General features: G+C 52.4%; 20 protein-coding genes across 48 annotated transcripts in view; 9 read left to right on the top strand and 11 right to left on the bottom strand.

The window, feature by feature from the left end:
• The first annotated feature begins 31,032 nt into the window (after nucleotides 1–31,032).
• Nucleotides 31,033–43,273, top strand: C2 (complement C2). The gene is made up of 18 exons (XM_046004411.1): nucleotides 31,033–31,173; nucleotides 31,316–31,522; nucleotides 32,399–32,584; nucleotides 34,807–34,980; nucleotides 35,066–35,164; nucleotides 35,361–35,494; nucleotides 37,040–37,178; nucleotides 38,010–38,150; nucleotides 38,951–39,040; nucleotides 40,954–41,094; nucleotides 41,219–41,313; nucleotides 41,409–41,520; nucleotides 41,638–41,803; nucleotides 41,912–41,988; nucleotides 42,124–42,215; nucleotides 42,421–42,547; nucleotides 42,687–42,736; nucleotides 42,858–43,273. The coding sequence occupies exons 1-18, from the start codon at nucleotides 31,074–31,076 to the stop codon at nucleotides 43,026–43,028; spliced, it is 2,301 nt and encodes a 766-aa protein (XP_045860367.1). The 5' UTR covers nucleotides 31,033–31,073; the 3' UTR covers nucleotides 43,029–43,273.
• A 378-nt stretch (nucleotides 43,274–43,651) lies between these two features.
• Nucleotides 43,652–49,648, top strand: CFB (complement factor B). Its single transcript, XM_046004409.1, has 18 exons — nucleotides 43,652–43,868; nucleotides 43,957–44,190; nucleotides 44,600–44,785; nucleotides 44,931–45,104; nucleotides 45,355–45,456; nucleotides 45,557–45,693; nucleotides 45,987–46,125; nucleotides 46,457–46,588; nucleotides 46,888–46,989; nucleotides 47,079–47,216; nucleotides 47,702–47,799; nucleotides 47,919–48,036; nucleotides 48,169–48,322; nucleotides 48,429–48,505; nucleotides 48,709–48,821; nucleotides 48,908–49,040; nucleotides 49,121–49,170; nucleotides 49,439–49,648. The coding sequence occupies exons 1-18, from the start codon at nucleotides 43,805–43,807 to the stop codon at nucleotides 49,592–49,594; spliced, it is 2,307 nt and encodes a 768-aa protein (XP_045860365.1). The 5' UTR covers nucleotides 43,652–43,804; the 3' UTR covers nucleotides 49,595–49,648.
• Nucleotides 49,649–55,890, bottom strand: NELFE (negative elongation factor complex member E). The gene is made up of 11 exons (XM_046004410.1): nucleotides 55,748–55,890; nucleotides 55,233–55,315; nucleotides 53,767–53,836; nucleotides 53,519–53,664; nucleotides 52,766–52,840; nucleotides 52,606–52,643; nucleotides 52,092–52,417; nucleotides 51,620–51,764; nucleotides 51,411–51,465; nucleotides 51,092–51,194; nucleotides 49,649–49,962 (listed from the first exon to the last, which is right to left on the bottom strand). The coding sequence occupies exons 2-11, from the start codon at nucleotides 55,305–55,307 to the stop codon at nucleotides 49,865–49,867; spliced, it is 1,131 nt and encodes a 376-aa protein (XP_045860366.1). The 5' UTR covers nucleotides 55,308–55,315; nucleotides 55,748–55,890; the 3' UTR covers nucleotides 49,649–49,864.
• Nucleotides 55,891–55,999: 109 nt separating this feature from the next.
• On the top strand, nucleotides 56,000–66,832 carry SKIV2L (Ski2 like RNA helicase). The gene is made up of 28 exons (XM_046004132.1): nucleotides 56,000–56,081; nucleotides 56,159–56,262; nucleotides 56,931–57,040; nucleotides 57,130–57,247; nucleotides 57,335–57,449; nucleotides 57,574–57,648; nucleotides 57,938–57,991; nucleotides 58,090–58,280; nucleotides 58,458–58,586; nucleotides 58,806–58,951; nucleotides 59,311–59,457; nucleotides 59,589–59,673; nucleotides 59,851–59,957; nucleotides 60,286–60,432; nucleotides 60,508–60,604; nucleotides 60,793–61,005; nucleotides 61,088–61,198; nucleotides 62,918–63,148; nucleotides 63,869–64,006; nucleotides 64,161–64,298; nucleotides 64,422–64,526; nucleotides 64,865–65,012; nucleotides 65,108–65,234; nucleotides 65,371–65,581; nucleotides 65,749–65,859; nucleotides 65,940–66,158; nucleotides 66,350–66,490; nucleotides 66,578–66,832. The coding sequence occupies exons 1-28, from the start codon at nucleotides 56,060–56,062 to the stop codon at nucleotides 66,776–66,778; spliced, it is 3,741 nt and encodes a 1,246-aa protein (XP_045860088.1). The 5' UTR covers nucleotides 56,000–56,059; the 3' UTR covers nucleotides 66,779–66,832.
• A 48-nt stretch (nucleotides 66,833–66,880) lies between these two features.
• DXO (decapping exoribonuclease) lies at nucleotides 66,881–69,238 on the bottom strand. 3 transcript variants are annotated; one of them, XM_046004136.1, is made up of 7 exons: nucleotides 68,852–69,238; nucleotides 68,334–68,738; nucleotides 67,965–68,200; nucleotides 67,656–67,875; nucleotides 67,402–67,537; nucleotides 67,174–67,268; nucleotides 66,881–67,089 (listed from the first exon to the last, which is right to left on the bottom strand). In XM_046004136.1, exons 2-7 carry the CDS (start codon nucleotides 68,687–68,689, stop codon nucleotides 66,939–66,941), a joined length of 1,194 nt encoding a protein of 397 aa, XP_045860092.1. In that variant the 5' UTR covers nucleotides 68,690–68,738; nucleotides 68,852–69,238; the 3' UTR covers nucleotides 66,881–66,938. The 3 variants fall into 3 exon arrangements, with proteins under 3 accessions (XP_045860092.1, XP_045860091.1, XP_045860090.1); XM_046004135.1 differs by having other exon boundaries at nucleotides 68,938–69,236; XM_046004134.1 differs by having other exon boundaries at nucleotides 68,833–69,235.
• An 83-nt stretch (nucleotides 69,239–69,321) lies between these two features.
• On the top strand, nucleotides 69,322–75,189 carry STK19 (serine/threonine kinase 19). Its single transcript, XM_046004137.1, has 7 exons — nucleotides 69,322–69,436; nucleotides 69,539–69,675; nucleotides 72,807–72,902; nucleotides 73,162–73,301; nucleotides 74,150–74,247; nucleotides 74,357–74,504; nucleotides 74,647–75,189. The coding sequence occupies exons 1-7, from the start codon at nucleotides 69,337–69,339 to the stop codon at nucleotides 74,690–74,692; spliced, it is 765 nt and encodes a 254-aa protein (XP_045860093.1). The 5' UTR covers nucleotides 69,322–69,336; the 3' UTR covers nucleotides 74,693–75,189.
• Nucleotides 75,190–75,692: 503 nt separating this feature from the next.
• Nucleotides 75,693–89,938, top strand: LOC123941208 (complement C4-A-like). The gene is made up of 41 exons (XM_046004131.1): nucleotides 75,693–75,844; nucleotides 75,978–76,176; nucleotides 76,384–76,585; nucleotides 76,791–76,861; nucleotides 76,945–77,030; nucleotides 77,206–77,288; nucleotides 77,463–77,559; nucleotides 77,715–77,820; nucleotides 77,962–78,094; nucleotides 78,534–78,649; nucleotides 78,753–78,929; nucleotides 79,075–79,260; nucleotides 79,396–79,581; nucleotides 79,744–79,902; nucleotides 80,163–80,289; nucleotides 80,465–80,536; nucleotides 80,816–81,013; nucleotides 81,106–81,217; nucleotides 81,308–81,378; nucleotides 81,650–81,789; nucleotides 81,905–82,114; nucleotides 82,354–82,405; nucleotides 82,508–82,597; nucleotides 82,732–82,941; nucleotides 83,119–83,194; nucleotides 83,359–83,515; nucleotides 83,617–83,733; nucleotides 83,833–84,004; nucleotides 84,221–84,453; nucleotides 84,528–84,695; nucleotides 85,033–85,092; nucleotides 86,043–86,136; nucleotides 86,216–86,402; nucleotides 86,539–86,629; nucleotides 86,794–86,868; nucleotides 88,444–88,546; nucleotides 88,672–88,761; nucleotides 88,861–88,959; nucleotides 89,079–89,162; nucleotides 89,431–89,563; nucleotides 89,694–89,938. Exons 1-41 carry the CDS (start codon nucleotides 75,780–75,782, stop codon nucleotides 89,833–89,835), a joined length of 5,229 nt encoding a protein of 1,742 aa, XP_045860087.1. The 5' UTR covers nucleotides 75,693–75,779; the 3' UTR covers nucleotides 89,836–89,938.
• A 2,860-nt stretch (nucleotides 89,939–92,798) lies between these two features.
• Nucleotides 92,799–95,419, top strand: LOC123941212 (steroid 21-hydroxylase). The gene is made up of 10 exons (XM_046004138.1): nucleotides 92,799–93,076; nucleotides 93,167–93,256; nucleotides 93,361–93,515; nucleotides 93,605–93,700; nucleotides 93,808–93,909; nucleotides 94,010–94,096; nucleotides 94,243–94,443; nucleotides 94,664–94,842; nucleotides 94,932–95,035; nucleotides 95,126–95,419. Exons 1-10 carry the CDS (start codon nucleotides 92,878–92,880, stop codon nucleotides 95,389–95,391), a joined length of 1,479 nt encoding a protein of 492 aa, XP_045860094.1. The 5' UTR covers nucleotides 92,799–92,877; the 3' UTR covers nucleotides 95,392–95,419.
• Nucleotides 95,420–95,441: 22 nt separating this feature from the next.
• Nucleotides 95,442–150,838, bottom strand: TNXB (tenascin XB). Of its 5 annotated transcripts, XM_046004126.1 has the most exons (43): nucleotides 150,316–150,828; nucleotides 140,920–141,330; nucleotides 138,702–140,540; nucleotides 138,076–138,191; nucleotides 133,530–133,686; nucleotides 133,070–133,333; nucleotides 131,519–132,268; nucleotides 130,014–130,382; nucleotides 128,690–128,983; nucleotides 126,928–127,230; nucleotides 126,272–126,577; nucleotides 124,441–124,773; nucleotides 121,846–122,148; nucleotides 120,375–120,674; nucleotides 118,856–119,134; nucleotides 118,288–118,596; nucleotides 117,445–117,753; nucleotides 117,012–117,314; nucleotides 116,249–116,599; nucleotides 114,517–114,834; nucleotides 113,784–114,134; nucleotides 111,963–112,259; nucleotides 110,238–110,567; nucleotides 109,482–109,832; nucleotides 105,828–106,160; nucleotides 104,096–104,413; nucleotides 103,365–103,715; nucleotides 102,483–102,770; nucleotides 101,818–102,093; nucleotides 100,338–100,625; nucleotides 99,250–99,573; nucleotides 98,606–98,941; nucleotides 98,194–98,316; nucleotides 97,949–98,092; nucleotides 97,666–97,785; nucleotides 97,421–97,564; nucleotides 97,195–97,325; nucleotides 96,937–97,069; nucleotides 96,690–96,841; nucleotides 96,501–96,597; nucleotides 96,245–96,406; nucleotides 96,002–96,165; nucleotides 95,442–95,717 (listed from the first exon to the last, which is right to left on the bottom strand). In XM_046004126.1, the coding sequence occupies exons 2-43, from the start codon at nucleotides 141,317–141,319 to the stop codon at nucleotides 95,613–95,615; spliced, it is 12,921 nt and encodes a 4,306-aa protein (XP_045860082.1). In that variant the 5' UTR covers nucleotides 141,320–141,330; nucleotides 150,316–150,828; the 3' UTR covers nucleotides 95,442–95,612. The 5 variants fall into 5 exon arrangements, with proteins under 5 accessions (XP_045860082.1, XP_045860083.1, XP_045860085.1 ...); XM_046004127.1 differs by lacking the exon at nucleotides 105,828–106,160 and having other exon boundaries at nucleotides 150,316–150,835; XM_046004128.1 differs by lacking the exon at nucleotides 131,519–132,268 and having other exon boundaries at nucleotides 95,443–95,717; nucleotides 150,316–150,825.
• A 5,102-nt stretch (nucleotides 150,839–155,940) lies between these two features.
• On the bottom strand, nucleotides 155,941–164,310 carry ATF6B (activating transcription factor 6 beta). 2 transcript variants are annotated; one of them, XM_046006210.1, is made up of 18 exons: nucleotides 164,189–164,310; nucleotides 163,745–163,824; nucleotides 163,530–163,608; nucleotides 162,978–163,069; nucleotides 162,324–162,459; nucleotides 160,875–160,960; nucleotides 160,597–160,732; nucleotides 160,382–160,513; nucleotides 160,097–160,230; nucleotides 159,233–159,418; nucleotides 159,053–159,144; nucleotides 158,452–158,631; nucleotides 158,185–158,292; nucleotides 157,960–158,041; nucleotides 157,702–157,769; nucleotides 157,367–157,478; nucleotides 157,144–157,228; nucleotides 155,941–156,639 (listed from the first exon to the last, which is right to left on the bottom strand). In XM_046006210.1, exons 1-18 carry the CDS (start codon nucleotides 164,301–164,303, stop codon nucleotides 156,410–156,412), a joined length of 2,133 nt encoding a protein of 710 aa, XP_045862166.1. In that variant the 5' UTR covers nucleotides 164,304–164,310; the 3' UTR covers nucleotides 155,941–156,409. The 2 variants fall into 2 exon arrangements, with proteins under 2 accessions (XP_045862166.1, XP_045862167.1); XM_046006211.1 differs by having other exon boundaries at nucleotides 164,198–164,309.
• Nucleotides 164,311–164,820: 510 nt separating this feature from the next.
• On the bottom strand, nucleotides 164,821–166,366 carry FKBPL (FKBP prolyl isomerase like). Its single transcript, XM_046006212.1, has 2 exons — nucleotides 166,227–166,366; nucleotides 164,821–165,961 (listed from the first exon to the last, which is right to left on the bottom strand). Exon 2 carries the CDS (start codon nucleotides 165,887–165,889, stop codon nucleotides 164,843–164,845), a length of 1,047 nt encoding a protein of 348 aa, XP_045862168.1. The 5' UTR covers nucleotides 165,890–165,961; nucleotides 166,227–166,366; the 3' UTR covers nucleotides 164,821–164,842.
• A 13,880-nt stretch (nucleotides 166,367–180,246) lies between these two features.
• Nucleotides 180,247–184,334, bottom strand: PRRT1 (proline rich transmembrane protein 1). The gene is made up of 4 exons (XM_046004275.1): nucleotides 183,791–184,334; nucleotides 182,343–182,881; nucleotides 181,481–181,666; nucleotides 180,247–181,339 (listed from the first exon to the last, which is right to left on the bottom strand). Exons 1-4 carry the CDS (start codon nucleotides 183,807–183,809, stop codon nucleotides 181,163–181,165), a joined length of 921 nt encoding a protein of 306 aa, XP_045860231.1. The 5' UTR covers nucleotides 183,810–184,334; the 3' UTR covers nucleotides 180,247–181,162.
• PPT2 (palmitoyl-protein thioesterase 2) lies at nucleotides 182,470–196,967 on the top strand. 17 transcript variants are annotated; one of them, XM_046004260.1, is made up of 11 exons: nucleotides 188,483–188,566; nucleotides 188,686–188,770; nucleotides 191,536–191,590; nucleotides 194,091–194,219; nucleotides 194,470–194,592; nucleotides 194,693–194,805; nucleotides 194,900–194,995; nucleotides 195,098–195,268; nucleotides 195,344–195,423; nucleotides 195,512–195,665; nucleotides 195,923–196,967. In XM_046004260.1, exons 2-11 carry the CDS (start codon nucleotides 188,740–188,742, stop codon nucleotides 195,997–195,999), a joined length of 1,029 nt encoding a protein of 342 aa, XP_045860216.1. In that variant the 5' UTR covers nucleotides 188,483–188,566; nucleotides 188,686–188,739; the 3' UTR covers nucleotides 196,000–196,967. The 17 variants fall into 17 exon arrangements, 15 of the variants coding, with proteins under 15 accessions (XP_045860228.1, XP_045860227.1, XP_045860230.1 ...); XM_046004272.1 differs by lacking the exons at nucleotides 194,091–194,219; nucleotides 194,470–194,592; nucleotides 194,693–194,805; ... (3 more) ...; nucleotides 195,512–195,665; nucleotides 195,923–196,967 and adding exons at nucleotides 182,470–182,564; nucleotides 184,354–184,444; nucleotides 186,604–186,797; ... (2 more) ...; nucleotides 187,850–187,957; nucleotides 192,137–192,600; XR_006818255.1 differs by lacking the exons at nucleotides 194,693–194,805; nucleotides 194,900–194,995; nucleotides 195,098–195,268; ... (1 more) ...; nucleotides 195,512–195,665; nucleotides 195,923–196,967 and adding exons at nucleotides 185,559–185,678; nucleotides 186,604–186,797; nucleotides 187,052–187,205; nucleotides 187,665–187,760; nucleotides 187,850–187,957.
• AGPAT1 (1-acylglycerol-3-phosphate O-acyltransferase 1) lies at nucleotides 196,231–203,587 on the bottom strand. Of its 3 annotated transcripts, none has more exons than XM_046004276.1 (7): nucleotides 203,300–203,587; nucleotides 199,289–199,497; nucleotides 198,932–199,065; nucleotides 198,463–198,638; nucleotides 198,205–198,300; nucleotides 198,009–198,081; nucleotides 196,231–197,479 (listed from the first exon to the last, which is right to left on the bottom strand). In XM_046004276.1, the coding sequence occupies exons 2-7, from the start codon at nucleotides 199,486–199,488 to the stop codon at nucleotides 197,295–197,297; spliced, it is 864 nt and encodes a 287-aa protein (XP_045860232.1). In that variant the 5' UTR covers nucleotides 199,489–199,497; nucleotides 203,300–203,587; the 3' UTR covers nucleotides 196,231–197,294. The 3 variants fall into 3 exon arrangements, with proteins under 3 accessions (XP_045860232.1, XP_045860234.1, XP_045860233.1); XM_046004278.1 differs by lacking the exon at nucleotides 203,300–203,587 and adding an exon at nucleotides 200,575–200,820; XM_046004277.1 differs by lacking the exon at nucleotides 203,300–203,587 and adding an exon at nucleotides 200,226–200,494.
• A 2,439-nt stretch (nucleotides 203,588–206,026) lies between these two features.
• RNF5 (ring finger protein 5) lies at nucleotides 206,027–208,381 on the top strand. Its single transcript, XM_046005511.1, has 6 exons — nucleotides 206,027–206,232; nucleotides 207,142–207,160; nucleotides 207,256–207,368; nucleotides 207,479–207,533; nucleotides 207,610–207,727; nucleotides 207,807–208,381. The coding sequence occupies exons 1-6, from the start codon at nucleotides 206,093–206,095 to the stop codon at nucleotides 207,902–207,904; spliced, it is 543 nt and encodes a 180-aa protein (XP_045861467.1). The 5' UTR covers nucleotides 206,027–206,092; the 3' UTR covers nucleotides 207,905–208,381.
• A 191-nt stretch (nucleotides 208,382–208,572) lies between these two features.
• On the bottom strand, nucleotides 208,573–211,831 carry AGER (advanced glycosylation end-product specific receptor). 2 transcript variants are annotated; one of them, XM_046005566.1, is made up of 11 exons: nucleotides 211,412–211,831; nucleotides 211,123–211,229; nucleotides 210,801–210,993; nucleotides 210,560–210,624; nucleotides 210,347–210,434; nucleotides 210,067–210,249; nucleotides 209,852–209,979; nucleotides 209,526–209,664; nucleotides 209,215–209,238; nucleotides 208,986–209,112; nucleotides 208,573–208,863 (listed from the first exon to the last, which is right to left on the bottom strand). In XM_046005566.1, the coding sequence occupies exons 1-11, from the start codon at nucleotides 211,449–211,451 to the stop codon at nucleotides 208,767–208,769; spliced, it is 1,191 nt and encodes a 396-aa protein (XP_045861522.1). In that variant the 5' UTR covers nucleotides 211,452–211,831; the 3' UTR covers nucleotides 208,573–208,766. The 2 variants fall into 2 exon arrangements, with proteins under 2 accessions (XP_045861522.1, XP_045861523.1); XM_046005567.1 differs by having other exon boundaries at nucleotides 208,789–208,888.
• Nucleotides 211,832–211,982: 151 nt separating this feature from the next.
• Nucleotides 211,983–217,274, bottom strand: PBX2 (PBX homeobox 2). Its single transcript, XM_046005565.1, has 9 exons — nucleotides 216,756–217,274; nucleotides 215,755–215,828; nucleotides 215,271–215,518; nucleotides 214,993–215,183; nucleotides 214,722–214,857; nucleotides 214,427–214,580; nucleotides 213,966–214,054; nucleotides 213,773–213,859; nucleotides 211,983–213,658 (listed from the first exon to the last, which is right to left on the bottom strand). The coding sequence occupies exons 1-9, from the start codon at nucleotides 216,974–216,976 to the stop codon at nucleotides 213,566–213,568; spliced, it is 1,293 nt and encodes a 430-aa protein (XP_045861521.1). The 5' UTR covers nucleotides 216,977–217,274; the 3' UTR covers nucleotides 211,983–213,565.
• Nucleotides 217,275–217,836: 562 nt separating this feature from the next.
• GPSM3 (G protein signaling modulator 3) lies at nucleotides 217,837–219,895 on the bottom strand. 2 transcript variants are annotated; one of them, XM_046005568.1, is made up of 5 exons: nucleotides 219,513–219,895; nucleotides 219,195–219,303; nucleotides 218,776–218,975; nucleotides 218,488–218,572; nucleotides 217,837–218,016 (listed from the first exon to the last, which is right to left on the bottom strand). In XM_046005568.1, exons 1-5 carry the CDS (start codon nucleotides 219,552–219,554, stop codon nucleotides 217,859–217,861), a joined length of 594 nt encoding a protein of 197 aa, XP_045861524.1. In that variant the 5' UTR covers nucleotides 219,555–219,895; the 3' UTR covers nucleotides 217,837–217,858. The 2 variants fall into 2 exon arrangements, with proteins under 2 accessions (XP_045861524.1, XP_045861525.1); XM_046005569.1 differs by having other exon boundaries at nucleotides 217,838–218,572; nucleotides 219,513–219,888.
• A 1,355-nt stretch (nucleotides 219,896–221,250) lies between these two features.
• NOTCH4 (notch receptor 4) lies at nucleotides 221,251–243,801 on the bottom strand. 2 transcript variants are annotated; one of them, XM_046005789.1, is made up of 30 exons: nucleotides 243,624–243,801; nucleotides 242,785–242,866; nucleotides 242,293–242,585; nucleotides 240,517–240,864; nucleotides 240,319–240,441; nucleotides 239,972–240,208; nucleotides 239,703–239,858; nucleotides 239,221–239,415; nucleotides 237,681–237,794; nucleotides 236,225–236,338; nucleotides 236,016–236,138; nucleotides 234,839–234,998; nucleotides 233,894–234,039; nucleotides 233,462–233,614; nucleotides 233,124–233,241; nucleotides 232,815–232,902; nucleotides 232,300–232,450; nucleotides 231,259–231,443; nucleotides 228,644–228,896; nucleotides 228,297–228,409; nucleotides 226,989–227,512; nucleotides 226,008–226,391; nucleotides 225,723–225,898; nucleotides 225,022–225,196; nucleotides 224,806–224,878; nucleotides 224,565–224,703; nucleotides 223,739–224,034; nucleotides 223,381–223,528; nucleotides 222,774–222,871; nucleotides 221,251–222,588 (listed from the first exon to the last, which is right to left on the bottom strand). In XM_046005789.1, exons 1-30 carry the CDS (start codon nucleotides 243,679–243,681, stop codon nucleotides 221,875–221,877), a joined length of 5,937 nt encoding a protein of 1,978 aa, XP_045861745.1. In that variant the 5' UTR covers nucleotides 243,682–243,801; the 3' UTR covers nucleotides 221,251–221,874. The 2 variants fall into 2 exon arrangements, with proteins under 2 accessions (XP_045861745.1, XP_045861744.1); XM_046005788.1 differs by having other exon boundaries at nucleotides 221,252–222,588; nucleotides 225,022–225,241.
• An 11,853-nt stretch (nucleotides 243,802–255,654) lies between these two features.
• LOC123941370 (butyrophilin-like protein 1) overlaps nucleotides 255,655–262,477 on the top strand; it is a 16,022-nt gene continuing 9,199 nt past the window's right edge. Inside the window, 4 exon segments of the mRNA XM_046004420.1 lie at nucleotides 255,655–255,942; nucleotides 256,406–256,593; nucleotides 257,309–257,403; nucleotides 259,129–259,476. Coding sequence (XP_045860376.1) covers nucleotides 257,319–257,403; nucleotides 259,129–259,476 — 433 coding nt within the window. The 5' untranslated portion in view covers nucleotides 255,655–255,942; nucleotides 256,406–256,593; nucleotides 257,309–257,318.

Below are 262,477 nucleotides of genomic sequence, written 5' to 3'. Positions count from 1 at the left end.
ACAGGGCTGCAGCCCCTCCCGGGGACCCAAACCACCCCGCGGCTATCAGAGCTCAGGTCGCAGTTGCCCACGCGTGCATCCTCTGTTGAGTACGTTCACAGCCCCTCTGGCCACACTTCAAGACTTTTTTCCAACTCTGCTGAAGCTAGTGATCACTTAAGCCCTCCTGGCCTAAACGAAGTTTTAACTTCCTACAGTAACAATCCAGTGCCCTCCACTTGCCTCTGTCTTAACAATAGTGTATCATCGCACCCATCCGACCTTCTGCATTCTAAGAACTGATCCTACTTCTTGCCAAGGCAAAGGTCCTCCACTGTGTATACTGTCGATGACCTTGCCCATCTCACCCCTACTGTATAATTAGCCCTAGCACTAATTCTTATGATTATGCGATTATTTGTATCAATGCCATTTTACCAAGGTCAGAGATCCATCGCCCTAAATAAAAGCTCTCCTCAACTCTGCACCTCTGCTTTCTCTTTCTCTGTTACTCCCAACTAACCTGTGGTCTCCACAGCTTTGCCAACACCATTTATTAGCACGTTGGGGCAAAGGGTGACTGCCTTCCCCGCCCCTTTCTTGCACATTCCCCTCCCTACCCATCCAAACCCTGGTGAAAAAGCCCCTGCTTCCCATTGGTTGGGCTGGTTGGTTACATACTCCAGGAGACTAGAGCATTTCTCTTACACATCAATTTTGAGGAAACTGCTTGTTATATAATGGGTTCAGTATCTGGTTTCCCCCATTAGATTGTAAAATACTTGATTGCAGGAATTATGTCATGAATTATATTTTGCAAATAAAAGGCATGCAGTAAATGACTGACTGCTGAAGTCATTCCTTTTGCTCAGCCAGCATCCACCCAGAAAAAGTTTGTTCCTGACCTAAACTGAATTCCTGAACTCAGAGGGATGACCTTTGGTGGGAGAGTTGGGGCAGTGTTTAGGTGGTGCTCGACTCCTTGCTTTACCTTTTAAATTCTTTGTCTTTTATTTCTCTACCCAATCCTCTTTATTCTAAAATGCACTCTTTGTAGAATCTCCTTTGTAGTCAGGCCATATAAATCCGAGAAAGAACTTTGGCTTTTGTGTCAGACACACCTAGGCTCAAAGTCATATTCCACTACCCTTTATTTTTTTTTTTAAAGATTTATTTATTTATTGTAGAGGAGGGAGAGCCTGGGGGAGGAGAGAGAAGCAGGTTCTCTGCTGAGTACGAGGTCCTACCCCAGGCTCGATCCCAGGACCCTGAGATCATGGGCCACCCAGGTGCACCCATATTCCATCACGTTTTAAAAGAGGCCCCTTGGGCAAGTTACTCAATTCTCTGAATCACAGCATCTTTGTCTTTGAATTGGAGACCCTGATTTTTCACAGGGCTAATTTGAGGTTTAAGGGAGCCTGGTAAACAGTGGGTGCTAGAAGAGATAGCTCTCTTCCCTTTGCCTACTTGGGAGACAGACTATAAAATCTTCAAAAGAACTTTAACTGGATATTCCGTTTCCCTGTCTCACCTCTTCTTTCCCTCATTGCCAGACTTCTCAAAACAATAGTGCACACTCTAGTGAAATCAGAAATACACAGCCTGTCCAAGTAAGAACTGAAGTTCGTCAAGTTTTGTATCCTGTGACCTTCTCGCTACTTCTCCTTTCTGGGGGAGTGTGAACAGGACAAGGGGCCTCATCTCAGCTTGGGATTTAAGACAGGTTCTTGGTGGCAGGTAGAGTTGTGAGCTGATGAATCCTTCAAATGCCAGGCCCGCCCAGTTACAGTTTTATATGGAAACAAACCGTAGTGCCCAACAAGGCTGCCTTCTCCTGTGCAGCCTGGTAGACAGATGCTTTACGGGCTGTTTCCCACATAGCCCACGTAGGGGTATCTACATGCTTGTTCCTTGGTTCCAGACTTCTGCCAGGGTGAGATAAGGGACCCTCCAGTCTTTGGCTAGCAGTACTGAACACCCTGGTGTAGTGTCAAGGGTGGGTAAATTCAGGATTCTTAGTGGGCTTGAGAAATAAAGTCTGACTAGGGAGCAAGGAACAAGTAGGAGACAGAAGGTCTAGCTTCTAGTTCAGGTTGGAGGCCATCAAGGTCCCAGAGGTTTCAGTGTTCTCTTCAAGAAATGGGTGCCTCAGTTAGCTAAGCATCTGCTTTTGACTCAGGTCATGATCACTAAGCAGAATCTGCCAAGAATGTTTTGCAGTTCCAGGCCCCTGAAGAGGAACAACCAGGCCCCTGCAGCAGAATGATCACCTCAGACCTTAAAAAAAAAAAAAAAAAGATTTTATTTATTTACTTGAGAGAGAATGTACACAAGGGAGAGAGCATAAGCAGGGGGAACAGCAGAGGGAGAGGGAGAAGCAGGATCCCACGGAGCAGGGAGCCCGATGTGGGACTTGATCCCAGGACCCCGAGATCATGAACCCAAGCCAAAGGCAGCTGCTTAACCCACTGAGCCACCCAGGCACTCCAATTTTCACCCTTTAAAAGCCGCTGCTTGGAAGCTGACGGGGAGTTTAGGCCTCTGAGCATTAACTCTGGGTTTTCCTGCGTGATAGTGAACCAGTAAATAACCTGTTTTCCTTCACTCCAAAAACAAACAAAACGAAACCCCAAACTAACCAAAATAAAACTTTGAAAAGCAAGCAACCAACTAAACAAATAAAACCCCAAACCCACAAAATTGAGAAAGGGTAAAAGGGTACACACTGAAAGGCCTCCGGCTACCCCCACCCAGTTCTCCTGCCCTCCCTGCCACAAATATTACTGGTTTCTTCAAAGCTGTTTGAACTTCTGACAACCTTTTTTTTTTTTTTTTTTCCTTTGGACAACTTTTATCTTTACTCCATTTCATCCACTTTCTTGCCAGGCTCACCCTCTGGTGACTGACAGGATCCAGAACTTCCTCCTTTCTGAAATTTGAAACTCCAGCTTACCATTCTCTAAGTAGCCCTCAGCACACCCCCCTCCACCACCCCCCCCACCTCCGGGGGGGCCGTGAGTATACCTGCCCCACTCCCCAGGGAGACCTTCAGGCGTCTCAGCTTCCCCTTTCTCCCTGTGCGGCCAAGAGAGCACTCATGTGCGCCGTTCAGCTGCTCTGACCTAGCGGCACCTTTCAGTTGGGTTCTTGGTGCCCCTTGATGCACCTGGAAGAGGTCCTCGACCCCTCTCCCGATCCTCTTCTCTCAGCAGACTGGAGTGCCCTCCTTCATACCCCAAACATTTCTTTGTTTGCTTATCCTTATTTCCTTTCCCTAATTTCAGAGCCTGTTGAAAGCTGGTCCACCTTTCCTAGCTCCCATTCTTTCTTTCTTTATTTTTTTTAAGATTTCGTTTATTTATTTGACAGAGATCACAAGTAGGCAGAGAGGCAGGCAGAGAGGCAGGCAGAGAGAGCGGGGGGGAAGCAGGCTCCCCCGGAAGCAGAGAGCCCGATGTGGGGACTCGATTCCAGGACCCTGAGATCATGACCCGAGCGGAAGGCAGAGGCTTTAACCCACTGAGCCACCCAGGCGCCCCCTAGCTCCCATTCTTTACCTTGCTCTGTTTCTTGCCTTCTTGGGCTTTATACTCGCCCCTTTATTTTAAACCCAGACAAGCCTTTGCTGCATTAAAAGAAAAAATCTTTCTTCAGCCTGGTCCCTCTAGGCTGCCACCACATCTTACCTTGTCCTTCCCAGCACAGCCAGCATTGCAACTGTCCCCCACCCCTTCGTGCTCATCTTCTCTTCTAAGAATATATATTGTGAATACATTATACATATAGAAGAACGTATAAAAGGAGCCTGTATAGTTAGGGGCGCTTGGGTGGCTCAGTTCGTTTAGTGTCTGCCTTTAGGTCAGGTCATGATCTCAGGGTCCTGGGATTGAGCTCTGCATTGGGCTCCCTCTCCCTCTGCTGTTCCCCCTGCTTGTGCTCTCTCCCTTGCGTGCGTGCGTGTGCTCTCTCTCACAAGTAAATAAATAAAATGTTAAAAAAAAAAAAGACAAATGAAACAATACTTAAGATATAAATTCCTAGGACCTTAGATGTCTTGTGGACTGCACACTGATTGTATTCCTCTCCCTTTTTGCAGGGTGACTTTTACCCCGAATTTCTTAAATATATGTCCATTTCTTGCCTTCATAATTTCACTCTCTATGCATGTTGTAGGTATTCCTAAATAGCATGCTGTTTAATTTGTATGTTCGATCTTCACATGGATGGAGTCATATGTTGTGCTTTTCTGGAGCAGGCTTTTTAACTGGTTCTGATTTTGTTGAGTTGTATAGTTGTAATTCACTCACTTTCTTTCTATTGCAAGCTTATACCACAATTAATCCTTTATCCTGTTGATAAAGATTTATTTATTTGAGAGAGAGAGAGAGAGAGAGTGCGCACGCAAGCAGGGGAAGGGGCAGAGGGAGAGGAAGAGAGAATCTTCATCAGACTCCCTGTTGAGCATGGAGCCTGATGCAGGGCTTGATCTCACAATCCTGAAATCCTGACCTGAGCCGAAATCAAGAGTCAGACACTCAATCAACTGAGCCACCCGGGCGCCCCCTATTTGTGTTGTTTAAACTGGTGGTTATCACTGCAATGCTGCTATGAGCTCTCTTATACTTCTCTGAGTGGGACCTGTACGCTTCTCCAGGGCAGCTGGCTTCAAACTAGGGACGCGTGTCCCGGTAGTGTGAGAGGGCTGTCCAAGGAGTAGGTGGGCTTGGATAGATGTAAGGGAGCCCTTTCAGATCTGCTCTCCCAAAAGGCATGGGGTCCCAAGGAGACCCCTGTGAAGGAGAAACACGTGTCCCTATCCCCTTGCTCAGCCCTCCCTTACCACAGAAACTAGGTCCCAGGTGCATTCAGGAAGGTTGAAGCACCAGGACACCATAGGGACAGTTCCAGAATCTGTGGGTTCTGAGAAAGTGAGTGGCCTAGCGACATCATTCTGCAAGTCAGCCACTTTCTCTGTCCTTTCAACAAAGGTGAGTGGCAGCTGATTTATTTATTATTTTATCCTTTTCGTTATTGAGGGGACATCGACATAACATAAAATTAACCATTTTGAAGTGAACAGTTCAGTGGCATTTAGTATGTTCACAATGTTGTGCAACCTGTCTCATTCCAAAATATTTTTCATCACCCCAAAAGTAACCTGCAGCCATTAACCAGTTGTTCCCTTCCTTCCTGCAGCTCTCCACAACCACCGGGATGTGTTCTGTTTCTCTGGAATTACCTATTCTGGGTATCTTGTATAAATGGAATCGTACACTATGTGGCCCCGAGTCTGGTTTCTTTTACATGACATAATGCCTTTTGAGGTCCATGCACGCTGAAACATGGATCAGTACTCCCTTCCTTTTTAAAGCCGACTGACATTCCAGTGTATGGATATACCACAACTGGGTTATTCATTCCTCTGCTGTTGAGTGTTTGGGCCATTTCCACCTTTTGGCGACTGTGAATAGTGTGCTGCTATGCACATGCATTTGTTGAGTACCTGTTTTTATTTTTTTTATTTTTTATTTTTTTAGAGATTTTATTTATTTACTTGAGAGAGAGAGATCACAAGTAGGCATAGAGGCAGGCAGAGAGGGAGGGGGAAGCAGGTTCCCCGCTGAGCAGAGAGCCCGATGTGGGGCTCGATCCCAGGACCCTGAGATCATGACCCGAGCCCAAGGCAGAGGCCTAACCCACTGAGCCACCCAGGTGCCCCGAGTACCTGTTTTCAGTGTTTTGGGGGGTATGTACCTAGGAGTCAAATTTCTGGGTAATATAGTAATTCTATATTTAACTTTTGAGGAAACACTGAACTGTTTTCCACAACCTCTGAGACATTCTATATTCCCACCAGCACATTGAGGGTCCCAATTTCTCCACATCGTAGCTATCACTTATTTCCATATATATGTATTTTAAGCCACCTAGTGGGTATGAAGTGGTAGCTCATTGTGGTTTTGATTTGCATTTCCCTAATGACTCAAAAAATTTTTTTCACTAGTCTCTTTTCATGTGGTTGTTGGTGCCACTTGTATATCTTCTCTGAGAAATACCAATCCAAGTCCTTTGACCATATTTAAATTGAGTTGTTTGCCTCTTTGTTGTTGAAGTGTAAGAGTTCTTTATGTATTCTGGATATTGGATTCTTATAAGATACATGATTCACACATATTTTCTTCCATTCCGTAGGTTGTCTTTTTTACTTTCTTGATGACATGTCTTCAGATCAGGGCACCTGGCTGGCTCAGTGAGCAGAGTGTGCCACTCTTGATCTTGGGGTCATGAGTGCAAGCTTTTTGTTGGATGTAAGAGCTTACTAAAAAAAATAGTAATAAAGTCCTTAGAAGTACAAATATTTAAAATTCTGGTGATGTCCAATTTATCTATTTTTTCTTTTGTTACTTGTGCTTTTGGTGTCCGTATCTAAGAACCCATCACTGAAGGCTTGGTCAGGAGAGTGTGCGACCCTTGATTTCAGGGTCATGAGTTTGAACTCCACGTTGCATGTAGATTACTAAAAAAAAAGAAAGTTAAAAAAAATCACCAAATCCAAGGTCATGAACTTCTAACAGTTTTATGGCTTAAACTCTTATATTTAGGTTGTTGTACCATTTTGAGTTAATTTTTGTATACAACATGAGGTAGGGGTTCCACGTCATTCTTTTGCATATGAATATCCAGTTTTCCAGCACCATTTGTTGAAGAAACCAGCTGATTGATTTTTGATGATAAGTCACTGTGTTTTGGTATATAACTTCGTGTGATTTCAAAGAATTTAGTGACATTGCATGACAAATCTCTATTTACATCTACATATTTATGGGAACAAAATTTTCAGTTCTTAAATCTACAAAAATGAAAACTAGGGGGATGCCTGGGTGGCTCAGTCAGTTGGGTGTTTGCTTTTGGCTTGGGTCATGATCCCAGGGTCCTGGGATCAGGTCCTGTGTCAGGCTCCCTGCTCATCAGGGAGCCTGCTTCTCCCTCTGACTGCCACTCCCCCTGCTTCTGCTCTCTCTCTCTTTGAGACAATAAATAAATAAATAAATAAAATCTTAAAAAAAAATGAAAACTAGAATAGAATTCATGCTGAATTCTATCTAATTCTAATGGTAAGTAATGTTCATCCGTAAATACATGAACTAATTGAAAAGAAAGGGCCCAACGATCTTATTTAGAATTCTACTTCCTTTTTAAAAAAAATTATATATTACCAACTTATTTTTTTAATTATTTATTTATTTATTCCTTTATTTACTTACTTAAGCTCTATATCCAATGTGGAGCCCCATGACCTCAAGATCAAGAGTTGAATGCTTTACTGACTGAGCCCGCCAGGTGCACCTAGAATTGCACTTCTAATCCAATCTGATTAATTGATTAATTAGAAGATTTATTTATTTACTTTAGAAAGAGAGAGTGCGTCGGGGGGAAGGGGCAGGGGGAGAAGAACAGCAAGAGAATCTCAAGCAGACTCCCCACTGAGTGCAGAGTCCTACACAGAGCTCCATCCCAAGACCCTGAAATTATGAGCTGACATCACTGAGCTGAAATCAAGAGTCAGACATTTAACCAACTGAGCCACCCAGGCACCCCTGTAATTTTATTTTATTTTTTGCTTAATCATTATTTAGCAAAATTTATCATATGTGGATGTTGTTTTGACAAACTAATTATTATTTTTTTTAAAGATTTTTTTTTATTTATTTACTTGACAGACAGAGATCACAAGTAGGCAGAGAGGCAGGTAGAGAGAGAGAGAGGAGGAAGCAGGCTCCCCGCTGAGCAGAGAGCCCGATGCGGGGCTCGATCCCAGGACCCTGGGATCATGACCTGAGCCGAAGGCAGAGGCTTTAACCCACTGAGCCACCCAGGCGCCCCGACAAACTAATTATTTTTTTTTTTAAAGATTTTATTTATTAATTTTGACAGAGAGAGATCACAAGTAGGCAGAGAGGCAGGCAGAGAGAGTGAGAGGGAAGCAGGCTCCCTTCAGTGCAGAGAGCCCGACGCGGGACTCGATCCCAGGACCCTGAGATCATGACCTGAGCCGAAGGCAGCGGCTTAAACCACTGAGCCACCCAGGCGCCCCCCGACAAACTAATTATTAATGATAATCATAATAATTACTTAATCCAGAAGGAAAAGTTTGAAACTTAGAGCCTTAAGGTCACAGAAAATTAAAAAAAAATTTTTTTTCACTAAGGTCCATGCCCAGTGTGGAGCCCAACTTGGGGCTCAAACTCATGACCTGGAGATCAAGACCTGAGCTGAGATCAAGAATCTGAGGTTTCACCAACTGAGCCACCTGGGTGCTCCTAAAAATTCAAAATTTTTTTTTAATTCAAGTTTTTAAAATAAAGGTTATTTATTTTATTTTAAGTAAGCTCTGCACCCAGTGTGGGCTCAAACACACAGCCTCGAGATCAAGACTTGTATGCTTTCCCCACCCCAGGGGTGCCTGGCTGGGTGATAAAATTGAAATTGATAAAAATCAATTTTTATCTATATACATATTTTCATTGCAGAGTATAGTAGACTTTCAGACACAAGCCATATTTATTAAGATAATGTTTTGATAGGTCGGAAGAGAAATATGAATTCAGACGAAATGGAACGTGCAATTTCTGACTGTTATAGAAGAGAGTGGTCATGGGCTTTTTAATGAATCGGAGAGGCTGTCCTTAAAAGAGGGAAATAGCACTTTTTAAAAAGGGTCAGTGTTTCCAATACACTGGAAATTGCATCTTTTTGCAACAACTTAAACATTTCAGGAACATTTTAGATGATAGCATAAAAATGTGCAAGGGTGGGGGCGCCTGGGTGGCTCAGTGGGTTAAGCCTCTGCTTTCGGCTCAGGTCATGATCTCAGAGTCCTGGGATGGAGGCCCACATCAGGCTCTGCTTGACAGGAAGCCTGCTTCCCCCACTCTCTCTCTGCCTGCCTCTCTGCCTATTTGTGACCTCTGTTTCTCTGTCAAATAAATAAATAAAATCTTTTAAAAAAATGTGCAAGGGGTACCTACATAGTTTACAAACTTTTAAATTTAAATTTAAAATTTTTAAAGATTTTATTTATTTATTTGACAGACAGAGATCTGTCTGACAGACATGTGTTCACATGCAGATTCTGAGGCTGAAGTTCTGGCTGGTGCGGGAGGCTCTGCATTCTACAGGCTTCTGGCGATGCCAGGGCTGCTGGTCTGTGGACCAGACTGAGTAGCAAGCATCCACACACAGCAGGCCCCCCCTTCCCTGTAGGGGATACACTCTGACACCTTCAGTGGATGTCTGACCCTACAGAGGTCCTGAACCCCATAGATATTAATTTTTCAGTAATGCACACCTAGGATAAAGTTGAATTTATAAATTAGGCACAGTAAAGAATTAACAAGAGTAACATAATAAAACAGAACAATGATAGCAATATCTGTGAAAGTGATATGAATGCGGTCTCTCTCTCAAATATCTTACTGTACTGTGCTCACTTCTTTTGAGCTTGTGAGATGGTACAGTGCCTCTGTGAGAGATAAATGAGATGAATGGCTGGCATTAGGCTCCTGCTGACTTGATCCACTTGATCCGGCAGAAGTAGGATCATCTGCTTTCAGACCGAGGTTGACTGCGGGTAACAGCAGTGGTGGAAAGTGAACCTAGGGATGCGGGGATGCTGCTGCGGATAAGGGGGGATGCTGCCGCGGATGGGGGTTACTGCTGCGGATAAGGGGTTGGGTACTGCTGTATTCCTACCAGTGGAACTGCTGTTGGGTGATTGGGATCTTCACATCTCCACATCTTCACTCCCCTGCCTGATGCTGAAGTATCTTCTGAAGTAATCGTACCAATTTACACTCCCCAGCAGTGGCCCTGCTGCCGCTTGTGAAAAGGTCACCACAGGCTTCCTGATTTCCAGCGCTCACCTCACTTGAGCCTTCTGCAGCCCAGGGCACATTTGATCGTGGGTGTCTGATACACTGCCTTCCCCTGGTTTCTGGCTTCCCTTCCTTCTACAACCTCAGGCTCCTCTGCAACCCCTCACTCTCTTCTTTTGTCCACCTTTTAACTGTTGGTGTCCTTGGCTTTTATTCTTCTTGTTTTCCCTGGGCCATCACTTGTGCTGTTAAGAGGTGGGTTATCACCCAGGAGACTCTGATGGTTAGTTTTATGTGTCAACTTGGGTGGGCTATAGTACCCAGTGCTTTAGTCAAACACTACTCTGGATGTTTCTGTGAGATGTTTTGTAGATATGATTAACATCTACACTTAGTTGACTCAAAGGAGGTTTTCCTTGATAACGCGGGTGGGCCTCATCCAATCAGTTGAAGGCCTCAGGAGCAAAAACGGAAGTTTCCCAGAGAAGCTCAAGATGTATTTGTTTTTTATGTTTTGTATGTTTATGTTTTGTATGTATTTGTTTTTAAATATTTTATTTTTATTTATTTGAGAGAGAGCAAGAGTAAGAGTGAGAGAGAATGAGCATGAGCAGGGTGGGGGGAAGTGGGGAAGGGCAGAGGGAAAGGGAGAAGCAGACTTAATGCTGAGCGGGAGCCCAACGTGGGCTTGATTGATTCAGGGCTCAATCCCAGGACCCTGGGATCATGAGCTGTGCCAAAGGCAAAGGCAGACGCTTAACCGACTGAGCCACCCAGGCACCCCAATCTCTTTGTATTTATGTTTCTGCTTCTCTGGAGAACCATGACTGATAGAGTCCCATGTTTCTGTTTCCCATCAGACCTGCCTCCTGTTTCAGGTTTAGAATATCCATCTTCTCCTGAATGTTCTAGAAGTACTTAAAACACGATATGTCCTGGAGAGCATCTTTCTCTTTCTCTCCAAACCTGTTTCTCCATATAGGTGCCACCATCCATCCCATCACCCAAGCTAAAAACTTGGGATTCAATGCAGACTTCTCTTTGCCCTTCATCCCTCATGTGTTCTTTACCACCAACTCTTTTCCCCTTCCATTTAATAAATATATGAGTTCCTACAGTGTGCCAATGGTGAGCTAGTGCAGGTGGTTCAAAGGAGAGTAAGACACATTTGCTGAGGGTGTAGAGAAACTGAAACCCTTGTTGGTGGGAATACCAAATGGTACTGAAAACACTATGGTGGTTCCTCCAAAAAATTAAAAATAGAATTACCATGTGATTCAGAAACGCCACTTCCAGGTATACATCCAAAAGAATTGAAAGCAGGGTCTCAAAGAGACATTTGTACACCCGTATTCACAGCAACATTACTCACAGTAGCTAAAACGTGAGAACAACCCAGATGCCCATCAACAGATGAATGGATGAGCCAAATGTGGATGCACATATAATAGAATATTACTCAGCCTTAAAGAGGATGGAAATTCTGACACATGCTACAACTTGGATGAAACTTGAGGACCTTGTGGTAAGGGAAATAAGCCAGATGCAAAGGGACAAATGCTGTATGATTCCAACAGTCAGAATTATAGAGGCAGAAAGCAGAATGGTGGTTACCAGGGCTGGGGGAGGAGGGAAACAAGGAGTTAGTGTTTAATAGGGATAGAATTTCAGCGTGTTTTTTTTAACGATTTTATTTATTTATTTGACAGACAGAGATCACAAATAGGCAGAGAGGCAGCCAGAGAGAGAGAGAGAGAGAAAGAGAGAGGAAGCAGGCTCCCTGCTAAGTAGCGAGCCTGATGTGGGGCTCGATCCCAGGACCCTGGGATCATGACCTGAGCCATAGGCAGAGGTTTTAACCCACTAAGCCACCCAGACGCCCCCGAATTTCAGGGTTTTTAAAAAAGATTTTATTTATTCATTGGAGAGAGAGAGTGTGTGTGTAGATGAGAGGGAGAGGGAGAAGAGAACCTGAAGCTGACTCCTCCTTGAGCACAGAGCCCGATGTGGGGCTTGATCCCACAACCCCAAGACCATGACCTGAGCTGAAACCAAGAGTCAAACCCTTAGCCAACTGAGCCACCCAGGCACCCTGGAACAATCATTTTAATACAGAAAATTGTCCTGTCAAATATAACTCTTGAAAAAGAAACCTCTCTCTTTAAAAGCTAAAAACCCATGTCTGTTTATTGGACACATTTTGCTTTTCTTGTTGGTTTCCCAGGAAACTAAAATCTCTCTAATATTTCACTGCCTTTTAAATTAATAATAAAATGTTAATTTATAAAAACAAAAACAAAAAAACAGGGTGACTGGGTGGTTCAGTCATTAGGCATCTGGCTTTGACTCAAGTCATGATCCCGGCATCCTGGGATTGAGTCCCGTATCAGGATCTCTGCTTAGCAGGAAGCCTGCTTCTCCCTCTCCCATTCCCCTGCTTGTGTTCCCTCTCTCGCTGTCTCTCTCTCTTTCTCTCTCTCTCTGTCAAATAAATAAATCTTTAAAAGCAAAAACAAAGCAAAACAAAAACCAAAAGAAAAAGACATTTCCTACCCTCAGGAAGACTGCAGTTAATAAGTAAGTAACCAGAGTATGCTGGGGTGAGCACTGAGATGCAGGCAGCCTGGGTGTTGTGAGAGCCCAGCAGAAAGCACAGAGGGGCCTCTGAGGTCTACCCCTCAGCACTTGTCCTGGCTCTCCTTCCCCACTGCTCTGCTTCCGTGTAACCCCTGGTCTCTTGGAAGGATTATAAATGTCCCCTAACTGGTCTTCCTATTCACCTTCCGCAGTTTCCAGAAGAATCTTTTTGAAATGCTGATGAAATCATTTCACTACCCTGTCTAAAATGCCATATAACTAATTCCTTACAAGCCACCAACGTGGCTCCTGAGTAGGGCAGACTCTCCTCCCCAGCCTCATCTTGCTGTGGCTCCCCTTCCCTCTCCCACCCTACAACTTGCTAACCTACCTGCAGTTTCCTTAGCACACTCTGGGGTTCCAGACTCCAAGCCTTTCCTCACATAGATTGCTTTGCCTGGACTGCCCTCTCTCTTCCTTGTCCGGTGGTTGAATATTCATCTTTTAAGGCTTATTTCCAAATCCCCTGTGAAGCGTATCTGAACCTCTGAGAGATCTGATTCCCTCCCCTTTGTGTCTCTGTGAACTCTAGATGCACTCCTATCTCAGTTTGTATGAGTCAGAATGGCTAAGTGGCGCTGCAGTAACAAACAGGACCACAATCTCAGGAGCTTCACACAGCTGTTTATTACTTTTGAACGCTGCCTGTTGGCAGTGTGATGGTGTTGGGGGCCTCTGATGACAAGTCACTTGGGATCCAGGTTAAACAAAGTACCACCAAAAGAGGGCGCCACAATAGCTCAGGTCCCACTGGCAATGAGCACTTCTGCCTGGAAAAAACAGCACACGTGGCTTATTCTCACGTTTCATTGGTGAGAGCAAGCAATATGGCTATGCCTAACTTCAAGAGTGCTGAGAGAAATTAAGTCCCACCTTGTGCCCGGAAGAAGGCAGAAAACAGGAAAAACAGGTGAACATCCTCAGTGACTATCACAGTTTGGTGTAGTGCCTACCTGCTTCCATTGGACACTGAAGGTCCCAAGCATGTCACAGGGTCCTTGCCCTTGAGCAATTTGTGCTCTAGGAATGGGCAAAGACCAGTAAATCAATGGATTGTAATTCTCCGTGTTCCTGTTACAGTCCAGGTTTGGCTGGCGTGTTGGTTGGGGAAAACCCGTGAAAGAAGAGCAATGGATTCTGGGAGAGGAGAGTGGGAAAGGGACAGTCTTAATTTGTATGTCCCTGAAAGCGGGGGCTGAGATGTAGGTTTAGGCAGTTAATTTAGATGATTCTAGAATGCAGAAGTCAGGCAGTGTGATATCGTGAAGAAGGAAAAGCCCATTGAGGAGGAGGATGTTACTGTTGTGCGCCATGGAAGTTTCTGAGGAGGGAAATAGAACATCTCCAGAAATTGTCCACCAGAAGGACAGGAGGCAGGAGCATTTAGCCACCAATGGGCACCAAGGCGCTGGAAAAGGCCCAGGTTGGGATCATTTAGCACAAGATGAGTTTGAGCTCCAAAGAACTCTCCACCCCAGCCACAGCTGAAATCAGAGAGGGGCAGAGAAGATACAGTGCACAAAAAGTGGCTGCTACAGGGGACCTAATGTTTCTTAAATTACTGCTTTCTGTCAGTTACTGTGCTAGGTGCTAATTTATGCACCTTACTCTAGTGCAGCAACCTCATGGAGTAGGTTTTGTGGTAACTTATAGAAAGATGGTAGCATGTCATCAGAGCAAGCTTGATGGGTGGCTCTGATGGGGTGGCTTGACCTTCATCTGGTCATTTTTCAAAAAGGTCTGTCTCAGAAATGGGATTTTAAAAATGCAGATATGACTGGGCTCCAAAGGACTGGCTCACACCAATAACACTCATGAAAGTCTAATGTATAAATGGCTCATTTATTAATTTCAGTGGTAAGTGTAACTTACAAGGTGACTTGGTACTTATGTTCCTTGAGCTTTATCATTTATTTGTTTGATATTTTTGACAGAGCCTATTGTGTAGCAGGGGCTTTGTGTCTTCTCCAGTCTTTTTATTTGCTTGTTTGATCTTAGTCACTTAATGGTCAAAGGGAGTTATTAAAATTTTTATATTTAAAAATTTTTTAAAAGATTCTATCCTTTTATTTGACACACACACACACACACACACACACACAGCACACAGCACAAGTAGGGAGAGCGAGAGAGAGAAGCAGATTTCCTGCTGAGCAGGGAGCCCAACTTGGGACTCAACATGGGGCTCAATACCAGGACCCTAAGATCATGACCTGAGCTGAAGGTAGATGCTTAACCGACTGAGTAACCCAGGCACCCCCCCAAAATAAATTCTTTTAAAAAAAAAATCAATGCATTGTATACTTAATATTTGTGCACTATATGTGTGTTATATCTCAATTTAAAAAAGCACCAGTCGGTGTGTCAAAGGTGAAGTGTCACACATATTATTAAAAATAGATCTGGGGGCGCCTGGGTGGCTCAGTGGGTTAATCCTCTGCCTTCAGCTCGGGTCATGATCTCAGGGTCTGGGGATCGAGCCCCGCATCAGGCTCTCTGCTCAGCGGGGAGCCTGCTTTCCCCTCTCTCTGTGCCTGCCTCTCTGCCTGCTTATGATCTTTCTCTGTGTTGAATAAATAAACAAAATTAAAAAAAAATAGATCTGACTAGGGGTGCCTGGGTGGCTCAGTGGGTTAAAGCCTCTGCCTTCGGCTCAGGTCATGGTCCCAGGGTCCTGGGATCGAGTCCCTGCATCGGGCTCTCTGCTCAGCGGGGATCCTGCTTCCTCCTCTCTCTCTCTGCCTGCCTCTCTGCCTACTTGTGATTTCTGTCTGTCAAATAAATAAATAAAATATTTAAAAAATAGATCTGATCATTTCATCTAGGCTTTCCAATTTGCTGATGTGCAGTTGCTTACAGTATTCACTTACAATCCTTTTTATTTCTGGAACAATGTCCCCAATTTTATTTCTGAATCTAGTAATTTGTGTCTTCTCTTTTTTCTTAGTCCAGTTAGATAAAGGTTGCCAATTTTGTTGATCTCTTCGAAGAAACAACTTTTGGTTTCATTGATTTTCTTTACTGTTTTTCTAGTTTCTATTTTGTTTATCTCTGCTCTGACCTTCATTGCTTCTCCCTTCTGCTAGCTTTAGGTTTAGTTTGCTCTTTTTCTAGTTCCTTAAGTTCTAAAAGTAGGTTGTTGATTTGAGAACTTTCTTTTTTTTTAATATACGTGTTCATTGTTATACATTTTCCTCTTAATACTGCTTTTGCTGCATCTCATAAGTTTTGGTGTGTTGTGTCTTCATTTTCATCCATCTTTAAGTATTTTCTAATTTCCCTTCTAATTTCTTCTTGGATCTATTGTTTAAAAGTGTGTTGTTTAATTTCCACAAATTTATGAGTTTTTCAGTTTTACTTTTTTTTTTTTAAGATTTTCTTTATTTATTTGACAGAGAGACACAGCGAGAGAGGGAACACAAGCAGAGGGGGTAGGAGAGGGAGAGGCAGGCTTCCCGCTATGACCTGAGCTGAAGGCAGATGCTCAATGACTGAGCCACCCAGGGCCCCTTCCAGTTTTACTTTTGTTGATGGTTTCTTTTTTTTTTTTTAAGATCTTATTTATTTATTAGAGAGAGAGAGCACAGGCAGACAGAGTTGCAGGCAGAGGCAGAGGGTGAAGCAGGCTCCCTGCCAAGCAAAGAGCCTGATGTGGGACTCGATCCCAGGATGCTGGGATCATGATCTGAGCCGAAGGCAGCCTCTTAACCAATGAGCCACCCAGGTGTTCCTTGTTGATGGTTTCTAACTTCATCCTGTTGTGACTGGAGAAAATATTGTGTATGATATCTATCTTTGAAATCTGTTGACACGTAATTTATGGCCTAACACCTGGTTTATCCTGGAAAATGTCCCACATGCACTGGAGAAGGATGTGTGTGCTATTGCTGTTGGGTAGTGTTTTGTACAAGTCTGTTAGATCTAGTTGGCTTATTATGTTGTTTGAGTCCTCTGTGTCCTCACTTACTTTTTGTCTGATTATTCTGTTCATTGTTTTGCTTGTTTGTTTTTTTAAGTAGGCTCCATGCCCAATGTGGAGCACAATGCAGGTCTCAAACTCACAACTCTGAGATTAAGACCTGAGCTGAGATCAAGAGTTGAATGCTTAACTGACTGAGCCACCCAGGTGCCCCTGGTTGTTCTGTTCATTGTTCAGAATGGGGTATTGATGTCTCCGACTATGATTGTAAGACTTGTCTATTTCTCCCTTCAATTCTGACCTTTTTTGCTACATATATTTTGATGGTCTATAATTAGGTGTGAAAGTGTTATAATTGTTATATGTCCTTGCTGCATTGAACCTTGTATTAATATATAATGTCCCACTTTGTCTCTTATTATTATTTTTTTTTATCTAAAGTCTATTTTGTCAGTTACTGGTATACCTACCCCTGTTTTCTTTTAGCTACCATTTGCTTGAAGTATCCTTTTCCATCCTTTCACTTTCAATCTATCTGAGGTCTTTGGCTCTCAAGTGAGTCTCTTGTAGACAGCATATAGTTAGATCATATGTTTTAAAAATCCAGCCTGCCTATCTCTGTATTTTGATTGGAGAATTTAATCCATTTACATTTAAAGTAATTACTGATTAGGAGGGACTTACTCCTATCATTTTGCTATTTCTTTTCTATAATGCCTTATAAATTTATTTGTCCATTTCTTGCATTTCTGTGTTCTTTTGTGTTTAGTTAATTTTTTGGTAGGAAACATTTTAAATTCCTTTCTCATTTCCTTTTGTATAAATTATATAACTATTTTCTTTGTGTTTACCCTGGGGATTACTTTTGATATCTTAAAATTATAACACTAATTTGCATTTATACGAGCTTAACTCCAATATCATGCAAAGACTGCTCTCTTATAACCCTGCTCCTACTCCTTTTGGTTGATGATATCACAATACTATATGGATATACTTAATACCACTAAACTGTACACTTAAAAATGTGGAAGATGTGGGGCGCCTGGGTGGCTCAGTAGGTTAAGCCTCTGCCTTCGGCTCAGGTCATGATCTCAGGCTCCTCGGATGGAGCCCTGCATCAGGCTCTCTGCTCAGCAGGAAGCCTGCTTCCCCCCTCTTTCTGCCTGCCTCTCTGCCTACTTGTGATCTCTCTGTCAAATAAATAAATAAATAAAATCTTTTTTAATGTGTAAGATGGTAAATTATATCTTATGTGTATTTTACCACAATAAAACAATTTTTAAATTTTATTTTATTTAAAGATTTTATTTGTTTATTTGATAGGGCAGAGGGAGAGAGAGCATGAGTGGAGGGGGAGGGGCAGAAGGAGAAGGAGAAGAAGACTCCCTGCTGAGCAGGGAGCCCATTTGAGACTCGATCCCGGGACCCCAGGATCATGATCCCAGTTGAAGGCAGACACTCAAATGACTGAGCCACACAGGCACCCCTAAAAATAGATTTGATATTGCTGATTTTTTAAAAAGTGGGAAAATTGTATTATCATTGTGTTCTCAAAAAGGAGTATTTATCTCTTAGAGGTACATACCTATGTATATTAACAGGTGAAAGGTAATATAATACCTTGAATTTGTTTAAAGATAATCCCAGAAGGAGTGGGTGGGTCCGAGATGAAGCAGTAGTGTCCGTATACTGAGCGTATACTGAGGACCGTTGAAGCTAGGTGATGGGTACATGGAGGTTTGTTATACTCTTCTCTACTTTTGCATCCGTTTGAAGTTTTAGAAAACAAAACTTAAATTGTCTGTGGAGAGACTGTGTGAGGAGTTCCTGTTAGTAGCTCAGCAGGGTGACTCTTTTGGTGTGTTAGAACATTTAGGCAGACATTCAAGCCACTTTTCCCTGTAAGATGGCTTTTCCAGGACTTCCACTGGGTACAGACTGAGGATACAGAAGAGGCGCTGACTCCCCCAGAGAGCCTCTGCAGGAGTCTTCCTGCCTGGTTCCAGAACTTTTTCCTCTGTCTCCTTACGTTTCCCCTCCATCTGTCTGAATTTGTACCGCATGTACCCAACAAGAGTGCAAAGAGAAAGAGAGGGGATTTTGAGAAGAGTGCATCTTTCTCCTTGCCCCACACCCCATTTTCTAGCCCCTAGGTCTTCCCAAAGACAACTCCCTCATCCAGTTTTTTGTACACCTTTCCAGAGAAATTGTGTGCATAGAAAGAGCAGATGTAGCTACATCCTCTTTGCCCCCACTTTTCTGCATAAATGGCAACAGACTATTTATGGTTTTGAATGTCAGCTTAGGTAAAAAGTACATCTCATGAATAATATCTTGAGACCTTGCACTTCATACATACATAAGCCTGAAAGCTTTCGGAAGCTGTATAACGTCCCACAGTCCAAACTACGAGGTGCGGAGTGTTATTCCTCTGCTAATGGATGTGGGTTATTTCCAAACGTTTGTTTGTGCTAACAATGCCATGGTGAATACCTTTGTATGCCCCCCTTCCATACCTGTAAGGGAAAAGAAGCTTTCATTTTGATGGCCCTAATTTAATTCTCACAGGTAGCCTCAAGAGCAGTGGATTTTGTTGTTGACTCCCCGTGTGACAGATGACAAAACAGGATAAGTAAGGGTGTGAAATGGCTAATGAATTTGTCAAGCCAAACCTGAGGTTCCAGGCCATCTTCAGTCAAAGCCTGAATTCCTTCTACCACATGGGGGCTGGGGCCAGACATGGGGACACAAGGAGTTTTGCTGGAGTGTGACTTTCATTTGAGTCTGGTAGAAAAGCAAAGCATGAATGCATGTCCCTTCTACACTGGAAAGTTCTCTCCCTGTCCCTTGACAGCATTTGGGGGTGGGAGACTGCCCTTCTTGAAGCCCAGCACTGCCCTTTCGGTGGGAGGGAGCTGGGATACAGAAGAGGAAAGGAAAAGAGATGAAGCATCCCCCCTCGCCCCCACAACACACACATTCCCCAGGATATGGAGAAAAACATTCGAGAGGCATTTTTTTTTTAAAGATTTTATTTATTTATTTGACAGAGCGAGATCACAAATAGACAGAGAGGCAGGCAGAGAGAGCGAGAAGGAAGCAGGCTCCCGCTGAGAAAAGAGCCCGACGCGGGACTCGATCTCAGGACCCTGAGATCATGACCTGAGCCGAAGGCAGCGGCTTAACCCACTGAGCCACCCAGGCGCCCGAGAGGCATTTTTTTTAATTAAAAAAATTTTTTTAAAGTAATCTCTACACCCCATGTGGGGCTCAAACTCACAACCCCAGGATCAAGAGTCACATGCTCTACCAACTGAGCCAGCCAGGCACCCCTGAGAGGCATTTTGAATGAAAGGGCAGAGGAGGGATGGCAAGGTCCCCCTTCCCACCAAAAATAAGTCCAGATCTGGAGGATGGAGGTGGTGAGAGCGGGATCCAGGGAGGTATGGCCTGAGGCCATCTCTCCCCTTGCCTTTTTCCAGCTGACCGCTGAGTACATGAGTCAGAGTCATGGTCACCACCATTTCACCTGGGCTACACAGGACAGCCTCCCCATAGGTGGCAAAAAGTGAGGGAGGCTGAGTGACATGCATCACTGGCCACCCAGGACTGGGAGACTTTGGAGGAATGGGATGGACAAAGGTGAGGTGAGAGCTGTGTTGTGGAGAGACAGACATACTGGCGTATCCCAGGCTTGGCTATTTCCAGAGACCGAGTTTCCATATGAAGGATATGGCTCCTTACGGGAGGTCACAAACAAGCCTTCTATTTCTTGGGAGGTCTCCACTTTGCCTTTGATGTCTTGCTTAATTCTCAGGAACTGTTTGTGCAATGGATGAGTGGGAAGAGGAGGTTCAGTGTCCTGACCCACAGTCTAGGCCTGCAAGTTGGCCTCGGGTTCAGAGGCCTGGAGGAGCCTGGGATGGGGGAGGGGCTAGGGACTGGGCATAACCCTTTCCCAAGGCTCTAAGGGTGATTTATGTAAAGGTTTCTCACAGTTACTGTTGGGCAATTAGTTCCATGTATGTAGGTCAATGCACAGTAGAATGAGGGCGTTGTGTACCTAAGCCCTAACTGTGGCCTGTTCCAGAGGAAGTGGGTGGGGTCCAACCTTATGTAAACATATTTTTTTAAAAAAGAAATGGATGGGGAAGCCTGGCTGGCTTAGAGGAGAATGTGACTTTTGATCTTGGGGTTGAGATTTCAAGCCCCACATTGGGGGAGAGATTATTTAAATAAATAAAACTTAAAAAAAAAAAAGTGGAAGGATTAGAAACCAAAGACACGTCTGTTGCTGATCTAAAGGGTGCTGTTTACCCGGAGCGAGAATAGCACTGGGGAGGAGGTTCTGCTGGGGTGTAATCTTGAGGCTGAGGTACAACCATGAGCTTTGATCTTACTCAGGGAACTCATTGTTTCAAGAGAAACCCGTGGTCCTTTCTTAGTGGAGGTTGAGATAAGCACACAAAGAACTAGAAGGCAGCACATCCTGTGTGGGCCTTGTAGGAATCTGGAGAACTGAAGAGAGTTTCCTGAGGATGAGGGATTGGAGAAGAATGGAGAAGATGTCACAGGATGGGGGTAGCCAGAGGCAAGCATCCAGGGGAAGGAGGGCTCCCGAAGGCACTGTGCGAGGGGGTGGTGGGCAACTGGGACTGGAGGGGAATTCAGGAAGCTCAGATGAGCCTCTTCAGAGAAGGTGTTAGGAAAAGGCATGAAGCACTGGGCTATGAGTGTGGACTCAGGAGCCATGCTGCCTGGCTTTGAACCCTGGCTCTGCACTTGGCACCTGTGTGAATCTGGGGTGAGTCACTGAACATTTCTGTTCCTCCGCTTTCCCATCTGTAAAGTGGGGGTGATGACAAAAACTGTGTCATAGGCTATTTGTGGGGGTTAAGGGAGCCTCTACGCGCAAAGGGTTTAGAATAGTGTCTGGCACAGAGCACTTCCTTCATATGAAGTCTTCTTCCCCAGAAGCAGCCTGCGAGACAAGGATTCAAGGGCAAAGGGGTTGGTGTCAGGAAACAGGGGTAGGGGAGTGGGAAGGTCAGATAGGTAGGGAAGAAAGGCGGTTAATAAAAGGCGTGTCATCAAGCAAATTTATCATTACAGATGAGTGGAGATTAGCCCCACTGAGGAACCCTTGGAGAAGCCTGGGGTGTAGAACCTCAGAGTGGTCCTGTGGTAGGGAGTGAGTGAGCTGCGATATTTATATGCCCATTCCCTGAAATCACAGGTTGAAGGCTGCTTTCAGCGGGGCCTTCATTCTTTGACATTCCCAGGTTTCTGTGCATGGGGCACCTGAGACACCCTCAGGCAAGAGATGGAGACATTGCTGTTGGAAGTCAAGGGCCCTCCCCGGTGGTGGGGCCCAAAGAATGTGAGTGAGGCAAGAACAGATCCCCCACAAACATGAAGAGGCATGTTGAGTACTATTGAATCCATAGCTAAAATCACACAGTAGGCTATGAAGCAGGCCAAGCCAGCCTTGTTTCCAAGCCAGGGGGTGATCCGAAAATGGGAATTGGCCCTGCAGTTGGAGGTTGAGGGGGGCAGATCCTACGATGTCTCTTAGGTCCATGTTAAGTGCCCAGACTGGATCAGGAATAGACTGTCCGAAAGGAGACTACACTACAAGGGCCCTGCCTGTCCCATAGGCCAGCCATTTTCCATATGAAATTTTCATTTGGAGAACAGGAACAGGGACCCCCCCTTTTTTTTTTTTTAAGATTTTATTAATTTATTTGAGAGAGAGAGCACAAATGGGCGGGGGGAAGGCAGAGGGAGGGGGAGAAGCAGAAGCCCTGCTGAACAGGGAGCCCTATAAGGACCCAATCCCTGAGATCATGAGCCGAGCCGAAGGCAGATGCTTAATGAACTGAGCTACCCAGGCGCCCCTCATATAAAATTTTCAAGGAGTTGAGGTTCCCACAGGAGTAGTAAGACATCCCGAGAGACCATCATGTCATCATTTCCTTTTTTTAACCTGTGAATGAGTTGCAGAGTATGGGATGTTGCTTTCTTCTCTTTAGGATTGGTCCCCTGGGGGTGTCTGGTGGCTCAGTTGGTTAAGCATCTGCCTTTGGATCAGGTCATGATCCCTGGGTCCTGGGATTGAGCCCCGTGTCAGGCTCCCTGCTTGGACAGGGAGTTGCTTCTCCCTCTGCCTGCTACTCTCTCTCTGTGCTGTCTCTCTCTCTCTGTGTCAAATGAATAAATAAAATCTTAGAAAAAAAAAAGAATTGGTCCCCTGGAAGTATGTATTAGAAACCTTGAATTTATAAGAAATTTGGATAAGAGGGAAAGCACTTGCAGGAATGGAAGGGCTATCATTTTAAGCATCACTTACCTCCATCTTTCCATCTGGAGTGAAAACGTAGGCTGCGTTTGCCAGGCTTTACAATGATGCCAAAAATAGACTAGCCAAGGTCACCTTCACCAAATGGGGTCTACGAAAAATCAATTTGGGAATCTAAAGAGGGGAATAAAGATCTGGTGTCTTCAGGCTCTGAGCCTCTCGGGTCGTGGTCCTTCCACACTGGACTGGGCCTCATGGAGAACTGGAACTGGGACCCAACTCCAATGATCCATTTCTTTGTTCACCTTCTTTATTTTTTTTAAATAAAGATTTTATTTATTTGGGAAAGAATGAGAGAGAGAGAGAGCATGAGAGGGGGGAGGGCCAGAGGGAGAAGCAGATTCCCCACCAAGCAGGGAGCCTGATGTGGGACTTGATCCCAGGACTCCAGGATCATGACCTGAGCCTAAGGCAGTCGCTTAACCAACTGAGCCACCCAGGTTCCCCTTTGTTCACCTTCATTTCTCACTATGCAATGTAGCCTTTCCATGGGCAATTAGTTTCCCATTGTTGTCTCCTGAAATCCATTCTCTTCTAATACGTATTAGAGTTCCAGCTGTGCACATGGTAGGCAAACTAGGGACCACATTTCCCAGCCTCTCATATAATCAACTTCTTGCCAATGGAATATGAGTGCAAGATTTGGGTGACTTTCCATGTCATCATTTGTTCCCTATTTTTTCTTTCATTCCACTTCCTTGGGACTGGAATGAGGACTTTTTTTTTTTTTTTAAAGTTTGTATTTATTTGACACAGAGAGAGTGAGGGAGCTCAAGCACAGGGAGAGGCAGGCAGAGGCAGAAGCAGACTCCTCGATGAGCAAGGAGCCCGATGCAGGACTCGATCCCAGGATCCCAGGATCATGATCTGAGCCAAAGGCAGATGCCTAACTGACTGAGCCACCCAGGTGTCCCTGGAATGCAGGCTTGATGGAGACTTCGACCATGCAGACAACGACAGTCCTCAGTGGCATGGCAGAGACACCAGATGGAAGGAGCCTGGGATCCTGAGTGATACTGATGAGCAGCGGTGCCCTGCCAGCCAGGGCTACCCTTGATCAGCCCTGTCTGCTTACCCCGTCTTATTTGCAAGAGTTGCAAACTTCTACCTTATGTAAAGCACTGCGTTTTGGGGTGTCTTTATTCCAGCAGCTTAGATTAGACCCTGATAAGAAGCACATGTCTGTGGGTGTTGCCTTTGGCTGCCATATTGATTTCTGGCTAAGCATCTTAGTTGCATACATGTTTGGCAGCTAAAACTGGGGCTAAAATAACAGTGGCTTAAATGGCTGAGCATAAACTGTCCAGGGCAGTCACAATAGCCTGGCAGGACTGGGAAGCAGGGCTTCTTTGATTTTGTTGATTTGCCATCATCAACAAGTGACTTCCATCTTGTGGTTTTAGGGCAACTGTTTTGGCTTCCACCAGTGTGTCTACACTCCAGCCAGTGGGAAGGGGAAAAGAGAAATTGAGGGGCATACCCCTTTCTTTCAGGGCATCCCCCACGGGGCTAGTGGAAAATTTGTAAGCTTTAAAACTTAAGGAAGAAGGGAGAACGAATTCTGACACACTGCTAAGTTTTTTAACTCAACGAATACTGGGAGAAACTCATGAAAGAAAGGCACCCTCCCTTTAAAAATTTTTTTAGGTTATTTTTTCACTGTTTCAAGATTCATTGTTTATGTACTACACCCAGTCCTCCATGTAATATGTGCCCTCCTTAATGCCCACCACCAGGCTCACCCATCCCCCCACCCTTGCCCCTCCAAAACCCAGTTTGTTTCTCAGAGTCCACAGTCTCTCATGGTTCGTCTCCCCATCTGATTTCCCCCAATTCACTTTTCCTTTCCTTCTCCTAATGTCTTCCATGTTATTCCTTATGCTCCACAAGTAAGAGAAACCATATGACAATTGACTTTCTCTGCTTGACTTATTTCACTCAGCATCACCCCCTTTAAAAAAAAAGGCTATTACGTGTGAGCTGGGCAGATATACTAGTGTGTGTGGGCTGCCATAGTGCTCTAGAAGGGGTGGCTTAAACAACAGAAATGTCTTAGCTCACAGCTCAGGAGGCTGGAAGTCTGAGACCAAGGTGCCATCATGGTTGGTGTCTGGTAAGGACTCTCTTCCTGGCTTACAGACAGCCATCCTCACCTGGCCTTTCTTCTGTGATGCACGGGGATGGGAGGGAAGGCTGTTGGGGAGGGAAGGAGAGAGAGGGTTCTCTGCGGTCTCTTCTTCTTCTTTTTTTTTTTAAATTTTAATTTTTCTTATTTTTCCTTTTTTATTAACATATATTATTTGTTTCAGGGGTACAGGTTTGTGAATCATCAGGCTTACACATTTCACAGCACTCACCATAGCACATACCCTCCCCAGTGTCCGTCACCCAGCCACCCCATCCCTATCCCCCCCACCCCCCAGCAACCTTCAGTTTGTTTTGTGAGATTAAGAGTCTCTTATGGTTTGTCTCCCTCCCAATCCCATCTTGTTTCATTTTTCCCTCCCTAACCCCCACAACCCCTCGCCCTGCCTCTCAAATTTCTCATATCAGAGAGATCATATCATTATCCTTCTCTGTTTAACTTATTTCGCTTAGCATAATACCCTCTAGTTCTATCCATGTCATTGCAAATGGCAAGATTTTGTTTCTTTTGATGGCTGCATAGTATTCCATTGTGTGTGTGTGTGTGTATATATATATATATATATATATATATATATATATATATGTATATATATATGTATATATATACCATATCTTCTTTATCCATTCATCTGTTGATGGGCATCTAGGTTCTTCCCATAGTTTGGCTATTGTGGACGTTGCTGCTATAAACATTCAGGTGCACATGCTCCTTCAGATCACTACATTTGTATCTTTAGGGTAAATACCCAGTAGTGCAATTGCTGGGTCATAGGGTAGCTCTATTTTCAGCTTTTTGAGGAACCTCCTGTTTTCCAGAGTGGCTGCACCAGCTTGCATTCCCACCAACAGTGTAGGAGGGTTCCCCTTTCTCTGCATCCTCATCAATCTGCTGTCTCTTCTTATAAAGATGCTTAGCCTATGGATCAGTGCCCCACCCTTATGACCTCATTTAACCTCAGTTACCTCTTAATAGGCCCTATCATCTTGAAATATGGTCACAGTGGGGGTTAAGGCTTCAGCATATGAACTTGGGGTGACATGATTCAGTTCCTAGCAGTGGTCTAAAGAAGGTACTCAAAATTCGATGGCTTAAGTATTCAGTCAGGTGAGAATTCATTATGTTCTGATGACAGACAACTCCCAAATCTTGGCTGCCATAGTGGTTTGCAAAATACAGCCATAAATCTCTCCTATTCTACTGTGTATGCCTCTTTGCAATATGACTTTGCCATTCCTCCCATCGTGAGATAAGGTTTCCCCCACCCTGAAATCTTGGGCTGGCCCTTTGATTTGCTGTCACCAGCAGAACAGGATGTTCTGTTCATAACAACAGAAGTGTTGTTATGTGACTTCTGAAGACAGACCTCAAGAGACTGTGCAGCTTTGCTTTGGATCTCTTCGGATGCTTTCCCAAGACTGCTCTTGCCATGCAAGGCTAGGGATGAAAGACCATGGGACAGAGAGCTCCCGGTGTCCAACTCTTCTGCTGAACTCACCCCTTAGTTGCCTGCATGAGTGAGCCCTGAAGAACCAGCTGGCCAATGCATGAGAAAGAATAAATCATTTTTTTCCAGCCCCCCAAATTTTGGGTGGTATTTACTTTTTTCCTACTCCAGTGGTCATGTAATAGATTAAAACAAAGATTTGGTTTTTGCTCATATTACGTGCATATCCTGTGAGGGTCAGCAGAGACTCTGCCTTTGGTGTCACTCAGGAATGGCTGATGGAGCAGCCACCACCTCAAATGTTGCCATACTAGTGGAAAAGAGCACGGTGAGGACTGTCTTGACCCATAAAGCTTTCATCTAGAAATGATACATGTCACTCAAACTAATATTTCATTGGGCAATGCAAATGGATAGGGAAGCTCAATCCTACTATTTGACCAAAGGGTGACAAAGCCAGAGTATTTGTGAATATCTCTAATATCCACCACCCTTAATACAGTTCATTTCTCTCTGGAAACAATCTGAGTAGGTGGACTGGGCTGGTATGACATCAACACAGTGTCAGGGACCCAAGCTCTTCTCTGCTTGGTCTTTCATCCTCAGGGTGTTGCTCTTGAATCACCATTAGATTTCTATTTTAGCCCACGGAAAGGAGAGGATACACTCTCCTTTTATTTTAGCAGCTTAACTTGGAAGTTACATGTTTCAATTCTACTCAATTCCTATTGGCCAGAACCAAGTCACCCATTTCCTAGCAACAAGGGTAGCTGGGAAATGTAGTCTTTAGCTGGGTGTCCTGCTAAACGTCTTACTATAGAAGGAGGGAGAGAGAACCGACACTGGGTGCCAGGCAGTCACCATGAGCTCTGCTGCCCCAGCAGCTTTGGGACCCCCAACACCAAGGGTATCATGGTCTTCCTGCATTCAGTCAGTTTTGTCCAAGGTGATCCCCACTTTGCATATGTTTCTAGAAGTTATTCATAAGTCAAAAGAGTTTTCACAGACTTAAATGATCACTTCAGAAAAGTTTTATCTTCATTTTTAATTAATCCTATTTTTTCATATCTCACATTGTTTGACAAAGTATTAAAGAGACTTCTGTGGGATGGAGGGTTAGCACATTAGCTTAGGGTTTTTTTGCTTCCTATATTTCATGCAATTGCAGGTTGCAATTTAAAGGCACATCAATAGAGGGAATGTACCTCAATATCATAAAAGCCATATATGAAAAGCCCACAATGAATATAATTCTCAGTGGGGAAAAACTGAGAGCTTTCCCCCTAAGGTCAGGAACACGGCAGGGATGCCCACTCTTGCTACTGTTGTTCAACACAGTACCAGAAGTCCTAGCCTCTGCAACAGACAACAAAAAGAAATAAAAGACATCTGAATCAACAAAGTCAAACTCTCACTCTTTGCAGACGACACGATACTCTATGTGGAAAACCCGAAAGACTCCACCCCCAAATTGCTAGAAATTATACAGGAATTCAGCAACGTGGCAGAATATAATATCAATGCACAGAAATCAGTTGCATTTCTATACACTAACAATGAGAAAGAAGAAAGAGAAATTAAGGAATCAATCCTATTTACAATTGTACCAAGACCCATAAGATACCCAGGAATAAATCTAACTGAAGAGGCAAAAAATCTGTATACTGAAAACTATAGAACACTTGTGAAAGAAACTGAGGAAGACACAAAGAAATAGAAAATGTTCTACGCTCATGGATTGGAAGAACAAATATTGTTAAAATGTCTATGCTACCCAGAGCAATCTATACATTCAATGCAATTCATATCAAAATACTGTCAATGTTTTTCTTTCTTCCCTCCCTCCCTCTCTCCCTCCCTTCTTTCCTCTGAGAGAGAGAGAGAGAGAGAGGGAGAGGGAGAGAGAGAGAGGGCATGTGCAAGCAGGGGGAGGGAGAAGCAGGCTCCCTGCCGAGCAAGGAGCCCAATGTGGGACTTGATCCAAGGACCCTGGGATCATGACCTGAGCCAAAGGCAGACACTTAGGTGATGAGCTACACAGGTGTCCCCATCAACATTTTTTGCATAACTGGAAAAATAATCCTAAAATTTCTATGGAACCAGAAAAGATCCCAAATCACCAGGGGAATGTTGAAAAAGAAAACCAAAGCTGTGGGCGTCACAATGCCTGACTTCAAGCTCTATTATAAAACTATAATCATCAAGACAGTACGGTACTGGCACAAAAACAGACACATAGATCAATGGAACAGAATAGAGAGCCCAGAAATAGACCCTCAACTCTATGGTCAACTAATCTTTGACAAAGCAGGGAAGAACGTCCAACAGAAAAGCGAGAGTCACTTCAACAAATGGTGTTGGGAAAATTGGATAGCCATATGCAGAAGAATGAAACTGGACGATTTCCTTACACCACACATGAAAATAGACTCAAAATGGATGAAGGACCTCAATGTGAGAAAGCAATCCATCAAAATCCTGGAGGAGAACACAGGCAGCAACCTCTTTGACCTCAGCCTTAGCAACTTCTTATTAGACACATCTCCAGACGCAAGGGGAACAAAAGCAAAAATGAACTCTTGGGACTTCACCCAGATAAAAATTTTTGACACAGTGAAGGAAACGATGCAACAAAACTAAAAAGCAGGGTACAGGATGGGAGAAGTTATTTGCAGAAGTTATTTGCTAAAGGGCTTTATCCACAATCTATAAAGATCATATTAAACTCAACAACCAAAAAACAAAAAATCTAGTTAAGAAATGGGCAGAAGACATGAATAGACATTTCCCCAAAGACATCTGGATGGGTAACAGATACATGAAAATGTGCTCAGTCTCACTCGGCATCAGGGAAATGCAAATCAAAACCACAATGAGACCCCACCTCACAACAGTCAGAATGGCTGAAATTAACAAGTCAGGAAATGACAGATGTTGGCGAGGATGCGGAGAAAGGAGAACCTTCTCACACTGTTGGTGGGAATCTGGTGCAGCCACTCTGGAAAACAGCATGTAGGTTCCTCAAAAAGCTGAAAATAGAACTACCCTACAACCCAACAACTGCACTACTGGGTATTTACCCCAGAGATACAAATGTAGTGATCCGAAGGGGCACCTGAACCCCAATATTCATAGCAGCAATGTCCGCAATAGCCAAACTGTGGAAAGAGCCCAGATGTCCATCGACAGATGAATGGATAAAGAAGATGTGATACACACACACACACACACACACACACACACACACACACACACACACAGGAATCTTGCCATTTGCAACAGCTTGGATAGAACTAGAGGGTATATGCTAAGTGAAATAAGTCAGTAGAGAGAGACAATTATATGATTTCACTCATATGTGGAAAATTTTTAAAAGATTTTATTTATTTATTTGACACAGAGAGACACAGGGAAAGAGGGAACACAAGCGGGGGGGGGGAGTGGGAGAGGGAGAAGCAGGCTTCCTGCCAAACAGGGAGCCCATCGCAAGGCTCAATCCCAGGGTCCTGGGATCATGACCGGAGCTGAAGACAGACGCTTAATGACTGAGCCACCCAGGTGCCCCTCATATGTGGAATTTAAGAAACAAAACAGAAGAGCATAAGGGAAGGGAGGGAAAAATATAACCAGATGAAACTAGAGAGGGAGACAAACCATAAGAGACTCTTAATCATAGGAAACAAACAGGGTTGCCAGAGGGGAGAGAGGTGGGGGAACTGGGTGATGGGCCTTAAGGAGGGCATGTGATGTAATGAGCACTGAATTCTATGTTTGAAATTAGTAACACACTATATGTTAATTAATTAAATTTAAATTTTAAAAAAAGGAAAAAAATAAAAAAATAAAAGCACTTCCAAAATTGCAAAATACTTTTGTTCCTTTGAGTAACCAATCCCAGACTTATTTATTTTGTGGGTTGGGAATTTTTTCTACGGGACTTTCCGTAAAAGTGTTTTAAACATTTTCTAGTCTCCAAAAACTAAGTGTTGATTTCATTTTTATCTCTAAATTCTTGCTGGGGAAGGGTTACAAGGAATAAAAAGATTGTAGTTCTTCCCATATAGCAAGAATTTCTAAGAAAATTAGCCTCAGTCTCTTGGAGGTTTATGTTCAAGAAGAAAAGGCTATTGCAGGCCTCTCTCAAGAGGCCACTTGGCAACACCTAAGAAACCTGAGACTTAAATGATTTTGCAATATCATGGATGGTTTGAGGGTTTGTATGCTTTAGACTATTCGTGCAAGGGCATGTGTGGGGGAGGGGGACGGAGGCTGAGAGTGGTCTGTCAAGTCCATGGTGCAGATCAACTGAGCAGGCTATGTTGGGATTAGGGAGATGGGCAAGGGCTTTGTCCTCTCAGCTCAGTTCCCAATCCCTGATTATTTTTTCCTGCCATGAGCACATCCCCCCTGGCGCCTGGTGGGGCTCAGTCTGTGAAGCGTCTGCCTTTGGCTCTGGTCATAATCCCAGGGTACTAGGATTGAGCCCCGAGTTGGGCTCTCTGCTGTGGGCGGGAGGGCAGTGAGTGGTATTCTTCTTCCTTTCCCTGTGCCCCTTTCCCTGCTCGTGCTCTCTCTCTCTCTCTGAAATAAATTAAATCTAAAAAAAAAAAAAAAAAAAAGCACAGCCCCCTTGCCACTCCCTAGTTTTCCTTCTCTGGCAGCAAACGAATCAGCTGCTGAGTCAGCTCAGGGTTTCGGGAAGTCAGATGACCTTTTCCCTCTGCCGGCTCTCTGCCACTCTCTGCCCCAAGGTGGACACCATGGACCCACTGATGGCTTTGCTTTGCCTGTTGCCCCTGTACCCAGGTAGGAGCTGGGGAGGGGGATGCTGAGGTCAGCATAAGAGGCCGGTGCTGGCCACATCGAGTTCCCACCTGGAAATGACAATTGCTCTTGCTTTTCTGTTCTCATCTTTTCTGCATTTCTGTTTTGTGTCCCATGCTCACAGGCTTGGCTGAAGAGGCTCCCTCCTGCCCTCAGAATGTGAATATCTCTGGCGGCACTTTCACCCTCAGCCAAGGCTGGGCCCCTGGGAGTGTCCTCACCTACTCCTGTCCGATGGGCTACTACCCGGTTCCAGCCTCCCGACTGTGCAATAGCAACGGGCGGTGGCAGACCCTGGGATCCAAGGAGCTAACGAAGGCAGTCTGCAAACGTGAGGCTCTCTGAGGGCCTGGCTCGGGGTGGGGCCACCTACCCCAGAGCCTCGGCCTAGGACCCGCTCCGGGTGGGGCTTACTCATGGCAAAAGCCGCTCTTCCATAGAGCTTTCTCAAAAGAGTAGGACATTGTTCCTTGTCCATACCAAGGCACTGGAAGAAGGCTTTGATGGGGATGATTGGAATTCTCAGGGCGATTTTTTTTTTAAAACTGTTCCTCCATAAGTGAGAGAAGGTTATTAATGATTCACTAGGAGTACAGTGGATTCCTTCATAGTAGCTAACAATTTTCTTTCTTTCTTTCTTTCTTTTTTTTTTTTTTGAAGATTTTATTTATTTATTTGACAGAGAGAGAGAGAGACAGATCACAAGTAGGCAGAGCAGCAGGCAGAGAGAGAGGAGGAAGCAGGCTCCCTGCCGAGCAGAGAGCCTGATGCGGGGCTCCATCCCAGGACCCCGAGATCATGACCTGAGCTGAAGACAGAGGCTCAACCCACTGAGCCACCCAGGTGCCCCTTGGTGTGATTTTTTTAATACTTAACAATGGATTTCAGAATTCCGACTGTTCAAAGGGGTGTTGGAGTCTCCCATTGTGCCCGATGTTACCCCTCTAATTGTCCACTCACAGGGCCCCCGAGGACTGCAGGGGAGGGGCTGGGGTGGCCATGGCCCTCGGGGAGCTGAGAGAAGTGGTTACCAGTCTATTAGGCTGAATGATGTGACATTGCCAATATTCAGTCAGTTGCCACAAGCAGCAATTTCACATGCAACAGTCCAATATTTTGACCACCAGTTGGTGATTCCCACGCCTCCTAGCCCAGCCCAGGTGTCTTCCATCCATCCCCATATTCTCCTCCCCTTCTCTCCCTCCAGGTGTTCGCTGCCCAGCTCCGGTCTCCTTTGAGAATGGCATGTTCACCCCGCGGCTGGCGTCCCACCCTGTGGGCGGCAACCTGAGCTTCCAGTGTGAGGATGGCCTCACCCTTCGGGGCTCACCTGTGCGTCAGTGTCGCCCCAACGGCATGTGGGACGGGGAGACAGCTGTGTGTGACAACGGGGGTGAGTGCCCTGCCCCCCAGCTGAATGGGGGCTGGAGTCTCCCAGGAACCTCGGAGTCAGATGCATGCCCAGGGTGCCTCTGTGGGGACAGGGGCCTGGTGTCTCTGATGCCAAAATGACATTCCTGGATTTTGGTAAACTGAGGTCTACAGGTCACACATCACCCAGGGGCAGGGAGCCCAGCAGAGGCAGCTGGTGCTAAGCTTTAGATCCAACATAAAGGCTCCACGCACTCTGTCCAGCTTTTCCAAATGCCTCAAATTAAGATAGGTTTCCAGACCCAATGGGCTATTGTAGGAACAAGGTGCTGAGTGAGAGAGCGACCTAGCACTGTGCTCCAGTCCCTCACCTCTGCAGCCAGCGTGGGTCCAAGCTACTCAGACTGGCAGCCTTTGGGAAGGTTATTTAATTTCTATGTGCCTCAAATTTTCTCTCTCTCTTTTTTTAGATTTTATTTACTTGAGAGAGAGAGCAAGCAAGAGAGATAATGAGAGAGCGTGAGCATGAGCAGAGGGAGAGGGAGAGGAAGAGGGAGAGGGAGAAGCAGGCTTCCCGCTGAGCAGGGAGCCTGACTTGGGGCTTGATTCCAGGATCCCAGGATCACGACCAGAGCTGAAGGCAGATGCTTAACTGACTGAGCCACCCAGGCGCCCCTCTATGCCTCAATTTCCCCATCTCAAATAGAAATAGTAAGACTGGCCACTGCGTGGAGTTGCTGTGGGATTGAGGTGACATTAGTAAGCATCTCGAAGAGTCCTTGGAGATTGTCATAGTTATCATTGCCCTATCAATGGTGAGGGGCTCTGCGTGATAGGAGTGGGGCTCCTAGGAGTCCCTGGGTTATAGGAGCTTCCTGGATGATAGTTCTGAACCCATAATACAGGAGACACGGAGTCCATGAGATGGTAGGACCATCCCGTCCCCCAGCAGCCCATTCAGTCGTTTCCTACTCATATTCATGACTGTCCCACGGCTGGCTTCCTTTACTCAACATTCTGCCTGTGAGATTTACTCATGTGGTCCTGGGTAGCAGAAAGTTTATTTATTTTTAAGATTTATTGATTTATTTTAGAGAAAGAGCCATGGGGAGGGGCAGAGTCCTAAGTAGACTCAGGTCTCCGGGCTGAGGGCAGAGCCTGACATGGGGCTCGATCCCACAAGCCTGAGATCACCATCTGAGCCAAGACCAAGAGTCAGATCTCAACTACCAACTGCACTGCCCAGGTGCCCATGTTATTTTTTTATTGCTGTGTAGTTTTATTATAGAAATAGATTGCAATTTATTTATGGGTTCTCTTCTCGGTGGGCGGTTGGGTTCTTTCCAGTTTGGAGCTATTATGAGTAAAGCCCTTTGAGTGTCCATGTATGAAATTATTAGTACACATATGAATTTGCCTCCCTTGAGCATGTTGTCTAGGAGTGGAACAGGTTGTCATACATTTAGGTGGTTTTTTAAAAATTTTATTTATTTTTTAGAGAGCGAGTGGAGGATGGGGAAGAAAGAGAGAATCTTTTTTTTTTTTTTTAAGATTTTATTTATTTGACAAAGAGAGTGAGAGAGTATAAGCATGGGGAGGGGCAGGAAGAGGGAGAGGGAGAAGCAGACTCCCCGCTGAGCAGGGAGCCCAATGTGGGACTCAATCCCAATTCTGCCTTCAGGCAGGCGCTTAACCAATGGAGCCACCCAGGAACCCAGGGAGAGAGCATCTTAAGCAGGCTCCATGCCCAGCACAAGCCTGGAGTAGGGCTCAATCTCCCCACCCTGAAATCATGACCTGAGCTGAAATCAAGAGTTGGACGCTTAACCGACTGAGCCACCCAGGCCCCCAGGATACATTTAGTTTTAGTAGAGACTGGCAGTTTCCCAATTGTCACCCCAGCGATATGGAAATTAAGGAATTATCCATATTTTCAGTCTGGGTTCCTCAGGCAGCATCCTCCCTGGGGCTCTGGGATGGATGCAGGCTGAGGCCACAGGTTGGCTCTGGGACGCTTTAACTGGCAACCGAGGGCAATGAGTTCTAAACACTTTGCCCTGCTAAAGATGTTTCACCCACACCCTTGGGAAACAGGGGTGTGGTATCTCCCTAGGGGGAGGCCAAATGACCTGCAGAGGCTCCACGGGTCTGGAGAGAAGGAAGAGGGAGAGGGCAGGTGAGCAGGGCAGAAAGGCTGAGGAGGGGGGTCCCTGCTCACTGCTGTCTTCCCTTGTTGACTCGCAGCTGGTCACTGCCCCAACCCCGGCATCTCAGTGGGCGCTGTGCGGACGGGGTCCCGCTTTGGCCTTGGAGACAAAGTCAGCTACCGCTGCTCCTCGAATCTGGTGCTGACGGGGTCTGCGGAGCGGGAGTGCCAGGCCAATGGGGCCTGGAGCGGGACAGAGCCCATATGCCGCCGTGAGTAGCCAGCCACCTTGACACTCCAGAGCGTCCTGGGCACCCTACCCCTGACCCTGGCTGACCCCAGCGACTGTTCCCACAGAGCCCTACTCCTATGACTTTCCCGAGGATGTGGCCCCCGCCATGGGTGCCTCGTTCTCCCACCTGCTTGGAGCCACCAATCCCACCCAGAAGAAAACAAGTAAGTGCTTGAGGTAGGGGCAGCAGGCTGCGGGGCCTGGCATGGGGAGAAGCAGACTTCCCAGAAGGTGCTGAGAGCTTCGGGAGGGCTCGGTGGGGCTGAGCTGACTGGAGGGAAGGCAGGGAAGCCCTGCCCCATGGTAAGAGAGCAGGTGGGACGTCAAGATGTGAATCTGCCCTTTGCACATTTCTCCCAGAAAGCATGGGCCGTAAAATCCAGATCCAGCGCTCGGGCCACCTGAACCTCTACCTGCTCCTGGATGCCTCCCAGAGTGTGTCAGAAGGCGACTTCCAGATCTTCAAGGAGAGCGCCATTCTCATGGTGGACAGGGTCCGGAAATAGGATTCTGTGCGCAGAGGACGCCCTCCTACACCCTTGTCTGTCCCTGGTTCCTTCCCTTCCTCCGAATTCCACTCATAGCTTACCTCCTCCAAAAAGTCCTCCCAGATTATTGCATGTCATGCAGGAATCATGGATTCAATTTACGGGATCCTATTTTTCACCCACAAACACTGCTGGAGCACCTTCTGTGTGTTAGGCCCTGTGCTGGCTGCTGGGTGCTGGGAGACGCCAAAGAATGAACAAGGTCCTGTTCTGTTCCTGAGGTCCTGTTTCCTAGGCACCCATCATCTAGAAGGATGGTCTCCACAGAAGGATACACAAAATAACCCACCGGGGTGTGGGAGATAAGTACTGGTGTCCTTGTTGAATAATTTTAGTTTAAATTAAATCAATAACTTAATAATTAATACTTTCCCTCAAAAATTCCAATTTTTTTGTGTTTAAAGGTGCATAATATATTTGAATAGTGATGCACTTTATAAATCCGAGTGGGTTTTTATAAATATATACACCGATATTGAGCTATATGCCCAGAATGTTTTTCTGACATGATGCATGAACAGGAGAGTTTGGAAGCCACTAGTTTAAATCCCTTGCCAGCACTTTGCTTGGTAATTATGCTTTTCACAATAGTTTACATAGTGCTCGCTTCGGCAGCACATATACACAATAGTTTATATAGACACATGTTTTTCTTCCTAGCTATATTTTAAATTTTTATTTATTTATTTATTTATTATTTTATTTATTTATATTTATTTATTTGACAGACAGAGATCACAGGTAGGCAGAGAGGCAGGCAGAGAGAGAGAGGAGGGGAAGCAGGCTCCCTGCCGAGCAGAGAGCCCGATGCGGGGCTCGATCCCAGGACCCTGGGACCATGACCTGGGCCGAAGGCAGAGGCTTTAACCCACTGAGCCACCCAGGCGCCCCTAAATTTTTATTTATTTTAAAGATTTTATTTATTTGACAGAGAGATCACAAGCAGGAGTGGGAGAGGAAGAAGCAGGGAGCCTGATGCAGGGCTCGATCCCAGGACCCTGGGATCATGACCTGAGCCGAAGGCAGACGCTTAACCACTGAGCCCCCCAGGTGCCCCCCAGCTACATTTTAAAGAAGGCCATTTTTGTACTCCTTGTTCTCCTTAAGACTTACATAACCACTAAGCCTTGAGGCTGCAAACCATAGCAGTTAGAGAAGTGCCTCAGATTCGTGCGGACGGGTTCGAATTCGACCTCTGCCTCGTACTGGTGGTGTAGTCTGGGGCAAGGCAACAAGCCTCAATGTCCTCATCTATAAAAGAGGGACCATCTCGCCCCTTCACAGAATTGATGTGAGGGTGCAGTGAGGAGCGAGAGGCCTATCACAGAGAAGACATGGTCAGCGGATGTCAGCTTCCTGGCTCCCGCAAGCAGCAGTGTCTTAGCAAGTGGCCCAGGTTCTCTGTCTCCTCTGGGACCCTTGGCCTGCTCTCTTACTCTCTTGCCTTTGGTTTCAAGGCCTCTCACGCTGCCTCTCCCTTGCCCTTCATAGATCTTCAGCTTCGAGATCAATGTTAGCGTCGCCATCATCACCTTTGCATCCAGTCCCAAAGTCATCACGTCTGTTCTGTACGACGACTCCCGGGATGTGACCGAAGTGATCAACAGTCTGAACAATGTCAACTATAAAGGTATGGATGTTGTCAAACGAAGGTGATGAGGCGGGTGGGGGGAGGGGATGGGGGGAAGATGAGCTCTCTGTACCTGCAAAGAGATTCTGGATACTTCGGAGAGAGAGAGAGAGAGAAGCCTTTGGTGACACTCTAGTCCCAGAGCTCTGGGGCTCAGGTTCCTGGCGGGGGAGTCCCAGCTCCTACCAGCTCACGGCTTACTCTATCATGTTACATGTCCAAATGCGTCGTGCAGGTCTCTGACTCCTTCCTGATGCCAGATGTATGTGGGCTGGCTTTCTTGGCTCAACACGGTAGTCTCCCCATGCCATTGTCAAGCTGCCTGGGTGGGAGATAGCAGGTGGGTGCAACAACCCAAGTTCTTTGGGAACCCCATCTTTGAATCTTGAGGCTTTAGAGTGGCCATCAGTGGGGACATGAAATGAGCATTTCTTCTTTTTAAAAAAGATTTATTTATTAATTTGAGAGAGAGAGAGAGAGAGAGAGAGAGAGGAAGGGGGGAGAGGGGCAAAAGGAAATGGAAAGAGAATCCCAAGCAGACTCCTGGCTGAGCATGGAGCCCTACATGGGGCTCCATCCCAGGACCCCGAGATCATGACCTGAGCCAAAAGCAAGAGTCAGACACTTAACTAAGCTATGCAGACCCCCCTGCAATGAGCATTTCTAAGGGAAAAGACAGCATTGCCAAATCTCTGTCTAGATAGCGAAGGTCTGAATGTATCAAGCCAGTTGATAAAAGCATTTCCAATGGTTGGGAGAATAGAGTGGCTCCTTCCGTCGGGTGGTAGGTGGGACGTTTCTAAGAGAGTCCTTCCTCTTCACATACTCCAGACCATGAAAATGGGACCGGGACAAACACCTATGCAGCTTTAAATAGTGTCCACATCATGATGAATAACCAGATGCAACGCCTTGGAATGAAGACGGCGGCCTGGCAGGAAATCCGACACGCCATCATCCTTCTGACAGACGGTGGGTGCCGTTGCCTCCGCGAGTGAGTCTGGCACAGTGGAAGGAGCACCCGTGTGGAGTCGGAAGGCCTGCATGCTGGTTCTCCCTCTGCCACTCTGAGCCTCGGTTTCTCATCTGTAAAGTAGAGGGAATGTTGATGATGTCAATGGGAGGACAGCAATGGTGGTGATAATTGCAGCTGTCCGCCTTTCCTTCCACAATTTTTATGTAGAGTAGTTGAAGCAGTTTGTGTAAAAGTACTTTGTGATTATAGATATCAGCAATTGTTACTAGCTGGGAGGTTGCCTAGAGTTGGCTAAACGGGGCGGGGTGGCTTTGAAGCAGGCGTGTCAAGGCGCAGGGATAGACGGATGGACCGAAGGGTGGAGCTGGGCTATTTATCTCTCCATTGTGTCCAAACCGCATAGCAACTTCAGGACTTGGTTTTCTCGCCTATAAAATGCAGATAGCCACACTACCTGAGAATTCATGAGAGTTAAAATGAGATGAAGTTTATTACACTCCTGGCATGGTGCTTGGCATGTAGAGAATTTCAGTAAATAACATATCTAACCCTCTACTTTTTTTTTGGGCAGCAAAGCAAGGTCTGTTGAACAATAGTAAAGTTTTTTAAATTGATAGGGTACAAAGCTCCCAAAGAGGGAGGGGACCCAAGAGGGTTGCCCAGTAAATAACATCTTGAAACTCATGTGGGAAGGGTTAAATGTTAAGGTTCCCAAAGCTGAATGCCTGCCCCCTCCTCTGGGGCTGAGGGCAGTCCTATCCAGAGCTGATGGACAATTCTTTTCCCTCCGTTGTAGGAAAGTCTAACATGGGTGGCTCCCCCAAGCTGGCTGTGGACAGTATCAAAGAGATCCTGAACATCAACCAGCAGAGGAGCGACTATCTGGGTGAGGCTTGGCACCACTCCCAGCTGTGCTGCCCCTGCAGGGGCCCGGGGGAGGGGGGCGGGGAGCTTGCCTTCATTTCCAGTGAGGGCACAAGCTGTGTCGTTCTGTATGAAGGCCGCTGAGAGTCATGCTGAAGAGTCTGGAATCAAACCGCCCCGTGGTTGTAGCCTTGATTTTCTTGGCTGTGGCCCCGGGGTGGCTTCTGCCTTTGCTGGAGGGGATGGTGCTAGAACCCACCTCAAATGCCCAGATGTTTCCTGGAACAGAGGAACAACGTATGGAACAGTGTATGTGAGCGGCTGCTGCCATCATCGCGCCCATGAACTTCTCCAGGGAGGAAGGGCCTGGATTACTCGTAGGGACTGTCCCTGGTGTTTCCTCCTTTAACGGTACAGATAAGCAACTGAGATTTTGGCACTTGCAGCCTTGAAAGGAACAATTCCTCATGTTCAGACTAAACACAGATTGCACTCACCTTTGACCAGAAGAGAATTTTAGACGGAAGTGTTCCAGACAAGCGAGGACAGTTGCTTTTCAGCCTCCAACTTTCATTTTCCCCTTGGGGCCTCTCTTCATGCCCCCAACCCCACCTGCCCCTCGGGGGCAAGCGGATTCTTCTTTAAAACTCTGGCCTAGGGAAGGTGAAGGCCAAATGCTCCTCTTTAACTCCTTAGCATCACTGGGCTCGAGTTAAATGCTTAAAAACACCTTATAAAAAGAAGCAGGAACTGAAGGGATATAGTCGCAGAAAACACTTGGGACCTAACTGTCCAAATCCCACAGTGACTGCTTCTGGCCAGCTCAAGGCGACACTGCTACCTGAGGAAAGCCTTGTCTTTCAGTCTGTCTGAGCATCTTGCTCTTTACACACCAGCCAGAGTCCCCCGGGAGCCAAAAAAAGGGCCATGAGGGGTGCAAAGGATGGGAGAACACTGGACTCTGCCGTCACTCCAGGGCAGATCTGACTGGCACCTGTGCTTGCTTGGAGGGGGGTACAGATGGTTGTGTGGGCCCTGGGTCTCAGGTGGCAAGAGGGGGCTCCAGGCCCCTCTCTCAGAGCCTACACCTTACAGAGGAACCAGATCTGAAGTTTTGCCACTATGTACCTTCATGAGCTCTTTATTCAGCCATATAAATGTACTTAGAAGGTCCCTCCTGGGCACATTCTAAGGATACCGTTGTGAACAAAACAGACAAAAATGTGTCGCTGGGGTTGTCTTTCCGGAGGAGCAATGTATTAGTTTCCTAGGGATGGTGCAACAAGTTATACAAACTTGGGTGGCCTAAAACAACAGAAACTTATGCTCTCCCATTCAGGAGGCTAGAAGTCCAAGATCAAGGTATGAGCCAAGACCCTGTTTCCAAATAAGGTTAGCTTCGCAGGTACTGGGGGTTAGGACTTGAACATATCCTTTTGAGGGAGATAGTTCTACCCACTCTGGGCATTAAACAAGGTAAATAAGGACCGTGTAGGGGGTGGTGGAAAGTGCCCTGTGCCAAATGGAGGGTATAAAATGTAGCAGAGAGGAAATGGAATTGGCTGAGGCACTGTGGTTTTAGACAAGGAGCCCAGGGAAGGCCTCGCTGAGATGGTGACATTTGAGTTGTGACTTAAAAAGATAAGAAAGTGAGCCATGTGGGCAGTCTGGGAAGCAGTGGGCCAGGCAAATGCACAGCGTGTGCAAAAGGCCTGGGGTGGGAGCATGCCTGCAAATCTGAGGGACTTCAAGGAGGCCCTATGGAATGGAGAGAAGGGTGAGGAGTGGCAGGAAATGAGGTCATATAGGAGGTGGGGGGGGCAGTCCCGCTCAATTAGGGATTTGTAGGACCCAGTGAGTTCCAAATAATAGTTTCCTGTCTCACAGGGTAGCCCCTCAGCCATAAGATTCTGGTGATTTCCTTCTCCCCATCAGACATCTATGCCATTGGGGTGGGCAAGCTGGATGTGGACTGGAGAGAACTGAATGAGCTGGGGTCCAAGAAGGACGGCGAGAGACACGCCTTCATTCTGCAGGACACAGAGGCTCTGTACCAGGTCTTTGAGCACATGCTGGGTGAGTGAGCTTTGCCCTCTTCAGAGTGACATGGGTGGTATGGAGCCAGCCAGGATCCCAGGCTGGGAACCTGCTCATAGCGCTCCTCACAGACCTCCTTCCCCCTCTGTTCCCACACCTACAGATGTCTCCCAGCTCACAGACACCATCTGTGGGGTGGGCAACATGTCAGCCAATGCCTCTGTCCAGGAAAGGACACCGTGGCACGTCACTATTAAGGTACCAGGAAGGAGGGAGGGGGCTTGGACCCAGAGATGGAAGAGGCTAGGGTCCAGAGACATAGCAGTCCCTGAATATCACCTGTTTTCCTGCAGCCCAGGGGCCAGGAGACCTGTCGGGGGGCTCTCATCTCAGACCAGTGGGTCCTGACGGCCGCTCACTGCTTCCGCAATGCTGAGAACAGCTCTCTGTGGAGGGTCAGTGTGGGTAAGGCAGGGCCCACACCAGGTTCCCGACCCTGTGGTCAGAGCTCTCACCATTGGTCCCTAGCCCCTGGCCCCTTCAGGAGCCCTGGCCCAGCCTAATCCGCCATATTGTTCCCAGGGGATCCTAAGTCCCAGTGGGGCAAAGACTTCAGTATTGATAAGGTGGTGATCTCCTCGGGGTTTGACGTCTTTGCCAAGAAGGATCAGGGGATCCGAGAGTTCTACGGTGATGACATTGCCCTGTTGAAGCTGGCGGAGAAAGTGAAGATGTCTACCCATGCCAGGTGCTAGAGTCTGGGATGAGAGGGCGTCCTCTGGGGGAGAGTGCTCTGGGAGTCCCACAGGAGGGGACACCGAGGATGGGCCCATGTGACCCTTGTCCTTCTCCCCAGGCCCATTTGCCTCCCCTGCACGGTGGAGGCCAATCTGGCTCTGCGGAGACCCCCAGGCAGCACCTGCCGAGACCATGGTGAGTGCTGGGGCTCAGGGCGCACAAGGAACCAGGGCTTAGGAGAGATGACCTGGACTGCGCTACAGCCTCCAGTCTGGAGTCTGGATGTTAGGTAAGGGGACCAGCACCACATCCCTTTCTTCTTGAATGCAGAAAGTGAACTTCTGAACAAACTGAGCATTCCTGCTCATTTTGTGGCCTTGAATGGGAACAAAATGAACATTAACCTCAAGACAGGGACAGAGGTGAGGATCTCAGGTCTGGAATGCCATGGGGGGATGGGACCCCTGTGGCTACTCCCCGAAGGTCTCTCTTTGTCCCTTCCTCCTCCAGCTCTGGCTGCTTTCTCCATCTGACCCTGTGTCACCCCCTCCTCCTGGCCTAGCAACTGCCTGCTGGCCCCTGGGACAGCTCATTTCATCCCTCTGTCCTGTTCTGCCCCTGTTGCAGTGGGCAAGCTGTATTGAGGCCATCTCCCAAGATAAAATCACATTCCCTGACTTGAAGGATGTCAGAGACGTGGTGACAGACCAGTTCTTATGCAGTGGGACTGAGAATGATGACAATCCCTGCAAGGGTGAGTCCCTTCCATTCCCACTCCTGAATTCCTGATAGAAAGACCACCGCTGTCCCCGTGGCCAGCATGCATGGCGCTGATGACATGGGAGCAGGAGGAGAGTCTGGATGACAGTTTCGTGTCCCTCCTTTTCTGGCAGGAGAATCTGGGGGAGCAGTTTTCCTGGAGCGGAGACACAGGTTTTTTCAGGTGAGAAGAGAAGGGTCTTGGCCTTGCAGGAAGATGAGGGAGGCCTTTGAAGGAACTGGGGAGGTTGAGGCTTGGAGCCAGGGCTGTGATAGCTTCCTACCCCATTCTCTCTCTCTTCCAGGTTGGCCTAGTGAGTTGGGGTCTTTACAACCCCTGTAACAAGAACAATAAAAACTCCCGCCAAAGGGCCCCCAAAGGCAAGATACCGCGAGATTTTCACATCAGTCTCTTTCACCAGCAGCCCTGGCTGAGGCAGCACTTGGAGGGGATCCTGAACTTTTTGCCCCTCTAATTGTGGCCACTGATCCCTCTGTTGTCCTGCCAGCACCTGCCATCTGTCTTGTCTCCTACTTTTGAACTTCCACCCTCAGACCCCATGACTCACCTGTGCTCCCAGCTCCAACCCCGTCCTGTGCAGCACTTCCAAGCTGGGGAATCCCTGGGAGCACACCCTTTGCCTTACTGGACTCACTCTCCTTTCACTCTCACGTGGAATTTCCCAGTTATGAAATTAATAAAAATCGAGATTTCCTCATCCGTCTGTGCCTCTACCTGGGGGCTGGCCAGGGGGGGTGAGGAAGGCCAGAATGATTCCAGGAACCGCCAGGAGGCAGGTCACAGACCCTGCTGGACAAACAGTGACTGGACTCTGCCCCACAACAGAGTCAACAGGGAGTGAGGCAGCCTTTATTTCTCGTGCCTAAGGGGAAGGTCTGGGCTCTCTGGGGAGGACCTAGGGCTGAGAGGCGGCACTAAAGACTTCAGTCCTGGATCATGGGCTGCAAAGGGCAGGGCTTATGCAGTTTCTATTTCCTTGACTGGCAGCTCAGTGGGGCCCTCCCTCTTGGATATTCCGGAAAGTGGTGTGGGTCAGATGGGCGGGGTGGCCGCTAGTGCCAGGACGCAGATTGCATAAAAGGCTGGAGGTTGTGGGGGGCAGGGGAAGAGACGGCGATCAGGCCCAGGTCTGAAGTTTCAGTGGGGAGAGTGAGAGAAGCAGACAGGCAGCACAAGCTGGGATAGGCCATCTTGCCCCCAACCCCAGTTTCTCTCCTGCCTTCCTTCGCCATGGGGAGCAATCTTAGCCCCCAACTCTGCCTGATACCCCTGGTGCTGGGCCTCTTGTCTGGAGGTAAGAGAGGGTCACCACCCCCCTTCCTGCTACCCCCAACACCCCTCCTTGGCCTTGTGAGGCTGGGCTCATTAGCCTTTCTCTTTAGGTGGGAGCACAACGCCATTGCCTGGGGTCAGGCCCCAAGGCTCCTGCTCTCTGGAGGGAGTAGAGATCAAAGGTGGCTCCTTCAATCTTCTCAAGGAGGGCCAGGCATTGGAGTACGTGTGTCCTTCTGGCTTCTACCCATACCCTGTACAGGCACGCACCTGCAGATCCACGGGGTCCTGGAGTGCCCTGCAGACCCAAGACCAAAAGATTGTCAAGAAGGCAGAATGCAGAGGTTGGAGGGCAGTGAGGGTGGGTACGGGGCAATGAAGGGGTGAAGCAGGTGGTGGCCAAGCGCCAGGCTAGGATGCAATTAGAATTGTGTTGAGGTCAAGCAGGGGGAACTCAGGGGGAGCTGAGCAAGTGCAGGAGCTGTTTAGGGCTGCAGCAGGGAAGGAGGGAAGAGGAAGGGTGTGAATCTTCACTGAGCATTTGCCCTGTGCCAGGCACCCCGGCAGTGAAAAGAACACTCAGAAATGGGGAGCAAGGAGAAGCAGGACTCATCATGTGTTGAGGGTAGCCACTGGTTCTGTGGGACCAAACAGGCATTCTTTCTCTGTGACAGGGTCCCTGAGTCCAGGAGGGATACTCTCAAGAGAAGCCCTTCCTTTTCAATAATTTCTACTTTTCCCCCTCCCCCAAAGCAATTCGCTGCCCAAGACCACAGGAGTTTGAGAATGGGGAATACTGGCCCCGGGCCCCCTACTACAATTTGAGTGATGAGATCTCTTTCCACTGCTATGATGGCTACACTCTCCGGGGCTCAGCCAACCGCACCTGCCAAGCAAATGGTCGGTGGGATGGACAAACGGCCATCTGTGACAATGGAGGTGAGAAGCATCCCCTCCCCTGGTGATGGTGTCCCCTCCCTGACCATGTTCCACCCTGAAGAACTGGCCCCACAACTCTTGTGCTCTATTGTGCCTTCCGGGCCTCAGGTTTTGGTCCTCACCTCTATGTCTCACGTGTCTGCAGCGGGGTACTGCCCCAACCCGGGCATCCCCATTGGCACAAGGAAGGTGGGCAGCCAGTACCGCCTTGAAGACAGTGTCACCTACTACTGCAGCAGGGGACTCACCCTGCGTGGCTCCCAGAGGCGAACATGCCAGGAAGGGGGCTCTTGGAGCGGAACCGAGCCTTCTTGCCAAGGTGACTCTTGACCCATGCCCTTAGGTTCAGATCCTGTCCTTTCATCCTCATGTTCGTATACCAGAGCACTGCCTCCTCCCCGTAACACAGCCCAGCTCCTTCCTCACTTCTAAACCTGCCCATAGAAATTCCTCACTACTGAGCCCTTCTGGCTCCAGAAACCCACCATCTGCTCACTCTGGCCTATGCGTCTCTGACCCTCCCCTTTCCACCCCTCCCAACATTTGACCTGATTTCTGACCTCTCCCAGACTCCTTTATGTATGACACTCCTGAAGAGGTAGCAGAAGCCTTCCTGTCTTCCCTGACCGAGACCATAGAAGGAGTTGATGCTGAGGATGGGCACAGCCCAGGTTTGGAGGCAGAGAAGGGAGGGAGGCAGGGAACTGGGGGAGGATAAAGAGGCAGGAGAATCATGCATGCTGGAGCCTGAGTTTCTCTGGTGGCACCCAGGGGAACAAAAGAAGAGGAAGATTGTGCTGGACCCCTCGGGCTCAATGAACATCTACCTGGTGCTGGATGGATCAGACAGCATTGGGATTGGCAACTTCACAAGGGCCAAGAACTGTCTCAGAGACTTCATTGAGAAGGTGAAGCCCCCTCTGCCCTGAATGTGAACTCACTGCCCTGCCAACACTAGTTTCCTGATGTTCCCAGGCCTCTGAACCACAGGGTCCCAGAAACCTCTGGTCCTATTCTGTCCTTCTTCCCTTTTACTTGAAGCAGTTTGTTGACTTTTAACCCAATCACCAAGGTGAACCTCAGAATGACCAATCAGTCCTGAGTTTCTGATTATAATTTTCTCTGTCCCAGAGAAGCTGCCTACCTCTCCCAACCACAATATTCTTTCAATGCCATGACCCCTTGCTCCCCTAACCCACAGGTGGCAAGTTACGGGGTAAAACCAAAATATGGTCTAGTGACATATGCCACAGTCCCCAAAGTTTGGGTCAAATTGAGAGACGAAAACAGCAGCAATGCAGACTGGGTCACAAGGACACTCAACAAAATCAGCTATGAAGGTTAGAGGTCAGGGAAGGGAGTGGTTGGGAGTGGTTTACTCTGGAGTCAGGTCAAAAGATTCAGGGTTGTTGTGGGGAAGGGGTGGTAAGACCACATGGGAAGGCAGGGCAAACTACTTTGTACTATGGTCGGAGAGCAGGCAGGTTCATCATTGGGGAATATGGGTCATTGGGGACCTGTTGCTGGCGGAAGTCACTTTGTGGCCAAAGGGATGTCAGTGGGGTGACAATTCAAAAAGCTGAAAGACGTGGGATTTCAGTTGTTGATAGGCCTCTAGGGTTCACAGATGACTTAGAAGACAAGGCAAGGTGATCTCTTCCCTTTCCACAGATCACAAGCTTAAGGGAGGGACTAACACCAAGAAGGCCCTCCAGGAAGTATACAATATGATGAGTTGGCCAGCGAACAGGGCTCTTGAAAGCTGGAACCGTACCCGCCACGTCATCATCCTCATGACTGATGGTCAGAAGGGACCCCTCTCCTGCCCTGGACTCCCGACTCTTTCGTACCAGCGTGTGGCCACTTGGTCTACACGTAACACTAGACTTGTGGTTGGGGCCCTGAGTGCTGCTCGGGGCCCCAACCATGTTGATCTCTCCTGTGACCCTTTATAAGGAGGAACCCCTTCTTAGGCCTCTTTGTGATCTGTCACTTCCATCCCCTCAACCTGCCTACCCAGCCTCGTGTCACTACTTCCAGTTTTCTTTCCTTGACCCTCTTCTTTACTTGCCTCCCACCTTCATGGGCCGTCTCCTCTACAGGTTTGCACAACATGGGTGGGGACCCAGTCTCTGTCATTCATGAGATCCGGGACTTCCTGGACATTGGGAGGGATCGCAAAAACCCACGGGAAGATTACCTGGGTGAGTTTTACTGCCCAGGATCCAGTAGCTTGCTTTCTCAGCTCCTGTCCCCAGGTTCTGGACACTCACCCTCCCTTTTTCTCCCTCAGATGTCTATGTGTTTGGGGTTGGGCCTCTGGTGAACCAAGAGAACATCAATGCTTTGGCTTCCAAGAAGGATAAAGAACAACATGTATTCAAAGTCAAGGACATGGAAAACCTGGAAGATGTTTTCATCCAAATGCTTGGTAGGAAGATATCAGGAGGGTGTAAAGAGGTCAGGAAACTTCCCAGGTCCCCCAAGGTCACTCATACTGCCCGTCCTCCTGAAGCCCTGGCAGTCTGGAAGGCCCTCACTGCTCCTTCTCTGTCACATTCTCGTCTCCTGGCACTATGCACTTCCTAATCTTAGAATCACAGAGCTCTGACTGATATCAGAGAGCTTCCTCAAGTCCGTCGTTTTACGTGTGGGAAAAGAGGCCAAGAACAGCCTAGGGACAGCAAACTAGCTGGAGTTGGACCTAAAAGCTGCCAGTCTCCCATCTCTTAGTTCCAAGTCCTTTTCTCTCTACCACCATGGTTCCTTGCTCACAATGTAAGGAAACAAATGCCCTCATCTTCCCTTTCCTTATGGGCCTCTGCGCCTCATAAACGTGCAGATGCCCCTCCCCCAAAGGCTGCTGCCATCTGGAAATGAAGCATCACAACTTTCAGCACATGTTCTTCTTTCTAGATGAGACCCGGACGCTGGGCCTCTGTGGGATGGTTTGGGAGCACAAGGCAGGCAATGATTACCACAAGCAACCGTGGCAGGCCAAGATCTCAGTCACCGTAAGCATAGATTCCTGGTTGCGGAGACTCATGGGAGGTGAAGTCAGGGTGGAATGGGGGTAGAGGGGTGCTGCGGGGTTTGTGGAAGTTGAGTTTCCCCTCTGCCATTCTGTCCCCAGCGCCCTTTGAAAGGACATGAGAGCTGCATGGGGGCCGTGGTGTCTGAGTACTTTGTGCTGACCGCAGCACACTGTTTCACAGTGGATGATGAGGCACACTCGATCAAGGTCAGCGTGGGTAAGGATGCAGCGAGCCCACTCCCCTGTCCTCACAGCAGCTTCCTCTTGGCACACTGGACAACTTGGGGGTGGGGCAGAGTTGAGTTAGGCAGACATGGGATGCCCTGACATACTCATTCTCCTACCTTAGGAGGGAGGAGGCAGGATTTGGACATAGAGGAAGTGCTATTTCATCCTGACTATAACATCAACGGGAAAAAAGAAAAAGGCATTAATGAATTTTATGACTATGATGTGGCCCTTATCAAGCTCCGGCAGAAGCTGACATATGACCAGACTGTCAGGTGGGTACTCTGGAACTTTGAGTAGAAAAGTTCAGGCACGGGGGTGCTGCAGACCTAGGCCAGGTCCAATGTGCTGTCCCTGAGTTTCCCCATCTCTCTTTAACAGGCCCATTTGTATCCCTTGCACCCAGAGAACAAATCAAGCTCTGAGGCTTCCACTGTCAACTACTTGCCGGCAGCAGAGTAAGACATTCAGGGGAAGTAGCACAAGGGCGTGGTACCAAGTGACAAGTTGGGGCATGGCAGGAGCTGCGGGAGCAGATGATGGCCAGCCTAGTCTCTAGCTCAGAGGAAAGGGCTGAAGAACATCTGCTGAGTGACAAAGGCAATGGGGAGAGGATAGGGAGGGAGAGAGCGAAAATGACCCAGTCTGTCTATCTGTCCAGTGCAAGAGCTGCTCCCCGCAAAGGATATCAAAGCTATGTTTGTGTCAGAATTACTCAAAGATAGCAAGAAGATGCTGGTTCGGAAGGAGGTCTACATCAAGAATGGGGACAAGGTGAGGATGGGATTCTAAGCAGGTCCTCTAGGCTCCCTTTCTTCCTGAGCATGCTCTATCCATCACTGCTTTCTCCTCACCTATAGAAAGTCAGCTGTGAGAGAGATGCTCGATTCGCCCCAGGCTACGAAAAAGTCAAAGACATCTCTGAGGTGGTCACCCCCAGGTTCCTTTGCACTGGAGGGGTGGATCCCTACGCTGACCCCAATACTTGCAAAGGTAAGAGAAGGCTCTTCGGTTGTGCTGCATGTTCCTGAAGCCCAAGAACCACTTTCCCTACAGCTTTTCTTCCCCTGTAGGTGATTCTGGCGGTCCCCTGATTATTCGCAAGAGGAATCGCTTCATTCAAGTGAGTTTCCCCTCTCCTATCTGTGGGGAGGTGCCAAGTGGTCAGCATGGGCCCTAAAGGAGGAAAGCTCCAGGGGTGGGGCCGGAAAGAGGAGGGCAGAGCCGGCTAAGGCCCTGTGTCCGGCTTGTGTGCTGGAGAAACCAGGACTGAGTTGGGTCCCCAGTCTAATTCTTCTAGGTCAACTCAGATGCAACTGGGAATTGCTGAGCTTCCTGGGATCAGGAAGGAATTCTACCAAAAAATCGTGGCATCCCCTTGCCCTCTCCAGGTTGGCGTGATCAGCTGGGGTGTCGTGGATGTTTGTAAAGACCAGAAGCGGTGGCAGCAGGTGCCGACGCATGCCCGAGACTTTCACGTCAACCTCTTCCAAGTGCTGCCTTGGCTCAAGGACAAACTCAAAGATGAGGATTTGGATTTTCTGTGAGGGCTTTCCTTCTGGAAAGGGGTATGAGATCAAATTAAAACAGATGCGACAATACCTGTGTTCAAGATCCTTTTGGGGGAAGGGAAAGGGGAACGTGCACTGGCCATGTGTTACAACTGAGATAAAATCTAACAGCCGTTTTTAAAGGCTCAAGCCCCATCCCAAGTGATGAAAAACCAGAGGCTGAGGAAGATGTGTGAGCTTCCACCTCAGTGTTTTACTGAGACCAGTGCTGACGCAGATGAGGCACACGGAATCCAGCTCCATTCTCTAGAAGCCATCCACAAGGTTTTCCTTGTAGACATCATCGCTGTAGACAATCTGGGTCCTCTTGTCCCGGTGGCAACCCTTAGGGCTGTTCTGGACAGCTAGGGAAGGAGGAAAGGATTGGTTATGGTCTGTAGCACTGCATCTGAGCACTACTGAGGTCACAACTCAAGAGTCTGACCAGCTCCCTCCTGGCCGCTGGCCCTTGGAAGCCCAATTTCAATGCTGCCCTCTGGTGGCCAGGAGCGTATCCTGCTACTGTGGCCCATGCAGATACCTTAAGTTCTTAGAACCATCCCAGATGTTATTACTGAGACAAATAAATGATGTTAAGCCATTAGAAAATCTCCATAGGCCTTTGTTGACATGCTAGTCGTTTCTTGTTCCCTCCTTTCGTCTGGAGGGCCACTCTTGCTCTGAACACCCCTTTCTGCCTACTCCTGTGTTAGAAAAGCCAACAGGTACAGTGGGCTATTTGCACTAAACTAAGAAATGCTACTGGTTCTAATGGGAGAACCATTCTGGGTGCGGCTTTGACCCAAAGCATTCTTCCTCCAGCCTAAAGCTGTTCCCTCCCTTTCTTTTTCCTCTCTATGCAGATGTGTCCCTCTCTTCACCCCTTCTCCAAGAATTCCATTCCTGCCATTCTGGGGCCAGACTGACTCACCCCAAACCAGCCTCCATTCTCTTGGATCTCTGCACCCTGACACTGCTGATCACACCTCTTCTCCCAAAGGTTGTGTCCTTTGGCTTTAATGGCTGTTCCCTGAATATTCCCCATGCCCAGGCCTGGTAATTCTTCTGTATACTTATACTTCCATTTTGCAGCCACTCTGTGATACAGAGAATTCTGATCCGTATTTTCATTCCTCACTTAACACCCAAGTTAAGTTCCCGATCTCTAATTTCAAATGCTTATTTTATAAAACCAACTATACTCCATCTCAAAATGAACAAAGCCATGTGACATGCTCATCTTCTGCACCAAACTCCCTTACTTCTCCTTTCTTCCCTGTTCCAGTTACTGCTTTGGGAGTTGTCTCAATCCTTTTCTTTCTGTCCACTCCTACCTCTAACTGACAGAAGGCCTGACAATTCTCATTCCCATTCCCACAGCCTCACACAGATCCAGGCCTCTATTACCTCCACGGGATCCTGGCACATGCAGGGGAACAAATGGAAGGGGTGAGCTGTGGGGAACAGGATGAAGGAGGAAGAATCTGTTCTTACCGAGGGAGCCCCAGACAGACTTGCCAGTGGCAGCGTCCAGCATGGGCTGTTTGCGGGCAATGCTGACTTTGAGCTGTACGGACTCCACCTGGGTCCCATTGAGCTGGGGCAGAAGAGGGGAGGAGGCAAAGGATGGGGGGAAACATTGCAGACAAAGCAAAGGAGGAATTCCAACAGCTGTCACCCTAGAAACAGACTGAGTGAGGATCTGAGAATACAACGTTTCTTGTGTGACTAGGGAGGGACTTTATCTGTCAATAGGAAATGATCTCCTCCTGGCTCTCAGTATTTTAAAGAGAAAACATGAGGAAGTCCCAACCTCAGCGACGGCCTGATCTGCTGACTCCATCTTTTCATAGGTGACGAAGGCACAGCTGGGATGAGAGAAAACAGGGTCAGTAGAGGGCCTATGGGCTCTTGTGGAACCAACCAAACCCAGTCCTCATAGGCCTCTGGAGATAGGCTGGTGTTCTCAATCAAACCCAAGTGCTCCCAGGACTTATCAACCTCCCCCACTGTCATCCTTACTTTCTGGGTGGGTCCATGGAGAGGTCAATGATGTTTCCAAAGGGAGCAAAGGCCCCACGGAGGAGGGTGGGCGTCATGTCCTCTCCATATACATAGAGAGTATTTCCCTTCCGAGGGGCCCTGCGTTCAGGAAACGAATCCGACCCTGTGGGATCAGGAGTCACAGTCACAAGATGCAACCCATCTCAACCTCTGCTTTTTTTTTTTTTAATTTTTAATTTATTTATTTGACAGAGAGAGATCACAAGTAGGCAGAGAGGCAGGCAGAGAGAGAGGAGGAAGCAGGCTCCCCGCTGAGCAGAGAGCCTGATGTGGGGCTTGATCCCAGGACCCTGAGACCATGACCTGAGCCGAAGGCAGAGGCTTTAACCCACTGAGCCACCCAGGCGCCCCTCAGCCTCTGCTTTAAGAGGCCACTTTAGTAGGACCCACCTAAACCCTTTCACTTTTCCCACCAGCCCAGATCACTCACTGCGGAAAGGGCCCTCTCGTTCTCGATCACGGTCCCTGTCCCGATCGCGGTCCCTGTCCCGATCGCGGTCTCGATCCCGTTCCCGATCACGGTCTCGATCCCGTTCCCGATCTCGATCCCGTTCCCGATCTCGGTCTCTGTCCCGGTTCCGCTCACGACTGTGGTCCCGGCTGCGGCTTCGGGGAGGAGAGGCTGAGGAGCGGGCACCACCGCGTTCTTCAAAGCCCCAGTCAAAGCTTCGAGGGGGACCATCACCAGCCCCTGGGCCCTCTGCCTCTTCCCCATCTGGCCCCAGTTCCCGAAGCCGATCACTGGAAGACACAAAACTGGGGAGACACAGACAGTGAGGATCAAAGGGGGTCTTTACCTCAACTTCCCAGACCCTGTGGAGATGTAACACCCCCTCTGCAGTCCCAGTTCCTTCCACTCCAGCCCAAAACCTCCCAAGGATCCAGGCAATCAACCCTCTCCCACTCCTCCAATTGGGACACAGTTGTCTCTCTAGCTCTCTAACCTCTCATACAGAGATTTCCTCTGGGGGCGTCTGGATGACTGCAAAAGAAACCAAGGACAGTTAAGATGAGTCCTAGTTGCTGGCATGTGACCCCAAATATGTGGGTCTCTCATCTTCCTCATTCCCTAGGCCCCCTGGGACAGAGAACCAGGAACCATACCTCCTGCAGATCGTCATCAGCAGATATGCTCCTCTGGAACGGCTGGAAAGTGGGGACTGGCCCCTTCTCAGGATCCTGGGAAGGTTGTAGAGATCTACTTCAGTGTGAGAGCAGGAGGCAGCCTAACCATGAGACAGAGGGGTTCCTCTTCCCTCACCCTCTTTTTGGTTTCCTCTACCCTCTTTCTTCTTTAATTCCTTTGTGCATTTCTTATTTGATTATGTATTTTTCATGAATGACTTAACATATACTTAGAGTATGTAGCTAATCTGATTTTTTTTTTAAGATTTTATTTATTTGACAGAGAGAGAGATTACAAGTAGGCAGAGAGGCAGGCAGAGAGGAGGAAGCAGGCTCCCTGCGGAGCAGAGAGCCCGATGCGGGGCTCGATCCCAGGACCCTGAGATCATGACCTGAGCCGAAGGCAGCGGCTTAATCCACGAGCCACCCAGGCACCCCTAATCTGAATGTTTTTTGAACCTACTGACATCTTCGACCCGTTCAACTCCTCAGAATGACAACACTCAGAAGCTTGAATATGTGATAAATTAAAGCCACAGAACGTGTAATATGGAAAATGGAAAAGTTAGCCAGTGTCTTCACTACAGATAAGAAATCTGAAGTTCAGACCCGTATGACAATTTATCTATGACTAAATAAACATTATTTTCCCCCATTTTACCTCCATTCCAACTTGGAAACATGCCCTCTGAAGTCAAGGGTCCCCTGAACAATCATTCTGCTTCTGCTCACCTTTAACTTCCCCTCTAGGGTTCGAGAACGTTTGAAGCCCGAGTTCTTGGTCTCGGCTTTGATGGCACTGATGGCTCCTGACTTCACCAGCTGCTTTGCCTGCTCTGTTGCTGTGGCTGTGTCCACCACAGGCTGCTCTGACAGTGCTAGAGTGGTGAGGGAAGGAGGCATTATTTTGGCCAAGCTGTGGGAGATGTCTGCCCCATGGTGCCCACTTCCAGTCTATCCCCATTTCCCCTGTCACTCACAGCGTTTCACACCGCCTTGGCTGGCTGTGCTGCTACTACTTTGCTTCTTCAGAGCCAGCAATGCCTTTTTCTGGGAACAAGAGTGAGAAGAAAGGGACTGGTGAGGGCCAGTCCCTGGCCTAGTCCGCTCCCAAGGTCCCTGGGCACCTCACTCCAGGGGACACCTTTCTCAGGAAACAGTATAAATGGTGTCCCTGGAGTGGTACGCTGAGGCAGCCCTGCCTCTCACACGTGGTCCACTGGATCATCTACAAAACCAGCAATACTTAATCTACCAAACCAGGGTATCCAAAGGCTTTCCAGAGTCTCAGGGTTTTGAAGTTGAAGACAAGGATTTCAGCCATGGACCAGAGCCCCAAGATACAAGCTGCAAGTAAGTATACGCCTACATGCCTTTCTCAGGGGCTGCATCCATCCATCCCCTGTATGTTTAACAAGAACACGTCATAACTTTGTAACAGAGGGATGCAAAAGTATGAGACATGGTTTCTCCCCTCCAGAAGCTTACAGCCTGAGAAACAAGATGATTGGAGACAATTATCAAGAATGATTATAAGAGATGCAGACTGCTTGTAGCTGAAACCAAGTAAGGTTATCTGACACCAAATGGCTATTAAACTGGTCCCTGGGTACAATCTACACAAAACAGATTGAAAGAAAAGGGATGCAAAGAAAACAGGATGCAAAGATGCAGAAATAAGAAGGCTTTGGGAATGCACGTTTTGGGACTAGTGAATAGTTCTATTTGACTAGAAAGGGATGCCAAGGTAAGGCTTTGGTTTATAGACAATGGAAGACCACTTACAGGTTTTGAGAAAAAAAGAGGCAGAGTTTTCTGTTTTCAGTAGTTCATTTGATTAAGAATGAAGGAAATCTGTTAAAAAAAACACTGAGAAACTTCTTGAGAAACCATTCAGCCGTCTACATGAGTGTCAGCAAAAACTTGATCTATGAAATATACAGGAAAAATAAACTAAAGAAATTACTTCAAAGGAAGAATCAGGAAGACTTGGCAAATGTTTGACTATGCAAAAAGTGGAGAAGTCAGAGATGAGATTTTGATTCCAAACACCTGGGAGAACTGACTGTGGTCACTCCTATTTGGAAGATCAAGAAAAGGAACTAAATTAGAGTAGATAGGAAGATGACAGCTGCAACACTGGGTACCTGGGGGCTATCAGTAACAGACTGGGTAGAAGTGAAAAAACAAACCTGGAGACTACCACCCATTTGGTGGTACTAAAAGCCACAGAAAAGGAAGACAGCTGCATGGCAGAATGCGCAGAAGAGAAGGTACACACCAAGACTTGGGAAAAAGCCCAACTACGAGGCTACACTGAGAGGAGATTATGTCTCCAGGTATGAGCTGGAAGAACTGCCCCCCCATCCCCTCACACTCACCCCAGGTGTTCTCAAGAGTGTAGAGTCTGTGAAAGGTTGGGCCACGCCCCCACACACTCCCTCACCTTTTTCTTGAGTTTGTTGAATTTCTTCTGCAGAGCCTCCTCCTCCTCGCTCAGTCCGGGGGGTATCACCAACATGGTGGCTCCTGGTTCAGGGGCAGGGCCCAAGACATCTTTCTCCACTGTCACCGCCCAGGGTTCACACGCCGTCCACAAAGTACCCAACCGCACCCCTCCAGGCCTACCTACTCCTGTCTTTTGCCTCTCCCTACCCCTTGCTTAAACCAGGCTGCTGTCCAAGCCCCCGCTCGTCGGAATCAATCAGCATTCCCTCTTCTCTCCAGCAATCACGGCCACCAGCGCTGAGGAACCAAGTGGCCCGGGAAAGGGGAAGCACCCCTTCCGTCGCCAAGACGATGGCATCAGACACCCCCTACCCCCGCTGGGGGTATAGCAAGCGGGGTCCAAACGGCACAGGAAGCAGTGGAACCCGCGCAGCGCTCTCAGAGCAACCAAAAGGGGAAGAAGAGAAGGAGCTCGGAATAAAGGGGCGAAGGGTGAGAAGGAGAAGACCTTACCTGAGGGGGCGGTAACCCGAGGGGGGTCCCACGGTCTCGGGCGACGCCCGCGCGGGCAGCGGAGAGCTGGCTCAGAGCGATGACGTAGCGAGGGGCGGAGAACGCGGTAACCAAGGCGGCTCAAGCAAGATACTTCCGCCCGGCCGTGTCCGCCCCTCCCGGCTCAGGTCTGCCTCTCTGTAACGCTCATCTTCATCCTCCCAGGCTGTGTGTGACGGAAGTCGCCTCCACTTCCGCCCATTCCTGGGCGGGGCTCGCTCCAAAGCTTCTCGCTGCACTTCCGGTCTGCCCCGCCGCTGCCGTGGCTCCAAGATGATGGAGACCGAGCGACTCGGTGAGGGGGAGGGGGTGGAACGAAGGAGTAGTCAGGGGGTGACCCTTGACCTCTGACCTCTGACCTTCCCTCTGTAGTGCTACCTCCTCCAGATCCCCTGGATCTACCCCTTCGGCCGGTGGAGCTGGGATGCACGGGGCGCTGGGAACTGCTGAATGTGCCTGGGGCACCAGAAAGCACTGTGAGTGAATGTTAACTCTAACACTGAGCTTCAAACCTCCTCAATTCTCCTTACTGTTGGACCCTAGCATAACCTCGTTCTTCTGTTTCTGGACTCCTGTCATCTGGGCCTGCCTTGTGCTGAGCAGACCCCAGCCCAGTGGACCAGCTATGGGTCAGAGCTCATGTGAAGGCAGAGCAGGGAGTGCTGGGGTTACCTGAGCTCTGAGAATTACTCTTTCAAATATGTCTTTTTTCTCTGGAGTCACCTTCTGTCTCCAAGCACCAAGGCACCGGTTGATAGCTGGCTTTTGAGGTCCTGACTCATCTTTAGTTCTGGGCCCCCTTTCCCTAACACTAGTGATTCTCAAATTTAAGTGTACCTTGTAATTAGTGGTGGGGATTTTTAAAAATACAAATTCCTAAGCCCAATCCCAGAGATTGTGAAATTATTGTATTTTGTGTTGTATTGTAATGTATCAGTAATTGTTGTTGCTGGTAAATCAGTAGCAGGTAGTTTACCCTGGAAGACAGGATGATCTTTGGAAGATACTGTTTCTGCTTGGTTGTCCTCTTTGGTCTGGAATGTCTGCTGCTTCTGATTTGAACACAAATTCCATCACTTTCTTTTTTTGTTTGTGTGTTATGCTCTTATCCTTACCTAATGTCTCTCATCTTATCCTTTACCAGCTTCCCCACGGCCTCCCTCCCTGTGCCCCAGATCTGCAGCAGGAAGCAGAGCAGCTGTTTTTGTCATCTCCAGCCTGGTTGCCTCTGCATGGTGTGGAGCACTCCGCCCGGTGAGGAGTCTGGACTAGGGAGGTAGGCCCCTGAAGAAAACTGGCACAGGAAAGAAGGAACACCTGAAAATTATGTTCCTTTTCTGCAGAAAATGGCAGAGGAAAATGGATCCCTGGTCTCTCCTGGCCACAGAGGGGGCCCCAGTGCCCTCCGACCTTCAGGCCCAGAGACACCCAACCACAGGCCAGATTCTGGGCTACAAAGAGGTAAGAGGTCAGAGACCACAAGAAGTAGAGTTGGGAAGGGATCAGAAGCAATCTCAGCCTCACTGGGGCTGTGGTCTTTTGCCTCAGGTCCTGTTGGAGAATACGAACCTATCGGCCACCACCTCCTTGTCTCTTCGCCGGCCCCCAGGGCCCATCTCCCAGTCTCTGTGGGGGAATCCAACACAGTACCCATTCTGGCCAGGTGACTTTTATGGAAATGGAATGGTAGGGGAGAGTGCCCTCAGTCTTCAGGAAGGGTTCCCCACTCATCCTGTAACTACCACCCCCGCACCCCATGAATCTCTATTTGTCCACCCGCTCCCTAGGTGGAATGGATGAGCCCACTATAACAGATCTGAGCACTCGGGAGGAGGCTGAGGAGGAGATAGACTTTGAGCAAGGTGAGGTGGTACGGGCATGGACCCTTGGGAGTGGGGCTGTGAGTCTGGGCCCTGATTAAGAGGGGCCCCAGCCTATCATATAGGGCTGCTCCTTGCCCTTCTGTGCCTTTGAGACAATTAGAAAAAGGTATCCTTGTCATAACAGTCTTCAGTGTCACCTGTCAGAAAGTTGTCCTAAGTATCCCATTTGCAACGTCTGTGCTGTGAATGGCATCCTGTAGGTTTGAGTAACGTGTGACTTGTGTGACTCTGTGTAGTAGTGGTGATTCTGTCTGTCTTTGTCCTTCAGATCTTCTTACTGTTCCGCCTGGCTTCAAAAAAGGTGTGGACTTTACACCAAAGGGTGAGTTTTAGCTTTGAGATGGGGCATAGAAGTGGTTCCCTTCTCCTGCAGAACAGAGAGGGATGTGACCAGGTTTCCCTTTTTTCCTTGCTCCTCAGATCACCCAGCTCCAGCTTCTGGCTTGCTCAGCCTCAGTCGTTTGCTGGAGCCTCTGGATTTGGGTGGGGGAGACGAGGATGAAACTGAGGCAGTGGGACAGCCAGGAATTCCCAGAGGGGACACTGTGGCCGCCTCCCCCTGCAGTGCTTCCATGGCCCGAGCAAGCAGCTTGGAGGACTTAGTGTTGAAGGTTGGTGGTTCTGGGCGGTTGAGGCAGGAAAGAAGGGGTCTTACTGGGGGGCTGAGGGTGAGGTGGGGTGGCTGGGTTGGTTGGGTCTAAGAGGAAGACTGGAGCATCTTTTGGGAGGAGTGGTAATGGAGAGCTATTTGACTGTATCTTTATCACTCCTATCCACGGCTTTTGCAGGAAACATCCACAGCTGTATCCCCTCCAGAGCCCCCCAAACCCCCGCCTCAGGAGCAGTGGGCGATTCCTGTGGATGTCACCTCCCCTGTTGGTGATTTCTACCGCCTCATTCCCCAGCCGGCCTTCCAGGTAGGCTGGCCCGGTCCTCACATCCTCCCCTACCTCTTTCCCACTGTTCCCTTTATTTCCTCTACCAGCCCAGGCCAGATGCCTTCTAGGTCCTTCTTCGACCTCAGTCCTGGTCTTCCTTCACTCTGGCATGCCAATGCCACCTTACACGCCCCAGGAGTAGGAGGCAGGAGGGCCCCTTTCCCTTCTCTAACTGCCATCTGTTTCTCTCTCCCACAGTGGGCATTTGAGCCGGATGTGTTCCAGAAGCAGGCCATCCTGCACTTGGAGCGGCACGACTCTGTTTTCGTTGCGGCTCACACATCTGCGGGGAAGACCGTTGTGGCTGAATATGCCATTGCCCTTGCCCAGAAACACATGACTCGGTACAGGTCCCCTCCCCAGCCTCCCCTTTCAGCAGCTGGTCCTGGCTTCTCCCATACCCTTTCTGCTTGTTATCTCTTCTCCGCCTCTCCCTCATCGTTGAGATGAGAGGTTTGGAGAGAAACGGAGACAGGGACTAGAGCGAAGCAGGAGGGTGTGGTGGGGAGAGCATCAGGTTCGGAAAGGGTCGGGCTACAGAGTTTCTGTGGGGTTGTGTCGTGAAGGAGAATGTGAGGGCAGTTTGGGGAAGATTGGGGACACCTGAGCTCTGGCATGCCTCTGGGAGGGCTCAGGGTGGAAGAGGTGGTGCCGCCCAGGAGGCTGTGGGGGCTGACCGACTGACTTCATGTCCTCTTCCCAGCACCATTTACACATCGCCCATCAAGGCTCTGAGCAACCAGAAGTTCCGAGACTTTCGAAACACATTCGGGGATGTGGGATTGCTCACTGGGGATGTGCAGCTGCACCCAGAGGCCTCCTGCCTCATTATGACAACAGAGATCCTTCGGTGAGAGATAGGCACTCAACACGGGTGGATTTTTGGTCAGGAAGGTGAGGCTGCTCCGGACAGCATGTTCACTGAGGACAGGGTGGAGTCAGGAGCCCCTGGGGAGTCAGCCTGTGGCCTCTTCTCCCCAGCTCCATGCTGTACAGCGGCTCAGATGTCATCCGGGACCTGGAGTGGGTCATCTTTGATGAGGTTCACTACATCAATGATGCTGAGGTAGGGGGCACGGGGGCCCCAGGCTCTAGTAATCCCCTCCTGTGGGCCTCGATCACGCACCCTTGTGGACCTTACTGCCTTCTTTGCCCCCCGAATGGAACCCTGTGCGTGTCCCTAGGGGCAGAAGAGCAGCCCCCTCTGAGCTGCTGGTGAGTGGTGTTCTTTCTCTGTGCCCAGCGTGGGGTTGTGTGGGAGGAGGTGCTCATCATGCTCCCTGACCACGTCTCCATCATCCTTCTGAGTGCCACCGTCCCCAACGCCCTCGAGTTCGCTGACTGGATCGGGTGAGATGCGCGCCCTGGGAGGCTTGGGTGGATGGCACCATGGCCCTCCTTGGTTGGGGGAGAGGGTGAAGATGATCATAGTGAGGACAGTGGTCAGGTCTTGAGGGTGGAGAGAAGGAAGGGATGGGTTGGGCCATGTGTCCTACTCTAGTGGCTGCAGGACCCCGCTTGGGTTCAGATCATTTTGTGCACTGGGAGAGGGGATGATGGGACAGCCTTCCAGTCTGGCTCCCAGAAAAGATTGGGTGAAGCCAGAGGGGGAATGTAGTGGGGACGTGCATCCCTTCCTGCACTCTCGCCCCTGACCTGCTCTCTTCTCCCTACTCAGGCGACTGAAACGTCGCCAGATATATGTGATCAGCACTGTTGCGCGCCCCGTTCCCCTGGAGCATTATCTCTTCACGGGGAACAGCCCCAAGACCCAGGGGGAGCTCTTTCTGTTGCTGGACTCCCGAGGCGCCTTCCACACAAAGGGGTAAGCTGGAGATGGGGCAGAGTCAGCGCTGTGACCCGGGTGTGACTGTGATCACCGACCCGCCCCGTGTCCCAGGTACTATGCTGCTGTGGAGGCCAAGAAGGAGCGGATGAGCAAACACGCCCAGACCTTTGGGGCCAAGCAGCCCACGCATCAGGGGGGGCCCGCACAGGTGAGAACTGGCAGGCTTTGTACCTGCTACCTGTACCTGTTTCAACTCTGTCCATTTTTCCTGTGTTCTCCAGAGGTTTGGACTTGAGCTTTGAATACTGTCCAACTTGACATGGCTTCACTTCCCCTTGCCTTGCCCCTGACTAGTTCAGGGACTCAGCCTTCGCCCCTTTCTACCCTCTTTTGCAGGACCGCGGTGTGTACCTGTCCCTTCTGGCCTCCCTCCGCACCCGCGCGCAGCTGCCTGTGGTGGTGTTCACCTTCTCCCGGGGTCGCTGTGATGAGCAAGCCTCGGGCCTCAACTCCCTTGACCTCACCACAAGTTCAGAAAAGAGTGAGATTCACCTCTTCCTGCAGCGCTGCCTTGCCCGCCTCCGTGGCTCTGACCGCCAGCTGCCCCAGGTATGGATGGGGGTCTTGGAGACTGGTTGGGAGAGGATTCTCCACCACCCTCTTCCTGACCATGGGCCTTGGCTCCCTGCAGGTCCTGCACATGTCCGAACTTCTACACCGTGGCCTGGGTGTGCACCACAGTGGCATCCTGCCTATTCTTAAAGAGATCGTGGAGATGCTCTTCAGTCGAGGCCTGGTCAAGGTACACACACTGGTAGAAGGGGGACTCCTCAGCCCTTGCTGCTTGCTCCAGGGCTGCCCGGAGGGTGGAGGGGCAAGGCTTTAGATAAGACAGTGCAGTGGTTAAGAACTTGGGCTCTGGGTCCAGACTGCCTGCGTGTGAATCCCCGCTCCACTACGTACTCACTGTGGGACCTCAGGCAAATTCCTTCATCTTCCTGAACTTTAGCTTTCCTGTCTTCAAATGGGGGTACAGAAGATAGGTATGGCAGTATTCGGAAGAGAAACCCAAAAAGTTAGCAAGTGTTTGAAAAGTTAGTCATTAGAAAAACGCAATTTAAAATACTCAACAAGAAATGACTTTACAGCCACAAGACTGCCAACATTTAGGAAACTGGTGAATGCCAGGTGTTGCCAGATGTTGGAGATGATAGGATTATATAGGTGTAGCCCTTCTGGAGGGCACCCTGGCATTCTTGAGGCAAAACTATGTATAATATACTCTTTGATCCTAAATTCTGTTTCTGGGTATATAATGCAAAGAAGTTCCTACCCTGGTCTGTGAGTGAAAATGTCCACTCTTCCTTTTGTTGGCTATAATCTTGTGGTAGGGTGCTGTGGCACCAAGGTGCCGTCACCGGAAGAGCGGTAGGGCATTGTCAGGGGTACGCCCCACATTGCTCTGCAGCCCCGGGCAACAGTGGATTTGGTATAACCACAGGCGCTGGGATGGGTGTTGAAAACACTGTGGCAGAAAAGAAAACACGAGATGCATGACTGCCGTTATGTTATGATTACTTTTCGTTTGAGTACAGTTGACACACACAGTGTTACATTAATTTCGGATGTAAAACATGGTAATTCTTCTTCTGATTATACAGTAGACGTAAGTTTACCTGGTATGCTATGCTTACCACAAGTGTAACTCCCGTCTGTCACTATCCGTTGCTATTATTAGTATCATTGGCTATATTCCTTATGCTAAACATAAGGAAGGGTGCATGTATCATTTTGAAATTTTTTTAGTGAGTCGTGGGAGAGGGGCAGAGGGAGAGAGAATCTTAAGCAGGCTCCATGCCCAGCGCAGAGCCCAATGCAGGGCTGATAGGGCTTGATCTCACAACCCTGAGATCATGACCTGAGCCAAAATAGAGTCGGACGCTTAACCAACTGAGCCACCGAGGCACCCTATCATTTATTTCTTGACTTAGGGTATAACTGCCTTTAACGTGGATTATAAATTCATGCATTCAGAATAGGGTACAATCTGCAAGAATATAATCACACAGAAAGATATTCTACCCTGGGATGATTGATGGTGGAGGGATGGGAGTGAGCTATGGGGGTTACAAGAAAAGAAGTAGAGGGGTCCCCGGGTGGCTCAGTCTGTTAAGCATCTGCCGTCAGCTCAGGTCATGATCCCAGGGTCCTGGGATCGAGCTGCATTGGGCTCCCTGCTCAGCGAGGAGCCTGCTTCTCCCTCTTCTTCTGCCTGCCGCAGCCCCTGCTTATTCTCTCTCTCTCTGTCAAATAAATAAATAAAATCTTAAAAAAACAAAGTAGATAGTTAAATAGATAAAATGAGGAAAATACAGTGCTTGCACTATGATTGGCCCTGAAAGTTAAATGAGATCCTGCGAGTTAACTGTCTGGGACTTAGCCTCGGCTACAAAGTAAGGTGCACTTGGCTAGGGTGGGGTGTGTTGCACCACTTTGCTGAAGCTCTCTTCCCCCATTCCAGGTCTTGTTTGCCACAGAGACTTTTGCCATGGGTGTAAATATGCCTGCCCGAACAGTGGTGTTTGACTCCATGCGGAAGCATGATGGCTCTGCCTTCCGGGACCTGCTCCCTGGAGAGTACGTGCAGATGGCGGGCCGGGCGGGCCGGAGGGGCCTGGACCCCACCGGCACTGTCATCCTGCTCTGCAAGGGCCGTGTGCCTGAGATGGCAGACCTGCACCGCATGATGATGGTGAGCCGGCGTGGGATGGGCTGAGCTGGGAGGGCCCCAGCTCCAGGCACTGGCCCAATTCTCTCTTCCAGCCCTCTTCCCCTCCCCTTTCTTTGCACAGTTCACCCTTGAACAGTGTAGGGTTAGGGGCACTGACCTCCTGCACAGTCAGATAGCCACGTACAACTTCTGACTCCTGGAAAACTTAACTATTAATAGTGTATACTGTTGGCCTGAAGCCTTACTGGTAACAGACGATCAACACCTATATGTATGTTACACGTATTATGTGTTGTATTCTTACAATAAAGAAAGAGATAAGAAAATGTTATGAAGGAACTTATAAGAAAGAAAATACTTAGAGGACTGTACAATATTTACTGAAAGAAATCCACGCATAAGTGAACCCTTGAAGTCAAACCCATGGTGTTTGAGGGTCAACTGTACTTTTTCCTTTTGCCTGGGAGAAATCAAGGTCAGAGTGAGCAGATCTAAGGATTAGACTGAATATCATCTCTAGTCTATTATCAGTGTGAAGACAGAGCCAGGTGACCTTTGAGAGTCTCTTTAGTTTTCTTCCCTTATTTTGCAGAGGGGAGTAAGCGGTTTGTCTAGGGTCCCATGGTTGCAGAGAGGGGACGAGATCTGCTGGGAGTAGAACTGGTCCCTAAGGGGCTGGCTCAGGGGCAGCTGGTCCCCACCCCCCACCCCCGTCTCACTGGATTCTCTGACCCGGCCCAGGGGAAGCCATCACAGCTGCAGTCCCAGTTCCGACTCACATATACCATGATCTTGAACCTGCTGCGGGTGGATGCCCTCAGGGTGGAGGACATGATGAAGAGGAGCTTCTCCGAGTTTCCATCCCGCAAGGACAGCAAGGTGAGGAGGTTGGGATGACCAGTATACTGGGCAGGCAGTTGGGACAAGGGAAGCCAGGCTGGGAAGGGGCAGACATCTGGAGACCAGGGGGTGCAGGTGGGGAGGGTGGAACACTGGGGACTGTCCTTTCACACCTTCCCCCACTTCGGCCCAGGCCCATGAACAGGCTCTAGCTGAACTGACCAAGAGACTAGGGGCCTTGGAGGAACCTGACACGACTGGCCAGTTGGTTGACCTGCCTGAGTATTACAGCTGGGGGGAGGAACTGACAGAGACCCGGAGCCTGATCCAGGTGAGTGTTGTGGGGGTGATGGAGAAAGGGGGGAAGAGAATGGAACACTCTGGGTGCTCCTGAACCTAATCCCAGCCTAGTCTCTGTGTCCGTGATGCTTCCTTCTCTCTCCCCACTCTTTAGCGGCGCATCATGGAGTCTGTGAATGGGCTCAAGTCTCTCTCAGCGGGTAGGGTAGTGGTCGTGAAGAATCAGGAGTATCACAACACATTGGGTGTGATCCTGCAGGTGAGGGCAATGGAAACTCGGACCCTGGAGGGAGTGGGGGTGAATGGGGAAGGAGTTGGGTTAGGGGGAGGGAGGAAGGAACCTCATCCCCATCTTCCCCACTTGGCTGGGGGCAGTTGTAGTAAGAACTCATATGCGTTCTTGCTCTCCTTTCCTGTTGTTACCACTCTGTGCCTACCTCCCTGTGCCCTCCCGAAGACTGTTTTGACTTGGTTACCAGTCCATACTGGTGGGCTCTGCAGTTGCTTTATGATCACTGCCCGAGGGTGGGATCTGCTCCCGATCTTTGATCTTCGCTCCTCACGTTGCCCTGGCCTGGCCTCCCCGCTCTACCCTAGGTCTCCTCGAACTCCACCAGCAGGGTATTTACAACCCTGGTCTTGTGTGATAAGCCTGTGTCTGAGGACCCACAGGAGAGGGCACCAGCCACCCTAGATGTGCCCTACCCTGATGATCTTGTGGGATTCAAGCTGTTCCTGCCTGAAGGTGAACATGGGGCAGATGTCCGGGTTCCTGACAGCAGTGTGGACTGCTTGCTTGGGTTCATGGTAATGTTTGGTCCTGCTCTCCCCTTTTCACAGGACCTTGTGACCACACAGTGGCCAAGCTCCAGCCAGGAGATGTGGCCGCCATCACCACCAGGGTTCTCCGGGTGAATGGGGAGAAGATCTTGGAGGACTTCAGCAGGAGGCAGCAACCAAAATTCAAGTCAGGGATGCTGGGGGGGATCCTTTTCCTGGGGAGGGACCATGTAACAGGGTGTGGAGAGGTGCGGCTGGGCTGTAGGGACTTCTGTGGAAGAAAAGACTCTGCTCTAGGTTTCAAGACTTTGCTCCTTCCTCAGGAAGGATCCTCCCATTGCAGCCGTGACCACTGCTGTGCAGGAACTGCTGCGTCTGGCTCAGGCCTACCCAGCGGGACCCCCTACCCTTGACCCTGTCAATGACCTGCAGCTCAAGGATGTATCAGTGGTGGAAGGGGGGCTCCGAGCCCGGAAGCTGGAGGAGCTGATCGGCAGTGCTCAGTGTGTGCACAGCCCCCGTTTCTCTGCCCAGGTAGGGTCCTGGATGCCAGCTCCCAAGCTGAGAAGTGGGGGTGGGGGGTGGGTTTCCCTTCTGGACCCCTGTACGCTGGCCAGCCCCATCTCTGCCCTTGTCCTTGGTGCCTTCCTGCCCTGGGGCACGAGGAAGGCTAACGTGCTTCCGCTGGTGGCTGTCTGCAGTACCTGAAGCTGCAGGAGCGCGTGCAGATACAGAAGGAGATGGAGCGACTGCGCTTCCTGCTGTCGGATCAGTCACTGCTGCTGCTCCCAGAGTATCACCAGCGAGTAGAGGTCGGAGGGGCAGCAATGGGGGGTGGGGGGCTAGTGAGGGAGAAGATAGCAGGCTCCCAACACCTACCATCTTTCTTCAGGTGCTCCGAACCCTGGGTTATGTAGACGAGGTGGGCACCGTGAAGCTGGCAGGGCGGGTGGCTTGTGCCATGAGCAGCCATGAGCTGCTTCTCACTGAGCTCATGTTTGACAACGCTCTGAGTGCCCTGCGGCCAGAGGAGATTGCAGCCCTGCTCTCCGGCCTGGTCTGCCAGAGCCCTGGGGACCCTGGGGAGCAGCTCCCAAGCACCCTCAAACAGGTATGGGACACCCACTCCACTTTTCCCCCTTGGTTCTGGTGTTCCCAATTCCCATCCCTGGGTGTTCTCCAGGTGACCCCTCCAGCCCTGTTAAGTGCCCCTAAGAGCTGGGATGCCGCCTTCCTTGACCTGGGACTCTCCACTCCTGGAGAAGGCAGGCAGGGTCTGAGCCTCTCCTTCCCCATCTGCAGGGAGTTGAACGTGTCCGGGCTGTGGCCAAGCAGATTGGTGAGGTCCAGGTGGCCTGTGGCTTGAACCAGACAGTGGAGGAATTTGTGGGGGAGCTGAATTTTGGGCTTGTCGAGGTTGTGTACGAGTGGGCCCGAGGCATGGTGAGTCACTGGGGTTTTGTGGGTGGCGGGTTGGGGAGAGGCTGCCCAGGTCTACCACATTCAGTCCTCACCCTGCTTCCCTCACAGCCCTTCTCCGAGCTGGCGGGGCTGTCGGGGACCCCTGAGGGCCTGGTGGTCCGCTGCATCCAGCGCCTGGCTGAGATGTGTCGCTCACTGAGGGGGGCAGCCCGCCTCGTAGGTGAGCCTGTATTAGGTGCCAAGATGGAGACAGCAGCTACTCTGCTACGGAGGGACATCGTCTTTGCAGCCAGCCTGTACACTCAGTGAATGCCCTCTGTGTAAAAATGTAGTAATAAAATAGTAAGCCACCTGTGTGTACTGGAGGTGTTGGGCAGGGTTGACTCAGGCAAAAGACACAGCAAGAAGAACCACCTAGAAATATGCTTTTATCTGTGCGTGCAGAGACAGGACCAGCCCTTTCAAGGTCTCAGTCTTTGGGGGAAGGTGTCTTGGGGGCTGATGGGAGGTCCCGGGTCACAGCTTCCACATACCACGTGGGCAGGAAGGCGTACGGTGCATCTTGATGTTTAGACACTGTGACTGGGCTGCCAGGCTCCCAGGAGAAGAGATAGACAAGCCTAGGGGGCACATGGAGTCACAAGTTGAGGGCTAGAGGAGAGCTCTGGGGACCCAGGGGGCAGGGACAGAGCTGAAAGCCTCACCTGGGGTCATCCTGGACAACTGTGTTCTGGGCAAAGCTAAGGAAGGCAGCACAGAAGTTCATGCACACGGAGGGATTCCAGCCATCACGGTCATTCTAGAGAGGGCCGAGGGGGGAGAAGACAGGCAGTGAGGGGGCGGGGAGGGGAAGACGGACTGCAGCCGGGAACACTGGACCTGTGGCCCTGGTGTGGGGGATGCAGGTGGGAGCTGCGACACCGCTGCCTTACCCTGACATACTCGAACATCTCCATGGTAGGAAAGGTCTTGAGGGAACAGACGAAACCCTCTGGGTTACGGAAGCCAGCAACGACGTTTGGGACCCCCAAAAGGAATGACTGAGCCCACCATTTTAGGAGCTTATGTCTGTCAGGAAAGGCAAGGGGTCAGTAGGACCCTTCCTCCACCCTCCAGCTTCTTCTCTCAGGTCCCTTTTCCAGCTGTCTTGTTCTAGGCTCTCACCCTACCCAACCCCATTCTGAACCTGTAGAAGTTCCTCCAGTGGCCAGGTCTGTGCATCTCCTTGGAGGTCTTGAGCTCCACATAGCAGGCAGGGGGCTGTGTGCATGGGGCCCGAGGGTCCATGCAGTCTACCTCCCCTGAGAAGAGCAGACGGTGGTTTCCCAGGCGGCTGCGTAGCACAGAGCAGAAGGCCACATTGGTGTTGACCTCCCCAGAGGGATCCGGGAAGCTTCCAGGTTTGTCTGCAAAAGGAGAGAAATGGCAACAAGGGTGGGGGCTTTCAATCTCCGGGGAAGAGGGTGTGGGCTACAGAGCAGGGGCCAACTCTCACCTGCACACATGTACTGCTCAAACTTGTACCCCATGTACATAAGCTCCCGGAGGAGGGGTGGCCGGGCAAGCCTCTGGGCCCGAGCTGCTGGTGTCTCTACTTCACTCAGGTACAGTGTCCCCTGGAAGCGGGAGGCCGCCAGCTGCCAGCCCTCCTGCTGTTCATACGGTGTCGTCAGCAATTTTGTCAGGTGCCCCCGCCATGTCACTATGGCCCCTGCCAGCCAGCCTGGACCCCTAAGAGGGAGGAGTTAGAAACATTAGCTCAGATGATTTCCCCAAAGAGCCTACGTTCCTTCTAAAGACTGAACTCACTCCAGCTTAGGGGGTAGGAGCAGATCTCTAGATCTGTGTGCTGTACTTTGCTCACCCCTCCAGCTTGCCTCGGTGATCCAGGAGCCAGCGCAGCAGGTGGTCCAGCCCCTCTTGGAGCTCCTCATCCCTGGGTTGGTATCGATCAGGGTATCCATCTCTGAGGTCAAAATTGGGGCCTTGGTCATTGGTAGGGGGTGGGCTGTAGTAGCGCAAGGCTTGAGCATCTCCGTGGTATTGGCGTTGTGCATCCAGGGAGAAGCAGCCCAGTTCGGAAGGACGCCCATAGAAAGGAAAGGGCCCAGAATAGAGGGCAGGGTCTGTGGGCAGCGAGGATACTGGGCTGGTGAGTTTGTTCCGAGGCTCAGCTACCTCTACCTTCTCCGATTTTCTCTTGTTCTCTCTGCAATCCATGAGGTCCTAAGAACTGGAGGTTGGGAAGTTATCCTTTCACAGAGGAGCCCTGGAAAAGGGAGACTCTGGGTTAGGACTAGGCGAGCCTACTGATGGCCAGGCTCTGGCCCTGGAACAGAACCAAGGCCAGATGCATATCCCACCTTTTCCCTTGCCCTATACCCCCGCCTCCTGCTGCTCGAAACGCAGTGAGCTGAGGAAGGCTGTCCGGGCTCAGAAAGGATCTGATTGTCCCAAAGCCCGCCAACCTCGACCTCCACCTCCGCGGAGCTAAAGCGACAAGGCAGGTACGTCCAGAAGACGGGGTGGCACGCAAAGGTGGTTTTCTGCCCTCCAGGACGCAACCATGCAGCGACAGTGGCGGGCAGACCACTCAGCGGCGCCGGGTGGGGTGCGCTTCACCCCGCCGCCCATGCGTTCCGGGCCCTGAGAGTCGGCGGAGGGAGCCGATCAGGCGTGCGGCGGTACTCCTCCCCCGGCTGCTGAAAGGGCAAGGTGACGCCTCTTCGGTCCCACGTCAGCCTTCTTCCGCCGGGCGGACCAGCCTCCCGGGTGCCTGACGTCACTGCTCTGCGCCGGAAGACGCTGTCTCCGTGGCCCCTTGTCTAAACACCGACTTCTTCCCCGGCCGCTAGACATCCCGGGATATGAGCCGGAAGAGACAGCGCCTGGTCCCGGACGCCTTTGGGCTGAAGAGGCGGCGGGAGCGAGGACAGGCAGAGGCGGATCCTCTGAGGGGCGAGTCGCGTAAGCGCGGCCGCCCCGGGGCGAGACGGGGGGCGGCGGGCGGTGGGAGAACGGCGCCCCCCGCCCTCCTTCCCGCCGCAGTGACCCGGTCTCTCCGCCCAGGGTCGGCGCGCGCGGCCGTCGCCGAGCTGGTGCAGCTGTTCCCGCGAGGCCTGTTCGAGGACGCGCTGCCGCCCATCGCGCTGAGGAGCCAGGTGTACAGCCTCGTGCCTGACCGGACGGTGGCCGACCGGCAGCTGGTGAGCGGCGTCGGAGCGACGGACGGAAGCAGCTTCCCGGCCTCGCAGGCGCTCCCGAGGGTCCCCATCACTCAGACGCCCAGTGGGCCTTCGGGCTCTTTGGGACGGCCCCTGCGGGGCCAAGGAAAATGCCACAGACCCTGTTAGAAGACCCACCGGCAGTAGGGAGCATGCCACATCGTGCAAGTGGAAGAGCGACTCTTGGGAAAACGGAGTCATCGGGCACAGTTGGAGCTTTACAGCGTTGGGAATGCAGGCGGGCGTCAGGTCGCGGCAGGCCTTGTGCGGCGGTGGTGTTTCTGCCTTAACACGGAAGGCGATAAGCTAGCAGAGAATGTTAACCAGGAGAGGGAACGCTGTGTTGCGTGGATTGGAGGGAGTGAGATGAGACGGGGAGATCAGTGAGGAAGATACTGCATCGGAGAACTGGTGAAGGCCTAAATGAGGGGAGAGCAGTAGGGAGGGCGAGGGTGGGTGAAGGTGAGGGAAGTGGGGAAGAGGGAGGAGTCCAGGAAGAGTCAGATTTTCTGGATGATGGGGATTGAATGGTTGGTGGAGTGAATAGAAGAGGAGGGCACTGAGTTGTTGGGGCGGATGATAAGTTTGATTTTGTACAAGTCAGAGGTGCATGGGGAGCATTCAAAAGCAAGTGTGTAGTGGACAGTTGGATATGAGGGACTGGAGAGAATTCTGGGCCAGTGATACTAGATTTGGAGTGGTTGAGGTATGAGTAGTGGTTCAGTCTGTGGATGTGGGTGAGATTGGGTAGGAAGAGTGAGTAGAGGAGTAATTTGTAACCTTTTTACAGACTTTAAAAGTTAATGAAAGTTATGACTCTTCTCACAAAAATGTATATGTACCACATACATACAAGATGTATGTGCATTTTGTTGGGGGAGGGGACGTTGTTTCATGGGTCCTCTGAGGTCCAGGGTTAAGGACCTTGAGCTTAGAGTGAAAGGGCCAAATCTGCAAAGCTGAGAGATACCCACGTTTAAGGCAGTCCTGAGTTCTGCCTGTATCAGAATTATCTGGGCTGCTTATTCAAAAATAAAGGTTCCTGGGACTCACCTAAAGCTCATAGATGCAGATCTTTTGAGTGTAGGACCTGGGAATCGACATTTTGAATTACTGTCTCAAGTGATTCTTCCTTAAGATTTGGGACCCATTGATGTGAGGGGAAAGCATAGGAAGAGGAGTCTCTGGAAGAAGCTGAGAAGGAATTGCCGGAGTTAGGAGGAATCACGGGAGAGGCCTATTGAGAAATCACATAGATTGTCAAGGAGGTGGAGTAGCTGGCAGTGTTAGAACCTGTGATTTAAGGCAGTGGTCGGTATAGGGATTAAGTAAAATAATATCCAAAATCTGTCCATTGGATTTAGCAGGTGGAAGATTAATGGCAACCTGTCAGGATGAAAAGAGGGAAGAAAAGGAAGATGGAGACTAGCTCCACTCTCATGAGGAAGTGAGTTAGATGGAACCACTCCTTATAGACAATTTGTTGTTTTTTTAATTTACTGATGTTAGCCTAAATTTTAAAAAAGCTTTAAAAATGCATAAGAGAAAATATAAACACACACACACAATTAAAAAATGTTCATAAAGCAGATATCCATTTAACCACGACCCAAGGCCAACTATAGCCACATACATCAATCTCCAGTCAAAAAGACTTAATGTCCCTTGGTGGTAACTATGGTCCTAACTGGTACGATAATCGTTCCCTTGGTTTGCTTTATACCATCTGTGTGATTACCTGTAAATGACATAGCTTAGTTTTATCCATTTTTGACCTTGATATAAACAAAATCATATTGTATATATGTATGTACTGTATTTATATCTTGTTTCATTAGGAGAATACTTCTGAAATTCTCAGTTTCAATAGTTCAGTAGCAATAGTTCATTTACTTTCATAGATTTCTATTTTGTGAATGTCTCATTTTGTTCTAGTGAAATAAATTATATGTTTCTAGGCAATCTATCATCTGAATTTTCAAATTTATTGGCATAAAATTTGTAGTCTCATTTTACTGTTTATTGGATGTGTAGCAATGACCCTTTTTTCATTCTTTATATTGATTATCTCTGCTTTTTCTAGTCCACCCATCCCTCCCCCCAACCGTTTTCTCGGTCAGTCTTACCAATGGCTTATCAATTTTAATAGTCTTATCAATAGCTTTGTTGTTTTCTTGTACATATATTTTCTATTTTATTAGTGTTTATCCTCCACTGTTGTGTTTATTTTACTTTTTTCTGATTAATTTCATCCTCTCTTCTAATATATGCGTGTCAAATTGTAGTTTATCTTAGTCATGTGCAGATATATATATACATAGTTTTGGTATATATTTTTGGCTACCATTCAGTTTAAAATATGTTCTAACTTTTTTTGTCATGTTTTTTCTTGGACCGAGGGTTGATTAGGAATGTATGTCTTAATTTTAATCTGTCTTTAATTTTAATGTATGTGTGTGTTTTCATATTATGTACTTGTTACTGATTTCTGACACAAAAGATACTGTGGTCAGAGAACATACACAATATGATTTTAGTCATTTGAAGTTTATTGAGACTTGCTTTGTGCTATGTGTTCAGTTCTGCTAAATATTCTGTATATATTTGAAGAGAATATGTATTTTTCAGTTATTAGTTTCTTAGTAACTAAAGTTAATGCAAGTTATTTCCTTACTCTTGTTTGTTCTATGAGTTTATGAGAGGTGGATTAATTAACTTTTATGATTATGGATTTGCTAGTATCTTTTCAAATATTTTCCCTACCTTCTCACCTTCCCTCACCCAAAGTCTTGACTGTTAATTCCTTGAAGGCAGGGCCCATGTCTTATTCACTATCTTATTTTAGTGTCTACCATATGATTGGAAAATATATATTGATTGCTTGATAGGCAGCTGATGAGGTGTGGATGGGGAGGTGGGTGGATGGGAAGGTGGGTAACTAATTTGAAAAGACTATTTAGTAATCCACCTGATTCTCTCCCCACAGTTTTTTCTTTGCTTAGAGAAAAATTCCCAATGCTGGCAATATAATATTCCTGCCCAAAAGTGCCCAGAATATATCAGAGTATCTTACCCTGATACCCTTCTTTTTACTCCCATCTCTCTGGAGACAGAAGGAGCTTCAAGAGCAGGGGGAGATCAGAGTCATCCAGCTAGGCTTTGACTTGGATGCCCATGGAATTATCTTCACTGAGGACTACAGGACCAGAGTGCGTGTAACTGTGTGTGTGTATGTCATAGGGTGTTGGGGGCAAGCAGGGAAGTTGGAGAATGGGAATAAAAAGAGACAATTTTTCCACTCTGTGTATTACAGAGAGGACACAGAGCTCTGGTATGTAGTAATATAAAGGAGAAGAAAAGGAGGTAGAAGGACATGAGCAAAAGGGAAAACGGGAGGAGGAATGTCCTGGAGGTGGTCAGTAGAGGCTGAGGTTGGGGCCAGACCGCATCTCTCATCTCTGGTTCCAGGTCCTCAAGGCCTGCGATGGCCGACCATATGCTGGGGCAGTGCAGAAGTTTCTGGCTTTGGTACTTCCAGCCTGTGGGGACCTTAGTTTCCAGCAAGACCAAATGACACAGACCTTCGGCTTCAGGGACCCAGAGATCACGTGAGACTTGGAGGAACAACAGAACTCAGGCATCTGAGACTTCCCTGCGTCCATCCAGTCCCATCCAGCTTTGTCCTTTTGGTGAACCTGCCAAAAAGATAGATGGACTCTTCTTTTTAGGAAAATGACCTTAATTTGTGCTCCACCCACAAGAGAGGAGGCCTGTTTTTATCTGAGTCCTTGGAAAGAGCCCTAGTCTAGAATTCAAGAGATCTGGGTGACTAATCCAATGAATTTAGAGGCCTGGCAGGCACCATAAATGCCTATTGTGAACCCTGCTGAGACTAAGAGAATTGAGAACGGTAGGAGCTTGGATGCCCCTAAAACCTACATTAAAAAGCAGTGACCGGACAAGGGCGAAGTAAGGATTCCATTTTAGGGAGGCTTACCTGGCTCAGGCTCCCTATTTTGTAGCCCAAGGAAAATGTGAAAGCATTTTATAAACTTTTTAGTAAGACATGGAGGGAGCCATGGTGAGGTATACGTCGGCAGAGGCAGGAGCCCAGAAGAAAGGCCCTTGTTTCACCCCTGGGGTTGGGCTGAGGCTGTGTCCGGGCATGTGGTCAAGGAGGGCTTCTGGAAGCAGAAAGTGATTTAGTTGAACAAGTAATAATAACGTAAAAGAAAGGAGCGGGGAGTAGGAGCCGGGGACAATCCAAGTAGAGGAATGGAAGCAAGGCCGGGCACTGAACAGCAGGGTGGGAACAGAGAACCACTCCAGGGTGGGCTTCTGTTCCTTAGTCCCCTTGCATGGTTGCCCATTTGGGGAGACTGTCCAAGCATCAGTGGGCAGGGATAGGATTCTCAGAGCTCAACTCTCCTCTCTCCTGGCTTCCCACCTTCCTTAGGCAGCTAGTGAATGCTGGAGTGCTCACCGTCCGAGATGCTGGGAGTTGGTGGCTGGCCGTGCCTGGCGCTGGGAGATTCATTAAATATTTTGTTAAAGGTATTCTATCCGCATCTCAAGCCTTCACCCGCTTAAGAACACCTTTGAGTAGTTTCTCGGGGCCAGGCCTTATTCCCCTTTCCCCTCTTCTGTGCCATTTCTCCTCCAGGGCGCCAGGCTGTCCTTGGCATGGTCCGGAAGGCCAAGTACCGGGAGCTACTCCTATCAGAGCTCTTGGGCCGGCGGGCACCTGCCGCGGTGCGACTCGGCCTCACCTACCACGTGCATGACCTCATTGGGGCCCAGCTGGTGGACTGGTAAGTCTCACCCCCAGCCTCTGGCAGATCACCAAGCAGTGACCCAAGGTTGGATTCCCTCTGCCATATCCCAGGCCAAGCTCTGAGTTTTCCCCAGACTTTAGGCCTGGTATCTGTCTCCAGCCTCGTTTTTCTTTTGCAGTGTCTCCACCACTTCTGGAACTCTCCTCCGCCTGCCGGAGACATGAGGATTCTCCTCGTCATTGCATACCTCCCCAGAATGGGGTGAGAGGGACCCAGTACAGCCCAGTGGTGGCTGAGACAGGGTTACCTTGGCAAGGCATGGGAGCCCAGATGAGTGTTGGCCTTGCTTCTGCTCAAAGGGTCAGATGTGATTGCTACTGTTTACCTGGGCTCTGACCCAGTGGTGGGGTTTGGGCAATGCTTCTCTACCCTTCCATGGAAGTGGAGCCAGAAAGCAGGCCAAGGCCATGGCTATTGCCTTTCTTGTAGCAAAGTCTGCTGTCACTCTCTTGGGATAGGAAGACAGGATTTCTGGGGAGGCTGGTGAGGGAGGGCAGAGTCCTCTGTTCTATATGTCGAGGTAAAACTGCCAAATAAAGTACTTCTGCCTGTGCGATTCCCTGGATGTCTTTGTTTAATGTGATGTGTATCTGGGTGCCTCATTTGCGGGTAGAGTTAAAGCCAGACTTGAGCCTGAGCTTTGCCTCGTTATTCAGAGAGATAAAAGGACACTGAGGTCAGTTCTCCCTACGGGAGGTAAAGGTATACCTGATCTAAACAACAGAATTTCTGTTAGGGCCTGCACAAAGCAGAGGTCTGGTGTCGTTCAGGTTTTGTGGGGGTTGTAGTTAGAGATAAGCGTCTTGTACCTTGAATTGTAAAGATTTTTATGAAGGAGCTTGTGTCTCCAACCATGTACTGAGCTACATTGAATTATGCCCACACATACTGGAGAATGTGTGTGTGTGTGTGTGTGTGTGTGTATGTATGTGCCCCCAGATACACCCAGTAGGGGGGGCTGCCCGGGGCACTGGGATGAGAGGGGTTAACACAGAAGGACAGAACATAACTCTGGGTCATGATTTCCTCATTCCCTCAGAGACCCAGGTGTCCGGGGTGTTGTCCTCCCTCCCCCTGCCCCTACAAAATACTGGGCCTGGGGCCAGTTGCATTTCTTGCCTGTCACATGGTTTCCCGGCTGTGCTGAGCCAGGGGAGGAGCAAGTTCCAGAGTCAAATCTGCTCTAAGCCCTGGGTTGACTGAGAGGAGCAGGCAGGCAGACGGGTCTGATCCCTCTTGGGTCCTCCAGCCATGAGGCTCCTCTGGGGGCTGATCTGGGTGACCAGCTTCTTCGCCTTATCCCTGCAGAAGCCCAGGTCCTGGAAGGACACTAGTGCTTGAGTGGGACAGGGCTGGTGATGGGAGAACCGACATGGGGGACGTGATGGAGGAATGAGGGATGGAGGGGTCCAGGGGCGCTGAATGCGGACCCTTTCCTGTTCTCCCTAGGTTGCTCCTGTTTTCGCCTTCTGTGGTTCACTTGGGGGTCCCCCTCTCAGTGAGGGTGCAGCTCGAGAATGTTCCCCAGGGACAAGTAGTGACAGGATCAGTGTTCCTGAGAAACCCATCCAACTTGAATGCCGTCTGCTCCCCAAAGATGGACTTTTCCCTCAGCTCAGAAAAAGACAACGTAGACCTTAGCCTCCAGGTAACTAGCCTCCACTCCCTTCTACTGCTTCTTAGTCACTCTCACCCTGCTCCCCTCTGTCTTCTAAGTGTTTGGTCATCTCATTGGCCTACCTCCTCTCTCTTCTCCCCCCACTCCCCACACTGTTACCTTTTCTGTTTCTGTCTCCATCTCTGGCTTTTTCCTTCTGCTCTGTTTCTGACCTGCTCCCTCTGCCTCTCCTGACAGATCTCCCCGAGAGATGCAGAGACCTGTGGCCTCTACCGCCTCCTCCGTGGCCCCGAGGTCCAGCTGGTGGCCCAGTCACCATGGCTGAAGAACTCTCTGTCTAGAAAGACAGACATTCAGGGCGTCAACCTGCTCTTCTCCTCTCGCCGGGGACACCTCTTTCTGCAGACCGACCAGCCCGTTTATAACCCTGGCCAGCGGGGTGAGTTGGACCCCAGGGCCTCTGCCTTTGGTTCCCGGCCTGCTCAAGGCATGTTTGGTACCCTGTGAGACAGTCTGAACGGTGCCACACAGGAAGGCTGCTTGGCAAATATTTGTTGCCCTCCCCCTTGCTCCCTGGAAGTGGTGGGGGCCGAGGCCCACCTTTGCAAATGGATTCCTGCTCAGCTCTTGCCCTTCTCTCCCAGTTCGATACCGGATCTTTGCTCTGGATCAAAAGATGCGCCCGTCCTCTGACACCCTTACGGTCACAGTGGAGGTGAGTCTCTGACCTCTCTGACCTTGATCAGCAGGGCTGCTGATCTGACCTCCCATCCATGACCGCTTCTACTCCCACTGCAGAACTCTCATGGCCTCCGTGTGAGGAAGAGGGAAGTATACACTTCCTCCATCTTCCAGGATGACTTTGTGATTCCCGATATCTCAGAGTGAGCTCCCCTGACCTGGTGACGGTCCCTCCTGTGCCCATCTCCCATGGCTCTCTGCCTCCAGCACCCAGTCAGACCTTGAGCCCCTCTCACAGCTCTGGTTTTCCCCCAGTCGGTCCTCTGGCTCTCCATGGGCCTCTTGCACAAGCGGGCTGAGTCCCTCCCCCATTCGTAGGCCAGGGACATGGAGGATCTCAGCCCGGTTCTCAGATGGCCGAGACTCTAACAGCAGTACCCAGTTTGAGGTGAAGAAATATGGTGAGAGCTGGAGATGACGTGGGACGAGCATCTCCTTTCCTGAAGGAGATACGGATAGAAGGGGAGGCGGTGGGGCAGGGCAGGGGCAGGGAGGTATGGGTGCCACAGCCCCAAGGGAAGTCTTTGAAGGGTCCTTTCGCCAGTCTGACCTGCCACCCCTTCACGCTGGGTCAGTCCTTCCCAACTTCGAGGTGAAGATTGTTCCTGGAAAGCCCTACATCCTGACAGCGCCTGGCTTTCTCGATGAGATCCAATTAGACATCCAGGCCAGGTAACTCTCCCGTCCTCCATGTCCTCCACGTGGGGCACCCAGGGTTCCCCATTCAGTCTGAAGGAGCTGTGAAGCCCTGCCTCCTCGTGCCGCCCCCTGCCTCCACCCTGAGACATTGGCCTTATTTCCTAGACCCACTCTCTCCACCGCGGCAGGTACATCTACGGGAAGCCAGTGCAAGGGGTGGCGTATGTGCGCTTTGGGCTCCTGGGTGAGGATGGTGATAAGACTTTCCTTCGGGGGCTGGAGAATCAGACTAAGGTAGGAGGGAGGGTGGGGGTGTGGGGGAGAGGAGGAGAGTGTCGGGGAGGGGAGGAAGGTGTGGGGGAGGGGAGGAGGGTGTCAGGGTGGGGAGGAGGGAGACAAATCTCACCCCAGGCCCTGTTTTCTTTTTTGCTCCAGCTGGTAGATGGCCAGTGCCATATTTCCCTCTCAAAGGCTGAGTTTCAGGGTTCCCTGGAGAAGCTTCATGTTAACATTGCTGACCTCCCTGGGCTGCGCCTCTATGTTGCCGCTGCGATCATTGAGTCTCCAGGTGAGAGGCCTCCCTGATTGTAACCCCAGCCCCCCCACCTCTGACCTTGAGCTGACCCCCTGTTCTCCAGTATCGACACCATTCCCTACTCTTACCCTTGTCTTGTACCCAAAGCCAGGAAAGACCCAGGAGACTGTCCCTCCCCAGCTGTGTTTCTGGGTGGTTTCAGGAGAAGGTAACCCTTTCGCTGTCTCAATTTTTTTTTTCTTCACCCATCTCTCCGTCCATCCGGCAGACACAAATTACACACCGTCCATGTGCTAGGTCCCGTGCTGGCCTCAGCACACAGAGATGAGTACAAGATGGCCCGTGTCCTCAGGAGTCTGAGGAGCTGAGTGTCTCGTGGGCAGGAAACACTCGAGCTGTGGTCACCCTGGCTCTCCCACTCCTCTCTCCATGTCTCTCTGTCCTCCACCTCTCTCTGCCGCATCTCTTGCAGGGGGAGAGATGGAGGAAGCAGAGCTCACATCTTGGCGTTTTGTGTCATCTCCCTTCACCTTGGATCTTAGCAACACCAAGCGACACCTTGTGCCTGGGGCCCCCTTTCTGCTGCAGGTCTCTTTTGGAGGGGGAGGATGAGTTGGGGGTGGGTTGGGGTCAGGAGGCTACTGGGCTCACTGAACAGTCTTCTTTATGTGTCCCTCCCCTGCTCACCTAGGCCCTGGTCCAAGACATATCTGGCTTCCCGGCCTCTGGCATTCCTGTCAAAGTTTTGGCCACTCTGTCTTCTGGCTCTGCTTCTAGAATCCAGGACCTTGAACAAAACACAGATGAGCATGGCCAAGTCATTGTTCCCATCGTTACATCAAAGTCCATCTCAGAAGTGCAGCTCTTGGTAGGACTCCCACTCATGGGACAGGGTAGGGGAAGGAAAGAAAAGTTGGCTAGTTTCCTGAGAATCCTTGTCCTGGACTGGGGGAAGAAGCTGGTGACCGGGGTCCTTGGCATTGACCGTACCCCTGCCCTGCTTCTCTTTCTAGGTGTCTGCAGGCTCCCCTCATCCAGCTGTAGGCAGGCTCACCGTGAGAGCCCCACTCTCAGGAGGGTCCAGGTTTTTGTCCATTGAGCGGCTGGATCCTCGACCCCCTCGCGTTGGGGACACTCTCGTCCTGAACCTGCGAGCTCTGGGCGTCAGTGAGGACAGCTTCTCTCATTACTACTACATGGTGCGTAGAAGCTGGTCTGTTGAAGATGGAGGGTGGGGTGCAGGGAGGATCTCAGGCAGGAGAGAGCCCTTGGGGTGAAGGGAACTGCTTCAGGATTGGGGCTGTGCAGTGAAGAGGAAACCACTCTTGCCTCAGATCCTGTCCCGGGGCCAGATTGTGTCTATGATTCGAGAACCCAGGACGGACCTGACCTCAGTCTCCGTGTTTGTGGACCATAACTTGGTACCCTCCTTCTACTTTGTGGCCTTCTACTATCATGGGGACGTCCCAGTGGCCAACTCCCTGCGCGTGGATGTCCAGGCAGGGGACTGCGAGGGCAAGGTAACTGGCATTCAGAGAGGTGGCACGTCTGTGTGTTAGGGGGTCAGGAGAGAAAGAAGACAGAGTGATTGTGAGCAGGGCATGGATTTGGTTTGGGGTACACTGAGGGCTGAAGGAAGCTCTCCCCACTCTGACTGCCCCCCCTCCTCCCACCTCTGCCAGCTGGAGCTGAATGTGGACAGCATCAAGGAGTATCGTCCTGCGGAGTTTGTGAAGCTCCGCCTGCAAACAGACTCGCCAGCCCTGGTGGCGCTGGGGGCCGTGGATACGGCTCTGTATGCTGTGGGCGGGAGTTCACACAAACCCCTCAACATGGCCAAGGTTTGTCTGGACCCTCCATTCTCGCCAGCCCTCCTTCCCCTGTGGGGCTCATTGTCCCGGACCCAGCCCTGAGGTCTCACTGAATCTCCCTGCAGACTTCCCACTGAGCTTCCCTCAAGCCCTGGGCCCTGCGGTCTCTATTTCCGGTCTCTATTTCCGCACTCTCTTCAGGGTTGCCCATGCCCTGCCTTCTCACCCAGAGCTGGGTGGCCCATCTGGGTCCCTCAACTCATCTGCAACTTCCCGGCCTTTTCTTGCAGGTCTTGGAAGTTATGAATAGCTATGACCTTAGCTGCGGCCCTGGAGGTGGGGACAATGCCCTTCAGGTGTTTGAGGCAGCTGGTCTGGCCTTTTCTGATGGAGAACTGTTGACCTCCTCCAGAAAGAGTGAGAACAAAGGAGGAAGGGGAATTGGGTGGTGGGACAATCAGGAAGGAGGAGGGGCCTGAGGGTATAAGATGAGAAGAGGGTTGGTGGGAAGGGCCTGGGCCAGGGAAGGAAGGTGAGAAGGGGAGGTGGGACCCCTATTCCTGTGCTGGGCTGCAGTCCTGCTTTCTATCAGGTCTGAGTTGTCCCAAGAAGAAAACCCGGAATAAGAGAAACGTGAACTTCCAAAAGGCGATTCACGAGAAGTGTGAGTTGTGGGAGCCTGTGCAGCTCTTCACTTGGCCCAAGGGTTAGGGTGACGGGGTCTCCCTTTTGGCTGCTCTGCTCCTCAGTGAGCCCGTATATGGTATTTGGGGCCGGAGACCCAAGTTCTGGGGTTGAAGGTGGAGGGAGACTCCCTCCATTGGCCAGGATCCAGAGTTCCTGGTCTCTTCACGGTGAGTCCTTGTGTATCTAGAGGTCTGGGTGGGAAATGAGATGTATCTCTGTGGGGTTTCCCTGTGCACACCCTTCCCCGGCCCTGCAGTGGGCCAGTATGCTTCCCCAGAAGCCCGGCGCTGCTGCCAGGATGGGCTGACGAGGCTGCCCATGATACGCTCCTGCGAGCAGCGGGCGGCTCGGGTGCGGCAGGCGGCCTGCCGGGTGCCCTTCCTGTCCTGCTGCCAGTTTGCTGAGAACCTGCGCAAGAAGTCCCGCTCCAGGGGCCAGGTGGGCCTTGCCCGAGGTGAGGCTCTGGGTGGGGCTGGGGGACTGGCAAGAGTCTCTGGAAGGGCAGAATGGTTCCCCTCCTGATTCCCCCACGCTGTGGTCCCCTAGCTCTGGAGGTCCTGCAAGAGGAAGACCTGATGGATGAGGATGACATTCCTGTGCGCAGCTTCTTCCCGGAGAACTGGCTCTGGAGAGTGGAAAAAGTGGACCGCTTCCTCCAGTGAGAGGGTGTGGTGGGCCTGGCCTTGGCTCTGGGCTGGTGTGGAGCCGGCCCAGGGTGTGATGGGGCTTCTCGCCTTTCCTACTGCAGATTGTCCCACATGCTCCCTGACTCTCTCACCACATGGGAGATCCACGCTGTGAGCTTGTCTGGAAGGACAGGTGAGATGGCCCTGCCTGGACCCCCGCCCCATCTGTTTCCCCCTGACCAAGGCTTCCCACTGAGCCCTTTGCTCTTCGTACAGGACTGGGGGCAGACCCCTGGGGATGTCTGCACTGGCATGTGCTGGGGTGGGGAGGCTAGGGAGTGGCGGCAGGTGGGGGGCAGAAATGGGTCACCCCCTGCCCCTCCCTCCTGGGACCCTGTGGCCATGACACCCCCAGGCCTCTGGTCTCCGCCCCCTCTGCTACACCCACCACCCCCATCCACCAGGCCTGTGTGTGGCCACGCCGGCCCGGATCCGAGTGTTCCAGGAATTCCACCTGCACCTCCGCTTGCCTGTCTCGGTCCGCCGCTTTGAGCAGCTGGAGCTGCGGCCTGTCCTCTACAACTACCTGAATAAAAATCTGACTGTGAGGCCCTGCGGAAGCCCGAGCACACAGGGAAGTGGTTGGGAGCTGGGGCAGCTGGAGGGTGGGGGGCCAAACCGGCCTGAGGCTCTGGCCATCCCCGTCTTCCTGCACCTAGGTGAGCATCCACGTGTCCCCAGTGGAGGGGCTGTGCCTGGCTGGAGGTGGTGGGCTGGCCCAGAGTGTTCTGGTGCCTGCAGGCTCTGCCCGGCCTGTCGGCTTCTCTGTGGTGCCCACGGCGGCGGCAGCTGTGTCCCTGAAGGTGGTGGCTCAAGGGTCCTCGGACTTCCCTGTGGGGGACGCAGTGTCTAAGGTTCTACAAATTCAGGTGACTGGAGCAGCCCCGAATCCAGCCCCCCAGACTCCCAGATTTACACCACACCCCACACCCCGTACCCTCTCTGCTGGCCAGATACCTGAAACCATGCCTTGGTCTGTTTACATCTTCTATAATTCTGATCCCACTCTGCACCTGATGCTCAAACTCCAAGTCCTAGGGAATACGCACTGGGAGGGGCAGGCCATAGTACTATGTGGCCTCTCATACCTGTGTTTCCTCCGAGACAGAGAGAAGGGTCCATCCACACGGAGGAGATTGTCTATGAGCTCAATCCCCTGGGTGAGTGGCCCCCTCCTCCAGCCACCAGTGTCCTAATGGGGTTGTAGGTGGTGGGGGATGCTGGCAGCCAACCAGATGGTCATCTTGGCCCATCCCCCACAGACCACCGAGCCCGGACCTTGGAGATTCCTGGCAACTCTGACCCCAATATCATCCCAGATGGAGATTTCAGCAGCTTTGTCAGGGTTACAGGTGGGAGTGTTCTCCGTCTCTTCCCAGGGGCAGCCTGAGATTCATGTGGCACCCAGGGACCCCTGTCTGATCTCACGACTCCACGGGTCCCCAGACCTGGTCTCTGACCCTTAAACCTCCATCTCCCCCTATAGCCTCAGAACCACTGGACACTTTGGGCTCTAAGGGGGTCTTGTCACCAGGAGGCTTGGCCTCCCTCCTGAGGCTTCCCCAGGGCTGTGGGGAGCAAACCATGCTCCTACTGGCTCCAACACTGGCTGCTTCCCGCTACCTGGACAAGACAGAGCAGTGGAGCACACTGCCCCCTGAGACAAAGGACCATGCTGTGGATCTGATCCAGAAAGGTTCTGGGCATGGGGCAAGCAGGCGTGGGGCTGGGAGAGGGCAGTTCAAGGCAGAGGGGGAGCCCACCTAGCTAGAAGGGAGAAGGAAGGGGGTGTATGATGGGAATGGGGAGTGTGGCCTCGGGTACATGTGGTGGGAGAGTGAGCATCGCCTCAGCAGCTGCCTCTTGTCCCAAGGCTACATGCGGATCCAGCAGTTTCGGAAAACAAATGGTTCCTATGGGGCTTGGTTGCATCGGGACAGCAGCACCTGGTGAGGTTGGGAGAGTGTTTCCCGGTCTCTTTGGGGGCCAGGGCTGGGGGAGGGGGCAGAGCCCAATACAGTGGGAGGGTGAATAACCAGGTGCCTAGGTGAGTGGGGATGTGTCCCCTACGGGGACCAGTCACTGTCCCCAGCCATTCCTCCCTCCCTACCAGGCTCACAGCGTTTGTGCTGAAGGTACTGAGTCTGGCCCAGGAGCAGGTAGGCGGCTCACCTGAGAAGCTGCAGGAGACGGCCAAGTGGCTACTGTCCCAGCAGCAGGCGGACGGGTCATTCCAGGACCTCTGCCCGGTTTTACACAGGGACATGCAGGTTCGGGGTTGGGAGGCCGGACCAAGGTGGGATGGCGGTCCCTGCCCCTCCTGCTCCTCCCTGCTCCTGGCTGACATCTTCTCTCCATCCCCTTCAACTAGGGGGGCCTGGTGGGAGATGATGAGACTGTGGCACTCACAGCCTTTGTGGTCATCGCCCTTCAGCATGGGCTGGCTGTCTTCCAGGATGACATTGCAGAGCAGTTGAAGCAGAAAGTGGTAAGAGTGTCTGCCCTTTCCTGGTCCCCAGCTTTCCCCCTCTCTCCCCAGGAACCCAGGTATCCAGCTCTCTTGACCTTCCTCCCCACTTTCTCCTAGGAAACCTCCATCATCAGAGCGAACTCCTTCTTGGGGGAGAAAGCAAGTGCTGGGACCCTTGGTGCCCATGCTGCTGCCATCACGGCCTATGCCCTGACTCTCACCAAGGCTTCTGAGGACCTGCGGGATGTTGCCCACCGCAACCTCATGGCCATGGCCCAGAAGACCAGGGGTGAGCACCAAGGGTGTCCTGGTAGTGAGCCTGGGTCTTGGGGGACCTGAGACCCCTGAGTATGCCCAAAGGGAGAAATTGAATGAAGACCTCAAGAAGGAATGAAAGCCCAAGGGATAATTGGGCAGAATTGGGAGAGCTCAATATAGGGATTGTCAGAGGACCAGGCAACTAGCCCTGTCCACCATTCACCTGTGGGTCCCCCTTTACTTCCAGATAACCTATACTGGGGCTCAGTCCCTGGTTCTCAGAGCAATGCCGTCCCACCCACCCTGGCTCCTCAAGGCCCAGCAGACCCCATACCCCAAGCCCCAGCCGTGTGGATTGAAACCACAGCCTACGGCCTGCTTCACCTGCTGCTTCGGGAGGGCAAGTCAGAGATGGCCGACTATGCTGCAGCCTGGCTTACCCACCAGGGCAGTTTCCAAGGCGGGTTCCGCAGCACCCAGGTAGGGGCTGCCTGAGGGCTTCGGGGGTGGGTGGTCCCGAGACCAAGTGCCTGAGTGCCAGTCCACCTCCCCAGGACACAGTGATAGCCTTGGATGCTTTGTCTGCATACTGGATTGCTTCACACACCCCTGAAGAGAGGGCACTCAATGTGACTCTTAGCTCCATGGGCCGCAGTGGGTTCAAGTCCCACGAGCTGCAGCTGAACAACCACCAAATTCAGGGGCTGGAGGAGGAGCTGCAGGTGAGCCACTCCTTCACCTGGCTTGCCTCCCCCATCCCTGGGCCTCCCATGGCCAGGCCGGAAGCCAACCCTGCCTCCCTTCACCCTTGTGGAATCCCCATGGCATCTTGGCTTGATGTCCTTGTGGGAAGACCTATTTGCCACGTGACCTGGAGAAAGTCACCTAACCTCTGAGCTTCGTTTTTCTCATCTCAAAATTAATATATGCATAGTCTACCCAACAGCGTTTTTAGGAGGCTGAGGTGAGGTGTCAGCTCTGTGAGTGGGTGTGAGAGGAGATGAACTGGAGCAACCGTGTGCCCCTCTGATATCCCTTTCCCTTGTCTGTTCCTGCAAGTTTTCGTTGGGCAGCAAGATTAATGTGAAGGTGGGAGGCAACAGCAAAGGGACCTTGAAGGTGAGAGCCAGCAGCATGGAGGGGCCGTGGTCTTGAGTGGGAGGCCTGAGGAGGAGCTCACGATGAGGAGGGAGGGAAGGAAGGAGATGCCCCCGAGTGGGCGGCCCCCCTTACTGGTCCCCCCGACTCTGGTCTCTGCCCTCTCTGGGCACCTGTCCTCTCCTTCTCTCCCAATCAGTGCTGATGGCATACATACCCAGCACCTCAACCCAGGCCTCTCGCCTGAGCCATAGGCCCCACATGTCACACAGCACCTCAAACCCTTTCTTCCTCCCGGGTCCCCTCACCTGACCGACAGGCCCCTTCCCCACAGGAGCCCAGCCACCACTCTGGAGGCCATCTTAGTGTCCCCACCCCCACCCTTCCTTATGGCCCCAGCAGCTCGTCCTCGGCTCCCCTGCTGCCCAGGGCCCATGCCATTTGTTTTCTAGACTCTGCTAAGACAGTGTTGGAACTTCTCCCTAACCTGCATCTCACCCCTCTGATCCACTGTGCCACACTACCGTGAGACCAGCCTTCCGAAAACACTAGTCAGACTAACCCTGGAGAAAAGTCAGACTCTTCCACCTACACGAATGAGCATCTGCCCACCTCCCTCGCCAGACAAATCCCCTCATGTACACAGATCTCCTTCCCTTGAGTGTCCTTCCTTTCCTTCGTCCCAAGTGACAAACTCATTCTTCTCCTGCAAGCTTTGGCCAGAAACCTTTCCTGAGCTTTCCATTCCAGCCTCTTCTGGGCCCCATGTAGAGTGCTTGCCCCTGAGGCAGGCCCCTATCCCTGGTCTTGCCGGGTCTCGCAGACCCTGGGCCACCCGCCTTAATGGACTGGTCAGGAGGGATGAGGGGTGGAAGGCCTGGAACCCCTCAGCCTAGGGGACGGCCCAGGTGTGGCCCGGGAGAAAGGTCTGGGCCCCAAATGTACCCTGTTCTCACCCCTTGTTGAGCTAGATCCTTCGTACCTATAACGTCCTGGACCTGAAGAACACGACCTGTGAGGATCTTCAGATTCAAGTTACTGTCATGGGCCACGTTGAATACACAAGTGAGTGTTGGGGCTGCAGGCCATTGGGCCCCAAGGGGGCTGGAGCCAGCAGCCAAGCCACCCCACTGTCCCTGTGCAGGGGAGGCCAACGAGGACTACGAGGACTATGTGTACGAGGAGCTTCCAGCCAAGGATGACCCAGATGCCGGTTCCCAGACCGTGACACCCCTGGAGCTGTTTGAGAGGCGGCGGAATCGCCGCAGGCGGGAGGCCCCCGGGGTGCCCGACGACCAGGAGTCCAGAGTGCAGTACACCGTGTGCATCTGGTGAGCGCGGGGGGCGGGGGTGGGTGGCTACGCCGGGCACGGGGCACTGCCAGGCCAGGAGACGGAGGCAGGGCAGAGGCCGGGGCTGGGTGTCTGCCACCCAGAGCATGTGGGCCCTGGACATGTCTCTCTGCAGGCGGAATGGCAAGGAGGGGCTGTCGGGCATGGCCATTGCCGATATCACCCTCCTGAGTGGATTCAGCGCCCTGCATGCCGACCTGGAGAAGGTGCAGTCAGCTGCCCAGGCAGTGGGGGGCGAGGGTGGTTGGGAGGATGGGAATCCTTGTGCCCCAGGAGCTCGGGTCCATCCCTGAAGCTGTCCCAGGCGCTGAGCCCTGTCTTGTGTAGGAGCCAGGGCCACCTCCCTGTGACCATCTGTCCTTCCCCACAGCTGACCTCCCTCTCTGACCGCTACGTGAGTCATTTTGAGACCGAGGGTCCCCACGTCCTGCTGTACTTCGACTCGGTGAGCAGGGAGGGGCGACACAGGTAGGGTGACCATGGGTTTACTAAGCACGGGTGACCTGAGAGAGTACGTGTGATGGAAGCAGGGAGACAGGATGAGAGTGTGTCTGAGCAGAGTTAGGGGCAGGCCCAGGAGGCCGCCCTGCCTGTGGGCGATGGGGGCTGAGCTCCGGGTGCCACTCCAGGGCTGGTGCTCATCCGCAGGGAAGGACTCGAGAGTGAGCCCTTCGTAAAGCTGAATTTACGCAACTCAAGGGCCGCCATTGTTGCTTGTTGTTGACCTTTCTAGTTTTTTTGGTTTTTGTTTTTGATATTGAAGTATATTTTCTTTTCCTTTTTTTTTTTTTTTAAAGATTTTATTTATTTATTTGACAGAGAGAGAGATCACAAGTAGGCAGAGAGGCAGGCAGAGAGAGAGAGGAGGAAGCAGGCTCCCTGCGGAGCAGAGAACCCGATGTGGGGCTCGATCCCAGGACCCTGAGATCATGACCTAAGCCGAAGGCAGTGGCTTAATCCACTGAGCCACCCAGGCGCCCCTATATTTTCTTTTCCAAAGTGATGACAGTCATAGAGGAGTTGCTTTTGCCTTTCCATGTGCCATTTTTGGCTAAAACAAAGAATCATTAACCCTCTGATGGCCCTCAAACTTTTTTTGAGCATTAGCTGTAATCTCTTGGAGAAAATGTGAAAAAGATGTAATACTGTAACACCTTTAGCCAGGTGTGTAGGGGTTGAGGAAGCCCCCCGCCCCCCCGCCCAGTGCTTACAGAGGGGCCAGACCCCATTAGCCTGAGAAGTCAAGAAGAGGAGTTTCATTGAACACAGTGACAGATAAGAAGCCAGGAAGATTTTGGATGAGGAGTTGACTTAAACAGCGTGGCTCGGAAGGGAGACTGGCAGGGAACCGGGCTGGACCAGATCAGTGTAGTGTGGGTGTGAGGAGAGGGGTCTGGGTCTAGGCCATGAGGATGGGCAAGTGACAGCACCTGCCGTTATGTTATGACACAAAAAGGGGGGCCTGGGTGCATTAGTAACGAAGCAAGGCCTTTGTGGCGGGACCTGGGGGTGGGCTTCTGGGGGCAGGCAGAGTGAATTTGGGGAATTTCTATGTCCCACAAGAATCCTACTGCAAGAATGAGGCTGAGTGTTTAATTTGGGAATCATCAGCCTGGAAGGGTTTGGTGAAAGCCAAGGAGCGGTTGAGACCTCCTTAGGGGAATGTGGTGGACCCGAGGAGCCAGGGCCAGGGACTGTGCCTCTGGGAGGGAAGAAGAGGGATGGTCAGGCATGACAAGGTCAGAACCAGGGATGGCCAGAAGCTAACCCTGAGCTCAGAGAGTTTCATGCAGAACGTGTCCATGATGTGAGGGCACTGGAGACTGGGACGAGGTCACTGTCTGGCAGTGACGTGAGCAGAGACCTCGGGGTTTTTAGAGTTTTTAAGAGTTCCGGAGCCGGAAGGTACTAGCATGTGAAAGACACTGAAGATAAGACCAGACACAGGTCAAGGAGATGCAGCCCAGTGGCCTGCAGGGCCCAGGGGGTGCTTCCTGATGTCTCCTCCCCACCCTGCCAGGTCCCCACCTCCCGGGAGTGTGTGGGCTTTGGAGCTGTTCAGGAGGTGCCCGTGGGGCTCGTCCAGCCGGCCAGCGCAGCTGTGTATGATTACTACAACCCTGGTGAGCGCTTGGGGGGCTCTTGGCAGGTTTGGAGTAGGTGTCCCCACATGGGACATCAGGAAGGGGGGTCAGTGCCGGGTGGCAGTGATGTTGGGTGTGCATTCTAACTGTACTCTGTCCTGCAGAGCGCAAATGTTCTGTGTTTTACGGAGCCCCCACTAAGAGCAAACTCTTGTCCACATTGTGCTCTGCTGACGTCTGCCAGTGTGCTGAGGGTGAGAGCTAGGGCTGGGGGCGGGGGGGCAGGGTGAGGGGAAGCCAGTGAGGCTGGGGCCTTCACTGGCTCATCTGTCCCCCACCCCACCCCTTGGCAGGGAAGTGCCCTCGACAGCGTCGTGCCCTGGAGCGGGGGCTGCAGGATGAGGCTGGCTACAGGATGAAGTTCGCCTGCTACCACCCCCGCGTGCATTACGGTCCGTGTGCCCGCGCCCCCACTCCCCACTACACCCCCGCCCAGCTCTGTACTTGGGCCCGCGCCTCATGACCGCTGCTGGAACAAACCTGTGCTCCCTTCCCTTAAACTCCTTTGCAGGCTTCCAGGTGAAGGTCCTCCGAGAAGATAGCAGAGCTGCCTTCCGCCTCTTCGAAACCAGAATCACCCAAGTCCTGCACTTCAGTATGAAGGGGCTGGGGCAGGGGGACTTAGGGAGCCGAGGTCAGGGTTTGTGGCCCGGGTGCCCGGGACAGCGGATGTCTGGAGGCTGAGCTCAAAGCCCCTCAGCCTCTTGGAAGCTCTGGGCTTGGCCATAAATCAAAAAGCAGTCGTACATCCCCATTAGGAGCAGTGAGGGCTAAGCAAGAGGCTCCGTGCACAGCCCCCGGCCCTCACTGGTCCTGTACCTTCCATTTGCCTCTTATAATTCCTGTACACCTTATCCTCTCAGCCAAGGACACCAAGGCCACTGTCCGTCAGACCCGAAACTTCCTGGTTCGAGCCTCTTGCCGTCTTCGCTTGGAACCTGGGAAAGAATATTTAATCATGGGTCTGGATGGAGTTACCTTTGACCTCAAGGGAGAGTGAGTTCTCTGGGCCTTGCTCTCTTCCCACATGAGGGAACAGATGGATCCCCAGCGTGCAGACCCTGCCTTGCCAGAAACCAGGCACCCATCCTCCCCACCCCTGCTGACTGCCCTTTTGCCTCTGCAGCCCCCAGTACCTGCTGGACTCGAATACCTGGGTCGAGGAGATGCCCTCTGAACGCCTGTGCCAGAGCACCCGCCATCGGGCAGCCTGCGCCCAGCTCAGCAACTTCCTCCAGGAGTACGGCACTCAGGGCTGCCAGGTGTAAGGGCTGCTCTCCCCTTCCCCCGGGGATGCCTGGACGGTCTCTGTGCCCACTGGACACGGCCCCAGGCTGTTCCAGGGACTCAATAAAGGCCTTTGGCAGCAGAGTGTCAGTGTGTGTCTCCAGGATTGAGAGGAGTGCCCCCAGACCCTTGCCAGCCATGAGACCAGGGTTTGCCTAATCTGAGGCTCCCAGAGCCTGCGTGACCCTTGGGGTTGTCACTCCCAGATCATTCCCTGGGAGCTCAGTCCATCTGCAAAGCACGCTGAGCAGACTTGGGACCCCTGCAGCCTGCACCCTAAGGGTCTGGCGCCACAGAGAGGCCTTCCTCCACAGCCAGGCCGTCACCAGTCCCTGTGGCCTCAGACGCTGCTCGAGCTCAGCCTAATGCCACTGCCCTTCTACCTCACGAGTGGCTGTCGGCCACATGTTTCCTGCTCTGCCCTTGTGCAGCTGTGAGTTCTGGGGTCTCCTGCTTATAGCTGACATCTGGTTTCTTGAAAGCAGATGGTTGACACTTGATCTCCTTACCAGTGGTTAGGGAACTTCCTGGAGTTGTGCAGTGACTTTGGTCTGGGTGTTAATACAGAGTACGCAGCTCTAACTCAGTTAATACACTGAGTCCGCAGTCTCCCCACCTGCCTGCCTCACTCTCCCCCATTTGGTGGCACCCCTTGGGTCTTCAGGGCTGATTAGAAATCCAACTAGAGGGACGCCTGGGTGGCTCAGTGGGTTAAGCCGCTGCCTTCAGCTCGGGTCATGATCCCAGGGTCCTGGGATCGAGTCCCAAATGGCCTCCTTGCTCGGCAGGGAGCCTGCTTCTCTCTCCACCTCTGCCTGCCTGTGTGCTCTCTCTCTCTCTCCTTCTCTCTGACAAATAAATAAAATAAAGTATTTAAAAAAAAAAAAAAAAAGAAATCCAACTAGAGAAATGGGCCGAGAGCGGGGTTGATGGAAGCGGAGTCCGATCGGGTAGCTGCAATTTTGGGGCTCTCCCTCCAGGCCATGCCCTATGCCAGGTCCCCATCCTTGAAATGTGGGATGTTCAAGAGCTGCCTGGTCCTGTGGGGCATGTAGTTGGGGCACCTGATCCAATCTGGGGGCAGAAGGCAAGGGCTTCCTGGAGGTGACCTCTAATGTGGGTTCTGAAAGTTGAGGCATCACGCAGAGAGAGGGGATAGGTGAGCGCATTTGAGCAGACGATGGAGAATAGGAAAGACCCAGAGGCCAGGGGCAGGACAGAGCCCATTTGTGGGCACTGCATATAATTCCATCGTGTCTGAGATTGGGTTTTGGAGGTGGGGTGGAAGAGCTGGGGCTGGCAAGGGAACCAGGTCAGTTGATGAAGGTCTATTCACAATCAGGCCAGTTTTCCAGGTCACTGTTCTTTCCAGTGGAGCCCCCTCTGATGCCCTGCAGCTCTGAGAGGTTCTGTCTCCAAAGCTCCCCAGGGCTGTCGTCCCCATGGCCCTGTGGCTGCCCATCACATCTCTGTCCCCAAAGCTGGTCAGCATGGGGTGGCAGAAAGCCATTTATTTATGAGAGCCAGGGACTCAGCTGCAGTTGTGGCAAGACAGCCACGGTTTGGGAGGTCAACCCTGAGGCAGGGGCAGCGGTGACTGCCTGTTCCTTGAAATGCCGCCGCTACTTTCTCCCTCTCAGCCCTGGGTGTGGATGCAGGCTGAGCCAGAGCCTCTCCACCCACGACCCCTAACAGTTACTGCCTCAAGCTGGTGGGTGGCACAGCCAGTTTCTGGATTCAGGGCCTCCAGCCACAAAGCCTGTGCGCTCTGGGAGTGGCCTAACCGCTCTCAGGTGCAGGGATCAGTTTATAGACCCAGGGATAGGGAATTGGGGATGATGTGGGCCTTAGGGCCTCTGATCCCTCACTCCCACTCCTAGGCAGCCCTGACTTCTCCCTGAGCACTCTCACCTCTTTGGCGTGGTCTCTCGGCAAGCCCTGCCCCCCACCTTTGAGCCTCTCATCTGCCTCCTGGGACCCATTAAACTGGTTCCTGATCACCCCACCTGGTCCAGTGGGACCCAACCCATTATGGCAACAGCTCCCAGGATAGGGCTGGACCTCCTAATCCCAGCTGTGGCTCTCCGGCCCCTTCCTGGGGACTTTGGCATCAATGGGGGGAACTTTCAGTCGTGGCGGGAATTCTCTCTTGAGCTGGGGCTGGGCCTGTAACCGGTGGACTCTGACCCTGGAGGCAGTCCCATCCCACCTGCAACTGGGAGCGCAAACAGCCATGAGAGGAAAGGGCAGGCGGTGGACTTGGAGGAGGGAGGAGCCAAGAGTGAGGACCTGGCCCCTTGCTGCAGCTGTGGCGTCCCCCTGTCCCTAGCTTCCAAGGAACCCCCCTCTCCTGCTCTCTTCAGTTCTCTGAGATGCCCCCATATTTGTACAGTAATTCTTTTTGGCTCAAGCCAGCTTGGGTTGGTCCCTTTCTCTTGCAACTGAAGAGTGTATCAAGTATAGTAGAGCCCCCAAACTGGGGGAGGGGGCATAGAGCTCTTCATCTTCTTCAACTTTTGAGATGGAAATGGGGCACGGTTAATTGTTATACTGGAACTACAGGTATAAACTGGGGTGGTCCTAAAAGACCTGGCCATACGGTCACCCTATCTGCAAGGTGAAAGAAAAACACGCAGGCCCCTTTTCATCTGATGGCTGGTGAGGCAGGGATGGCTATTGTCTCTCTGAGGTAAAGCAGGAAGGTGGTCCAAGGTGGGGTGGCAGTGGGAGAGGGCTCAGACTGCCTGGTTGATGTGGAGCCAGGAAGCCGATTCCGGCTGTGGGAGAAAGGTCAGGGTCGCATCCCCTTTCCTTTCTTCTTGATGGATGAAAGGCCGATTCTTTGACATGTGGACTCCCCAAGGCCAGGCAGACTGTGCCCTTCCAGGATCTGTGGGCAGGACAGTGGGCAGGGCCCCGGGGGGAGTCAAAGGAGGCCCCAGTGCAGCCCGAGCAGCAAGATGGATGGGGGGCCTCCAACACTATAAGTGGTCCTGCCAGGGCCTTCGCTCGGGGCTCCGGCCATGCTCCTCCTCGGGCTGCTGCTGCTGACCCTGCTGGTTGGTGCCCGCCTGCTGTGGGACAAGTGGAAGTTCCGCAGCCTCCACCTCCCGCCTCTCGTGCCAGGCTTCCTGCACCTGCTGCAGCCCAACCTTCCCCTCTACCTGCTGGGTCTGACCCAGAAACTGGGGCCTATCTACAGGCTCCGCCTTGGGCTGCGAGGTGCATTGGCTCCATCCCCTCCACCACGGGGCGAGGGGGGGAGAAGCGGGGTCCCCTCCTTGCTGACATCCTGCTTTGGCCATCCCCCAGATGTGGTGGTGCTGAACTCCAAGAGGACCATCGAGGAAGCCATGATCAGGAAGTGGGTGGACTTCGCCGGCAGACCCCAGACAGCGTCCTGTAAGTGTTCAGGGCCGGTCTCGAGGGAAGACATGGGCTGGTGGAGGCAGGGGATGTCAGGCCCGTGGCTTCCTCAGGCTGCCCAACCCTTCTCCTACTTGCAGATCAGCTGGTGTCTCAGCACTTCCCGGACCTCTCCCTCGGGGACTACTCCCTGCTCTGGAAGGCTCACAAGAAGCTCACCCGCTCAGCCCTGCTGCTGGGCCTCCGAAACTCCATGGAGCCGCTGGTGGAGCAGCTGACCCAGGAGTTCTGTGAGGTGAGGTTGGATGCCCACAGTCGCCCCAGGGCAGCTTCAGCTCTCCCGGCAGCTCCCGGGCCTGTGTAGCTTCTTGTCCTTCTCCGCAGCGCATGCGAGCCCGGGCTGGCACCCCTGTGGCCATACAGGAGGAGTTCTCTTTCCTCACCTGCACCATCATCTGTCACCTCACCTTCGGAGACAAGGTCAAGGTTCTCTTGCCCTCCCTATGCTGGTGCCCTTCCTTAGCCCCTCCCTGACTCTCTCTCTGGTCCTGAACTGAAAGGATTCCCTCTTTGGGCGGGGTGGGCAGGAGGACGCCTTGGTACATGCCGTTCATGACTGTGTCCAAGACTTGATGAAAACCTGGGAGCACTGGTCCATCCAAATTTTGGACATCATTCCCTTTCTCAGGGTGAGGAGGTGCAGCCAGACTCCTTGAGTCCTGGGAGAGAGAGGGGCTGGGGGAAAAGGCTTCCTTGCCAGTGGCTACACTCTCCTGCTCCCCGCCCTAGTTCTTCCCCAACCCAGGCCTCTGGAGGCTGAAGCAGGCCTTGGAGAACAGGGACCACATGGTGGAGAAGCAGCTGAGGCAGCACAAGGTGGGAACACTGCGTGTCCCTGGGGCCCCCATGGCGCACAGCCAGGGAGCCTCCTGCCCCAGAGCTGGGCAGGGTCTCCAGCATCTCACTGTACCGGACCTGTGGCTCCCCTGAGAGCTGAGGCTGGACCCTCCTCTCCTCCACAGGAGAGCATGGTGGCAGGCCAGTGGAGGGACCTGACTGACTATATGCTCCAAAGACTGGGGAAGCCAACAGCAGAAGAGAGCCACGGACAGCTCCTTGAAGGACATGTGCATATGTCTGTGGTGGACCTGTTCATTGGTGGCACTGAAACCACGGCGACCACCCTCTCCTGGGCTGTGGCGTTCTTGCTTCACCACCCTGAGGTGCACCCTGGGGGCAGCCTGGCCAGGCCCCAGGACCTCAGCTCACTGCACCCCCCATGGCCTGTGTTCACCCAGCGGTGGCTTCTGCTGATCCGCATGGAGGCTGGGGGGGGGGGGCAGGTTGCTGCAGGGGGCAGCTGCAGGCCAGGAGGTAGGGTAGCTCTGGGTCAGCAGGCTCAGGGTTCCAGCCCCAGACACCAGGCTTGCTCCCATTTCCCAGGTTCAGCAGCGACTGCAGGAAGAGCTGGATCGTGAGCTGGGTCCGGAAGCTTCAGGCTCCCAAGTCCCATACAGAGACCCCGCCCGGCTGCCCTTGCTCACGGCCACCATCGCGGAGGTGCTGCGCCTGCGGCCGGCCGTGCCCCTGGCCTTGCCACACCGCACCACGCGGCCCAGCAGGTGACTCCTGAGAGCTAGGGATGAGTGGGACTGAAACGGGTGGAAGTGGGGGATGTGCTGGCCAGCCTCTGACTCCACCTTCCCCTCAGCATCTTGGGCTATGACATCCCTGAGGACATGGTCGTCATCCCCAACCTGCAAGGCGCCCACTTAGATGAGACAGTCTGGGAGCGACCCCAAGAGTTCTGGCCCGGTGCGTGGCTGGGAGGGTGCCTGCGGCGTGGGGGCGGCAGGGGCCCGGCCCTGCGGCTACAGAACCCCGGGTCTGTCCTTCTGCTCACAGATCGCTTCCTGGCCCCCGGCGCCAGCCCCAGAGTGCTGGCCTTCGGCTGCGGGGCACGCGTGTGCCTTGGGGAGCCGCTGGCGCGCCTAGAGCTCTTCGTGGTGCTGGCACGGCTGCTCCGGGCCTTCACGCTGCTGCCACCAGGGGGCACCCTGCCCTCCCTGCAGCCCCGGGCCCGCTGTGGCGTCAACCTCACCATGCGGCCTTTCCAGGTGCAGCTGCAGCCCCGGGGGGCGGGGGCCCGGGTGCTGGACCAGCACCCATGACAGGATAGAATGCATGCTGGTCATACACGCGCCTCAGTTTCTCCTTTTATTATTCCCGTACAAACCCCTGCCCTCCCCCCTGTAAACATGGTGCTGTGAGATCGCAGATGGAGAAGGCTCCCTCTGGTGGCTGGGTGGTGACGGTGGCCCCTGGCTCTTCTCTCAGCGCAACCCCTCAGTGCTCGGCAGTCATTCTGGGGCGCCGGAGAGGTGAGCGGTGGTCAGCCTCTCTGGGCCGCTGGGGGCCGGTAGCTTCTTGGTCTCAGCTTCATTTCCGTGAAGGGCACAGAGAACTCAAAGCCCTTCCAGTAGTACCAGCTCACCCCCTGGGAGAGGAGATGTCGACACAGAGTCAAAGGCACACATGCCCTCTGCTCCCACCCCTGACCCTCTGCGGAGACGGTTCCCAGAAGGCAGCCGCCCTACCACCTCCCCCACTCCAGGATCCTCGACTGCCAAGGCCCTGAGGCTTCATCTGAGCTGGACCTTTACGTCCAATAAATCTCCCTCAAGATCCCTTGGTGAGATTGGCATTATTGTCCCACTTCACAGGTGAGGGCCCGAGCCTGCCCTCACAGCCCAGCAGGGTCCCCCACTCCCGGCCCCTCACCTGGTGGTCCACAGTGCTCCCGTAGAGCCCGTTGAGGTTGGCATAGTGGCAGTTCTTATACCACCAGGCCCCGCGGTACGAGACAGCGCAGGAGATGAGCAGGTTGTTGGGGTCTCGATCCCGGGCAGAAAAGACACTGCCACTGTGGTAGCTCATGGAGTCCCCTGGCCAGGTGTGAGAGGAACAGTGAGGGCCGCCCCAGCCTCTGTGCCAGCCTGCCCCGCTCCCAGGCCCAGGCCTGACCTGCCGTGCCATGGTAGCCGTCCAGATGAAGGCGGTAGTGGTCCGCCGCTGAGTCCACCCGGAAGGAGTCATACTGTGCGAACACGGCCTCGTCCCCGGCCCGCAGGTCCACGCGCATGGAGTAGTCGCCCGCTGCCGTCAGGCTGTGCAGGGCCTCATTGCCTGCGGGGAGGGAGGGACAGTGCTCTCATCAGGGTCCTGGTGTCCACGGGGTCGCCGTCCCTTCCCTGGCCCTGGAGTCCTGCGGGGCACTGACCCAGCCAGAACTCCCCAGAGACGTTGCCAAAGCCATGGGCGTAGTCCTCCCAGTCCCTCCAGAAGTCTGTCTGTCCATCCATGCGACGCTGGAACACCTGAGAAGCAGGCGGAGGCACCATTGGCTTATGGCTCCTGGCACGGCAGCCCCTTCCCCGGGCAGACCCCCGGGCTCCCGTGTTCCACCCACCAGCCAGCCGCCCCCATCGGTCTCCATGTCACAGAACACATCCAGGGGCCGCTCGCGGTTGCCATTCAGGAAGATGGTGGTGGCCCTCGAGGTGCTGGCTCCGTTCTGTATCTCTTCCCCACAGTCCCGAGGAAAGGGGATTGGAAGTCCACCTGGGGAGAGGAGAATGAGGGGCTGGTCCTTTTGCTAAACCCCAGACCCCTGCTGCCTGTTCAGCCCCTGGCCATAGGTCCCTGGGCCCAAATACCAGTGGTGAAGGAGGTGGACACCGGCGGTGTGAGGCTCTCGCCCCACATAGCCCGGAGCCACACACTGTAGGGGGTGGAGGGAAAGAGGCCCAGCAGCCGGTGCGAGGTGACCCCTCCTGGGAGCAGGATCTCCTGTGGACAGACAAGGAGCAGGTCAGGGGACAGGGAGTCCCGCTGGGAAGGCCAGAGGATGGGGCAGCACCTCCTGGAATGGAAGCTGGGAGGGGAGTTGGCCAGTGAGGGAGGGATGGGGGCACCTGGGTCTGTTCACCAGGGGTGTTGAAACTGAGCAGGTAGCCAGTCGGCAGGACTTGGGGTTCAGTCCAAATGAGCAGGGCTGTGCGTGGGGTCACTTCCTTGGCCTCCAAGTCCTGGGGGGCCTCCAGCCCTGCGAAGGGAAAGTGGGAAGAGAAGATGGAGACGAGGTCCATCCTAGCTCCTTTGAACCTCCCCTTCCCTGCCTCGCACAGCTCCAAGCCGCACCTGTAGTGAAGGTGACGCTGGCCGGGGCGGTGAGATTGGGGCCCCGAAGACCACGCACGGTTGCCGTGTAGTTGGTATGGAGCTCGAGGCCACTCAGAGGGTACTCCACAGCACTGCCGGGGGCCGAGCCCTGTAGTGAAGGGGCTGGCAGTGGGCTGCGCATCAGCATCTGCCCCCTTTGTGCCCTGCCAGACCCCCTCTCCCCTCCCCGAACAAGTCCCCCCAGAGGCCTCAGGCCCACTCACCCCCTGAGGCTGTGACCCGGACTTTATACTTGTCCACAGGGTTCTGGGGGGGCTTCCAGTGCAGCAGAGCGGATCCCTCCGTCAAGTTCAGTGCTCGGAGCTGGGTGGGGCCGTCAGGAACTGGAAGAAGGGAGGGGGCTCAGAGCTGTTCCCTGGCCCCCGCTCCACCCCCCCCGCCGCGCCCAAGCTCCACTGGCCCCTGGTCCACGGTCGGAGCCTCTCACACCTTCCCCCTCCCCATTCATTCTCCCCCTACCTCCTGCCGGGGCCTCGTCCACCTTACCTGTGGTGAGGAAGCCTGTGAGAGGCTCACTCTCCTCAAAGCCACGGACAGAGACCACGGTCACCTCATAGTGAGAGCCTGGGATCAGCCCCTTGAGTTTCTGGGTCCACGCTCGGCCATCCACCTGCACACTCTGTGGCTCCCCTGAAAACACACTCGCCTCAGGAGTGTGCCCCGGGAAGTGAGCAGAGTGAGTGGAGCAGGAGAGATGAGGGCAAATGAGGACATGGGCAAAAGGGTGTCACCTGCATCTGTCAGCTGGTAGGAAACTTTGAAACTGTCCACTCTGGATGCTGGAGGTGTCCAGCTGACCTGCGCCGAGGTTTCCCCAATTTCGCTGAACTGGAGGTCACGGGGGCTTTCCAGAACTGCAGGGAGGGTGTGTTGAGACGGTCGTGAGGGCACACGGCAGCAAGGCTCCTGACCCAGGATCCCTACCCCTGCCTCTTTCTGGGCTCCGGTGGCTCCAGCCCTGCTCACCTACCCCTCTCCTCTAGATCCAGGAGAGAATGTCTCTGTAGACTCCTCCTGCCCCCACCACCCTCCAAGCGCCCCCCCCCACCCCCCGCAGCTGGCTGAGACACGAGGTCCCGCCCTACGAAGTACAGACCCCTCACTTCAGGGCAGCACAGGAAGGTGCCCCCTGCAGGGCCTTACCTGGGCTGAGGGTGCGGGCTGTGCCCTGGACGCTGTCGGCCTTATGGGGCCCCCGCAGCCCATACAATGTCAGGCTGTACAGGGTCCCTGGGCGCAGGTCCCGGAGCACAGCTGAGCGCCGTGACCCTGGCACTGTCAGCTCCCGCTGCTGCAGGGGACGTGGGTGCTGCTCCAGGGTACTTGGTGATGGTACCCCGAAGCGGAGCAGGAAGGAGTCAAAGGCCTCTGAGGGGGCCTCCCAGTTGAGCCGCAGGGAACTGGTGGTCACATCGGTCACTGACAGCTGGGACAGGCGGGGCCCTGGCTCCCCGGAGGTCAGGCCAGCAGGAGCAGGCCCTGCACAGAGTGGGTGGGGGACAGAAACACACAGCCTGGGTGGCCTGGGGTGGGGCTCTGGCTCTGTCCCAGGCCCGCCCTGAGTTTGTCATCTGTGAACGGAGCTAATGAGGGGCAAGCGTCCCAGGCGGGACCCGTAGTGAGCATGTGTGTGTAGAGCAGGAGCTGTCAGCGCACCCTTCCCCCCTCTGCAGAGCCCTCCTCGCGTTCTGTCGCTACAGTCACCGTGCCTGGGCACCCCATCAGCCCTGCCGGTCCCAGACCAGATGTGGGGGAGGCCTCGGTGGAGGGCCCTGGCCTGGTCATACCTGTGGTGCCCTCAGCGGAGACAGGCCCCAGGCGCTTCCCTTCGTGGAGGCCGTAGAGGAAGAAGGTGTAGGAGGTGCTGGGCTCCAGGCCTGACACTTGCACCTTGTTCTGGTTGCCATCCACGAGCAAGGCCTGGGGCTGCCCATCTGTGTCCTGATATTGGACCACGAAGGAGTCAAAGGGGCCCTGGGCCACACTCCACGAGAGGCGCAGAGAGTCTGGGGTTATGTCGCTCACTGCCAGTGTCTGCAGCTGGGGCCCTGCAGGGGGCTCAGGGGCCTCTGTGGCGGGGTGCCAGGAGCCTGGTGCGTCCACTTCCCGGGCTGCATGGGAGAAGCCCAGGGGAGAAGCTGAGCGGGGGGGTGGTGGTGGTGACCGAGGCTCTTCGGCCATCTTCCTTCTCGCGAACCTGCCATTCCCTGCAGTGGCACTGAGTCCAGCTACCGCTGGGCCCCTGTGAGTGCCAGCACTGTGGCCTCATCCCCCCTCTGTGGGAGGGTTTGCTGTGTCGAGTCCTGCCCTTGCTTCCCCTTCTCCACCTCCGCACCCTCTCGCACCGCCCCCACCCCAGAAGGTGTGTGTGCAGCCTGCCACCCCCCCCCCCGCCCCCGGGTGCCTGTGCTGCTGGTCACTCCTTGAGCTCGGGCACGTGGCCTCTGCAGAAGAGCTGAGGACAGAGAAGGGCCCACGCGCTGCATCCCGCTGAGCTGAGCGGGGTGTCAGCCCGTGCCAGGGAGGAGCCTGCTCTGTCAGCGCCTCTCGCCTATGTCCTTCTCCAGTTATTTTCCACTTGAGAGAAAAGGCTCCTGACTCATTCTCGGGAGGGGGTTTGCCTCTGTCCGGTAAGAGCTGCCTCAGGAGAGGGACTACGGGGAACAGCTGTCAGCATGGGGCGGCGGGGGGGTGTCGGGAGGCTGGGGGCCATTGCCGGGGCCTTTCCTGCGCCTGCCCTGCGCCTACCTCCACAGACTCCTTGGCTACCGTCCGAGCTGGCCCCACCGCACTTCCCTCCCTCCCGAGCTTTGGGCAGGCCTCCTTATGCCCCAGGCCCACTCCTGCCAGTCAGTCCCTTCGACCTTCCGCTCACCTGTCACTCCCAGGACAGAGATGGGGCCCAGGCGCTGTCCCCTGTGGAGCCCATACAGCAGAAACTTGTATTTCCTGCCGGGCTCTAGACCCTCTATGGTGACTTCCCGCTGGTCTTTGGCTGCAGGCACTGCCTGGGGCTGCCCAGCTGGGTCCCTATACTGGACCACAAAGGAATCAAAGGTGCCCTGGGCCACCGTCCATGAGAGGCGCATGGAGTCTGGGGTCCCATCTGTCACTGTCAGCTCCCCGAGGCGGGGTGGGCGCTGCCGCTCCTTCTCCAGGGGAGCTGTGGAGAGAGCGGGAGGAGAAACTCCATCAAGAGCTACCTCTACTGCAGCCCTTAGGAGAGGGTCCCTGCAGTGTGGCTTAGATCTGCCCAAAGGAAGGACAGCGAGCAGCTCCATCTCTCCTCTGGAGGCCACTGCCCTCACTCCTTCCTGCCCCCACTCCCTCCCTGCTGTGACCAAGGTGCAGTAAATGCATAAAAGATCACCTTGTGACATAGGGCCCCTGGGGGTGTAGAGAAGGGCCTCAGTTTCTCCCTGGCCCCCTGAGCAGGGATGTGGCCGGAGCCCAGAGAGGTTCCCAGAGTATATCTGGGTTGTCAGGGAGACACCCCTAAACCCTAAGAGCTGGGCTGGCAGCCAGCCAAGCTGATGGGCTCCCAGAGCTTGGCCATGACCTCCCCCTCCCTTGCTATCAGCCTGGGTCATCCTTCTACCTAGTTGCCCAGCCCTGCACTACCACCCCTGGACCAGGGCAGTGGGTTAGGGCAGCGCTGGGAGAATGGAGGGCAGAATGCAGAAGAGCCTGCCCCGATGGGGATGGGTGCTGGCTGATGGGGTCAGAGAAGCCTATATCCACTCCCCACAGTGGGGGGTAGGGAAGAGAATTAGGCAGTCTCAGGGTACCAGGCCCCAACTGACCATGTGCTCCATCCCCATCTGGCCAGGGTGACTCACGGTCCTGGGAGTAGGGTAAGGGTCAGTGACCCACCTCCACCCTTTCCTCAGGGTGCTGAGTAATGGGCACAATGACACCAGATTTTTCCATAGTCTTTCTGCAGCCAAACCCTTCCATATTTTCCACCTCCTGCCTCAGCTAGGACAGAGGCAAGAGGACGGGAACATTTATGGAGTGCCAATCCGTATTATGCCTACGCAGGTTCAAGGGAAGGAAGTGGCTGTCCATGGCCACACCACCAGCAATTGGAATTTGAACACAGGTCTGCCTGGCTCCAAAGACTACATTCTTTTTATGACATCAGCAGTCAGTGAATGAAGGGAATAATGCCTATAACATGCTTAGGAAAGTGTCTGGCACATGACCGAGACTCAGTAAATATTTGTTTTTGCTGCGGCAAAGGCTGAAGGTAGGAGAATAAAGGCCAGAGGCATGGATAGGTCAGTAGGGGGTCGGCTCTGGGGGCACAAAAGAAGGCAGTTCTAGAAAAGCTGGGGTGCAGTGCGGGGGCTCACCTGTGGTGCCATCGGCAGAGATGGGGCCCAGGCGCTTCCTGCCTGCCAGCCCGTAGAGCAGGAACTTGTACTTCCGGCCGGGCTCCAGGCCGGGGACGGTGACCTCGCGCTGGTCTGCGGCCACGGGCACCATGCGAGGCTGCCCGTCCCTGTCCTTGTACTGGACCACGAAGGAGTCAAATTCACCTTCAGGGACCGCCCAGGAGAGGGTCATGGAGTCTGGGGTCACGTTTGTCACTGTCAGCTCCCCGAGGCGGGGAGATTTCATGTCTGAGACTGAGAAGAGAGAGAGGTGTATGGAGAGTGACAGAAATGGTGACAGAAGCTGGCAGAGCTTCCCCAGGGTGCAAGGGCTCTGGGAGCTGGTTCTGGGAGCTGGGAGGGGGTGGCTAGGCCACATGGCAGGAAGTGGGACAGCAGAGGGATGATAAGATGAGCCAGGGAAGAAAGCAGCGTCCCTCAGGATGGAAGAAGAGGAGGGAGAAGGATGAGAAGGAGGCATAAGCGGGGTGCTCTGGACCTGGAAATAAGCAGGTCCACAAGCCCTGAGGTTTGGAGTGTGGAGCACGGTAACAGGAAATTCTAACTGTCAGCACAAGGGGGCGAAAGCGCACTCAGGAGGCTCTAGTGCCAAAGGTAGCCTCCAGCCTCCAGCCCTCACTCACTTGTCTTTGCCTCTGCAGACACTGGGCCATGGCGTTTCCCATCCCGGAGGCCGAAGAGCAGGAACTTGTACTTGCGGGCCGGATCCAGGCCCGATACTGTGATCTCCCGGAGGTGTCCGCCCACAGGCACCGCCTGGGGCTGCCCCTGCACATCCTTGTACTGGACCAGGAAGGAGTCGAAGAGACCCTGGGCCACTGTCCACGAGAGGCTCACTGTGTCGGAGGTCACGGCTGCCACAGCCAGCTCCCCCAGGTGGGGTGCCACAGGGGGCTCTGTGGGCAGGGAGCCTGGAACAGAGCAGAGGAGGCTGAGGGGCCAAAGGCAGGACTCTTGGAAAGAGAGGGAGTGCTTTCCCCAGGCTATGAAATAAACATTTTGTAGCAAGCTCTTCTAACATGTTTAATGTGTCCCAGGCATGGCTGTAAGCAGCTCACACAGCGGCACACGTATCCTCACACAACATACGAAGGAGATGCCATTACCATTAGCAACCCCATTCTATGTGGATTTGAGGCACAGAGAAGTTAAGAAATGTTCATGAATTCATACAATCAGTTCGTCTAGAGCAGGAATCAAACCAGAGAATCTGGTCCTGCAGCTGCATTCTGAGTCAGTAAAATACGCCGGGAGCCTGAGGAGGCATATATGAAGAAGGAAGCAAGATCAAGAAGACAAGTGCAATTTATGAAGCACAGGGTACACGCCAACCGACGGAGAACGCCGTCTCCACCATCCTCACTCAACTAAGGGATGACGAGGATCATTAGCGTCATAAGAGAAAGGAGAAGACTTAAAGGACCATCTCTGAGGTGCTGAGATCCAAAGGGGGGATACAAGAGAAAACAGGAGACCTTGGGGACAGGGTCCCTGCCCACACTCACCAGTGATGCCCACAGTGGACACGGGGCCCTGGCGCTGCCCCCCGTGCAGGCCGTACAGATGCATCTTGTACCTGCGCCCCGGCTCCAGGCCCCCGACGGTGACCTCGCTCTCGTCACCCCTGACACGCACCACCTGGGGCCTCCCGTCCCCGTCCTTGTACTGGACAGTGAAGGAGTCGAAGTGGCCCTGGGGGATGGTCCAGGAGAGGCTCAGCGAGTCTGGGGAGGATCCTGTCACCATCAGCTCCCCCAGGAGGGGCTCCTCGGGGGGCTCTGGGGCTTCCGTGCTGGGTTCTCTGGGGCTGGGTGTCTCCTCCACCTCGGGGAGCGCTGGGGTCTCTTCCTCTGCGGCTGAGGACAGAAACAGAGCAGGTGAGGCAGAGAGTCCCAGGAGACGGCCTCAGGTGTTAGGAGAAGGATGGAGAAGCTGTGACCATGGCCAGGGCCCCCCAAATTTAGCTCAGCGAAGGCCACCCTTGGGGCTGGGTGGGTTCACTCTGCCGACATCTCATAAACATGCCTGGGAGCCTGGCCAGTCAGCAGCACAGCTCCCAGAGGCCCCTCTCTGCACAGGAGGAACCCTCTGTCCTCAGGAAGCCCCCGGAGGGGGGGCACAAAAAGCACCATGGCTCAGTTTCGAGCATGGGTCCTCCTGCACCCCACTCACCCATCACCTGAGAGAGGAAGATCCCCCCACTGGCCCCGTCCTGGGGCTTCCACCATCCACTCACCTGTCACCCCAATGGCAGAGACTGGGCCCATGCGCTGGCCACCGTGGAAGCCATACAGGTTCATCTTGTACTTGTGGTCTGGCTGCAGGCCTGACACCGTGACCTCCTCCTCATACCCCGGGACGCGCACCGCCTTGGGCTGCCCATCCCCGTTCTTGTACTGCACCAGAAAGTGGTCAAACTGGCCCTCGGGGACGGTCCAGGAGAGGTGCAGGGAGTCGGGGGTGGCATCGGTCACGGCCAGCTCCCCCAGGCGGGGCTTGGTGGGAGGCTTGGGGGCCGCGGTGGACGGGGCTTCGGTGGTCACAGCTTCGTATTCTGGAAGTGGACAGAGACATACAGGGACAGGTGAGGACATGCAAGTCAGCACGGCGGTGGGTGTCTTACAAAATAAGATAACGAGGAGCAGAGTGTCACCTTCCCAGTCCATTAATGCCAGCCTGCTTGGCCGCTTACCCTCATCTTACCCCTACGCACACCCTGCCCCTCTCCCGCTCTCTCCGGCACCCACCTCCCCACACACTGTGCCCTGAGCCTCCCTCCACTGGGGTCCCCTTGCCATCTCACTCCCCTTGGTTCCTGTCTTTGCTCCCAAACAGCTCAGAACTCCCTTCCCCAACCAGAAATCTGGAGTCTTCCTGGCTCTGTTTCCGTCCCCAGCGGCCACCACACTCAGAGTCCAACTAAGGTCCTCCTGGGTTCCCCACCTCTGCGGCCCCACCAGCTGGGCTTGGGCTCCACCCCAGCCTCGTCGCCTCTCACCTGTGTCACCGTGTCCCTCCTGGGCTCCCTGCCTCCCTGCCCTGTCCATTCCTCACTGGGGCCTCCTAGTGCAGCCTTTCACTGCACATCTGATGGTGTCGGCCTTGGCTTCACCGTGCAACAGCCCCCTCTACCCTGGGACGGGCCCCTGAGCTGCTTCTGCTGCTCTGCCCCCATCTCAAGACTCTCACACAGAACCCTCTCGGCCCCTCCAATGGACCACGATGCACCTAGTCTCCAGGCCTTGCCACCAGTCGTGACGTGGCTCTGACTTTTGTGCTGTCACCAAGTGAACACCTGCCCGACCTCTGGTGTCAGTTGTCTCGTGGACACCTGCGGGCAGACTGGCTTAGGCTTGCTGCCCAGTCTTGGCCTGGCCCCGGGCCTTCCCGTCACAGGCATATGCCCCTTTGCCTGATTGCTGGTTCACGGCCTATCTCCCCATGCCCGGGAGCCCCATTACGGTAAGAATTTATCTCTCTGCCACCATCAGCTTCACCCCAGTGAACTCCCACAGTGCTTGGCTCAGGCTACCCAGTCTTGTGGGGCCATGGGAAGCAGAGGTCTGACAGCACCCAAACCATGAGGCCTGGACGTGTCGGTCAGGACGCTACATCCGGAGCCCCCTCTGGCTTGTCCCCCAGCCTCCAGTGAACTACAGGGAGGCAGAGCCTCTGGGAGGAATCAGGGATGCCAGGACAGCTCTCTCCAACAGACTCTGAGAAAGCGTCCCATTCCTTTGTCCTGAGGAGCTTTGCTACTCAAAGTGTGGTCCTCGGACCAGCAGCACCAGCATCGCGTCAGGGACATAGAATCTCTGGCCCCTGCCCCAGCCTGTGGCACCTGAACGGGCCCTTTACTGAGATCCCCAGGCCATGTGATGTGCAAAAGAGACGTGCTGCCTAGAGTATATGTTTTCATGCCCATGGTCCTGTAGGGTCGGCTTCCCTAGGGTCCCACCCGCACTCACCGGTGATGCCCACGGTGGACACGGGGCCCTGGCGCTGCCCTCCGTGCAGGCCGTACAGGTGCATCTTGTACCTGCGCCCCGGCTCCAGGCCCCCGACGGTGACCTCGCTCTCGTCACCCCTGACACGCACCACCTGGGGCCGCCCGTCCCTGTCCTTGTACTGGACAGTGAAGGAGTTGAAGTGGCCCTGGGGGACGGTCCAGGAGAGGCTCAGCGAGTCTGGGGAGGATCCCGTCACCATCAGCTCCCCCAGGAGGGGCTCCTCAGGGGGCTCTGGGGCCTCCGTGCTGGTTTCTGTGGGGCTGGGCGTCTCCTCCACAAAGTCCTGTGGGGCTGAGAGAAGACATGGGGATGGAGGCTTAGTTGTCAGCTCTGCCGCTCGTGTGGGTAGGACGACAAAGGGCTGCAGTCCCTGTGAAACCACCAAGGAGCACCTGTGGGTTAGCGGGCTGGGAACTCCTGCTGGTACTGAGGCAGTCCCCGGTCCCCTCATGCACTGACTGGCCGGCACTGTAAATGTTCAGAAGGCAATTCGGATGTGTGCGTAGGAGCCAAAATACTACTCATTTCCGTTGACCCAATCCTCCCATTGGACAGCCGTCTTAAGAACATTATGAAAACACAGGATAAAGTTGTGCCATGGGAGTCTGTTGTGGGATTATTCATGACAACAAAATGTGTCAGGGACCCAAATGGCCCTGAGACGATGATTCACTGTGGTAAGATGCTTTCACCACCCAGTGTCAGATAACCATTAAATGATGATTAATGCAGGTTGTTCGGCCTCAAAATACATGCTCATGATGTAACTTATGTACAAAAACAAAGGAAGAGCCAGGAATTGTATGAACACGCTGCAGCTTGAGAACATGCCCTGGAGGGAAGGGAGAGCCTGCCTTACGGGCATTAGTATTAATGGCAGTGACTGCATCAAAAGGGGTTTTGAAGCGGGTTTTCCCCCGTTTTTAAAATATTCCACAATGTTGATGTTCACTTCCCCAGAATAATGTGGACTTAGAAAGTCCACATGGGACTTTCTATTGGGATTGGGATCCGCCGTGACAGTAATAACACTGAAGAGCGGATGAGAGTTAAGAGCTTTCCCTCAGGGTGGGAGCTGTTCTAATGTCTATTTTCTCATTGTTCTCCCATCCACCTCCTGTCACACTCCTGCGAATGTATATAGAGAAAGGAGGCCCATCCCCCAGGAGTCAGAGGGGCCGGATGAAATCATTCCTTTGTCTGGAGCATCTTCAGGAGAGGAGACAGAACCTCATGGTTGGTGTCATAGAGGCACAGAGGCAGCAAGACCCAGGCCTACAGAGAAGCACTCATAAGGGCACTGGGCTCTCCTGCATGGTGCACAGAGGAACTCTGTTCTCACAGAACATCAGAATCAGGCTGACACTGAATACAGAGAGCCCAGAAATGGGCCAACACTCTATGGTCAACTAATGTTTGACAAAGCAGGAAAGAATGTCCAATGGAAAAAAAGACGGTCTCTTCAACAAATGGTGTCGGGGAAACCGGACAGTCACATGCAGAAGAATGAAATGGGACCATTTCCTTACACCACGCACAAAGATCAACTCAAAATGGATGAAAGATTTAACTGTGAGACAGGAATCCATCAAAATCCTAGAGAAGAACACAGGCAGCAACCTCTGTGACCTCAGCCACAGCAACTTCTTGCTAGACATGTCTTCAAAGGCAAGGAAAACAAAAGCACAAATGAACTATTGGGACTTCATCAGGATAAACAGCTTCTGCACAGCAAAGGAAACAGTCAACAAAACCAAAGACAACAGACAAAATGGGAGAAGACATTTGCAAACAACATATCAGATAAAGGGCTAGTATCCAAAATCTATAAAGAACTTCTCAAACTCAACACCCAAAAAACAAATAAGCCAATCAAGAAATGGGCAGAAGACACGAACAGACATTTCTCTGAAGAAGACATACAGATGGCCAATAGACATGTGAAACAATGTTCAACATTACTAGGCATCAGGGAAATACAAATCAAAACCACAATGATTACCACCTCACACCAGTCAGAATGGCTAAAATTAACAAGTCAGGAAATGACAGATGTTGGTGAGGATGTGGAGAAAGGGGAACCTTCCCACACTGTTGGTGGGAATGCAAGCTGGTACAGCCACTCTGGAAAACAGTATGGAGGTTCCTCAAAAAGGTAGAAATAGAGCTATCTTAATGACCCAGCAGTTGAACTACTAGGCATTTTTCCAAAGGATACAAACGTAGTTATTTGAAGGGGTACCTGCACCCCAATTTTTATAGCAGCAATGTCCACAATATCCAGTTATGGAAAAGCCCCAGATGTCCATCAACAGATGAATGGATAAAGAAGATCTGATATATATATACAATGGAATATTAGTCAAAAAATGATGCCATTTGCAATGACATGTATGGAACTTGAGGGTATTATGCTAAGTAAAATAAGTCAATCAGAGAAAGACGATTATCATATTGTTTCACTCATACGTGGAATAAAAGAACAAAACAGATGAACTTAAGGGAAAGGAAGGAAAAATAAACTAAGATAAAAAGAGAGGGAGATCTCTCTCTGCCTGCCTCTCTGCCTAGTTGTGCTTTCTCTCTGTCAAATAAATAAAATATTAAAAAAAAAAAAAGAGAGAGAGAGGGAGAAAAACCGTAAGAGATGTTGAACTCTGGGAAAGAAACTGAGAGTCGCTGGAGGGGAGGTGGGTGGCGGGATGGGCATTAAGGAAGGCACGTGAGGTAATGCAACTGACAAGTCACTACATTCTACCCTTGAAACTAATTAAAAAAAAAAAAAAAAAGAATTGGGCTGACCCTGACAGATAAGCCATCCTGACTGTTCTTTTAGAATTTAATTCACCTTGTGATTTTGTCCCCCTAATTTCGTAGGGACTAGAAATTGTAACTTTTTCAGAATTAGAAATAAAATAAGTTGCAAGAGTGATGGGGGAAAAGATGGAAGAAGTATAAGGGAGGAGAAGATATTATATTTAAAATAAATATTTCCAGATTATAAAAGAAACTTTAGAACAACACAGAATACAATAAAACAAAAAAAGGGCTGGAACATTCTATCCTATCCTACACACCATGCATCCTCTGAGATGGGTCTCTTTCCAGTTTTCTTACCATGCATGTTATTTTCCAGTGGTTGTGATTAGCATCCTTACAAAATTTGGAGGCTCCTTTTTCAACGTGATATTATCAAGCAATTGTCTAGTGTTAAAACATTTTGGTGATGCCATAACAGCTCATCTTAAGATGTTCCCTAATTATTTAATCATCCCAGTGTGATTGGACGTTGTCCTGTTTCTTTCCTTCTTGTGTGTGTGTGTGCATGCATGTGTGCACACGCTTGGTCTGTGCCTGACATACTGTACTCTTAGAGGTGCCCAGCAGCTGACCATCAGAAGGAGGTCATGCTGTCTACAATGAGGCTCCAGGTTAACAAATGCTAAACTCCTAGACGCAGGGCACAGCCCGGAGCCCTGGAGGAAAAGCAGGAAATGGGGATCCAAGGCCTGGAAACTTAGGGACTAGCAAAAGAACAGAACAGTCATCCAGGGCACCCGTGAGAAAATGTAGTTCTCCCTGAAGACCCCTGAGTCCTGCCCCCCCACTCACCGGTGACGCCCACGGTGGACACGGGGCCCTGGCGCTGCCCCTCGTGCAGGCCGTACAGATGCATCTTGTACCTGCGCCCCGGCTCCAGGCCCCCGACGATGACCTCGCTCTCGTCACCCCCGACACGCACCACCTGGGGCCGCCCGTCCCCGTCCTTGTACTGGACAGTGAAGGAGTCGAAGTGGCCCTGGGGGACGGTCCAGGAGAGGCTCAGCGAGTCTGGGGAGGATCCTGTCACCATCAGCTCCCCCAGGAGGGGCTCCTCGGGGGGCTCTGGGGCCTCCGTGCTGGGTTCTGTGGGGCTGGGCGTCTCCTCCACCTCGGGGAGCGCTGGGGTCTCTTCCTCTGCAGCTGAGAAGGACAGACACAGAGCAGGTGAGGCAGAAGCCCCAGGAGACGGCCTCAGGTCTTGGGAGAAGGATGGACAGGCTGTGACCATGGCCGGGGCCCCCCAAATTTAGCTCAGCGAAGGCCACCCTTGGGGCCGGGTGGGCTCACTCTGCCGACATCTCACAAACATGCCTGGGAGCCTGCAGGGTCAGCCATGGGGAGTCTGGCCAGTCAGCAGCACAGCTCCCAGAGGCCCCTCTCTGCACAGGAGGAACCCTCTGTCCTCAGGAAGCCCCCGGAGGGGGGGCACAAAAAGCACCATGGCTCAGCTTCGAGCATGGGGCCTCCTGCACCCCACTCACCCATCACCTGAGAGAGGGAGATCCTCCCGCTGGCCCCGCCCTGGGGCTTCCACCATCCACTCACCTGTCACCCCAATGGCAGAGACTGGGCCCATGCGCTGGCCACCGTGGAAGCCATACAGGTTCATCTTGTACTTGTGGTCTGGCTGCAGGCCTGACACCGTGACCTCCTCCTCATACCCCGGGACGCGCACCGCCTTGGGCTGCCCATCCCCGTTCTTGTACTGCACCAGAAAGTGGTCAAACTGGCCCTCGGGGACGGTCCAGGAGAGGTGCAGGGAGTCGGGGGTGGCGTTGGTCACGGCCAGCTCCCCCAGGCGGGGCTTGGTGGGAGGCTCAGGGGCCACGGTGGGTAGGTCTGTGGAGGCTGGCACTTCGTGGTCCTTTCCTGGGGCTGGAGCAGGAGACAAAGAGAATGTGTGGACATGCCCTGAGGGCCAGCTTCCAGTGAAGGATACTTAGATTTCTCCCAGACACATCAAGACGCCTCAAGGTCCTGCAGCCTAGATGCCAGGCCTCACAGACCCAAACCTCAATTCCTGGTTTGAATGTTCAGTTACCAAGGGACAGAGTGTGCTCCTGGGGACATCATGATGGGAGGTTGGGGCTGCCATGGTGCTGTACATGTGGAGCTGAGCCCTTGGGAGCCGCAGAGCAAATCTGCACGGAGGGACAGGACCGAGGCTTCCTAACACTGCCAAGCACACCTGACGGGTCGCCTCAGGAGTTACAGCTACTCAGGTTTGGAAATTCTACTTCGTGAATACTTTCCTTTAATACATATTCTGGTTTAGAAGCCTTCTGAGTACTTTTTAGAGGCAAATTAAGATTTCAGAATGGAGGCCAAAGAGAAGAGGCAGGAGGTCGTCTTTGTACCTGGGTGGTTTTGGACCCTGTATTTACTTTCTTGGTAATTTATGGTGCAGATGACTCATCACACCCCCAGATTTCTCTCGGCTTTTCTGTTCTGCATAGGATTTCATTCTTCCTTAATCACCGATTATAAAATTGTCTTGTTTCCTATCTGTTCTTTTTGGAAACCGGGTCTTAAGCATCGAAGGGTAATAATAGCTCCAAGAGAACTTAATGGAAGCAACGGACGGCCCCGTTAACAAGTAATGAAGGAAGGGACAGTGCCTTGCAAAATTGCATACGACTAATACTAACTAACCATCGGAGTAAGAGCATTCGTGGAGCAGGATTCCTGCTCATTTGGCATAAATGGGGATCAGTCTGGGTTGGGAAACACAGACCATTGTACCCACTGAAATCAACAATATGAGAACTCATCCCAAGAGTTTTCAGAAACGAATTTTCTTCCTCTTCTTTGCAGATGAAGAAAGGGAGGCACAGAGAGGTTGGAGCAACTCTCTTGGGGTCACACAGCTTGAACAGGCTGAGGCTAGGGTCAACCCCACGTCTCTTTGAGTCTGTTATTTCCCTGGTATCCTGCTTCTTCAAGGACCAAAAAGTCTGTGTGTGGGGGCATCTGACTGGCTCAGTCAGTAGAATATGTGGCTCTTGATCTCCGGGTTGTGAGTTCCAGCCCCATGTTGGGGGTAGAGATTAATTCAAAAACAAAAACAAAACAAGAAATAAAAAGCTTGTGTGTAAAGGATAAGATGGCTGGGGCATCACCAAAGTCTTGGAGTAAAGACACAAGCAGAACCACTTTTAGGAAGTTGGGAGGTTCTAGTCTCAGGGACAGTGGGACAAAAACACCTGAATACTGACATGAAGGAGCAACTGAGTCCAGTGTCCAGGGCCCAGTGTCCTGCTGTGTACTCACCAGTTAAACCGACAGCAGAGACCGGGCCCACACGCTGGCCCCTGTGGAAGCCATACAGATTCATCTTATACTTGTGGTCTGGCTGCAGGCCTGACACGGTGACCTGGTCCTCATTCCCTGGCACTCTCACTGCCTTGGGCTGCCCGTCCCCGTTCTTGTACTGGACCAGGAAGTGGTCAAATTGGCCCTCAGGGATGGTCCAGGAGAGGTGCAGGGAGTCGGGGGTGGCATCCGTCACGGTTATCTCTCCCAAGTGTGGCTTTGGAAGGGTGCTGGTAGAGGGCTCCCCTTCGGGGTCTGGGAATAGATGCAAACAGAATATTTCCTATTGCTGGAAAAAATACTTGATGTCCCGGCTCTCCTGGATTCAGACCAGTAGGTGGGCCGGCTCTGTAGGCCTAACTTAAGATCCATTTCTGCTTATCATCAAAGTCTTTTTGGATCTCTTCATGGTCTGTCAAACTTACCAGGCAGCCTCCTACCTCAGGGCCTTTGCACAGACTGTTCCCTTTGTGTGAATGTTCTGACCCTGGATGTCTGCATGGCTCATGTACACACTTCCTTTAAGTCTTTGTTCAAATGTCACCTCTTCAGGGCCAATCGTGACCACCCTATCTAAAATTCCAATTCTCCCAACTGCAGTGTTTTCCCCCTTTTTGGACTCAATCCCAGCAACAAACTAGAAAACAACACTTACGAGACAATCAGGAAACTTACACTACCTACATACTTAACGTTTGATATTAACATTCAATTTTAAAGGTATAATAATGGTGTTGCAACTATATTTAAATACTTTTTCATGCATGAGTTGGGGAGGAGCAGAGAAGAAATCTTAGGCAGGCTCCACACCCAGCGCAGGGCTCTGCAGTTGGTTAAGCTTCTGTTCCTGGATTTCAGTTCAGGTCATGATCTCAGGGTCATGAGATCCAGCCCTGCTCCAGGGACAGAAGCTTCACCAACTGCACCACCCAGGCATCCCTTAGATAGTCCTTTAAACAGGAGTAATACACTTAAATATGAAATCATGAAGTATAGGATGAAATCTTGAGCATCTGGGACCTTTGCAACAGTATATCCATACAGCAGAATACTATTTGACTGTAAAGGGATGAAGTTCTGCTACACATTACATCATGGATGAACCCTCAAAACGAGCTTGATGAAAGAACCCAGACACAGAAGAACACGTTATTGTACAATACCATCTATCTGATATGTCTAGGAAAGGCAAATCTACAAATACAGTCCTAAAATTAGATAGTGTTAGAGCTCTACAGAGAAAGTTCTAAAATTAGTTAGTGCTGATGGTTGCATATTTAAAGTGGATGAATTTTATGGTATGTAAATGACTCTCAGTAAGCTGTTAGTTAAGAACACATTCCAGTGCGAGGAGGGCAGGAAGTGAGCAGGTGGGAATGAGTCAGACTGGACAGGAGTTAATATCAGGCTGCAGCAGAGCAACGGGCCTACGGGAGTTCACGACGCTGTTCTTCCTCTTCCTCTTTGTGTGTAAGCTTGAATCTTATATAATAAATATTTGTTGAATGGTTGAATAGTTCATGGCATTTGCCCCAACCACAAAACAAGATCTTTCCGGAGTTTCCGGCAAAGCTGAAAGCCACATATGGGTCAGTGTATCACTGCCTCAAGACTTCCAGCCGAGGACTTCTCTGGCACATGCCTGGCACTCGGACTTCCTGACCCAACGCATGCCTGTCCTGTATGCTACTGCACGAAAGGTGGGTTCAGTGCAGCAGAACCGTACTGAATCGTGGAGACCTTACCCAAAACAGCCTTGAAGGCCCCGCCCGCACTCACCAGTGATGCCCACAGTGGAAACGGGGCCCTGGCGCTGGCCCCTATGTAGGCCGTACAGGTGCATCTTGTACCTGCGCCCCGGCTCCAGGCCCCCGACGGTGACCTCGCTCTCGTCACCCCCGACACGCACCACTTGGGGCCGCCCGTCCCCGTCCTTGTACTGGACAGTGAAGGAGTCAAAGTGGCCCTGGGGGACGGTCCAGGAAAGGCTCAGTGAGTCTGGGGAGGATCCCATCACCGTCAGCTCCCCCAGGAGGGGTTCCTCGGGGGGCTCCGGGGTCTCCGTGCTGGGTTCTCTGGGGCTGGGTGTCTCCTCCACCTCGGGGAGCGCTGGGGTCTCTTCCTCTGCAGCTGAGAAGAACAGACACAGAGCAGATGAGGCAGGAGCCCCAGGAGACGGCCTCAGGTCTTGGGAGAAGGATGGAGAAGCTGTGACCATGGCCGGGGGCCCCCAAATTCAGTTCAGTGAAGGCCACCCTTGGGGCCGAGTGGGCTCGCTCTGCCGACATCTCATAAACATGCCTGGGAGCCTGGCCAGTCAGCAGCACAGCTCCCAGAGGCCCCTCTCTGCACAGGAGGAACCCTCTGTCCTCAGGAAGCCCCCGGAGGGGGGGCACAAAAAGCACCATGGCTCAGTTTCGAGCATGGGGCCTCCTGCACCCCACTCACCCATCACCTGAGAGAGGAAGATCCCCCCACTGGCCCCGTCCTGGGGCTTCCACCATCCACTCACCTGTCACCCCAATGGCAGAGACTGGGCCCACGCGCTGGCCACCGTGGAAGCCATACAGGTTCATCTTGTACTTGTGGTCTGGCTGCAGGCCTGACACCGTGACCTCCTCCTCATACCCCAGGACGCGCACCGCCTTGGGCTGCCCATCCCCGTTCTTGTACTGCACCAGAAAGTGGTCAAACTGGCCCTCGGGGACGGTCCAGGAGAGGTGCAGGGAGCCGGGGGTGGCATCGGTCACGGCCAGCTCCCCCAGGCGGGGCTTGGTGGGAGGCTTGGGGGCCGCGGTGGACGGGGCTTCGGTGGTCACAGCTTCGTATTCTGGAAGTGGACAGAGACATACAGGGACAGGTGAGGACATGCAAGTCAGCACGGCGGTGGGTGTCTTACAAAATAAGATAACGAGGAGCAGAGTGTCACCTTCCCAGTCCATTAATGCCAGCCTGCTTGGCCGCTTACCCTCATCTTACCCCTACGCACACCCTGCCCCTCTCCCGCTCTCTCCGGCACCCACCTCCCCACACACTGTGCCCTGAGCCTCCCTCCACTGGGGTCCCCTTGCCATCTCACTCCCCTTGGTTCCTGTCTTTGCTCCCAAACAGCTCAGAACTCCCTTCCCCAACCAGAAATCTGGAGTCTTCCTGGCTCTGTTTCCGTCCCCAGCGGCCACCACACTCAGAGTCCAACTAAGGTCCTCCTGGGTTCCCCACCTCTGCGGCCCCACCAGCTGGGCTTGGGCTCCACCCCAGCCTCGTCGCCTCTCACCTGTGTCACCGTGTCCCTCCTGGGCTCCCTGCCTCCCTGCCCTGTCCATTCCTCACTGGGGCCTCCTAGTGCAGCCTTTCACTGCACATCTGATGGTGTCGGCCTTGGCTTCACCGTGCAACAGCCCCCTCTACCCTGGGACGGGCCCCTGAGCTGCTTCTGCTGCTCTGCCCCCATCTCAAGACTCTCACACAGAACCCTCTCGGCCCCTCCAATGGACCACGATGCACCTAGTCTCCAGGCCTTGCCACCAGTCGTGACGTGGCTCTGACTTTTGTGCTGTCACCAAGTGAACACCTGCCCGACCTCTGGTGTCAGTTGTCTCGTGGACACCTGCGGGCAGACTGGCTTAGGCTTGCTGCCCAGTCTTGGCCTGGCCCCGGGCCTTCCCGTCACAGGCATATGCCCCTTTGCCTGATTGCTGGTTCACGGCCTATCTCCCCATGCCCGGGAGCCCCATTACGGTAAGAATTTATCTCTCTGCCACCATCAGCTTCACCCCAGTGAACTCCCACAGTGCTTGGCTCAGGCCACCCAGTCTTGTGGGGCCATGGGAAGCAGAGGTCTGACAGCACCCAAACCATGAGGCCTGGACGTGTCAGTCAGGACGCTACATCCGGAGCCCCCTCTGGCTTGTCCCCCAGCCTCCAGTGAAATACAGGGAGGCAGAGCCTCTGGGAGGAATCAGGGATGCCAGGACAGCTCTCTCCAACAGACTCTGAGAAAGCGTCCCATTCCTTTGTCCTGAGGAGCTTTGCTACTCAAAGTGTGGTCCTTGGACCAGCAGTACCAGCATCGCGTCAGGGACGTAGAATCTCTGGCCCCTGCCCCAGCCTGTGGCACCTGAACGGGCCCTTTATCGAGATCCCCAGGCCATATGATGTGCAAAAGAGACGTGCTGCCTAGAGTATATGTTTTCATGCCCATGGTCCTGTAGGGTCGGCTTCCCTAGGGTCCCACCCGCACTCACCGGTGACGCCCACGGTGGACATGGGGCCCTGGCGCTGCCCCCCGTGCAGGCCGTACAGGTGCATCTTGTACCTGTGCCCCGGCTCCAGGCCCCCGACGGTGACCTCGCTCTCGTCACCCCTGACACGCACCACCTGGGGCCGCCCGTCCCCGTCCTTGTACTGGACAGTGAAGGAGTCGAAGTGGCCCTGGGGGACGGTCCAGGAGAGGCTCAGTGAGTCTGGGGAGGATCCTGTCACCGTCAGCTCCCCCAGGAGGGGCTCCTCAGGGGGCTCCGGGGCCTCCGTGCTGGGTTCTGTGGGGCTGGGCGTCTCCTCCACCTCGGGGAGCGCTGGGGTCTCTTCCTCTGCAGCTGAGAAGGACAGACACAGAGCAGGTGAGGCAGAAGCCCCAGGAGATGGTCTCAGGTCTTGGGAGAAGGATGGAGAAGCTGTGACTATTGCCAGGGGCCCCCCAAATTTAGCCCAGCGAAGGCCACCCTTGGGGCCAGGAGGGCTCGCTCTGCCCACATCTCACAAACATGCCTGGGAGCCTGCAGGGTCAGCCGTGGGGAGCCTGGCCAGCCAGCAGCACAGCTCCCAGAAGCCCCTCTCTGCACAGGAGGAACCCTCTGTCCTCAGGGAGCCCCCGGGGAAGGAGGGAGGCACGAAGGGGACCATGGCTCAGCCTCAAGCATGGGGGCCTCCTGCATGCCCATCACCTATCACTTGAGAGAGGGAGATCCTCCCGTTTACCCTGCCCTGGGGCTTCCAGCATCCACTCACCTGTCACCCCAATGGCAGAGACTGGGCCCATGCGCTGGCCACCGTGGAAGCCATACAGGTTCATCTTGTACTTGTGGTCTGGCTGCAGGCCTGACACCGTGACCTCCTCCTCATACCCCGGGACGCGCACCGCCTTGGGCTGCCCATCCCCGTTCTTGTACTGCACCAGGAAGTGGTCAAACTGGCCCTCGGGGACGGTCCAGGAGAGGTGCAGGGAGTCGGGGGTGGCGTCGGTCACAGCCATCTCCCCCAGCCGGGGCTTGGTGGGAGGTTCTGAAGGTTCGTCCTCCTCTTCCCTTGGGGCTGAACAGAGACATGAGAGAGAGCAAGTTGGACCTGAGAGAGGGGCCGGGCGACCATGGGGACTTTGCTCTCCTCTGGGCTCTCCCAGCCACTTGGAGGAAGGAACTATGGTGGAGTTCTCCTTGGTTACCTGTTAGGGCCTCGATGTGGGCAGGACCCACGCGCTGCTGGCCACGGAAACCGTACAGGTTCACTAGATATCTGTGCTCAGATTCCAGGCCAGAGAGGGTGACATCATTCCGGTCACCATCTATCCTGACCACTTGGAGTTGCCCATCTTGGTCTGTGTAGTGGACCTCGAAGGAGTCATAATCACCCTCAGTCTCGGTCCAGGAGAGATGCAAGGTGTCTGGTGTCGCTTCCTCCACAGTCACCTCCCCTAGGTGGGGCTCAGGCCCTGGAGGACTTGGGGCCTCGGCTTCGATATCTTGTCTGGGGGCTGGTTCAGAGAGACAGGTAGAGATGGGTGACTGGTCTGTCTCCACAAGGCTCTCCAGTGAGAGGGAAGGAGGGGAGGAGGTGAAGGCTAGAGGTCAGTAGTAAAAAGGACCAACTATGGAACATGGGGATGAATTCCCAAAGCATTATGCTAAGTGTTAGAAACCAAGCACCGAGTATGTATTGTATGAGTCTGTTAAGTGAGAGGCTTACAAAGGCAAAAGTGTAAGGAGAGAAAGGAATTAGTGGCTGACAGAGGCTGGCATTGGGGGTACTGATGGCAAAGGGGCATGGGGAAATGGGTTCTGGGGTCAACGGAAATCTTTTGTATCTCAATTGTGGTAATGGTTTCATGACTTACATATTTACCAAAACTCATTGTTCATATAAAATTGTATGTGAATTATGCCTCAATAAGGCTATCCCTTCCCCTAAAAGAAGGGAAATAAGCAGTTCAGAAACCCCCGGCTCGGTCAGACCAGGAGAGCTGAAGCCGGAAGGAGGGGCAGCAACTTCTGGCCACAGCCTCACTCACCAGTCAAGGCGATGGTAGAGATGGGACCCACACGCTTGCCCTGGTGCAGCCCGTACAGCAGCAGCTTATACCTGCGGGCTGGGTCCAGGCCAGAGACGCTGACCTCCCTGAGGCTGCCCTCCACAGGGACCACCTGGGGCTGCCCGTCCCTGTCCTTGTACTGGACCACAAAGGAGTCAAAGTGGCCCTCAGGGACCGTCCACGCGAGGCTCACAGAGTCTGGTGTCATGCTGGTCACCTGTAGCTCCTCCCCGAGACGGGGCTTTGGGGGGTGCCTTGTTCTAGCATTGTCCACACCACTCCTGGGCTCTGAGAGGGAAACAGAGAGAAGGCAGCTGAGCTCTTTCTGGTAGTGGGTGACCTCAAAGGGCAGGACTGAGAGGTCTGGGGACAGGGCTTTGCCATAGCTGAGTCCTATAGGGCTAGTGCTATGGGACTGTGTGAGGAGAGTAAGTACTGTGATGGAAGCCAGCACAAGTGACCACCCTCTTCCCTGGCCTGGCCGGGTGCCGCCGCTGTCCCCAGGGGAGCTCCAGGAGCAGAGCTTGGCCCTGTGGGGATGCCTCACCTGTGGTGCCTTCAGCAGTGAGGGGGCCATGGCGCTTCTTGCCCAGGAGCCCATAAAGGAGGAATCTGTACTTGCGACCAGGGTCCAGAGGGGTGATGGTGATCGAGCGCTCGTGGCCTTCCACGGGCACCATGCGGGGCCCATCTCTGTCCTTGAACTGGACCACAAAGGAGTCAAAATGGCCCTCAGGCACAGTCCAGGAGAGGTGTAGTGAGTCCAGGGTGGGATCTGTCACCCACAGCTCCCCCAGGCGGGAGGGGTCCCTGAGGCTGGCGTCACCTTGGGCAGCGGACAGAGAGGAAAGATTCTTGTGTTTATTTTTTTCCAGAATGACTCTTTGACTGCTTCCCGCTAGAGTTGGAAAAACCCAGGACTGCCCAAATGATCAGTGCTTCCCCAAAATATTTCCATCACCGTCCCATCTCTGCCATCATCCCCAACTGGCCCATGCCTCCCTCCACTTAGCCAACAGGACATCTCTGGGGAAAAAAGAATCGCTAGCTTCCTGCTTATCTTATTCCTCCTGCTGTCCAGATTCTTCCCACTTCTTAGAGACTATGTTCCTATCAGGGTGCAGCTTGGTTTACTTATTTCCTTTTACCAAGGAGCCTACCCGTTGTGATTTGCCTGGCGCCTGGGGAATCTGAGGTCCTAAGGACATCGGAGGGGGCACAGGATCCCTGACAAGTATACACAGCAGATGAGAAAGCAGGATGTTATGTTGGAGGTGTCCCTCTTAGGGCCTGGTGGAGGAGTAGGGGCTCTCTACTTGGTGTGGGGGGTGGGGGAGAAAGAGGGGAGCTCACATGAAGAAAGGATCTGGTGTCTGCCCCAAAGCCATCCTGAGGCCTGAGAAGGAGCTGGCCTGCTGCCTTCTTGGCCAGTGAGGACGCTGACAGCATTGTTATTGCTAGAGTTTTCTGGCATCAGGGAGCCCCCAGGGGCAGGGGAGGGCCTGGACTGAAACCCAGGAAAGGGGCACAGCTGGGCTGGGCCTGAACAGGCCTGGCTGGGCCACCAGCCCTGGGCTCCTCTGCTTCCCAGTTTTCGAGGCCCTGGGAAGAGGGCACAGGAGGAAAAGGGCCCTCTAGAAAGGCAAAGAGGGGACCCGATGGGCCTGAGCCAGTAGGATAAGAAAGAGGGTGACGGCAAAACTCTCAGGAGGTGAGGGCTGCACAAGGCTGAGGGCTGCAAGGCCCAGCAGGTGGAAACGGCTCCTGACTCCCTTGGGCCTCCCCCAGCACTCCCAGTCTCCCATGTCCCACCTTCCAGGAAGGGTCCTAAGGGCTTCCCCCATTCAACAGCAGTGAAAATTATGAGAAGAGAGGAAAAGTCAGTGGGAGGCACAGACCCAGGACCTGGCCCTGTTTCCTGGTTCTCATTTGCCCTGAACCGGGGTGGGCAGTATGGCTTTTTAAATAAAACGGAAGAGGTGGACACAGGGAAGACAAGCAGAAGGAGAGAGACTAGGCAGTGTGAAGAGGGTGGGCAGACTGCTGGGGGTTTGGGGGCCTCTCACCTGTTTTTGCCTCCACAGAGACTGGGCTGCGTCTCTTCCCATCCTGAAGCCCATAGAGCAGGAACTTGTACTTCCGGCCAGGCTCCAGACCGGGGACGGTGACCTCACGCTGGTCTGCTGCCACGGGCACCATATGGGGCTGCCCATCCCTGTCCTTGTACTGGACCATGAAGGAGTCGAATTCACCAGTGGGGACCGTCCAGGAGAGGGTCACGGAGTCTGGGGTCACGTCTAACACGGTCAGCTCCCCCAGCTGTGGATCCTGCGGGGACTCTGTGGCTGGGGCTGTGGGGAGGGGGGCTAGAATCCAGAAAAACATAGAACGTGGCTGAAATCTTGGGCAGGAGAACCCCCGCCCCCATCCCTGAAGGGCTCCTGGGCTCCCAGGGCCTCAAGGGTCCTTGAGCTAAGATGAGACACAGTCACATCGATATTTTCCCTGACCTCTCACTGAAATGTAGCATTTCCTCTGGTGCTCACTGTGGTGTCAGCATACCTGGGACTGTGTTCATGTCACCTGAGAATAACTGCGCAGACTTCAAAGTACGTTTACACTCTTCCCTCCCTTGAAATGTGGGAAGGTTGTGACACATGCCCCAAGACTCATTATTTAATGAGCTGATAAAGAAGTTCCTGTATTACTAAGTCATAAATTTGAATTTAAAATATTTTGATAATTGAATGTCAGTATAACTGGTTTTCTCTCTAACCTTATGCATTTATGTTACAGATTTTTAAAAAAGATTTTATTTATTTATTTGGGAGAGACAGACACAGCGGGAGAGGGAACACAAGCAGAGGGGGGAGAGAGAGAAGCAGGCTTCCCACTGAGGAGAGAGCCCAATGCGGGACTACATCCCGGGACCCCAGGATCATGACCTGAGCTGAAGGCAGACACTTAATGGCTGAGCCACCCAGGCGCCCCTGTGTTATAGATTTTAAAGCCCTGCTTTGAGAGGGGTCCATGGGTTTCATCAGACACTGTGGTACAAAAATGGCAGCAACCTGTCCCCAGGGACCCAAGAGCAAGGGCCCCTTCTGGGAGAAAGGAAGGCTATAGCACTCGGGGCACTAAGGGCTTCTGAGAAGAGATTTAAGGGATGTGTGTCATTGAAGCCCAACTGAAAAAGAACATCAGGAAAAGGTGTTGGCTGTGGCCAAGTCACAGCAGGGTTTTGAGAGAGAGGAAGGGAACAGCTGTGGACAATCAGGGGAGACAGACAGAGTCAGATTTAGGTCAGATGAAAGCAAGACATTCTTCCCTGAGGGAGAAGGCAAAATGGAGAGGGACTGGAGGCCAGGGAAGGTTCTAGCCTGGGGAAGAAGCCAAGGAGTCAAGGAATAGACTACTGTGCCTGTGACCTCAGGAAGGACCTATGGAAGCCTGCAAGGCAGGACCTGAGGGAGGATTTGTGGAATGGGGGATTCTGGGTAGCCAGGGATGTGAGCTGCCTCACCCCTGCTCACTCACCAGTCACAGCTACTACAGAGAGGGGGCCCATGTGCTGCCCATCATGTAGCCCATAGAAGTTCATCCTGTACTTGTGTGCAGGCTCCAGGCCGGGAATGGTGACCTCACGCTGGTCTGTGGCCACAGGCACCACCTGGGGCTGCCCATCCCTGTCCTTATACTGGACCACAAAGGAGTCAAACTGGCCCTCGGGGACTGTCCATGCAAGGCCCACGGAGTTGGGGGTCACATCGGTCACTGTCAGTTCCCCCAGGCGTGGCTCCAGGGGCGGCTCTGTGGCTGGGGTCTCTTCTGGGTGTGGAGCTGAGACAGAGATGGTGGAAGGCTGTTAGGAAAAGCTCCTCTTTCCCTTGTTAGTAATTATGTCTGTTTTTGTGGCATCCAGGAAGTTGTCCTGATGTAAAACTACATTGATTGGGGACATCTGCCTGGCCACAAGCCCTCACTAAGTTCCCGCCAGGACCTGAAGTTGTGCTGGGGTTGGGGAGGGGTGTCATCGAAACCCTGGGAGAGTGGCTGAACTTCCACCTGTAGGTGTCTGGCTCGGAGTCCCCTACCCCAGGACCTGCAGACTCGCATCTTCCCTGGGTGCCTGGTCTGTGTCTCAAACTCATGAAGTCCAAAAGCAAGCTCAGGGACTGCCCCCCACACCTGCTTGGTCATGACCTCCCCACCCCAGCAAAGCCACAACTTCATCCTGGGTGTTGTCCCCGAGTCCCCCCACACTCTAAACCCAGCCGGTGAGGAAGGTCTGTTGGCAGGACCTTCAGAAGCCAACCCCCCTCGCTAATTCCACTCCACTGCTACCCTCTCCAAGCACCACTAGTCTCACTGGGCTACATGGGTCTCCGAAATCCTCTCCCTCCTCCACCCTCCTCCTGCCTCTGATCCCTGTTGACCCATTAGTCAGAGCCTGTTCCCGCAATGACTTCCATGTCACTCAGGGCAAAAACCAAGTCCTTACAATGACCTCTGAGGTCCCATGATCACCTCTCACATAGCTGCCCCCCATTCCAGACATTCCTAGCTTATCCACAGAGGGTCGGGGCACTTTCTTCTGCCCGGGATATTCTTCCCAAAGGTGCACGTGCCTTGTCCTCTCCCTCCCTGGCTCTAACCTCAGGGGAAGCCTTTCCCACCTCCTTCCCACCCATTCACCATCTCACCTGCTGGACTTTTCTCCAGGGCTCATCACTGTCACAGACAGTACCACAGACAGATGTGGGCAGTCTAGTGTCTGTTTCCCTCTACTAGAACATGAGCTCCCAGCGGGGGTGCTTTGCCTTGTTTACTGCTGTGTCCCTGTTGCCCAGCACATGGTGGGTGCTCCACAAACATTTGTTAAACTCATGAGTGGTCTGCATGACTTGGCTGGGAAAGACCCAGCTCGGGACCCGGTGGGCCCCACCATGCAAGAATCATCTAAGTCTGGGGGACACTCCTCAATAGTGACCAAACATGGAAGGTGGTCCCCAGAAGTAAGACAGTGGAGAGGTGGCTGGGGGCGGGTGGCTCCCAAGAGCTGCTTTCTCTGACTTCTGTGGGAGGATAAGATCAGGCTCCAGGCAGAGGAAAACCTGTTTGGGAGGCCTCAGAAAGACAACTGAGGCTACGTGGGGAGGGAAAGGCAGCAGACAGAGGGGCACCTGAAAAGAATCCTTGGCAGCATATCTGGGCTTGGCATGAGCCTCCCACCCTGCTTCTTTGGGCCAACAGTACAGTAACTCAGGGTGGCTTTCCCTTCTCCTTACTCTCAAAGCTACTTGGAGAATGAAAAGAAATGAGTAGAAGGTTCTGGAAATTAAGCCAGCCAAGTCACTGTGAGGTTGGGCTTTGTGGAAGTACAGGAACCATGTTCTGAAAACCCATTTCTCTGCTTTTAAGTTTTTAATCTTTCCCCTTATAGTAAGAGATGTTTTCGAAAAAGGTGTGTCTTTGAGTAAAGGGAAAAGAGACTGACACCCCTTGCTATAGCCAAGCTGGGCAGGTCAGCAACAGAGTCCCAAGTCCCAGCGGCCTGCCTCCGTTCTGGCCCCTGGTGCTGAGACTCTGGAGAGGAGATCCTGGGCTGGGTCCTTTGTGGTGCCCGAGAGGGGATGGAAGGGGTCTCTTTTTGCTATAAAGTCACTCACTGGATGAGCCGTAAAGAAACTTTCCAGCTGCACTGACGACAGGCTGATGTCTCATGCTCATGTGATTAGCTAAGCTGCGGAACCAGCCACAGGGGGCAGAGCAAACCCAGACTAGGGTCAATTATAATCCTCCTTATGGCTACACCAGCAGCATGTGTGTTCTGCGCCTGACCCTTTCTTAGTGCTTCCTGTCTGTTAACTCATTTAATCCCCACTACAGTTCTGCGGGATGCCTGTGACTATCCTCCCTTTGTACCTGAGGAAACAGAGGCACAGAAAGTTTAAAACTGCTCAAGGTCACAAAGCTGGCTATAGCCCGGTCCCCAGTGAGCTGCTCTGTCTGGGTGTCCCCCAAGCAATGGGGGGTGGTCATGCTACCACTGCAGCAAGGGAGAGCCATGGCCTTGGGGAAGCTGGGGGCCACTGAGGGGAGGAGAAGGAGGCAGGCTCCTCCCGTACTCACCCGTGATGCCCACGGTGGACACGGGGCCCTGGCGCTGACCCTCGTGCAGGCCGTACAGATGCATCTTGTACCTGCGCTCCGGCTCCAGGCCCCCGATGGTGACCTCGTTCTCATCACCCCTGACACGCACCACCTGGGGCCGCCCGTCCCCGTCCTTGTACTGGACAGTGAAGGAGTCGAAGTGGCCCTGGGGGACGGTCCAGGAGAGGCTCAGCGAGTCTGGGGAGGATCCTGTCACCGTCAGCTCCCCCAGGAGGGGCTCCTCGGGGGGCTCCAGGGCCTCCATGCTGGGTTCTGTGGGGCTAGGCATCTCCTCCACAAGGTCCTGGGGGGCTGAGAGAATACATAGGGGATACAGGCTTGCAGTGTGACTTGCTTTGTTAGTTGATTATGACAATAAAGTGCATTCAGCAAACAAAGTCCTCAAGCTGTAGTCTTTGGGGTTCGGTAGCCTTTGTATTAGCCATTCAGTAACTCAGGACGCTGGGACAGGCCCCTGGCCCCTGTCAGTACTGCTGGAAGGATTATATTGCTGGTTTCTTTTGGGTTGGGCTCACGTCTGAGAAAGGAGCTGAGATGGGAACAGAGGAAATCCTGAGGAATTTTCTACTGCATCCATAGACAGTGCTGACCTCTGGCAATCAGGGGGGCCATAAGGCCTCTGCCCATCTGCCTTCCTCCCTTTCGGCTCCAGCACCCCCACAGGGTTTTTCAGCAGCCCCACTCCACTTACCAGGACACCAGACAGAATGTGCCCTGGCTAAGGCCTCCTCAGGCAGCCCTGTCCCTCCTTCCACTTCAGACAAGGGTGGGAGAAAGATGTGGGGATGGAGGGGCTGGGGAGAGCTGTGCCCTTCCCTGGCTGCGTCGAGAACCACAGCCCCAGGGGCACCTGTCCACCATCTGGCAACTCAGTCTTCACTGAGGTTCCGTGGAGAAGGGAGACTGGCTTCTGCGACCCACTCCCTGGTCCATGGAGTACCACCAAGGGGACAGGAGATCGAGGAGGGAGCAGGCAAGGCTGGGCAAAGTAGGGAGATGAGAAGAAAAGGATACTGGGCAGGGAGAAAGTCAGGGAGAAATAGCAGCTCACTCCTGAATAGCAGCTTTGATGTGCCAGGCGCTATTCTAAGCATGTATGCTTGTACACTGATTTAATTCTAATGACCCTGTGAAGCATGTACCATTATCCTCATTGGACAGATGAGGAAGCTGAACTTCAGAGAGGTTCAGTAATTTACACAAGGTCCCACAGGTCGCAAATGGCAGAGCTAGGCTTCAAATACAGGCAGCGGGATCCAGAGCCTGTGCTCCCAACCACGAGGCTACACAACCACGGAAACGATGCTAACCGGGGGAGGCTGAAAGGGTGTTGGAATGAGGGCCGGTGGGTAGAATGAAAGGGGGCCCTTTGCCCTGCTCCCGGCTGGCTGGGAGTTAGGGATCTGCGGGTCCCGGATAAGGTGTCTTCATGCCAGAAAGAAGCTGGGGGAAACGAGGGACTCTTGTGCCTTGGATCTACTGGCACTGAGCAGAGCAGCAATGGTGGGAGGGTGTGGGCAGCTGGTTGTGGGCGCCAGAAATGACAGCCACCCCAGCCAGGCCGGGATGGAGGTGCTCCAGGTGTTCAGGGTGGGAGAAAATGGGACCTGTTCTTGGAGATGGAGAAGCAGGGCCGAGAGAAAGGCCAGGGGCTGGTGACTGGATGACAGGTCCTGGGATGTGGGGCGCTTAGAAGGATTGGAGCCCAGAAGGAGAAGGTGGAGGGAGGTCTGAAGGATCCCTCAGGCAGGGTCCTGCTCAGAGGGAGGCCTGGGTGGCTCTGACTCACCTGTGGTGGCCACCACAGACACAGGTCCCACACGCTGCCTGTCATGAAGCCCGTAGAGGTTCATCTTATACTTCCGGTGGGGCTCCAGGCCTGGGATGGTGACTTCGTTCTCATCCCCCCTGATGGGCACCACCTGGGGCTGGCCCTGTGCATCCTTGTACTGGACCACGAAGGAGTCAAAGGAGCCCTGGGGCACGGTCCAGGCCAGGCGCAGGGAGTCTGGGTTTGCCTGAGTCACCGACAGCTCGCCTAGCAGGGGCTGCACTGGGGACTCTGGGTGGAGGGACTCCACTCTCTGCTCTGAGGCTGAAATAAGAGGATCCAGTGAGGGCTGTGCTGGCAGCCCCAGGTTGGGGGTTGGGGTTTGGATGGGTCGTCATACCTGGGGGTCACTATTAGCATTAATTAGAAGTGCTGAACTCCTGGGAAGTCTGGCACAGTCAGGGTATGACACATCCTCTGGGCCTTGGGGAGCAGCTGAATGGGATGGAAGGGACCCAGCAGGACGGGGGAGGCTGGCTCTCCCTCAGCCTGGGAGTGGGGCCAGGATTCAGAGTCAGCCATCACACTGGGAGGCCCCACCTGGTTCCTGGCTGAGGGAAAGTGTGGGGAAGGTTGGGTGGGGTCCCATGGGGGCATAGGTTGTCACCACTCACCAGTGGTCCCATCGGCTGTGAGGGGGCCGTGCCGCTTCTTGTTGGCAACCCCAAACAGAGTGAATCTGTACTTGTGGTTAGGGTCCAGCGAGGAGACAATGACTGAGCGCTCAAGCCCTTCCACGGGCATCACTTGGGGCTGTCCATCCTTGTCCCTGTATTGGACTACGAAGGAGTCAAACTGGCCCTCAGGGACAGTCCAGGAGAGGCGCAGTGAGTCTGGGGTGGGATCTGTTACCCACAGCTTGCCGAGGCGGGGTGGAGTCGCTGGGCTAGGACCACTCTGAGGCACTGGGAGAGAGACTGAGAAAAAGGAGGAACACAGGTCAAAGAAAGAGGGGTACTCTGTCTCCCACATAGGGATGCTGTGTGAGGTTGTGCAGGCTGTTCACTGCACAAAGGTGCATGGTTGAGGGAGCACTAAGGGACTGAAATCCAGCCAGCCTCTGCTTGCCAAACTGTGTGCCCTGGCACAGAGTGAGTTATGCTCACCTAAGGAAAGGTGCCTTCTTCTAAATGGCACAGATGTGCTACATGGATGAGTGTGGCCCTATCTGCTGCCTAATGAGGTGCTTCAGAGAGAACGGAGCCCAGCCATCTCCCTCTGTGTTTCCATAGCCAGGGAAGTCTTCCAGGGCAATCTCTACTGCTTCCAGGCCTAACTACTAGCTGGTTTCTCCTCCAAGAGAGGGAAGTACCATCTCTGGAGCTTTTGAATGCGGGAGAGCCTCCCACACCTGTGCTGGGGCCCCATCTCCTTCTCTCCCACCCTGCACCACCAACCCTTCACTACCCCCCACTGTGCCGCGGGCATTTGTAGGAGCTCCTCTCTTTGGCTGCTAGCTCCCTCCAGCCTCCCTTCTTGTTCTCTAATCCCAACCCAGATTCCAGAAAGAGCCATCTACACTGGTTGCAGCCATGTCCTCACCTCCATTAGACTCTCGACCGAGTTCCACCCTCCACTGGCAGCTCTCACCAGGGCCAGCAGCCACCTCGCCACTGCTAAGTGCTGTGGACCCTCTGCAGCCCTGAATCACTCCTATGGAATCTGACATGTCTGACCACGCCCTTCATTTTGGCATCTGGGACACTGCTCTCCCTGGCTGTGCCCCTCTCTACAAGTCACCCCCTCGGGCTGCCCTGTAGGATCCTCTTCCTCTGCCCATGCCCTGAGTGCTGGCACTGTCTCTGCTCCCCCCACGCCATCACCCTGTCTCCTGTCCCCCCATGCCCATTCTTCAGGCCTCCTCTCTCTTCTCCAGACCTTTAAGGGCAGCAGTGATCCCTGCCTCGGCCCCGCCATTTTCTCCCTCTCTGTGCCTTAACTCTCCTCATCTATAAATGGGCATGCCTCACGGGGCTGCTACAGCCACTAAGTGTGTTGGCACACTCAGAACATCTTGTTAACAAATGTTCCAAAGAGGTTTATCTAAGTGTCCCAAGCTGTGCCCCAAGGTCTTCAGTCAGACATACACAAGCCCCGTCCCTTCCGCTCCCCAGGTGCCCTGCTCTCCAGCCAGAGGAAGTAGACAGATTCTCCTCCAGGGCCACACTTGCTCCTGCCTTACTCTCCATGACTCCCTCTGTCTGCACCGCCCTCCTCAACCCCTCTGCTGGACCTACCACTGCTTTCCCTTCAGGATTCATCCGAGGCACCACAGCCTCCAGGGAACCTTCCTGGAGTTCCCAAAGCACTGGGAAGACCTCCCTCAAGACCAAGCAGGGGCCAGGGGTAGGGGTGGGTGTGACTGCTCTCACTCACGGATCTTGGCTTCAGCCACCAGGGGCCCATGCCTCTTCTTGCCCAGGAGCCCATATAGCACAAATTTGTACTTGCGGCCGACGTCCAGGTTAGTGATGCGGGCTGAGCGCTGGGATCCCTCCACAGGTACCACCTGGGGCCCATCCCTGTCCTTGTACTGGATCACGAAGGAGTCGAACTCGCCCTCGGGGACCGTCCAGTGCAGGAGCAGAGAGTTGGAGGTTGGGTCAGTCACCATCAGTTCACCCAGGCGTGGCTGGGCCAAGGGCCTCCCAGGCTTCGCCCCATCCCTGTCTAGAATGTGGGGGCAAAAGTAAAGCAGGTAGCCTCGACCACTGCCTTATCCCTGGTCTCCTTCCCTCTCCTCAGCCCACTGGGTCCCTCCTTCCTGGACATCTCTGTCTCTCAAGGCCTCTACTTCCTCCCCACCAGGCCTCCGTGAGCAGCCCTCTGTTCTGCAGTGACAGCTTTGGCCCTTCCCTTGTGCTAGCTTCCCCATCCCTCGCAAGCATTCCTCGCCACATCAAGAGCTCTAGGGGAGTTTTGGGTCCCCTCTCCAGGTTGTTCCTGAGTCAGAGCTTCCTCACTGCTGTTCTGGAGCAGGTGGAGACTCTCCGTCCACTTGGACTTTTCTCTCCCCTGCCGCCCTCTCTCCTAGTGCTGAGTCTCATCTGGAAGAGCAGGCAGAGCAGAGACCCGAGTCCCATAAAGAGAGACTGGGAGGGCAAGTGAGTGTTTCACTGGTTCCACCAACCTCATCTATCTCTGAAGCCCTGCTGGCCGGGAGCTCCCTATGCTAAGGAACCTCCATCCCCAGCAGAAACAGGCTGGAGCAACAATGGAGCACTGTCCACCGCAGGCCAACCTCCCAGGGCGGGGGCCACTGTCCTAGCCTACCAGTGTGGGGGTGGGGAAGGGTAGGGGCAGAGGGGGCTAAAGGCTGTTATCATCAGAGCTGGAGGCCTTCCCACGCCTAGCTGCAGAGATCTATGAGTGACCAGGAATTGGGGAGAATACAGGGCAAAGAAAACTGCAGGTGGAAAGCCAGAAGCCTACAGCTTCTCTCTCGGACTCCCAGTCCCAGCCTCTGACTTTTCTCCTCCCATCCTTTTTTCCCCTGCCCCGCACCCCATCCTTCTAAGACTCCCTCTGTTCCTCTTTCCTCTGAACCTTCAACTCCAACCTTCTCTCTCCTTGTTTGCTCTTACCACTCCAACCCAACCACTAGCCCAGCCCTTCAGTCCCCATCCCACCTCTGAAGCCCTGATGGCCCAGCCCCTCCCCCATCCTCAGGACAGTGAGCTGAGCAGAGTTCAGGATATACCCGTAATGCTTTGGTAGATGAGAGGGGCAGAGGGCTCGCCCTCCGGGGGGACCCCACGAAGTGACAGCTCATAGGAGACTCCAGGAGGGGGTGAGGGCACCAGAGCCTGGCGGACGTCCCCTGGCAGTAGTTCCTCATGCACCCCTGGCCCCTCGGGCACCCGAAGGCGGAGCTGGAAGTGGGCAAACGTGTCAGGCTGAGCAGTCCAAGCAACGCGGAGCTTCCCTGTCTTGTCTCTGCCCAGCACCCTCAACTCTCCCAGCTCCTGGGGGCGCTGCTGCAGTTCCGGGGCCTGGACCCCTTGAGTTGTGGAAGGGCCCGAGGGAGGAGGCTCATCGGTGGCTCCCAAGAGGCCTGAAGGAGAGGACCCTGGAAAAGGCAGGGTGAGAAAAACAGGAGGGTTGAGAATGAGAGAGAGAGAGGAAGTCCTAACCCCCAGGTTCTGCCTTCTAGCCTCTCAGAGCCTACAGACCTGCCCTCTTCTGCTTCTGAGTCCACTCCCTGGGCCACCTCATCCTCCCAGTGATCTACCCAGTCCTCTCAGTACCCCTGTCAACCACATTTCTGAACAGACAGGCCTGCAGGCAATAAATAAAAGCAATAAAGCCAGCCATTCCTCCCCTCACAAGGGGACCTCCAGCCCCCACAGACTTCCATGTCCCTCCCTAAGCACATCCCCTCCCCACAGGGTGGTGGTGGTGGCTTCCATTAGTGCTGCAGTGATAAGCCTGGAAGAAAGGAGGAGATGTGGTGTTAGGGAAGGCAGATGCAAGGGAAGAGTGGGTACTGAAGAGAGAGGGAAGAGAGAGAGTGTGTGTGGGGGGGGGGGGGGGTACATCCAGCTCAGGTGGCATCTGGGCCCTGGCGGGGGGAAGAATATATCCACAACCCTCCCTAGGGCAGCCCTCCCGAGCCCGGCATCGTTCCTGTGGAAGAGACAAGCATGACGTGAGCCAGGAGGTCTGGAAAGGCAGCTCAAGAAGCAGTGGTTTCACCTCTCACAGACACAAGCTGCCTGATGGCTTCAAGGCCATCCCCACACAGTTTTGATGTGTCCCTTTGAGGTCAAGGCCAAACTGTAGAAAACAGTAACCACTGACCACAGCCTTCAGCCACCCTCACCACAGTGAGTCAGAGTGGGGAAGTGCTGGCTTCACTGGGTGCCCCACTCACACTGCTCCTGTGAGTTTTTGTAGACCCGCCTTCTTCCCCCAAAGTCCCTTCCACTGCCCAGGATGGCAATCCCACAAAGTGTCTGGGGAATGCCAAAGACCAACTCTCCTTGGCCCTGGGTATCCCTGAGGCCCCTGGGGTGGAGATGGCTTCTAGAGACACAGGAGGGCATGCTTTGTGCTGGGGTCCCCTGGAGCCTGGACCAGAGGTGTGGTGGGGGTGGGGTGGCGGTCTGAGCAGTGAGGCGGTGGGAGGCACTCTTGGATGCAGACTCCAATGGCAGGCGAGGCTGGGCAGGGGATGGGTGATCCCGTGGCCCCAGCCCATGCTACCTGTGGTGGTGATGAAGGCGTAGGACTTGGAGGTCTGCCCTGCCCGCACCCCGTGGACCTCCACGTGGTAGGTGGTGCCGGGCCTGAGGTCAGGTAGGCTGACGGTGCGCGTGGTGCCCGGCACTGTCAGCTCCCCGCCGGGGCCCTCTGCCGGCGGCTGGGGCCGCCAGCGCAGCACCACGCGCTCGAAGTGGCCGCGGAGCCCGTCAAGGGACACCAGTAGTGAGCCGTCCGCGGAACTGCCCAGCACCTCGGGCTTGGGGTGGCGGGGCACGGCCACCCGGTCGACGCCTTCGGGCGAGAGGCCGTAGATGCCCTGGTTGGAGTCCCGCTTCCAGGTGCCGGGGTCGGGGCTGGCGGTGGGGTGGGGGCGGCGGGGCGAGGGGGCGGGGGAGCCGACGGGGGCGGCGGCGGCCCGACGCCGCTGCAAGTACTCGTGGATGTGGCGCGCCACGGACGCGTAGGTTTGGTTGGCTCGCAGTGGGTAGCCATGAGCCCTCAGGTGGCGCTCCAGGTCTTGCACAGTGCCGCGGAAGCGGCCCAGCTCGCCCGTCAGGTTGCCCCACGCCCGCCGAGGGGGCTGCGGCAGGCTAGGCCCAGGCTCAGGCTCCTCCTCGCCCTCCTCTGCGGGCCGCGAGGGCCGAGCGGGGCGTGCGGGGCGCGGCGGCCGCGGAGCCGGAGCCGGCCGGGGACGGGACTTGGGGGACGGGGCTGGGGGGCGCACCTCCGGGTAACTGTAGTGGCCTGGTGCTGCCGGGGGCAAAAAAGGGGGAAGGGGAGAGCAGGTCAGTGGCAGCCCCTCCCCACGGCAGCCCCTCCCTCCGTCCCCCTGCCCCCGCCCCCCCGCGGGAGCCAGAGGCCTCTCGCCTGTGCCCCAGCCCCACCTGGAAAGAGAACCAGAGAAAGGAGTCAGTGTCCCGGGAGCCCCTCCCCGCTCGCCCTCCAAGCCCGCCACTGTTGGTGCCCTAGAAAGAAGAGAGAAGCCAGCAGGTGGGGCCCTGTGTCTGAGGAGAGAAAGGGGAGTGGGAGGAGAGAATGGGAGCTACTGCGAGGTGGGCGTCTCTCTGTCACAGGAAAAGAAAATAAATATCCATCTGTTAAGAGACCTTGAGGATTAGTGGAAAATCACTGCTCTGAGACCTAACTTCCCCAAACCCCAATCTACAGTGCCCAGCAATGCAGATCTCTGCTCTGCCTGATTCCAGTCTCTACAATGGCTAACCACCACCGTGAACACAGGGCTGTCCCAGTGCCTGTTTCAAGCGCCTGCTGCCCCAGCTGGTAGGTCAGACAGCCTCTCCTATTTCCTGCTTCTCTGGGGGCGGAGGGCCAGGGGTAGCTCCTCCAGTGGTCCAGCCCGAAGCCTTCCTGCAGGACTCCAAGCCCCTGAGGTACCAGGGCAGCCATCACACAGCAAGGCCCCAGCAGGTGCTTTCCAACACATCCTGCCAAGGCACGTTCAGAGGAGTCTGTGAACTCCGGACATGAGCCCCCAGGGAAGGGGCTGCTGTACAGAGAAATGGGTCCTTGGCTAAGCCTGGCCAGCCATACCTGTGTTGGCCCTGACAGAAGCCGGGTAGCTTACTGCCCGGCCCCGCTCCGCCGTGACGGTCACTACATATTCCACGCCTGGCATCAGGTCAGTCAGCACTGTCCCATCTGCCTCTGGGGGCACTTCCAGCCGCACCCTCTGGTTGCCAGCGCTGACATAGGACACCACGAATCGGTCCACCTCTGCCTGGGGTCGCAGCCAGCTGAGCTCCAGTGTGGTTGGTGTCACAGCCACCACCCGGAGGCCTTGTGGGCCATCAATCACTAGCCAGATCAGAGAGAAGAGGGATCAGGGCGGCGTCCGGTCCTCAGTCACCAGCTTTCCCTCAAGAGCTCTGTCCCCACCCCACCACTCCCTTCTGCCTTCCTGGGGTTGAGACGGGGGCGGGGCAGATTCCTAGCCACCCACCCTCAAATCCAGATCTCCAACCAGCACCCTGCCCACAGCCCCAGGTCTCACTGGTGGTGATGGTCTTAGAGGCAGGAGGGCCCCAGCTAGTCCCTCGAAGGGCACGGACTGTGACCTGGTACTCCTGACCGGGCGCCAGTCCTCTCTGGTCATAGGCTGAGGCAGAGCTGGGTACCCGTGCTGTGAATGGGGGGCTCACCCCCTCTGTCTGCAAGAAAGGAGCACCAAGTGGATCAGGGCGGGTTATCTCACCCTCACTACCCAGTCTCCCTTATGTCTTCTCTCTCCAGTTCCAGGTGCTGTCCACATGGAGCTGTGCGGAGCTCGTTCCTATACAGCTGGAGAACATGGACAGTAGCAGCAAAAACATCTAAAACGTTCAGTATCTACCACATGCTGGACTAGGCAACTTACACATATGAACTCGCTTAATCCTCAAAAGAACCTTATGAGGGAGGTCATGCTATTCCCATTGGACAGATGAAGAAACTGAGGTACAAGAGGATTAAGTAACTTGCCCAAGGTCCCCACCACCAAGAACGTGGCAGGGATTCGACCCCCCAGACAGTGTGACCTCACAGGCCCCTCTCACAGGAGCTACCTTTTAAGCTGGTTCATCAGCTGTTTGTCAGAATCTGCCCATCACACGCCAGGATCCTCCCTCGGGCTTTCCCCACACAACCCTGCCCACCTTGCCTCCCAAGGCCACTCCTGTCACAAGAGATGACGTCACTGAGGGATGCACTTTCCCGGTCTCACTTCCTCCCCACAGACCCTGCCCCTGGCTTGTGACGTGGGTGTGACCCCTGTTCATGACATTTCCCTTTAGGCACTTCTCTTGTCTCCTGAGCAGGGCTGTAGGCCCCTCAAAAACAAAGCCTATCTGCTCTAAGCCTCACAAATATGTTTCCCAATGTTGTACCTGGCATCATGCTAGGCATGATGAAAGAAGTCTCCTGCTTCAGCTCATGTTCTAGTAGCTAAATGTATGGCCTCGGATCTTAAGGTGCCTCGGATCCCTCCCCAAATCTCTGAGCCGTACATGTCTGTGAGCAAATGACTACCCTCCAAGAGCACATTGAAGGTATTATGATTTATCCATGGTGACCCCACCAAGAATATGCCAGCCTCTGCTCCACGCAGGGTCTTCTTGGAGGGCCAGCCACTGGGAAATAGGAGGAATGGACATCTGCGAGCAGTCTAACTGCCCTGAATTTCACTGGGCTGTCTAGCTAGGACAGCTAATAAGGACGCTCTGTTCTGCTTAGCTATGTTGGCCGTGATGGGGACACCTCCATTCAGCCAAGTAGGATTGGAAATTTCAAAAGGTACTCTCCTGAACCAAGAAAATTGTGGGGAAATCAACACAATAAATACCAAAGTATAAAACCAGATGAGAGGCCACGTAGACTTGAGGATGAAATAAAGCTGTGTCAGAGTTCTGTTGGCTGAAAAGTTTTCCTGGGCACACAGGCCCCCTCTTCCTCTCCTACTCACCCTGCCCTAGGATAGTCCAGCCTAGGAGCCTCAATTGAAGACCTGTGAAGTCCTCATCCTTGCCAGAACTTTCTCTTTTGTTCTCTCTCTCCTATGCCCCCAACCCAACCAGACACACGTACATAACTCCCCCAACAACCCCCCCCCCACCCCGCCACATACACATCCCTTGGGTGCTCCCTGATGACATCTGGTCCTTCCAAGGAGACAAGCTCATCTTGAGTTCTCCTTCTCCCTCAGACCACCTACGTGAGCCTTTTAGACACCTCTTATTCCCTCCTAAGATCCATCTGGGAACAAATCCCTCAAAGTCCCACATCTGTCATCTGTCTGGTCTGAGATAGGCTCTTTAGGCAGATGCTGGCTCCCCTTGCTGACAGCTCGGCTGCTTCACCGATTATCCTTGGTGAGTTTCTAACCCCGTTCTCCATACCAGCGTCATGGTTCCAGGTGGGGGCACCATCTTGGTTGGGCTCTGGAGCTTACCACCCCCTCCTCTCCCTTTCAGACCAGACCCCAAACACAAACTTTTCTGGGGCTATGCGATCTTGTGTCCCAGTGAAAGCGTGGCACAGCCCAGGTTCTAGGCTGCAGAGTGCCTGATCCTCCTCTTCAACTGACCTTCAGTTACCTTTTGCTTCCTCTCACATTCAGAGAGGAACCAGACTTTTTGCAAAATAGCAACATTCCTTGACTGAGTGGTCCTCAGGCTTCTGGGGTGTAGCAGAATCCCCTGGAGGACTTGTTACAGTGCAGGTTACTGGGCTCCAGTCACAGAGCTCCTAATTCAATAACTCGGGCTGGAGTCCGGCAGTCCGCAGTCCGGTGGTCTGCATGTGTAACAAGCTTCCAGGTGAGTCCCATGCTGCAGGTGTAGGAAATACGCTTTGAGAACCACAAAGTCAGAGTAGCCATGCCACATATGCAGTGAGAAGGAGGAATGTTCCTCTTCCATGTTCTGAAGATCATTCCAGTGACTAGGTGTGTCCCTTTGCCAGGGACAGCAAAAGGCTGGGCTTTGAGACAGAAATGCTTCTGGAAAAGGGAAAGGGTTAGGTGGAGATAGGCTTCTGAGAAGATGGCAGTGCCAGAGGACAGCCAGCTACCAATACACTCTGTGCCAGCAGAAATGGACAGAGAGCGCTGGCCAGGACAGGAGGCACGATCCCAGGGGCCAGCCACGAAAGCTTAGAAAGCAGTCGGAGGGCCAGTAGCACAGGCTAAGGTGCAGTGCAAGAGGGCTGTCTGGGGACCTACCTTACAGGTGTATTTTCCACATTCGGGTTCAAAGAGAACCCAGAATGTGACAGAGGCTCATACCCAGAGATAAGCTGAGCTGGGCACGGGCCAACTAGACCCTACCTGGCACCTGGAGAGGGAGGAAGCCTAGGGCTTCGGCTGGGAAGACCCACTGCTTGAAAACATCCAAGGTTCGGTTCCTATCTACTAAGAACAGAGGACAATGCTGCCTTGCGTGCTCTTTCTATCCCAAGTGTTTATTTTAATTCTTATTTCCCCTGAAGTTTCTTAGGAAAGTTCCTTTTAAAAGTCCCAACCTCTCAAGATCAGAACTATGTCAATAATATACACACAGAAGAAGAGAGTGGGAGAAACACTTAAAAATGTTAACAGTGCTTGTTTTAGTGTGAAGCAACCAAGAATTATTTTTTTCTCTAGTTGCCAAATTCTTGTCTTGTGATTAAATTATTTTTATAACAAAAAACAACTTTTTTTTTAACAGAAGGAAAAAACCCAAGCTCTATTGGTTGTGCTGCAAAGTAGGGACTTCTGCCTCTGCTTCTCCCAGCCAGTGAGGAGAGACAGAGCCTAGTAGGGGTCTGGTCTTGGGGCTCTAATAAGAAGACTTGGCATGACCAGGCCATTTAGCGTGGGGATGGCAGCCAGCACCTCTGAGCTGTTCCTTCTGTCCTAGAGCCCTCCTAGGGTTTAGGCCCTGGGAGTTATTCATTCTTCCAGAGTTTTGGAGATCAGCCATGATGTTTGTGTGAAGATTCAGGAAAACATGAGTTAGACAGTAGAAATGTCATATGATTGGGAACTGGGAGGTCAAACATATCATAAAAGCCCAATCTGCATAAAAGGGGGCCTCTAGTGAGAGGCACAAGGCTTGTCCTTTGGGTGCCCCCAAATATTTTAAAAGCGACTTGGAAGGAGACAGAGAGAATGCTTTGCAGTGCACTGATGACATAGAGGCGGGAGAACCAGTTCACAGACTCAAATTATTGCAACAGCCTAGACAGCTTGGCCTAAACCCAAAGAGATAACACTGAACAGAGCCACATGCAAAGGCCTATATTTAGGCTAAAAAAGTGTACACAGTTCAATGTCATCTTTTTCTTTTTTTTTTCTTTCTCTTTTCCTCATTTATATTTTCTAAAGTGTCTATACTGAGCCTACATGACTTTTATAACAAAAGTCACTTAAAAAATTAAATGATCAAAACAGCTGACAGTTTTTGTGACCACAAGTTAACATACATCAACTCTGAGAAAACTGCCAGGCTCTCCCGAGTTAGCCAGGAGAACTACTGGACTCCTGCCTGCCCTCACATTTTGGAGGCAAATGCAAAAAGCATGAGGCACTAGAGGAGGGAACCCAGGAAGTGAAGAATTTAGAGAACAAAGCCTTAGGGAAAAGGGGTAAAGAGAGCAGGGGAATTGGTCTGGAGAGAATGAAGAGTGTGGTGATGGCCGATGTCTCCAAGTACCTGAAAGCCTGTGGCAGAAAGCAAAGGCGACATTCTGACATTGGTGGGGGCCCACCTAGGGCCAATGGAGAGATGTAGAATGGGGGCAGCTCTAGATGGTAGAAAGAACTACCAGTGATGACCAGCAATGGACTGGACAGCCTCAGGAAGGACAGAGCTCATGGTCACCAGAGGTCATTACAGCAGCCGTGAACTGATGCTGCACAGGCCTTCTGGACCCAGTGTGGGGTGGGATGAGGAGGCCTTCACAGCAGCTTCAGTAGTCTAGCCAGTCTGGACTCGGCCACTGACTACCCAGAACTTCCGGCTTGAGGTGAGCGCTCTCTCCCCTCTGAGTCGGGCCCACTCAACCTCCTGCAGCTTAGCTCTCACCGTGGGAATGAACTGAATTTCGTAGGCATCCACAGGGCCAGGAGCCCGGGTCCACTCTGTCCGAACCGTTGTCTCCTCTAGGAGATGCATCCTCATGCCCTCAATGGCTGGAACCTCTGTCCAGGAGAATGAGATACTGAGATGTGCTTAGCCCAAGGGAGCCCCCATCCCCCAACCCTACCATCGGAGGCCCCAGTACTGAGACCATACCGCAAGATTGATCCCAGTTCCTGCTCCTCTCTGGAGGTGATGCAAAACTGGCAGAGGCCTGAACAGGCCCTGGGGTCTCCTTCACCTCCCCCCCTCAACCGCCATCTCCAGAAACACAGAATCTTCGGAAAAGCAACTAAAGGAGCACCCAAGCTGCTCATCAGAGATCTGAAAGCAGGGCCTGCCTGGAGGCATGCCCCCAGGGTTCTCTGCCCCTAGTGGACACCCGCTCTCTGGCTCCTTGGACTGCCCCCCTCCACACAAACATCCCTCACCTCTGGGCACCACTGCTCAATAATTCACCTCCTTCCCTCTTCCTCCGGGTGCCTGGGCTCCTAGGCCTCAGGCTCAGGCCTTCCCACAGGCTCTGGTTCCCAGGCCCTGACCCAGGGTAGTGGGGAAGGCTGCTTGCTCACCTTCCCCGCAGTCCTCCCCTGCATAACCATCTTGACAGACACAGCTGCCTTCACGACACTCTCCCCTGCCACGGCAGTCCCCGGGGCACGACTGAATGGCGCAGTCAGGTCCTCGAAAGCCCTCCACGCATACACACTGGCCAGCGCGGCACAGTTCCCGGGGCCCACAGCCCCCAGGGCAGGCGCTGGCGGGAGGCTCTTCCTGCCCACAGTCCTCCCCGCTATAGCCCACGTGGCACATGCACACTCCCTGCACACAGCGACCGCGGCCCCGGCAATCCGCCGGGCAGGTGCGGGTAGCGCAGGAGGGGCCGGTGTAGCCTGAGTTGCATACACAGCGCCCGTCCTCGCAGCGGCCGCGCTGGTGGCAGTTGGAGGGGCAGGTACGGAGGCCGCAGTCCTCGCCGGCGTAGCCCTCCCAGCAGGTGCACACGCCGTCCTGGCACATGCCATGCTGACTGCAGTCGCGCGGGCACCGCCTTATGCTGCAGTCCTCCCCGGAGTAGTCATCGTCACACACGCAGCGCCCGTCGTGGCACCGGCCGCGGCCGTGGCAACCTCCTGGGCAGCTGCGCACGCCACAGTCCTCTCCCTCGTAGCCCGCGTTGCACACGCACACGCCATCCTCGCAGCGGCCGCGCCCGCGGCAGTCCCCAGGGCACCGCCGGCTCCCGCAGTCCTCGCCCGCAAAGCCGGGGTTGCACACGCAGCGGCCGTCCACGCAGCGCCCACGCCCACGGCAGTCGCCAGGGCAGGCGCGCGTGCCGCAGTCCCGACCTGTGTACCCGGGCCAACACACGCAGCGGCCACTCTCGCAACGGCCCCGGCCTCGACAGTCCCCGGGACAGCTGCGCACGCCGCAGTCCTCGCCGCTATAGCCCGCGTTGCACACGCAGACGCCGTTCTCGCAGCGCCCGCGGCCCCGACAGTCGCGGGGGCAGGCGCGTGAGCCGCAGTCGGGCCCCGTGTACCCCGGCCAGCACACACAGTGGCCGTCCTCGCAGCGGCCCCTTTGGTTGCAGTCGCCTGGGCAGCTGCGCACTCCACAGTCGTCCCCGCTGTAGCCTGCGTCGCAGATGCACTCGCCATCCTCGCAGCGCCCGCGGCCCCGGCAGTCCCGCGGGCACGTCCGGGTGCTGCAGTCCTCGCCCGCGTACCCGGGCCAGCACACGCAGCGGCCGTCCACGCAGCGCCCGCCCTCGCCACAGTCCCACGGGCAGCTCCGCGAGCCGCAGTCGTCGCCGGTGTAGCCGGGGTCGCACACACAGCGCCCGTCCTCGCAACGCCCCCTCTGGCTGCAGCCCCGTGGGCAGCTCCTCACCCCGCAGTCGTCGCCAGTGTAGCCGGAGTCGCACACGCAGCGTCCGTTCTCGCAGCGCCCCCTCTGGCTGCAGCCCCGGGGACAGCTCCTCTTCCCACAGTCTTCGCCAGTGTAGCCGGGGTCGCACACGCAGCGCCCGTCCTCGCAGCGCCCCCTCTGGCTGCAGCCCCGGGGGCAGGAGCGCTGGCTGCAGTCGTCCCCGGAGAAGCCAGCGCGGCACACGCATACGCCTTGCACGCAGCGCCCACGGCCGTTGCAGTCCCCGGGGCAGGAGGGCCAGCCACAGCTGGGGCCGCTGTAACCAGGGAAGCACACGCAGCGACCGCGGACACAGCGACCCTGATCGTTGCAGTCGTCTGGGCAGGACCCGGAGACTGAGGGTGGGGTGGAGGGGGGCACCCCAGCGCCTGTGGGGTCTGAGCAGGTGGGTCCACCCCAGCCTGGCTCGCAGGAGCAGGCACAGCGGCTCAGGTCAAACACGCCATGGAGACTGCAGAGGCTGCGGACATCTGTCTGGCCTAGAGTAAGAGGGAGAGGCAGGACTGAGTCTCTCTGGGGAGGGGGAAGAAGCCCATGCGGTGCTCCCCTGCGTGAGCCCCTCCAGCAAGGCCAGGCTCATTTCATAAGGTCATCTTTGTTTCCAGGTACTTCTAGTCAATATGTGTGGCCTCCCAAGGCCCTAGCATATGCTTGGGGACAAGGGAGGGAAATGCTGACACAGAGCCTAGTGAATTCTCTTTCTGAGCTTGGGGGCTGCATTCACCACCCCCAAAGGGAAAGAAGAGATACTTCTTCTAATTCATACCAAGGTCCTTTATGGACTCGTGATGCCCACCTAAACCTGAACCACTTCCCCACCTTCCTCTTTTTTGGTGCCCTCTCCCCTCATCTACCCACCTGTGCCAGCCTGGGCTGCAGCGGGACAACATCCCCCAGCGCACTGTTCCTTGAGCCCCTTCACCAGCTCCTCCAGGATCTCTAGCCGGACCTTCAAGGCTTGTACCTCTGTAGCAGGAACGGGGGGCTCCGTGCCCGGGGGACAACCACAGCCGGCTGAAGGTGGCAGGTTGATGCGGTGGGTAAAAACCACCTGCTTCTCCCCTCCTTCCACGGTGTGTTCATAAAGCCGAGAAGAAGGGCTTCCCCCAACTGGCTCCACTGTGTGGCCCCCTGGCTGGGGAGGGGGCCGGGGGGCTGGGAGAGTCACATTGGACCGTGGAGAGAAAGGGCCTGCTCTGACTGTGCCCAGCAGTACCAAGAGGGCCAGTCTGGAGATTAGGAACCATTGGGCTGGCATCACTCAGGAGGCTGCAGGGAGAGAGGGCACATGTGAGCAGCTTCATGGAGAAGGAGACAAGATAGCTCCCCACCTCCCCCAATATACACACCCACAGTTCCACCACCCATGACTAATCTACCAACTCCTATGCATGGGAAACTCCACATTCAGCCCAAACTTAAGGGATAGCCTCCTTGGGCCAATTTGGTCTCTACCTTGCTTTCTGATGTCATTTAATTACCCAGCTCCCTGCCCCCCTCCCACTTTTTTGTCTCTATTTTTCCATCCACACTGGTCTTTTGTTTGTTCTACAGATATTACAAGCTTACATTAGTCTAAGGGCCTTTTACCCGTATGTTCTGTCTGGGATGCTCTTCATGACTGGCTCCATCTTGGTTTAAATGAGACCTCACATGTCTTATATCCCAAGACCTTCCCTGGTGCCCAGTGGGAATGGGCTTCCATTACTCTGTGGCAGTATCCTGCCCATATGCTTCATGGCATTTACTGTTGCGTGAATCACCTGTTCCTGTGGGTCCTTGTCTATTCTCTTTCTCCCACTACCAATATGAGAACAGGGACCTCATCTGTCCTGGCACTGCTGTATGCCCGTGTCTGACACACAGGGGCTGCCCAACACCTTCTTGTTGAACGGATTAGCAGATGAGTGTACAAGGCCAATCCTTCCACAAGCACCTGCCATCCAGCTCCTACTGGCTTCTTAGGTGAAGACTATCCTCTCTCTTTTTATTCAACCCCTCACTCTCCACTAAATCCTTCTGTCAGCTTTTCTAGGAGCTCAAGTATCTCCTGTTGTTTGGGAAAATCCTTCTTCCTCAGTGCTTACATTACCAAATATCGAAACTGATAAATGTGCGAAGATAGATAGATAGAACAGAATAGCGTCCAGATACAGTCCCACACATGTGTGGTCACCTGATAAAATGACAAAGGTGGCACTGCAACTAAAAAGAGAATGAGTGCTTGCAACAACGTGGATGGAACTAGAGGGTATTATGCTAAGTGAAATAAGTCAATCAGAGAAAGACAATTATCATATGATCTCTCTGATATGAGAAATTTGAAAGGCAGGACGGGGTGTTATGGGGGGTAGGGAGGGAAAAAATGAAACAAGATGGGACCAGGGAGGGAGACAAACCATGAGAGACTCTTAATCTCAGGAAACAAACTGAGGGTTGCTGGAGGGGTGGGGGATGGGAGGGATAGGGTGGCTGGTTTATGGACATTAGGGAGGGTATGTGCTATGGTGAGTGATGTGAATTGTGTAAGACTGATGATTCACAGACCTGTACCCCTGAAGCAAATAATACATTATCTGTTAATGAAATTACAAAAAAAAAACCTTACTATAAAACTAAAAAAAAAAAAAGGAAAGAAAACAGATGCTCTTTTTGATAAATGAGGAAAGATCCAAATAAAAAAAAATATTCCTACCTTATGTCCACATATAGAAATTGATTTGAAGTGAATCTAATGGACCTAGTTATCAAAGGCCAAGCAATACCTTTCAGAACAATATCATATAGAAGAAAAATAGGAGAAATTTTTACAACCTTAGAGTAAGCAAAGATTTCTTAAGACCTAACCACATAAAATTTAACCATGAAAGATTTTACACAAAACTTAACCATAAAAAAGAGATGGAAACATTAGGACTCATTAAATTGATCACTTCTGGTCATCTAGAGACACCACTTAGAGAATAAGAATACAAGTCATACCTGGGATAAGATGTATGAGAAATGCTGGGAGGTAGTGGGGTTGGGAGAGAGATAGATATTGATTGAGAATGAGAGAGAGGATTAAAATATAAAATAAGAAACCCCTGCAAAACAACACAACAAACAAAAACAAGACAGGCAAGAGGAGAAGGGAGTTGGGAGAAACTGGAAGGGGAGACGAACCATGAGAGACCATGGACTCTGAAAAACAATCTGAAGGTTTTGGGGGAGGTGGGGGGTGAGAGGTTGGGTAAGCCCTGTGGTGGGTATTATGGAGGGTACGTTTTGCAAGGAACACTGGGTGTGGTGCATAAACAATGAATTCTGGAACACTGAAAAGAAATTTTAAAAATAAATAATTTTTTTTAAAAAAGGAAAAAAAAAAAAAAAAAGACAGGCAGCTCAGGGGTACCTGGGTGACTCAGTCATTAAGCATCTGACCTGGGCTCAGGTCATGATTCCAGGGTTCAGCAATCTAGCCCTGGTGCCCTGCTCCATGCTCAGCAGGAAGCCTGCTTCTCCCTCTCCCTCTGCCCCTACTTGTGTTCCCTCGTTCACTGTCTCTCTCTCTGTCAAATAAATAAATAAAATCTTAAAAAAAAAGACAGGCAACCCAGTGTTATAAATTGACAAAAGTCTTAAACAATTACTCTAGAAAAGAATATATCAAAAGGACCAATAAACATACGGAAAACAATCATATATAGGTGTATAACAAAACTAGTAACCAGGGAAATGCAAATTAAAACCACAACAAGATGCCATTATATGGTCATTAGAATGGCTAAAATTAAAGATGTTGTTGCTTGATATTGGCAAGAATGTGAAGCAACTGGAACTCTCCTGAATTGCAAGCAGGAACATAAATTAGTGTAACCTCTTTGGAAAACTGTTAGGCAGTATCCACAAAGCAATTCCATAACCCAGCAATTCCACTTCTTGGTAAATATCCAACAGAAATGACTGCATATATTCTTCAAAAGATATGTACAAGAATGTTCATGAATTTTTTTTCATATTAGCCAAATGAAACAAGTTCTATTAATAGTAGAACAGATAAATTGTGGCACGATCACACAATGAAACACAGTAATGAAAACACCCTCTTGCTACACGTAATAACAGAGATGATTTCATATACGCAATGCTAGCAAACGAAACCAGATGCAAAAAGAGAACTTTGTGAATGATGGTATTTACATGAAGTGCAAAAACAGGCAGTTAATCTTTACTATTAGAAGACAGGATCACTAGAAATATTTTGCACTTTGATCTGGGTGGTGGTTAAACACATGTATACATATTCAAAGATTAATTGAGCTATACACCTTATAGTGCATTTCATAATATGAAAGTATTATCTTAAAAAAACAACAACAGGGCACCTGATGGCTCAGTCGGTTAGGCATCCAACTCCTGATTTCTGTTCAAGTCATGATCTCAGGGTTGTGAGATCGAGACCTGCTTCGGGTCTGCTGGAGATTTTCTCTCTCCCTCTGCCCCTTCTCCCTCCCTCATGCACACACATGTGCTCATGCTCTCTCTCTTGCTTTCTCTCTGAACATCAACAACCAAAACCTTCCCCAATCTCATACTCCCTCCAGCCAGCACATATTTCCCTCCTCTACTTCATGGCTTCAGTTGTCAAAGATTTATCTGTACTCACTGTTTCCATTCCCCATAATCCCATCCCATGCATACCTCAGTTGAGCTCTCTCATCTGGCTTCCCCAACTCCTTTCAACCTATCAGACAGCCCTCCCTAAGCTTGCCCAAAGATTTCAGTGTCACAAAATCTGAGAGACATTTGTCTTCATCTTCCTTGACCTGCCTCAAAAATCGCTGGATACCGTTGACTACATCTTCCATTTCACAGCCTTTTCTATCCGGCTGTCAGTGCAGTAGCCAGGAGGGATATGTGGATCTCGAACACCTGAAACGTGCCTGGAGTAACGGAAGCACTGAATTTTACCCAGTAATTTTTTTTTTTTTAAACAGGGTCTTTTTATTTTTTTAAAAGATTTTATTTATTTATTTGACAGAGATCACAAGTAGGCAGAGAAGCAGGCAGAGAGAGAGGAGGAAGCAGGCTCCCCGCCGAGGAGAGAGCCCGATGTGGGGCTTGATCCTAGAACCCTGGGATCATGACCTGAGCCGAAGGCAGAGGCTTTAACCCACTAAGCCACCCAGGCGCCCCTACGCAGTATTTTTTAAAAGCACTCCAGGTGATTGTAATGTGCAGCTAAAGTCGAGACCTACTTTTCTAGTCACTCACCTAGGTACTTTCACCCAGACCCAGGATTTTAATTTCCAAACTATATCCCAATTTATAAACTAGCCTGGTCATCTCCTCTTAACTCCAAGTGATGTATACAACTACTTACTTGGTATCTCTTCTTGGGCACCTCAAATTCAACATGCCTGAAAATGAACTCATGGTCACCCTTCCTGTACCCCTTCCCTCCTCCGCTGTGTTCTCCACTGCAGCTCACGGCCCCACCATTCATCCAGCATTACAACCTAGGAACCTAACTGCCATCAATGCCACCATATTTTGTGATATTTCCCTTACTTTCTCATAAACATCTCTTTAATTTCCCTATTTCTCTTTCTCTCTTTGAGTTAGAATTCAAACCATCACCTAGCTTTTGCTTCATAACTGCATTTGCCTCCTAGCTTGTCCCTCTGCTTCTATTCTTGCCTCTGACATTCTCATAAAGGCAATAGGATGTCCCGCTCCCCCTAAAAACTCTCCAGTGTCTCCCTTCCAAATCCCCTTCAAACACTGACAAACAGCCCTACATCATCTGGCCCCTGCTGACCTCTCTCACCTCATCTCCCACAACACTTCCTTCCTTCTCTCCACTCCAGTCCCATGGACCTTACGTCTCTCACGCCCTTCCCAATCCTAGGCTTTTGTATATGGTGCTCCCTCTGTGTGAAACGCTCTTCCCTTTCCTCATGGCCTCCTCATCTCTTCTATCTCAGCCTCACATTGCTTCTTCAGGGAACCTTTCCTGCCCAGGTCCCCTAACATGTTATATCAAAGAGCCCTGTAACAGGACTGATTTTTAAAAAAGAGTCATGTAACTCCCACTTGTAGCATGTATAACAATTTATACTTATATATTTATTGGTGGGATTATTTTAATGTTTTCTTGCCCATATGCAATCTTATGCACTAGACTGTAAGGTCCATGAGGGCAGGCATGGCACTCGATTTTTTTTCTTGGCTGTCATATCCTTGCATCTAGCATGTATTAGGTGCTTGATAAATACTGACCATATGAGTGAATGAAAAGTTTAATTTAAGGGGCGCCTGGGTGGCTCAGTGGGTTAAGCCTCTGCCTTCAGCTCAGGTCATGATCTCAGAGTCCTGGGATTGAGCCCCGCATTGGGCTCTCTGCTTGGTAGGGAGCCTGCTTCCTCCTTTCTCTCTCTGCCTGCCTCTCTGCCTACTTGTGATCTCTTTCTGTCAAGTAAATAAATAAAATCTTTAAAAAAAAAGTTTAATTTAAGCTGAGGACTAGCGTCAGGGTCGGAAATAAGAACAGGACCAAGGTCAGGGCTAGGACCACGGACAGTATCTGGGACAGGAAGTTGGACAGAAACAGCAGCTCAGGCAGAAGCCAGGCTAGAGAGAAGGCCGGGTATGGATTCTGTCAGGGCCAGATAGAACAAGCACTTTGGAAAAGTGTTGAGCATGATTCCCCCAAAATTTACCAGAGCTATATGCTAGCACTTGGATCCACCAATCCCACCCTCAGGAATATACCCACCACGGCAGTACTACTCTTTTTTTTTTTTTAAAGAGTTTATTTATTTATTTGACAGACAGAGATCACAAGTAGGCAGAGAGAGAGGAGGAAGCAGGCTCCCTGCGGAGTAGAGAGCCCGATGCGGGGCTCGATTCCAGGACCCTGAGATCATGACCTGAGCCGAAGGCAGCGGCTCAATCTACTGAGCCACTCAGGCGCCCCAGTACTACTCTTAATAGCCCCAGTCTGGGAACCACCCAAATATCTCACATCAGTGGAATAGATGAAATGAAGTGTGCCTTATTCATACAGCAAAATAAAATAAGGCAATGGGAACAAACCACAAGTCTGTAGTAACAGGGATGGATCCCACCAATAAGGGGTTGAGCAGAAGAAGCCAGACACAAAGGAGAACATGCTGTAAAATTCTATGTACATGGGGGCACCAGGGTGGCTCAGTCAGTTCAGTGTCTGCCTTCGGCTCCGGTCATGATCCTGGGGTCCTGGGATTGAGCCCCGTGTCTGGCTCCCTGCTCAGCAGAGGAGTCTGCTTCTTCCTCTCCCCCTCCCCTCTCATGCTTGCTCTCTCCCTCCCTCCCTGAAATAAACAAATAAAATCTTTTTAAAAATTCTATGTATATGAAATCTGAGGAGAAATGACGTTAATCTGTACTGTCACAAGTCAGAAGTGTGGTGCTCCTGGAGGAGTAGTGACAGCAGGGGCAGGGTGGGGCAGGGAAATTCTGAGGTGCTAAGAATATCCTGTTTCCTGATCTGGGGGCTGGTGCCCAGCTGTGTTAGTTCATGGGATCCCTTGGGAGAAGGATTGGAGAGCACAGGGAGACCAGGGTTAGAAACATGTTCAGGGTGAGCCAGGACAGGGGGCTGTGGTGAGCAGTGGAATGTGGAGGGTTCAGTTGGGGTGAAGGGCTAAGCAGAGGTGTGGGTGGTTGCCCAGTTCTTTGGGACCAGACAAGCAGAGAGAGGAAGGCAGGGCAAGTGTGAAAACACTGGCGAGGAGGGAAGGGACGATGCCTAACACACACACACACACACTCTTCCTGGCTTGCTACTCTGAAACTTCTCCTCCGATTCTGGGAAAAAAGAGTTTCAGGGCGACCAGCCATCACACAGCCACCAGCCCAGGAGAGACGGAAGGAAAGCTGGATGCCAGGGAAAGAGCATTTCCGCACTAAGAGGCCAGAGAAGCCCAGGGAGAAAGGTCTGGCAGGCAGGCAGTGCCCCATCCCTGGGCCCCTCAGCACATCAGCTTGGAGTGTAGCCTTGGGTACAAGGTGGGTCTGAGGTACTCTCAAAAACTTTCATGCTGTGTCTAAGGCCATGCAAACCAAGGGGTGTGTGCACACACAAATACACAGACATATACAAGTCACCCAAGTGTGCCCTCATCTACAAATACAAATATGAACACACTGGTACACAGATACACACATCCATCCAAATTAGCCTGCATTTTGCAGGCACACATGTGTGCAGAGGTGCGTGTGCATGCACGCACACACACATGCACACACAATCCCCTCTTCGTGTTTCCTCCACACGCATTCATTGGGTGATGCCTAAGAAAGCCGATTTCTCGTGGTTCTCAGAGGGGAGTGTGTGAGTCAGAGAACATAGGTGGAGTGAGGAGAACCAAACAGGAAGCCCTTCTCCACGGCCATTGGATCCTGCATCTTACGCCAGGTTGGGGCAGAGGGGAAGAGAGTCTTTGTAACAGGAAGGAGAGAATTGGGAAAGTAATGAGTCAGTTCTGAGAGGAGAGGACTAGCCTCCATAGTTCATGACCCAGAGTCTCCCTCCCCACCCCCTCTCCTGCCCTGTCACAGCCACCCCTCCAGCTTTGCACTTCTAACTCTTGGAAGAATTCCCCTCTTCTCTCAGCACTAGGAAAGGAAAAAACTTGAATGTCTCTTGTATCTCCCCCTTATCACCCCCCTATGGCTGTCTGGGGCTCCTTTCTGCGGTGGGGAGGGGGGATGTGGCCTCACACCCTTGGCATTGTCCCCACACTTGGAGGGCTGGCAGAGGTGGGGGCATCATCCCAGCTGTGACTCAGCTTGCCTGGTATTCATGTGGTGGCCAACTTTGACACTTCGCTCATCAGGGACTGTTGGTCCCAAGAGGTGTGGAGAAGGGCTGGCTTCCATGAGGGATGTTCCAGAGATGGGGGATTTGGGCCCCACCCCTCTGCCTCCCTCTGCCCCTCCTGCCACATGAGGGGTGAAGGTAAAAGGATTCCAGGACCATGAGAGGAAGGAGGGAGATGAGAGAGGGTTCCACATATTGGGTTGGAACCAGGAGGTAAGGAGGTGCCAAGAAGGAGAGATTTGGGGGATCCAGATGTCCCTTATTCTGGGGAGCTAATGGGCCAGAGGAATGGAAAAAGTAAGAGAAAGGATTTCTAGGCCCCCAGTGGAAGAGTTAAGGGGGCAATGAGGGACAGCAAGGCAGGTTCTGGTGCTGCACTGGGTGACCAGGACTCAAAGGGAAGGGAGTTTGAGGAACTGAGGTGCCAGGTCCCCAAAGGAGTGGAGGCAGGGAGAGAGAGAGAGGAGAGGGGAGGAGGGAGCCAGGGATGCGGGGAAGCGGGCGGGGTCTGGAAGCGGACAGCCGGCAGCTGCGGTGTTTCCGACTTGCTTCCCAGTAGTTCCTCTCAGTTCCATTTCCAGTTGTTTCCAAGCCATTAAATTCTTTCCAGGCGAGATAAGGGGCCCGCCCACCCCACCCAGGGCGTGTCACGTGTAGTGGGGGGGGGAGTTTCAGACGGACAGAAGCAGGGAGAGCCTGGAACTGGGACGGAAGGAAGACGGAGCCCCTGTGCCCCTGGAGGCATCTCTCAGTCAGCCCAACCCCGCTGAACCGTGAGTCATGGGTGCAGAGCTCTCAGCCAAGAACAAGTTTTAGGATCTTCTCCGCAGGCTCTGTGCCCTTCCCAGACCTGGGAATCCTGACTCTGCTCCATTTCAACATTTCCTAAAGGCTTAAGACCCCCAGACCTCCCTCCCAGACCCTGCAACCCACTGGTTAGAGGCTCCCTCTGGCACCTTCCTGGAGCTCTGGCTCAGCCGCTCCAACCAGAGCACTTGGGGTTCCACCAGCACTTTCCTCCTGAGCTTCAGCTGTCCCCTACCTCAGCCTCTAGCCCGGGGTTTTCCCCCCATCTGACCACGGCTGAGTCCTACCTCCTGATAACCACCTCCACCCTGCTGCCACCCACTGATTCTGTCCAAACCCTGGCACCCACAGCCCCCACTCCACGTGCGCACACCCATCTCCCCCACACACACCACACGCTGACCCATCCCTCCAGACACACCCTCCACAGGGAGTCTAGTCCCCAGTGCAAGGTCCCATTTCCTCTGTCCTGACAGAAAGTCTGCTCTGTGAGGCTCTCCTGAGAGCTTTCCCGCTATACCTCTGCCAGGGTAGGGATAGGATAGAGCCCCTGTTGCTCCCAGTTCTTCCCTTGTTCTTCCCAGAGCTCTGTTCCTTACCTGGGCAACAGGCGACTGCAGTGCCTCTGCACCTGCTCTGATCCTGACCTTGGGAAGGGAGTTCTCAAGATAGGGCAGGGCTACCGTGCTTCGGCAGCCGGCAGCCGGAGCTCCCTGGAGGTACCCTTGCTTGTTTCCTGCAGCAGGGGCTCACTGAGCTGCAACCCAACCGTCGATCTCAGCATCTCAGCAGCGACAGCAAGAAGGAGGGAGCCTGCAGCGAGCAGGGGGAGGAGAAGGGGAGGACTAGCATGAGGTCAGGGAGGGGAGCAGAGATAGGGCAGGTCCTCCCACCCCTCTAGTCCCTGCCAGGCCCTCCCAACGTCATCGCATGCCACCCCTCCTCCCCTCCCTGTCTGGGATCACTGAGTCCCAGATACCTTCGTCTTGCCCCCCAATCCCTGGTCCTACCTCCCACATCCTTTCCCTGTCCCATTTCTACTCTTCCTCCCACCCCAATGTTTGCTCAACTTGACATCCCCCATCCTTATGCCATTTCTCCTTTCCCCTCACCATTTCCCTACCTGATGCTCCTGCTCTCTCACCAAGTTCTCCTCTCGAACAACATCCTTGCCCATGGCCAGCCCCTCTCCCTCCTCCTTCCCTGGCACCTCCTCTCCCACCACTTTGCTCCAGCTTGGATCTTGCCCCACCTGCCTGTTGCCCAGCACCCGCTCTTTCTCTTCCTGCCATTCTCCCTAGCAATGCAGAGCAGAGAGTGGGGGATGGGGTGGGGAAGGAAACCTCCTTCCCAACCCCAAATCCCTCCCCAATGTGGGCCTTCTCTGGAACTCCTAGTCCCACCTATCACTGCCTGGTCCCATTGTTGCCACCTGAGCCTTCTCTCTTCTATTTCTACTTGCCCTGTCCCCATTGAGAGGCATTACCTCTCCCCATCTGTTCTGCTTAGTCCATTGACGGTTCTCAGCTTGGGATCACTGCCCCCTTTTCATTTTCCCACCTCAGCAAATTCCAGAGAAATGGCAGATGAGGCTTGGGTACTGGCTAGACAAGGGCTTTGCTGAACACCAGGATATACAAGACTTGGGAAGGAAGTTGGGGTTCAGGGGAGACAGGGAAGGGAAGCCGGCAAGTTAGGAAGGAGGTTTAGGAGAGAGGCTTAGGGATAGAGAGAGCTAGAGGCGGGAGGCAGATATGGGGGTGGGGATATGAATGGCAGGGTGAAGTCAGAGGAAAGGGATGAATGTCTGGGTCCTGCAGGGGAGCAGCAGGGGGAAGGAGAATTAGGGGCTGGAGGAAGAAAGCACTTTGACTTCAGGCAGAGACAAGAAGACTGACACTCAGAGGACAGGGCAGCAGGCACACCAACATGTAAGGACGCTGGCTGTTTCTCTGGCCCCATTTCCCTCGGTTGCTCACTACCCTGACCAGGGGCTGAAGAGAATTTTGCCACAGAAGGGAAATACCCAGGGTGAGGCATCCCCACCCCAGGTTTCACTAGGAGAGTCCTTGCTACCCCACTACAAACCTCACCATTGGGGAAGGGCTTGGCCCCGTCATAGGTGATGGGGAAAGGGACGTGAAGGAAACTATGTGTCTGAGTCTGCCACGGGAGTTGGATACAGGTGTCTGTGTCCCAGACTGGACCCCCTGGTTGCAGGGCCATGTTGTTCCGGAGTCAGGGCACACTGGCACAGCGTGTGGCGGCCATGCACCCAGTTAGTAACCTGAGGCTGAGGGCAAAGGCTTGTATAGACTCTCGCGTGGGTGTCCCCGTGTGTCTGGGTGTGTGTGTGGCTGTTTTTTTCCTGGCTTTGATGGGGAGGATGAAGTCAGCATCTTGGACGGAACTGGGCTCAGCTTCCTTCCTCTGCCTTGGCCCAAAGCCCCCAGGGCCTGGAATAGGTGACAACTCCCCTCCGATCCTGGGGGGGTGGGGGTGGGGAGGGGAAAGCACATGAAAGGGTGAAGGAGGGTCTGAAACAGCATCTCTTGGGGAGAGCAGACTGCACAGAGGATGTATTTCATCTTAAATCCCTAGACTTCAGTAATTCTGTCCCACAGTTGTATCTGTTGTTTGCCCTATGCCTTAATCTTGGTTTTATTATTTACTAAGTATGGCCACCATAAATACACTTGGCCTGCAGAGTGGCCAGGAGACCCTGGAGATGTGAGAGCTCTAAGGATGGCCAATGGGGTGTTTTGGAAGTCCACGGCAAGGGACAGAAGGGATAACAGACTCTCAGAGAAGAGAGTGGGATTGCAAACATTTACAAGGTTACAAGGTACTTGAGGAAGCCAGTGGAAGCTTAACAGACATAATTGGAGGTTCGGAGGTCATCACTGTCTAAAATTTGATTCAGCCCCTGGATTTAGGCTCTTGGAGAAGCTCCCATCTTACATATGTTTGCATCTTGTCAGGAAATCACGAGACCTAGCACAGGTGCCTAATGCTTATCACTATCGAACTGTGAGAGGACTGGGTGAGAAGGATGCAGAAAGGGAGTCTGGAAGGAGCCCCAGGCATGGAGGCAGGGAGGTCTAGTGGGCAGAGCTGGTGGCCTTCACTGAGGTGTTTCAGGTGATGGGTAGATAGGTCAGGGTTGCTGACAGCTGTCCCCGTGCTCTGGCTGGTCTCAGAATCCTCAGTCCAGCTGTCTTGGCTCTGGGCTTCCATCCTTGAGTGAACTTCCTTGTTCCTTTCCTGACCTCAGGAGGATCCAGGATAAAAGGTATAGATGGGAAGGAAAGGGAAAGACAAGGAGAAGGGAAGGAACAGAAAGAAGAATGAGGCCAATTAAGGGCAAGGACCTGAAGGAAAAGAGAGGAACAAGGAGAGGCCAGGGGCTGTGATCCAAGGGAGCAGTCCCAGAGCGGGGGAAGAGAGAAAACAGTTGTACTGGGCTTCCGTTGACAAAACACTTTCCAACAGAGCACAGGCATGTGATTAATCCCACTTTGTGGTTGAGGAAATGGGGGATCACAGACGTCAGGTGACCTGTCCAAGGGACTTTGCTAGTGGTGGTGAGAAGGTGGGCCTCAACCCAGGCTTTCTGATTCCAAAGCCTATACTCTCTCCTCCCCCAGGAACAGCCTTGGGAAGATGGAAGACTTAGGGCAGAAACGAATGAAGGGGCTCCTCGGAGAACTTGTTGGAGAAGGAAGGGTAGAAGATCTGGCTCTTTAAAACATTTTTCTGTATCGTTATTATGCAGATTAAGTACGAAGAAATCACCAAGTCTAAGCTGGGGGACTCAACATTCCACTACCAAGGAGATGGTGGGGAGGGGGGAATCAGAGAGAAGAGACAGCCTGAGATGAGAGATGGGAGAGAACCAAGAGGCTAGGACTGGAAAGGGGGCAACAGAGCCACATAAGGAAGGGTTCAGACTTCCTTCGCCTGGAGACACGGGTGTGGGGAGAAGGGAGGAGGGAGGACATTGCTATCTCGTGACAAAAGAAAGTCACACAATTGTTTTGTTCTCTGCTCTGGGGCGGGTGGGCGCCTATATTTACCAGAGGGACGGAGGTCGCTGTGGCAACCACACATCTGGGCCCCGGAATCCAGATGTGCTGTATCCAGAAGCCATAGCAGAACGATGAGGCAAACATTAGGCTCTCCAGTCCTGGCCCCCACAGCTGGGAAGAGGACAGGCGATTGGACTGGGGAAGAGGGAGGGAGGGGGAGAGGGCCGAAGCGGGGGAGAAGAGAGGAAGTCCTGGACCAGGAATGTGGACAAAGTAGTGCAAAGGGAACTGGGGAGGGGGTGGCATGAAGTGGGAGGAGTTGAGCACAGGGTCAACAGCAGGAGATGAGAAGAACAAGAAAAAATAAATGGAAAGAGAGTGAAGCAGTGGGGAGGAAGGGCAAAACAGAAAAAGAGCGAGGAACAGACTAGAGCCCAAAAGACAAGGTGATGACTCCTGGCCAGAAGGAGGGCAAAGAGAAGTGGGAGAGGAATCTAGAGCAAAGTGGGCGAGGTGATAGTCTATGGGCTAGGAGTGATAAGAGGAACAAAAGCCCGGATCCTGAGGCAGGAAAGCAGCTCAACAGAAAGACAAAGTGGGCCCAGGACAGGAGGGGACGACAGGAGGTGCAGGAGTGACCATGGCCACAAACTGACGGGGGCTGGTGGCCTTGGATAGGGCTGTGGCCTGGGATCTGTGTGGGCTGAATACAGCGGCCAGACACTGACCTGCCTTGCACCCCCTGGCTCCATGCCCCTCCCATGCCTTCCCCCATTCCACTAACTCAGCCAACAGTCGATTGCCAGTTCACACCAGAGTGCCAGCGGTCCCTTGTCACTGGGGGGGGGGGGTACAGCAGGCCCCACCCCAGGGCCCCCCAGCCGGAGACAGCCCTCAGGCACTTCCCTGCACTGCCATCGAGACAGGGGGAGTGATGGCAAGGCAGGGCAGTGATGAAGCCAGCTGGGTAAGAGTGGAATAAGAGGAGAAAAGGGCAATGTAGACAGGTGGAAGGGACAAGGGACAGGTGTGCCTTTCATGAACCAGGCACTGTGGACCTCTTTCACCCTCACACCCACCCTGAGAAGAATGCAGGAGTATTTGATGCTACTGGTGAGGAATCTCAGACCCAGAGTGTTTGAGTTACACATCAAGGACATCCACTAATGAAAGGTAAAGCAGGGAATCCAGCTCAGGTGATTTGCCTCCCCAGTCCTCATCCTTGCGCTCACTGCCTCGATGAGGCTCGAGGGACATGGACACAGGAAGACCCAGAAGCCAGGGCTGCGCTCCGAAGGGAGGAGAGGCCTAGTTCCTGGGAGCCCTAGTTCCAGGTTGCCATAGTTACTCAGTCTGTTTTCACCCCAAACAGAGTAATGGGGAGTGGGGGAGCCTGGCTGGACACGTGAGGTTCTCCCCTCCTCCTTCAGGCCTGGGCTTGTGGCCCGGGCGGCCCCTGTCCAGTCATCTGGGCATTGAGCCCAGGCCCAGCCCACACCCTCTAGCTGACCCAGGACACTCCTGCAGAGCCAGGCCTGAGGCACTGCTGGACAGGAGTCGCTGACGGGATCCCCCCAAGGTGGAGTAAGATTTGGCCCCTCACCCTCTGTTCTGTCCCCCTTCCTCCTAATCAGAAACACAGCCTTTCCTGCCCTTCTCATCCTTTTCTTTCAATGGAACTCTCAAGTCTCAGTGTCCTCCAGTTTAGGGCCGAGAAGATGCTCTTCAACATGCCCACTTCCCTCCAAACACCACCCCCTTCTCCACTGTGGCCCCTCCTTTCTGGCTTATAGCCCTCTGGCCCCAGCTCTGCTGTTTGTTCAAGCTGCTTGTCCTGGAAATCAAGGGAAGGGAGGGAGAACCTGCTAGAATGCAGGGGACCCAGGGAGGCTGCTCACCCCAAAGGGCGTAGGGCCCCCTCTCCTTCCTGTTTACTCAGACACATTCCAGGGATCTGTATCCTCGGGGCTCTCACGCCATGAGACATCCCACCCTCATCCCCCCATTAGACACAGACATGCCCCGGAGTTGTAGGGGCGGGGACAAGGGGATGACATGAGGTCTGGGATCCCATCCCCACCCCTACCCCAGAGCCAGCTATGTCTTCAGTGCTTGGTTCTCTGATACACTGACCCTACGGAAGCCAATTTCCCCAAACTCTCCGTCATGAGCCAGGAAGGCAGCCACCAATCTTTAAACTCCCTCCAAGTTGTTTATTTAATAATAAAAAAGAAGATAGTACATATACATAAACCTGATCTCCCACCACCACCCCTCCTTTACTCCCAGTGACTAGCTCCAAAATGTAAAAATGTCCCTCGTTCCTCCTGGGGACTTAATTCCCACCTCTACCACCCTCCCCAAAATAGAGAAACAAAAGAATAAAGAGTGTGTAGGAGGCCACCCACCCCAAAACTTCATCTCACTCAATACCCTCAGAGAAGCAGGAATTAGGGGTTCAGAGAAATGAGAGGAGCCCTATATTCCTAAAAGGGGGTAAAAAGAGAGGTGAACCCACTCATCTCCAAATAAGTGCTTAACCCCACACCCTGTCTTTCCTTTACCAATTGCCCCAAGCCCAGGGATCAGAGAACTTGGAAAACCCTACTTGGTTGCCCCCACCTCCCACCACCCCCCAACTCTAAGTCAGTGTGAGTTGCAGAGGTCAGGGGTGATTGAGGTAGAGGGGCTGGTGGGAGGCCTGATGGGCCTGGCCAGCTGCAGAAGCTGGCAAGGGGCCACCTGTGGAATTGCCCGGGGTGGAGGCTGGCTGTTTTCGGAGCGAGGGGGGCACCGTGGAGGTCTTGATGTGAATCACCCTGGTGTCCATGACCTCACACTCGATCTGCATCATCTCCTCATAGTCCCCTGGGGCCCCCCGGCCTGACAGGGTCTCTGTGAGAAGGAGGGAGGGCAGGCAAACAGAGGAGAAAAGTAGAGGGGGACAGGGAGGGAGGGGCAATGGTGAGGAGACAGATCCGCAGCAGGAGGTCAATGAGAGGGTAGGAATAGAGTTGGCGCAGGGAGAGGAGAGGGGCAGGAAAAGAAAATGACATTGATGAGTGACAGAGAACACATATGATGGAGGTCACAGGGGAGAGGACATCAAGAGAAAACAGGAGGTCAGAATCTGGCAGTTCCCAGCCTATCCCCTCTGCCCACACCTACTCGAGGGCCCTCACCAGGGGACAGCCTGCACCCTTGTCTTCCTCCCATGTCTCCTGAGCTCTGTTGTTCTCTCCACCCATTTCCTGCTTCTTCTCATCCAGGGGTCTAGCCTCTTTTTGGAATGGCCCACTCCCTCCATTTCCCCCTTAACTCCTCATTGTTGGGTCTATGAGAACCTCCCCCTTCCTCAGTTTCAGGGCCCCCCTCCAGACCCAGCAGGGAGAGAATTACCATTGGGAGCCATGGCAGGCATCACCAGGGACATCTTGGGCCGAGAGGTCTTGTTGTGGCTGATGGCAGGGAGCAACAGGTGGTCCTGGGAAACAAAGGAGTCAGGCTGGGAGGCTGGAGGAAGAGACATGGAGAGGCTCCCCAGCCCTATTCTAGAGCCTCCGCCTGAAGACAGACTGCTAGAGAACCCAGGGTGACAGGGAGGGGGCAAGGAGTCACTCACCCTTCGGAAGGACACAACATAAAATGTGTCTTCTCGTCGGTCAATGGCGTCCAGGAACTCTGGCTGTGAACGGTCTGGGTGGCGATACAGCTGCAGCTGGCCCCCAGAATCCCTAGCCAGGTGGGGAACAAGCATTTGGGAGGAGCCCAGCCCAATGCCCAGGTCCCGCTGGGGAAGGCGGGAGAGGAGGAGAGAAAAAGACAGGAGACCCCAGGGGATGAGGAAGGCATAACGCCACTGGTGGCAATGACGATGCACACAGGACAGATTCTGGCAGTTTAGATCTCTCGAGTGAAACCTCCCTTAGTGACAGACAAGCACCCCCATCGACTCACCTCTCTGGGGGCCCGGGAGGTTGGGTGGGGACTGCCTTAACTGGAGATGACTTCCGCAGCTGAGACTTCTGGAAGGAGAAGTATCTAAGGATGTGAAGAGGGTGAAGGCAAAAGGGAAAGAGAGACGGCCCGTGGAAGCTGATGCCACCTCGCACCCACCCCTCGACTTACCCAGATGATCCCTCAAACCTCCACAAAAATCCCTAGGACATTTAGTCTTCCAGTGGGCCTTCCTTGACCAGCCCTAGCCCTTCCTACCTGTCTCTCCTGGGCTCTCTGGGGAATCTTCCGCCGGCCTCTCTGGTGGCGCTGGACCCAGCCGCTCAGCTCATCAGCAAGCCTAGGGAAGCAGAGGAGGGGCAAGGCTCCCACTGTCCCTGCCTGCACATAGCAGAGGGAAGGGTGGGCAGGGAGGGCTGGTGCTTCAGCACACAAACCAGTCAGGCCGCCCGCAGAGGGGCCCCTGCCAGGAATCCCCCGCACCTCAGGGACTCAGTCCGGTTGAAATGCCGGCAATCAGAGGAGAGGAAGAGCTGGTCCAGGTCTCTCAGCAGCAGCTCCTTGGCACCCCCAGGGAAGGCTGTCAGGTTTCTGGAGTGAGGGAGGAAGGGGGCGATGACTGGAGGCTGCACCCTTCCATCAGCAGAATAGGCCATGATGGCAAGGGAACTCTGGCTCCCCTCAAAAAGAAAGTGACTTTTGGGGAAAAGATACCCTCAGCACCGCCCAAAGACAGGGCCCTCTCCTCACCTGAAACTTGGCCGGCCTGGAGCACTGGGCTGGGGCTCCTCAGGGCCCAGGGTGGAACCCTGGAGGGGTTCAACTCCCTGAACTGGCTCTTGCATTGAGAACTCCAGCAAGTGTCTCCGGGGCTGAGGCTCCTCTCTGCTCATCCGAGGAGAGATGGGAGCCGGAGGAGGCTCACTGATGCTGGGGATAAGGAAGGACAGACAGGGTGTGAGGAGTTCCGGCTTGATGGAGGGGCTGCTTAAGATCCTGGGCTCTGCAGAGAGCCCATCTGGGCTCCGGTCTATCCTACAAGAGTGAATCCCCTCATGCGTGAGATGGGAATGAGAACCATCACTACCTCAAAAAGCCAGGAAGCCTGAGGAACTCAGTAAGCACTTAAAAGGGACTATTTTTGTCAATCTTATTAGCACCATTGGCTCCAGGTGAGGACACATGATTTGAGAGAAATGATAGGAGAGAGAAGGGACTGGCCAGACGCACTGTCGGTGCTGAGGACGCCAGCGTCGTCTGTGCATAAGTGCGATGAAAGGCACTGTGCCAGGAAGGCAGCAGGGAGGGTGGGCTCCACCCTGAAGCTTCTTGGGGGCAAGGAAGGTTCTACCTGACAGGTCCAAAGTTGAAGGCAATGAAGAGAAGGAAGACCATGATGCAGACCACCTTCCTGTTTCCAGACCCCAACTTGAGTTCGCTGTTCTAAGGTGCAGAGAAAGGGCCGAGAGAGGGTAAGTCTTCCCAGAGGAGCGGGTATTCCCACTGGCCTCCCAGGGATAGAGCAGCTCACCTCAGCCAGCAGGGCCTCCAGCCGCCGCCGGAGGGCAGCGTTCTCCCGGCGTAGCTGCTGGTTGTCAGTCAGCACCGCCTGCAGCCGAGCCTCCAACCCTTGCAGATACTCTTTCTTCTTCCTCCTGGACTGGCAGGCCGACTCCCGGTTCTTGATCATTCGCTGCTGCCGCTTCAGCAGCTTTGCCTAGGGTACCCAGAGGCCAGATGGGCGGGAGAGGGGAACTATGCTTCCCGACTCCAGCGACTGATCACCCCACTGTTCACACTGGCCACTCTCCTGCCTTCCGGTCCTCTACCTACACAACCAGATAGGGGTTGTTCGTCTCTGCTAAAACGTTTCCAGAAAGAGCCCTTTTCTCAACCGCTCCATGCTCCTGGTCCTCAAGAGCTGAGAGAAGTCAGACTGCAGGAACTTCCTCCATCCTGGTTCCTGGTGGAAATTCAGTTCCTTTCCTTGGATGGGGAGGATATTCCTTTCTCTTAGTTCTCCTTTTTAAAGGCCCACAGGTTAACTTTGCTATAATTAAAGAACACTTTACCTGGTTTTTCCCTAGGAAACAGCCTCCCTCTACCAACTACTGCCACAATCATAACACAGTATGACTCCCCTGCCTTAGATTTACGGACACCATTCCCGTTTCCCCATCTACAATGACAGCAAAACTAAGGATCCTGAAACTACATAGACTTGATGCTGACACTCATGTATGAACCAGGACCCATTTGACCTTCAGGATCACTTTACGGGTTTGCTTCCTCACTCCTTCTGTTCCCTCCTCATTCCACAATTTTCTCGCCCACGATAGACTTCCCTCCTCCCTTCCCATTAGCTAGCCTTACCCCTCTCCTCCCCAGTACTTACATCCACTTCTGGTGGGCAGGAGTTCCCAGGCATAGGAGCTGGAACAATGCTCTTCCTCTCAGGCCTAGGAGCAGGGGGGGCCGGCCCCTCAGGCTGGACCCGAAGAGCACCTTGGATGAGGACAACTGGGGAGACTGGGGCAAGTGAACAGGAGGAGGTGAGAGCTGTAAGCAAGGTGGAGTTCTTGTGCCCACACCCGCACCTGAGCACCCACGGGTTGGGAGCCTCAGTGGCTGCAAGCTCCCCAAGAAATTCAGTCCAGCTCCTCCTTGTCTTCTTCAGTACCTGGGGGCGGCTGGACAAGGGGCTGCAAAAGGATGGTGGTGCTGGGAGGCACAGCTCTGGGTGGCATCGGGACAGTGGTTATCATCACAGGTTTGGGCTGCAGGGGTGGCTTCCGGGTGGGCAGGGCTTTGCCTGAAGGAAGGGAAAGGAAGGAAGGAATGTTAGGACGCGAAGCCTCTTGCCAGGGATCCCAAGGTGTCAGGAGGCCCCATTACCTAAGGAGCCATCGGAGGGTGGGCCCATGCTGATCTGGACACCTCCAAGTGGGGGGCCCAGGACATCCTGCAGGAGACAGCCTTGAGGGGACGGTGACTCTGTCTTCACTTCCAGTACCTCCTCTCCTATAAAAGCCTGTGTTGGGCATTCCAGAAGATATGTGAGTCAGGAGGAGTGTCAAGGAGAAGGAGCTGAAAAAGAGAATGCTTTCATACTTCTGAGAGTCGGAAGGAACTCACTGGAGTGTGTGAAAGGAGAAAGAAAAGCTGATGCTCACCTGGTTGGGGGACTCTGCTGAGAGCAGGGAAGCCTCAGAGTTGATGGAGGAAGACGGAGAGATAGGTTCTACCTTGGTCTGGACATCTGTGGGGGGTCAAGATGAGACAAAATACTGGATATCAGATAAACGCTGAAGGAGAAGAGGATTAAGAGATGGGAAAGAAGACATGATCTTTCTCCTCGTACCAGAAAATAAAGCTGGCCCTAGGCATTCAATCCCTAAGGAGTAAGAACCATGGGCTGCTGATCTGCTGGCTCTCTTCCTATCTCTTTACCCAGGACCCTGCCTTCTCCTTCCTGGGCTCCATAAACCATCACGCGTCCCTGTGCTGACAACAGCCAAGTCCGCACTTCTACCCTTCAAATACTATGCAAGAACTCACTACAATTCATCCATTCTACTTCATTCTTTCTGTCTCCTTTTGGCGTCCAAATAGCCTCAAATAACTACATCGGGTCCTGCCTCTCCGCAATCCACTCTCTCTACTCTGTCACCAGAGTCATCTTAATCACGTTGCTCTCCGGACAGACTCTTCAGAGGTTCCCAAGTGCCCACAGGATAAAAGCTAAGAGTCCCTTAGCAGGGTGCCCCTGGACCCTCTAGCCTCTGCAACTTCTTGCCATTTCCCACTCCCTCCTCATATCCAGTCTGAAGAGATGTAAGTTCCCTAGATACACACACACACCCACCTCCACATTCATCCATTCATCTTCTGGCTAATCTCTATATGTCCAGGAAACCCTTCCTCCAGGAGTACATCCCTGATCCAGCCCCCATCAGGTGAGCTGCCCCTCTTCTGAGCTTTTGTGGCACCCTGTGATGTCTATCCTGGAATTCCCACACCTTCAGTAACTGGTGCACATCTTTCCCCTCCCATCACACTCCAGGATTCTCGGGTTATGGTGGCGCTCACATCTTTTTCATCTTTGCATCCCTGGCACCCTGTCTAGTATATGGCATAGAGTAGGTGCTCAGTAAATGCTTACTGTGTAAACATGTAAGAGGAAATAAACTTGGTAACACTTAAAAATAGCACAAAGAATGTTAATTATAGAATCTAGGAGTTGGGTATATGGTATTTCAGTTCTTCTATATGTTTGAAAATTTTTCTAATAAAACATTGGGGGAAAATAATAAATATGCCCTAAAATCCATTAGTTTCGTTGTTGTTGGTGTTTTTAAATGCAAGGCAATAGGAAGTTAAACCATACAACAGGATACTAGGAATGAGAAAAAGAAAGAAAAAACATCCTCATCTCTTCAGGGTTGCCTTTCCTGTGGTTTCCTAAAATTCTCCCTCCCTTTCCTGGCCTCTTTCCTGGTCATCTGCCATTTCCCCTCCCAACCTTTTCTTCCCTGTCCTGTTGCCTGCATCCCCTCCCCCATCTATACACACCACATACTCTGCCTTAGTAAAACCTGGGGGTGGTGGCAGATTCTTATTACCTGAGGGGTCATCAGAGATGGGACCCACATTGATCTGGACGGTTTCAAATGGGGACGTTGGATCATCTCCTAGGAGGCAGAGTGGGGGCGCCAAGGACTCTGTCTTCACAACCAGCACCTCCCCTACACCAGAGGCCTAGGTGAGAGTGGGAGATGAAGCGGGGAGGCAGGGTGGCGGCACAAAAAAAGCAAAAAAAAACAAGGGAAGTTGTTGAGAGCAAGAGCAAGAACAAAAGCTTTAGAGCTTTCTAATTATTTGACATTCTGGTTTGAATGGTACTAAGTATCTCCCAAAGCTGTCTCGGGCCCCTCATTTTCTCTTTCTACTTTATTCCTGGGAGGGTAGATGAAGTCCCATGGTTTTAAATACTGCCTTAGACGGACAACTTGGGCAAGAGCAATTCTAGAATTCTCAGCAGTCAACAGCTCTCTTCTTCCCAGCCCACCACGGCTGCCACCTATCTCTGTATATTAAAAGACTCCTTGTTTTTTTAGACAACCACAGCAGAGACACGTAAAAGGAGGATACTAAAGAAATTCAAAGGCACCACAACTACTCCATGACCTATAGCACACAAAAAATTTCTCAGCATCTATGTGTGAAGGGAACACAGTCCCTGTCACAAACAGTAGAAGGAAGGAGATGGCTCTCACCTGGCTGGAGGGCTCTGTGGAAAGATGGGATGATTCGGAACTGAGGGAGGAAGAGGAGCAGGGGGAGGATGGCTCAGACTTCACCTGAAGATCTGGAAGAAAAGGGTTAGGGAATCATCAGGAAGCAGTGACTGAGTAATCCAAAAAGTGTCCAAAGACACAGAGGTGGGGATCCCCTCACCTGGGGCAAAGGGGAAAGAACACATAAAGGACTGAAGGAGAGAGGAGTGCACAGGCACTTATGAAGAGAAGGTATGAGGATACAGGGAGTTCTGTAGTTCCTGCGGAACAGTGGAAAGAGAGGGTTTCGGAAGGATGAGGGAATCACAAAGGAGATATATAGATATAGATATAAATATAGATATAGATATAGATTCCACTTATTTATTTGAGAGAGAGAATGGGGGCGGGGCAGAGGGAGAAGTGGACTCCCCGCTGAGCAGGGAGCCTGATGCAGGGTGGATCCCAGGACCCTAACCATCATGACCTGAGCCGAAGGCAGACATTCAACCAATTGAGCCCCTCAGGCGCCCCTCAGAAAGGATATCTTACCTGGGAAGATTGGCAGGGGGTCCCAAGGTGGCTCAGGGGGGCTGACATCCATCCCCACATCCAGGGAGCTGCAGCCAAACTGAATAAAGGAGGGCATTAGACGGCAAGAAGGTGAAGAATTTAACAGCTCCATAAGCTCTGGTCTGGGGCTGAGTCCTGGCTCCAGGGCAACTACCACCCGCCAAAGGTTTAAGACAAGACTGGGGTAGCAATACCGGGACATCCTGCTCTGGGCAGCGGAAGAGCTGCGTCTGCTCCTCGGCCACATCATCCAGGCCGGTGTACAAGGTGCTGTCTGCAACGCAAAGTGTCAAGGGGGTCGTCCGTCGGCCCAGCCTACAGATCCACACACAGCCCTTGGCCCCTCCCTCATTGGCTCTGCTCAGCCAGACCTACCGCCCGCCCACTTGAAACGTGATACAGCCAAAGAACTTCAGCCCCTCCTTCCCCCACCCCGGAACAACTCGACGTTTCCGCAGGGAGTAGAGGTCTTTCCCAACTCCCGCATCCCCCGAAAGCACAACGAGCCCCCCTGCTCCGCCCTCCTTCAGGTGATGGATTCCGTATTTGCCCAGCCTTCTTCTAGGGACCTCCGCTTCTTCCCTGCGTGCCTCAGGAGCACAGCATGCCACAGCCCTCCTCCCTCCCCGAGGCCTCACTCCGCAGACCCCAGTCCTCCGGGCTCAGCAAGTTGTCCGTGAAAAAACGTGTTGGGTCCGCAATCTCGCTGAGGAGCATCAGTTCCGCCATCTTTCCCGCCCGCCCCCCAACCATGAGACCGTTCCCAAGGCCCGCCTCTCTCCATCATCAACTAATCAGTTGACTCTTAAAAAAAAGGGGGGCGTCCCGGAAGCTCCACCGACCAGTAAGAGGCCTGCGTGCTGAGTACATGAGGAGGCTGGACAGGCCCGGCCAATGGGAGCGCGGCAGGAGGGGAGCTCTCACACGCAGCAGGGCCGTAGAATTTGCGCATGCGCAGAACGGGAGCCAGTGAAAAGGCCTGGGAGGTGTAGTTCCCGGGATTTAAAGGCCCGCCATCTCCCCAGTCAGTCCTAAATTTAGTCGTTTATGTATCTTGCATTCATCTTCGGATATGGATAAGCACCCCCCTACCCAAAGTAGCACACGTGATCATATGGTTTTTCTATTGGTGAAGAAGGGAAAGAGGTGCACTGAAACCACTGCTACCTCCCTAGGAAGGCAAAAGCTGGGAATGGGACATGGACTGAAACTCTCCATATGGGTCTCCTCAAAATCTCACAGCATAAACCACAATTCACAGGTTCCTGTCTCTTTTAAAATTTAACTTTTAATCAGCCAAACATCTTGCGCAGACCCTGAGCCAGACCTGCATCTTGTTTTTTCCCCTGAATGATCACCTTTCCCAGCTCTTCCTGGGCTGCCCGGTTTTTTGGGTCTACCTCCAGCACCTTCCTGAGGTCAGCAGTTGCCTTTTCAAGGTTTCCAAGGGCAGCCTGGGCAACCCCTCTTCGGTACAAGGCCTTTAAATGGTCAGGCTCCCGCTCCAGTGCTCGGTCACAGCTCTGGGCTGCCAGCTGGGGCTGCCCTAGCAACAACTGACAGGCAGCCAGGTTGGCATGAAGAACAGTTCGTTCTGGAGGGCCAGGTGGAGGTAAAGTCAGCAGCAGCCGAAGAGCCCGTCCGTAGCATCTGGCAGCCCCTTCAGGGTTCCCAGCTCGAAATAATTCTGTGCCCCTTGCACGTTCTTCCCTGGCCATGGCTTCCTTCTCACTGGCATCCAGCTCCCAGGAGTCCCTGCCCTGAGTGAAGGAGGCCAGTGTGAGCCTGAAAGGAGATTCAGAGTGCTCAGAGACCTGAAGCTCTGCCTCCTCACCTTGACACATGGACTCCAAGCATTTCTCTATGAGTTCTCCCCAAGTCCCCTCCCTCCACGGGCCTAACCCCATAGTTATTTCTGTCCAGCCCTCTGGCAGGCCAGACCCAAAAGGAAACCCAAAAGCCAGTACCCGGCAGCAGGAGCCTAGCTTGGGTTTGTCCAAGCCATGGCCACGGATTATAATCTTCTTAACAAAGCTCCCATCCGGGCAGTACCAGAGATCGGAAGCTTGAAGGGGCTCTGCTATCTCACTGGTTGGTCCATGAGACTTAGCAGAGTCTCCTTGAAGTCCAGCTGCCAGTTTTTCAGTACCTTGAGGTTTCTTCAGAATTTGGCTGGCTGGATTTGGGCTCACTCTCAGCTCAAGGATTTCAGTAGGAGGGTCTTGGGGCTGCTGGCTAATCTGAGTAGTTGAATCAAGGTTCTCCTGGGGTTTCTTTTCCCATTGTTGTTGGGGTTGCGAGGTGTCCTCTCCCATTGAATTGACTGGTGGCGTCTCCATTTGGCTGCCTGGTCCTTTCCACCGGGGGTGAACAGTTTTGGTCGAATGGGGTGATCAGTTTCAGATCAGCACCTGAAAAGAAAACCAAAACAATGCTAATGGCCGCATTCTTATTTAGATTCCCTCTTCGTCTTCTCCCGTCCTTCTGGGACCCAGGCACCCAGTCCTTAGTTGTTGTTTTTTTTTTTTTTTTTCCTCCAAAAATCTCTGTCGGGCTCGGGCCTTCTCCGGTCCACCCACGAACTAATCCAGACCTAATCCAGAACTATAAATTCCACAAATCCCTGCGGCTCGGGTAGCCTCCCCAACTACGGGCACCCGATCGAGTCAAAAATACCTGGGCAGCCAAAACGCCTAGCCTGGTAGCAATAGACGGACCATTCGAGTCACTTCTTCCGAAGCTAAGTGCTTCCTGAGTACAGTCCTCAGAGTCTTGCTCCAGGCAGAGAGGACGGCCGAGGGCCAGGGGTATCTCGGGACAATTACAGATAACGCGGGAACCCGCCAGGCTGCGAATCTAATCAAATTCCTGGCAGCCAATCCGGAGGAGGGAGAGGGCTGGTTGGCCCGCCTTCTGGACTTGACATCACTTCCGCTCCGCAACTGGGAAGCTCTAGGCCTTAGCAACCGATCCTGGCCGAATCAAACCGAGCTAGGCGGGGTCCGACCGGCCAGGTTATTGAGACTAAATGTCTGGAGAAGTCCTGGAATGGGATTGGGGTTCATGAGGGAGAGTGAGGGGATGGCGGAGCTGGTGGCGAATGACAGCGGTAGCAGTCTTTATTTCTGAAGACCTCAGGCCCTCCTGTGGTATTCTCCTTATCCCTGTGTTCCGGGCTCCCTGCCAGAGCCATCCAGCCTGCTCCTTCGCCCGTTCAGTCCCGGGTGCTGCAAGAGAAACCCTCAAACCTCTTTCTCCCCAGCTGCCTCTGCTCCTGAGATCCCTGAAGCTTCTCCTTACCTGTTCCCTCATATTCATCACTGGCTCTCAAGTCTTTTTCCTCAGGAAGTTTTAGTGCTTTTCAAACTTTGATGTGCATGCATATCACCTGGGGAAATTTAAATCTCAGGTTCTGATTTAGGAAGTCTGGAGTGGGGTCTATGATTTTACATTCCCTTCCTCCCTGCCTCCCTCCCTCCTTCCCTTTCTCCCTCCCTCCCTTCTCTAAAGTCTACTTTATTCAGATTTCTTACTTTCTGCGCAACGACCTTTTTATGTTCCAGGATCCCATCCAGGATACCACATGCCATTTAATCATGTTTCCTTAGCTCTTCTTGACTTTGGGTTTTCTCTGCCCTATTTTTCCAGCCTGATTTGTACTTCTTCTCAAGAGATGCTCTTTTACTCAAAACCTTTTTAAATTCTTTATTTAAATTTACTGTATTATCAGTTTCAAAGGTAGAATTTAGTGATCCATCAGTTGCATATAACACCCAGTGCTCATTACATCACCTGTCCTCCTTTATGCCCATCACCCAATTACCCCCTCCTCCCACTCCCTCTCCTCCAGCTCTCCTCCTCAGTTTGTTTCCTACAGTTAAGAGTCTCTCATGATTGCCTCCCTCTCTGTTTTCATCTTATTTTATTTTTCCTTCCCTTCCCCTATGTTAGTCTGTTTTGTTTTTGAAATTCCACATGAGTGAATTCATATAATTGTCTTTTTCTGACTGACTTATTTGGCTTAACATAATACTCTCTAGTTTCATCCACGTTGTTGCAAATGACAAGATTTCGTTCCTTTTGATGTCTGAGTAGTATTCCACTGTGTATGTATGTGTGTGTGTGTATACATATGTATATATATAAAATTTCTTTATACATTCATTTGTCGATACACATCTGGGATCTTTCCATAGTTTGGCTATTGTGGACATTGCTGCTATAAACATTGGGGTGTGAGTGCCCCTTTGAATCACTATGTTTGTGTCCTTTGGATAAATACTTAGTAGTGCAATTGCTGGTTGTAGGGTAGATCTGTTTTCAACTTTTTAAGGAATCTCCATACTGTTTTCCAGAGTGGGTGCACTAGTTTGCATTCCTACCAACAGTGTAAGAGGGTTTCCCTTTCTCCACAACCTTGCCAACCTGACTTATTAACTTTAGCCATTCTGACTGGTGTGATATGGCATCTCATTTGATTTGTACTTCCCTGATGCCAAGAGATGTTGAGCATTTTTTCATGTGTCTGTGGGCCATTTGTTTGTCTCCTTTAGAGAAATGTCTGGTCATGTCCTCTGCCCATTTCTTGACTGGTTGTTTTCTGGTTGTAGAGTTTGGTAAGTTCTTTATGGATTTTGGATACTAGCCCTTTATCCGATAGGACATTTGCAAATATCTTCTCCCATTCTGTAGGTTGCCTCTTAGTTTTGTTGACTGTTTCCTTTCCTGTGCACAACCTTTTTTTTTTTTTAAAGATTTTATTTATTTATTTGACAGACAGAAATTACAAGTAGGCAGAGAGGCAGGCAGAGAGAGAGGAGGAAGCAGGCTCCCTGCTGAGCAGAGAGCCTGATGTGCGGCTCGATCCCAGGACCCTGGGATCATGACCTGAGCCGAAGGCAGAGCTTTAACTCACTGAGCCACCCAGGCGCCCCCTGTGCACAACCTTTTTACCTTGATGAAGTTCCAGTAGTTCATCTGTCCTGATTCTGCATTTCTAACAAGCTCGTGGATAGTGGTGCTGCTGATCCATGGATGACACTTTGAATAGTACGATTCTAGAATAACTCATCCCATTCTTGTCACCTTTGCTCTGTGCCCCTTCAGTTTGTACTATATTTTGCATATATAACTGGTAAAACCTGCCTCACTAGGTGTGTCAGTGGAAAACTGGTCCTTCTACTCCTCTAAAAGATGTAGGTCCCTTTTGTGATTCAGCCGTGCTTGACCAGCTCCCAGCACAGGCTGAGCTCTTCGCGAATGAGAATACTGTTCTTAGTACATCACTTTGTCTCCTTCTTCAGTTGGCTCTCTAATAACCTGCCATTGTGCCCCAGACTACAAGGACCATGTCAGGACAGCTGGAAGGGGAGGTAGTTTCATCAGTACAAACAGAATTATGTCAAAATAGCCCTCTTCCTGTTTTGTACTGAGACTCAAATCACTAACCTAGACTTTTTCTCAAGTTTTATTTCTAGTTTCTGGGTCAGAATAACCTTACTCCACACTGCTACCTCTTCCCTTATGGCTAAATTCTGTGATTCTTATAATCCCTGGTCTCCTACGGAAAATTAATCTACCTGTTCTCCCTCCCCTTTCCCCTTTCCATTTCAAGGATTTTTTGAAAAGGCAGGACGTCTGGAATGAGTCACAAAATGTTCGATTGGACCCTAATCCCTGAACAAAGTTTGCTAATTTGTATCGTGTGCCTTAACTGAAAGGGCCACTCTGATGACCCTTCAAAGATCAGCTTCTCTCAATAAGAAGAATCTGTACTCTGTTAACTCTGTTACTGTACTCTGTGCTTTGTAATGTTCTCTTATTTTTAGTGTGTATGCTTCAGTTCCAACAGACTTTGCAGGGCAGAGGCCTTGTCTCAATTTCGTTTGTGTCATCTCATTCATTCATTCATTCAACAAATACTTATTGAGCACCTGCTATGTTCCAGGCAGCATGCTAGGAAGTGGGAATACATAGAGGAATGAGACTGACACAGTCCCTGCTCTCAGGAAACTTTGAGTCTGGCCAAGGGAATACTAATTACAGTGGCATGAGGAAGCCTGAGATGCTATGAGAGTGGATGAAGGATTAAGGGATATTCCTTGGGGGTGAGACATTTTTGCTACTAGTCAAAGAATGATTTAGAACTGAATCTCAGTTCTATATAGACCCCCTACTGAAAACCACTGAATTAAGTGGTTGACTGTGTCTCTTCAAGTGATCCCTTGTCACCTGACTATAAAAACACATACAAACATAGGCACATAAACTCCTAAAGAAGGTAATCCAAACCATCCAAAATGAAAATGTTTTTATTTTTTAAATAAATAAAATTTGAATTTCGTCACAATGAAAACACAGAATTTAGGTTTTAGGTTTTATGAAAGAGGACTCAGACTCATCAGAGGAGAAATCCATGGATCTTTAGATTCCCCCAGGTTTCAAATTGAGGAATAGGAAGGGACCAAGATATGGAGACTCAGAAATAGGGCAGGGAATTGGTTCTTCCACAAAGTGTTGCTGCATACAATGTCCACAATAGCCGAACTATGGAAAGAACCTAGATGTCCATCAACAGATGAATGGATAAAGAAGATGTGGTATATATACACAATGGAATACTATGCAGCCATCAAAAGCAATGGAATCCTGCCATTTGTGATGACGTGGATGGAACTAGAGGATATTAGGGAAATAAGTCAATCAGAGAAAGACAACTATCATATGATCTCCCTGATATGAGGAAGTGGAGATGCAACGTGGGGAGTGTCGGGGGGTAGGAAAAGAATAAATGAAACCAGATGGGATCGGAAGGGAGACAAACCGTAAGAGACTCTTAATCTCACAAAACAAACTGAGGGTTGCTGGGAGGAGGGGGATCTGAAGAGGGTGGTTGGGTTATGGACATTGGGGAAGGTATGTGCTATGGTGAGTGCTGTGAAGTGTGTAAACCCGGCGATTCATAGACCTGTACCCCTGGGGCTAATAATTATATGTTTATAAAAAAATAAAAAATTAAAAAACAAAACAAAACAAAAGTGTTGCTGCATAAATATTAACTGACACCCTGCCTGCTCTTTTCTGGTTCCCTGCCCCTTGAGCCTCATTCTGCTGGGGCTCAGCTCTTTAGGGATAGTCACCGAGGAATTAGGAAGAAGCAGGGAAACAAGCTAGGAGGATTATATCCCCAGGCCTGAGTAGAGAACATTGGATCTGAGGAGGACATAAAAAGAGGGTGACAAGTGAAAATTTGCTTATCTGCTGGGGTAGAACCTTGGATGGAGGAGTGAGGAAGGAGCAATGTTTCCTTTCTCTTTCCCCTAAAAATTTGAGAATGAAGTGGAAGAAGAGCAGCCTTGAGGGAAGGAGATTAGGGCTAGGGTTAGGGTTAGAGTTAGGGAACCTTCTTATCCAAGTGACGAGATTCAATCCCAACCTCCCAATACTAGTGACCTCTGTTCTCTCTCTTCTTTTGGGGTTGCAAGGACAAAGCCTCACCAACACCTAATTGTATGGATACTTTGGGACATGACTTAATCTTGTGCCTGTCTAAGACATTTCCCCTGCCTCAGGTGAGAGGGATGAGGGGTGGGGAGCAACACACAGGAACCTCTGGAAGGGGAATGTGATTAAGGAAGACTCTGTGTTAAGAAAGTCAAAGTCAAGGGGACATTGGGATAATGGAAGGACTTGGGGATGGGGTGTCACTGCCTCTGCTATGTGATTATGGACAATAAACCCTATGTGATAATGGATGATAAACCCTATGCAGGAACAATTCTCCCTTCATCCAAGTCATTGTAGGAGGCATTTAATGCTGTTGAAGATCATTCTGAGGGAAATCCCCATATTTGACAAGTTTCTAAGGATTTACCTATAAATGTTTTTAAATCTCACCTGGAGTCATTTCCATCCATCCGTCCTTCTTTCTGAGTCCTTCCAAGATGGCTCAGAGGATCTGGCCATATTCTGCTACTCTCCTTGCCCTATCTGATAAGGGCATTTTGTGCGTGGGTTTTTTAATTGAAGTATAGTTGACACACAATGTTACATTAGTTTCAGGCGTATGATGTAATGGTTGGACAGGTCTACATGCTATGCCATGCTCACCACAAGTGTAGAGACCATCTGTCTCTCATACAACTATTATAATAAGACTGACCATATCCCCTACAGTGTACCTTTTATCCCTGTGACTTATTCATTCCATAACCGGATGCCTGTATCCCCCGCTGTCCTTCATACACTTTGCCCATCTCCTGGCCCCCTCCCCTCTGGCAACCATCAGTTTGTTATGGGTCTGTTTCTGCTCTATGGGGGCATTGTTTTGCCTTTATCAAAGATCTAACCTGATGGCAGAAGTTGAGAAGAGGTTTAGGAGCTGGTGCAAGATAACTTGTGAGCTGGTGGCTGTTACTTGTTGTCTCTACACACACAAAGCATGTGACACCTGTCCTTTAAATGGGTAAAGTAAGATTCTTATTCATTCACTAATCTTTACTGAGTACTCAGAACTTATCAGTGAAACAAAAGTGGAGATACAAAAGGTTGAAAATAGAGCTACCCTATGACCCAGCAATTGCACTACTGGATATTTACAAGACACAAATGAAGGGGTACCTGGCTAGCTCAGTCAATTAGGTGTCTGCCTTCAGTTCAGGTCATGGTCTTGGGGTTCTGGGATTGAGCCCCGCATCTGGCTCCCCATTCAGCGGGGAGTCTCCATCTCCCTCTTCTCCCTGCTCATGCTCTGTCAGTATCCCTGCCTCTCTCTCTCAAATAAAATCTTTAAAAAAATTTTTTTAAAAGACACAAATGTAATGATCTGAAGGGGCACCTGCACCCCAGTGTTCATAGCAGCAATGCCCACAATAGCCAAACTATAGAAAGAGCCCAGATGTCCATCAACAGATGAATGGATAAGGATGATGTGGTACACACACACACACACACACACACACACACACACACACAGGAATATTATGCAGCCACCAAAAATTGAAATCTTGCCATTTGCAATGATGTGGATGGAACTAGAGGGTATTATGTTAAGCAAAATAAGTCAATCAGAGAGAGAGAATTATATGATCTCACTGATATGTGGAATTTAAGAAAGAAAATAGAGGATCATCGGGAGAGAGAGGAAAAAAATAAAACAAGATGAAACTAGAGAGGGAGATAAACCATAAAAGATTCTTAATCATGGAAAACCAACTGAGGGCTGCTGAAGGGGAGGGGTGGAGGGATGGGGTAACGGTGATGGAAGTTAAGGAGGGCATGTGCTGTAATGACCACTTGGTGTTATATAAGGCTGATGAATCACGGACCTGTACCTTTGAAACCAATAATACATTATATGTTAATTAAAATAGTAATAAATAAATAAGAAAAATGGAGATAAGTACAGAGATCCCCACCAGCAGTCTAATAAAGAGTAAGGTGTCATAGTTAACAAAAGCTCCAGGTGCAAGGATGAAAGCGATAAGTGTCAGGGAAGTTATTCCCAACTGGAGTGTGATCTGAAAAGGAGTCCAGAGGGTTGAGCTTTGGAGGATGGCCATAGTTTTGATCTGCAGAGCTTGAAAGGATTTATTGCAGGTGAGGGAAGCAATACAAGGCAGGAGGGATACGGAAGTGAAAGCCACTTTGCATTCAGTAATATTCATCTCTGACTTGTCAATCTCAGCTTTCCCAGACTATTTCAATACTCCATGCAGGCTGTCCTGTCACCAGGCATCAAGCTGGTTGGAATTTTTTATACCCGCACATTCCCCTGCATTCCATACTCACCACATGGAACCATATGCTGCACTTACTCTCTGCCATTTATCACCAGCATTAGAGACAAAAACTCTAGCTTTCCAAAGGCTAAATAAATTTCCCCTTCTGTTTAGCTTTGGTAGTTTCTGTGGTTTTATTTCTTCTGGGATTTATATCAAAATTGTTCCTCCCTCCTCTTTGCTCGCAAAGCATTTTGCTTGCATATCTCTTATGGGCAGGGTTTTGAGGCAGGATGAAGCTGTGAAAAGCAGGCTTTTCCACAGTGAAACATTTAATGATGAGAGCTGCTCTTTACTGAGTCGTGACCATACATTATGACCGCAATATCAAGCACTGTACTGTTTTTAATCAAGTGATGAGGAAAGTCTCCTTGTGGTGGTGATATTTGTGCAAAGACACAAATGATGTAAAGGAACAGGCGTGCAGACAATGGAGGAGAAGTGTCCAGGAAGAGAAAAACAGGAGTGCCAAGGCCCTGAGGTAGGAGGGAATAGGATTTTTATGTTAAATTCATAGCATCTAAGAAAACAGCAAGGAGACCAGAGTGGGTGGAGCAAGGGAAAAGGTGGGAGGAGATGAAGTCAAAGAGGTAGGGAAGAACCTGGTCAGGTAAGCTTCATAGGTCAATTTTAGATTTTGTTCTAAGTGTATATATGGTAGCCATCAGAAGGTTTGAGCAAGATGAGCGATATCATTTGGTAATTTAAAAGATCATTCTGGGGGCACCTGAGTGGTTCAGTGGGTTAAGCCTCTGCCTTCAGCTCAGGTCATGGTCTCAGGGTCCTGGGATCGAGCCCCACATCAGGCTCTCTGCTCAGCAGGGAGCCTGCTTCCCTTCCTCTCTGCCTGCTGCTCTGCCTACTTGTGATCTCTCTCTCTCTCTCTCTCTCTCTCTGTGTTAAATAAATAAATAAAATCTTTTTAAAAAAATAAAAGATCATTCTGATTTCTGCATGGAGGAAGGACTGTACCAGTCAAAAATGGAAGGAGAAAATCCAATTAAGGGGCTAGTCAAGGGACAATGGTAGCATAGGAGCTTGGGTTAGGGAGAGGATTAAGGGAAGAGTCCCTAGACCATCTAATATATGGGAGTCTGGAAGAGAAGTAGGAGCTGTCAATGAAGACAGAAGGAGTAGCAAATAAGGAACTGGGGAATATAATACTTTCTTTAGTTGGATCCAGAAAGAGTATTTAAGTGAAGAAAGCATTTCAAGGAGGAAGGAACATTCAACTATGTCAAAAGTTGTGGATGGTCTAGCCCAAGTTTCTCAATCTTGGTGAATATATATTACAAAGTAATTTAAGGAACACAACACAGCTTAAGAAATAAAGTCTTCCTGGGGTGCCTGAGTGGCTGACTCAGTTAAGCATCTGACTCTTGATTTCCACTCAGGTCATGATTTCAGGGTCCTAGGAGCAAGCCATGTGTCATGCTCTTTGCTCAGCAGGAAGTCTGCTGGAGATTCTCTCTCTCTCTAAAATAAATAAATAAATCTTAAAAAAAAAAAAAAGAAAGAAAGAAAAGAAAAAAGGGGCGCCTGGGTGGCTCAGTGGGTTAAGCCTCTGCCTTTGGCTCAGGTCATGGTCTCAGGGGCCTGGGATCTAGCCCCACATCAGGCTCTCTGCTCAGCGGGGAGCCTGCTTCCTCCTCTCCCTCTCTGCCTGCCTCTCTGCCTACTTGGATCTCTGCCTGTCAAATAAATAAATAAAATCTTAAAAAAAAAAAAGAAAAGAAATACAATTTTTTTTGTGATTTGTGATTGTTAAAGTTTCCTGTGTATATTCCCCTCTGATTGGAATTCCTCTCCTGCCAAAGGGTATCCACTCTTTTTTTTTTTTTTTTTAAGATTTTATTTATTTATTTGACAGAGAGAGAGACAGTGAGAGAGGGAACACAAGCAGGGGAACAGCAGAGGGAGAGGGAGAAGCAGGCCTCCTGCCGAGTAGGGAGCCCAATGTGGGGCTGGATCTCATCTCCCTGGGATCATGACCTGAGCTGAGGGCAGACGCTTAACAACTGAGCCACCCAGGCGCCCCAGTATCCACTCTTCTGAATGTTGTGCTTTCACAGCACAGGTGAATAGAAAATAAGGTGGGTTTTTTTTCTTCTCAAAGGGGAACTATATTTTCATACATCTTTGTAATGATGGTGGAGATGTTTCATTAAAGGGGGAAAACTGTGCAGGAGAGATAGGAGTTAATTTCAAAAGTTCTGTTTCTGAGAGGTAAGAAGGGACAGGATCCCATTACACAGATGAGATGGGGTCTGGGGGCAGGTCAGCTTCTCTTTCAGTAACAAGGAGAAGGCAATAAATACAGCTGAGACGCAGGTGCCTAGTAGATTTGGGAGTGAAACCAGGAGGAAGTTCTCTTCTGAAAATTTCTATTTTCTCACTGAATAGGAAGAAAGGTCATCATTTTGTGAAACTGTGGCCTCAGATTTGGGGAATGTGAACTGCCTGGGGTAACGTGAGCAGGCCATACTGAGGGCTGAAAGGAAGTGAGACCAGATAATATGACTGTGTGTTTTTCCTCCGACACATTTAGCTGTTGGGTGCAGGTGTGGAAGAGAGAGAGTTGGATTGAAACAGGACTAAAATGTGTCTGAAGGGGGCGCCTGGGTGGCTCAGTGTGTTAAGCCGCTGCCTTCCGCTCAGGTCATGATCTCAGGGTCCTGGAATCGAGTCCCACATTGGGCTTTCTGCTCAGCGGGGAGCCTGCTTCTCCCTCTCTCTCTGCCTGCCTCTCTTGTTATTTTTCTCTGTCAAATAAATAAATAAAATCTTAAAAAAAAAAAAGATTCTCTCCCTCTGTCTCTAAAATAAAAAAAAAATGTGTCTGAAGGAGAGAGGTCAAGAATATAAGGACAAGGGCTGAGACGTAATGATAGTTTTGAACCTTGGGATCTATACTGAGTACTGAGGGGAATGAAGAATTGAGGGGATCAAATATTAATGAGGAGTTGATGGATGGAAGATCTGGGTGGGATTGAGGAATTTTTGGAATAGGGTGTTGAATGGAGGAGCTGCGGATGGTCTAGCCTGGAAAGGTGACATGCAAAGACTGAACAGATTTGGGAGAGGTGGCAGTTATTGATGGTAACCAAGTTGAAGGTATGACAGTGGGGAGTGGGGGAAAGCCTCAGTGGAAGCGAGGAAGACCAGGAACTGACCAGTATGCTAGATGGTGATCTACAGGGATATCAAAGCCACCAAAAATAATGAATAGAGAGGAAGGCAGTAACCTAGACACTAAATTTTTAACGAATGAGGGGGAATGATGACCCAGAATCAAATCATGGGGGAATTAAATCTCCCGAGTAGATGTTAGAAGGGGCCAGAGCCTCTCCCAGAGGATGGAATCTCTGTCCCTGGTGGTGCAAGAGCCAAGGGCACCATGCAGGGAGAGAATTGAGGTAAAGTGGATGGAAAATCAAATTGGAATATGCCTTCACTTCACTCCAGAATCAAAGGAATATACCTTCGCTTCACTCCAGGAGGCTGGGGGAAATGATCTGGAAGAAGGCATTGTGATTCATTTCTTCCTCTGCCTAATTCTTTTCCATTCAATTGAGTTCAAAGATGGGTACAAGATGTTTTACCTGAGGAGGAACTAAAAACCAGAGATAAGCCAAATTTGGCTCCTGCCTTCAAGCAGCTCTCAAAGTAAAACATGTACATCAAGATCTCAGGTGGGAAGAGATGGGAAAATGCAGATAAGGTGAATAATGTATGAGTGTTAGACCTGTATACCTTTCTATTAAAGAAAGTTGCTCTAGTTGAAGCCATACCTTTTGGGCTCCCCCCTTCTCCCTTTGTGGTCCCTCAACTGCCTCTAAGCCTATAATTCCCAACCTTAGCTGTCTTTTGGAACTACATGGGATGGCTACAAAAATACTAATGCCCGAGAGATTGTGATTTAATTGGTTCGGGATGTGTACTGGGCTTTGGGATTTTTAAATGCTCCCAGATGACTCTAAGGTAGAGCCAGGGGTGAGAATCAGTGCTCCAAGGAATGCCTGGAGCTCTGTTTAGAAACCACTGCTTTAGTCCAACCCATAGGAGAGAAATCCCTTCTGGCTTGAGTCAGGCGGTGAACTGATCTGAGCCCTGAAGGATAGGTAAAATTTGGCCAAGTGGAGATGCAGACGTGAAGGAGGAGAACATCCTGAGCACAAGCTCAGATATGTTCTGAAACCCATGACAAGCAGCAAACAATTTGGTTTTTAAAAGACAGCGTTTAGAGAAAGAGGTCCAAGATTTGAGAACAGCTCGGTAAGGACCTGGGGGTGGGAATGATGAGTAATTTAGTTTGGTTCGAGATTAGGTTGAAGAAGAAAGCTGGATGTTTTTAAATTATGGAAGTGGTTGAAGGCCAGATTACAGTTTTATAAATAATTGAGTAAGCAATAGGGAATCTTGAAGGGTTTCTGAGCAGCAGAGTATAAAAGAAATGTGTTTAGGGATAGCAGTGTTGAAGGAGACTGGGAGCTGCAAGAGGTAAGAAATAGGGAGATTTTTTTTTAGAGGCGCTCTTGCAGCAGTCCTAGATGAGGTCATTTTTTCCGACAAGGGCTGGGGAAAAGTTACAGATTCAAAAGATATTACGATGATGGAATTGATTTGGCTTGACAGCGCACCGAAGGTAAAGGCAGGAGGGAGACGGAGGAAGCATCAAGTTTTCAGATAAGGTGATAGGGAAATGGTGCAGTTAACAGGAACAGGAAAACGGGTTTTCCATGGCATTTCATCATTTTGTTCGAAACAATCTGAATTTAGAGGATCAGCAAGCAGCATGGTCCCCTTGGCCGTATTCCCCTGGCACTGAAAGAGTGCCTGCATGAATATAGGTTGGAGAATGTCTCAGTCCAACGCAGACGACTGTAACAAAATACCATAAACTGCGTGACTTATAAATAGAAATTTCTCACAGCTCTGGAGAATGGGAAGTCCAAGATCCAGGTGCTGGCAGATTTGGTATAAGATGAGAGCCCCCTCGGGTACACAGAAGGTTGTCTTCTCACTGTGTCCTTATGTGGTGGAAGGGGGAAGAGAACTCTCTGGGGTCTCTTTTATAAGGACACTAATCCCATTTGTGAGGGTCTGTCCTCATGACCTAATCACCTCTCAAAGTCCCCACCATCACACTAGGATTAGATTTCAACATATGAATTTGGGGGGAGAATACAATTGTTCTGTCTATAGCATAGAAACATTTAGTTAGAAATGATACCTGAATTCGGAGCAGATGGGGTTTTCAGGGGAAGGTCTCAGAAAAAGAAAAAATCTGGAGATGAACATTTAGGGGAAAGGAGGAGAAAAAAAGAGAGGAGAGGTGAAGGGATGATTAGAAATATATGTGGAAGTTGGGATGGGGGGATTACATGTCCCAAATCAGGGGAGTGGAGAATCTAGGGTCAAGGGACCAACATAGGCGGGTTCAGAGAGGCAGTGTGCATATACTAGGCAAATACCACTGATTTGGGTTCCTGATAATTTCTGGTCACTGGGTACATATGAGAGAGCAGTTTGAGTAGAGTAGGGAATGGGAACATATTTTAAAGCTTTAAAATTTTTTTTAAAAAGGGTTAAGAAATAGTGGGTTTGAAAGAGAGACAGAGACACATCCCTGACTATACTTATTTAAGGGGGGGGTAGTGAGTAGGTGGTGAGGAAGTGGAAACAATGTGCAAATGAGAATTCTTTTTTCAAGCTGTTTGGTGAGCAAAACATATAAAATCTAAAAAGTCCAAAGGAGAGCCCAAGACTTCCATACTCCGTCCCATCCTCCTCCCGTGTCTCCTGTCTCAGCACATGGCTTTCCTTCTAGATCATAAACCCCGTGAGGTCAGTGTTCACATCCGTTGTTTTAGCAGATGTCTTGTGGCATCCTGCAGACGCACTTTGTATGAATGCACGAATTCAGTATAGAACTCTGGCCTGCAGGTGTACAGCTGAAGATATCAAGTCCACTGCTTATGCGCTGCCCCACCCCCACCAGAGGCCTCCTGGTTGACTTCAGGGTGGGAGAGGGCAACTACATCCAGCTGAACTTTGAGAGCCTAGTGACCTCCTCCCTGGGGCTCTGCTCTGATTTGAATGTTTGTGGTCCCTCCAAAACTTGTGTGTTGAAATCCCACTGCACAAGTTGATGGTATTAGGAGGTGGGGTCTTTGGGAGGTGCTTGGATCAAGAGGGTGGCACTTTCAGGAACAGGATTAGTGTTCTTATAAAAGAAACCCTATAACGCTCCCTTGCCCCTTCGAACAAGTAAGGATACAGTGACAAGTCTGTAACTCAGAAGAGGGCTCTCACCTTACTATGCTATGCTCAGACTTGCAGCCTCCAGAACTGTGAGAAATAAATTTCTGCTGCTTTTAAGCCACCCAGTCAATAATATTGGATAACCTCCCATAGCACTCTGCTCCCTTCACCTATACAGGTACAACAAACCATGTAGGGCTCCAACCTAGGCTGTTTGCCACCCTCTGGCCTGAAGGCAGGAACAGCTGCAGGCAGTTGGCATGTTTTCCCTGTCACCCGATCCCTGACCAACTTCATCAGAATAGTCTGTCCTGTTCTCCTGATTTCCTGGAGTTGTGGGGATAGATAGTTGGGTCTACTTGTAAATCCTCTCTCTTCAAAGCCCTAAGCCCAGTCTAGTAGGAAGTGGAAAATGTATGCTAGGGAAAGAAATCCCCACCAAGAATGGACCTCATACCAGAGCTCCCTGGTGGGATTCCTAAGGAGACGTCCCCCTGCCCCCAGCCCCCATAGTTGTCCCTTTCCGGTGTCTTGGAGACCTGTTCCACTTTTGTCTGTCAGTTTTATCTTTCTTTCCCTTGGAAGGGAAGCTAAGGGGAGGTAAAAGGGGCAAACAAAAGAGGAGGGTCTTTGCAAGGCTGCAGTCTTCGGAATTGCGGGTGATAAATCCACTTAGTCTCTTTAATATTCTTTCAGAAATTCACACACACACTCACACACAAATCAGAACAAGGGGGTACTACCGAGGGGAGCGGGGAGCAGACTGGCTCCTCCGGACGTTGGGAAGCCTGTACCCTGGGTTACCTTCTGCCCAGCTGCCCACTGGTTGGGATAGGTGGAAGGGAATATTTACAGAGAACGGGGACTTTCGTCATCTCGGGTGAAAGGTCCTAAACTGGGAACCTCCCAAATCTCATTCCAAAAATACCAAAAGTAGAGGTGCTGGGATTAGCAAGAAAATAGCAAGAGACCGGGGTGGAGGAGACAAAACTGTACTACCAAAAGATGAGAGAGAGTGGGGGCGTGGCTACCCCGGGCTAGGCCCCAGCGCCAAGAGAAGGGGGAAGAGTCTGTCGGTCTGCGTTGGGGGGGCAGGGGGAGGAGACCCAGCGCCACAACCCAATCACTGGACTGAATCACCCCGCGGGGACGGAAAAGAAGGCGGAGCCTGCCGACCTGGAGGCGGGGTTTTGTCAGAGCCGGGGCGGAGCCTATAGAGGAGGCGGGGCTTTGGGGACCTGTCTCCGGCTGGGGAGCGGAGACCGAGGGAGCTGGGCTGGGGCGCTGCATTTGGAGGCGGGGGACTGGAGTGACTGAGGGCCGGGCATCTGGCGGGGATCCCGGGAAGTGGCATTTCTGGGGGTGGGTTTTTTCCCGGGGTTCCTGAGGAACTGGATTCGGAGCATGCCCTCAAGGCGGGAAGTTCCGTGGAGGCCGAGTTTAGGTTGTATCGAAATTTGGTGGCCCCAGAGGCAGGTGCGTGCGGGGCACCCACTGGATTCGCGGCGTGGCCGCAGAACGCGCTTGGGAAGTTGAGGGGCGCGGGGTGGGGCCGGGCCGGGTGAGCCCTTACGGATCCCAGTAGTTCTCGTGGTGCTGCGCGGCGATGATGATGACTACGGTGAGGATAGTACAGAGCACCATGGCTGCAATGCCCACCGCCAGGGAGATGAAGGAGAAGTTCCGGGCCTCGCGTGAAGCGATCTCTGCAGACACCATGTCTCCGCGGGCCAAGGCCGTGCGTACCTGCGGGGGAAGGGCAGAAGGAAGAGGATCAGAGCTGCTGTTCCTTCTGAGATGCTCCCCTGAACATCCCGCACTCCGTTAGAATAGGAAAACCCGAGTGAGGCCGCCTTTCTCAGACGCCGCCCTCCACTCCCCTTCCACCTGCACTGCCTTGAAGATGGCGATGATGCCTGTAGGCCAGAAGCAGCAGATGGTGGTCAGCACCGCGATGGGCATGTAGTCGTGCGGCGGGCGCCTCGGCTCCAGCAGGGCCAACCCTGGGCCCTGGGGCGGTGGAGGGAGCGTGGAGGTTACTCCTGTTCCCCCTGGGGTCCCGCCTGCATAGGGCTGTGGAAGGAAGGTTGCAGGGAGAGGACAGGACGTCATTCTCATCCTCTCCCAGCCCACCAACATTCTGCGTCTGGCAGAGTGGCTTTTAAAGCACCATTCTTGGACGTTGATTCTCAAAAGAACTTATCCACTACCCTTCCATGACACCCATAAGTTCCTGTAGGTTCCTCTCTTTTCCTCATTGCTGTGATTGCCCTATGTTCTTAGCGGTCTCCACACTCCCTCCTCCTAAGGTATGGCCATACCAGTGCTGTCCTGGCTCACTCCAGGCCTTGTTTCTTCTCCCCAAATATCTGCCTGGCCTTCCCTACTCAGTCAGTTCCAGGTTTCTTTTCCCTTCTCCTCCTTGGTCCTCGGATTCCATTTCTTCTCTCCCTCTCTCCTTTCCCTCTTTCAAACCTCCTCTGGACTTCTGTGCTCCGTTCCCCTTCCCAGACCCTGATCTCTGACCCCAACTGACTGCCAGACACCGCCCCCCCCCCCCCGCCCCCACCTACATCACACACACACACATTCCCAAGGCTTTCCTCAGTCCCTCCTCTCTCTAGGCCTTGTCCCAGGAACCTGCCCCGTCCCCTGGCCCTGTTTCTCTATCCCACCAGCCCCCGCCCCCCCTCCCCCTGCAATGTGTCCCCACCCCTTCCTCCCGGGCCCCTGTCCACCCTGTACTCACCGTGCCCACCGGGTAGACCGGCACATAGGCAGTGCAAGGCTGCAGCTGTAAGGGGTAGCCAGGGGCTACGTAGCCCCCCAGTGGCAGCGTGCCTACCGCCCCCGTGTGCGTGGGCACCACGAAGCCCGGAGTCTGGGCGGTATGAGAGGGCGCCGGCGGGGGCGGAGCGGCGGCGGCTGGCGGCGGCGGGGGCAGTGGGCCCTCGAAGCGAGTCTCCTGCAGGTAAGGGTCGGGTGGCATGCGGGGCAAGGTAGCGCAGCCGGGTGGGGGCGCCCCGGCGGCCGGGCCGGGCGGGGCGTGGTGTGGTGGCCGGGGCAGAGTGGCGGAAGATGAGGGACCGCGCTGACCAGTGGCCGCGGAAGAAGCCAGGCCGCCTGCCCCTAAGCGCGGGAGGGTGGCAGTCCCGGACTGGTGGTAGTGGTGGTGGTGGTGGTGGTGAGAGGAGGGGGCTGCCTGTGGGGGTGGGGCGGGGGGTTCGGCTGGGGGCTGGGGGGCATTATAGGGTGGTGGAGAGGTGTGAGGGACTGAGTCTGAGAGGCCTGGGGGTGGTGAGCGGAGGAGAGGGTATGGGACAGAGGCAAGACAGGCAAAGAAGAGATAAGGAAGGAGATACGGAGGAGACACAGAGGGCCAGGGACAGAGAAAGATAATGGGAGAGACAGAGGAGATGGGTGAGAAGGCATCTCTTGGTCTTGGGGCAGGAAAGGGATTGGATCTAGGCCATCTCCCCCCCCCCCCTTCTTTTTTTCAATCTGATTTTGAGGTCGCAACTCTCCTCCACTCTTCTCTGTCTTCAGTAATGTGCCCAGAGCTTTCACTTGCCACCAAAGCTATGGCTGCCTTAGACTTGCCCATCTGAGCTAGTCCTGTGTGTGCACATGTGTAGACATGCAACACAGTGTTAACATGTGCTTAATTCAACAGTTGTATAAACACATGGAGGAAGACATATTCCACTCTGCCTTCTTGCCCTGGGGAGGGGTGCCCTAGCCTCTCTGGGAATTCCAGTACCTCTTTTAGGGCAGATAAAGAAGGGTCTTCTGGATTTTACTCCCCTAACAACCTCCATCTGATCATATCTTTATATATCTCCATTGGATGTCCCCATGCAAGCCAGTGTCATCTGTCCATCTGTCACTCCCAAAGCTGCTGTCCCTGCAGTACCTGGCTGATGCTAGGCCACTCTTCTACTTCCCTCACCCTTTCAACCTGTCCCCTTTCCATGTTGTTGGCAAGGGGACAAGGCTGAGATTGGAGGGAGGAAAGGAAGAGAAGGGATATAGAAGGAGAAGGGGGATGGGGGATTGAGAGCTGGACAGAAGGGGAATGAAACAGAATCACTCCCCCCACCCAGGGAGGGGTAAGGGAGGTAGGGGGTTGGGGCCAAGGATGGTGGGGGGGGAAGAGTCTGGAGATGGTGGAAAGGGCAGGTTTTGTTGTTTTTTTACCTGACTTTTCCGATGACATGCCTGTGATCTCACTGGGACAGGGTCCCTGTAGCGGGAGTGGAGTCCCTGGCTGGCGTCGGAGTCTCAGTGTGCAGATTGCGCAGCCGGCAGCGGCACAGAGATGGAGAGATGAAGACAGCGGCGGGGGGCGGAGGGAGAGCAGGGAGGGGGGGGAGCTTAAAGGGACCGAGGAGAGGGAGGGGGAGAGTTTCCGAGGTACCCTCACTCCATCTCTCCTCCTCTCACCCTGGCATTCAAGCCCCCAGTTTGGGCTCCCTTGGAGTTGTCATGGAAACAGGGAGGCAAGCAAGACCAGGCAAGGCGGGTGGGACTAAGGGAAGGAAGGAGGGAGGGAGAACTTTCTAGAGTCTTCCCCTCTAAGACTGGCTGTAGTGATTATATTGTGGGAGGAAGTGAGCAGGTGCTCAGTGGATTCAGTACCCCAGTCCCCACCAGATCTCCTTCACCCTAGTCAGGGGCCCCCCTCCTCAGCTTCCCTCAGAGTCTGTACAAGTTCTCAGGATCTTCCTCCAATTCCTTAGCTCTACTTTCCCCCACTTTAGGAAACGTAACTGTATATGAGAGAGAACTGCAGAGTTGAGACCTGCGATGGCTTGAAGAGTTCCCAGGGTTATGGCCTGGGGTGAACTGCAGGTAAAGTGGGGGGTTTGGGTCTGCAGTGGTTCAGCAGCCGTTGGGCCTGTGGCTGGGGGAGTGAGTGCTGGCAGACAGAGAGGAAGCTGGGGGGATGCAGAGACACCTTTTTCTCTGGAGTGAAGGAGCTCAGCACTTTGGGAGGAGGGGATGGATCAGCTCATTTCTGGCAACTCCATTTTGGGAATATGTGTTGGTCTTCCTTTCCCCCTTCGATAATTGGGCTTCTTAGAGTTTCTGGGCACATCGGTGTTCAGATCCCACCCACCCACCACCCCTGCCAAGACGCAAAGCCACCTCCTGAATCGACAGGAGTGTGTGTGGTGGGGGGCAGGGGGAGGTTGGAGCACAGCTGTAATTGCAGGCTTTTATTTCTTCATTGTATCTTGTGAGCGCTTAAACGGGGAGGGAAGGTGAAGGTAGGCAGTCTACCGGGATTTACAGGACTTGGGCTTTTTGCAAAAGCACAGTGGGGGAATCATTAACCCTCCCCTGCCTCCACATTCAGATTAGTATTCCCCATCCCCCCATTCCCCCCCCCCCCCCCCCCCCCCCCCCCCCCCCCCCGGCAGTCACCTTCTCCCACTGTGTCCCTCCCCTCCGCGTCCAAGCCGTGGCTACAGAGCTGAAGCCCTCGCTTGGACCAGTCCCAGGCTCCTGACATTTAGGTCACGGCCCCGAACTGGTCGTTCTGGTTTCGCGTTCGCGTTCGCCTGAGCTCCTAAACCCCTACCGCCACCCCGTCCTCACATCACACACCTCTCGGCACACAACAGTTTTATTGAGAAACTTTAGACTTGCAAAGACCTTGTGACTAGAGGGAGGGACTAAGACAAGCTTCGAAATCCTTTTTCCTCAAGGGGAACGCTTTTAAATGCTAAGTAAAAGCCCACCTAGGTATCGGGAAGGGGTCGCGGGCGGAGGTGCGGGACACCTGGAGCGCGGAAGTCCGGATGCGGTGCGAGGGTCTGCGTCGCAACCCGCCCACAAGAGCTCCCAGCCATGGGCAGATTGTGGGGGGTCCCTCAAGTTAAAAGTCTGGTGGAAACCACGCGGGCGTGAGTCAGCGCTGCCCCAGGGGCCCTCCGCCCCTTGGAGGTGGGTCGTATACCGGGAGCCGAGTAGAGTAGGCCGGGAGAAACTGGGCCAGGCAGCACTTTTAGCTCAAGGGGCCTCGAGGACTCTTCGCGTCCCTGGAGACAAGGGCACTACACGCACTTCATAATGAAGAGTTGTAAGGCGCTGACCTGGGGCCGGCGGCTGGCGGGTAGGGGTGGGGAGGGGTCCGCCTGGGCTGGCTTCAGCCCGGATCCGGCGTAGGTCGAAATGCGGAGGACTGCCTTTCCCCAGTCTATTCCCCAGCGCCCTCTCCCGCACCCCCACCCTGGGGGAAGGAGAACTTCATGTTCCGCAGCGGAGCAGGACGCCTGAATTGGGAAGTGGGGCGAATCAAGGCAGGAAATCGGACCCTCGGCTCGCTGGTGCAGCAGGGCCTGGACCGGCCTTCTCTAGATTCCCAGAATATGTTTGCCGCTTCTTCCTCTCCCCACGGGCCTAAATGGATCGGCCTGCCTGCTTCCTCCCCCGCTCCCGGAATGCAGTGGAATGTTCCATTGCCCCTCCGGTCCGGGCTTGCGTTTCAGGGGACGCCGGCACGGTTGCCAGGGAAAGCCCCGGACGTGACGGCGAAGCGCGACCCCTAGCAGCCTCCCCTCTCCCATCCGTCATTCCCCGGCGCGCGCTGTCCTTACACCCTTCCCCCCACCCCGCGGGTTCCAGTCTAGTGAGAAGTAAACAGCAGGCGGAACCAGGCTCACGGACCTAGGCCAGGTGGGAGCTTGCATTCTCCAGGAGCCTGCACTGCTGCTCAGGGGTCTTTCTTGCAAAAGCCAGGGTCGTGCATGGCTGACATGATGCATTAGGAGAATCCTGGGCCTGGGACTGAGTACCGGCTGAGTTGGGGGCGGGGTTTCGGGTGTGCGTTGGTGCGTGTAGGGGGGTGTGTTTCCCTACAGTCCTGAAGTAAGTTCAAAGTAGGCTATTTTGTGACCTGGACCTAGTGTGAGCACGGTCGGGGGGGATCTTGATTGCCGGGCGTCTGCTCCGAGGGGAGAGCGTGTTGTCATCTCTCTCACAGGCCCTCATCGCCCCCTTCTCAGGCGGGAGCATGCTGGGCCTCAGAGGGCTGCGGCTCCCCCCGGCGGGGATCCTGCTCCTGTTGCAGTTCCTGCCGCCGCTGCTGCTGCCAGCAGCCCCTGCGCCCCATCGCGCTTCCTACAAACCGGTCATCGTGGTGCACGGGCTCTTTGACAGCTCATACAGCTTCCGCCACCTGCTGGAATACATCAACGAGGTCTGGCAGGGGACACTCGGTTGTGGGGCGCTGGAGGCGTCTGTAGTGACGGGGGAAGGAGAATGGGGAACTGAAAGCTGCGCTTCCGGGTCTGCTCAGTTCCTAGAGGAGCTGGTGCTGGCGTTGGGAGAGTCGGAGGATGAGATCCCCGGTTCTCATTGCAGGGCACCATAGGCATGTGGACGCTGGCCAGGGGGCGGTGTGGAGGGGTTTCATAGTCCATCCCCTGTTGCAGCATTGCCCCCTTCCCACAGACACACCCTGGGACTGTGGTGACAGTGCTCGATCTCTTCGATGGAAGAGAGAGCTTGCGACCCTTGTGGGAACAGGTGCAAGGGTTCGGAGAGGCTGTGGCCCCCATCATGGCAGAGGCCCCTGAAGGGGTGCATCTCATCTGCTACTCGCAGGGTAGGCGCCCGCCCCCTCCCAACTTCTAAGCCCTATCTGAGGCTTGATCCTTACCTGAGGGACACTTCCTGGTGTCCGCTTTTCTGAGTCTGGTTGTTCTAGCCAGAGCCCTAGTACATGAGCCCTACTTTTCTGACTTCCCGCAGCACCTGGGTCTTATCTCTGTGTCCTCAGTGGGAGGGAGGCTCCCTGTGCTGCTGCCCCGTTTTGCCATTACCCGTGGTTCTTGGACATAAGGGATAATGGGAGAGTAAAAAGCACCCTACAGGTAGAGTTGGGAGACCTAGCAGCTAATTCCGGCTCTGTTACTTTCACGATGTATAACTTTTTGCCACAAGGTGTGCCTGCTTTCTCTGGGCTTCAGTCTTCTTATGGACACGCTGGGGGCGGGGGGCATGTGGGGAGGCTGTTGGCCTGGCTGTCCCTAAGTCCCAGCCTCATGTGGCATTCTGCCTCCAGGGGGCCTGGTGTGCCGGGCACTGCTCTCCGTCATGGAGGAGCACAACGTGGATTCTTTCATCTCTCTCTCCTCTCCACAAATGGGACAGTATGGAGGTGAGTGGGGATGGTGGGCTCCAGAGAGGGCCCTGAGTTTTGGGGACACAGAAGTTTGGGGCCACTGGACTCTGCTGTTCTCTTGCCAGATACGAACTATTTGAAGTGGCTTTTCCCTACCTCCATGAGGTCTAACCTCTACCGGATCTGCTACAGCCCCTGGGGCCAGGAATTCTCCATCTGCAACTACTGGCACGGTGAATAGGGGATGCCAAACTGGGGTCTGCATGGAGGGGTATCCTGGGGGGGGTAGGGTCTGCTGCTCCCCCTTGTACCATAACCAACAGCGATGCTGAAGATAACTTCAGCGATGCTGAAGATAACTGTGTGACTAGGCACTATTGAGAACACTTTCTGTGTATTACATTACTGCTTCAGAGTTAGTCTGGGGCAGGGGTCAGTAAACTTTTTCTCTAAAGGGCCAGATAGTAAATATTTGGTTGTGACTGTTTTCCATATCTGTAAAATAATAATATAGTATCTACCCTATAGGGGGTTGTAAAGATGAAAGAAATTAACATGTAATATACATAATACACTTTGAACCTGACATCCTAGGTGCTGGATAAAGGTGTTTGCTCTCTTGTTCACAATTACTGTTATTGCTACTCTTAGTAGTCACCTTGTCTATCATTGTAGTCCCCTGATTGGCCTTCCAGCCTCTGGTCTTGCCTCTTTTCCCTGCTTCTCTGACTGTCTTTCTAACTGCTCTTTGTACCTAGACCCCCACCACGACGACTTGTATCTCAATGCCAGCAGCTTCCTGGCCCTGATTAATGGGGAAAGAGATCATCCCAATGCCACCGGTGAGACCCTAGGCTCCCACCTGGGTCCTGTTTTCTGCCTCTCTGACCCCCTATGTTTGCCTCTCCAACAGGGTCTGACCCCTGTGACTGACACAAGCTCTTTTCTTCCCACTCTTCAGCATGGAGGAAGAACTTTCTTCGTGTGGGCCGTCTGGTGCTGATTGGGGGCCCTGATGATGGTGTTATTACCCCCTGGCAGTCTAGGTAATAAGGGACTGTGAGGCCTGAAGATTGGCTAAGGACATTCCCCAATCCCCAATAATACTTATCTTGGGCCTGTATGCCCCACCCTCCACATATCCTGTCACTGGAGACCAAAACGTGGGAATCATCATCCCTCAACTCCTTGTATCCAGCCATTCGCTACGTCCTCCAGACTCTGCTTCCTCTACATCCCTAAACCCCTGCCTTATAAAAACTTTTAGTTTTCAGATAATTGCAGATTCATAGAAAGCTGCAAAGATAGTGTAGAGAGGTCCTGGGTATGTATCCTTCACCTGGTTCCCCCAACGATTGCATCCTATGTAACTCTAGGGCAGTATCAAAACCAGGAAATTGTCATTGGTAGGATGTGTATAGTTCCATGCCATTCTGTGTTTCCTCCCACCTGTTTTACATACCTGGACTTCCGTAATAGCCTTCAGCCCCGTCCCCTCCATCCTGTGCCTCAGGAAAATTCCATTGTGCTATGTATGGGCCTCTGTTGCAGACTATCATGAGTGATCTAAAATGTCACCTAAGCAACTTTAGTCCTTAATGGGTATTTATTGAGCACTGTATGTATGCCCAGGCACTGTTCTGGGCCATTGGGATGCAGGGGTAAATGAAAGAGAAGTCCCTGCTATTACGTAGCTTACGATCTGGTAGTGTAGGAGACATAGTAAATGCTAAGTATATATGTCAGGTGGTAATAAGACAAGGCAGGGGAAGGGATTAGAAGATAACTGGAGCCTGTGTCAGATGATGGCCAGACAGGTCTTGGAAGAGTTGCCATTTGAGTAGAAACTTGAAGTCTTGAAGTGAAGGAAGGAGCTGTGCAACAATCTTGGCGGGGGTGGGGTGGGGGTGGTGGGGGGTGGGTGGTGGGGGGTGGGTGGTGGATGGGTGGGGAATGACTCAGGGAAAGGAGTAGCATCTACAGAGGTCCTGGGGCTGGTGTGAGGAATAAGGAGGCCAGTGTGGTTAGAGTGCAGGGAGTTGGGGAGGGCAGGAGAAGAGATAAAAGGGGTAGTAGGGATCCAGGGATGTTTAGCCTTTGTAGGGCAGTCAGGCCTTGGTTTTTTTTTTTCCCCCTAAAATATACATAACGTAAAAGTTACCGTTTTAAGTGTACACTTCAGTGGCATTAAGCACATTGACATTCTTGTGTAACCATCACCACCATCCATCTCTAAAACTTTTTTTTCCCCAAACTGTAACTCCATAGCCATTAAACATTAACTCCCCATCCCTGCTTCCCCCCACCCCCAACCCCAGCTCTTGCCAACCGTGGCCCTTGATTTTTTATTTTGAGTGAGATGGGAAGGCCTTGGAGGGTTTTAAGTGAAGGAGTCATGGGCCTCCCATAGGATGGGATTTGTTTTATCTCATTTTACCTCCACAACCCTGTGAAGATAGTAATAGCTCACAATTACATGGCATGTTTTATATGTTAAGGCACTATTCCAAGTACTTCTCAAATAAACCTTATTTAATCCTTATAGAGTCAGTAACTTGTGAAGTCAGGCTATCTGACTTAACCATGGGGTTTCACTTCCTCTCTGCAAAGGAAGTATTCTTATATGGGACAAAGAGAATAATACGCTCAGCCACACACGCTTGGGAGTGTGCGGCAGAGCTGGAGTTCAAACCCAGGTCTGTGTGCCCCTGCTGCTCTCCTACACCTGGTGAAATGTATGGCCTCCTGGCCTCCAGCCGAGCTCAGCATGGCCTCCTGGCCTCCAGCCTGGGTCAGCATGGCCTCTCGGCCTCCAGCCCAGCTCCCCCCAGCACCCAGCTGGGCCTCACTTCTGTACCTTGGCTCCTGCTCTTCATTTGTCTGGGGAACAGCCTTCCCTAGGGGAGAGTCCTCACTGGGAAGCCTCTGTTGGTGCTCTAGAACCAGGCGAGTGGCCTCTCTTTGCTCCCATAGCCTATTGGACTTAATACCATTAGCCTTCGTTTGTCATGGCCAGTGACCATTCATGGCCCACGCCAATTAAATACTACTTCTGAGAATTTTAAGACCTTTTTATCCTTTATATTTGGGAATAATTGCATACTTAATAAGTTACCAAAATATTACAAAAGCAATCTTAATGTATTCTTCATTTAGGTTTTCTAAATGTTAACATTTTACCATGTTTCTGCCCTCCTCTGTTCTCTCTACAGATACAGGGTATAGGTGTGTTTGTGAACTGTTTGAGAGTAGGTTGTAGACACAAGGTCTCTTTATCCCTAACCCTGCAGTATGTCTGTCTGTTTGCTGTGCACAGGACATTCCTTACGTAGCCACAATACCGTGATCAAAGTCAGGAACTTAACATGGCTAGGCTGATTCAGGCTATAACCTGATTGAATTTTCCAGTTGTCCTTATAGTGGGAAAAAAAAATTCATTGCAAGATCCATCCTGGGATCCTGAGTTGCATTTACTTGCATGGCTCTTTAGTCTCTTTTTTTCTGGATTACTTCCTCAGTCTTTGTCTCTGACATTGAAATTTTTGAGGAGTGTGGTCCAGCCATTTTGTAGACTGTCCCTCAGGGTTTGTCGGCTGTTTTCCTCATGAGTAGGTTCAGGTCACGCATTTTTGATGGGACTCTGCAGAAACCTTGCTGTAGTTTCAGTGTATCACCTCGTGAGGCACATGATACCCAGTTAAGTATTTTGAGTGTCTTGCTGCCATGAGTTCCCAAAGTCCCCTAGCCTACCTTGATTTTCTCCAGCTCTCCTGATAACCTTCTCCTCTGCCCACCCTCAATCTCTTTGTAGTTTCTTTGGTTTCTATGACGCCAATGAGACGGTCTTGGAGATGGAGGAGCAACCGGTGAGCCCCCTGGGATTCTGTTCCCTTCATGCTCTGTCCCACCTCAGTCTGTAGCCCTCCCTGCCACTGATCCCTGAGCGCGGAAGGGTTCACCCTGTGGGGAGAGGGGACCCAGGACACCAGCAGGAACTCATTTTGTTTCTTCATCTGTCTGTCTGCTGTGACCCTTTGCCCACCTTGAAGGTTTATCTGCGGGATTCTTTTGGGTTGAAGACACTCTTGGCCCGGGGAGCCATAGTGAGGTGTCGGATGGCTGGGATCGCCCACACGGCCTGGCACTCCAACCGTACCCTTTATGAGACCTGCATTGAACCCTGGCTCTCCTGAGGATGTTCTCAGAGATCCCCCGGGAACTCCCCAGCCCAGAAACCAAGCGGTGGCCTTGGAAAGCAAATGTCAGGCTCTGATGTGCCTGGGACCACCCCATTGTTCCCACACTGCCCGCACTGACCAGGGCTCCCACGACCCCTTCCTCCTCTTCTCTGTACATGACAAATCCTGGTGTTCCCCCAGCTCATGTCTGGGGTTTGCACCGTGCTCTTTCAGCCTCCCAAGCCCAAGGTTGGGAAGAGAGAAACCAGGTTTTTAACTTGTGGCTGCTCCTGCTGTTGCTGCTGCCGCTGTCGACCCTCCGTCTCTGGCTGTTATGGAAGGAGAACCCAGCCCCTGCCCGCTACAGGGGTCTCCTTCTAGGCCACTCAGGTCATTTTTAGCTTCTCTACTCCCCATGTTCCCTTTTCCTCAGCTCTCCCAACTCCCAGGAAGGACTACGCATGAGAGTGGGGTTCTGAGGCTCCCCTATGGGGACAGTTCCGTTCTTGAAATGTCAGTGTTGGGGAATATCTATGGCCTGTGAGGCCCATCTCAGGTTTGGGGATCCCCCAGTCCCTATGTTCAGTGTTGGGGTACCCCCTGGGAGCCTAGTTTCTTTGAGGCCCCAGCCCCTCTTTTAGCTACCATTGAATGGGTGTTAACCCTGTATTAATGGAAATAAAGTTCCATTTCCTCAGCGTGGCTTGGCTCATTTCCAGGTAAGGGGGACCTGGCTCCCCAAGGAGGGTGGGGATGGAGAGCCTGAGGTCTGGGTGCCCGGATGCCTGGTCTGGGGTGGGACCCCCTTGGTGTTTCCGCTCTCTAAATGCCCATTCTGTGTGGGTTCCTGATTCTCTGTGGGTTCTTTCCTGCAGAGGACAATTCTCTTCCTGTCCCAGCCTAAGCTTGGGGGGCTGAGCCCAGAGCTCCAGTGGTTTGTGCCCCAGCCTCATGGGTGGAATGCGCCTGCCACCCCCAGGCTAGACAAGGGGGCTAAGGGTCAGGGTGGGCATTCGTTGGCGCCCCTTTTCGACCTTTGTAGGCCACAGTTGGGTGAGGGGCTGGACAATGAGCCTCCTCTTCCTTGAAAGAAGGAATTTTGGTGCAGACAATAGGGCCCTGTGTAGTCTTGCATGGGGGGCGGTGGCTGACTCAACCCTGCCCCCCCCCCCCCCCCCCCCCGTGCTAACAAATGTCATCAAGAAACCGGGGGCAATTTCCCCTTAGTGCCCTGGGCTGTCCACCCCCCACCTTGGCCTTTTGTAATGACTTGCCCTCCTTTCTTTCTTCAGCTGTTCTTGCCTCTTCTCCCATGACCTGACCCTGCTTTTCTCTGCCAGTTCTCTCTCCCTGCCCCCCAGTTCTCCCCAAGTCTGTGTTGGGTTGAAGGATGTGGCAAGGACCAGAGGTACTGGTGGTGGTACAGAGCCAGTACCCTCTGCTGATTTGGGAAGTCCAGATATAAGGTCTCAGAGGGTTGGAAAATTTACTTCTAGGGGTCCCTTTGCTGGGGTGGTGGTGAGGGTACTGGGACTTGGACACCACTGAGCAGATCAAGCAGGAACTCTGAAGGCTTGTGGGAGGGGGCAAGAAGGGGAGGATTCTGTCTGGCCTGGCCCCTCCTCTCCTTCCCAGCCTGCCTAACCCGCCCACCAGTCTGAGCTGCTGCTGCTGAGGCTGGTCTGCTTGAAGTCTCCCGGAGAGTGGGAAAGACAGGTGGGGAGACCGTAATGGGAAATAGTCTTAGAATGAGTGTGAGTTGGGGAGAGTTGTGTGAGGGGTGTTGGTGTGGGAGGTAGTAGGGATGTATTTAAGGTACAATTTCTAGGTGCATGGTTTTGGGTGCAGTGTGAGAGGATGTAATGGTGCCTCTCTGAGGCTTCGAAGACAGAAAAAATGTACAAGAGGGCCTGTTACAGATAGGAGGGTCCTCAGGGAGAGTTAACTGTAGTGTAGATGGGGGGGGAGGGAGTGTGTCGGGGTGTGCCCTTGCATGATGCTGCAGGGACCAGGTGTGCTGAACAAAGGGGTCATGTTAAAAGTGACAGTCCTGTGGCTAGTGCAAGTATGTACAGATGGACTTGCTGACTCCCTTAGAGGGCGCCCACAGTCTGCTCTCGGAGGGGCTGGAGCTGGAGTGCTTATAGGAGAGGGAAAGTGCCTCCATTAACCTCTTCTTGGCCCGCAGCCTGCAGAGTTTGGAGTCAAGGAGAACCATGGAGTCCAGGAATGAGCTGTACACTGTCTTCGGTGGACTGTCATTCCTCCTGCTACTGATGTCAGCCCAGGGGGCCAAGGGCGGATCCCTCAAAGAGAGGTGATGACAGAGGGCACAGGGCAGGTGTGAGGTCTTCAGCAAACCTGCTGCGATTGGCACTTCAACCGGGGGGTGGTTCAACACTTCAACAGGAGGCAAAACAATGAAGTTTAGAATGGGGGTGGGTGGGAGGTGAGGCTGTCCTCTAGAGGGAGGGCGGGGCCTCAGTGGAGCCTTGAGGGGAGTGGGTTTCCTGGTCCCTAGGGCCTGGTCCACTCAGTATCTCTCACCTTCCCTGGCCTGGGTGAAGTCAGGGGGTCTGCTCCAAGCAGATGCTGCTGGTCCCCTTCCACTACAACGAGTCCTACAGCCAGCCAGTGTATAAGCCCTACCTGACTGTGTGCAATGGACGGCGCATCTGCAGCACCTACAGGTGAGGGCTGGGGAGCCTGGACCCTGCCGGTCTTTCAGGAACTTCAGGAACCCAGACCAAAGCCCATAAACCAATGTTCAGAGCCAGGCCCGTGTTCTAGGACCATATACCAAGTGGCGTGGAGGGAGGTGAGGAGAGAGGTGCAGCAGACCCACGTTGTGTGCTGCCAGGGCTGGAAGAAGCGACATCCGGGGGCGCTCACCTGTGATGAAGGTGAGACTGGGTATTCCTAGGCCTGGGGACAGAGTGAGCTGGGGGGCTGGAGAGGCGGGCTGTCCTGTTTTGAACCGCCCTTCTGCACCCACAGCCATCTGCGCCAAGCCCTGTCTGAACCAAGGCATCTGCGTCAGGCCAGAGCAGTGCGAGTGCGCCCCAGGCTGGGGTGGGAAGCACTGTCACGTGGGTGAGTGGTCCCTCCCCCCGGCCCCCCCCCAGTGTCAGGACCTCACCACCCTCAAGGCGCCAGCTTGCCCCCACCCTTTAGCCCTCTCTTTCCCTTAACTAGACGTGGATGAATGTAGGACTGGCGTCACCCTCTGCTCGCACCACTGTGTCAACACAGCAGGCAGTTTCACCTGCGGCTGTCCCCAAGGTCTGGTGCTGGGCCAGGACCAGCGCACTTGCGCAGAGGGTGTCCTGGAGCCGCCAACCGGTGCCAGCATCCTCAGCGTGGCGGGTGAGTGAGTAGGAGTATAGGTGGCAGCAAGGGCCCAGGCTCAACTGGGCTGTAGATGACACTGTTTATTTTCAGTTCGGGAAGCTGAACATGACAAGCGTGACTTGAGGCAGGAGATTTGGGAGCTGCGAGGGCGCCTGGAGCGGCTGGAGCAGGTGAGTGGCGGTGTGGGCCAGGCCCTCCCAGCAGGGTGCGCCCCACCCCGCCCCGCCCCCAACACTTGAGGTGTCCCTTCCTTTGCAGTGGGCTGGTCAGGCTGGGGCCTGGGTCCGGGCTGTGCTGCCGATGCCCCCTGAAGAGCTACAGCCGGAAAAGGTGGCAGAGCTATGGGGCCACAGTGACAGGATAGAGTCTCTGAGTGACCAGGTGCTGCTGCTGGAGGAGAGGCTGGGTGCCTGTGAGTCCTCCTGCCCCTCTCTGCTTGAACCCCCATCACCCAGTAGCTGCCCCCAGCTGTCCCAGACACCTTTCTCTTTTCCCCAAGCCCTTCCCCAACACTTAAGTCTCCCCACACTGTCCCTAGATAGCCATACTTTACCCTTTCTGGTACCCTGTCCCCAAATGACTTATTGTTGGGTGAGAGTCTCTCCAGTGCCCTGGCAGCCCCAGAAGTCTGCAGCCAATGTGTCTGCTTGCTTCCCTGTCATTCACCAGGCTCCTGTGAGGACAACAGCCTGGGCCCAGGCCTCAATCGGCGGAAAAGGAACCTCTCCAGAGCCCGGGCCCCCTAATTTATACAGAAACGGGCCCCACTAATTACCTGGGATGGCCAGGTGGTGGTGGTGCAGATAAGATAAGATTATCTGCCACTAAGGAGCAGGGAGTGATGGAAACTTCCAGAGCTGAGGAAGTGGGGAATAATGGATGCCTTGGGCCCACCCGAGTCTTCTGGCTGGGGTAAGGTTGCTTGGGTGAGAACCACTTTAATGCCTTCACAAATGCAGCCAGAAAGTGCCCAGATCTCTCTCTCTCTCTCTCTCAGTCTTTATTCTCGGTTTCTTGCTGTTATCCAGATAATTAATAAAATCCAACCACGCAAAACTGGGTCCCGCCCTCTCCTTTTGCTCCCAGCCCACCTCCCCAGTTTGTGGGCACAGGTCTGGGGTGGGAGTGGTTAATGCCACAGGGAGGAAATGAAAACTGGCTCAGAGAGGGGAAGCCTCAAAAGAAAGAGAAATAAATTAAAAGCCCTCCCAGCCCCTCCAGCCAGGGTTCAGTTCCTTTCCCCAACTCCCCAGGGAGCAGAAGTGAATGCAGCACCTGATGTCTGCCTCTTCCCTTGTATGTGGTTAGAATGGTACAGCAGGGCTGCAGGGGACTGGATTGGGGCCAGGACCACTGAAGAACCGTACCACAGGGCCGGGGGAAGCAGAAATGTGGAGACCAAACTGGCATCTAGGAGTAGGCTCACCCCTGGGCACCTGGATATGGGCAGGATGAGGCCTCTGTGTGAGAAGAGTCCAGCCTCCACTGATAGGAGGCTCCATGGGAGAGAGTGTGAGGGTGTTGAAGAGTGTTCCCAGGATAAGCCAGGAATGTTCCAGGCATTGCTTCCAGCCACAGTGTGGAGTGTGAGGAGTCCACACAAATGGAGAAGTCCACTGAATCCGTGGACTTGTGGGAGGGTATTGTTCCATGGAATGGATGAGTCCACTGGCCAATGTGGGGTAGAGAGGGAGAGAAGATCACAAAGGAAAAATGTCCACTGGGGAAAGGATGCGTGTTCCCACCCTCGTGTAGGTGAGCCACTGGAGATGAGGGGGAGGCAACCGTCCCACACACAAAATGGCACAGGAGGTGGGTGGGGGGTCAGAGTGGAGATTGCACCAAGGCAAGAGAGTCTATGGGAGGTGGGAGCTGGGAAGGGGCAAGGAGTGGTGCTGTGTCCACATTCACTTCAAAAGTTGAAGATTCCAAAGAGGGGAACAGTGGGGAGAGGAGAAACAAGGAAGAGGGCTTGGCCCTGCTTCAGGGCTCACTGGGCTGGTAGGTGTGGGAGGAAGGTGGGGGTAGATGGGAGGGGAGTTCAGAGCCGGGCCTCGCCCACCCCTCCAGACTTCTTCAGATAGTCACCACCGCCCTGGCCATCAGTGGAGATTTCCCGGAAAACGGTGAGCATGGAGTGTCGGACTCTGTCAGCCAGAGCTGGGACGTCATCTGGTGTCAGCCCTTCTGTGGGCACTGGGGGCAGCACCCGTACCTGACATCGCCCTGGGAGGGGGTGAGCACCATCATGGCCTGTCTACCTAGGCCTTTGCCCACAGGTGGGGCACAGTTTCTGAGCTCTCCTGCTACTCCCTCCCCAACTTTTCAGTTTAGTTCTCCCTACCCTGGACAACTGCCCCTCTGCTTGCCAGCTACTTCGTGCTCTGAGACCCTCCTGCACAAAGCCTTCTCCACCCCCCGGGGTCCAGACACCTCAACAGCACCCTTTCAGCCCCCACTGTCTCAGTTTAGCCTTTACTGCCAAGTGTTATTACAGCCTTGCACACACAGACCTATTTCTCCCACTGGACAGTAACAGTCCCTCTTGGAGGGACCAAGCGTTACCCACATAGCAGGGTATGGTGGGTGCTTAATAAATATTTATTGGTTGATGTGTGGTCACACTGGATGATCCTTTGGACATCTCAGTTCTGACACCAACCCATCTTCCTCCCTGGTGGGGACATCCTTCTAGCCTCTCTCATCCATGGCCTTTCTGGCCACCCCCAGCCCCAGGTCTACTCAGGGCCCTCACCCGAAGTGAAGCGGCGCTCCTTCTTGCAATAGAAGTCTTGATAGGAGGACATGACTATGGGGACAATGGGAACCTGGGGAAAGGGAAAAGCAGACAGCCCACAGTTCCTTTCAAGGCCCCATGACAAGCCTCTACCAAGAAAGAAAGGGATGGTGGAAGCTGGGGGCTCCATAGCAGAAGGGCAAGTAGTAATTACCTGGGCTTGTACTGCAAGGTGGAAGGCGCCACGTTTGAAGGGCAGCATGGAGCCATTGTGGTTTCTTGTGCCCTCAGGAAAGACCCAGACCCGCACCTGGGGAAGATAGAGGGTCAAGAAGACATACAAAGAGGGGTCAGAATATGGTTGTGACCCTGTAATGGGACCTCTGAGGCCCCCTGGCCCTGCGTCTCAGCTTATTTACAACTGCTCTGCTCCACAATGCCCCCGGCCCTCCTTTTCCACAGGGGGACTCACATCCTGGGTGAGCAGGGTCTGGGCGACTTCAGACATGACACTGATGGCATCCCCTGTGCGCTTCCGGTCAATGAAGATGACGCCTGCCAGCCAGCATGCCAGCCCAGCAGAGCCAGCCCACAGCAGCTCACGCTTGGCAATGGGCACACAGCGGCCTGGCAGTACCTCCATCATCCCTATGGCAAAAGGTGAAGGGTGAAGGCCAAAGGAGGCAAAGTGTCATGGAAAGCAGGTCTCAGCTACTAAGGACTGGAGATAAAGGGAAAAGGAGGCTGAGGGGAGGGGCCAGGAAGACCTGAGTGGAGGAAGAGGTGATTAAACATATATTAGCCTGTTTGTACGGGGAAGGGGAGAAGGTAGTCAGGGGGCAAAGTTCAGATGCAGGGGAGGTGAGGACCCCTAGAGGAGGAGATTCTGGGGAAGGAAGAAGGGCATGGCTGGGGGAGGTGTGCCCTGAGAAGGATCTCACCAAGCAGGTCGAGTGAGCTCTGGTGGTTGGAGACCACGACGTAGGGCTGTGAGGGAGGGAAGTGGTGAGCCCCACGCACCTCCACTCGGATCCCATACAGGTATTTGATGTGGAGCAGCATCAGGCGCAAGATCCTGTGGGGTCATGGCAAGGGGTTCTAGTAGGAACCACTGATACCCGTCTGCATGCCTCAGTTCCCCCATCCCACCCACTGTCTTTCAGGGCATCTTTGCAGTCTTCTCCCCTTCCCTGTCCCTGGGCGCTCTCTGCTTTCCCTATACACCCAACATCCTCCCCATCCACTGCTAACTTCTGACTCTTAGGTTCTCTCATCACCCCAAATCCCCTGGCCCTCACTTCATGTTCTCGACGTTGCGTCCTCGCACAGCACACACAGGGATGGCGAGCACAGCCAGGAAGAGGATCCAGCCATTGTAGAAGGCCATCTTGAAGAAGTATTTGGCACTGGGGCTGCAGAACCACAGGGCGGGCAGCAGGAAGAACAGCAGCAGGAGCAGCAGCAGCAGCACAGTCCATACCCCTGGCCACAGCTCCATTCTGGCCACCTGCAGGGGACAGGGCAAGGGACAGTGGGCCTGGTCCTGGAGGGGAGTGGGGCGTGTAGGGCACAGAAGGCAGGGTTTGGGGAGCTATGAGGACAAAGGCCAGAGACATAGGATGGGGTCAGGGCTCCAATCAAAACCTGCCCAGGGAAGCTGCTCTACAATGGGGGTGGGGAGGACAGGAGTTCAAGACTGCTCTCCCATCCCTCTCCTGGAAGGCTCCAGAAATATTCACAAGGACAAGAGACATGAGACACGGACATCCACAACTCAGATATATGATAAGAGGACATTAATAACAGCAATAACTAACATCTGTAGTTGGTAAGGTTTTAGGACTAACTGATAAGGTAGCCACCAGCCACATATGGCTGCTGAGCGCTTGAAATGGCCTCGTTTGAACTGAGATGTGCTGGAAGTGTAAAATATACATTAGATTTCAAAGACTTTGAATAAAAATCAGAATGTAAAATATCCCATAATAATCTTTTGTAGTGATTACACTTTGAAATTTTAACCTTTCAGAATACTGGGTTCAATAGAACATACTATTAAAATTAAATCCACCTTGTTACTTTTTCCCTTTCTTCATGTATCTACCATAAAATTAAAAATTACATGTGGCTTGCATTGTATTTCTCTGTTGGATTAGCGCTGAACTACAGACTACGTTAAACCCTTAAATATGAACCACACAATTTACATTTTATAGGAGAGGTTAAATAACTTACCTGAGATGATACAGCTCCTAAGAAGCACTTCCTAGTTTAAATCCAAGCAGCTTGTATTCCCAACACAGTTATGCTGCTGCTCGTATGTACACACATAGGTGTACACACAGCAGATACGGTTAAGGGACAAAACACCCACAGACATTCTCAAGAGCGCACTGGCAAGCATAAAGGCTCTGTCACTAATGCAAACACAAAGACTGACCCGCTCACACCAGAAGGCTAACTTCAAGTCACGCCCAGTAACAGATGAAGGAATGTAGTAAATGCATAACTAGAAAATCCCCTCTCCGCTAAGGCAGCCATCCCCATCCCCCCTTCCCATTCCCAGATAAACCCATGGACATACTAGGAGTAGCTACCATCTATCAATCCTCCCTCCACAGTCAGGCAAACAAATGCTTCTGCCCCCTTCCCCCCTCTTCCTGGGACACTGCAGGCAACCTGGTCAGGCAGATATAATATTTAAGGCCTGGCCAAGTGGGGGAAAAAAAAGGAGGGCAGAGAGTAAAAGACACATCATATCACCTTCTCTGGGAGAGGACAGAGTTCAGGAGGAAGAGGTGTAGGCAGGCACACAGAACCTGCCTTCTAGGCTCTTCCTCCTTCCTCCACTCTGCCCCACTGTTGGGGGCAGGGTCAGAAATCACGAAATGGTGTTACCTGTCACTCCCAGCAAGACTACAGGCACTCCCTTCCAATGACAAGAAGGTCTATGTTCAAAGGTAAGTCCATTGCCAATCAGTGAAGGCTAATAGGCCCTAGAGAAACAGGAAAATCTGCCAACTCTACAGCTGTAGGCTTTGAGCTGTTCTATCCCACTGCCCCTGTTAAGTCTGGACCAGCATTTCTCCCGTGGAGTATTTGCAACGGGATCCTAACTCTGCTTTTCCAATTCGTCATCCACATGGCAATCAGAGATCCTCCTGTGACACAAATCTGAGCATTTCCCTGTCTTGTTTATAGGTCCTTTAGGCAAGTTGACTTCTCTTTCCATCTTTGGCCACACCCCCACAAAAGCTTTTCACTCCAGCTCCACACCACAATCCTTCATGCTTCTGTGCTGTGAACAGGCTGTTCCCTTGGCTGGAATGCCCTTCCGCCTCTTCACTTGCCTCACACAGCTCAGCATCACACTTTGGAAGCCTTCTTGAACCCCACCTGGCCTAAGTTTTCATTACACTTTTATCTTGATCACTGGATCTCAAAGTGTAGAGATGCGTATTTTTGGACCTCTTCCCAGATCTCCCGAATCAGAAATTCTGGGCCTTGGGCCCAACAATCTGTATTTTAACAAGCCCTCCAAGTGAGTCTGGTGTGCACACACGTCTGAGAACCACTGATTTTGACACCACTGTGTATGTAACTGCTCACTGGCATTTCTGTTCCTTTCACAGTCTGTAAGCAGCTTGCGGGTAGGCACTCCCAATACCCGGGACAGAAGGAGGCAGAGAGATAAACAATAAACATAAAGATAAGATAAACAATAAACATCTGCGGAACAGATTATAAGGCTGAGTGCATACCCACACAGCCATAATTAATGACAGAGATGATCAAGAATCAGATAGCTACACTCTTGAGAACTATTAACTGTGAAAATGTAAGTCACCAAGAAAACAATGAACATAAGAAGCCTAACCGTAACCTACTCTGAAATATGCACATACAATATACCATCACATTGAAGGGAAAGTACCAACAATCAAGATGGCGCATCCCATCTCATACAGAAGAGAAACATACAGCATGAGGATTAACATGCCACAGGGGAGAGATGCTGCTGTCATCAAAAAGATGTCAACTGTGCAAAAAGAGTGGGGAACAGATAATGTGCACGGCAGGGCTGACCCCGTAGGATGCACTGAGCTCCATGAAGACAGGCTGTCCATAGCCACTGGAGAGAGAATGTATGTGAAGAGACACAGGCCAGGAAGGTCAGCAAGGTAAGGCATTTGGGGATGGTTTTCTGGGGACATGTAGGCCTGTCGCCATTTTCTCTAATACATGACATCAAGTGACCCTCTCCGGAGCAGAAATGTCCAAGGATTAATAAGCATCACGGAGTGCCAAATGGGTTAATGTGCATATATATGACTCACAAAAATATACTGCCAATAAAATTATGAAATTTATGTACTATGTATAACCAGAAGCACAGATGCTGTGGACATGTCACATCAGCGTAAATATGATAAATACGTAAAGGATCATGCACAGATGTCGTGTGTACTCTGACTAGGAAAACACATGCAGCAAACAGGTCAACCCGATCACAACAGGAGTGCACCCTAGTCAACTAAACCACAGGATCCCACATGTGAGGACTATTGCATACGATAGCATCATGGACATAATACACGAGATATGAACCAAAACAAGGCTTGATCTTTACATGCAGAAGTAAACATGCAAAAGCATAAAATGTGCAAGAAACATGAAACCACATAATGGATGCAATATATAAAAACTCACACACCTGAACAATGTCAAGACTGGACATGAGACATGGACATAAGAGAAGAGAATGGGCAATTCTGATAGAAAATAACACATCGTTTCTCCACAAACCATGGATAGCATAGTGAGAAGCTAGCCGCACATAAGCCATTAAACATGTCAAAGGCACATACTCAATGTAGAAAACATGGCCCCCCACAAAGCATCTGTGTGTCAGTAAAGATCTAGCCCAGTGTGGATGGCCACTGAGAAAGTCCTGTGCCTAGATGGAAACAGAGGTGTCTGAGGGCATTCCTAGGAAGCAAATTCTGCTGGGGGAAGGAGGGCAATAAACCGCCTTCTCCCGGCCACAGCCCCCTAAGAGTCACGTGGGACCAAAGGGCAGGAAAAGGAATTGGGGAAGGTGTCAGGAATTCCCTCTTCAGGACTCTCTATCCACACCCCCAACCCAGATTCACAGGGTCACCGGGTCTCCTCCCTCTCAGGGCCCCTCTCCTTTCCCCAGCAACCCTCTCCCCAGTCCGCCTCCCAGACCCAATCTCTCCCCCATCCCCTCCTCCAAGTCCCTCTCAGCACCCTCCTCCCACTTCCTCCCATCCCTTTCCCGCCCCCACCTCAGTGGGGTGGGGGGCCCGGGGGGCTGGCCCCCTCCCCAGCCAGGCTGCGGCAGCGGTGGTGGCGGGTGGCTGTGTCTCTGCCTCGGTCGGGGTGTCGGTGCCAAGGGGGCCACAGGATTTGGGGGTGTCCTAGCCCCGGCCGATGGAGGGGAGGTGAGAGTGGGAGGCTGGGCCCATTGCGGTAGGAATGGTGGGGGGGGTTGTCCCCCCAGCTCCCTCCCTCCCTCCCTTCCTGCTGTCTCTCTGAGGGCTGGGGCTGCTGTTGCCGCTATCCCCCCCCACCCCTCCCCAACGCCTGCTGGTTTCCGGGGCTGGCCAGGAAGTAGGGGGCGGTGATGGGCGGCCCGTTTTGCCAATCGCCTCCCAGGGACCCAGGCATCTCCTCCCCGCATCGACCAGTCTCCTCTTGGTAGCTCCGCCCCGTGAGAGCTCGGCTGGGCTCGGCCTCCGTCTCTGGCCTTCTCTTTCTGGCTCCAGCTGCATCTTTTTTCCCTCCAACTCCCTTTCAGCACATATGGCTTGTGTGTCCCTTGGTGCTGTATTCCTTCTTTGGCCCATTCCTTCGTCATCAGCTCTCCTCTTCCTGGAAATTTCACTTGGTTTCTTTCATTCTCCTTAACTACCTTATCCGCTGTTTATTCCAACTCCAACTGTTCTCCAAAAACCTCTTTCTTGTCCCCGCATTCAACTCCAGGTATTTTCAAGCACCTACTATATGCCAGTCACTGAGTTCTCCACCCGTCGTCTTCTCTCCAGGGCTCCATCTCCCTGGCCCTCCTCTGGCTGGTCTCGTTGACTTTTGCCCTCCTCCCCCCGTCTCCCATCTCCCCTCAGTCCAGCTCCCTCCTTCAACCCTCTCTCAGGTCTTTAAAGAGAAGGGATACTCTCAGGCCCTCTCCCTGCCCCTGTCTCCCACGCTCTTTATTTAGCCGCAATACTTTTGCTTTTCTAGTTCCTTCCTATCGGTCTCCTTAGTCACTGAAGCTGAGACAGCCCCTCTCCCCAACATATAATCTGGGCGCATCTTTTCCAGTAGAAACTGGGCATTAGGTTGTTTAAAAAAAAAAATGAGAACGCTAGATTACTCTGGGAGGAGCATGCCTCCTTAATTGTGTAGTCCTGTAACTCTTCCCTCTTCAGCCCCTGATCTCTTCTTCCCCACACTTCCATTATCCCTTTACCAGGATCATTCATTCCATCACTCCTCTCCTTGGTTTCCACCTCTTTCTCAGTAACTCTTCTCCTAAACCTATACAAGCATCCTGTACCTTCACCTCCCGCCCCTCCTCTAGGCAACTCCCAGCCTCTCACCTTGCCTCACTTGAGTCACGTGGGACCTCGTATCTGGGTGTGGAACTGCCCTCAGCCTGTGTCCCCTTTGCCAGACACAGCTTCGCCCTGCTTGAGTGTACACACCCTGAGGTAGAGGATGTAAAAAGCACTGGTAGTGGGAGGACTGTTATCTAGTTCCGCTCCTTGGGCCACAGTGAGGGCTACTGACTGCAGAAAAGGCCCAAACTCGTACAAAAAGCCCAAGTTCTGCCTGGCCCAAGTTCCGGGGTTCCAACCCAGGAGGAAGACCCCAGTTCTGCGGGACACATTACAGGACGGAAGGGGCGGGCCTAACCCCACTCGGCCGCGGGTCGCCTAAAAAGGGGCGGGCTTCGCCCTTTCGGCCCCTACTCGCAAAGGGGTGGAGCTAGACCTTTATCTGCTTTTAAGATTTAAAAAGGAGTCGCGATCAACTCTGTCATACTGTGTCACATTAGAAAGGTGTGGACCTTTAGTTCTGTTCTGCAAATCACCTAAGGAGGAGCAGGCTGAGTCCTCCAGCCGAGGGAGATAGGTTAACACCAGCGCCCCAGATCGATGCTCGCACCATCCAAACGAGCTGATCCCAGTTCTGCTCCCTTGTTCACTAAAAGGGAGGGGCGAACCCAAGTTCTGCTCTCTACGTCACCGAAGGAGACCGGAGCCATTTTGAACCCTGCGACCCGAGCATTTGGTCTCTGGCCGAGCTTTCCGCCGTCTTTCCCGATCTCGGCCAATCGGGGTGAAAGAAACTGACCAATCAGCCTAGAGAGACCACAGTCGGAGGACCCGGATGAGGCCGAGCCAAGGCCTTTGAACCCCAAACCCCGCCAATCGTAGAGCAGTCACCATGGCGACAAGACAGAGGAGAAGGGGGTGGGACCAGAGAAGGCTTAACCCTCACGGGATTGGCTCACCCCTTCCCGCCGCCTGCTACGCACGCGCATTTTACCTAACCACCATTTTCCGTCGAGTTCCAGCCAATCAAGTGCTCTGGAGCCCTACACTCCAAAGTCCAATAGGAATCCAGACATTCTCTGAAAGGGGAAGTGAAAGAAAGAAAGGCAACTTAGAGTAGGCGAGGCCTGTGTAGTCCTGAACCAATTGCTTTTGGCCTTTGGTTTTGACTGGCAGCTAATCAGACGAATAAAGCTCCCACTGGTCGGGCGACGGCACGTATCGAATTGTTACCAATCCCATCGCGTTGCACACTGACTGAGACTGTGTTAGCCAATGACCATTGTGCAATGACATTGTTAGCCAATGACCAAGGGTAGGACTGCGCAAACCTCGCCCCTACACTTTGGACCAATCCTTTCTTTTGAACTGTGTGATTGTCAGTCACTCAAGCCAATAGTGTTTAAGAAAGCCTCGGAGCCCGCCCAACGACCGTGGGCTGGAGGCGGTTTCTCGTTGTTGGGGCGTGTGTCTGTGTTTGGGGGGGATTAAGGGGTACGTGAAGGCGAAACAGAACTGGCCATGGCAGCAGCAGAGGATGAGGACGGGGGCCCCGAAGGGCCAAACCGCGAGCGGGGCGGGGCGGGCGCGACCTTCGAATGTAATATATGTTTGGAGACTGCTCGGGAAGCTGTGGTCAGTGTGTGTGGCCACCTGTACTGGTGAGGATCCGGGAGGGGGAGAAAAGAAGTGGGGCTCACCTCCTTCCTGGGGGGGGGGGGGCTGTGGGCGGGGTGGCATACAATTATACAGATAATCGGAGGGCACATTCACATCGGTGAGGCCCGAGGAGGGGACTTAGGTCTCTTTGGGTCTGTGTGGGCCAGACGGTCCTATCTGTACAGAGGAGACTCGTGGGACGGAGAGTCATAGGAACTAGGAGCTGAAGGGTATGTATGGTGTGTTAAGAGGAGTTGGGGCGGGGTGGGCGTCACAGCACATCTGTAACAGATGAGACCCGAGAATGTGAGAGGTCTTAGCTATACAGGTGTTAACAGATTAGACTCAAAGGTTAGGGGTGACATGCCTTATTAGTTGAGTAGGGGACACCTAGGGAATGTGGGATCACATTCAGGTGAGATTTTGATAGGGAGTGGTGTGACAAACCCCCGAGAACAAGGGCACTGAAGGGGCAATCCTGAGAAGTTAAAGGATGGTGGAAATAGGGACTTTATTGAGCCTAGAAGAGAGGAAAAATGGTTTGGGAGTGATAGGGACAAGGATGGGGCTGGGGACTGAAAGAGGAGATCTGGAAAGCCCTGTTTGAAGAGACCTGAAAACTTAAGTCAAAAGGCAGAGAAGGGAGGAGGAGATGGGTGTGTGAGTGCATGGGTGTGTGTGTGTTGGGGGAGAGGAGAGGGTTGAGCATGTTGAGGATGGATATTACTTTGCATGTTGTAAGATCAGAGAAGCAGGAAGGCCAAACTGGCTGGCATGGTAGAAATCGTAAAAAATAGGAAAAGAAACAGGGAATACCTGGGAAGAGGGGGTGAGATCAGACTCTTGTGAGGTCGGGTCCATGTCTGTCTTTTCTGTAGCTAGTTTGACCTTCTTTTTTTCCCCCCATCCAGTTGGCCCTGTCTTCATCAGGTGCGTACTCAGAGGAGATGAAGAGGGAAATGGGGAGGTCTGAGGAGTTGAAAGACCCTGCTGTGAACTGGAAACCACTTCATTTTCTCCCTCAGTGGCTGGAGATGCGGCCAGAGCGGCAAGAATGCCCAGTGTGTAAAGCTGGAATCAGCAGAGAAAAGGTTGTTCCCCTTTATGGGCGAGGGAGCCAGAAGCCCCAGGATCCCAGGTGAGAGAGAGGGGGTGGTACTAAGGGAATATGGAGGGCTTCTGCCCTGGGAGTGGGGTGTGGAAGGGAAGAGATGGTTTCTCATTGCTAGCCCCTCTCCTGTCCTTCAGATTGAAAACTCCACCCCGCCCCCAGGGCCAGCGACCAGCCCCGGAGAGCAGAGGGGTGAGTCTTGTCTAATTGTGTTCCTTCCCTGCCAAAGACCTGCCCAATTCTCCTCTGACTTTGTCCACCTCCCTAGGGATTCCAGTCATTTGGAGATACCGGGGGCTTTCACTTCTCATTTGGTGTTGGTGCTTTTCCTTTTGGCTTTTTCACCACCGTCTTCAACACTCATGAGCCATTCCATCGGGGTACAGGTAAGAGCCTTCCCTCAGCTCAGGCCCCTTCCCAACCTAGGAGTGGATGCTTCTTCCACAGCTTTCCTCTCTCCTACAGGTGTGGATCTGAGACAGGGTCACCCGGCCTCCAGCTGGCAGGACTCCCTCTTCCTGTTTCTCGCCATCTTCTTCTTTTTCTGGCTGCTCAGTATTTGAGCTTTGTCTCCTTCCTGCCCACCTCCAGCCAGAGGAGAATCAGTATTGGGGGTCCTTGCTGACCCTTCCTTACTCCTGGCCCCTCCTCCCCAACTCCTCCCTTTCTATTGGATAAGGCCATGGCCACTTTCTAGGAGGCTGTGGGTAGGAGGAGTGACATCTGTGCAGAGTATGGGAGAACCTTCTGCCCTTCTGCTCTGAACTCACTGAGTAGCATCATAACTCCCACCTCTGGGACAGGAGGACAGACAGAAGAGGATGTCTGTTTCTTTTCTCTCCTGATCCTTTGCTTTCCCCCACTTTTACTGATTTGATGTTGAAAGATGAACAAGGCTCCCTCTGACTCTCCCCTACCTTCCCCGTGTTGATTTAACTTAATTTTTCTCTCCCCATTATCTAATATGGGTTCTGCCTCTAAGTGCTTTCTTCCCCTCACTACCTCCTTTATTATAAATTCAATAAACAAGGTGAGATGTATTGATGGGAGCTCTGCCCACTTTTGTCCTTAACGTCCTTCCTTCCAGGACAGGAGCATCTTATCCCCAACTGAGTAAATATCTGTGTGGTATGGGGAGGTGTGAGGGTGAGCCCCTCTTCTTCAAGGCTCTCAAGGATTCAGGGGGTGAGGTGTCTCACACACTCACTGTCACACACACACACACACACAGAGACAGATGTGTGCACGAGAGCAAATAGGCGAGGTGTTTACTTATCACTATAGGAGGCTCTGGTTGTGGAAGCAAGTTTGGTGAGGTGGGGTACAGGTTATACAAGGGGAAACTGCTCTGAGGCCAGGACAGAGCAGCGCGGGGGGGAGGGGGACGAAAAGGGGGCTGACAGATGGGGTCTGGCTGTGCACCCCTTAAGGCCCAGCTGCACCGCTCTCAGCTGTCTCTGGCTCCTCTGACTGATTCAGCTCTGCGCGCTCCTCCTCCTCCTCCTGGTTTTCTGGGGCCTTCCTGGGGAGGGGGATTGGGGAGAATTCTGCACATGGTTTCTAGCGCTCTGTCATTCCTGCCCCCACACCCCTCCTTGCTGCCTGGTGGTCCCAAGTCTGAGCTGTTTGGCTTTCTCCACTCACCTTTCCTCTCTTCGACGTCGCTGTCTTCGCCACATGATGGCCCCAATGAGCAGGGCAGCGATCCCCAGGCCTCCCAGGATCCCCAGGGCCAGGGCTACAGTTCCCAGTCCCTGTCCTTCCACAGAGCCTGTAGAGAGATAGGTAGAAGTGAGGGCCCCCACCACTCACCATTCCTTTCTTGTTGACCATCCATGCCCCAGTCCCTTTGTGGCTGCTTCCAACCCCTCACCTGCGATGGGCCCCTCCTCTGCTTCTGAAAGGCAAAGTCAGAGCAAGTTAGAAGAGAAGGTCTAAATTTGAGAGAAGGCTATTAGTGGGAGCCCTGATCAAGTCTTCCCCTTTCTTGAGAGGAGAGAGGGAATAGCTGGGCTGCTCTCTCAGGAGAGTTTGGGTGGGGCAGAGGAGGCCTGGATGTGGGTGAACCGAGGAGGAGTGGTGTGGTTCTTGGGGACAGTACCAGGTTGGGCTAGGGAACTGGTATCTGCACTGTCCCTTAACCCAGCCCCAGGATCTCTGGGGTTTGGAGAGAGGTTTTCTCACCGACGACGACACGGACAGCCGGACTTTCCTGGGGCCCATAGCTGGGATAGGTGGCCACACAGCTGTAGCTTCCCTCGTCGTCAAACTCCACATCATTGAGGAGCAGCACAGGGCTGGGGGCAAGGTGCAGGGGTATGCCCTGGGGGTGGAAGGGGGACAGGAGACTGTTACAACATCTCCACACATCCCATACTCCTTTCTTTGTCTTTACATCCTCAAGTACTCGTTGTCTTTCCTGGCTCCTTGCCTGCCTCTCCATGAGCCTCCTATTCTCATTGCCAGTGGTGTGTCTCTCTACTTCCCATCTCCCTCCCCAAGTCACTCACATCCTTGATCCAGTGGATCTGAAGGGAGGACTGGGCAGGGGTTTCACAGGTCAGGGTCACAGTACCACCATGAACTAGTTTTCCACCTTCTGGCTGTACCATCACTCGGACCTCTGGAGGCACAGGCTCTGGGGCAGAGGGCATGAAGTTGAGAGTTATACCTGTGTGGTCCTAGTGGCCGTGGGCTTTCCTCTTCCCTGAGGGCCTCTACTCACCCCAGACTCTGAGCTGGATGGAGGCTGTGTGTAGGGCTCGACGCCGTGGAAGTCCAGGGCTGAAGCTACAGGAGAAGGTGAGGTGGGGAGCTCCTCCCCAGGCTGGGGTCACCATCAGCGCCGACTGGAGTGTGAAAAGCCCTGTCTGAGGTTGTCTCGTGGTCTCTTCCAGCACAGACACTCCTGTGCAGGGAGGGGAGGGTAAGGCAAGATATCCCAGGGTGGGTGTGGGAGAGTGATCAGAAAGAAAGCAGCTGGGAGGGGAGACTTTGGGACTTACCTTTGCCATCAGGTATGAGGAGTTTCCCGTCTGAATGCCAATTAAGAGTCCCTGCAGGATAGCCCCCCTCGGACACACATGTCCCCACCTGGGGAAAGAGTGACCTTCATTATCTTTGAAAATAAGAGACTACACACACACACACTCACACAGAGCTTACACTCCCCTTCCTCTTCTCAGGACTGCTTTCTACTCCCCTCCCCCTTCTACTACCTTATTGGGGACACCAGGCATGAGTTCAGAGGCAGGTGAGACAATTTCTGGCTTCCCAGGAATCTCTGAAGGAGGGAAAATTTCAGTCAGAGGCTGCAGCTTTAAAGACTCGCACGTGGGTGTGGGATCTAGGGCAGCTGAAGTCACAGGTTCTCCCACACCAGGGCAAGGAATCAAGGGTGGGGTTGAAAGCTTTTCCTTAGATGAGAGGTGGGCGTTGGAGAAGCCCTGGAACTCTTACGGTAGACTCGGACTTGGTAGGCGGACCTCATCTCCTTTCCATTCCTGCTTGTTGCCTGACACCGGAAAGTCCCCTCATCCTGGATCCCTACTGCTGGCAGGAGGAGGGAACCATTGGGGAGCACTCGAGCCACGCTATCCCAGGAGCCTCCCTCGGGAGACAGGACCTTCCAAGCTTCTGTGCGACCTGTGTTCTGGGGACAGAGGAGAGGGGTCTGAACAGTGCGAGTCCTTTGGGAAAGGACTCATGAGACAGGGAGGTGGGGAAGGAAATCATTCCTGGTCTCTGGAAGCAGGGAAGCTGTGGCAGGAGCCCTGCTTACCAGTTTCCATTCCAGCTGTTGGGGTGGTTTCTTGGGGGCTCCCCTACAGTTCAGCACCAGTGGCTTCCCAATCCGGGCCGTGATGTTTCTGTCACCTACTACTGCCCCTGGGAGACAGTACAATGGTGGAGGGGTAGGAAGGAAGGGAGAGGCTAACAAAACTAGGGGAGGTCAAGATGGGTGAGGAAGCTTGAAAATGCCAGGTTCCAGGAAAGTTCTGGGCAGATTTGGGGAGGGGGATGAAATGTTTTCTATGGGGAGGATTGGTGTGGGGGGGGGAATGGCTCACCCCACAGACTGAGGACCAGCACCCAGGCTCCTGCTGCCATCCTGCTTCCTTCCCAGGCTCCTGGCTCTGTCTGCCCCTCACTGCTGCTAGGCCACCGCCCTAGGTGGGGCTTGCACCCTCTCCCCTACCCCCATCTTCCCGCCCTGTCCGGCCACAGGGAATGCTAGGAATTCATGCTGCTTGGACAAGAGTCCTTCAGGTAGGAGGAGAAACAATGATCACCCCACCCTTAGGCAGTGCAGGTCTCCAGGCACAGCCATATCCCCCCCACCCAGAGTGGGGGTGGGCAGGGAATGTACCTCCTAGAATTTCTCATTACTCAGGACCCCAACTTCGTCTACTGAGGGCTTGCATTGTGGACGAACTGGAGCCCATATGGCTTAGGTAAGGTTGCTGGATGACAGGGTTCAGGCCTGGCTGTTGCCCTTGGGGAGGGTTGAAGGTGAACCATGGGACCAGGGTGGCGAGGGGAAGGCTGGGAGGAGTTGGGGGAAATACCTGTTTGGGGCTTTATGAGAGACAGATTTTATTCTGGGGTTTCTCATGTTTTTGAAAATAATGCTCAACTAAACCCAGGGAAAAAAGAAATTACTTTATTTAAAACTGCGTGGTTTTTTTTTTTTTTTTTCCTTTTCTGTGAAACTACAAGTTTACAAGTGAGGAGAGAACTGCCCCCGACCCGTGCCTCCTGCCCACCACCCATCACACATCTAATCTGCTCCCCTCCAGTCCTGCCTGGATCTTTGACAGGAGAGGTTCCCACTAGGACAGTCTTCTAAAATCCTGAGGATGTTCTGGCCAAAAATGGGACATGGATGATTTTATTTTCCCCTATACTTGGCTTTTTGTAACCTCCCTCTTCTCTCTCCCCACCCTCTTGATTTTGAACTGAGAAAAAAAATACCTCATTTCTGGGGACGTTGAGGGAGATACACATACAGGTACCCCAGCCCATATTCACCATATTTGGCAATAACCCCTTCCCCATTCTTCCCCCTCCAATTTGCAAAAAGTAGTTTAAAAAGATTTAGACATGTCACTCACAGGGGAAGGTGGCTCTTCCTCAAAATTACAGAGTCCAGCCCTGCCCAGGGGGTGCCGTGTTTGTATGTGGGGGGAGGAGGGGGATAGGTCAGCAGAACAAGTCCCTGACTACCTCCACACCAAATGCAGCACAGAGCTGCCTGCATAAGCAAAGAACCCTTAAGTGATCATACAAGCAAAAATACCTAAGTGATTTTAGGGGGGCAGGCTTGAGGCCCTGCTAAGCATACTTTCTGATGGACAGGACTGGAGCCAGGTGGGCCTCTTTACAAGTTCTATTTGTTCCCCTTTCTCTTATGACCCCTTCAGCTATCACCCCTAACGTGGGAAAGTAAGAAATTAAAAAAAAAAGAAAACCAATATATTTATAAAAACATCTACTTCCCCAAACTAAAAATTAAGAACCAATAACAAAACAAAAAATTCAGATAGTACAGATGGATCCCAGGGTTTCGTTTCTTTCCTTAAAAAAAAAACAACCCCAAAGCCCAGTCAACAATTCCCTAAAGTAGCAGAAACTCCCTCCGAGGTAGATATCTGAGTCAGACACTCTCGTCCACCGAGCGATTCTATTGGTTTAAGATGAGCTGCGTATGAGGTAATAAAGCCATCTGGAGGGGCAGGGGGTGGGGAGGCACAGAGTTCATGGCCCATGTCCTCTGTCCAGGAGTGTCCCCAGTTTTGGCATCTCTGGTCAGGCAGGGCTGGCTTCTCCACAGATCCCAGAGCAAGTTAAGTGGGGTAGAGGAGGGAAGAGCGGGGGAGCCCAGAGAAAGAGACAGAAATGGAATATAGTATGGCAGGTAGAGCAAAGGGAAAGCGATCTGAACAACAGAATTCTGGGTGTGTGGTTTATGTGTGAGAGAAAGGGGGAGAAGAAAGACTGAAAGGAAAAGGGGTGAGACCCCACTTCCCCCTTAGGGGACCCCATTCTCCCTGCCATGTAGTCAGCACCCCCAGCACTGGAGAGTCTGGTCAGGGAAGGGATGACCCCATTTGCCCTTCTCTGTCTTGTGCTTCTCCTGTGTCTGAGGTTTGTCCTCTGGATGCCTGCGTCCTCTTCAAGAGTCGCCTCGTGAGCCCCCACCCCTGTGGCCCTGAGGGGCAAGATCAGTTGGAAGTGTCAGAGTGAACGCTCCCTGGTCCCTCTGTCGGAGATGTCACTGAGGATGGGGTTACAGCCTCCTGCCAGCCACCATTTGCCTAGAAAAAGAGAGAGGTTGGGGCAGGGAAATCCAGTGTGGGAGACAACATGGCCAGAGGAAAGCCATCCTGTCCAGGTGAGGTGGACAAAGGGAGCGTCAGGTGTTCACTCACCCTCATTTCCCGAGGGCTGTACATCTGGCCTCCCCCAAGGTTATCCCCGTAGCCCCCTGGCCCCATTGAGTGTCGGAGTGATTCCACCTGCAGGCAGCAAAGAAGGGCAGGACACAGTGAGGAGTTTCATACCCTGGAGAGCAGGAAACTGAGTTTGGGCAAGCCCTGGTTGAGGGGAGACGGGCCACCTGACCTGGGAAGCAGAATAGGAATCTCCGTTGAGCCCGGGCATCCCCAGAAACATGTCTCCGGATCCTGAGAGATTGAAAGAGCCGCCAGAGCCTTGGGGGAGCAGAGAGGGAATCAGGGAAGAGTCTAACAGAGCCTGAGACTCACCACAGTCCTGTGTTTCCAAAAAGCCCTCTGAACTAGTTCCGGGGGTGTGCTGCTGTATACAACTTATCCCTAAGACATTGCAACACTCGGGAGCAGGCCGTGTCTGAGCCTCCCCCTCCTTCCCTGGCCACTTGCTGGAAGACAGAAGTAACTTCGCTGGACTGGCCTTTGTCCCCTGACATCTCCACCCCATCTCACTCAGCTAGTTCCCTCTCACCCCAAAAGGCCCCCTCTCTGCTGGGATCCTGCCTAGATAGGAAGTGGGAACAAAGGCCGGAAGTGTGCAAGAGAGCCAGCCAGGATGGCAGCGGGGTCCACCTGCAGAGGAAGGGGGTGTTGGGGAGCTGGTGCGGCTGTGGCCCCCCTGGGTGACTGACACGGCAGTCTTGACGGCATAGATGTTGGCCTCCTCTTGGAACTTTCCAATATTTTTCTTATAGCGGATCCGCTTGTTGCCAAACCAGTTGGAGACCTGTGAGGCATGGAGCAGAAAGGAGGGTCAGGTGCAGAACTCCACCCCCAACCCCCCGCCCCCTGTAACTGCCTCAGTCAGGCAATCAGAGAGCTTTTAACCTGAACGCTACTCCCTGGCCCTGAGTCCCACCCCCCATACCTGAGAGACAGTGATCCCACACTTCTTGGCAAGCTCCTCCTTAGCCTCCTCACTAGGATACGGGTTACTCAGGTGGGAGTAGAAGTACTCGTTGAGGACCTCAGTGGCCTGTTTGCTGAAGTTGCGGCGTTTGCGTCTATAGAAGAGGGAGAATGGTCAGGGCGTCCGTCTTGCACCACTCTAGAGGGCGCCACTGCCATGGAGCACCTTGTTGTGTGAGCCCGTGGCCCCGAGGCTGGAGGCTGGGGGAAGTGGGGGGAAGGAGCCCCACCTGGCATCCAAGAAGCGGGAACGCAGGATCATGACAGCCTCACAGGTGCTCTGCTTGAGCTGCATCTGGATGGCGCTGAACTTCCGGTGGATGATGCTCACCATGCGCTCCATCTCCTTGGGAGCCACAGGCCGCGTGCGGCTCTGTTCCCTCAGCAGGTTCATGACGTGCGTCGTGAACTCGTTACATGCCTGCAGTGGGCGCTAGGGGCCGTGAGGAGGGGCCCTCTGGTCTTGGGCTGCCCTGTCCTTTCACCCACGCCAGCCTGGTCTCCTCACCTGCTCATACTTCTCCAGCTCCGAGTGGTAGATGTGGCGGATCTGGGCAAGTTTGCTGCGATAGTCGGAGTGTTCGATGGAGTTGTCAGGGGACACGCCGCCCCCAGAGGCTGCAGCGGCTGCAGCTGCTGCCGCAGAGCCCCCCCCTTTCTCAGGCCCAGCCACACCCTCCGCCAGAAGCATGTTGTCCAGGCGCATCAGCTGTGGGTCCACCGGCTCCTCTTCTTGGGAGCTTCGAATGCTGAGGCCTAGCATGCAGGCGAGTGAACTTAGGGACCCAGGGAACCCACAGCCAGCTCGCAGCCCTCCAGGTGTCTCCTGGAGACCCACGTTTCTAGGCTTTGGTTCCCTCCCCATTTCCCCTTAGCAACTTCCCTAACCCCTACTGTCCTCAGTGCCCCGAGATGTCAAACTCTTGGCCTGAGCCCTCTAAAGAACAGAGTTCAGTCCCCAGAGGTGAGGAATCAGAGGGGGACCCACATACCGGTTTTCTCCTTGATTTCGCACAGGACACTAAAGAGAGCAGGCTTCATGCGGTGGCAGTTAAGGGCGTGTTTCCTTGGGAGGAAAGGGAAAGAATAGTTGAGAAGCTACAAGAACAGAGGTGGGGCGGGATGGGGGTACCATGAGGGTGAGGGGGAGCCTGGGAACAAGAAGGGAGGTAGAAGGTGGGGGTGGGGACATGACGGAGTTGGTGGGGGAGACAGCTCCTGGAATGTGGAGATGTGGGGAAGTTGCTTGGTTTTAGGAAGATGGGGGGGAAGGTGCAGGCAGCAAGATAAAGGCACCGTGGGCACACATGGGGCTGTGGGAAATGGGCCTAGAAGGGGACAGAGGGAAATTTGGGGGTGACTGACAACTTGAGAGTGACTAGGTAGATTTTAGAGGAAACGAGATGGAGACTGTGAGAAGAGTCAGAGTTTGAGGTGCCAGAGACGGGGCTGGGGATTTCAATACAGATGTGTATGGGGGTTCCTGGGACTGAGCAAGGTAGGAAGCTCTGATGCTCCTAGTGTCTGGTTGAGCAAGGGCTAAAGGCTGGGTGAGGACCCTTGGGAGGGTGGGCAAGTGGTGGAGAGGAGTGGTAGGAGCTCTGGGATGGACGGGTCTGAAGAAGATGGGAGTGGGCTGGGTGGAGAGTTAGGAAGACAGCATAGCAGTTTCTTAGTCTGAGAGCCAGAGCAGGGCTTTGGAGGTGGAAGGATGTTCCATGGCGGTAGAGGGGTCAGTGAGAGGTGGGGGGTGGGTGGGCAGTGAGACCATCCTGGGCTCCCCTCTTTGAAGGTTTCAGGGTCTGGTGGTGAAGGGAGGTTTGAGAGGGGATGGCTTATCTCAGGACTAACAGGAGTCAGGAGAAAAGAGAGCTGTAGGATCCTGGAGAGGGTCCTGGAGTGGGGGGTGGGGGTGGGGATTCCCAAAAGATTCAGAGCTTGTGAATGGGGCTTCTGCTGGGTCTGTGTAGGGTCCCGGGGTGGGGGCACTCACTTGGCCTGGGCCTCATCCAGGCTCTGGTCGGTGATGGTCATTATCTGCTGCAGAATGTCCCCGATGTCTTGCTTCCCTCGGCCTCCCGGGACCCCCCCGTTACCCCCACCGGGGTCTCCGCCGCCGGGAGGCTCGCCTGGGCCCCCAGGTTCCCCACCCACCAATCCCAGGCCCCCCCGGCCCCCGCCTGGAGGGGGCGGCCCCAGCAGCCGCTCGTCCATAGTTGGGGGGGGGCCCTGAGGCCCCCTCCCTGCTCCGCCCTCCCCCCGCCTGGTTACTTCCCCCCCCCAAACTCGGTGGGGCCGCTGCTCCCTCCGCCCCAAGCCCCACGCGTTTCTCCCCTTCCGGCTCCCCCGGAGGTTCACCCCGGGCCTGAAGGGAGAGCTGGGGTACCGGCTGGGCCCCCCACAGGAGACCCCGGCCCCCGGCGGCGGAGAAAATGGAGCCGGAGAGAGAGGAGGCCCAAGCGGGGGTGTGTGTGAGAGAGAGAGGGAGGAGGGAGGAGGGAGGAGAGGGGGGAGCGAGGGAGGGAGGCTGGGGGAGGGGAGCCGGGGAGGAAGAGGAGGGGAGAAGAGAGGAGGAACAGGGAGGAGCTGGGGGCGGAGAGACACACACAGAAACGGAGGAACTGGGACCGAGTGGAGGAAGGGAGAGGGAAGAGGGGACGAGGGGAGGAGACTGGACCTACGGGGAAAATATGCGAAGGCCCCGGGGCTGCAAGTCGTCGGCCTGGAAAGCGGGGCTTGTTGGGGCTAGGGGACCGCCGCCTGGGTTCCGAATTAGGGATCTAGGTTTTGTGGTCGCTAGAATGCCTGGGTTCACAGACAGCTCAGTTCATATTTCTTGTCCTAATGACTCCCCTCCCTGTTCTACTTAATTAAAACCAGGAGTGGGGGCTGGGGGGGGCATAATTAGGGAGGTCTCCAGCCGCTGCTTAATGAGCCAGTAATTAACCAGCCTGGGAGGGGAGCTGGCCTCTCGCCAGACTAGGGAGAGAGGCGGCCTCCGGCCTCACCTTCCTCTCCCCCGCCCCCCCCACTCCCCCTCCCTCCCTTACCGCAGCCCGAAACACCAGTCTTCTTCAGTTGGGAGGAGAATTACATTTATTCATACAACCAAAACATCAGACTCAGAGCAGCAGTGGGGAGGCAGGGGGGCAGTGCTAAGTGTCCATTCACAGCCTGTAGGCCCTGCATCCTGGGGCTGGGGGTGCTGGTGGTGGGTGGGAGAATGGTCTCTTTACAGTGCCTCTGTCTTCTTACTGAGAAGGAGGGTGGGACGGTCTGTCAGGCCTTAACCTTGGGAGATTTGCCTTTTCTTGGGAGATAGGGAGGCCTGAGCCCTCAGATTCTGCCCCTTGGGGATGTCTCCACAACTCAGGACTTAGAACCACTCCCTGTGATCAGAGGAGGGGTGGGGTGTCCCTCGGTGACTGGGATTCCTTCACTGCTGCAAGCTCCCACACACTAGGGGAGGGAGTTAAATGACCATCCTACTTTGACTATGCTCAGGGTTTGAGGACTTTCACCCCCTCCATTCCCAGGAAAGGTGGATGAGGGTGATGAATATTGAGCTTTCTCCTGGGTCCTCCAGTCTCTGGTGCCCCTGCCACGCAGGAGTTGAGGGCTGGCCAGCTTTGAGCCCCAGAGTGCAGAGTGGCTGGTGGGGTGGCTCAAGTCTCAGCAGGTATGTGTTGGGGGTCGGGACCTTTGCTCCTCCATTCGACCCCCACCCTGAACTCTCAGCAGCAACTCCAGGAGCTCCTGTCCACCTGGGGGTAGGGGAGGCTCTGACCGCTGGGCTTCCATCCGCTGGCACTGGAGGAGTGGAGGGAAGGGAGGGTGTTGGTGAGGTTTTAAGAGGAACAGGCCTTGAAAGGAGCCAAGGCTGGTGGAAGGGGTATAGGGGATACCTGTGATGGGCATGGCGGGACTAGGCTAGGCAAGGGGGCAGATGCTGGGGAGAGGGAGGATCAAGAGACCAGGAACCTTGGATCTTGCCTTTTGGGTAGGTGTCTCACCTGGTGACTGAGGATAGTGCTGTAGAGTTGTTCTCTGTCCTCAAGAGGCCGGTGTGGGGCTGGGGCTCTGCTTGGGGGATTCTGGGGGATGTGGAAGGTGGCTCTCTGCTCCTCTAGGCGGCGGGACTGGGCCTCTGCCACCAAATCCAGAAGGAGCTCAGTCTGTAGGGAGAGCAGGGAGGCGGAGCGGGGCCCCAGGGCTGGGGAAAGGAGAGGTAGGGCTCAGAGACCCAGAGAAATTGGCAGACAGGAGGTTTGGTGGTGCAAGGTGCCTAAACACTTGGGGTTAGAGCTGAGGGGCTCTAATGGGGAGTCAGGAGGAGGTGGGGCGAGGGCCCGGGATGGAGTGGGCCTTGGTAATGGGATCAGGAAGGATGTGGGCACCAAGGTTAGGGAGCTCCCGGGGCGGGTGAGGGTACCTGTGTGACGGGTCCCTGAAGGAGGAGGGGACGGAGGAGCAGATCGCCAAGGCCGAGTGCTGGTGTTCATAGGGGGCCAGTCATGCTCATCCTGATGGGGGCCCTGATGCTGAGAGACACCCGGTCCAATCAAGCCCGGGTATGGTGGGCAGGGGGCTAGGCCAACAGCCCATTTCTTCTCTCTGTGTCTCTGTTCCTGCCTCAGTTTGCCCAAACCCTTCTAAGTCCCCTGAAACCCCTGTCACTACGTTGCTGCCCCAGGTCCTCTCACCTCCCTTTCTCCCAGTGTCAGCCTCCCCAACCCGGTGCGCAGCTCACCTGGTCATCTTCCTCTTCTTCCTGGGGTCTCTCGGCCTCCATCCCCTGAGGGGGAGAAACTGAAGGGGGAAGGGTAGCCGGGATTTGGGAGGAGGGCTGGAACCCTAGGTTCCTGAGGGGAGTGGGGGCTGGAAGGGGTGGGGGTGAGCCAGGGGCTGGATGCCTGGGTACTGAGCAGGAAGCTGGGTTCCTGGTCAGCCCCCCCACGGGCCCCGCCCATCCCTGTCAACTTCCTCCAGTTCTGTTTTCCCACCCAAACTGCTTGCTCGACCTCTCTTGCCCCAGGGGAGCAGAGAGATGGGAAAAACTCCTCCAGCTGCAGTAGTGGAGGGGGTTCATGATGGGGAAGGACTCTTGGCCTTTTCATCTCGAGTCTCAGTTGACCCCCCAACCCCAGGCTCTGTTCTCTCTACTCCCCTCCTCCCCTTCAGCTCTTTCTGTCAACACAGGAACTAGCTACACAGGAAGTGGTTTTACTCCTCAGAACCCCCTCCTGCGCCCAGGCCCCTTTCCTAAGAGGACCCCGAGATAGGCTTTGACCCTCCCCTGTGTCCCAGCTTCCCAAAGACTTATGGGGACTGGGAGGGGCATGGTTCCACTGGGAAGCAGAGGACTCAGGCCCAGGGATGTTGGGTCCTCAAACATATACATGTACCTCTAGGAGTGACTTCAACACCACAGTACCTATTTGATAAATATGCGTTGAATAGTTATCCCTGCCCTCCAGGTGCTTACAGTCTATTCAGATTACAAGATACGTACCAAATGTGAGATGAGGGTCTGGGATAACTTTCCTCTAGTCATGAATGAAGGATACAGAAATGGAAAAGGGAGACAACCATCTCCCTGGCATGGTCTCGGTGCTGGTCAGGCTGCTTGGCACCAGGGTAGGAGCAGGGTAGAGATATTTTAGAACCTCTAAAAGGCAACCTGCCATATTATGTTTACAGTTAAGTGGCTTAGAGCATGAAATGTGATGAGATCGGGTTCTACCACTTAATGCCTTGCGATCTTGGGCAAATAAAAGCTCTGTGCCTCAGTTTCCCAAAGAGTAAAATGGAGGTTTAATAGCACCTGCCTTGTAGAATTGATGTGAGGATTAAATGTGATAAAAGTATTTGGCATATAGTGAATGCTCAATAAATGGTAGTCACTATTAGCTTTTTAAAAAAATATCTTTTTGTTATTTGACAGAGAGATACAGCGAGCAAGGAAACACAAACATGGGGAGTGGGAGAGGGAGAAGCAGGCTTCCCGCTGAGGAGGAAGCAGAATAGCAGGGAGGAGGGGCAGGGGCTCAATTGATCCCAGGACCGTAGGATCATGACCCGAGCTGAAGGCACTTGCTTAATGACTGAACCAGCCAGGCACCCTACTATTAGCTTTCAAAATGCCTCATGCTTCCATGTCTCAGGCCCATCACCATTAAAGAGGTGTAACCATGTTCCTGAAAGGTGGATAATGTTTGAGGTGCTCTCTCCAACTTGAGGCTTTAGGAGTAACTAAATGCCCTTGGAAGAGGGCAAAGGATATGCATGGTTTTGTGTGTGTGTGTCTGGTTTCTCCCTGGGCTATGAGAGATTCCTGCTTTCAGATGATACTCTAAATTAACATAGTACCCCCAAATCTACTTATTCTTGCTCTTAAACTGTACTAAAAGCCTCCATCCAAAGGGATGACTTTGATCTTAGGGTAAAACATTCTGAAAACATTATGCAGTCATTTAATATTTTTTCCCATCCCACTCAACTCTTCCAAAAAAAGGGTTAACATTTCAAATAAGCTTTATTATGGGGTGACAGATTGAAGGTTCTTAAGTAGAGATAGAGGTGAGAAGAATGGCGCTTCATCCCCGCAATGGATTGTTGAGGGAAGTGGTGAGAGTGCAAGGAATCATCAGCTGGAGTGGCCTTGGCCCCCCACTTCAGCACCTACACAGTGCCTGGCACATAGTGGGCACTCAATAAATACGTCAGCCATTTGTGGGTGGTGGGTGTGATGGGTGATAAGAGGCTTCCTTTGGATACAATATACAGGAAAGAACATCTTACATCTTCTATGTCTGCAGTTACTGGTTCCAGTTTAGAGGTACATCCCTAGTTCCACTCTACCCTTGGGTAGCCCCTCACCCTTATGCCCTGGGAGAAGGGCTAGGCCCTCGTCATTCCAGCATCCCAAACCCTTTTTCCAGGGCTGCAGCTTCTCCACGTGGGAGACAGAGTGGGCATACACTCATCTGGGGAAGGACAGCATACTCATGACCCCTCACTTTTGGGGCTCCGGGATCTTAAAATCTGGAGTCTTTCCAGACTGTCCCAGAATGGGTGCCCATTTTTAGAATCCGTCCCTGCCATGTAGCGTCCTACTTTTGACCCTCGCCTTCCGCGCTTAAAGCTATTACTTGGTGGGTTGGGGGACCCCAGGCAACTTGAGGGGATGCCCGCTCCGGAGACGGCGTAAGACAAGGAGGCGGAATGGGAGTGTTGGAGGTGGGGCCGCAGGGCCCTAGGGTCACCCAATCACAGGGCCAGTCATCAGCCGAGGACCCACCCCCGCTTCCGGAAGCGACCCCGGATCTTCCTTGCACTATTGCGGGGTTGGGCCGAGGCGCGCGCATGCCCGCAGAAAACCTACGGGCTCCGGGGCGCAGGCCTCCTCCAGCTCCTCCTTTCGAAAGACCCTGGCAATGCGAGTAGGCTCCGCCCCCGCGTGCCGCCCATTCTACGGACAAAGTCTGGGCCTGCAGATACGCTCCGCCCCCGTGCGGGCTGGCCCCGGCCGACAGAGTACGGCAGCGCGACGGAGCCCCGCCCCCGCGCGGGGGCAGGCTGCCGGACGCTGTCCGCGAGCGGGGGAAGGGGCTCGCCCCGCGGCCCGGCGTGGTTTTGTGACGCGCCTCCAGTGACCCCGCCCCCTCCAGCAGCGTCAGCAGATCCCAGTGATTGCGCTGTCGGGCGATGTCCCCGGGCGCTAGCCCAGCCTGGTCCCGCAGTCCTCGGGCCGCTCCCAGTCCAAGCAGCAGCTGGGCCACTTCTACCGCCCCTTCTCGGGCCGCGAGGAACAGCGGCGTCTGCTCCTGTGCCAGAGGAAATCGCCAGGGGGCGAGGTCAGGGAGGGCCACGCCCACAGAGTGGTCCTTCCGGACTCCACCCACTTGGGCACCGGCTCTAACCCCCTTCAGGTCGGGTGGCGTTCCCGCGCTTTCCGCCTCTCCCACGCCCTGTTTTGCTTTGTTTTAGTAGAGCCCGCTCCTGGTCTAACCCTGCTGTCCTGGGCGTCTTTGTCGGCTCCGGCCTGGAGAAGGGAGCGGGCGGCCCGGGCGTTGTTCACGGCGGCGGCCCAGTGCAGCGCGGTTTTTCCTAGGGGACGACGTGGGTGGTTGTTACTCCGAGGCTGGGAAACAGACGCCTGGGTTCCTGTTTCCCACGGATTCTGGTTTTGGGGGAAGGACTTATTTGGGCCCGCGGGGGTTACCTCAAAGGCGGAAGCGTTACCCGGGTGACCGCCGGCCGGCAGGAAGCCCTGCTTCTCTTAACGTCACCGGCGCGTGGGAGGGACAATGGGGCATTGTTCTGGGCTAGTTGGGGCCGGGAGACCTACCCCCACTGGACCTCTTCCCCTTCTCACAGACACTCCTTCCTCAGCCTAGTTTCCAGTGGCCTAGGGCAGTGTGGGTATGTTGTTGAGGATGGCAGGGGTAGAATTCCATACTGACGCCGCACCTGAGATTTACCACCCTGAGGGCTAGGTGGGAGGGGATCCCCCCTCTGCAGTTGGGCTCTCTGCTGCTTCCTTTTTTTGCATCTTATCTCACACTCCATCTGTGCCACTTCTCCACAGCACAACACCAACCTCTCCAGATCCGTACCCCATTTATCTCTGGCCCCCACATCTGCTTGGGCAGCAATCAGTTCTTCAACCAGGTCCTCCACCGCCAGCCTGGCGGCCAGCATCAGGGCTGTGGTCCCATCCTCTGTCCGTGCATCCACTGCAGTCTGTCTGCTGCGGAGCAGGAGCTGGGGGTCCAGAGAGGGCCAGTGACTCCTGTATGTCCTGGACTGCTCCCTCAGGCCCCTCACACTCTTAACCAGCTCCCAATCCATATTTGGCCACCTGTTGTTTCTCTTTCAGACCCCCAATCTCACATCACCTTCCTCTCTGCCACACCCTAGGGGATGATTTTGCCTTGCCCCTTGTTCCCTTTAGCGACCCCAGTGTGCACTGACCTGGCAAACCTCCCGAGCATCAGCAGCCACAGCAGTATGCAGAGGGGTGCGCCCTGCTCGGTCTGGTTGGTTGGGGTTGGCTCCAGCCTCAAGGAGGCGGCGGGCAGCAGTTGGCCGGGAGAATCGGGCAGCCAGGTGCAGGGGCGTCTCCCCAGTGCCCACAGTGTGAGCCTGGGGACAGGCCCCTCCACCTAACAGGGGTTCCCAGGGCTCAGGGCTTCCCAACCATGCCCCCTGGAAGGTCCTGGACTCCACTTCCCCACAGCAAACTGCCGACATCAGGGGTGTTACCCCGTCTGTGGGTGGGAGACATGAAGAACGGGAGACAAGTCAGTCAAAAGGACGTGACTGGGGGAGGAGGAGAACATGGCGTTTCAGGGAGAATCATAGCCTGAGGTGTCAGGAAGCCCAGCTCTGACTCTTGATTTTGTGTGTCTTTAGTCAAATGACTTTTTAACTTTTTTTCTGTGCTTCAGTTTCCTTATTTGTAAAAGGAGCCGGTGTGCCTTAATTCTTAGACATTCCAGGCAGTGGTTATCAAACTTGAGTCTGGATCAGACTTACCTGGAGGGCTGGTTAAAATACACAGTCCCTAGTATCTCAGATTTCTGAGTCAGTAGCTCTGAAGTGGAGCCTGAGAATTCGTATTTCTAACAATTGCCCTGATGATGCCTGATTCTTCTGTTCCGGGACCACACTTTAAGAATCACTATTCTAAGGCACTAACTCTAAAGTTAGTTTTCTCAGTTCTAATATCAAAAGGCTTTCTGATTCTAAAAGAGTCAACAGGAGTTTTCCTTTTCTTGGTCTGGGTTGACTCACATACCAGGTCCACGTGTGTCCACATCAGGGACATCCATCTCTGATTCCTGGGGAGGAGTCAGCATGGCTGACTGGGGGAGCTCCTGACAGTCACTGCTCGGAGGCCAGAGCTGGCACTTGGAGGGTGAGGCCGTTTCTTCAGCCTTGGGGATCAGAACAAGGATCAGTGAAGGAAGGCTGACTATTCCCTTCAGCTCTGCCATTACCTCCGACCATTCCTGCCCCAGTACTATCACGTGGCCCACCTCCTCTCCTTCCTCGGGGCCTGAGCACATCACAACTCCATCCTCATCAACTTCTGCCTCTGGCTTCAGTGCCCTGGAAGGGGGTGTTTGGGTAGAGGACCTTCAGGGTCCCCAGGACTTCCAGCAGCCTCCCCCCACCCCGTCATCAAATTCTGATCATAAATGTCTCCACAGGAAAGGGTCACCTCCGTGAGCCCCTTTCCTCCTCACTCTTACTTGAGGCCAATGCTGTCTTCACCCAGGGGAGGCCGGCGTCTGCGGTGAGCTGGCTGAGTTCGAGGCCTTCGAATGAAGCCAGGGGGCAGCCAGAGGGCCCCATGCTCTCGGCGCCGCCTCCGGATGAGCTGAAGGACCAGAAGAGCCCCAAGGGCCAGGAGAAGCAGCCCGGCCACTGGTGAACACAGCACAGGCCAGGGAAGCTGGTTGGTGGGTGGTGCTGGTGGGGGAGAGACGGTCACAAAAAGAGACCATTTCTCGTGAGGCTGGGTACTAACCGTGAGACCTCTGGGCAAGTGCAGTAACATCTTTCATCAGTTTCCTCTCACAAAGCGGGAATCATAATAGTACCTGCCTCATGGTGGTTTTGGGAGGATTAAATGAGTTGATACTATAAAGCCCTTAGAGCAAGGCCTGGCCTGTAGTAAGTGCTGTATGGGCTATGATTCTTTCCTGTACTGTTAGCTGTTTGACAGAGGGATGATTGACCAGATGATAAAGGTTAGGATAAAGTACTTAGGGAAATGAGAAAGGAGACTGAAGAGCAAAGGGGCCATGAGGAGATCCAGTTAGAGAATGAGAGGTTCAGAAGGGTCAGGCTCTCCACCTACCATCTGTGGACCCTGCAATCCTGTGTCATTTGGCCTCCATTGCTGGAAGTGGGTCGGGAGCATGTCAGGGGAGATGAGGGGGTCACCTACCTGTGCCAGCACGAGGATGGGCAGCCAGTAGGGGGCCCGGCAGCAGGTGCTCCAGGGCCCCCACTGCTGCCATGGCGGCGAGGAAGCGGAGCAGGAGCCCAGGATCCCAGGGACAGCGGGATGCAGGGTGGTCAGGGCCACAGCGGGACAAATCCACACCCATCACCACCACAAACCTGTAGGGGAGGTGCCCCAGAGACCCCTGTGTTGGTCACTGGCTCCCTTCCCTCCACCCACTAAAAAGCTGGTGTCTGGCACACTGCCACCCCGGCCCCGCCTTCTTACCCAGTGCTGAGAGAGTCTGTCTCCTTGCCCACAGGCTGTGTGTGAAGGGTTGCTCTCTCCTGATGGGAGATATCCGGGGTTCCTCCCAGCTCCTCTTCGGCCTGGGGCCCAGGATAGGGGTACACCATGTCCTTGCCATCACTATCCTTCCTTACCCAGAGCCCCACTCTCAGAGTCAGGGATAGCACCCGGGCCAGGGCAAGCAGCTGCTGGTCCAGGGCTGGGGGGCTCAGCACCACCAGCAGGGCCAGGGAGGGCCCCCATTCTGAATCCCCATCTTTAGGCCTGCAGTCACCTCCATCCCAGCCACATTCTGCAGTGTTGCAGCCTTTCTCGCAGTGCCCATTGTGGAAGTGATCGTGGCAGTACTGGTCATAGGCTGGACTGTGGGGTGAGGAGAGGGGGACTCAGGATCCCCAAAGAAACCCGACCCCCTTTTTCATTCCAGAGAGATGCCTGATATTCCACTGCCTCTAGGGTACTGATTGCTAAGTGGGGAGAGCTCTGGAGCAATGGGCTTAGTTAGGTCCTGGGTGGCAGGTAGTCCAGACCCTCTAATGTCTTTTACACCCTGGTCTCCTAAGACTGTCCCCTCTCCCTACCCTCCCAAGCTCTCCTGTCTCCCTGAAGGAGAGTCTGAGGCCCTTTTCTCTCAGGGGTGCTGGTTGCTAGGGTAGATACTTCATGGCAACGGGGCATAGAGAAAGAGGCTTGAGGCCAGAGGTCCCACAACTCTGAGAGGAGGCCAGACAGAGGCAGTGCCCTCCTTCCCGGTCCCCATGTTAAATATTGATGCTGCCCTACTCCCCTGGGCTGGAGCCCAGTGTCTTCTACCCCCTACTTAGCAACTGTTATTAGGGTGGAAACTCCCCGGAGCTTGAGGCTGTAGTCACACTGCAACCCAGAGGCATCTATGTCCTTCCTCCTGCCTCACTCTGCCCTCCCCCACACCTCACCCCCAAGTCAGGGTTTCAGGCTCACGTGCAGGCCGGAGGAGTCTCACAGTCGTAGCCATCAAACAAACACTCAGCAGAGTCACACTGCGGGTGGCACTGCCCATCCCGGAAGAGAAGCCAACACCGGGAGTGGGACGGACAGCCCTTCCAGGGGTCCGGGACCCCCAGAGAGCAGTCTCCGCCATCCCAATTTCCTCCAGGGCCGCTGCAGCCAGCGTCACAGGCCCCATCTCCACCTCTGCCCTCGCATCCCTTTGCTCCAGGCCTCTGACACCGGGGCCCCGGGGAGCTGGGAGGGCAGGAGCATCGGAAGCCTGGGGCTCCGAGTCCAGGGATCTCTGAGCAACTGCCATTGTGTAGGCATGGAGAAGGAGGGCCACAGCCACGAGGAGCCGGAGGGGTCAGGCAGTCAGGGCCCCCATAGCCACTGAGGCAGGCACAGCGGGGTGGGAAGCCAGGCTTGGGGGAGGGCAGACACAGGCCACCGTGGTGACAATGATGAAGGCCACAGGAGGGGGCTCTGTGGCTGCAGGTGGGGCCCTCAAAACCCTGTGGAGAGGAGAGAGATATTGGGGGGGGGGGCTTTTAATATTCTTTCAACCCACCCCCCACCGACAAGCAGACTCTCAGTGGGTCTTATAGTCTCATATCTGGAAGGGGCCTCAGAGAACATCAAGTTCATTTTATAGATGTTGAAACCATTGTCCATGGTACTTTCACACAATGACATATTGCACAGTGCTGAAAATGGATGAACCACAGCTGTGTGCAACAACCTAGGAGACTAACCACCTAGAGAGTGGCAGTAATCAATATCTTCATCCTTGTACATAGGGTTATATACTTTTCCTTCTCTGGAAGGGGAATGGGATCGAGGAAGACATAAGCACATGTGAGTTATCATTTATCGGTTTATGGGTGTTACGTTATAAGAATACAAAGAAAGCCGTGCACAAATCAATGATGTTAGTGTATCATGAACCAAGGCTTACGATTAACCTGATTTCATGCATCTGAAGTCCATAAACACACACACACACACACACACACACAGGTAAAGGAACTTATCCAAGGTCTTACCCAGCTTGACTTTGGGGTCTTGTCTTAGGCAGTGCCTGTGATTTCTGAAAATTCCATTCAGAATTTTCTACCACCTGATCCTGCCTTTCCCCCTGAACTGGTTCTGAATCACTTACCACTGTAACATGGGCTAGCTTTCACCAGTAATATACCTCTAGTGTTCCCTGGGCTCCCCTCTAGGATCCCAGTTCAGGCATTCTCACCTTGCATCAGCGTTGGGGGCAACAGAGAAGACAGCTTTGTGGTCACTCACCTGGGGGCAGTGGCAGGTGAAACCCAGGGGTGGTCCTACTATAGTCTCACAGGACCCTCCATGGGAGCAGGGCTGGCTCTGACAGGGGTCTGTCTCCACTTCACACCACTGGCCTGTGATGGGGTGGGATCAGATGTCACACCCTACTTCTGTCACTGCCTCTTCCCTAGCTCATTCCTGGGAATAAACCCAGCCCTACCTGCTCAGGCAGGGGAATCCTGGGCATAGTCTCTAGGGTGTGGTGTGGAGGCAGGGGGATGGACACAATGACTAGATTGCCTTGTGGGTGGGGATTGGGAGCTCAGCTGTGCCCCAGGTGTGCCTGCACATACCCTCCCAGGCCTCACCCGTGTATCCAGGCAGACACTGGCAGTAGAAGGCATTGGCCAGAGAGTGGCAGGCTGCTGTGCCTGTGGGGTGGCAGGGCCGGTCCAGACACTCGTCTACGTCCCCCTCACAGCGCAGCCCCACAAAGCCTGGAGGGCAGGTGCAGTAGAAGCCTCCAGCTTTGGGGGTGCAGGTCCCATGGTTGTGACAGGGCTGGGATTGACAAGCGTTGGATTCCTTCGAGCAGTTCTGTCCACTGTAGCCTGGGGCACACTGTGGGCAAAGAGGGTCAGACAGGGAAGCAGTCATCCTGCCCATCCCAGCGCTACAGGGGACGCAGCTCAAGATCGTCTGCCCAGCCTTCTCCCCACCTTCCAGTTCAAAGCATCATTCAGTTCACCGTCAATCACAGCCCTATGTAGCCCAGCCCTTCTGTCTCAACTCCATGACACACCGTTGTTCAGTGGCTTGCAACTTAGCCCCTCCAGCAGTCCCAAAGCATCTTAGGATCCATTGCCACTAAACAATAGGTCCATTTTTGGTAAGACCTCCTTCCCCCACCACACCTCCACCAGGCTCTGTCATGCTTTATCATTTTTTTAAAAAAGATTTTATTTCTTTGTTTGACAGAAACAGCCAGAGAGGGAACACAAGCAGAGGGAGTGGGGGATGGAGAAGCAGCCCCCATACCTGGCCCCCTACCCCCCCCCCACCCCCTCCAGGGCAAGCAGGGAGTCCAGTGCAGGGCTCAATCCCAGGAACCTGGGATCGTGACCTGGGTTGAAGGTAGACGCTTAATTAACGCTTAATGACTCAGCCACCCAGGCGCCCCTTTGTTGATTAATTTGTAAGCATTTACTGAGTGCCGACTTTGTGCCAGGCATTGTTTTAGGCACTAGGAATGTGAAGAGAATTAGAACTCCTCCCCACTTCTGTGAAGTTCTCATTCAACCAGAGGAGAGAGACAGCATTTATTACATGGTTTCTATACATAACCTCACAAAACTCTCCCCCAAACCCTGCAGATGTGTTATCTCATTTGATTCTCACTTTACAGAAAAGGCAACTGATTCCTGGAAATGCTGAGTGACTTGCACACGTCACACTACTAACTGGTGGCAGAGCTGGGCTTCAGTGCGAGTCTGTGATGTCCTAACCAGTGCCCTTAAGCATTTGGGGCTTGTTTCATGCCATTCTGCTAGTGGGAGCAGGGTCATTGATGAGGTTCTGTACCATGGGCTGAGTTCTTGCAAGAGCAAGGAGAGCACGTAAGGCTTCCGAAAGGTGGAGAAAGAAGGAGTTAAAGAGAATCTGGGGAGTGGCCAGAGGGTTGAGAGAAGCAAGTGAGTGGGGTGTTTTGGGGATGTCTGAGGGAAGGAGTCTCAGGAAAGGGGACGTAAAGCTGAGTCATGGGGGCAGGGCTGTTCACTACTAATTAGTACATTGCTTTCAAGTGTGTTTGAAAATGTTCATAATAAAAAATTAAATAAAAAAGTCAAAGAAAATGTTTAGGGGATCTACATCATGTCTTTTATTCAAAGTCAGGGTTCTTTTTTTTTTTTTTTTTTAAAGACTTTATCTATTTATTTGACAGAGATGACACAGCGAGAGAGGGAACACAAGCAGGGGGAGTGGGAGAGGGAGGAACAGACCCTCTGCCAAGCAGGGAGCCCGATGCAGGGCTTGATCCCAGGACCCTGAGACCATGACCTAAGCCTGAAGGCAGATACCTAACGACTGAGCCACCCAGGTTCCCCTCTATTTTTTTTTTTTTTTTTGGTGTGTGTGTGTGTGTGTGTGTGTGTGTGTGTGTGTGTGTGTGACAGAAGGAGAGGGAGAGAATCTTAGGCAGGTTCCACACCCAGCCTGGAGCCCAATGCAGGGCTGGATTTTATGACTCTGAGATCATGACCTGTGCTGAAATCAAGAGTCAGATGCCTAACCGACTGAGTCACCCAGGCGCCCCTAAAGCTGGGAGTTCGGAGTACATCATCAGGCTGCTCCGACTTGAATCCCAGCTTTGCCTCTGCTGCTCAGTGACTGGAACCACCAAAGAGAGGCCCAAACCCAGTCTGGAGAGAAGTTAGGGAAATTTTCTGAGGAAGGCACCTCTTGGGCACCATCAGTGGAAGAGGGGTGGGGAAGAGCATGGAAGAGCCAGTAAACGGGGTGTGCAGGGAAGCCAGCAGCTGCTGGAGCAGAGAGCAGGAGGGTGGGGGTGGGGTGAGATGAGACCCAGGAGGCAGGCCGGTCACCAGGGCCTCAGACTTCACTGTCGAAGAGGTGGGCAGCCACTGAAGGGGTTTAAGTGGGGGAGTGACAGCCAGCTTAACATTTTCAACAGAGCACCTGGTGGTGGAGTAAAGGCTGAGCCTCTAGGGCAGGGACAAGGAGCTCCAGGTGCCCTCGTAGCCTGCAGCAGAGGCCTGGACGGAGGCAGCGGGACAGAGGGTGAAGGAGGAAGGCCAGAGTTGATAAAGATTTAGGAGGCAAAAGGACATGATTTGGGGGTAGGTTGGCTGTGTGGGGTAAAGAAAGGAAAAGCAGATGAATGCATTAGTGCCCTGCCCAGTGGCTTTCCCCACGTGCAGCCCACCCTTGTCTCCCCTCCCCATTCTCCTCTAGGCCTGCTCACCTGGCAGAGATAGCCGCTGGGCTGGGCTATGCAGGTGGCCCCATGCTGGCAGGGCCTGGACTCACATGGGTCCACCCTGTCCTGGCATATGCTGCCTTGGAATCCGGGAGGGCAGCGGCAGAAGTAGGAGGAGCCTCTGTCGAGGCAGACGCCTCCATTCTGGCACAGGGAAGACACTTCTGTGCCTGAGGAGAGAGGCAAACAGGGATGGATGTAGCTAAGTGGGGTGGGAAGTTTCTCAGGGGCCCCAGACCTAGAGCAGAGAGGCTCTTGGGGATCACTGACGTTCCTGGGGTGGGGGGGAGGCCACTTGGAGCCTGAGGAATCAGTAACTTCTGGTGCTGAAAAGGTTATAACATCAAGATCCCCCTCCTGCCTGTTGTGCCAGAATGGGGAGAGATACCTCCTGTTAAGCTTTTTAGATCATTATAAGCAACTGTATTCTTAGTTTAAAACAAGTCTCAAGGAAGAAAGAACTCAAAGGAAACTTTGGGAGGGAGGTTAACTAATGGGCTAAGTCTGTCCCCTGAATTTGCATCCTCTGATGTTCCCTCACTGTGATTCCCATCCTTTAAGCCCACAGAAGGCTCCTGTTTGAGTTCTGCTCATAGTAAGCTTCATTTGAATGAGGGGTGTGTTCTTTTACAAGGGGGTTGACGTAACATCCAAGAGAGTGGGAAGCAGCCGTTGAGTTGAGTGAAGTGAATGTGGTCCACTCTAGGTGAGCTATGATCGGTAATGACAGAGTTGGGTTGCTTCGCAGTGAGCTATGTCCCAGGGGTTGTGTTAAGCTGGAGTCTTGTTGGCTGGACAGGCTGGCTCAACAGGTTGAGTTGTGTTGAGCATGGGGATAGAAGCTGAGTGGTGGTAGGCTGCCCCAAGGGCGGAGTTGTAGCATCAGTAATAGTGTTTGGTCTGTGTTACTTTGACTCTCAGTTGGTTGTTTTGGACAAATGTTGTATGTGGATGCCATCAGGGATCAGGTAGAGGGGGACACCCTTACCCTCTTCATCTGCTCCCCCTTGGTCCTTGGGTCAGTACCTTGGCTCAGAGCGGCCTTCTGACAGGACAGTGGCAGGTTGCAGAGAGGGCCGGTCCATCCTTGGAGACACAAGCACTGGAAGGAGGACCCAGTCTGGAGGCAGTGGGAATTGTGTGGACAGGGCTTCTGGGCACATAAGTCTATCAGAGTCTGAGGTTTGGGAGGGAGCATGAGTCAGGACAGAATATCATGTGTTTAGACCCAGAGAAGGTTTTCAGCTAGCTCCTCAAAATCCTTACTTCTCAAACTCTCTCTCTCCTGGATGGTCTGGGGCCCGGTGATAGCCCCCCTCCCACCCTGGTTTCCTCTGATACCCACATCCCAGAGCATCCCTGGCATCAGAAATCCTTTCATTCTTTCTATTCCATGCAAACCTCACTCCACTCCCAGATTCCAGACCCCCTTTCCTGTGGATGCCTCTCCCCAGCTCCCTGCTCTGTCTTCTAGTCCCAGAGACCCTTCCACCAGAGCCCTCCAGCCACCACCCTCAGCAATGTGGCTCAGCACCACTCACCTGGCAGCTGCCTCCTGTGTAGCCAGGGGAGCAGAGGCAGTGGGGACCCTGGGGGCCATCTTGGCAGGTTGCCCTGTTCCTACAGGGGCTGGGAACAGGACGGACACAGGACACAGTGGGAGGAAGTCCGGGTAATCAAAGGGGAGGGAGTGTGGGACGTGACGGTGAGATGGGGAACCAGAAAGGGAAGCAGAGTGAAAGGATCTGCGATATGGAATGTGAGGCAGCCTGGAGCCCCAGAGGAGATGGAGAGGAAGGGTGGGAAGGCTGAGGGGGCCCCCTCCCTTCCTCTTGGGGGTCTTTGCTCACTTGTCTGCGCAGCTGGGACTGGTCCTTTCCTCACAATGTGGACCCTGGAAGCCCACAGCACAGAGGCAGGAGAAGGTGCCGGGCCTGTTCACACAGGTACCCCCATTGAGGCACGGAGCTGGAGAGAGGAGGCTGTGAGGGTTTGGGTTCCTTGCCTGTAACCTGGCCTGTGGCCTTAGTCACACCACACACAGGATACACACGCTCTCCCTCCTGTCCCCATCAAAACAGCACCCCATCATGGCACCCAGTTAATTTGTTTTCATATGGAACACACCCACCCTGACCGGTTCCTCCATCCTCTTGTGGCCCAGCTGGAGGATGCGGTGGGCACTCACCAGAGGCACAGTGGTCAGTGCTGGTCTGGCAATGCGGCCCAGTGTGGCTCAGAGGGCAGGTGCAGGAATAGCCCCCGGGCCTGGGGCTACAGGAGCCACCATTGAGGCAGGGCCCTGAATGACAAGCTGTCACCTCCTCACTGCAGGTAGGCCCTGAGGGAAGTGAGTGGGGTCTGAGAAAGGGAATCCTCTTCTCTCTTGTCTTCCTCCACTCCCCTCCCCTTCCTTTTCCTCATCTCCATCCCTATTTTCTCCCATCCAACCTTTGTCTTTTCTTACTGCCTCTTGCACATCACCTGTGTTCCCTGCAGCCCATGCCCCGTTCTCCTGGGTGGTGACCCAGACCCAGGTCTTGGGACATGTCTTTACTGGCCTTGCCCTTGATTAGAGGGTGGCCAGCCCAGAATGTCTGTGGCTTAGGGAGGGCCTCACCTGTGTAGCCTGGGGGGCAGGTACAGTTGTAGCCAGAGGGCTGGGGCTGACAGGTCCCCCCATGGGCACATGGCATGGACATGCAGCCCCCTAGCTCTGCTTCACATTCTGGTCCTGTCCAGCCCACGTCACACACACACGAGGATCTGGTCATGGAAAGAAAAGGGAGGGTTTTCTTCTTCTGGTGTTTTTCACTTCATCCCCTCCCTCAACGGTCAAACCCCTAGGACCTCTTCTTTTTTTTGTCCTGAGACTCTGGCCCCTTTCTTCAGTGGCTCTGCTCTCAGCATTGTCCCCCTTCCATACTATACATTTCTCCTATAACTGTTTATAGTCTCTCTTTCCTTATTAGATGGAAAGCTCCATGAGAGCAGAAGTGTTGGGGCGCCTGGGTGGCTCAGTCGGTTAAGCATCGCCTTCCGCTTGGGTCATAATCCCAGGGTTCTGAGATCGAACCCCGCATCGGGTTCCCTGCCTAGGAGCCTGCTCAGCAGCTCAGGGTTAGGAAGCCTGCTTCTCCCTCTCCCTCTGCTGCTCTCTGCTTGTGCTCTCTCTCTCTGTCAAATAAATAAATAAAAATCTTAAAAAAAAAAAATAGAACAGACACATTATCTCTTTTGTTCTGTGCGGTTTCCCCAGTCCCTAGAAAAGTACCCACACATAGTAGATGCTCAGTATTTGTGTAATGTATGATGAATTGGCCCTGGGATCTAATGCTTTTCTTTCTGCTCCGACCCCCTAGCCTTTGGTTCCCCCCATGATTTATGACCTCTGCCCCCATGGAACATCACTCACTAGTCGTGCCCTCAAATTGGCAATGAGCTCAGCACTTTGCCATCTCCTTCCTCTTCTCTCTCGGTCATTTCCCGCAGGCTCCCTGCTCACTGGCTGTGCTCTGCCCTCGCTGAGGACAGGGGGATGGCGCAGGGAGGCCTGGAAGATTACCTGTGGCAGTGCCCATGGTGGCAGGTGCAGTTGTCCTCAATGGGGGCACAGCCGGGACTCCCGTCGGGGCACAGGCAGTGGGCCTTGTCCTCCCGATCCTGGCACTTTCTTGTGGACTGGCACAGGTTGGGGACACACAGGGGAACCTCACAGACATGACCTGCAGTGGGGAGATGGGTCAGGGAGAAAACAGAGTCCCTCCATGTCCTCGATGGGGCCAAAGCCACTTCTTACAACTTATGACTTGCTCACACCCCATGAAGCTGTCCATCAGTGGCTCCCTGTTGTTTCAGGATACAGTCTAACTTCTTCAGAATGACACACAGGGCCCTGCGTGACACGATTTTCCTATAACTGCTGAGCTCCTCAGTTTTCCCTCCTTTGCATGCACCTTTGTACATGCAGTTACCTGCAGCTAAAATATGCAAGCACTCTATCATGACAAACTCCTACTCATTCTTCAAAATTCGGCTCAGCCATCACCTCCTCCATGAAGCCCTCTTAACTCTAGTCTGGTTGGCTGGTCCTTTGTGCTCCTATAGAATCCTGTGCAGTCCTCTCCCAGAGCACCTTTGGGCCCTAACCAACAAAACTTCTTGGTCTCTCTGCTCTAGATTTAAAGCCAGTTGAGGAGAGCAACTCTCTTATCGCGCTTGTGTCTGTGTCTGGCAGAGGAGACACTTAATATGTTTTTGCTAAATAAACCAATGAATGGCTTCCTGTGGAACCCTAATCACACATGATTCATAATTGGGCCCAGCATGTGCCCTAAGGATGACACCTGCTATCAGCCCCAGGTTGTGCAGTTGTGCAGGTTGCGCATGGAATAACTCCAAGGGCTCCCCATCTCTTTCTCTTTTCACATCCCAGCCCTTGAATGCCCAGTTGTGACCTCTGCCCCACCCCAAATGGGCTCAGCTCTCCTGCCAGTCCTTTCTTTTTTTTTTTTTTAAAAGATTATTTATTTATTTATTTGAGAGACAGAGATCACAAGTAGGCAGAGAGGCAGGCAGAGAGAGAGAGAGAGGAGGAAGCAGGCTCTCTGCTGAGCAGAGAGCCTGACATGGGGCTCGATCCCAGGACCCTGAGACCATGACCTGAGCCGAAGGCAGAGGCCTAACCCACTGAGCCACCCAGGCGCCCCCTGCCAGTCCTTTCTAATGCCTTCCTGGCTGACCTGTGAAGCCAGAGGGGCAGAGGCAAAAGAAGGCTCCGGGGAGATCCACGCAGCTGGTCCCAGCGGGGCATGGGCCACTCAGGCACTCGTCCACCTCTGCCTCACAGCGTGGACCTTCAAAGCCTGTGGCACAGCAGGAGGGTAAGGAACCTGCCCAGAAGTCTGTCCTTTGCCCCACTCTCCCCTCCAGTGTTTGAGCCCTGGTTTACCTGGGAGACACTCGCAATGGAAGGATCCGGGCTGGTCCTGGCACTGCCCCCCATTGGCACAGGGAGAGCTCCCACACTCATTGATGTCCTCCTCACACCGGGACCCAGTGAATCCTAGTGGGGCAAGGAGTGAGTGTGGAGAGATGGCAAAGGTTGTCTTATGCTTTTCTTTTCTTTCCCTCCCTCCCTTCCTTCCTCCTTCCTCCCTCCCTTCTTTCCTTCCTTCCTTCCTTCCCTTTTAGTGATTTTCTCTAGATTCACTAGGCAGTTTGTTACAAATATTTCTGACTGAGCTGTACAGGTATGATTTCATGGATTTAAATAAGAAATTTAGGTGGCGCCTGGGTGGCTCAGTGGATTAAAGCCTCTGCCTTCGGCTCAGGTCATGATCCTAGGGTCCTGGGATCGAGCCCCGCATCGGGCTCCCTGCTCAGCGGGGAGCCTGCTTCCCTTCCTCTCTCTCTCTGCCTGCCTCTCTGCCTACTTGTGATCTCTGTCTGTCAAATAAATAAATAAAATCTTTAAGAAGAAAAAAAAAAGAAATTTAGAGTTAATACTTAGAGTCTTCTTTTTACATATATAGAAATAACATTGCTACAAATGGCAATGGAAAGGTTCTTGTCTCAGACAGCTTGGTCTGGGGGTTCGTCTACATGTTTCATTATATAACGAGGCACCAATTTGGGGGCTTCTCAAATACTGATTTGAGTTTGAGAACATAACAGAGAGTAACTTGGTAAGTTCATTCTTCATATAAATAAGCCATAACTGGATATTTGTATCAAGGCTAAAAATACATTGTGTGAAAAGCATAAATGCAAGTCCTGACCCTTCCCCTCACCAGGAAAGGTGAACCTGGAGGGCTTCCCAGAGAAGACACCTGGGCATGTGGAGATGACAAGGGAATGATGCTCAGCCACCCGCTATCTGTGTGACTTTAGGCAAGCTACTTGAACTCTCTAGGTTCAGGTTTCCTCCTCTGTAAAAGGGGAATAATGGAACATACCTCATGGTGTCATTGAAAGGATTAAATGAGGAATGTCTGAAAAGTACACAGCCAAGTGCCTGGCCTGGAGTAAATATTCAAAACATCCATCGTCATCAGAGTAGGGAACAGAGCGGTCTGACGAAGCTGGAAGAGGGCAATGTTCCCTGCGTCCAGGGTGAGCGGTGCCAGGACCAGCCCCGGATCCCCACAAGCAGGGAGAGCACACGGAGGACTCTGGAGGAGGGCTAGAAAGGGTAGTTTGGGTGATTTGGCAGGACAGAGATGAAGATGGGTGAGTATACAGGGAAGACCTGGGGAACGTGAAAGAGAGTTTGGGGGGCAGAGGAGCTGGAGAAATGGGGGCCTCCTTGGCCAGGCCAGAGTGAGCTTCAAGAGGCTTGGGGTGATCGCAGGGCCTGCACTGTGGTTCAGGGTGGGGCAGAGGGCTGGAGTGGGATCGGCACTCACCGGGCAGGCATTCACACCGGAAGCCGTTGAGCAGGTCGTGGCAGTTGGCCTGGTTCAGGCACGGAGCAGAGGCACACTCGTCTGTCTCTACCTCACAGAGCTGCCCTTCTAAGCCTGAGGACATGGAGGTGTGGTGCGGGATGAGGCTCAGCCAGGTCAGCCCCACCTGGGTGGCTCACCCCTTCTGCCCAGAAGGCCCGGGTTCTAGAACCAGCATGTGTCCCCATCAGGCAGCCCCTCCCAGAGTATGCTCTGCCTGCGGGCTGGGGAGATGAGCCTGCGGTCCTGCTGCTCTGCTGTGTAGCTCTGCCCCCTCCAGATGAGAAAGCTCAGGGAGCGGGGCACCTGCTGGGACCTGTGGGGGCAGCAAGAAGTTACCTATTGGGGCCACTCTTTGCACAGAAGGTGGGCTCATCCGGCTGGACTAATGAGCCTGGAGGTTCTCAAGGTACAAGTGAGACAAATGGACATCTACTTAGAGGTGCATCAAGCCTCTTGTTCTACCCAAGTGGGCCTCTGTGCCAGGGAGACCAGGAATCCCCAAGGTGGGCATTTGAAGGGCATTTGGGGAGTTTGTTGGTCCCATATTTGTCCTGTATCTTTGCGTTTCTCCTGGTATCCACAGTCTCACCCTGAACTGAAACTGGATGGGCCTCCAGTCCTCAGCTGCCTCCCACTTCTTGCCTGGGGAGTCTGCTTCTGAAGATCCTCGGCATCTATCCCTGTCCCTTGGACTCCTGGACGGTTTTCTCCGCTTTTGACCTTGGATGCTGCTCCACTGAGAAAGGCTGTTTTGTGTAGTGGTTAAATCTACAGAAGCCCTGAGTTTGAATCCCAGCCCTGCCACTTATTAGCTGGACAACAATTAGAGGTTAAGTGTAACCTCTCTGTGCCTCAGTGTCTTCATTTATAAAATGGGCACAGCAACAATACTGACCTCATAGGATTGTTGCAAAGATGACAAAAGGCGTGAAAGATGCTCAGGTGGTTCCTGGCATGAAGTAAGCTAGTATTTTTCTGGTTTCATTCAGCTTCCTGGTATTGGCTCTATGTCCCTGGGGAGAATTTTCTCCCCCTCAGAACTAGCTTGCAGGTAGGTACAGCCCTGTGGCACTTTTTTTTTCTGTTGTACCAAATCCAAGCACACAGGCCCTTTGGTATTTAAAGGGCCTCTACAAGGGAGAGTTTCTGCGATTAGGAGGAAAATTCTGAGTTAGCATGAGCAGAGGCTGCTGTTCTGCTCTTTCTTGAGCAGCTTCTGTGTACAGTGGACCAGGCTGTGCACTTTACAATGACTATGAAATGAATGCTCTCCCCTCGCCCAGACTTGAGTGGTGTATAAGTTCGCTATCATCTGTGGCAGCCCTTCTCCTAGAAGCCTCAGGTATCCCAGAGCTTTTATCTGGGGTGGGGAGATGAGAAGCATTCGTTGGTAACTGAGTCTAGCTGGCCTGGGGCCATTTGTATTCTGCAGGAGTCATGCCTGGGGGTTCAGAATTAGTCCCCTGATCCTCTACCCAAGACCCCATGCATCTTGTACCTGGTGGGCAGAGACAGTGGAAGGTGGCGAGCAGGTCCAGGCAGGTGCTGCCGGGATGGCAGGGCTGGGACAGGCACTCGTTGTGATCAGCCTCGCAGCGGGAGCCCGTGTAGCCAGGGGGACAGAGGCAGTCAAAGGAGCCAGGGGTGTTGAGGCAAGAGCCGCCGTGTTCGCAGGGACTGGGGCCTTGCTGGGCTGGGAGGAGAGAAGAGTCAGGAATCTGCAGGGGCCTGGGATGGAAGGGCAAGGAGGCCAGACTGCCAGAGAAGGCATGAGGGCCTGTTTAGGGAAAGAGCCAGTGTCTTTAAGGCTCAGAAGGACTAAATGGGGTCTGGAGGGCTGAGCATTGGTGAGAAGACTATGTAGGGAAGAGATGCCAAATCTGGGCAAAATCAGGAAAAAAGAGATGATTGTATTTTTCACAATTTGCAGAGGCTGCTTGGAGGCTCAGAGAGGATCTGATGTGGGCGGGGGTGCCTTACCCATCTGACACTCATCCAGATCCTGATGGCAGGTGGGCCCTGAGTAGCCGGGCTGACAGAGGCAGAGTGTGGAGCCTGTCAGGGGATTGGTGCTGCACTGGGCTTCCCCGTGGCACGGCTGGCTCAGGCACATGTCCTCCATGTGGCACAGGAGTCCTGGAGGGCAGGGTGGCTGTGAGGCTCTCCGGGGCCGCTCAAAGCCCCCAGCTGCCCTTTTGTGCCTCTCACTTGCCGTCTCTACCGCCCCCTCCCTGGGCCCGCTGTCACACCTGTGCGTCCGGGTGGGCAGAGGCAGGAGAAGGAGCCCACGCGGTCAATGCAGGTGGATCCTGGGGCACAGGTGGCAGCAATACAGTCATCTAGGTTCTCTTCACAGCCTGTGCCTCCCCAGCCGCTCACACACACGCAGTGGAAGCTGCCAGCCGAGTTCTGGCAGGTACCCCCATTTCTGCAGCGAGGGGGACCAGGAGCTTCACATTCGTCCACATCTTCAGAACAATCCCAACCTGCAGGGTCGGGTGGGAAGGGGACAAAAGCTGGGGCTGGGAGCCCTGCGAAGAGGCCAGGGGCTGACCACCGGGGTCGCAGTGCCGTGAACTTGGTTTACATGACTCACCTGTCCAGGCCTCTGGGCAGAGGCAGCTGTAGGTGCCCAGTCCATCCTGGCAAGTGCCCCCATTCTGACACTGGTGGCTAGCACAGTCATCTCGGTTCTCCTCACAGCCTGGGCCTGTAAAACCTGACAGGGTCATGAGATTAGCTGAGGGAAGGTGCGCTCCTTACTCAGGGAGAGGGGCTGCGGGTTAGGACACACCTTGGGGGCAGAGGCAGAGATGGAAGGTAGAGTCTCTCCCTGGAAACAGCTGACAGGTGCCCCCATTGGAACAGCCGCTAGAGGGGCAGGGTCCTGGCTGAAGGTCACAGTGTGGATCCTCTTGCCCAGTGGGGCAGAGACACCAGAAAGATCCCAGCGTGTTATGGCAGGAACTGCCCTTGGGGCAGGGTCCCGGGTCCAGGAAACACTCGTTGATATCATGTTGGCAGGCATGGCCCTCGAAGCCGGGTGGGCAGAGACACTGGATCTGGGGGTGTGTGGCCAGACACACCCCTCCGTTGATGCAGGGGTTGGCCGAGCAGAAGTCCTGAAGCTGACACTGCTCACCTGAGCCAGAGGACAGAGAGGGCTGTCGGTAGCACTACACAAATCCCAGCTCATCTGAGAGAACGCAGCTCTCAGGCTGGCTTCTCTCTGTGGCTGATTTTCATGTTTCTTTCCCTTTCCTCCCATAGCCGCTTTGCCCTGCTCCACCACCCCTTGCCATTCTGGAAAATATGACATGTAGTTGTTGGTGGGAGTATGGCCGATTGGCCCTGCCTGAGAAACTGGGTCACCTTTCCTTGGTGGGGAGGTGAGAACTCCCAGGAGACTTAGCATTTTCTGCCCCCACCGCCTCCCCGCTGGCTGTGTGCCCTCGGGCAGTTCTCTGGCCTCTCTCCTCTGGATTCCCTAATCTTTGGGTGGGCACAGTGTTCCAGATGATAAGGAGACGCCCCCCTCAGCCGCTGGCGCAGGGGCAATGGCCAGGGGGTGGGTGGCACTGAGCTAAGTCAGCCCCTCCTGAGCATGGCCCCCGTCCTCTTCTCAACAACTGTATGTGGACATCAGTAGACAACCAAGGACACAGAGAGCTAGTTCAAGGCACATGCTTCCTTGGTGGTTGGGCTGAGAACGGCTGCCCAGAGCCCCTGCTTGGAGCGTGGGCCTGGCAAGTTAACACTGATGGTGCTTGTCACACAGCCTGGCCTCTCACCCCCAATTCCTCAGAATTACCTGGGCAGTTAAAAAATCTCCATGCCTGGACCCACTCCTGACCCACTAAATCAGCCTCTCTGGGATGTTTAGGGGCTGAGCGTGGCCAAGTGTGAGAAGCCTGGTTTCTAGTCCACCTCTCACAGTGCACTTTCCTACCCCTGTGGCCTCCACTGCCCTGTCCAGTCATCCAGTCCCCTCCATCCTCGTAGGTCAGAGGGGTCTTCCTCTCCAGGGGCTCTCCGCTGTTCTGCACTTCCGACTGCTTCCTCAGGCTAGCACACCCTGCCCCCCGGGGTCCCTCACCTTATCCCAGGGCTGCACCCCTCTCCCCAGGATGGACGTCCATTCCTCTCTCTGGGCCAGATCCCTTCCACCAGCATATTTTTCCAGGCGCTATCACGGGCTCCCACTTCTCAGAAGAGAGGCCATTCAGATGTCCATCAGGCAGAATCCTGGAGGTTCCCCTTTCCCCCACCTTGTGCTGGGCAAGAACCCTCTAGCTGCTGGGTGGAGGGGCCAGGAGAAGGGTTAGGGTGGTACACTAAGAGGGCTATGGCAGTAGCCATTCACTGACTGGTTTGGAAATATTTCAACATTTTAACCATTGGTACCGCTGGGCTGGTGAAGGTCAGTGTCTGGTAAACGGTCAGCAAGAGTAGCTTCTTGATTCTCACAGGCTCTGTCTTCAGAAGGGCTCCCTGTCGCTCAGACTCCCATTCTATCTTTCCCAGTCCCTGCTCCTGCCTGTCCCCTCTCCCTCACTCCTGCAGTGCTCACCTGTCCATCCAGGCAGGCAGAAGCACTGTGGGCGGCCTGAGGCCTGGATGTGGCAGCGGCCCATTTTGGAACAGAAGGAAGAACAGGGGTCCTTGAGTTGGGCCTGGCACCTCTGGCCAGTGAAGCCAGAGAGACAGGTGCAGGAGAAGCTGGGGGCCAAGGGAGAGGGAAGACTGTGGGAGCCTGGGAGGGTGGGAAGCAGGGCTTGGCAGCTGCCCCCATTCTGGCAGAGCTGGGCATCGAGGCAGGGATCAGGAAACTGGCAGGTCTCACCCAGGAAGCCAGGGGCACATCTGAGTGGGGACGGGGGGAGAGAAGAAGACTCATGTCACTGGGCCCTCTTTGCCTTCTCTGCCACCTCCCTCCTTTGCTTTCCTTTCCCTTCAGAGCCTTCACCACCTCCCTTTCTCCTTCCTTCCCAGCCCTCCCTCCACTCTGCGCCGTGCCCCCCACCCCACCCCCAGTTTCCCTCTCCCAAGGAGGCACACTCACTGGCAGGTCCCTTGTCCCTGAGATAGGTTCAGGCAGGTGCCTCCGTTGGCACAGGGCTCTGGGGAGTCCCCACACTGCAGCACTAGGGATGGAGATGAGGATGGCTTGGGACTGGGGAGATTTGTGCTCCCTGTTTCCTCCTCCCGCTGCTTTGGAGGGACCTACCTGTGCCAGCTCCACACAAGTGCCCGCGACCACCATCCGCTCCGTTCCTGGTCCCCACATGGTGCTCCTGCCCCAGCCCCTCCCGCCCTGCCCCTCCCAACCCCAGGCCTCTAGATTCTTTCAGCTCTTAATCCCGCCCCCTTTCCTGTTTATTCTCCAGCCTCCCAAGTCCAGCCTCAGGCTCCATCCCTGGGAAGCAGGACAGCAGGCTCAGGAGGGGGGCCCAAGGGACTCCAGGAAGGTGAATGGCTGAGACGTTGAAGGGATTTCCTCCCGGAAGGGCCCAGTATTGAGCCATCCAGGGGGTGGGGACAGCTGGACCGGGAAAGGGACTTGGTCAGCCCTTGACCTTCCCGTGTCTCCATCTCCTGCTTTCTTGTCGCAGCCTCCCCTTAGCAGGTGGTCCGTTTTTTTCCCCTCTTCACCTCCTAAATGCGATTGTGAGGGCCTGCTGTCTCCCAGCTCCAAGGCCAGCTAGGTTTTCCCTGGGGGCAGGCACCTTCCCACCCATTCCCTTGATAGTCACCATCTCTGTGACTTCTGCAACTCCGGGGCAGAGTCCTCCCTCCCTGTGTGAAACTCTCCTCCATTCAGTGTCCCCTCAAAGCACGGGGCTTAGCCCTCTGCCTCTTAAGGAAGATGGGTCCCCTCACTTCCCCTGCCCCATGCCTCACCTCTGGTCTTGACGACTGAGTGACACAGCAACAGCAGCAGCAGTGAAGGCGGCTGCATTCCAGAGCACCAGCCCAGACCCTGAGCCCCTTGCCGCCCTCTGAGGCAAGGACCCTGAGAGCCCTCACTGTGGCCGGAGCCACCTCCTCTGCTCCCACGGCCCCTTCCTCCTCCTCTGCCTGCTGCAAGCCTCGCGTCTGAGCTGTTTCCTGAGTCACACAATGTCCTGGACACCCTAGTGATGGGAGGGGGAGGGGGAGGAACATTAAGGAGGATGAGGGAGGGGCATTCTGTCCCTGACAACCCCTGGGGAGAGGGGGTAGTGGGACTGTGTGGCTGGAGGGCAGGTGATAGGAGGGGAACACTGGGCTGGGGGTGGTGCTGGGACTGAACCTTATTGTGTGGTCTCCCCTTTCTAGAGATGAGAATGGCAAGGTGGCTGCCCTTTGCCTTGGGAGGGTCAGGACCGGGAAACAGAGGTGTTGAGGTGCTGGGACATCTCTTCCAGGTCCATATCCGTGCTGCTTGGACAATCTGCAACTTTCCATAAGTTGAAACCACTAACCTTGGTGGAGGGAACCCAAGGCACTTTCTTGTCCTTACCTTGGCCCTTGCTGGGGACTTAGTTTTCTCCTTTTGGGGAATAGGCAAGATACTGGGCTGGTTCTGGGGGAAATCTTAGCCTGCCTTTGTTAGAGAAATTGGAAGAACATCATCAACGATAAATGAACGTTGTTTATACTAAAATCTGCAGTCTGGATTATCCGCAACAAACACTACATTTGGGTAGCTTCCCCTTCCCTCCCTCTACCACAGAGATCCCTGGGATACAAGGAATGCCATTTTTTTCTTTTAAGATTTTATTTATTTATTTTGAGAGAGAGTGAGTGTGGGGGGGTAGGGGCAGAGGGAAAGGGAGAGAGAGAATATGCAAGACTCTGAGATGAGTGTGGAGCCCCATGTGGGGTTTAATCTCACGACTCTGAGATCATTACCTGAGCCAAGATCAAGAGTCATACACTCAACTGACTGAGCCACCCAAGCACCCCAGGAATGCCAGATTTTGAATTCAAAATTGTAGGAAATAAAATGACAAAAGAAAATTCATTGCCTTGACTCATCCTACCTTTGTGAGTCAACCCAGGACAGCTTTGGGGTCAGCCACACACTGAGTTCCTTTAGTAGCATTGAGAACGGAGAGTCTGGGTGACAGGAGGTTTCATCCACAGCCATGCACAGCCCCCAGCACTGGGGTGCCCAAGGCTGCAGCCTGGTGTGCCCAGAGTACCTTCTTCTTAAAAACCTTTTTATTTAGAAATTATTTAAAGCTCACAGAGAAAGGGCAAGAATATACTTCTCAAAATTATATTATTCTCAGAATTATATTACTTTTTCTGAAAATTATATTCTCAGAAAAACTCAGAATCACCCATCAACATCATGACTACAGTCACTTAACTTATTTCTCTGAATATGGGATTTTTTTTTTCTGAGCCATTTGAGAGTAAACTGTACCCAAGGTATTTCTTTACTCATAAACACATGGATGTGAGTATCTTAAGAACAAGAACATGTTTTACATAACCACAATACAACTATCAAAATCAGGAAACTTAAATTGACACAATGCTACAATCTACTGTCCATTTCCCAAACTTGCCAATTGCCTCATAATGTCCTCAGTAATGAATTTTTTTTCTTGGTTCAGGATCATGTCTTACATTTAGTTGTCATCTCCTTTCTGCATCCTTTAATATGGGCACAATTCAGGGCTCCTGGGTGGCTCAGTGGGTTAAGCCTCTGCCTTCGGCTCGGGTCATGGTCTCAGGGTTCTGGGATCGAGCCCCGCATCAGGCTCTCTGCTCAGTGGCAAGCCTGCTTCCCCTCCTCTCTCTGCCTGCCTCTCTGCCTACTTGTGATCTCTCTATCAAATAAATAAATAAATAAATAAATAAATAAATAAATAAATAAAATATGGGCACAATTTCTTGCCTTTCATCATAAACATTTTGAAGAAGACAGGTCAGTTATTTTGTAGACTATTCCTAAATTTAGGTATGTCTGTTGTTTCTTCAGTTTACATACTTGTGGCCAGGAATACCACGGGAGTGATGCTGTGTCCTCAGTGCAGCCCACTGGAAGACACATGGGCTAACATCAGTATTTTTTTTTTTTTTAAAGATTTTATTTATTTATTTGACAGATAGAGATCACAAGCAGGCAGAGGGACAGGCAGAGAGAGAGAGGAGGAAGCAGGCTCCCCGCTGAGCAGAGAGCCCGATGCGGGGCTCGATGCCAGGACCCTGGGATCATGACTGGAGCTGAAGGCCGAGGCTTTAACCCACTGAGCCACCCAGGCGCCCCTGGGCTAACATCAGTCTTAATGGTCGGCCAGTATCCCACTGTTTGATGACCCCTAGTTCACTGAAACCACTTTACCGGTGTGGGAGCATTTAGGTGGATCTCAAACCTTAAAAATCTTATATGCTAAAAAAAATATTATATGCTGCAATAAAGACTCTTGAACATATTTGCATGGTTGTCTAAATTATTTCCTTAGGCTAAATTCCTGGAAGTGAAACCACTGATTCAAAGGGTCAAAGGATAGACTTATTTCACAAGATTTTGGTATCTAAGTGTTACCGAGCCAGTCTCCAGAAAGCAGACAGGACGGCACGTGGACAAGTAGTGTCTACACATGCCCTTAGTGTTTCCAGCCCTGGGGATCCAAATACTTACCACTCTGCCAGGCGAAATGGTGTCTCATTGTTATTTTAAATTGCGCTTTGTTGCAGGGCTAAAATTGTTTTCTTCTGTTGAGTGACTATTCTTGTTTTTTCATGAGTTTCCTGTCCACCTTTCTGTCCTATTCATGTCATTGTCACTTTCCTATCATCTTTTTAAATTGGTGGCAGTGTGGGGATGGAGTCCTGGGCAGAAAAAACGTAGTGTGAAAAGTCCCTGCTTTTGCCACCTTCTGGTTTGCTGACTGGTGGGCAGGGGTGGGATTTGGTGTTTGTGAGAAGGGGAAGGAAAATAAGGACTCTAGGTTCCTCATGGGACTATGGAGACCTGAGTGGGAAAAAATGAAACTCTCCATTTCTTCCATGTTCCTGATCCTACCCTTTTTGTGAGAAAGGAGGCTGGGGGACTGGGCTGCAGCTTGAGAGAAGAGGAAATGGTAACAGGGACAGGGATAGTGGAAGGGGAAGTAGGGGGCAAGACAGGGCAGAGCCTGACTTTAAAGACAGTGTTTAGCAAGGTGCATGGCCCACTTCTTGCCTTATCCCTGCCTAAGGAAGGTAGTATGCACCTGCTCAAGGTATTATGAGCTGTGCTTGGGTCCCAGACACTCTCCTGGCCTCTAGGATCTTATGGGCCAGAATAGGATTGATGCTTCCTTAAGAGCTTGTTTCTCCATCCCAGAAGACGAAGAAAGTTCTTTCTGGTATAAAATGACCTCATTCCTTACAACAGTCCATCAAATAGAGGTTTGTTTTACAAACTGACTTTTCTTACATCGTATATCTCAGAAGAGGATAAGCTTGCCAGTCATTTGCACTTTAGTCCTACAGACTTTTGGCCTTAAGAGGATCCATCTCCAAGCTGGGCCTTGATAATGGGACCAAACACAGGAGAGACAATAGTTCACGGTAGATGTAGAAATACACAAGTGTCCCACCCTGAGAGGTTACTTGTGAATATATAGTTCAGGAGACTTGGAGCTGCTCTTGTTCCCTCAGTCTCCCCTCTGCTTCCCTGCTGGTGACGTCTCATGTCCCCAGCTTCTTACCACTATAGCGTCCATTGTGCAATCTCTTGGACCTCTTCTATTTTTCATCTCTCCCTAGGTGATCTCATCTAGTCTCATGCTCCTACCAGATTTAAATATCACCTATGAAGATTATCTTTGTGTTGATAACTTCCAAATTTGTGTTTCTAGATCAGACCACTCCCTTGAACCTAAACATGTACTTCCAGTGTCTCATGAGTGCCTCAACCTGGTCATGTCCAGAACTGACATGATCTGCTTCTTTAAACCTTCTCCTCCCTCCCAATGGACTTGGGCTTTGCCATCTTTTCCTTTTATTTGTTCAGATATTGTTGACTCCTCTCTCTCACACTCTACATCCACTCTGTCTTAAATCCTGTTGACTTACCACTTCTCATCTCTTCTCATCCCACTGGTAGCACTCCAGTCCAAGCCACCATCATCTCTTGCATCTCCTGACTTCCCCCGCTTGCTGCTGTCATGGCTTCCTTGGTAATTTCTCCATGCAGTAACCACAGTGAGTCTGTTAAAATACTAGTCAGACCCTGTTACTGTTCTGCTCAAAACTCTTCCCTCACTCCTGCACTCAGAGTAAAGCCAAATTTCTTATGGGGCAGGCAAGGGCCTACATATTGACTCCCTCCCTGTTCTGAATTGTTTACCTCTCTGACCTCATCTTCCTGTCTGCTGTGCCACACTGGCCTCCGAACTGTTCTTTAAACAGGCATATTCATACCTTACGGCCTTTGTACTTGTTCTTCCTACTGCCCGGACTGCTTTCTTTCCCAGCTATCGGTACGGCTTGCTCCCTCAGCTCAAAAGTCCTCTTAATTCATAGGGAAATATGAAGATAAGGAAATATGAAGAACTTAGAATTTCACAAGTTACTATAAAGTTATGGTAATCAAGGCAGTGTGGTATTGACATAAGTTTAGACATAAAGCTCAGTGCAATAGAATTGATTTATGGTCAGTTGATTGTAAACAAAGGTGAGGAGACAATTCAGAGGGAGAAAGAAAAGTCTTTTCTCCAAATGGTACTAGGACAATGGTTCTCTACATGCAAAAAGAGTGAATTTGGACGCTTACCTCACACGGTACACAAGATTTAACTCAAAATCAATCATAGACCTAAATGTAAGAGTTAAAAATATAAAACTGTTAGAAGAAACCCTAAGCATAAATATCATGATCTTGGATTAGGCAGTGGTTTCAACATAATACCGAATGCACAAGCAACAAATTAAAATTTTGATAAATTGGACTTTATCAAAATTAAAAATTTTTGTGCTCCATAAAGCACGTCAAGAAAATGAAAAGATAAGCAACAAAATGGGAGCAAATATTTGCAAATCATATATAAGATAAGGAACTTGTATCCAGAATCTAAAGAATTTATAACTCAATCATGAGAATTAGAAAATGGGCAAAATATTTGAATAGGCATTTCACTAAAGATATACCAATGGCCAATAAATACATGGAAATACACTCTTTGGAATTCACTCGGCTTGTTGGATCCATAGGTTTGTATCTTTTGCCAAATTTGGGAACTTCCAGCCATTATTTCTTTGAATATATTTTCCTGCTATACCTTTTCTCTCCTCTCTTTCTGGGACTCTGATGACATGAAAGATCTTTTGTTATAGTCCTATATACATCTCTGAAACTCTGCCTCTTCTTTTTTTTTTTAAAGTCTATTTTCTGTTTGTTGTCAAGATTGAGTAATTTCTATTTTTCTGTCTTTAAGTTTACTGAATCTTTCTTCTGCTGTTTCTTCTGTTAAGCCAATCCACTAAGTTTAAAATTTTGATTATGGTATTTTTAAGTTTGAAAATTTCTGTTTGGTTCTTCTTTATCTCGTCGTCCTCCTCTTCTTGTTTGCTGAGACTGTTTATTTCTTCATTTATTTTTTGAGGCATTTTTAATTTTTACTTTAATACTTGCCTTCTTGGGGCACCTAGGTGGCTCAGTGGGTTAAGCCTCTGCATTCGGCTCAGGTCATGATCTCAGGGTCCTGGGCTCCTCAGGGTCCTGGGATTGAGCCCCGCATTGGGCTCTCTGCTGGGTGGGGAGCCTGCTTCCCCCCATCTCTCTGCCTACTGCTCAGCCAACTTGTGATCTCTCTTTCTCTGTCAAATAAATAAATAAAATCTTTTTAAAAATGTGTATGCAAAAACCTCAAAATTAAAAAATATAAAAAGAATAAAATACTTGCCTTCTTTAAAATATTCATCAGATAATTCCCAGATGAAGGTCATCTTGAGCATTGATTGTTTTCTTTTCCAATTTGAGATTTTCCTGGTTCTTGCTGTGATAAGAGATTTTTAATTATATGCTGGGTGTTTAGATATCATGTTATAAGACTCTGGATTTTAGTTAAATCTATTTTAACAGGTATCTTCTGACACTGTGCTGGTAAGGGAAAGATGTGCCGCCTCATCTCTGTTAGATGGGCAAAGTCCAGGTTCCTCACTTGGCCTCTGTTGACACTTGTGGGGGGCATGTTAATACTGCTAGGTGGGTTGGGCATTCGGGCTCCCCACGAAACCTCTGCTGACACACCCTGACTGGGAGTGTGAAGCACCTTTTTACTGTTCCCACTAGGTTTTCAGCGACACTGTGGTGGAAGGGGACTTGTTACCAGCAGGCAGGGCTGGAAGTCCCAGCTTCCCACTGGGCCTTCTTTGACACCATGCCAGCTCTAGGGAGGAGCACCTTGTGGGTAAATGTGAGTGTCTAGGCTCCTCATTTAACCTTTGCTGGCAGGTTTTTTTTCTTTTTCCCCCTGTAATATTTGGGCGGGAGTATAGCCATTATTATCTAAAAGTTTTAGCTAGGCTGTCCCTTTCTTGGCTCTTCGGCTAGAGACTTTTGGGCCTGTGCGTGTGTATGTATGTGCCCATTAAGAGTTTCTTGGTTTGGGATGCCTGGGTGGCTCAGTTGGTTAAGCGGCTGCCTTCGGCTCAGGTCATGATCCCAGCGTCCTCGGATCGAGTCCCGCATCGGGCTCCTTGCTCAGTGGGGAGCCTGCTTCTCCCTCTGCCTCTGCCTGCCACTCTGTCTGCCTGTGCTCACTCTGAGAAATAAATAAATAAAATCTTAAAAAAAAAAAAAAAGAGTTTCTTGGTTCTGGCTTTTCTAGGACCCAGTCTCATGTATATGGCGCAAAAAGAAAACCTAGGGAACTCATCATGTTGTTATTTCGGTCTTGAGATTCCAAGACAGTCTGCTTTCTCTCCATCTTTCTTCTTTTTTTAAAAAAGATTATTTATTTATTTGACAGAGAGAGAGAGAGAGAGATAGATCACAAGTAGGCAGAGAGGCAGGCAGAGAGAGAGGAAGGGAAGCAGGCGCCTTGCTGAGCAGAGAGCCGGACGCAGGACTCCATCCCAGGACCCTGGGATCATGACCTGAGCCGAAGGCAGAGGCTTAACCCACTGAGTCACCCAGGTGCCCTTAAGTCTCTTCTTAAAAATATACTTTATTTTATTATTTTATTATTTATTTTATTGTGTTATGTTAGTCACCATACAGTGCATCATTAGTTTTTTTTTTTTAAGATTTTATTTATTTGACAGAGGGAGAGAGATCACAAGTAGGCAGAGAGGCAGGCAGAGAGAGAGGAAGGGAAGCAGACCCCCTGCTGAGCAGAGAGCCCAATACCTTGATCCCAGGACCCTGAGATATTGACCTGAGCCGAAGGCAGAGGCTTTAACCCACTGAGCCACCCAGGTGCCCCACATCATTAGTTTTTGATGTAGTGTTCCATGATTCATTGGTTGTGTATAACACCCAGTGCTCCCCACAATCTGCGCCCTACACTTTATTTTTTAGAACAGTTTTAGTTTTACAGGAAAATTGAGAAGATGGTATGTCCCATGTATCCTGCACTAGGTGCTTCCTACTACTAACCTTTTTTTTTTTTCAAGAGAGAAAAGAGAGCCCTGGAGTGAGTGGGGGTGGGGGTGGGTCAGGGGTGAGGGGCAAAGGGAGAGGGAGGGAGAGAATCTTAAGCAGGCTCCACACTCAGTGTAGAGCTAGACACGGGGCTTAATCTCACCACCCTGAGATCATGACCTGAGCTGAAATCAAGAGTAGGACGCTGAAACTGACTGAGCCACCCAAGAGTCCCTAAAATTACAATTCTTTTTACCTTAGCCATTGTTTTATGGCTTAAGTATTTATCTGAATAAAAAAACCAGAAACTGTTTCAAAAGAACTTGAAGCAACCAATGATACGAGGTAATACATAGCTGTTAAAGTAGAAAGTATACTATTAACCTGATTAGCATCAGGGTAATTTAAATTTTTTTATATTTTATTTTTTATTTGATTTGATAGACAGAGATCACAAGTAGGCAGAGAGGCAGGCAGAGAGAGAGGAAGGGAAGCAGGCTTCCCACTGAGAAGAGAGCCCGATTCGGGGCTCGATCCTAGGACCCTGGGATCATGACCTGAGCCGAAGTCAGAGGCTTAACCCACTGAGCCACCCAGGCACCCCAGCATCAGGATAATTTATACCATAGCAAGAAAAATCATTCATGGCCAATTAATAGTATTTGTAGATAAACAGCTGGACCATGAGCCTGATGAACTGAGGGAGGCAGTGAAGTTTGCTGTTTAGTGTCCTTCCTGCAGTGTTTTCAGGTATCCTTCCACTGTCCTTCAGGAAAATCTTCCTTGTGCTTGGTCATTCCTTCCCCTTCCCTCCCAACATGGGATCCTAGGGCTGCATTCAGGGCAGATAACCTTTCAGGCCATATCACACTGGACCATTGCTGAGTCCAAGATCCCCTTTCTGCTCATCTTTCACACTGAGTTGTGTGGAGCTGGGGGCTGGGCTGGGCTTGAGGACTGGGGTGTGTAGAGGTGTGGGGGGCAATTGTCTTTGCATCTCTAGCCCTCCCTCCTCTGGGAAGTTCCTGGATGAAAGTTTACTAGATGGCAGGGCTCATGTCTGCCTTCATTTCTGTTCCATGTGTGAGAATGAAGTGTCATAAATACAAGTTGTGTAGGCCAGGTTCTGGCACTTAGATACTCAATAAATTTGATTTTTTCCCCTCTGACTTTTCACAAAATTCCTCTAATGTTCTCAGGCCTTGAGGAGTCTCCCTCATGGCAGGGATTGGTGGTGGCAGTGGGGGGTGGACTTGGAGACTGATATTGGTCCTTGTTCATTCATTATTTTTTTTTTAAAGATTTTATTTATTTATTTGACAGATAGAGATCACAAGTAGGGAGAGAGGCAGGCATAGAGAGAGAGAGAGGAGGAAGCAGGCTCCCTGCCAATCAGAGAGCCCAATGCGGAGCTCGATCCCAGGACCCTAGGATCATGACCCGAGCGAAAGGCAGAGGCTTTAACCCACTGAGCCACCCAGGCGCCCCATTCATTATTTTTGAATTAAGATGGATTTTCCCAATATTCCTATGTATAAGTGGAAATGGACCTTTGGGGATGAGTGCAGGGGATGTGTTCAGGTATATCTAGATGTCCTGGGTTTACCCAGAGTTTTATCTTTTATTTCATTTAAAAAGTTTATTTATTTGGGGTGCCTGGGTGGCTCAGAGGGTTAAAGCTTCTGCCTTTGGCTTGGATCATGGTCCCAGGGTTCTGGGATCAAGCCCTGCATCAGGCTCTCTGCTCAGTGGGGAGCCTGCTTCCCCTGCTCTCTCTGCCTGCCTCTCTGCCTACTTGTGATCTCTGTCTGTCAAATAAATAATAAAATAAAATCTTTAAAAAAAAACCTTTATTTATTTATTTATTTGGGAGGGGAGGGGGGCAGTCCGGGATGTGTGGACAGGGAGGGAAAAGGACAAGCAGACTCAGCGCCCAGTGGGGAGTACAACACTGGTCTTGTTCCAAAGATCCTGAGATCATGACCGGAGCTGAGTTGGAAGCTAAACAATTGAATCACCCAGGCACTGCTGCCCAGAGTTTTTAATATTTTAGACCACACATTCGGGTATAAAGCAATCACTCCCATGTATCAATGGGTCCATCAGTCCTTGCTTCATGAAAAAAATTTAGTGGATGGGGCGCCTGGGTGGCTCAGTGGGTTAAAGCCTCTGCCTTCGACTCAGGTCATGATCCCAGGGTCCTGGGATTGAGCCCTGCATCGGGCTCTCTGCTTAGCAGGAAGTCTGCTTCCCCTCTCTCTGCCGGCCTCTGTGCCTACTTGTGATCTCTGTCTGTCAAATAAGTAAATAAATAAATAAATAAATAAATAAATAAATAAATAAAATCTTTAAAAAAAATTTAGTGGATCACCCAGAAAAATTGAAAGTGAAAGCAGACTGGGAGAGGTTTTGCTGGGTGTGTGATTGTGATTGTGACTGAACTCTGAGAGATTGGTTGCCTCACCCATAGAATGAAGACAATAATGACAACAACCTGGCAGAAGTGAGGCCAGGGAGTCTCTAGCCCAAACTGGTGTCTTAATGCCAGTCACTTAGCACATGAACACCTGAGCACTGGGCGGGCTTGAGGGAGTGAACAAGGTGGTTGAGTCTGATGGTTCTATTCCAGTGATGTTTCAGGGATGCATGTATGTTTGGGGTAGGAAGAAACAAACAGCAGAGAAGACGTGGAGTTGATGTATCCATGCAGGGGCTGATTTGTTCAGATTAGCGTTAAGAGTCTTCCTCTTTCCCAGTGGACTAAGGTGTTTTCCAATTTAGACAGAGAAGCCAACGTGCTGCTGAGGTGACTTCTCTACACATGAGCTCAGGCAAAGTTTCCTGAGTGTTTGCTGTGTGCTGGACACGTGACCAGGGCACACAGTGCCTCCCTTTGTGGATGCCACGGACATTCCACAGAAGGTCACATGTCAGGGCTGTGGAGGAGGACAGGGCACCACTAAACCCCAACAAGCACGTGCATGGGGCTCAGATGGGGATGAGCAGGTTGTCGAAGGCCCCTCTGAGGGAGGTCACTTTAGGTGAGACTAGAATGGTGACCAGTTTGGGGATGAGAGAGAACAGGAACATGCAGGGGCTTGTGAGAAGGCCTGAGGCTGGGAAAGCTCCGTGAACTGGAGGAGCGCTGCCAGGCCAGGAGGGAGCACTGGGAGCAGTGGAATGAGGTCAGAGAGGAAGCTGGGGCCCAGGAGCCACAGACAGGAAGACCAGCAGGGGGATCCCTGGAAGGGGTGAAGCAGAGCTGATATAAGATGGTTTGAGAGGTTATAACCTTGGATGGAAAATGAACTTGAGAGGGCGAGGTTGGAGGTGGGCAGGGTACACCCATGGGGAAGCAGGGACACCGTGTCTGGGTGAGGGGGAAAGTGAGATGGGTGCGGAGCTAGAAGGTAGGCATGGATTAGAGAAAAGTCTTGAACTTTCTGGTGCACTGGCAGCAGACTGGGTGGGAAAGTGGAGTGTGTGGTGGAATGACCCTCCAGTGTCTGACACTGGGTGACCCCAGGTGTCCTTTACTGAGATGGGGAACTGCAGGAAGGGATGGGCTGGAAAGGAAGCGCTAGTGCTTCACAGTGTTCATTCAGAGACCACGGAATCCACCTTTCCTGGTGCACACTGTGGTCTGGTGGGGAGGGGCTGAATGGTGCACCCAGGCCTTGTGTGATAGTACAGTATTAAGAAGCCACAGGGTGGGCGCCTGGGTGGCTCAGTGGGTTGGGCCGCTGCCTTCGGCTCAGGTTGTGATCTCAGGGTCCTGGGATCGAGTCCCGCGTTGGGCTCTCTGCTCAGCGGAGAGCCTGCTTCCCTTCCTCTCTCTCTGCCTGCCTCTCTTGTGATTTCTCTCTGTCAAATAAATAAATAAAAAATCTTCAAAAAAAAAAAAAAAAAGAAGCCACAGGGTGCTGTCCATTCAGATGGGGCAGGGCCAGGGTCCTGGAGCTGGTCCTGGAAGATTCTGTGATGCTCAGGCTTAACCCCTCCATTGCCACGCTGTGGGCAGCACCTGGGTCATCTCCTGGTGAAGAAAAGCAAAGTAGCTGCACTGGGGGCTTTTCAAAGGCTCCAGCCATTAGGATTCAGAAACTGACATAGAGTATTTTGGTAGTGAATTGCCCTGTGCAAAGGGCTAGGTATTTGTCTTGGCTGTGCCATACACAGTCCTCGCCCTGGAGAGTAGCAGTTGTTCAGCAAAGGATTACGGAGTCTGTGTCTCTGTGTGTTCCCCTGTGGAGTGGGTCAGTGTACCTGTCCTTGCCTGTTTCCTTCCTGATAACTAGGGTGCACCGTCCAGAGGGCAGGACAGAGTCTGCTAGGGTTGTGTTTCGTAAACTTTCACTTTCAAATGGTGGAAGGAGTCAGCACAGGATTCTTCGGTCTGGGAGTGCTGAGTGCCCCAGGTCCCTGTTTCAGCTGAGACCTCTGCAACCTGTGCCAGGCTGTGCTTCTCCGCTCTCCTGGAACCAGCTGCCTCTCACAAGAGGAGCCTGTGGCATCAAGGTTGGATCTGGAGCAGGGTTTGGGGCTTGAGCACGGAACTGCATGTGCAATCTCTGAGAGCAGATTTGGGGCTGGCTGAGGTCTCACAGCACTGAGTTAGAGACGCTCCAGAAGTCCCAGGTTTTCAAGCAGGTGAGTGGGTTCTGAAGACACTTGCTGGACAAGAAGAGGAAAGTGGGGAGCAGATGCTGGGGAGGAGGTTGCCGAGATCGTGGTGGGGCTGGGGTGGTGGTGTGAATAATAATGAGGCTCTGAGATGACCCAGGACAACTACAGTGGGGGCTGAGCTTTATTCACTGATTTAATGACATTTCTTTTTTTTTCTTTAAAGATTTTATTTATTTATTTGACAGAGAGAGAGACAGCAACAGAAGGAACACAAGCAGGGGGATTGGGAGAGGGAGAAGCAGGCCTCCTGCTGAGCAGGAAGCCCAATGTGGGGCTTGATCCCAGGACCCTGGGGTCATCACCCAAGCCGAAGGGAGATGCCCAAAGACTGAGCCACACAGGTGTCCCATTAATGACATTTCTTTAGCATTCCTAGGACCCGATACTGTTCTAATGACATGTACTGACTCTCTATACATAAATTTAGAGACTTCTCCTTAGACCTTGGGGTGAGATCCTGTTACTTTCCCCATTTTGCTGATGAAGAACTGAGACAGAAGAGGTCAAGACACTTGCTTAAGGTGGTTTTGAGAAAGTGTCGGGATCTGATGAAGACATCAGCAGTCAGCTCCAGAATCTGTCCTTCCCGAGACATTGGCTGCCAGCCCCACAGCAGTCAGTGGTTTGAGGCCCTTCTTTCTGACCAGGTCTCAGTTTATCCTGTGCTTCCCCCTGCTCTGCTGGCATCCTTTATCCTCAGGCAGAAGCTCCTCAAAGATAGAGAAGACGAGGTATAACCGTTCATCAGGAATTGTCTGGCTTCAGCTCTGAGCAAGTCCATGTTCTTGGTCCAGAGAAGAAAAGGGCTGCAGGAGGCAGGAGCTGAAATCAGGGTGAACTCACCTATCAAAGGACCCCAGAACAACGTGCATGTGGTGGGAGCCACAGTGTCCTTGAGGAGGACGTAGTCTGACTGTCATGCTTCTCAGTCATTCCCTGGTCATAATTAGGGGGCAACAAAAGAACAGCACACAGGAGTTGGTGTGTCCTTCATGGGGAGGGCCCTGAGCCTATGCCTTGTGTCTCTGGACCTCTGTGGTGTCCTGTGACTCATGCAGACATGGAGGAGGCCTCTGTGCTGAGGTGGGAAGGGTCTGGTCCTGTGGGCAGAGCAGGCTGGGAAGGTTTCCAAAGGGCTGGGAGGGCTTTCTTGGCATCAGGGTTGTGGGGCCCCCACCCATCAGCATACTGAGCAGTAGGAAAGGCTGTGCTCTTGCTGGGGACTGTTGCCAGCCCTGAGCCATGCTGCCTGCTCTGAGGCCCAGAGCTGTGGGCTGGCCCTGCCTCCTCTCTGGATGTGTCACCTGCCTCCTGCCCTGTGTCTCCCCAGGTCTGAGGAAATGGAGAATTGCTGCAGCAGATCTTTGCTCTCCCATCTCCCCTCCCTGCTCCTCCTCTTCCAGCTGCCTGCTGGGGGCTCTGCAGGTGAGTGTGTCCCCTCCCCCTCCCTGTGTCTCCCTGGGGTGGGTAAGAGCCCCTCGAGCTCTGCTGCTGTCTCCATCAGGACAGATGGCTATTGGTGGAGACCTTGGCTCTAGACAGATTCTGGAGATGCCCCAACTGCTATTTGAAATTAAACACATAAGAAGATTCCCAGAACTGCAAAATAAGGGCAGGGGAGCATGACAGTTCTCTAATGACTTTATGTCTTATAAAGTAAAAAATGTGAATTTCACTATGAAAAGTATGAAAATAATTGTCTCTTTATTTTTTCTTTCCTGGCTTTACTGGTACTTCTATTTCACAAATACTTATAGGGTACTGAGTACATGTTAGGTGCTACTCTGTGCACAAAGCAGACAGTCTCTATCTTTACAGAGCTTACATTCTGGCAGGGACAGCGAGTATGAAATACCCCGTACAGTCTAAGTCTGTTAGAGGAGTGGAGAGCATGGGACAAGGACATAGAGCAGGTGGGACAGTCACGGCTGCAGGATGGCAAGTGGGCAGGCAGCAGTGCCCCATAAGGTGGTCACTGTATGCAGTGAGATGGGAACAAAGACATGGAGGAGGTGGGAGGAGCCTGTCTGGATCCCATGGAAAGAGGTTCTCCACAGTGAGGAGCAGCCAGACAAAGCTGGTGGTGTACCTGGGTGTTCAAGGAGCAGAGGAGGTGAGTGTTGGACGGAGTAGAGTGAATGAGGGGGAGAGAAGCAGGAGTTGGGGATCAGAGAGCAGGGAGGGTCTTCCTTAATGGGCTCGGGATCACTTGGGCAACTGCAGAATCATTGAAGGGCTTTGGTAGAGGAGGGAGATGGTTTTGGTTACAGGTTTAAAGGTTCACAGGCATTGACTGGAGAGAGGATGTCATAGGGAGACTAGTAATTGTCATCCCCCAGGTGAGACAGATTGTGACTAATCCAAATTTGAGTAGCACAGGAGCTGAGAAGTCAGTGTTTGGTTGTCCTGCAGAAGTGTCCTGCTGTGACATAGCTACCAGGTCTCAGATGACCAAGGCATGCAAGGGGCTGGGGGCAGTGGGATGAACCCTCTTTGGTAACAGGTAGTGATTTGGGTCCTGTGAGCAGTGGAGTGAAGGCAGGTTTTAATGGAAGTAGCTGTGAGGTCTAGTTTCTAGCACACATATAATTCAGTAGAAGACAAAGACGTGAGCAAAAACAATAACTTTAGGAGTGGGTGTAGGAAAGTTTTAGGTGTGGTGCAATGAGTAGGATGTTACCACTAGGCCATAGTAGTGCTCTTTGGTGAATTTTCAGTCCTTTCCTAAGAGGAGGCAGGTTAGAGCTGTGGTTCTGAGAGTGTGGTCCCTGGATCGTCAGTATCAGCTTCTCACCACCTCCTTAGAAATGCACATTCTTGGACCCACTCCAGATCTACTGAAACAGGAGGTCTGGGGGTAGAGCCCAGCAGTCTGTGTTTCACAAGCCTTCCTGGTGATTGTGATGCCTGTGGAAGGTTGGACCTACTAAGTTAAAGAGTCCTTCATGGAAAGGCCTGGAGTCAGGAGAAAAGGCTGCTGAGGAGTCTCTTTGACACCATTTCTGTGTTTCAAAATTGTTGTAGGATAAAGTTGTCATATTAGGAGTTGTCACAGCTGAGTCCCTCAGTCAGGGCCTCCCTCCTGACAGCGTGTTCCCTTTCCTGTCCTGCATCTCTCCAGCTTTCTCACTCCTATGTCTGTGTCCACAGAGGAGTTTATGGTGATTGGCCCCTCCGAACCCATTGTGGCAGTGCTGGGTGAGGACATCACGCTGCCATGTCTTGTGTCCCCAGCCATGGATGTGGAGAATATGGAGCTGGGGTGGTTCCACTCCAAGTTCTCAGAAGCAGTGTTCATCTATCAAAACCAGCGGGAGCAGAGAGAAGAGCAGTTGGCTCAGTACAGAGGGCGAACCTCATTGGTGAAGGATTTCCTCTCCCAGGGGGAGGCTGCTGTGCGCATCCACAATGTCCAGGCTTTTGACAATGGGCTGTATACCTGCTTCTTCAGAATGGGAATCTTCCATGAAGAGGCCGGTTTGGAACTGAAGGTGGCAGGTGTGTTGTTGATCTATATTTAGAGACCTGCAGTATTGGAATTCAGAGCCACCTCAGGGTCCAAGTTAATAGCCCTCAATTTATACAAGAGAGAAAGGAGGGTCTTTCACTCTTCATTTATTTAGTTTAAATATACAGAACTCCTGGTATGCGATAGCTATTGTTGTCTGCACCTGGATATCTCAGTGTAACAAATAAAGTTCCCCGCCCTGTAGAGTTTATATTATACAGACAATAAATAGCCAAATAGATAGGTTATAGACAACGTTAGATGGTAATGAGTAGAGTCTTAGCCAAATAAATATTTTAGCTGTGAGAGTTCCAAGCAGAAGAACACCCACGTGAGACACCTGAGGGAGGAGTGTGGCTGGTGAGTCTGGGCAGAGAGAGAGGCCACATGATTGGTGTGGAGGTGAATGGGAGGGTGGTGAGAAGTGACTATCCGGAATATAGAGGTGTTCCTGGTCCAGGTGCACAGAGAAGGGATTTATCAGGAGAAGCCCATGAGTAACGCACACTTGAGCAGATATTTGAGCGAAGCAGACAGTGTTCTGAAATGGCCTTCTGGTGGATGGATCTGTGTGGCGCACACACAGCATGGTGATTGTGATTCTGAGCAGCCAACTGAATTGTCCCGGGCCTGGTGTGTGTACTACCTGATGGGTGCTGATGGTGGGATTGGGGAGGAAGTGGATAGGAGTTTTGATTTTGGGGTAGTGGGGGTGGTAATACCAGACCATCAAAGGCTTTGTGTGCTCTTATGCCATTTAGATGCAGGGTTGAGGGAATTTTCAACAGAGCAGTGGAGCGAGGTGTGTGAGGGCAGGTTTGCTTTGGCAGCTGTAATGGAAGATGTATGGAAAGTGTATGGAAGGTGAGCAAGACTGGAGGCCTGGATGTATTTATGGGGTGGAGAGGATGGCCTCCTGATTCATGTAGGGGCAGTGTGGTGGGAGGGGAGCACTCCAGCATCAGAGAGGTTTGGAAAGTAGACCCAGCTGAGTGAGGAGATTTGGGGACAAGGAGAGTTTGGAGGTGTGGAGAGAAGGGACTTCAGGTCTTTTTTTGTTGTTGTTGTTGTTTAGTGGTAGAAATATTTATTTTATGTGTAAGCTACAGATTGCTGCCATAATGCTGTGTAACACAGACATAGAAATCTCAGTGGCCTATAACAACAAGCATGTATTTAATCCGGCATTCAGGGAGGTCAGCTCATCTGGACTGTGCTTGGCTAATCTTAACAGGTCTTACTCATAAATCTTCGGTCATGTAGGGGAAATATAATTAAAAGCATAATTTTCCAACCCAGAATCTTGTCTCTAAGATAGTCGGAAGAAAGTTCCTTTTTATTATTAAATTAGCATTAACTACAATGTGCTGTGCATCACAGAGATTCTATCAAGAAATGCAAAGACAGAAGGAATCTCATCTTTTCCATATGCAGACAGAACTCATTCCATACACATTCTCAGGATCAACAGTTATGAGCCCTCAAGTAGGTGGACTTGCCAGCACCATTTGTCCTAGATGGTGCACCTTATATTTGCTTGGAAATTGGGTGAGCATGTAAGTTAGCTAATTGGCTTTATTCCAAGGAAAACCAAATTCTCCTACCATAAAAATAAAAAAAAATAATAATTCCAGTGTAGTTAACATAGAGTGTTATATTCATTTCAGGTGTGAATATAGTGATTCAACACTTTCATATATACTCAGTGGAATTTTCAACAGAAACTCTACAGGCCAGAATGGAGTGGTGTGATATATTCAATGTGCTAAAAGGGAAAAAAATCTGCAGTCAAGAATCCACCAAGGGGATCATTCAGAATAGAAGGAGAGATGAAGTTTTCCCAGACAAATAAAAGTTAAATTGGTGTTTTTTTTTTTGTTTTTTTTTGTTTTTTTTACCAATTCTCCCATCATGATAACAGGTAGTGATTTTACACATGGATTGTGGTGCCCACTGAGGTTAGGCTCCTACCCTGGCAGAGAAGGGGGAGAGAGGGCTGCTGTCTTGCTTGGTGTGAGCAGTTCAAAGCGAGGGCTCCCAGGTCCTTGAGAAACACATTCATGGATCATAGAGCTGGCAAAAGGCCTAATTATTATTTTTTTAAAAGTATTTATATACATTTCAAAGAGGAGAGAAAACACCCAGAACCACAAGCTTCCTCAAGTAAATGCTATAAGAAACGGATAGGAAGGGGCTCTCTTTCCCTATTTTCAACAGGGACAATAAGCCTCTTATTTTAATATATTTTGTCCTGACAGTGAACCTTGGCTGGGTTTGCTCAGCGGGTGTTGTCCAGCTGGCTATTTGTTGATCTAGGACAGCTTCAGCTGGAAAGGCTGCACTAGCCTGAAGATGTCTGTCCTGTGGCAGAGGACAAGGCAATGGCACAAGGAGTTTCCAACCTCTGCTAGAGTCACATTCCCTGAACTCTCAGTGGCTGAGACAAGTCACAGGATGGAGCCCAGAAGCAGAGTGTGAAGGCACTAATAGTAGGTGGCAGAGGGCTGGCTGGTTGTAAAGAAGAATGAAAGATTGGGGGTATTTTCGTCATTATCCTATCACAGCTGGGGTCAAACATGAATTAGTTTAGGATTTGAGTCTGAAGCATCTGTGAGGAATCCTGGCACAGCTAAACCAGAGATGTGGGTATTAGGGAGCGAGCTCAGGAGGTATGTAGATTGGTGGGAGTGATGACCGAGTGGCAGTGGGTGTGCCCGTAGATGCCCTGGAGAGTGTGTGAGTTGAGAAGAGCAGAGAAGGATGGATCCTGGGACCAAATTCCTCCTTCTATCACTCTGGGTGATGGAATTCCCACTCTCATGGTTGGGGAGAAGAGCCTGCTCTCTAGGCCTGCCACAGGTCCCCATGATCCTTCCTTCTCTTCTCCCTGGCAGGACCCCTTACATTAATACTTGTAGGGACCACTCCCCCAAGGAGCCCCCAAAATGCAGTGCTGCACATGGAGTTGTGTACAGGAAGTTTCTGCTGGAA

The sequence above is a fragment of the Meles meles genome, chromosome 5, assembly GCF_922984935.1.
Source record: "Meles meles chromosome 5, mMelMel3.1 paternal haplotype, whole genome shotgun sequence".
NCBI lineage: Eukaryota > Metazoa > Chordata > Mammalia > Carnivora > Mustelidae > Meles > Meles meles.
Note: the sequence above shows the minus strand (reverse complement) of the source record. Positions and strands in the feature narration are given on the sequence as shown.

Excerpts from the sequence above, each read along its gene's own strand:
- C2 (XM_046004411.1), top strand. The coding sequence starts at position 31,074 with ATGACCTTTTCCCTCTGCCGGCTCTCTGCCACTCTCTGCCCCAAGGTG. Across the intron at positions 35,495-37,039 it reads CCATTCTCATGGTGGACAGG|ATCTTCAGCTTCGAGATCAA; the intron begins GTCCGGAAATAG and ends TGCCCTTCATAG. Across the intron at positions 37,179-38,009 it reads GAACAATGTCAACTATAAAG|ACCATGAAAATGGGACCGGG; the intron begins GTATGGATGTTG and ends CACATACTCCAG.
- CFB (XM_046004409.1), top strand. The coding sequence starts at position 43,805 with ATGGGGAGCAATCTTAGCCCCCAACTCTGCCTGATACCCCTGGTGCTG. Across the intron at positions 46,589-46,887 it reads CATCATCCTCATGACTGATG|GTTTGCACAACATGGGTGGG; the intron begins GTCAGAAGGGAC and ends TCTCCTCTACAG. Across the intron at positions 48,822-48,907 it reads ACATCAAGAATGGGGACAAG|AAAGTCAGCTGTGAGAGAGA; the intron begins GTGAGGATGGGA and ends CCTCACCTATAG.
- NELFE (XM_046004410.1), bottom strand. The coding sequence starts at position 55,307 with ATGTTGGTGATACCCCCCGGACTGAGCGAGGAGGAGGAGGCTCTGCAG. Across the intron at positions 52,644-52,765 it reads CTGATGACGATCTGCAGGAG|TCATCCAGACGCCCCCAGAG; the intron begins GTATGGTTCCTG and ends TTTCTTTTGCAG. Across the intron at positions 51,195-51,410 it reads CAGATCAGGCCGTCGCTGAG|CTCAATGGGACCCAGGTGGA; the intron begins GTTGGGACTTCC and ends CTTCTGCCCCAG.
- SKIV2L (XM_046004132.1), top strand. The coding sequence starts at position 56,060 with ATGATGGAGACCGAGCGACTCG. Across the intron at positions 59,458-59,588 it reads ATGACAACAGAGATCCTTCG|CTCCATGCTGTACAGCGGCT; the intron begins GTGAGAGATAGG and ends TCTTCTCCCCAG. Across the intron at positions 66,159-66,349 it reads TCCCAAGCACCCTCAAACAG|GGAGTTGAACGTGTCCGGGC; the intron begins GTATGGGACACC and ends CCCCATCTGCAG.
- DXO (XM_046004136.1), bottom strand. The coding sequence starts at position 68,689 with ATGGATTGCAGAGAGAACAAGAGAAAATCGGAGAAGGTAGAGGTAGCT. Across the intron at positions 67,876-67,964 it reads TGAGCAGTACATGTGTGCAG|ACAAACCTGGAAGCTTCCCG; the intron begins GTGAGAGTTGGC and ends CTCCTTTTGCAG. Across the intron at positions 67,090-67,173 it reads GTTGTCCAGGATGACCCCAG|GCTTGTCTATCTCTTCTCCT; the intron begins GTGAGGCTTTCA and ends TGTGCCCCCTAG.
- STK19 (XM_046004137.1), top strand. The coding sequence starts at position 69,337 with ATGAGCCGGAAGAGACAGCGCCTGGTCCCGGACGCCTTTGGGCTGAAG. Across the intron at positions 72,903-73,161 it reads CTGAGGACTACAGGACCAGA|GTCCTCAAGGCCTGCGATGG; the intron begins GTGCGTGTAACT and ends CTCTGGTTCCAG. Across the intron at positions 73,302-74,149 it reads TTCAGGGACCCAGAGATCAC|GCAGCTAGTGAATGCTGGAG; the intron begins GTGAGACTTGGA and ends CACCTTCCTTAG.
- LOC123941208 (XM_046004131.1), top strand. The coding sequence starts at position 75,780 with ATGAGGCTCCTCTGGGGGCTGATCTGGGTGACCAGCTTCTTCGCCTTA. Across the intron at positions 77,560-77,714 it reads CAATTAGACATCCAGGCCAG|GTACATCTACGGGAAGCCAG; the intron begins GTAACTCTCCCG and ends CCACCGCGGCAG. Across the intron at positions 82,942-83,118 it reads TGTGGATCTGATCCAGAAAG|GCTACATGCGGATCCAGCAG; the intron begins GTTCTGGGCATG and ends TCTTGTCCCAAG.
- LOC123941212 (XM_046004138.1), top strand. The coding sequence starts at position 92,878 with ATGCTCCTCCTCGGGCTGCTGCTGCTGACCCTGCTGGTTGGTGCCCGC. Across the intron at positions 93,701-93,807 it reads ACCTCACCTTCGGAGACAAG|GAGGACGCCTTGGTACATGC; the intron begins GTCAAGGTTCTC and ends CGGGGTGGGCAG. Across the intron at positions 94,097-94,242 it reads AGCAGCTGAGGCAGCACAAG|GAGAGCATGGTGGCAGGCCA; the intron begins GTGGGAACACTG and ends TCTCCTCCACAG.
- TNXB (XM_046004126.1), bottom strand. The coding sequence starts at position 141,319 with ATGCCAGCCCAATGGTTCCTAATCTCCAGACTGGCCCTCTTGGTACTG. Across the intron at positions 126,578-126,927 it reads CACAGCCGATGGGACCACTG|CCTCAGAGCAGAGAGTGGAG; the intron begins GTGAGTGGTGAC and ends CTCTTATTTCAG. Across the intron at positions 97,070-97,194 it reads CCCCTGGTGAACAGACCCAG|GAGATCCTGCTCCCAGGAGG; the intron begins GTGCCCCCATCC and ends GTCTGTCCACAG.
- ATF6B (XM_046006210.1), bottom strand. The coding sequence starts at position 164,303 with ATGGTTGGGGGGCGGGCGGGAAAGATGGCGGAACTGATGCTCCTCAGC. Across the intron at positions 160,961-162,323 it reads CATCTCTGATGACCCCTCAG|ATGTCCAGACCAAGGTAGAA; the intron begins GTAATAAGAATC and ends GACCCCCCACAG. Across the intron at positions 157,229-157,366 it reads ATGTTGTGTCCTTCCGAAGG|GACCACCTGTTGCTCCCTGC; the intron begins GTGAGTGACTCC and ends TTTGTTTCCCAG.
- FKBPL (XM_046006212.1), bottom strand. The coding sequence starts at position 165,889 with ATGGAGACGCCACCAGTCAATTCAATGGGAGAGGACACCTCGCAACCC.
- PRRT1 (XM_046004275.1), bottom strand. Across the intron at positions 181,667-182,342 it reads CGGTCTACCCGGTGGGCACG|CCCTATGCAGGCGGGACCCC; the intron begins GTGAGTACAGGG and ends TTCCTTCCACAG. Across the intron at positions 181,340-181,480 it reads CCATCTTCAAGGCAGTGCAG|GTACGCACGGCCTTGGCCCG; the intron begins GTGGAAGGGGAG and ends CTTCCCCCGCAG.
- PPT2 (XM_046004257.1), top strand. The coding sequence starts at position 188,740 with ATGATGGTGTTATTACCCCCTGGCAGTCTAG. Across the intron at positions 188,771-191,535 it reads ATTACCCCCTGGCAGTCTAG|TTTCTTTGGTTTCTATGACG; the intron begins GTAATAAGGGAC and ends ATCTCTTTGTAG. Across the intron at positions 194,220-194,469 it reads GGCGGATCCCTCAAAGAGAG|TCAGGGGGTCTGCTCCAAGC; the intron begins GTGATGACAGAG and ends GCCTGGGTGAAG.
- AGPAT1 (XM_046004276.1), bottom strand. The coding sequence starts at position 199,488 with ATGGAGCTGTGGCCAGGGGTATGGACTGTGCTGCTGCTGCTGCTCCTG. Across the intron at positions 198,082-198,204 it reads ACCTTGCAGTACAAGCCCAG|GTTCCCATTGTCCCCATAGT; the intron begins GTAATTACTACT and ends CCCTTTCCCCAG. Across the intron at positions 197,480-198,008 it reads GGAGCGCCGCTTCACTTCGG|GGCGATGTCAGGTACGGGTG; the intron begins GTGAGGGCCCTG and ends ACCCCCTCCCAG.
- RNF5 (XM_046005511.1), top strand. The coding sequence starts at position 206,093 with ATGGCAGCAGCAGAGGATGAGGACGGGGGCCCCGAAGGGCCAAACCGC. Across the intron at positions 207,369-207,478 it reads CAGAAGCCCCAGGATCCCAG|ATTGAAAACTCCACCCCGCC; the intron begins GTGAGAGAGAGG and ends CCTGTCCTTCAG. Across the intron at positions 207,728-207,806 it reads GCCATTCCATCGGGGTACAG|GTGTGGATCTGAGACAGGGT; the intron begins GTAAGAGCCTTC and ends TCTCTCCTACAG.
- AGER (XM_046005567.1), bottom strand. The coding sequence starts at position 211,451 with ATGGCAGCAGGAGCCTGGGTGCTGGTCCTCAGTCTGTGGG. Across the intron at positions 210,435-210,559 it reads TGCCTGGTGTCCCCAATAAG|GTGGGGACATGTGTGTCCGA; the intron begins GTAGTAGAAGGG and ends CTCTTTCCCCAG. Across the intron at positions 209,113-209,214 it reads AGAGGAGGGGCCCATCGCAG|GCTCTGTGGAAGGACAGGGA; the intron begins GTGAGGGGTTGG and ends ATCTCTCTACAG.
- PBX2 (XM_046005565.1), bottom strand. The coding sequence starts at position 216,976 with ATGGACGAGCGGCTGCTGGGGCCGCCCCCTCCAGGCGGGGGCCGGGGG. Across the intron at positions 215,184-215,270 it reads AGCTGGAGAAGTATGAGCAG|GCATGTAACGAGTTCACGAC; the intron begins GTGAGGAGACCA and ends CGCCCACTGCAG. Across the intron at positions 214,055-214,426 it reads AACACCCCCTTCCTCTGCAG|GCTCTGGCGGCTCTTTCAAT; the intron begins GTGGACCCCGCT and ends TGCTCCCCCAAG.
- GPSM3 (XM_046005568.1), bottom strand. The coding sequence starts at position 219,554 with ATGGAGGCCGAGAGACCCCAGGAAGAAGAGGAAGATGACCAG. Across the intron at positions 219,304-219,512 it reads AAGAAGAGGAAGATGACCAG|CATCAGGGCCCCCATCAGGA; the intron begins GTGAGCTGCGCA and ends GGTGTCTCTCAG. Across the intron at positions 218,573-218,775 it reads GCACTATCCTCAGTCACCAG|TGCCAGCGGATGGAAGCCCA; the intron begins GTGAGACACCTA and ends CCACTCCTCCAG.
- NOTCH4 (XM_046005788.1), bottom strand. The coding sequence starts at position 243,681 with ATGCAGCCGCCTTCACTGCTGCTGCTGTTGCTGTGTCACTCAGTCGTC. Across the intron at positions 242,867-243,623 it reads CTCAGTCGTCAAGACCAGAG|TGCTGCAGTGTGGGGACTCC; the intron begins GTGAGGCATGGG and ends CTCCATCCCTAG. Across the intron at positions 242,586-242,784 it reads CAGGGACAAGGGACCTGCCA|ATGTGCCCCTGGCTTCCTGG; the intron begins GTGAGTGTGCCT and ends GTCCCCACTCAG.